Below are 240,778 nucleotides of genomic sequence, written 5' to 3' on the forward strand. Positions count from 1 at the left end.
AGACATAAATCCAACTTCATGATGATGAGGTAATGCATATGCATAGGTCCACCTTAAAAGTTATGGAAACTGGAATGCAAACATTCTACACTTTCTTCCTTATCTTTCTAAACAATGGATAATGACTAACTTTTACTTCATATTCTTAAAAATACCTGTGTCATATTTTTTTAAGACTTTCATTAAATACCATTAGGGGCCTTGGGTTTCAACTCTCATTTTATGATTGTCAAAATCCAGTATTTGTAGGTTGTAATTATTTTATTCTGTATTATACCACCAGACTAAGGACTTAACAGGAATCATTTTACCTTAGCCCTTAATGTGTTGTTCATATAGGCGCCTAACAAATGTTCATTTATGCACCAGTGAGATTCTGTATGTTCTTAGCCCAACTTCAAGAACCATCAGAAGAAATTGCATATAATTAAACTTAATTAAAGACTATACAAATGGTCAGAATAACCATATAGGACAACAAATTGAAGGAGATAACATGAAGTAAATTTGGTAATGTTTGGGAGAAGAGATGTTCAATTTGTGACTGGAGAATGGGGAGAGAGAAAGAATGGAATAAGTGAGAGTGTTTTTTAATATTGTAACTTTTGACAAATTTAGTTCACATTTTTATTTAAATTGTACAAACTCCAAGTATATTGAATTCAAGTAATATATTGATAAGATAGTTGGCAAAATAATAGCAATTAATGAGTAGACTAAACATTTTTTATGGGACCCGAGTTGTCCACAGAAAAGTCATTAATAATTACTTTTTAAAAATTCATAGCACATATAGTAACTTTTTTTTTTAAGGATTTATTGATACAAGAACTGGGATACAGGCCAGATGCGCGGGAGGGTGAAAGGATTCACCATAGACAGGGTGGTGAACAGAGCAGGCAGACTGGCTAAATACACTGCTGAGGGGAGCAGTGGGTGATACAGGAGAGGTTTGCTGCACCATGTGGGTTTCTCCCCGGCCGGCTGGGATCGAACCCACATTGCAAAGGCTGCCAACAGCTTCACAGTGCGCTCAACGGCCTGCGCCACCAGGGAGGCCTGCATATAGTAACTTTTAAAAAAGTACATCAAACAAAGAAATATTTCTTAAAAGTTCAAGCAAAAATAGGGATCTGGAGCACTTTTCTATTCAAATAAAATAAATAGAAGGACACTGGGAAATGATAACAAGCATTTTTTTCAGGATCCCTCTTTCTCATAAGTAGTGTGAAGTCCAGTGGAGTATGCAAAAAGCTCTCTAATGTAGCAGGAAAATTGAAAAAGAAACTATTGGCATTTGTGATTTTATTGAATAACAGCAAAACAGTGGCTGTGAGTGAAAAAATCACTCAGAGAAATGAGTAGTTGAAATGCATCATAAGATGATAAAGCAGATGAAGTGAATTTGGAGGCAAAAGTAATGCCTCTCACTTCAGAGAAATCAGGCAAAGAAAATTATCTCAAGAGATTGCCAAGCAGATGGCTTACTAAAGAATCTTGGATTTCTCTGAAAATGGGCTTGCCTCAACTGACGTCTTGGAATAAGGCAAGTTTTTACTGAGTAGAGGATAGGCGGTTATCTCACCTTTCAAATGCTGTTAAAGAGAGGTAGAAGTGGTGATTATTCATGAAAAAAAAATCAACTATGAAAATTTAAAAGATTTCCAGACTTTTAGAACTAAACAGTAAGGAAGTATATACATTGGCTATTCATCTTGAAGTGGTGTTGGACTTAGAAGTATTTGTGACATTAGGATTTCTTGTAGAAATGGTTAATGCTAAGGTGCATCAGAATATACAAGATGAATCTATAGTATCTATAGTTCCAGAAAGTAAGCAATTGCTAAGCCGTTAAACACACACACACACACACACACACACACAGTATTGCAGATATATCAAAATGACACATGAATCAACTGAAAAAGTTCTAAATGGCCATGGCTTGAATACAATCTAAGTAAGTAACAAAACAAAAATGTTTTGATTTACAACCCAAAGTATAAATAAAATACACGTGAAAAAATAAATGACTAAATAAATATATAAATGAATGTAGAAAAAATCTCCCGCGCGGAAGGATCCCAAACAATTTATGTAGATATTCCAAATTTGAGGGCATTAGCATTATTCCCAATTTGCTAAGTGTGACCAGCAGATAGCGACTTTCATCTAAAGAGATTGACTCATTTGTCAATCATTTACATAGCTATGTAATGTTGGGAATACAACTTTACAGGTCCATATGTGCACCAAAGTTTCAGGGCCGATGTCCTATGCTTTTCCTCCCCCTGTTCCTTCTCTCTCACCTCTATTCCCTCTGGTAATGAGTATAATTTTGAGTCTAAGAATTATTTTCTGCCCATTTGTTTTCTTTTTTTTAAGTCTAAGAATTATTTTCTGCTCATTTGTTTTCTTTGATTATTTATACTCCACGAATGAATGAAATCATCCAGTGACTGTCCTTCAATTTCTTACTTATTTCACTTGATGGAATCACCTCAAAATCCATTCACTTACACTGCACTGTATGTCTCTCTCAGATCTGTCAGTTGGGAGGAGGGCAGTGGCTTTCCACTCCTGCCGCAGGCAGCCTGATTCTCTGAAACTAACAAGAGTCCCCATGCTTGTGCACACCTTTCTGTGCTACTCCTTCATTGAAAAGTTTCACTGGAAAGATCCTCCATGCCTGGTCCATGTACCACACTGTCTGTACCAATCTATTCTGCTGAATGCAATGGCAATTACCCTGGCCACAATTCCCTTCTCTTCTCTTCTCCCTGTACCCACAGCAAACCACCAACTTCAATGTAAAATCTCTGGGGGAAGTACCCCACCTCAGTGATGTACTTTTGAAAGTCCCTGTAAGCAAATTTTAGGGTTTTTTTTTTTTAATTGTGTTCTTATGACTCAATAGCAAGAAGAAACAAACAAAAAAAAAACCCAAAATATTGAATTTAAAAGTAGGCAGAGAAATTGAATAGACATGTTTTCAAGGAAGACACACAAATGATCAACAGTTACATAACATATGCTCAATTGATAATCATCAGGGGCTTGAGTATCAAATCACAACAAGATATCATCTCACGCCCATTAGAATGGCTATTATTAAAAAAAAGACAATAGATAACAAATGCTGTTGGGAATGTGAAGCACAGGGAACCCTGTGCATTGCTGGTAGAAATGAAAATTGGTATAGCCTCTGTGGAAAATAGTAGTGTTTCCTATCTTGAAAAGAGATATGTACCACCATGTTCACTAAAGCATCAATTGACTATGTTTCAAGGCATGGAAACAACCTAAGTATCCACTGAAAAAATGAATAAAAGAAAATGTTGTTCATACACAGATATGCTGGAATCCTATTCAGCTATAAACAGGAAATCCTGCCATTTGTGAGAATACGGATGGATCCCGAGGGCATTATGCTAAGTGAAATAAGTCAGAAAGAGAAAGAAAAATATTGTAGGATCTCATTTATTTGTTGAATCTTTAAAGGCCCTGAACTTACAGATACAGAGAATACTTTGGTGGTTGCCAGAAATGAGTGCAATGGTCTAAAGTTACAAGTTTCCAGGTATAAAACAGGTAAAACTTATTCCCCATTACAAGCCACAAGTTGGTCAATGTGGCAATTTCCATATATGTAGGAAGAATGGAAAGCATTCAGGTGTGAACTCCTACATATGCTTCTTGAACCTCAGGTTAAAAGGAAGGGAGGAAAAGACATCATATCCTACAATATGTATGTGGCGCTCGTTAATGTAGAGCTGGTGTGTAATGTAATGTAGAACTTGGTGAAATACAGTTAACCAATACTGCATTGTTTATTTAAATTACTAAGAAGTAAATCTTGAAAGTTCATCACAAGAAAAATATTGTAACTATATGATGAAGGGCATTATATAAACTTATTGTGGTAAGCATAATATATGCATATGACAAGTCATTTTGTTGTCCACCTGAAACTGTGTGTGTTATGTCAGTTGTATTTCAATAAAAACTAAGACCTTTCTTTTTACCTATAAACAGTAACAACAATGAAAATACAAAACTAAAGTGACACATTTGTAGATCTATAAGTTTTGAACTCAAGCTCGGATATCCACAAATTGAAAAAAATGTAAAATTTCAATTTCACCTCTGATGAAATTGATAATTTTTAAAAAGGGGAGAAAAAATAAAATATTTACTAGGAAAAATCTCATCTTTGAAGATTTAATGTTAGTCTTTATATAATGCAGTTTTAAGCAATTATATAAGACCCAGAAATAAGGGGTCCGTATCAAAGTGCTTTTCCCTTTCTAGATGAGGCAAACATTACTTTGGAATAAATTGTAGTCTGTTTAACTCTTAAAATCTAGCTCCCTCTACTGGAGGATATGATGCTTTTCCTCCCTTCCTTTTTTTTTTTTTTTTTTTTTTTTTTTTGTTGGGGCCCTTGCCGGTAGATCGAGCTGGTGCTGCAGAGGCTGCAGCACCAGGTGAGGCCCTCCTCCCTTCCTTTTAATCTGAGGTTCAAGAAGCATGTGCAGGACAGGAGTTCATATCTTAAAGTTTCCACTCTTCCCATGTTTATGGAAGTTACTGCATTGATCAACTTGTGGCTTATAATGGGGGAAACAATTTTAAGCTCACTTCCTATAAATCAGCCACCACTGACTCCCATCTTCCACTTCAAAGAGAGCGCACATAGAATTCAGTCTCTAAAGCCATCAAGAACATTCATTCTCCAACATTCATTCTCCTCCCTACTGGGCCCAACACTCATTCTAATCCCTACTAGAACATAGGTTTCTTGTCTTCATTTAGGCTTTGGTACTAGAAGGAACCCCAAAGTTCCTCTAATTCAACTCTGTTTTCCTGGTGGAAAAGCATAGGTGCAGAGAGAAGAAGTGATTTCCCAAAATCATGCAGCTAGGAGAACTTTATATATAACCAATCACATATGATACACTTCTGGAACATTTTATAGTGATTAATGCTCAAATCAAGTTTATGTTTCTTTATTGTGTACTACATGTCAGATTCCAAAAGATACATGAAGTTGTATAAGACATAATCTGTGTTCTTCAGAGTATATTGTTAATGAAATTATATGAGTAATGATTCCACGCTAGACATAGCTGCCAGGTCTGTATGCCAAATGGCCAGTTAAATGACCTTTTTCATATTAAGAAGCACTAATTCTTGACAGATAATTTCTTTGCACGAGCTATTAATCTCTGTGGTTAGGTATTAACTCTTAACACAGGTAGCTTTGGGATTTGACTGGCTATTCTGAACTGGAAATTAGTGACTTTGATGGGGAGAGTAATATTTGTGTTGGAGTAGGGGTACAAAAAGTTTTTTTATGTAGAAAATGACCTTGGTTATCCTAGTGAATGATCTAATGCTGTTTTTTTAATGGAAATGTTAGGCTCTCTGCAAATTTATTGGTTCCTTGAGAAGCATGTCTGAGTATCTGGTTTTATTTATTGATCCAGCTGTCTCAGCCTTGTGTCTATCTTGCAGTGCTAAGATGCCCATACAAGCCTTTTCTAAGTGATTCTTTTCTCTGACTACTGTGACTTCTCCACCAGTTTGAGTAACACATTTCTAACACATTCATATGTGTCTGCAGATGTAGGCCTTCACCTAAGTATGAACTAATAAACAGAGAGGGGAGTACTCAAGCCCTTCTGACTTTGTTTGGACCACTCTACTGCTGTTTTTTTATTGTGCTGGTCCAGGAAACAATATTGACTTACTAATATGGAAGTGGAACCTTATAGTGATTGCCAGAGCTTTAAACTTCAGCTCTGCCATTTGCAAGCTGTGCCACCTTGGGAAAGGTCCCTAACCTCTTTATACCTCTCATTCCTCATTAGGTTTTTGTGATGATTAATCCATTAATATACATGAAGCCATTAGAACAGATCATGGTACATAGTGGGTATGTACATGTGTTTGCTTACATTATTACTTGTTTGCATGTGCAAAGAAAACTAATATGATGTTTATCAATTCTAAGAAAGGACTCAAAGTGTGATTTGTAAAATGACACTCAACTAAATAAATGCCATTTCATGCTGGCTCTGGACACACATGTATGTAAAGGGAATTGTTCTCTGGAGAGAGAGCCTCTTCAGTCACCACAGACACCAGGGAGAATCTCAGGTCTAACCTAATGAACCAAATGTCAACCTCCTGCCGTTACCATAATTTCTGCTTAGGCAATATGAAAGCATTGTGGAAATGATCTTTTACAGTCCATTAAGGGGAAGAAGGAAGCCTAGGTGGAGTCGCAAGTCAAATATATATTCGAGCATGTAAGCATAGTATCTTCTCCTGAAACATCTTTAAAGAACAGGCTCTTCCATCTCAAGTTCATTGGTAGTTCTTGAGTGCTGGGTGTTAATTACCATCAAAGAGATGAAACAAACAGAAGGATTCTGTGTTCTTAATATTCATAATGTAACAGCAGTTGCTTCACTCTGTTCCTCTCTGAAGATTTCAGACAATCTGAAATACCTTCCAGAGCTCAGAATCATTTTGAGGTTTAGTAGTACCTCATTTTCATCAAGGTAGAGGTAAACGTGATTATTGCAAATGACTGAAGCTTTTCCAGGCATTTAACTTTTAAAACTCAGATGAGACTTAATCAACTGTTTCCTGTTTTATACCACTAACATCTCTTATTTTGTACAGCCCAGAAATCAAGCTGAGCTTGAATTAAGATCCTGTTTTCCAGGCTGTTTCTGAAAGTTAAAAAAACTAACTGGCTTCTAGCTTCTTCAAAACCTGTACAATAGGTTGGCATTTAGATGGTTAATCATTTGTGTGGCTATATCGTGTCATATTATCATTGGCAAACACTTTCTATGAGTAATTTCTCTTAGTTCCTGTAATCTTGCCAGAGTAAAACATGGTTTCTGCATAAGCATTTTGTCACTATTAATTTGGGGTCTCATGTCATGTCACTAGCTGCTATAAATCTATATAGTATTAGTGAGTGTAAAGCCATTTTGTAGCCATTCTGTTGTAAGTTAGCAATAATAAACACATTAAAATGAAGGGTTGCTGGATGTCCTGTGTTATAGTGTGAGGAGTTCTGTTGCCTTGCTTCACAGAGAAACTAGCAAAAATTAATTTAAAAAAAATTAAAGCGTCTCCCACCAGTTTCCAATTGAAGGGCTCCTTCCCAGTAGGTGCAGGGCTTCAGCAGTTCTCATTTGCCTCTCAACTGAGGCTAACATCTGGGAAAGTACAAAATCAATAAATGAGAGACCCTTTCTCTCACCCCCTCCTCAAGGAATTGTGACTGTAGCTTGTGCATAGTACTAGTGCATGCTAAGAATACTGGTGACCTGTATTCTTACCCCAGAAGTTCAACAATTTAAAAACTCTCTACAGGTGTTCAGCATTAAGTTTGAACTTGCAGAAGAAAGAATTAGCAGACTTGTAGATTGGCAGAAATTAAGCAAGTTGAGGAATAGAGAGAAACTAGTTTATTTCACAAGGCCGGTATTACCCTGACTCAAAACCAGATAAGGACATCACAAGATAGAAAACTATGAATCAAATTTTTGTGATCATAGATGTGAATGTCCTCAACAAAATACCAGCAAACAGAATACAGCATCATTAGAAAGAATTATACACCATGACCAAGTAAGCATTATCCCAGTAATGCAAGGTTGCTCGGCATCTGAAAATCAATATAATAAATCATATTAATAGAATTTTTTAAATTATGCTGTCATCTTAGTTGATGCAGAAAAGGCATTTGACAAAATCCTAAACCCTTTCATGACAAAAACATTCAACAAAGGAGTAATAGGAGGAAACTTCCTCAACCTAAAAAAGGGAATCTATGAAAACTTCACAGTTAACACTATAGTCTGTGATAAGCGAGTGGATACTTTCTCCTACAGTCAGGAGCAAGACCAGGATGTCCATGCTCACTACTTTCATTCAATTTGTAAAAGAGTTTCTAGCCAGTAAAATTAGACTAAATTAAATAAATAAATGGCAATCAGATTGGAAAGGAAGAAGTAGAACTATCTCTATTTGCAAATAACATGATATGGTATATAGAAGATAAAGGAATACATTAAACTTAGAATTAATAAATTTTCAGGATGCAAATCAATTGTATTTTTATCACTTTGCAAAGGGATAATACAAAAATGAAAGTGTGCATAAGGCACACACTTGGAATTGGTTGGACATTCTATTTAGACTATCTCTGGACTCTTTGAGGTTGGCCTGTCTTGGTCTGAACTCCCTTTCAAGCCAACAGCATCTGCATGGATGGATGACCAAGTGACCTGTAGCTTGGCAGAAGTCCAGGAACCTACTCCTCTAACTTGGTGGTCAGCCAATATGGGGCCAACATCAGAGAGTCATTCCCTCTCTCCTTGGATGTGCTCTCCCTTGTGAGCTGAATTCTTATTCCTGTGTTTCGGTTACATTTTCTTCTCTTTTTATCTGGGTCCTATTACAAAAGTAGAACAACAGTAGAGCTTGTTAAGATGTCTCAGTGAAATAGTAATTTATTAGCTGTGATATAATGGTATCAGTAAATAGCAACTCATCGGTTGGTTATATCCCTCATTTTGGATGGAAATACTAATGATAGAGATGTCTCAGTTGCTATGGATACTATGTCTTTGAGGTAATAAAACCTTTTTAACATAATCCAGTTCAGTTAAATTGGTTTTTCTCTGTAATATTGTCTACCCAATATACTTTTTTCAATACAAAAAAATACATTCATTTTCCCCATCAGGAAGTCTGTTATTTTAATTTTTTTCCTGAAGATTTTCCCCCAATATCTTCTCTTCCCTAGACTAGAAAAAATAATATGGAGAAATAAACTAGATCTCTGACTTTCCTTTTGTCTAAGCAGGAAACCTGCTAAATGTGGTTCTGTATGTCACTTACAAATATGATGCCATGATTGAGCCAAGTGTGGTGCTTAGGTGTTTGAAACTCAATCTTCAAAAACCAGATTGATTATTATAAAGAGGTATATAACCATCTTCTCAACATTCCATTGGCTCCTAGAGTAAGAATTCTTTAGCATAGAATCTATTTAGGAGCTATAATTTTGAACAAAGCGTTATGTTAATTGATTGTCAGAGTTAAAAATTACAAGTCTTCAAAATAAAACTAAAAAGTGGCAACTCAATGTTCAGGAGTGTGAGAGAAATCTATTCCTCTAAGCAAAAGTAGTCCGAAATCAAGCTAAGAACATAAATGTTTGAAAATTTAAATGCTAGTTAAATCACCATTCTATTTTTTTCTGGAAGAATCATTTCAGTGGATTTGTAAAAATCCAGTAATTTTTTTTAACTGCTACTTTGTTTCTTCATTCCTCAATCTAATTTGTGTTTGTTTGTTTGTTTGTTTAGAAAGGGCTTGGGTTCATTATATAAATTTTGAAATCTGTGCAATCAACATTTTTCTGGACTGTTTTGCTGGAAGCTGTCATGCTAGAGATCAAAGCTTTTGAGTCCCAAAGTCTGAACTTTTAGTTCCAGTTCTGCCTGGAGTGGTCAGGCTTCAGGAGGGGTCATTTAACCTCTCAGGTCTTATCCTCATCTGAAAACTAGAGGTCAGACAACCTAATTTTTCAAAACCCTCTTGACATCCTAAAACATCTATGTTGCTTTGAAATGTATCCACATTTCCAATTGATATCCAGCATCCAGGTTAGAAAGTTTTAAATGGGATTACTGAGTTCAAAATAAAGTAGAAAAAAGAAACAAGCCTGCTAGCAACTTTATTTTCATCCTGCTCTGCATTTAAAATAATTTTAAATTTGCACTAGAGAATAGGAATTAGACCACATTCAGATGGATCATTTCAAAACTTTTATGGTTGTTGATTTTCTCCAAATGGAAAGTAAATGTGTAAAAGTAACACTGGCTAATACTGGCATTTGTTGTTCCCTTAGTAAATGTCAAACTCTGCCAAATGCTCACATGATTTGTTTCATCAATCCTCACAGCAACACTATGTGGCGGGATTATGGTGTCCATTTTAAAGATAAAAATGAGGATAAGATCTGAGAGGTTAAATGACCCATCTGAACATTTTGGGGTATAAACATGAAATTTTTTGTCCTAGTGGCTCAACTAGTAAGTAACACAGTGAGGATTTGAGTACATGCAGTGTGCCTTAACATGTCTAGAGCACAGTCGCTATAATACACAGGCTTTGGGGTGTGAGTGTGTGTGTGTGTGTGTGGCTTATACATTCTTTAGAAGGCTCAACACATAGTGTCTCCTTTGCAATAGACCTCTGCATGCCTGATCTCAGTGAAAGGCCCCATACCCAGAAATTTTTCAAGATAATAACCTGGGAATTATACTTGATATTTCCCCTCCCAACCCATGCAACCCATCAACAAATCCTATCAATTTTTGTTATGACACGGATCTTCAAATGTTTTTGTGACTTCTAGAGAAGTTCTTGGCATACTTGAAGAGTTTAACCTAAGAGAAACTAATGACGGGATCATTTATAGAGGTGTGGGAAAGATAAGATATCTTTCTTATCTTAAAGATAAGAAAGCTCAAGATAATCTGTCAAAGATGGTGTAGTGTCCAGGGACTAGCAACAGTAGAATGTTGTTAGTATCTCTTATGAGTTCAGTTGTATGTTTTCCCCCTCCAAATAAAATACATATTGGAGTCCTAACCCCACAATTCCTCACCCTTTTGCTTAAGATATTAAGACATTAACCGGTTTCTTATTGCTCTTGAGGTAAAACACAAATTTAAAGCTGGCCCGTTAAAGGCATGTGTGGGCTCTGGCCCCACATTTGGGAATCTCTCTCTCTCTCTCTCTCTCTCTCTCTCTCTCTCTCTCTCTCTCTCTTTCTCTTTCTCTCTCTGTGGCTCTAATGTTTTGTGTCCTCTCCATTCAAGGAATCTTGGTAGGTGCATGCTTTTCCTTCTGCCTGGTGTACAGCCCCAACCTTTGTTCCTATTGCTTAACCTAGGGTGTTTTCAGCAGAGGGAACACTCCAAACTGCTGAATGACAGCAACAATCCTAACTTTGTAGTCATCCCACATCCTAGAATATGAGTGAATGACCCATCAGATGATTTTAACCTCAACCATCGAATCAGAACCTTGCTGACTAAACCAAATGAGTCTAAGACTTTGCACAATGGGACGAGTCATTTGGACTAACTAAATTTCTGACTATAAAATCTCTGAGCTTAAAAAAGATGTGATCATTTCAAGTCACAAAGTTTTGGAATAATTTTCTATTAGTAAATAATGTATATATGCAGAGAGAATGTTCTGAATACACATATTAAAAGTATTGAGAATGGGTTTAATTGGGAATGTCATTTGGAGAAGATATGGTAAGAAAAGAGAGGAGGGGTCTCCCTGGTGGTGCAGGCGGTTGAGCACAGTGCTATGAAGCTGTCCACAGCCTCTGCAGTGCCGGTTCAATCCCCACCAGCCTCGGAGCAACCCACATGGTGAGCAGACCTCTCCTGTCTCGCCCACTGCTCCCCTCAGCAGTGTATTTCGTCAGTCTGCCTGTTCTGTTCCCCACTCTGTCTCTGGCGAATCCTCTCACCCTCCCACACATCTGGCCTGTGCCCCAGCTCTTGTATAAATAAAATAAATCTTTAAAAAAAAAAAAAGAAAAGAGAGGTGATGCTCACATGTTTGAGCGCATATAGTCCCTTACAACAACATGCAGTGAGAAAAACTTAGCCCCTTTGAATGAAACAAGGTCTACAGAGAAATTTATGTAGAAAGGGAGCAGGGTTGGAGTTGGGGATGGGAAGACTCCATGAAATTTCATGGAAGGCATTCTAGGGTTTTCACCCTTCCCGTCACTTCAAGCTGCCACCTTTGACCTGTTAACCAATTGTCATCAAAGAGAGTCAAGGGGAGGAAATGAGGAGAGTCTTCTATCTGAGGTCTCTCCACAAGATGACCCTCTTTATTAGAGTCAATTTCTGCAATAGCTGCTGCAACCACAAACCAAAAAATCTTTATATGTGGTTGTTGAAAAGCTTATGTATAGGGCCTCCCCGGTGGCGCAGCGGTTGAGCGCTGGGTTGCGAGGCTGCGCGCGGCCTCTGCGGCGCCGGTTCGATCCCCGGCTGCTCCCCGGCCACCAGAGGAGGGTCCCACATGGCGTGCAGACCTCTCCTGCCGCCCGCTGCTCCCCTCAGCAGTGTGCTTCGGTCCTTCTGCCTGCTCTGCTCCCCGCTCTGGCTCTGGTGAATTCTCTCACCCTCCCGCGCTTCTGACTGTACCCAGTGCATGTGTAAACAAAACAAACAAACAAACCAGCAAACAAATAAATAAAGCATGCCTCTATAAAAAAAAAAAAAAAAAAAAAAAAAAAAAAAAAGAAAAGCTTATGTATAGATTTAATGAGTGAGATGTCATCCCTGCCCTGTAAAAATTCCCATGAAACAATGAGGCCCAGCTGTTACCCCACTGGCTTTTGCTTTCAGTACCCAGAATTAAAAGGACCCTGAAGTGGGAATGAGCCTGGTATGTCAACTGATTGAAGGAAAGACTAACACATCATGAACAAGAAGAGCAAGGTTAAATCTGAGGGTGAAGCAGAGGGCGGAAAATATAGAGCTTTCTAGTCTTAAATAAAGAGTTTGGATTTTATTTGCAATGCAATGCTGACCATTAGAGGTTTTAAAAAGACTGATCAGATTTGATTTACACATTGGGCAGATCCCTCTGATCACCATTTGAAAATAAGAACAGAGGGACACCATTCAGGAGGTTGTGGTAGCTATTCAGGTGAAGGTGTGTGGTGCTCTAGATTTGGGTTTTGTCAGAGAAAATGGAGAGAAGCAATTGGATAAGGGATGTCATTTTAGAGTAGTTGCTGTCAAGACTTACAAGTTACACTCAGTAGGAGAAGGGGAAAAAATCAAAGCTGACTTCCAGTTCCTGACTGGAGGAACGGGGTGGATAAAGTAGTGCAGCTATTTACTGAGATGGGGGAGATTAAGGGAAGACCATAGTTGGTGAGAAAAAAATGAAAGATTCTATCTTAACCGTTTTAGGTTTGAAAGGCCTGGCCCCAAGTGGAAATGCTATAATCACTCTAACAGTCCCCACTGCTCTAATACTGGCTCCAAGTCTCTCCTCTCTCCTCTCTTAATTCCCCATTCTCTCCAACAAGCCACTGTTGTGTTAATCTTTCTAAAGCCTGGCTGGATTCACTCAAGGTCTATGCTTATAAAGCTTCAGCGTGCTCTTATTGCCTTCAGAATCAAGGCACAAATTAGTAATTGTTAAACTGAAATGAATCAAGTTATCCTTTGATTCCGTAATATACTTGCAGGAAAGAAACATATGTGGTATTACCCAGGAAATCGACCAATTACACATTTCAAGTTTATGAGAAGAACAAGAAGCAATTTTACAAGCTGATACTAGGATTTATTTTTTAATAATAATAATCTGAAGATAGCAGATATTATTTTTAATAATAATAATCTTAAGATAGCAGATTAATCACAAAAAAATAACATACATAATCAAAGTCTTGGATAGAAGACTCCAAAATCCAACTAGTTGCAAATGGCCACCTTAATTATGTGAACAAGTTCAGGATGGATTGTTCACTTTCTTTTGGATTCTGCCATATCTAAGATAAATAATTCCATTTGTTAGAAAGTGCTTTTTTAAACTTATGAGTTCAAATTTGCCTCTCTGTTTCTGACTTTAAGTCTTATTTCTGTTAATTATAGCTTCTTAACAAACAACCCCAACACACAGTGGATTAAAACATCTATTTTATGCTCTTATAATTTTGTGGTTTGACTAAGTTTGACTGACAGATTTCAGCTCCATGTTATATCAGTTGTGACCACAGTCATCAGGGGGCTTAGACCTCCAAGATGTCTCATTCAGATTGGCTATCAACTGAGATCTCAGGGAGGGCTGTCAAATACAATGCCTTGGTTCTCCTCATGGGGCCTCAATGTGACTTGGTGATCTCTTAGCAGGTAGTTGGATTCCTTGAGGGAGACTATTGAGTGAGATTTTTAAGATGAAGAAAACCTAAATTTTCAGATCTTTTACAGATTAAGCTCAGAAATGTCAATGCCAACTCCTTCACATTCTTTTCATCTAAGCAGTCACAAGGTCAGTCAAAATTCAAGACAAGGTAGAAAAAGTTCTACTTCTTCATGTGAATCGTACACATGGAGAAAGAGTAGTTGGGCATTTGAGAGCCTTGGTACTATGTGTTTCTACAACAAAAAAGAACTGTAATACCTATTCTATATGACCACTTTCAAATACTTTAGAGTAATAATGTTCACCAAATTAATTTAAGGTCTTTAGTTGTGAGTAATAAAGATACCTATCTGATAATATTTAAACAAATAAGAATTTCAAAGCTGAAAGGGATAGCTCATGGAATCCAAGGCAAAGAAAATAATCAGATCTCAAAAACAAACTGAAACCAGTCACTTAGTCAATAAATATGCCCACAGGATTCTTCATGTCACAGCTTTGTTCTATTCTGGATTTCTGTTTTACTGCTCCCGGTGTCTCTTTCTCTCTGGTGCTATCTCTAGCTGTATAAACTGACGTCTTCAATTTCTGCAATACAGGAATCGTAGGTCCAACTTTAATTTCCTTTTGCTCAAGAGATAAGACAAATTGAAATTAGAATTCATTTTCCATAATCCCAACTATGAGGAAAGTATCTGATTTGTCAGGCAATGATGGGGCAAGAGAATGGGTAGAGGATTTAACTATACAAAATGACTTCAGGGAGAGCTTTGTCATCATGCCATGGATTGTGGTTAGGGCAAGATTTTAGAAAAGAGTGATTGAACAGACAACCCCCAGAGTGTTCTTCTAACCCTTCCAGCAAAATAGATTAGATTTCTGTAATTATTCTGTGATTTTTTTTTTGTTCTCTCTTTCCTCTGTTTCAGCATGTTTCAAATGGCGTTTCTGGGTGTTTTTAATGCTTTCATTGATGGTCACACCTGCATACAGCAGAGTGGAGTGTATTAACCAAGAATCCGTATAACCTAATCTATATAGAATCAGTGCCTTCTGATGAGAAAACAGGAGAAAAAGAACCACTTGAATCGTGTCTTCTCTACTTCCAGAACAAGCTATGAGGTAGCACTAACGTACTGGAGATTTAGGTTAAAAAATGTGTTGATCAACCTTGAGTAAGTTAAGTTCAGAGACTCAGCTTTCATATCTAAAACATCGGATTATAGAAGTTTTTAACTGGAGAAGATTAAATGAGGTAATAAATTGAGATGACATGATACATGATACCTAGCACAATGTAAGTTGTTATAGTAAAAATTGTGTGTTTTTTAAAAACAATTTTGTAACATTTTTATTTAGGTATATTTGACATTAGTTTTATTAGTTATTTTGCTTAGTATTACTATGTATAAATGGCATAAATATTATAGTTATTTGAAAACTAGAAATAATGCATATATAGTGTCTGATGGTTGGTAAATGACAATCATTGCTAGCAAAGAGTTAAATCAGGATTCAAACCTGGGTCTCTTGCTATGTGCTTTTTTTATTTTTTCTATGATTTGCACTTAAAAGAAATTAAACAAGAGAATTAATTTAAATAAGTAAAGCCATTTCATAGTTTTGCTCAAACTTCCCTTACTTCTTATCGTTTCCTTTCTGTGTTACTTTGCAAATTGATAGCTAAATTTTGTAGCCCCAAAGCATTTATTTCTTTTAAAAAAGAATTGTAACAAGTGGATAAGGATATATTTTTCTAAATGTGCTGAGACTGTGGTTTAGAGCTGAAGAAATATAATTTTAAAGAATCAGTCAAGATCAAACTGAACAGTTATAATCAATCAATTAGGACTCAATTGAAATTATAAACTGCAAGAACATGACTCTAAACCTTAATGGGTATTGATATAACAGTGAAACTGAATTATTGCTTTAGTAATTCCTTCTAAGTGTACCTATCATCTTTCTGGAATTTAAAATGCATTGATATAAATTAATAGCTTCAAATAATTATTATTAAACTGTGATGCCTTGTACTGTGACCAAAACAGTAAAGGCCAGAATATTTACAAATGAAAGGATCATGTGGCTCCAAATGAGCAGATCGAGTGGTATACATGTTTGAAGTCTCATTATTCTTTACTCAGGAGCTATGAAAGCCAAACTCACTACTCAAAAGTTTAAAAATATTTTTTTTTGAAATGTTAAAAGCCTGGAGGATGATTTATGGAAAAAATCCAGTGGGAACTGCCTTTTATAAAGTAAAAGAAGGGCATTAATATGAATAAATTAAAGTACAGTGAGAATAGGATTTTAATAATAATAATACCTTTTAACAGCAACTTAAAGGCTATTACCAACATCCTGACAGTTTATTTGTACTCCTACTTTAGGAAGAGACTTGGTTGCCTTTTGTAAGAATTTAAAAAGTCTTTGGTACTTTTAACAGTTGTGTGCTTTGTAGGCTCACATCATTAGGTAATGATGTGAAAACATATCTATGAAAAGCAAGAATAATTATCACTTGGACATGGGTTTTGTCCAGAATATAGCATAAGCCTCTTCCTGTTCATGGGAATTTTCATATTTATATTCTGTTTGGAAAAAAAAGTCACAAGTATAATAAATCTAGTAAATGTTGCCATGCACTAAAAAGTATTTTCAAATTCAGTGTTATGGAGAATAATTGCCTAGGCTCTTCAAATGCTTCTTTAAATGAAATACTTTTCATCAGTTGCATAATGTAGAACTAAAGCAAAGGTTCTTATTTTTGTGTCTTTGGCCAAAATGACATAGACTAGATTATGTCTGTTGGTCATCAGATAGAATCCCATTAAGATTCATAGTTCAACACAGATTGAGCTGTGCAATGAACAATGGATCTTCTTTCAGCCCAAGATTCAGAATTCCAACCCCAGGCATCTAAAAATCCCCTTTGTGAAAAGCTGAAGATCTGGAACAAGACAAGGATGTCTACTCTCACCACTGCTTTTCAGTATAATACTGGAAGTCCTAGCCAGAGCAATAAGACAAGAGAAAGACATACAAGGAATCCAAATAGGAAAAGGAGAAGTCAAACTATCACTATTTGTAGATGATATGATAATATACATAGAGAACCCCAAAAACTCCACAGAAAAACTAATTCAACTCATCAATCAGTTCAGTGAAGTGGCAGGATACAAAATCAACATGCAAAAATCAGTAGCCTTCCTATACACAATAATTTCTTCTTCTGAAGAAGAAGAAATCAAAAAAAACATGCCTTTTATTATCAAAACAAAAAAAATCAAATACTTGGGAATAAATCTAAAAAAAGAGGTAAAGGACCTATACAAAGAAAACTATAAAACACTGTTAAAAGGAATAGAAGAAGACACAAAGAAATGGAAAGACATCCCCTGCTCATGGATTGGAAGAATAAACATTATTAAAATGGCCATCCTACCAAAAGCAATATACAGATGCAATGCTATCCAATAAAAATTTCAATGTCATTCTTCAAAGAAATAGAACAATTACTGATGAAATTCATATGGAATCACCAAAAACACTGAATAGCCAAAGCTCTACTGAAAAAAAAAGAAGGGAATGGAGGCATCACACTCCCAGACTTCAAACTTTACTACAAAGCCATAATCATCAAAACGGCATGGTATTGGAACAAGAACAGACACACAGACCAATGGAATCGAATAGAAAATCCAGAAATAAACCCACAAATTTATGGTCAACTAATCTTTGACAAAGGAGCAAAGAATATGCATTGGAGCAAAGAAAGTTTGTTCAATAAATGGTGCTGGGAAAACTGGGTCGCTACATGCAAAAGAATGAAGCTTGACTACTACCTCAAACCATGCACAAAAACCAACTCAAAATGGATTAAAGAACTAGACATAAGACCTGAAACCATAAAATACATAGAAGGAAATATAGGCAAAACACTACGTGATATGCACATCAAAGACATCTTTACAGACACATCACCCAAAGCAGTGATTGTGAAGGCAAAGATCAACAGCTGGGACTACATCAAATTAAAGAGCTTCTGCACAGCCAAAGAGACAATAACAAAAACAAAGAGAAACCCCACCGACTGGGAGAACATTTTTGCACACAACACTAATGATAAAGGACTGATCACAAAAATCTGCAAAGAGCTGATGAGACTCAACAACAACAAAGAAAAAATCCTGTCAAAAAATGGGCAGAAAAGCTAAAAAGAAACTTCTCTGAAGAGGAAATGCAAATGGCCAACAGGCATATGAAAAAATGTTCAACATCACTTGTAATCAGGGAAATGCAAATCAAAACTACCATGAGATACCACCTTACACCAGTGAGAATGGCACATATTAAAAAAACTAGCAACAACAAATGTTGGAGAGGTTGTGGAGAAAAAGGAACTCTCCTGCACTGTTGGTGGGAGTGCAAACTAGTCCAACCACTATGGAGAGCTGTGTGGAGATTTCTGGACCTACTAAAAATAGAGCTTCCATATGATCCAGCAATTCCACTCTTAGGGATTTACCCAAAGGACACAGAAACATCAATTCCAAAGAGCACCTGCACCCCTATGTTTATAGCAGCACTGTTTACAGTAGCTAAGCTTTGGAAACAACCTAAATGCCCAAAAATAGATGACTGGATCAAGAAGATGTGGTACATATACACCATGGAATATTACTCAGCATTCAAAAAAGATAAACACATGCAATTTGCAGCAACATGGTTGGAGCTGGAAGGGATCATGCTCAGCGAAATAAGCCAGAAAGAAAAAGAAAAATATCGGATTGTCCCAACCTGCGGGATTCGTAGGCATGAAAAGAGAAGGGCTGAGGATTGAAATGAGGGGCTTGAGACAACTTGATGCTAGCGGTTGCTTCTTTGTTTTTTCTTTACCTTCTCTTACTTTTCCATGTCTTTCTTTTCCCTGTCTTTCTACCTTCCCTGGCCTTCTCTCTGCTCCTCTCGCAGTAACCTCTCGCAGTATCCTCTCGCAGTATCCTATCCTCTCTCTTGTGGTTCTCTTCTTATACCCTGGTAGCTCTTCCCATCGTACCTCCCAGTCTCACGTGATTTACAGGAAAACGCAGTGGTTTCTCAGAAGGCGAAATGGTAAAGCGAAACTTAACTCATCACACGCATGCGCAACACGGCGCATGCTCCCGACGGCTCCGGACACCGGATGGTCTCACTCATAGCAGGAATCTAGAAAACTTAAAACTTAAACCAGGAAAATGAATAACTATAAGAAAGTGAAAATCAAAGTCAACAAACAACTATGAACCAGAGACACTCTATGGGGGGTGGGGGGGTGGGGAGGGGAGGGATTGGGGTCAAAATAAGGGGGTTGCAATTGTATGGGGAATATAAAAATAAAATTTATATTAAAAAAAGACAAAAATAAAAAAATAAAAATCGCCCTTTGATAGCCCTCCTATCACCTGGTGCTATTTTTGAGGCCTTACATTTTCATTGCTCTTGAACATGTTAATTTAGTTCATAACAGATGTGCGTGGCATCTGTGCACATATGTTTCCTGCAGAATTCTTGGAAGTGGAGAATCGGTCCTCCAACTTTGAAGCAGATGATCCCTTATAATGAACACACTTGAAATCACTATTTCTGGATCTGAGAAACTATACTTCCTCCCTATCTCTAAAACTATGTGTTTTATGTGGCAAGCAATCTAATGAGTTGCCTTTTTCTTCCTTCCAGATTTTTCAGCTCTAACACATTCCATTTTTTCAGCCAGGGTCAGGTTTGGGACTCATTCACTTCTGGGACTGAAAGTTGGCCTGGCAGGTCCAGCCTCAGAGCTATGGCCTCTTACAAAGCTAGCTTTGTTTCAGGGCTTCTGGACTGTGGAGAAATCTACCAGCACCAAGAGTTTCTTTCATCAACTCTTGGGAGCTCTGACAACCATTCTGAGCATTTTCACCAGACATCCTGACTTCCCAATGAGGTTTTCTATGGCTCAATAGCCAACTTTTGTCATTACTAAATTTGAAGACAGCTCCAAGAAATAATACCTATTTTATAGGAAAAATACATATATACCCACTTGTTCATTTCAGAAATGAGTAGGACTGTTAGTTATATTTGAAAATACACTGAACTGTCTCATGCCCTAGGCAGGTACATTCTCTTAAAGGAAAGCCAGTTTCAACTTACTGAGCCAGATATTCTGGGCATAGGTGATGCTCACTCACCACACCAGAGTTCACAATTACTGTATCCTGACATATGTCAGATGACCATGGAAAGTAGATATAGGAAACCAGATTATACTACCTGCTACCCCAAAATATAACTGCACAGGACCAGAATGTTACCTTAAATATACCCCTTTGGCATATGAATTATTTTGAGAAATAACAGACACAGAAGAAGTTCTAAAAACAAAGTAGAGGTTGCCCTTTTAAAGAAAAATTTACATTTATAAAGAAAATGACCATTTGTAAGGGTGCCTCCCTCTCTGAAGACAAAGATAACTCTAAACTTTAGAGACTCTTATTAATGGAGAAAGCATTTAAATCTGCATAATAAACCTTATCCTTGTTTGGCATATTTTTCCAGTCATTTGTCAATAATGTCTCCCCCACACCCTTCTTTCTTTGTTTTAGCTGAAGATGGTATTTAAGCTCAAGCTCTCGCCATCTTTTTGAATTTACTCATCTCTGAGTTTTTCCCATGTGTATGAGAGATATACATATTAATATTTCTGTTTTTCTCTTGTTAATATGCCTTTCCTCATGGGGACCACTGCCACAAACTAGACAAATAGAAAGAAAAAAAAAATTTTCCCTGCTCTGTGTAGGAATGTGTTACCTCAAACTGGCAGGTTTGCAGAATTTTTGTTGTGCAGACTTTACAATGCATGCATATTTTTCTACTGCTTTCATCTGGTAAATCAATCAGGTTTTTTAAAGAATTTCCAAGAGCAATTCTGTTACAATCCCAGCCTATAATCCTTTGCATGTCTCCTAAACCTCTCATGTGGCCCAGTGTGATATAATGCAGGGCCAGGTGACCTTGGAACCATGTACAAAGCACTGTGTTGCAATTCAACAGACATTAGTTTCTAAATGTATTAAGCGCCGATTTAAACATCAATCAAATTTTATTATTACTCCTAGAAGTTATCATAGATAACTGAGGTTATATTTTATAAATAGCTAAGAGATCTAGACTAAGTGCTTTGATTACATTATCTTCTTCTCAAGAAATATTGTGGATGAGTCCTAGCAAAGGAACATGATCTGACCTCTTCCTTAACCTTCAGCCTAGCAGTTCGGTTTAACACTGTGTCACATTCCTCAGGGCCATGGTAATGGGTTGCTTAATACGTAGCAAGATATTTTGTTCCTTCTTGGTATGCTGATAGCATCAATGCCAGACGGACACCAGCCAGTCATTTTAAACTGATAACACAGAAGAGAGAACTATTTTAGGAAGGTCATTCAATAATCCTGTAGCTGCCCCTAGACTGCTGGGTACCTCTGCAGAACTGAGAATGAAAAACCCTTCCCTCATTCTCAAACTCCTTTCCTTCTTATATAACCTTCCTTCACTAGTCCCTTGAGGAGAAGCTCTTTTTAGAGCATTACCATTCTCCTTGGTGGCACTACATGTTAATAAAGGGTTTCCTTTGGGGAAACAGTGGTTCGGAGTCCAGTTTTCTGACAGCATGCAAGGGGACCCGGTTAGATCAATAACAATATTTCCGTGGCGCAAGGGGTTAAGACACAACCTATGAAGCTATGCCACTGCAGCAGGAATTTGATCCCCAGCCAGGGAGCTACCCACATGGTACAGCAGACCTCTCCTGACTCACCCACTCCTCCCTTCAGCAATGTATTTCAGTCAGTCTGCCTGTTCTGTTCCCCACTTTGTCTCTGGTGAATCCTTTCACCCCCCACACCTCTGGTCTGTGCCCCAGTTCTTGTATGCATAAATAAATAAATCTTTAAAAATAAATAACAATATTTCCATGGTAAGAACTATTTATAGCTATTTTGAAGATGAAAATAGAGATTTTAAGAAGGACTTAAAAATTACATACTAGGTAGCTGCTCTACCTAGTATGTAATTAAACTAGATTCTGAACCTGAGGAAATCTAAGACCAAATCTAAGATGTTGTTTTCACACCATGCTGTTTCCCTTATCTGTCTTGTTTGTACTTTCCAGTCAAAATCTGAGCTAATCGTTCCCATTTTCCTGGCCTCTGGAAAAGTATTTGGACCCCAAGTTCATCCCTTTCTCTGGGTTTCAAGCAATTGTAGGAGAAAAAAATTAAAATCTCCTCCCAGCCCAGAAAACCTCTACAAAGGTAGAAGAGAAAGAATCAATTTTAATATTGAGTAAGCATTTAACCAGAAAATGATGTGCATTACATCCAAGCCACTAAAAGGATTGCAAAGACACAGAGAAACCTTTATCTTTTATATAGTAGGGTGGTGGATAAGTAAAATAGGCTTTTGTTGTAGTCAGGTGGCAAGTTAGACCCTTGAAGATGCTGGGGAAAGGTCTTGTTTTTCTTTAATGATTACTTTCAAATGTATCCAAATGGCTGTCAGTTCCTTGAGGAAATTTTCCTGAGTTGTGAGACTAGCAAGAGGCTTATTTAACCATTAAAAAGATTTACATACCTTTGAAAAGGGTAGAGAAAGAAATTCTAAAAGAAAAGGGAGGAAAGTAGGGGAAATCTCTTTCCTTATTTTCAACAGGGAGAATAAGCTGCTTACTTTTCATTTGCATTTGCCTCTTACACCAGCTAAGTATTTACTCATTGCGATTACACTGAGCTTGACCCACCCTTCTACATACTCTCAACTTTGGGAGTCAGCTCCATTTTATGACCAGTAATCCAACAATTTGCTGAAAAATTCTAGCTACATCTCTCCACCTAGGATTTCTCTTCTCTGGTGTCTCAGCTCTCCTTAAAGGAGCTATCACTCTGTGCACAAGTCTCTGAGTTGATTTCCTTTCTTTAGGAACAGCACTAGAATAATCATTAGCTTTTCTTCAACTAAATTTACATTTCGGCAGGCGAGACAGGGAAAACTCCCAAATATATGTGCTGTGGAGGACCCTGTCCCAGGTGCTTGGTGACTCAGATTACATTTCTGGAAGAAGCCAACCTCTGGGAAGAATTAATAGAAAGATGAAAGTGGTCTGTCAGATATAAATGTACCTTCCAATTAAACAACTGAAAAAAATACTTGATTACTGCACTGTGTGTGTGTGTGTGTGTAGTATCGGTGAAATCCCAGGCTTATGTAAAAGAGGAAATAGTTGTTTGTCACACAGGAGCCTTCAGAAGGAAATGAAGAGGCAAATAAATGACTAAGCCTGAGTGTTTTTATGCTAGCTTTGATGAAATGGACATACTCTGAGAAAAACCAAGGGGTTCCTGGTCAATGTACCAAAACTGATAACTGGCAAAACTGAGGGGTTGCCCGATGAAATGTTCAGCATGGTAAAGAAAAGGAGAGCCAGGCTAAATTTCTCAAAGGAAGGGAAAATTTTTTGCGCCCTGGGCGGACCTCGCGGACCCAAGGTGGGGTCCGTGAAGCCGCGCCCATTGTAGGGAGAGATGTTCCTTTTATAGGTGAAGAGAGGTGAGGCAGGAAAACTGGGTTGGCAGGGGGGAGCAGGTTTAGGCGGAACAAAGTTGTTTTTCATGGAACTGAGTTGTTTTTCTCCTGTTTATGGCTTCAGTTTAGGTTTGATGGTATCAGTGGTACCAGTGTCAGGACCATCTTGTTTTTTTCTAGGTGGGCTTCCTCATTCCTGGCCGCTGCATCGACCTTTCACCCAGGGACCCTGAAACTGTTAAGGGAAAATACCCATGTCGCCACCCACATGAGAAAAGCAAAGTAATCAAATTAGATTTAAAGAGATTTTTCTCTTCAAAGATTTTTAATCAGCAAGAGGTTAAGGGAAGAGAGAGAGAGAGAGAGGAGTAAGAAGGAGGAATATTTCAAAATACACACTCCCTATCAAACTCTGAAGTCATCTGTCATTGGTCACAGTTCAGCCAAGCAGGCAAGGACCAGAGCAGGGTGGTCAATGCCCGAAAGCAAGGCCACTAGGAAAACAAATTCAAGGTACCTCCTGATAGGAAACATTAGCAAGAGTTTAGGCAAGGCCAGAGGGGCCTGAGAGAGAAGAAAAAACAAAACAAAGTTCAGAATGTATTGCACAAGCTGAATCCACAAGAGTTTCAAGAGAGTGGTTGCCATAGATAGTCTCTGAAGAGAGTGGAACATAGCTAGAAAAAGAGCAGGCTGCACATGTCCATTGTGTTTAAATCCAGCATGGTGGTTCAGCTCTGCCTTTAGTTCCCAAGCAGCCTCTCCATCCCACACAACCCCACCCCATTCAGCATAACAAGAATTGCAGTGCAAAGTGGGTGGAAATGAGGGCAAGGCAGATGGTGCTCATTCTTGAGGCCTTAGTGCTGGTCTAGGGGACCGCCGGTGTGGCTATCCCGTTGCCTCTTCTAATAGACAGCTGTGCAAAATATGATAGGACAGAGATAAGGCTGATACAATCGATGGGGAAATTATCATGACCTGTTCATTCAGGTTCTCCCCTTTGTCTTGGGGATAAGGTGTGCCTTTCCTTTAGGTATAGAGAGGGCACCCCTCACAGGAGGCTCTTATGATCTATTTCAGGGAAGAAGGACAGAGGAAGGTCAGAGACATCTTCCTTCATCTGCCATATCCTCAAACTCTATCAGCTTAAAAGTATTCAATAGGCAAAGGTGCCATATTTTGGGGTAGTATGTCCTGAATTCCATCACTTAATGTGAATTGCATTGTCCAACACTGGCGTCTGACCCTCCTTTAGACAATCCTTGGCCTTCTGGTGTTTCTCTTACTTACAGAGTTAGTGTGTGTGGGTGTGCATGCGTGAATGTGTGTGCACACACATGTACTACTTTAACCCCCAACTTGAAATTAGTGTATGGGCCTCCCCTGGTGGCACAGAAGTTGAGTCCTGAGTTGCAAAGCTGCCCGTAGCCTCTGCAGCGCCAGTTCGATCCCCAGCCGCCAGCAAGAGTCCCACATGGCACACAAACCTCTCCTGCCACGCCCGCTGCTCCCCTCAGCAGTGTATTTCATCAGTCTTCCTGCTCTGTTCCCCAGTCTGGCTCTGGTGAATTCTGTCATCCTCCTGTGCTTCTGACTGTACCCAATGCTTGTATAAATAATTCTTTTAAAAAAAATTAGTGTATGGCTGTAATCTTGTATAGGTCACATATCAGTCAACATGTTTTTTGAGAGCTTGTCATAGCAGATGCACTGATGTTCTTAAAACTATTTCTGCTTTCTTAGTTCCAAGAAGGTCTAGACTTTCTTTTATGCTGCTCTTTTACATTTTCTTTCAACAGATCTTTTGAAAATAGTTAACTTTATTGATGGATGAAGTGATATGATGCTGAAGGAGACTGGTATATACCACTCCAAAATCTGCCACTTTTTCATATAGTTATTTTTAGCTGAAGGCATACAGGTTCCTGAAATCCCTTAACTGCTTAAAAGTAGAGCCTCCCCAAAGAATTCAATTGCCATAAATCCCTCTCTCCAGAAACAGTTCTAATCTTCTCTTCGGAGAGAGAAGTTGACTCCACACCCAGATAGACATTGTCACAAGCTATCATATGTCCCATCTGTTCTCCTAAGGGCACATTTATCATTCCAAAGAGTCATTTGTGTTTCCATAACTGCCCTTTCTCCAAGCCTTCTAAGAAGGCATTTGTTCTCCTAGAACAAATAGCTCCTCTGTCCCCCTATTCCCTCTCTCCCTGTCAAGATGGTATACAAAACTCTCAAATCTCTCCACTCCTGTGGGTATCCAATTTCTTCTGTGATGCTTCTGTGCATGTAAAATTAAAAATTAATAAATTCTTATGCCTCCCGTCCCCCTGTTAATCAGTCTTTTGGCAGGTTAATTTATAGATCCTGCAGTCTCTGAACCTAAGAGGGTAGAGGAAGACTCTCTTTCCTCCTATCATATATAGGATCTGCTTCAAAATAATGTCAGAGGGGAGTGGAAGGAAAAGAATTAGCTGAAGGTTGATGGTTGTTGGTCATGTATTCTTTTGTGTATATTTAGTATTCACCATTCTCAAATGATTTTTATTTAAAAAAATCATTGCTTTCTTTTGTTGCCAAGAATTTGCTAATTTGATTTCCTATCTTTGGTTGGTTATGCTTTTGATTAATAGACAAACAATGAGGGAGAATTGATGTCTGAAAATTCACCCATCAGATTTTTGCAGGAGATGTTTGACTGTCAGGAAAAAAATTGTCAAAGATTTAAAAATATGTGAAGGAGATTACTGAATGTCCTTTCAGTGGAGTGCTGGGCGTTGCCTGTAGCATACTTTGTAGACTAGCTGATTCCATACCAGTGACAGCTTTGGTTGTCTTTCCATTGACTGGATATTTTATCATGTTATAGGGATAGATGATGTGGGGTCAGAAATGATTCTGGCCCAGGGCAAGATCGTAGAGACAAGGGATTTGTGCCCTATAGAAAAATTTTCCCAAACAATACATTATTACCTGATATGTTATCAATCAGATTTCCTCCTACTAGAAGATTCATGGTGGCATTCCTGATCTCCAACATCTTTCCTCCAACAGTATTGGAGGAAAAGTCAGGGGCCAGATCATGGGAAGGAGTCTGGATTTTATCGAAAGTATTATGTGAAACCATTGGAAAACTTCTCCCCAAAGAGTGGCATGGTGCGTGGCATAGAGGATAACTCTATGAGATCTGCTCTGGCTGCAGGATGTTCTGAAGTCAATAGACTTGGGGCTTTAAGAAAGCTGTTCATGGTCCAACCATTGTGGAAAGCTATCTGGAGTTTCCTCAGTCTACTAAAAATGGAGCTACCATACGATCCAGCAATTCCACCACTAGGGATCTACCCAAAGGACACAAAAACAGTGATTCAAAAGAGCACCTGTACACCTATGTTTATTGCAGCACTATTTACAATAAGTAAAACTGGAAACAACCCAAATGCCCAAAAATAGATGACTGGATCAAGAAGATGTGGTATATATACACCATGGAATATTATTCAGCAATCAAAAAAGATAAACTCATGCCATTCACAGCAACGTGGTTGGAGCTAGAAGGAATTATGCTCAGTGAAATAAGCCAGAAGGAAAAAGAAAAATATCGGATGGTTTCACTTATAACAGGAATATAGGGAAACAAATAAGACAAATAAGTGTAAAAATAATAATAATAACAGTACAAAACACAACAAAACAAAAACAGACAATTACAAACCAGAGACATACTGCAGGGGAGGAGGAGGGAGAGGGATCAGAGGGAGGGAGGGAGGAGCACAGGGGACTGTGGTGATGGTGCACGGGTGTCTTGGGGAAGGAAATTCTATGGGGACTCAATCTGAGGGGGTGAGGGGAAGCAAATATTGTCTAAAAATGTAAAAAATGATAATTGTTAAAATAAAAAAAAGAAAGCTGTTCATCTTTCTTTGCCAATGATCCTTTATCCCTCACAAGTAAAATAACAACCTCAGTGCAAGATTGATGTGACGATTACACAAAGTGGGAGACGTCATGTCTCCCCCCTTCTGATGTAAGTCATTGCTCACTTAGGTAAGTGTCTGCGCTAAGCCAGAAGCATCCAGATGGCCCTCTGAATGATTCTTACTTCATCATCAAAGGGAAGAAGGGTCAGAAAGGCAGGGCACATCAGTGCAGGTGAAAATGAGAATTTAAACACATATTTTATGAGTCCTGACAAATCTCCAGATCTAGAATGAATAAGGAAGAGTTGGATAGGCTTTTGCTTCATTTTGTTTCTGCAGACAAATGTAAAATATTTCGTATTGTTTCTTTTGTGAAAATCAGGGCAGGAGGTGGGGGAAGAACTTTCTACATTCTTCTTCTACAATTCAGATAAGTCTGAATTAAAGAAATTATCGCATCCATAGATTTCTTTCTCTTCCATTTGGAAGTAATAACCTGAGTAATAATTTTCTATCCTTGTGTGGGGCAGTTCTTTAGGCCTCCTCACAGGGAAGGGAAGCCTGGCCTAGAAAAACTCTGGGAAGAGAGAAAAAAAGAAATGGTTGGTTCCCCGGAAGATTGTCCTTATCCTTTACTAGTAGGGTGTAAGTTGAGTTTGTTCATAAAGCAAGCCTCAGGTTGATGTTATCTTCCCCATTGGGCAGATGTTGAAACTAGGTATAGAGAACATAGGTAATGTGTACGTAGCTGGTAAATAGTGTGGCTAGTATTGAAAGCACATTCTACCTGACTCTAAATCATATGTTCAGAAACCACATGGCAGGCATTTAGCAGTGCTTTCATGTAATTTGACCTATACTAGGTAAATATTTTTGAAATGAAAATATTTGAATTTTGACTAATTTTAAACATCAACTCTGCCACTGTGTCCCCTACCTTCATAAATTTCTTCTTGCTTAGGTGGAAAAGTGTACATATATAGAAGATATTTTAAATTTGGGATCTAGAATCTTCTAGAGCATAAACATTCCTGACACATTAAAAAAATAGGCACATTTAATTTCTTCTTATTATAAATTTCTTAATAACACAGCATGTTATTGAAATTATACAAGACACAATGTTTGCTTTGTGTAGAATAAATTCATTAGGACAGTTAAAGCAAATATATTACCTAAGAGAAGTGGCCAAAATTAGAGGTTAGAGAAACTGCCCAGGGAGTGTTATCTATTTGGGATGGTGCCAGAAACCAACAGTTCATAAAGCACACTTTGGCTTAATGCCATATATTAGCTCAGGTCAGCTTTTGTATTATATTGGTTTTGATACTCTATCATGTCATTATTTCTGTGATTTCAGAAAGTCTCTTTTTATCCCTGAATTGATAGAATATGACATGAGATACTAAGATTGAGTGAAGAGTGTGTGTGTGTGTGTGAGAGAGAGAGGGGGTGGGATGGGGAGAGAGGGGTGGAGGAGTTAGGGGGAAGGAAGAGAGAAAGGGACACTGTGCTGTGTGTTTTGGGGGAAGGGAGAACATGCATATTTTAATTTCAGAAACAATGTTTCAATTCATCATCATATAAATTCTGGTGTGTAGCAGTCCTTTGTATGATTTAGTCCACTAGTAAGAGTTTCTATTTTCATTTCCCAATTCTAACCATTTTGGTAAATGACTAAAGTACTTGATTTCTTGTTTTATTTTTCCTCCTGAGATGTATGCAGGAGAAAGTATAATGAAACAGCTTATTTTGAGACCAGCAAAAGGATCCATAACCCTCCTCCATATACTTGAAAAGAAGCGTTTTAAAACAACCTACCTTCTTTTCTTGTTAGGCCTTCCATATTTTGCCAACAGAAGTTGCTAATGGGGTAGTGGCATCTCTTTCTTCTCTCTTCAATGCCTGCGCTGTTACATCTCTCTGACCTGCCTGTGGTCATATATCCCTCTGATCATGTCTGGGAAAGGATCTCAAATTTTAAGAACCCTAAGATTGTTCCCATTTATATAATCCAGTGAAAGTATCTAATATCAACGTCCTCAATGTCTGTAGAATCTTTTTTTGCCATATAAGGGAACATATAACATAATTCCAGGTTTTGGGGACTAGGACAGACATCTTTGGAAGGCTGTTATTCTATCCTGGTCATGAAAATCACTTTTGACAGGCATATAAAAATTCCATCTTGAATCTAAAATGATTGAAATTTTTTAATGTAGTAGACCTTTTCTAATTATACATTTCTAAGAAAATCGCTATAATGTTCCTAATGTGCAAGGCAAGATCTTTCTCGTCTTGGGTGATATGGGAAAAGTTCAGAAGATGAAGAAAATTGCTCCAAATAATAAAGTAACAGGAACTTTCTGAAACCATGCATATGCACATATACACAACAATTATGTACACTTGCAACCTTTTTACACTACCAAATTAATGAGTCGCTAAATTAAACTCTCCAATTCCTCAAAAGACTAAAAATGAATCTACCATATGACTTAACAATTCCATTACTAGGATCTAACCAAAGAGAACAAAAATACTAATTTCAAAGGAAACCTGCGTTCCTCTGTTTATAGCAGTACTATTTATAATAGCAAAGATGTGGAAACAACCTAAAAGTCCCAGAACAGATGAGTGGATCAAGAAGATGTGGTATATTTACACAATGGAATACTACGCAGTGATCAAAAAAGATAAACTCATGCCATTGGTGGCAACCTGGGTGGAACTGGAAGGGATTATTCTAAGTGAAATGAGCCAGAGGGAGAAAGATGGTTTCTAATTTCTAGATGGTTTTACTTATATGTGAAATCTAGAGAAACCAAACAAAGGATCAGACAAAGACATCCTGTAAGACTGACCCTGGAAAGGAGACCACAAATCTGAGACTCTCAGGAGGAGAAGGGGAGAAGGAGGGATAGGGGGGAGTAAAGGAGAGTGCAGTGGAGTGTGTGGAGGACTGTGGACACTGGTGGTGGGAAAACTATGTTGACCACACCTGATGGGAAAATCCTATACTGAGGAAAAAATAAGGGCGTTTATTTTTTAAAAAAGTATAAATTAAACTCTCCAATCTGACTGACATTCCATAATTTCCTCTATTTGTGAATTTTATGTGGACGTTATTTTTGATCTTTTCCCTTTAGGTTGCATACATGGAGTCTCTGTTGAGAAGTGCCAGGCAGCTTCTTTAGCCTTAGTTGGAATGTATTAGAATTCCTCTTTATCCCATGCCTGGGGCATTGGACGGGTGCCTATTATGTGGTCTTGGGGACTTTGTTATGGAAAATATAAAACACAGGCACACTTAACAGTGATGAATAAAGGGGAGATTTCAGTGTACAAGTTATTTCTTTGTAACACATTTTTTTTCTTTGTAAAATGAGAGATATTTTTTTCTGCTTGATGGATTTCTGCCACTAGCAAATCAAAAGTTGAATTGGGATATAGAGTTCCTCGGAATTATTATTACTGACTTACAACTTTTATTTTTAATGATGTATTTTTACATATTTATGCATGTAAAAACTGAGGTGTAGGGTTAGAGGTGCCGGGGTGAGAGGACTCACCAGAGACAGAGTGGGGAGCAGATTTACTGAAATACACTGCTAAGGGGAGCAGCGGGTAAGACAGGAGAGGTCTGCTGCACCTTATGTGGGTTAGCTCCCTGGCCAGGGATCAAACTCAGGCCTCAGCAGTAGGTGATAGGACTGAGACAACCCCTTAGACCCCAGGGAGGTCTGACTTACAACTTTTAAATAGTTAGTCCAGTAAGTATATTCTCCTTTCTCTCCTCTGGTTTGAGGTTACTTAGTTTTTATTACTTAGAGCTTGGGGTAAGGTCATCAAATTTACAGCAAACAGGTTGCATCTGCTCTGACTCATAGCCACAGCCTTCACCCTAACAGATCTTGCACTGCTGGCAAATCTCCTCAAGTGAAGGGGCCTGCTGGTCTCAGGTTGGAAATTTATAAGTAGAAGTCAAATATAACTGAAGGAAAGTGGATCACCAGGCAAACTTAAAACAATGATGCCTTCCCATTGGGATGTGACACTCTGCCTATGGAAGCAGCACACCAGCGTAGCATTGCCAAGCTTGCAAAGACAAGCCTGTATTTCACTTAAACCCAACTGAGCAACAAACAATCCAAAGCCAAACACATCCTATCCCCAAAGTGTGGCCTACCTGAAATTTTAAGCAAAATGCTTTTGTAGCTATGTAACTAGTAACTGTGAACTACTACCCCCAAGCCTTGCCTGTTTCCACCACTGGGTGGCAGCCAGCTGCAGGTGTCAGATCAGCTACAGCAGACAGTGTGCTTAGGGGGTGTGATTTCTTTGTTTTGGAACCATCCCTCATCCCTACCCTTGCTGAAAGCTAAACCTGTTGGTTGTATTTCTCCAGGTGATCCCCACTCCCCCACTAGTCCCGCTTATCAAATCCCTTCACCTGCCCAATCTTTAACTAACAGAAACCAATCTTTGACTAACTTCCTTGACCTGATTTGTTCTCTAGTAAGAAAAGTGACACTATCTAGTAGGTAGGGTGGGGCTGGGATTCAAAACTATCGATCAGGAACACAAGCCATCAAAGAAAACATTTAATTGGATTTCATGAGAATTAGAAGTTTGTATGTGTCAAAGGTCACTGTCAAAAAAATGCAAAGCTACCTATACAAGGGGAAAAAATTTGCAAATCAGATACATGATAAGGATCTAATATCCTTATCCAGAATAAATAAAGAAATCTTATAATTCAACAACAGAAACAAATAACCTCAATTTTGAAAATGGATAAAGAATCCGAATAGACATTTCTCTGGAGAAGATATGCAAATGGCCAATAAGCACATGAAAAGATGTTCAACATCATTAGATACCAGTGAAATCCAAATCAAAACTACAAGGAGATAATAATTCATACTCACCAAGATGGGTATAATTAAAATAAGGAGAAAATAGTGTTAGTGAGGATATGGAGAAATGAAACCTATATACATTTCTGGTGGGAATATAAAATGGTACATAAACCAAAACTTACATGTGAATGTTTACAGTTAGCATTGTTCAAAATAACCAAAGAAGGTGGAAACAACCCAAGTACCCATCAACTAATGAATGGAAAGACAAAGAGTGGTGTATCTCTACAATTCTTCTGAGTGTATACCTACAAGTGGAATTGCTGGGTCATATGGTATTTTGTGTTGAACTTTTTGAGAAACTGCCTCAATCATTTTGGGATTTAATTTTTGCCAGTTTCTTCCACTATTTAAGGGAGCTTATGATACAGAATATGAAATAAGCAGACAGTAATATTTGTGTTCATGAGCTGTGCTGGTTCACAGCTGTTATTATCAAACAGACTTTTATTGAGGGCTTACCCCGGCACTCTTCAAGCAGCTGAGGACACCAAGATCATAAGATACAGACCCTACCCCTTAGGGACCTATTGTAGAGGCAGAAAAAATGTGAAAGAGAGGTGGTCCATGCCTGAAGGGGCATACACTCTAATAGGTGAAAAAGACTAAGATAAATAGAAACACACGCATCTCTATACATAAACAGGAACCGGGTTGAAGCAAGGATAGATTTTGGCATACAAGATGATCTTAAGCAGTTTTTTTTCCCCCTTTAAATTTTTTTTTATATTTTTACATCATTTTTCATTTATGTACAATATGCATTTTCATCTTGGTTATAGTCCCCATACAATTCCCACCCCCCCTTGTTTTGATCTACTCCTTCCTCCCCCCACTTCTGTAGTGTGTCTCTGGTTTATAGTTGCTTGTTGATTTTGATTTTTACTTTATTATAATTAGTCTTTTTCCTGGTCCCCTATTTAGGTTTTCTAAGTTCCTGCTATGAATGAGACCATCTGGTATTTTTCTTTTTCTTTCTGGCTTATTTCACTGAGCATGATCCCTTCCAGCTCCATCCATGTTGCTGCAAATGGCATGAGTTTATCTTTTTTGATTGCTGAGTAATATTCCATTGTGTATATATATACCATGTCTTCTTGATCCAGTCATCTATTTTGGGGCATTTGGGTTGTTTTCATAGCTTAGCTATTGTAAATAGTGCTGCTATAAACATAGGTGTGCAGGTGCCCCTATGTTATATGATTCTGTGTCCTTTTAAGCAAAGTGGTTTTTGTTTGTTTGTTTGTTTGTTTTTGATGGGAACAGTGAGCTGAGTATCTCAGAGGTGAAGAGGCCCTTGTCATGTAGGGAAACAGACCTGTATACTGACGTGGTCCCACCAGCTTGGCCACTAGCTGAATATGAGTACAGTTTTCTGGGCTTCCATTTCTCAGATTTCAAAAGGGAGGAAAGTGGATTTGATCATTTTTATGGTGATTTGGGGATTTTATAAGTTTCCTTTTCTCTTATTGTGGAAAATGGAATTGATTTAATAAAGGAGGAAAGTCTTAGGAAGAGAACTATAAAGCTTATTAGTAAATGCTTCCTTCTGATATAGGGTCACTCCTGGCATCTGAAAAGGAATATTCTAGGGGTTTATTTTAAGTTTGTAGGAATAAGGGATATTTATGTACGCAAGGGATGGGGAGGAGGAGTGGAATTCCACATATATCATTGATGTTTCACAGAGTGATCCAGTTGCTGCCACCAACTGCCTGAATGTGACATGTTCATGCCTCAGACTGAAATCTAGGTGGAGGGAGAAGTATTGCATTGGGGAAAGACAGTGATCTGAAAAGGAAATGCAGTATTTTGAAAACCTTGAATTTTCTGTGGTGTACAGAGAGGCAAGGCAGAGAATACAAGATGTAGATGCCTTTAAATAGCTAGAACTCAGTGACTCACTCACCATACCTGTCCCCTCCAATTATTTACTTCTTCATTCCTGCACACTCACCTTCTCTCTCCATTGATCATTCTTTTTTTTTTTTTTAAGAGGCATGTTTCATTCATTTATTTATTTGTTTGTTTGTTTATACAAGCACTGGGCACAGTCAGAAGCGCGGGAGGGTGAGAGAATTCACCAGAGCCAGAGCGGGGAGCAGAGCAGGCAGAAGGACCGAGGTACACTGCTGAGGGGAGCAGCGGGCAGCAGGAGAGGTCTGCGCGCCATGTGGGACCCTCCGCTGGTGGCTGGGGAGCAGCCGGGGATCGAACCGGCACCGCGGAGGCCGCGGGCAGCTTCACAACCCAGCGCTCAACAGCTGCGCCACTGGGGAGACCCCCTCCATTGATCATTCTTTAATCTTTTTTTCAGTCCTCTTTTGACTCCACTTAACTCCCATTAGACTTGAATTTCAAGTCAGCAGTTGTCCCACCCCCAACAGTTCTCAAGTTATCCCACCCTTCTTCCTTACCAGCGACATCTCCCTGAATACCTCCCACCCCTGAGCCAAGTCACCCATTCTTCTTTGTAAACATTATCTCCTGGTAGTTTCTCTGTATCTCTTCAAACCTTTCCATTGCAGCCAAAATTCCATGCCCCCAGCAAAAATAGTTCCCATTCTTTTAATAATCCTATGTATCTTGCATGTTAATTTTGTCCCTCTCCATTGTCATCTTCTAATCTACAAAACCATCTTTTTGCCCAAACCTTTTTGCCCAGGTTTAATGCACAGAAAGACTGGAAAATAATAAAAGTCATTGTTGAAACTTGGTGGAACAGACTTCAAATCATGTTATGAAATGGAAGAACACTATTGAATAGAAAGTCCAGCTCACATGGACTTCAACATTAAAAAGAGCTAAAATCCTAAAGGACTAGCCACCGGGAAAGTTTGGGTTAGTGACTTAACGGTACCACTAAGGACTTTATTTCTTTTATTTTGTCTGTTTACCCTTTCATGGTATCAACTTCATCTAAAATTACTAAATCTTGTCATCCCAAGATGGTTACCAGCAGCTTACTGACATACTGGCTTCTTGCTTCATTTCTAAAGTACAGAGAGACTCCATCCTAACATTCCCAGCCAAAGTCCTGATGTTTACTCTGGTGAACCTGACTTAGGTTTAGTCTGAACCAATCACAATGGTTATAGGATGAGATGTCATGATTGCATTAGCCTTGGTCACATGCTCCATTACAATAGCAGAGGAGGGGGATTTCTCCCTGAATCCACATGACTCCTTTAAATTAAATAGGACTGTTTGCCCTTTGCTCATGTGCTTGCAAGATCTGCAGATTGGTTTGGGCCCCACTTATTGACTCACGCCTAAACCTATGTCCAGCTGGTACTCTAGCCTTTCAAGCCCCAGTCCTCCATTCAAGCCAGAGCACTAGATGTTAACAAAGCACCCTGTGGTAACTCCAGAAGCGTGTGTGTACGCATGTGAGTAGAGATGAAAGGATGCAGAGAAGTGAGGGCATGAGGACTGCTTGTCCTCATAAAGTCATCTCATGGTGATGTCATGACTTTAACTCTCCAAACATCTGCTGGGAGGCTCCAATTGCTAAAAGTGGAACAGCTGATTAGAGGACAAAATAAATAGAACTCCCACTGAATTCTGACCAGAAAGGAAAAGCCAGTTGGTGAAACAGAAGATGTGGATACATGGTTTAAGTGATTGAGTCACCTTGGAATTCATAATGGCAGGGAAGGGAGCAAATGGGCATGTTCAGACATATCCAGTGTATTTTTTTTAATCAGAGAAAGGTAAAATGAGTCCATAGTTTCTAAAAGAACTATCACTTAAAAAGAATAACTAGCTTTTAAAAAAGGAATGCTTACTCTATAATCTCTGGTTATCCTAATGAGAAGGATACTGAAGAGAGATTTAAAAAATAGAACATGCTTAAAGAGCAATCTAAGTCTAGATTTAGAAAGAGCAAAAACAGAATCTCAGAGGCAGGGCACAAACTTAAGGATGCATATAGGACCGTGGACATGGCACAAATCTACACAAATACAACATTCTGAAGGCTAACTGTGAATAAGTTGACATTTGAGAAAACATCAAAACCACAAAGGTTGTTTTAAAACTTATTTTTTCAAGCAAAAAGATGAACAAAGAAGGACGAGGTCATTGGGGAAGGTGGTGTCAAGTTAAATAACAGACACAGAACTCCTCAAATGCCACTTTTGCCTGCCTCTTCCCTCTTTAAGAAAAGGGTTTTTCAATGAGAAAAGGCTAATAAGTTACAGAGAAGTGTACTCCTAGAGAATAGAGATATAGTAAGATTATTCACTGTTAAGTGCATTTCAATAATGAAGCCAAAGATAATGAGCCAACTTGCTGATGTGATCATTTTGGGACTGGTGGTGTGCAAGAATAGTGGCTTTCTCCAAAATATATACTTAATCCCTGAAACCTGTAAATATGCTACTATATGTGGCCAAAGGGACTTTGCTGATGTGTTTAAATTAAAGGTCTTGAGATGAAAAGATTATCTGGTTATCTGGGTAGGTCCAACATAATTACTAGGATCCTTATTAGTGGGAGACAATAAAGTAGATAAAAGAATAGACACAACAATGAAAACAAAGGTGAGAGATATGATTGCCTACTTGGAGACATGAGCCAAGTTATGTGGGTGGCTTCTAGAAACTGGGAAAGGCAAGAGAATGGATTCTCCCCTCAGAGACTCCAGAAGAAATGCAGACCTGTTGACACTGATTTTTGCCCAGTGATAATGATTTGGGGATTCTTAATTCCAGGACTGCAGAGTAACAATTCTGTATTGTTTTAAGCCAATACTTGGTGATTTGGGTTGATGATGAATGGAATTTGAACCAAGAAGAATGTGGTCTAACTGCAATTTTATCTTGGGGTTGCATATTTCGAAGTCAGTGCTTCAGATCTGCCCTGGTCTGACTACTACTGGAGTAGGTACCTAGATTTGTTTAGCAAACCAGCAGGGAATAATTTGAAGGGCTCTGGAAGACAAATCTGTGATCAAGGGACCTAAAAATGCATAGAGGGTCTCCTGGGACTGATGAGTAGATCAGCATGATTAGAGTGGAGGGCGCTCATAGGAGAAGACATGGGAAGAACCAATTGGTAGGCCATGGCCCATTGCTGAGGTACAGGTCAGAGGCGCAGGAGGGTGAGAGGATTCACCAGAGACAGAGCAGGGAACAGAACAGGCAGACTGATGAAATACACTGCTGAGGGGGGCAGCGGGTGAGACAGGAGAGGTCTGCTCGCCATGTGGGTTGCTTCGAGACTAGCCGGGATCCAACCAGTGCTGCAGAGGCTGCTGACAGCTTCATAGCGCTGTGCTCAACCGCCTGTGCCACCAGGGAGGCCCTTTTAAATATTTTTGAGTGGGAGAGAATGAGTTATATTTTTGAGGTTAGAGCTGACTTTTTTAAAATTTTTATACAAGAGCTGGGATACAGGCCAGAGGCGTGGGAAGGTGAGAGGATTCACTAGAGACAGAGCGGGGAGCAGAGCAGGCTGATAAGCAAAATATACTGCTGAGGGGAGCAGCGGGTGAGACAGGAGAGGTCTGTCCGCCATGAGATTGCTCCAAGGCCGGCAGGGATTGAACCTGCCCTGCAGAGGCTGCGGACAGCTTCACAGCACTGTGCTCAACCCGCTACGCCACCAGGAAGGCCCCAGATCTGACATTTTTAATGACACAGAGACAATGAAAGAAAAATGAGACTGGGGTAGAATTCTGGTCAATTTATTGGACATTTAACTTTGGGCAAGATTCTTTCTCTCTCTCTTCCTCTGTTTTCTTATCTGTAAAGTGTGAAATATAATAGTATCTACCTTACAAAGCTGATGAGGATTAAATAATTAAAATGTATGAAGTACTTGGAATAGTTCCTGGCATATAGCAATGCTGAACAAATACTAGCAAGTAGTTATGATTACAGTTCTAGCCTGGAATGTGTGCTTGAACAGCTGCATAGAGCGTGATGAAGGCAAAATCCAAACGTCTTTCTGCTTATTGGGTTTCTATCTGGTTTCTCTTGTGTATTCCAAATTCTGCTCCCATCATGCTTGCAGGGCAGTATCTGCACAGCACTCTACCTTGCTGCCTGATGTCTTCTCCCTCACCCCTGCCCAGAGGGATTTCCATAGGGATTTCATTTTTGCTCTTACATGTTATCCCCTTAGTTATCTTCTCCTGTGTACACATATCTCACTCTACTTAATTTCAGCCTTATTGGGGTCAGGGCACTTTTTATGTATTTCCTTTTATCCTTTACAAGACCTATCACTGTTGTTTGCGTGTGGTGCATGCTCCAAAACTGAATATGATTGATAAAGGAATTGATTAAGTTAATGATGGTTCCAAGTTTCCAAGCATATGTTATGTGGCAAATATTGGTGCTTGTGATGAAAGAGTGAAGCACAATGGGAGAGTCGATTAGCTTCTGAAGTGTATGTTTTCAGCTTTGTAGTGTGGTAAAGTCACAAATGACTAGATGTTAAGCTCCAAGGATACTAAGGCAGAAATCTAAAGTATACAAAATTACCGTTATCAGTCACTTAAACCTCAATATCTCTTTGTAAGTATTTCAAGTGCACAGGAACTGATCTTAAGTTGAACACAGATGAAGTCGTTGCCTTGTGTTTGGAGGGCATGTTGCACCAAAAATTATGCTTTTTTGAGTATGTAATGTGGTGGTGATGGTACTGTCTGAATTTTTCCAAAGTGAGTACTGTGAATATGTGAATGCATATTTACAGTATACATGACTGAATCCCAGTGTAATTATATGTCACTAAGGTAGAATGCCAATGAATTTAGGTGAGTGCTTTAGTGTTTCATGGCTCACTGGCTGATAATTTTTTAATGCGACCTTTGGGAAAAATCATCTATCATTTGGCAAATCTAAATGAACAATTGGCTTTGAAGATGCCTTTCCTACCAGTTTGGAAGTCAGTGCAAAGGTGAAAGGGAGGATGAGTCCCCTTCACTCTTTCTTTTTAATCTTCCCTTCTCTTCTTCAAAAGGTGCCTCCACTTTCTATACTACCCCCAAATATCCATGCAGGGGTAGAATGCAAACTATATCCTAGAAAGACTGCTCATTTATGCAGCAGATATGAATTGTTGCATCAATCAGCAGATTAGTGAATTGTTAGGTCTAGTAGGTAGACGTGTGTGTGTATGTGTGTGTATGTGTGTGTATCAGCCTAACACTTTGTGTAACTATTCATGATTATAATTCATAGGGAACATTTAAAAAACAGCTTTGGAGAAAAATATGCAAACCCAGATACAATGTTCACTTTAAATTTTTAATGAAACAATTTCAATGACCCTGATGAGTGGGAAGCCAGTAACTGAATAAAGCAACCTATCAATCAAAAATAAAAGTATTGTTATAGAAACAATAAAAGTCAGGCAGTGATGGTCAGTAGACAATAGTTGACTAACAGAAATTAGCCGTGAGCCCAGCCTAATGTGAACACCAATAGTTCTTCACCTCAAATGCCCGAGAAAGGTTGCCTTGTTTTGTTGATATTACTGTTAAGGAAAAAGAAAATCATGAATCCAAATATCCCTTCCCTTAATATTAACCATCTGCCCAGATGTAACCTACAAATTTCCTGGCTGACATTCAACTTTTGTGGTTCTCTTCATAGTGATTATGAAAAATCCCTAATGGTGACTGGTGCTCACTGACATAACATGATCATTTGGAGGCTGGCTTCCAAGTTCTTCAACTATAAGCTCCTTTCCTTTTAAATTCGTTAAATTCAGATATCAAACACCAAGAGGGTTGCAAGAGCAATACATGTTTCTTGTGAAAACCTCCCAAAGGAAATCTGTTTTGAAAATTCCTTTAGAAGGCTCGAAGGAAGAGTTGAGCAAAAGGATGCAAGGCTAAGGTTAATTAACTCTGATTGAAGGGAAATATGGGATGTAAGCCTGTGTTTCATGATTCCCCCCAGGTGTAAAGAGGAATAGTTCCCCTGCTAATGGTGAGCAGCTGTTCAAACAGAGGAGTAAACCTCAACGGTTTTAACCAGAAGTGGTTGAAAAAAAGTTTTAAACAAATGACAAGATGCTCTCTAAATTTGAAGAATTATGCAGTGAAGGTTGAATTAGAAAAGTGAGAGACTCTCAAAAGTACTTCTTAGACTTTAGCTATTTTGCTCAAACTTTGACTTTTCTTTTGTCTACTTCTGTGTGAAGTTAGTTCTGTTGGAAAAGGAAATCCTGACTTCCATGAGCTCAAATTTGTATCGCACAGATGGTGCTAGGGGAGACTCCAAGGAATTTGTAGGGATACCCAAAGTTAGTCACACCCCTGGAGGTCTTCTCCTCAGCCTGCTATCTGACTGAGCCTTAAATCCTTAAACTGAGGGAAAAGTTAGTTTTCTATAGCTTTGTTACCATCTGTGAAAAAGCTGCAAATACCTTCAGGCTAAGGGTTCTTTTTCCTTGGTTCCCCAGACCTGTTTATCCATCAGTATTTTCCACTGATCTAGATCCCTTTTTATTAATTAATTCTAAACGCTGTATTGGAGGCTTCTAGCAGCATCTGCTTTGCATTTTTCCAACCCCCTACCATTTCTGCTATACATAATCCATTCAGTTGGCCTGGGAGGAGATCATGGACATTTAAAACTCCATTAAGTAGAAAGCAAATGTAGGCAGAGGAAGTAGAGATACTGGCTTCTCACTTGTTTGGGTGATGACCTTTCGGTGAATCATATTAAAGGCAAGAGTCAAAAGAAAGAATCGACTTCGGCTGGGATTTCAGATTCTGGATGATGTAAGGGGTTGCTCTTGAAGGTAGAAATCTGTTCTGTTCCAAGTTCTCTGGCTTTTATCCTCAAATGTTGGCCATAATTTCAAACCAGTTGAGGTGGATGCCAGGTTAGTGAGATTTACATTGCGTCGCTTAAAAAAACATTTCCCTTTCACTTGCTCCTGAGCTCTGTGTTTCTCTCTCCTGTAGAGATAAAATGCTGCACAAGGAGTTAATGGTTTTATGGCCACGCAGCTGGCAGCAGTAGATCACAGAGCTCAGTGCCAGAATCTAATTATTTCCTTTGTCTGAGATGAAACCCAATATTTTGGTGGTGGGGACAGGTCTCTGCTGCAGAGTTGCTTGATTTAGGATTTTGTTTTAGAAAGAAAGACATGTTCTCTGATGTGATTTGGCTTCTGGATCACAGAAGTCCACCTTTCCCTCCTGCCTAATTGTGCTCACCTGTGTAAATTTATGATGCGGGACATATCAACAGGACAGAAGAACCCTTATGAAGTAAGTTTCTTGCCATATTAGGGCTTAGGATGAGTGGTTAAATTGTTCTAATGATGATTCCAGAACTGACTATCATGCAGGTGGTATTTGGGCAGTAATTTGAAAAGAGATACTACCACTGAGACCTTCTAATTGAGATTTGAAAAACAAATGTAGAGATACATAAATATATAAGAGAATTAGCAACATCTCACTATGGGGTTTTCACTGGCTTATAATGACTTCATTCTGAGGCTGGATTTCTGTTCATGAGACATCTCCCAACTCTCTCAGGGGCCATGGACTCTCTCTCAGAATATGGTTTTAGCAAAGGATGTGAGGTACTGTAGGGTAAGGAAAAATGTCAGGCTTTTCTGCCCTCCCGCCATCAGGATAGATGATGGATCCTTGCGGTCCTGAATGCATGCCTGATGGCGGGCACCTGGAGTAGGGTGTGGGCAGATGTAGATGGGATTCACCTGGGCCAATACTGGGCTTTTAAGGGTGGCATCACGCGGATGCCAGGGGAGCAGAAGAAGCCAAAAGAGAAGCCAAGAGAGAAGCAAGAGAAGCAGGAGCTGAGACAAGGCCGGAGAGCCCAGATGGAATGAAGACTTGCTGGGGGCTGGGAGGCCTGCCAGCCTCCTGGCCCCCCAGCACCCTTACCTGCTGTGTACCAGATAAATCCCAATAAAAAGACCTGCAAAAACCACTGAGGACTCTGATTCCTCTTTACCCGGTCTGCTGGATCAGAAAGCCTGCACTGTGACCTTCTTGCCCTTACAATTGGCGTAAGTCGGCGAGATGATCCATGCAGACGGGTATGGAGCCCTCCGAAGACCTGTAGGGACTAAGGAGTAACAGACTGTTTGCCTGTGACGACGCTGGAGGTGTCATGGTGGCACAGGAGATGGACGAGGTCCAGGAGCTGCAGGATGAGACCTCGTGTGGAGGAGTTGCCCAAGAGGACCAGCCAATGATCCCTGAGGCAGCAAGAATTGTCAGAAGAGAGGACCACAATTCGGAGCTCACCAGTGCTGATGCAGGGAGAGGCTAACGGACTTGAACTAATGAATTTGGACTGATAATCCCGCCAGAAGGCAGAGGACCTTGGCAGGTTATGTTTTTGTTTTTTTTTTTTTGGAATCTGGGAGTGGCCAGTGGGATGGCCAAAAGCAGCCTGTGTATGCCCAGCAGCTAGGCGGAGGAGAAAAGCCAACTGAGAAGGCAAAAGCTGGTGCTAATGCTAACTTGAGAAGCCCTGAGAGGCTGTTAAGCAGCCTGAGTATGCTGAAGACCTGTGAGTCTCGTAAAATCACCTGTGAGTGATGCCCTGCTCGTTGTCGAGTGAGGGTGAGGAGCTGAGGAACCCGTCCTTGGGGGACGGGTGGGGAACATGGCTTGGGGCGGAGCCCAAGCCGCATGTAGAGTTTGGATCCCCGACCCATGTGCTTGTGCAGTGGGTTGGCCTGAGTGCAGGGGTCTGCGAGTCGCATGGGTGGCTATGAAGGCCGAGTGTTGGAGCGACTGCAGACAGAAACCCTGAGGGTTGGCGATTACCCCCAACAGTATAGAATCACCAATCCCAGAGTGAGAGCATCCTGGGGGTGGATGCGGTTTGTGGCTTGTAGCCGAGACTACAGCCAAAGAAGGCCAGGAAGCCTGACGGCTCCTGGTGTGTTACAGTAGATGCCGTGAGTGATTCCCCTCCCTCATATGAGCGGTGCCTTCAGCAGCAGATGTGATGGCTCATCTGCTGGTACCAATAATTGTCTTTTGCCACTAGGTTGGGGCCCTGCCTGGACTTATTTGTGTTCTGTTGTATTCTGTTGTTATATTGTGATGTATTTGCTTTTGTGGGCCATGGCTGCATTGTTTACGTTTGCTAAGAAAATTGTATATATGAAGACTATATGGTAGAAAACCCTGAGGGGGTGGACTGTAGGGTAAGGAAAAATGTCAGGCTTTTCTGCCTTCCTGCCATCAGGATAGATGATGGATCTTTGCGGTCCTGAATGCATGCCTGATGGCGGGCACCTGGAGTAGGGTGTGGGCAGATGTAGATGGGATTCACCTGGGCCAAGACTGGGCTTTTTAAGGGTGGCGTCACAGGGACACCAGGAGAAGCAGAAGTAGCCAAGAGAGAAGCAAGAGAAGCAGAAGCTGAGACAAGGCCGGAGAGCCCAGATAGAATTAAGACTTGCTGGGGGCTGGGAGTCCTGCCAGCCTCCTGGCCCCCCAGGACCCTTACCTGCTGTGTACCAGGTAAATCCCAATAAAAAGACCTGCAAAACCACTGAGGACTCAGACTCCTCCTTTACCTGGTCTGCTGGATCAGAAAACCTGCACCATGTCCTTCCTGCCCCTACAGGTACTTATTCACATGAAGAGTAAACAATAGTATTTGTTTAATAATACTATTAAATGTACTTTTATGTCATATGCTTCTAAGTGTCATCTCTTTGAATATTTATAGTGACTTCTCTCTATCACTCTGCAGCCTATCCTCTGCCTCTAGGAGACATTCTATGAATCAAGTCAATAAGCTTCCTTGACTATTGGTTTCTTATTGGGCTTTTGCCCAGTGGGTGGCAGGAGCAGGAGAGGAAGATCAAGGTTTATTTCCTCTGGCTCTCTCCCTGTGGGCCAGGGATTAACAATATCCTTGCTTTCCTTGAAAGGCAACTGCTCCTACTGAGTACACTTTTCCTGTAGCTACAACTCTCTCCTTTTTATGGTAACTAGTCTTTCTCCTTGTCTCTTTTGACCAAGGAATGATAAAGGGCTCCTTGTCTTCACCATCCCAGAGTGCTTCCCATATCTTGTTGACTGCTCTGAACCCTGATCTCACTTTGTGAATAGTACCCCTATAAACCCATTTTAATTACCATTTGAATGTATTATCTATTTGCTGCCAGGACTCTCCCAGTTAGAACTGAGTATTATTGTCCCTATTTTATCCATGAGAAAACTGTGGCCCAACAAATATGTTTAACCCAAATTGTCCATCTCTAAAATTCAAGCACTGATCTAACATAGTCTACCTAGTTATCTGCATATTTAAGAGAGCTCTTTGCCTTCAACTGAAGTGTTACACTCTTACCTCTCAAGTATTAACTCCTTTGTGGGGATGTATCTTTAGAAGAGAGAACCTTTCATCTTCTCACTAGAGTAGGTCCAACTCTGGTCCACCCCACCAATTGTGATCTGGATCCTTATTTTCAATTTTCCAAGAACCTTCCCATCTCTGATTACTCTAAATTCCCTCCTTTCACTTAGAAATACTTCCTGCGATTTTTATAATTGCAATCCCATTAAACTGAACTCTTAAACTTTTTTATTTGAAAACATTAATAAAATGTGACTCAAGGCAAGTCCTGAAATATCAGATCAGAGAAGAACCTAATTAGCTAATTTTCCCCCCCACTCTCAATGCTCAAATGCACATTAGAACTGAAGATAGGTTTAGAGATTATCCAGATTCTTAACATCATTCTGAGTAATGCAGTCCTTCTTAAAATTTGAAAGTTATGAACACCCTCCCCAGAAAAATGAGATATCTCTTTCTCTGTCTCTGTTTCTCTTTCCACACATACTCACATATATGCATGCACCTATAATTTTGGGGATTCGTTATTATCCTGAAGTCCATTATGGGACCTTAGATTTAAACCTCCCTATTCTAGGCTAATCCCTTAGGTTAATAGATATGGAAGTTGATATCCAGTCAGGTAAAATGACTGGCCCAGAGTCGCACAACTCATTAGTTGATATATCAGTCAGGTTGGGCTAAGTTATGCTGTAGTAACAAACAACTATTTCAGTGGTTTAAAACAACGTATTTATTTTTCACTCATGCTGTGTTTTCACTGTAGGTTAGCACTATTCTGTGCCATTTTTACTTAGATATTCATGGTGACAGACAAATGCCTTCTAGAACATCATCTGTCACCATGACAGAAGAGAGAACATTGTAGACTATGCATTGATTCTAAAGTTTCTGCCTGAAAGGGACTGTTGGTCATAATTCATTGACCAAAGCAAGTCATTTATACATGCCTACCCTCAAGGGTGGTAGAGAAATATTTGGTGAGTAACACAAATGAGTAAGAAAGCTGGAAAAGCTAGAAGTTGAACCAAACCATTTAAAAATATGTTTAATACTCTTTATTCTTCTAAGACTATCGTATAATCTAATTCATCTGGATGTATCCCACAAAAGATTTGTCATCAGCTTAAGAGTGTTGTATTTGTGATATAAAATTAAGATTCAGTTGGAGGCCTCTGATATAAAATTAACATTCAGTTGGAACCCTCTGTCTTATTTTGAATTCTGATTTTATGATGCTATAGCAAAAAAAGGAGTCCTGTTTCATACTGGGTGGATCACTATTGGTTTTTGCAACACTCACTTTTCAAACTAAAATCTTTTCTTTCTACTATCTAAATTTCATTCATGTTTCTCATTCTTGTATGTTTTTGCTAGTCTTCCATAGCTTGCACTCGTGGTGTTGACATTGTAAGCACAGAGGAGTTTCTGAATTTTTTTTTTTTACTTTAGCAATTGGTGATAGTTGTGCTCTATTTTTACCTTAAATCATTTATTCATTACAAAATTTCCTGAATATTTTTCTCTGAGGGTTTTAGTGAGAATTAAATTATAAAATTCATAGAATCTTGTGCAGAATAGTTGCCCAAAACATTTAGGCCAGTTTGTACGTGTGCCTATTTTTATATTTTGAAATAAATATAGCATAATTATTGAGAGCACAGTTACTACAAGATTACTATTTTATTAACCTCTCTGATGCCTTTGTTTTCCTGTCTATTAAATAGTGATATTAATACTACCAAACTCTAGGGTTTATAGTGAGGAAGATTAATTGTAATAACACATGCAAAGCATCTACTGCAGGACCTGGCTCAGAAAAAATCCTGGACGATAGCTCTTTTTCATGTTATTGGCATGATTATTGAATCTATAATTGCTGTTTTATTTCAAATAGTTCAGCTACTTAACAATCGTACTTGGCAGTATATGCAGTAAGTAGGAAAAAAGTATAGGCTTTGATATTAGTTACACTTGGGTTCCAATCTGTTTTGCTGTGGTATGAATTTTGGTAAGTTACTACTCTGAAATTTAGTCTCTTCTATAATAAATGGTGGCCCTACTCAATTTGAAGGGTGCTTGAGAAGACCTCAAAGGGAGATGACATTACCATGACTTGCACATGGCATGTTGGAGACAGTCAAAAATATTAGTTCTTCTGGAAGTTGTTGAACATTGAAAGATTGAACAAAGGAAACAAGTCTTTTTCCTCACTCTCCAGCAGTTTATAATCTCATTGTGGAATTAAGGCAAGCTCATAAATTACTGCAGATACCCTAAAATGATGAGTACCATCTAAGAGCTGCAGTTAATGGTCTGTGAATGTTTGTATTAGGTGAGTTACTCTAAGAGGGTCCTTTGAGCTGGGCCGTTAACTTTATGATAAAAAGTGTTTTTAATAATGAGATATTTTAATTTACAAACACCACATTTTTCCTCTCTCCTTGTCACCCACTTCCTCATGTCCAAATCTCAGAATACCCTATTATGCACTACTGATAATTTTGTGTGGAAAAAAGAAATTCATTACCCTCACTCCCAGCACAATTTGCTGATGTGCTCTATTTTCTGGCTGTGATATTTACAGCAGTTCAGTTAAGATTTAAATTTCTATTATTCCCTGAACTTTACAGCCCTCATTTTTCTCTTGCTCTCGAGATTCATTGCTCCAGCACTATGGAACCACTGCTGGAAAGGCTTACTTAACATTCAGAATCAATGAACAAACCGGAGAAATGTCTTACCAGAGGCAGGGCACAAATGATATAAGGATTAACTTTGATTCTTAGTGACAGTGTTATACTCTTCTTTCTGCTTTCTCTGGCCAACTGTATCTCTCTCCATCTAATTATCAAATATGAAGCCTGGGAGGTATCTGAACTTGGGTGTTCTTGCCTGGAAATAGTATAGTCCAGGATTTCTCTGGATATTATTACAATCTCTTTTTAATTTTTGTGGACTCTATATTGCAGGAACCCTACTTTTTCTTATCCTTTCACTAGTCTTGCTAGTGACAAGTGTGCTGCAGCATTAAAAAAAAAAAAACTTGCTTAAAGAGATTTTAGAGGTAGTAGGCCTCATTACCTGCAAATTCATTTGGTTGGTAAGATAGGATTTCAATTGAAGTATTTTTCCACTTCAGAACACACTGTTCCCTACATAGCCTCTTCCCCTTAGTTCAATGGAAGTGTTCATTAGGGCTGGGAAGGTTTAATATTTTTTCATCCTATTGCCTTTTAATCTGCAGTCTGTTTACTAAAGTATTAGTAGTCTTACTATCATTGTGAACACATGAAGTTCAACATACATACCCACATCACTGCAATGAAACCAGACATTTTATACAATTTAATGATGCCATCATAACCATACTTTATCAATGAGATGGGGATTTTACAAAAAACACTCTTTCCTAGGATTTTGGATTTTTAGCTGACAGAAAGTAGGTGCTGGAGTCATAGATGTAAAGGTAAGGTGAGTTAGATGCCATTTTTTCTTCCAGGTGTAAAGTCAATGCTAATGAGGTAAAAATGGGTAGGCTTGTGAAAGCAAGGGAATGGAAATACAGAAATAGAGGATCCTGAGGGCTCTTGGACTCTGATTCCACTTGTTCCTACTGTCCAGTGGTGCCAATTTTTATGTGAGAGCAACTCTTCACTGGGTACTACAGGCACTGTAACACCATTCCAGTAAATCCTCTCATCAGCTTAGACTGGTGAAAGTTGATTTCCATCATAGGGAATCAAAGAGTTCAAAATGGCACAGTGTTTTTCTTTGGCAATTGTTGGCTTTATGCTTCTAGTAATTGCTAACATGAAGAGAGTAAGTTATTATTTTGTGCCTTTCCTACCATAAGGAAAATGTCAAAACCTCAATGTGTTCAAAAAATCATCAAATACACCCAAAATAACATCAGATAAGGGACTGATATCCACAGCCTACAGAGAACTCATACAACTCAACAAAAAGAATACCAAGAACCCAATCAAAAAAATGAGCAAAAGAGATAGATATTTCTCCAAAGAAAACACAGAGATAGCCAGCAATCACATGAAAAAATATTCATCATCAGGGAAATGCAAATCAAAGCCAAATGAGATACCACTTCACACCTGTAAGAATGGCTCATATAAAATGACCAGAAACAACAAGTGTTGATGAGGATGTAGAGAAAAAGGAACCCTTGTACACAGTTAGAGAAAATACAGACTGGTTCTGTCCCTATGGAAACAGTATAGAGGTTTCTCAAAATATTAAAAGTGGATCTACTGTATGATCCAGCAATTCTACTCCTATCTACCCAAAGAATAGAAAAACATTAAATTTGAAGAAAACATACAGCCCTGTGTTTGTTGCAATACTATTTATAGTTGCCAAGCTATAGAAACAACTTAAGTGCTCAAGTATAGGTGAGTAGATCAGGATGATAGACACTGTGAATATATACTATGAGTATATACTATAGTATATACTATACACAGTGAAATACTACTCAGCTATCAAAAATTATAAACTCTTGCCATTTGCAATGACATTAATGAAACCAGAAGGGATTATGCAAAGTGAAATAAATCAGAATGAGAAAGGTCATTTATATAGAGAAACAAAACAAAGAGTCAGCTAAAGTCAAACTAACAAACTCTAGAAATCTCACTATAGGAATGAGACTACCAGAGGGGAAAGGAAGGGGAAGACAGAAGAAAGTATGGAAGGCACACAATGGACTGTGGGTGTTTTGATGGTGAGTGTGGTAACAACACCTGAAGGGGGAGGTCGTACCTCTAAAACATAAACAATGATGTAACCCAGTGTTACCTCAATTAAAAAATAGATTGTGGTATCTGTATACAATGGAATATTACTCAGCTTTAAAAAAACAATGTACTGAACCTGTCCCAGCTACCACCTAGACTTGGAGGTCATCCAAAAACCCAGAGAAGACATCATCACAGCCCCAGCCATGCAGAAAATCTTTGCCCAGGAAAACCTGGATTCCTGGGGCTACCCTACAGTGGAGAATACTGCCAAGGGCCAATTTTCTGCCTAGCAGAACTTCTACCAGTATCTATGAAGCTGGGGACAAATCTCACCACCTGGGGAAAGGAGTCCTGAAAGCCATGGAACACATCAACAAGACTTGGCCCTGGTCTACTGGAAAAGAGAGTAAGTGTGGATCAAGAAAAAGTTGAGAAACTTATGATTGAGAGTAAGTCTGTGTTTGGGGCAATGCCATCCTGGGTGTTTCCTTGACTGTGTGCAAAGCTGGAGCAGCCAAGAAGATGGTCCCCTCTACAAATACATTGCAGATCTTTCAAGGAACCTGGATCTGGTCCTCTTAGTCCCTGCCTTCAATGTCAATGGGGGCTCCAATGCTGGTAATAAGTTGCTGGTAATGAGTTCATGATTCTGTGGGAACCAGCTCCTTCAAAGAAGTTATGCACATTGGTGCTGATGTCTAGCATCACCTCAAGGAGTGTCATCAAGACCAAGAAGGGGTTAAGCACCGCACTATGAAGCAATCTGCAACCTCTGCAGCATGAGTTCAATCCCCAACCTGCCAGGGAGCAACCCACATGGCACAGCAGACCTCTCCTGTCTCACCCACTGCTCCCCTCAGCAGTGTATTTCAGTCTGCCTGTTCTGTTCCCTACTCTCTCTGGTGAATCCTCTCACCACCCTCATCTCTGGCCTGTACCCCAGCTCTTATATGCATAAATAAATAAATCTTAAAAAAAAAAGTATAGGAAGGACACCACTACTGTTGGTGATGAGGGAGGTTTCCCATCCAATATCCTGATGCCCTGAAACTGCTACAGACTGCCAACCAGGTGGCTGGTTACCCATGCAAGATAGTAATTGGTATGGACTTGGTGGTATCTGGGTTCTTTTGAAATGGGAAGTGTCATCTTGACATTAAGTCACCTGATAACCCCGCATGGCACATCACTGGAGGAAAGCTGGGAGAGCTGTGTAAGAGTTTCATCAAGAATTATCCTGTGGTTTCCATTGACCCCTTTGACCAGAAACACTGGGCCATCTGGACCTCATTTCTATTGAGGGTCAACATCCAGATTTTGGGGATGACCTCACAGTCAGCAACCCCAAGGAGACTGCCTAGACCATTGAGAAGGCTTGCAACTGCCTGCTGCTAAAGAGCAACCACATTGGCTCAGTGACTGAATCCATGCAGACCTGCAAACTGACTCAGTCTAATGACTGGGGATTGATGGTGAGCCACCAATCTAGGGAGAATGAGAACATGTTCATCACTGACCTCGTTGTGGAGCTCTATTTGGGACAGATCAAGACTGGTGCCCACTGCTGCTCAGATTGTTTGGTCAAAAATAGCCAACTTACTAGAATTGAGGAGGCTCTCAGAGATAAGGCTGTCTTTGCTGGATTCAAATTTCATAACCCAGAGGCCAAGTGAGAAGCTGGAGGACTCAGGGCCCCACAGGAAAGATCCAGACCTTTAAGCTCTTTCCTTTTAAACACTGGTACCAACCAAAGAAGATTTTTTAGTGAAATAAAATAAGGAAAATACTTTGGTGACATGCTACAGTATAGATGGACCTTGGGGACATTATGCTAAGTGAAATAAACCCATCACAAGAAGCCAAATACAGTATGGTCCATTTCTATGAGGAACCTAAAATAGTCAAATTCATATTTGGCTTTCATAGTCAAATATGAAAAGTAGAGCTGTGGCTGCCAGGGGCTAGTGAGACGAGCAAATTTGGAGTCATTATTCAAAGAGTACAGAGTGTTAATTTTGAAAGATGAAAAGAGCTCTGGAGATTGGTTTCTCAGTCACATAAATATGCTTAACAGTACTGAATTATACACTTAAAAATGGTTAAGAAGGTAAATTTTAGGCCATGTGAATTTCACAACAATTAAAGTCTTGTCAACTTTCCTGAATAATATCACTGTTTTCTAGGATATGGTCAGAGAAGGTACAGTGAACATGGACTGTGCATAAGAGGCCTATGTGCTATCCCTGATTTGGTGTCAAAGGTCTATGAGTTTCCCAGCGTCACTTACCTTACGTCTACCTCACTTCACTCATATGTTCCTTGGATTTAGTCATACAGGTGCCTACTCTGTAGGTTCTGAGTTCCACACAAAATGCTGGGAGCATGAAGATGAATAAGCTGTGGGCTGGGAGAGAAGGTAGTCCAAAGGAAGTAATGTCTTGGCATGCACAAAGGTCCAGAGGTGTGAACTAACTTGATGTGTTTGGAAATTTCTGAGAATCACTGTTGTTGCAGCATGGACAGCAGATGGGGCAGGTAAGAAAAGAGTAGAGGGAGATAAGACCAAAGGGAAAGGCCAAGACTGCACTGTGGAAGGGTTTCCTGTGTGTTGTATGGACGTCTAGCCCCTCGGGGGCTCATGGACAGATAATCTTGGAGGCAATTTGTTCCACATATGCATTCGTCAGGTATTTTAGGTTCCCATAGAAAACTAAAGGTCAGAAGAATTCTTGCTATAAAAATCTTGATTGACTTTGGTTAACCCAGTATTTCCCAGATTTTTAAGTCTCTGGAACATTTTTGTGTATCCATTAGTGGCATACCTTTATTTAAAAAAAAATTATATTGAAAAAAATTTACGTTATGATTGAGGCCTTTGTATATTGGACCCAAATTGGGTTTCATCTTTTAAAAGAGGAGGGAGTTTTACTGGGAAAAAAACATTTTTACTGAGTTTTACTGGGAAAGTTCATCTTCTGTGAGTATTTTCAAGGCACTAGTTCCGTAACTGTCTTTCTCTGCTAACATTTCCATGCAGAGATGTTGTGTAGGAGCCTGCAATATAAAGATTTACTGGATTAGATGAGCCTACCTCTTCGTACAGAATTAGTTCTCTGAGACAAGAATTTAAGGGCAAGTAATTTATGTGGAAAGTGAGTCCAGGAAACATTCATGCCAGAGTGAGAAAATGATGCTGGGAAGATAAGATAGCCAATAAATAATGTATTATCAAGCAATTTCCCATTGGGGGTGATTGAAACTTTGGGGGTCTCTGGGACATAGTGTAAACTCTCTACAACTTTAGTTATTCTTCTGGAAAAAAACAAGGAATCTGGGACATTTATCCACCAGCTCCTGCCAGAGGATGGATAAGGGCTGCTCCTTTTAAGTCCTTACCACTTCTGGTCTGTTACCCACATGAGCAGAGCAGACTCCAGGGGTTAGAGAAAGCCCACAGCCTGAGGCATGCTGGGCAGGCATGTAAAAGTCAGACTGACTGGTTAGGGCCAAGTAGATGTGGGTGGAGCGCTTAAAGTGTCTGCTACCGTTTCAAAGCAAGGAAAATTGGAGAGAGCTTTGTTACTATTTTAATCTCTCCATTGCTTACTGTGAAGGAAGACTCATTCTGATAGTGCAGCAGTTTCTGTTCACAGCTTCAGGATTCTAGACATTAACCTGTGGTTGCCTTCTTTTTGATAATATCCCAAATACTCTCGCTTGCAGTTATTTTCTGATTTAACAGTCACTTTCACCTTTCCTATTCTAAATCCCAGATTTTGTATTTATTTGTTATTCCAAACATTATTTTCTGAAGAGAGACTCTTGTTACCATCATTGCTTTTATTTGGGCTGGAATCATCTTTCTAAATTGCCCTTAATTTTGTCTGTAGTGTCCAGCTATTGAATAGAAGATTAGATGGGCCACTAGGACTGTGTCCCTAAATCTTCACTTTCCTGCCCCCAAACCAAGCCACTTGGACATCTGCATTATCTGCATTTAATTTATTCACTCAATAAGAACCCACTGAGTATCTACTATATGTATGAGTCACTGCTGCAGATGAACTGTGATAGGAAGTGAGAGGGGAGTTTACAGGGGAAACAGTCACTTTGGAGCACAGATTCTGAAATTGTATAAGTTGGAGTGCAAGGCTCATTTCTGCCTTGGACAAGTCACCGTGCCTTTCAAAGACTCAGAGAACTTATCTGTGAGAATAATCCAGTACCTACTGTTAAAGTCTGAATTATGCTTCTCTCCACTCCTCCTCCAATTCCTATTTTGAACTCTAACCCAGTACCATATATTTGGAGATAAGGCCTTTCAAGGGGTAATTAAATTGAAATGAGGTCATTGTGAAGGAGCCTAATCCGATATAACTGGTGTCATAGAGACAGCAGGAGCACACATGCACAAAGAGGCGATCTGTGAAGAAGCCATTGCAAGCCAGGGAGAGAAGCCCCAGAGCTGCCCAACCCTGCCAGCACTTTGATCTTGAATTTCAACCTCCACAACTGTAAGAAAATTAATTTTTTTTTGTTTATGCCACCCAGTCTGTGGCGTTTTGTTATGTCAGCCCTAGCAAATTAATACATCTAAAGTGAACAATTATACTTTGTAAATCATATAATGCACCTATACGACTTGGTATAGTCCCTGACACAATAAAATCATTAATATATGCTTAGGACTTTTTTGCTATTACTGTCACAAAGATAAACTAGATGTGAAGATCATCCTATAGCTGCACTGGGTTGAGATAGAAACAGGCTGAAATATCTATCAAACAAATGAAAAGAGCTAAGTGTCAAGAAGAGGTAAATAACATTCCATGGTAGTCAGAGGAAAAAAAGCTGGGATTTGAGGATAAGTGGGAAAGATTGAAGTGGGTTTGAAACAGCCTCAGTATTTGATATGAGATAAATAGGATGAGTATATGCAGATGACAGTGATAGAATGATAATTGTACATGTTTTCCCATACATATTATATATTAATATGCTGCATGCATAAATATCCATATCTGATTGACCTGGAATAATAGTCACTCACTATTCAGTCAATAGGTATTTGTTAGCTGCCCAAATGAAGGTACTCTTCTAGATGCTATTGAAACAGCAACGAATTAGCAAAATCTTTACACTCATCTTTTATTCTAGGAGGTGATGTTCATGATTGTTAAGAATCAAAATCTGAAATGATATGTGCAATATGATCCTATTTTAAAAGTATATGTGAATATACAAATTTACATATTACAAACATGAGATCATGGGTGTATAGTTATATATGAAGAGAAAATAGAGAGCCAGAACAACAGTAATTTGAGAAGAGAGGTACCAAAGTTTAAACAGTGATAATATTTCAGTGCTGGTATTATATTTTCTCACTTTCATCTCTCTGTATTTTTCAAATTTGGGGGCAATAGACTTGTGCTTTATACATCATGTTTAAAAAGTTATGTGTTGCCTATGTGGTTTAAACAATTAGGTGCTAGAAGTTAGAACTTACAGAAATTGCAGAGTTCTTGCTTGCTTCCCTTATGCCTGTTATCCTGAAGGACTCTTTGTTATTAACATTTCTTTTTTTTTAAGATTTATTTAGGCATACAAGAACTGGCGTATAGAACAGAGGTGTGGGGGGTGAGAGGATTCACCAGAGACAGAGTGGGGAACAGAACAGACAGATGTACTGAAATACACTGCTGAGGGGAGCAGTGGGAAAATCAGGAGAGGTCTGCTGTGCCATGTTGTTAGTTTCCTGGCCAGGGATCAAACTTGTGCTGCAGTGGCGGTGGATAGCTTCATAGGTTGTGTCTTAACCCCTTGCACCACCAGTTATTCCCATTTCTATTTGAAGGCTTCCTAATGTTCAGCTCTTTCCCCTCCATCTGTTGCCACCCCCCTTGCTTAAAGCCCATAACTTCTTCTATTTTATAAAATAAAATCTTCAGTTTAAGGGGGAATGCTTGTCCCAGAGATCATTGTTTTCAAATTCTGAAGCCTTGGCCTTTTAGAAGGAAAAATACTCTGTAAGAACAAATGATTGGTTCTCTCTGTCTTATTATGATTCTTAAGTGTGTCAAAGATGTTCAAATAAAACCGCCTACAATGTAGCTTATAGATTTTATGACAACAAAACCCACAGAATTTTGGGATCCCTTGACAGTGCAGGCCCCTGTTCACAAGAAGATTTCTATGTAAACAGCTGGTGTCTTTCCTGACCCTAAGTGCATAGGAACTGGCCTAACTCACGAGGCTCAGCCTTGGGGTGCACTAGCAGAGCCAAATTCTAGGCTGAGGTTCAGGAAAAGTTTTTTGGGCATGGCATCACTTTTGGCAAATGCAAATATATTTTCTTTCCACTGAGGGCCCCATTTGCTTGGAATGATCTGGCTTATCTGGCAAAGCTGGTTAGTGGTGCTCCAGCTTTCCGGAGCGGCCTGCATCTCACAAACAGGTTGGGTGTGGTGATTTTAATAGGCTCACAGTTTTAGAGTATGATATATTTACATTTCATTTCAATCATTCACCCTGGTTTCTATCCCAATCATTTCTATCTTTTCTTAATAATGAAATGCTGGAAATCTTAACTGTGGTTTTGCAATTCATGTATTTATTCCACTTTTTTTCCCCATTCCATCACTGTGATTGTGGTCCCTGCTGTCATTTTGAGTAGAATCAGTTTGCCTATATAGTTTTTTTTTTTGTTTTTTTAAAGATAACATCCCGTCGGGAATGGCTATGTTTGAGGAATGATTTAAATGGATTCTGGGAAAAGAGAATGAATTATTTAAACACTGAAAGAAGCCTACAAAGTTTTTTAAAAATCTGATTTCCTCACTGAAGTAGTCATTTACATGATTGTTTCACTTTGTTACTTAAATTTTTTTCATTTTTCTATTGCTCTTAGGACAAATAAATTAAACTGGCCTGGCATAAACTGGCTCCTGCCTGTTCTGCAAACGCAAGTCTCACATTCTAACCAGCGCATAACCAACCAATTTCTTTCATTTCCTCTAGAGCACTGAACTCTTTTACCTCTAGGTCTTCACATTGTATTTATTGAATACCATTATGTGGATTCTCCCCACATCGCTTCATTGGTCATCACTGCCCCCAGCCCCTTATTTTTCTATTTTACAGTTGAGGACACTCAGGCTCAGTGAGGCTGAAAAACTTGATCATGGTGTCTGATGAATAGAAAAAATCCTGTGCTTCAGAGATCAGGGTGCTGCCCCTTTAAGCTTTTCACCTTTATCATGCTCTCATACAGCAACTATCTGCTAGGCTATAGTATCAGAACATAGGGATTGCCTACATGAAAGATACAAAGCAGAAGTTAAAATGAAATCCTGGAGAGGGGTTGGGGAGGAATTATTGGTCTAGGAAACCATATACCTGGGTTATCTTCCTATCTTTGTTACTAACTAGCTATGTGACATCAGGCATGCCCTTAATCTCTCTCGGCCTTAGCTTTCTTCCCTGTACAATGAATAGGAAAATTGAATAAATTTCAGCTTCCCTCCAGCTTTAAATTCTATGATCCTCTTCTTGAAAACTGGCATGAGGTATCAGAATTTTACAATGATTACTACTCAGGATATCATTAAATCTGTCTGAAGGGCCTCACCTCTCAGGGGCTATTTTGAAATTGCATTCTGAAGGTAAGAAGGGAAGACAATAAACACAATTGTATACCACCCTATTATTTACATTTTGGTATGTACACAGGTACACAGTAAAAACCATGGGTCATGGCAGAAATTGAGTGAAAAGAATGAATTGCCAGCAATATGTCACCTTTATATCATTTGTCATTATTCACCTTTGAATAAGCCCCAGTGAACACTGGCTCTCTTCTGAACACTTTTCCACATTCATAGAATAGGCTTCTTTGAATCCACACTTGTTCTAAGAAAAAATTTTTAGGTCTGTACCCTAATATTTAAGTATTAAGCAATCAGGTTTCACATCTTATTGCTGCACAAGTAAATCTGATATGTAAAAATGCAAATTTTAGGGAATTAAAATAGATTATAAGTTGTTTGCATATAAATTAATTTTTATGAACAATTAAAACTCCCCACATTTGTATTAATTTTTAGAGATGCTGAAGTAGATGGGTATAATTATGTAACCTACATATGAACTAAGGAGAAGAACAGAAAAACTGTCATTCTGAATTAAAAAACAGAGACAACATTGGCTTTAATGTACCTAAAATTAACAGCATCGGTTATAACTTTTAAAACTTTGAAGTTATCATCGAACATATATTAATGAGTACTTTAAAATTCCTTTAAAAATTAAGTTGTAAAAAGAAAATAGAAATTCATCTGGGTTCAAAACAGTAGTCATGAGCAAAAGAATAAAAAGTGAAAGGAATGTTTATTTTTCCTGTTTTCTCTGTTTATATGACTTTGAAACTACATAAAAAGTTGGGAAGTCCATTTTTTTCCTGTGATCAGCAAGCTGTGTCAATTTAGGCAACTGACTTTCACTCTCTGGAGAGAAATGTTGCTATGCATGGAATTACTATTTTATAAAATGTTATGTTAAGCCTTAGTAACTTTAGGGAAATGCTAAAATGCCCTACCAGGAATGACACCACAGTTTGCAACCTTTTTCCAAGTTAAATAAATTCAAGAAGTAGATGTCCACTCTTTGTGGAAAAAATTATGCATTTTGTTTCCATATTGGATCAGTTTCTTTTCTTAAAATGGGATTTCAGTTAAGGAAATAACATAATCATTGACACTGTTGTGTAGATTTAAATATAAAGGCCACACATATCATAGATATGAAAATTCCTGAGGTTATTGCAAACTGTAGAATATTTGTCATTTAGGCAGATTTAAAATCAAAAGGTAAATTTCTAGCAGGATTTTTGAAGTATTGAGACATATGTTGGAAAATGAATCTCTTGTCTTTTAGAAATAGAACACACTTCAGTGAGAAGCTAATTAAAACCAGCATTGCTTCATTATTGGCCAACAAATCAATAATAACATCCTAGAGTTTATGGTACCTTTTTGAAAAAATTTGTGCTTAATCTGATTTGTCTCAGTGGTGGTGTAAAAATACTCATAACATATGGACTACATTCAGTGTTTATTTCATCTGTTGGGACTCAGAGAGAGGCAGGAGATGGAGCAAATTTCAGTAACAAATTGTGAAAGGGAGACTCCACTTGTATTTCAAAACAACCACAACCACAACAGCATAGATTTGTGTTATCAGTAAGGCAGACTGTTAATTTGGGGGGAGTCAAAACTTATAAAATGCTTTAAAAATACTTAAAATGCTTTTAAAGTGCTTTTAAAAACTTATAAAATAGTTATGAAATGAAACGTAAAATGCTTTATTTGCTATTTAACATAAGATTTAAAATTTAGGCAATGATTTCTAGAATATGTTTCTCCCTAAAGGTAGTTTAGCTTAGGAACTCTCTTTTAAAGCAGTCGTTTCTCGTCTCTTTGGGTGACCCAACATGTTACTTATGTGTGCACAATAATCTAAAACATTTTTGGCAAGAAATGTTTTCTAGATAAGGGGGGAAGGAGAGCAAAGGGTAATTTCCAAACACTGAGATTTATTTTTTTAAGATTTATTTATTTATGCATACAAGAGTTGGGGCACAGACCAGAAACGCGGGGGGTGAGAGGACTCACCAGAGTCAGACCGGGGAGCAGAACAGGCAGACAGACTGAAATACGCTGCTGAGGGGAGCAGCAGGCGAGACAGGAGAGGTCTGCTTTGCCATGTGGATTGCTCCCTGGTGGTCCGGGGATCAAACTCATGCTGCAGAGGCATCGGATTGCTTCATAGTGTGGTGCTTAACACCTTGTGCCACCAGGTAGGCCCCCAAACACTGAGATCTAAATTGGTGTGCCTATCTATGAATGAACTCTATGTGCTTTGCAGAGAAAAGAAGAATGGGTGTTGAGAATGGTGTGTGACCTCTCTCTCCTCTCTCCTTTTCTCCCTCTCTCTCAATTCTCACATAATGTATTTTTTTGCACTTTCAAACAAAGGGTTCATTACTGGAACTAGAGATGTATGTGGAATCTCTGAGAAGAAATGACAAGAAGCTAAGTTAAACGGCTTCCACAGAAGAGGAAGCTGGAGCAAAATGATGTGCTTTTGGAGATGTATGGCATCTTAGAAAACATCACACTTGTGGTTCCTGGTATCTGTGAAATTTGGCCCAATTTAAGGTGCCATATTTGATAGATTCTGGCAGAACTGAAAGAAAACTGGGTTGGTGGGTTTTTTAAAAAGCTTATTGCTTTCTGGAAGATAAATTTCTTTTTTTCGCATTATTTATCTCCTCTGATAAAGATATATTACTATACTCCCTGGCCATTTGGGAGCCAATAACAGTTTTTGTTTTTGGCTGCCTCCTGATCTTACAATGAATCCTTTTAGATAACAGTCTTAAAAAATAAGAGATGTGGTGATGATATAGAATCATAAAATTGTGAAGTTGCCCCAGAGGACAAAAAGTTGCAGCAGCAGTGTGGCTTTATTTTTCTCTCTACACATAATAAACCTTTCAATCCAAGTCAGAAGGAGAGAATGAGGCTGAGTGGGAAGCAGAATGGCTGGGTTCTGCTTCTTTTTTTTTTTTTTTTTCAGTCAGACAACTGAGAACTATGACTGAATCATTTAATATAGGGTTAACGCTCAGTGAGCCTCTGATAAACCTTAAGTGAGTCATTTGATCTTCAGTTTTCTTACCTAGAGAATGCAATTGATTGAGAAAATTGCAAGAACCTTTTGCAATTTTATGCTTACATTCTATGCTTACTTAATGCCACACCCACAGCTAAATATTGTTTTTCTCTTTCAACTGCCTCATTTAGTTGCCCATTTGATCTGAGACGACTCAGCATACCCAAAACCCTTGATTTTATTTTTCATTTCTTTTAAATGTTTCATTAATTTTAAAAGTACATATTTCCTCACTACATTTTCAACCCATATTTTTTTTTAATACAAGTAAAAGGGGGTGATATGAATACCCCACCTCCCTGGGGCAGAACAAGGAAAATCTGGTGGGCCTTCTCCAGAATCAAAGACAAAAAGGGTGAGAAAGAAACTGAAGCAAAGGTAGCATATACATCAGAGGAAAGGAGGTAACTTCTCCTGCCATTTATACAAAAGAGGAAATCTACTTCTTACTGGCCAAGAATCCCATTCCTTACAGCAGGAGTTGAGGAGCAGCTCCAAAGATGGGTGGAAGTGTGCAAGGGAGGTCCTCTGTTCTTTCAGTTAAGTGGTAGCTGTAGCCAAAATGTCCCAGAAACCCTTGTCACCTGGGTCCTGGCACAGTGGCCTGCTTCCCAGGTGCCTGTGGCCAGAGTAAATCTCCCTGTGGGTGTAGGGGGACATGGCCAGGACCCACCTGCTTCTCACTAGGAAAATGTTATAGGGGCTGTCAGGCCTCAGAGGTCTCTGCTCCTTTTCCCTCCACCCAGAGGCCTAGGGGTAGTCCTCTCCTCCTACATGAGACTTCTGCTACATGGCTTCTGCGTGGCCTGATATGGGGTTAGGGAAATAGAGTCTGGACTAAGGTGGCCCAGCTAGTGGGTCCAGACAGAGATGGAGCTGGCTGGGGCTTCAATAGCTACACCAGGAATGGGGAAAAGGAAGGGGACCTGGGGGCTCCCTTGTACCTACCTAACAGGGTAGGTCAGTACCTGTGGGGTAGAGAGAAAAACTCTGATTTTCAAAAAGTAAGTTAGAACTATAACCCTTATAGCACATACAAAGAGCTAAACCTACTTTACTTTAATAAACATAATTTGGAAAGAAAAAAAAAGTAAATTAAGGTATTGGTATTCTTGTTAAAATAGTATCCTTTCCTTTACTGAAATAAATTGCCTTCATTTTTTTTAATTATTTTTTTAAATATATATTTATTTATTTTATACAAGAACCGGGGTATAGGCCAGATGCGTGGGAAGGTGAGAGGATTCACCAGAGACAGAGTGGGGAACAGAACAGGCAGACTGATGAAATACACTGCTAAGGGGAGCAGTGGGCGAGAGAGGAGAGGTCTGCTGTGCAATGTGAGATTCTCGCCAGCTGGCAGGGATCAACCCATGCTGCAGAGGCTGCAGACAGCTTCACAGTGTGGCGCTCAACCGCCTGCACCACCAGGGGACACCCGAAATAAGTTGCCTTTAAATAGAGTATTAAATATGTTTCTATTTTATGAAAATTAGTACTTTAATATCTTTTTTGTGTTACTTCCATTATTTATGTCATTTTGGGGTCCATTTCTATGATTTATTTTCTGTTTTTTATGCCTAGTAATTTATTTTATTTATTTATTTATTTTCTGTTTTTTATGCCTAGTAATTTTTTGTTGAATGTTGGACACTGTAAATTTTGGGGTGTTGAATACTGGGATGTAGGGGGATTTTCTCTAAAAGTATTAGACTCTGTTCTAGTAAGTACTAATTCTGATCAGCTTTATTTTTAGACTTATTTAAAAGTTCTGTTGGGGCAGGTTTGGAGTAAAATTTAATCTGGGACTACACTATTTTATTGTTATGGTATGACACTTCTGGGGTTTCTATCAAATATCTTGAGTCCTCTCCAGTTTGACTGATCAGATCTTCAGAATCTCCCAGTCCTGTGTGAGTTCTGGGAATTGTTCAGTTTACAATTTCCCAGTCTTTAAGACCAACTTAGAGGAATTTCACTCTATACACTCGTGACTTAATATTAGCAATTTATTCAAGAGGAATCCTGGGCAAATTTCTGGAGAACTTTCTTTACCATACAGATCCCAGTTGCCTTTGCCTTCCTGAACTCTGTCTTTTCTCTGTCTTTTCAACTCTGTCTTTTCTTTTCTCTGTCTTTTCAACTCTGTCTTTTCAACTCAGTGGTTCTATTGTATTTGTTTGGATTCCCCCTCCCTACATGCTTCCAGAAAATGACTCCAGACAGAAAGCTGGGGCAACCATGCAACTCACCTCATTTTTTTCCTTTTCCTCAGAAACCTCAGGACTATGCATCCTCTTGTTTAATATCAAAAACAGTTATTTAGTATATTTAGTTTACAAGCTGTGGTGGGTGTATAAATTTAGTTGCAATTACTTCTTCGTGGTTGAAAGCAGGATTTCCAATATTAAATATTTAAAATTTATGTAACATTTCTCCAGCTGTATTCGAGAGCCTATTCTGTGCTAAGCCAACCCCTTTCATAACTGGAAGAAACCTAGGCAAGAGGGGTCTCTTTTCTGGGTCATAAGCTTTAAAGGAACCCACAAACACACAAGTGAATGTATTAGGAGGATGTGGGCAGCAGGGGCTCTGTGGATTGAGACCTGATGTTCAGTAGTATACAGCCGGACTCATAATGGAAAACACATTTTGTGACTTACACTATTCAGCCCTCAAGGGAAATGCTTCTGTACATCTCATGCCCCTTGGTCTTAAAATGTTACAAAATGTGACAACATTTGAATGCCAGGACAGTTTGTGGATTGCCACTGATGACTTTAGAGACAGACTTTAGGGTACTGAGAGGAATTGAATAGCAGAAACACTTAGTGAAAAAAAAGACAATTTAACTTGTCAAATTACTTCCCATAGACAGCCTGACTACAAAAAAATCGTGTTTGTTACTTGCCAGTATTGCTAAATATTCATCTTCTTGCTTCTCTTCAAGTTAAAATTTGTTATACTCAAGATAATCAAAAATTATTGTAGTATTTGCAGCAGTTGCACATGGCAACTGCAGAATGCTTGGAAAGAGTAAAAAAACATTTTTCTTAAATGTGTCTGTATGTAAATGTAGGCATAACATGTGTGTGAAATGTGATCATTCTTTACCTTACCAAATAGACTGATTTGAATCTTAGAATTTTGAATAGGTTAAATTTTGTTAAAATATTTCAAAACCAGCAAATTTTATAGTTCCAGTATTATTAAAAATGTTTAACTTAACATTTTTGTATTCATTAGTTATAATTTGTATCTTGCCTTTTAATTTTAATAGATCACCTGAATATGTCAGAGGAAATAAAATTCAAAAATCATGAAAAAACTTTATTTTAATATTTAATCTAACATTTTGATTAAATATACTGGAGCTGTATACTTTGAATAAATTATATCTTAATATTTTACCCAATTTGGAATGAATATGAGTTGACATCGTGAAAAATATACAAAAATCTGAAGTGTGGTTTAGTTGAACAGCTGATGAAAAAATAAATGTCATTATGAAGGTATGTATTTGTCAAGGCAGGATAGACTTATTTTATACAGTCAAATAACTTAATGTGTAATTTTTAAACAGTTACACTCAAGATATGGGAGCCATCAGTGTACTCTGCTCCAGACCCCATGAATATTAGGGCCTGGATGTAAGGGATGGAGACAAAATCGCCCTAGGTTGAGGTCTTGTGTGTATTGTGTCCAGACAGTATATGGTGAGGAGTCTAGAAGGATTGATTTGAGAGTATTTATCCCCAAAATCACTACTTAGGACTCTGGTCTGGGCTTGCTTTCCCTAGTCAGTGGTTTTGTGTGTGTGGAGCAGTGGGACAAGGTCTTGAGGGCAGGATCTTAGCCAGAAGAGAACCTAAGTGCAAACAGGGCCACTGAGGCAGGCATCTGTTCTTGTAGGGCAGGTTGGAGGTGGTAATGGGGGAGATTGCTTCAGGGGACAGAATGAACAGAAAAAGTCTGCTCGATCACCTCTTGGAAGATGCTAGTAGCCCACCAGCACCTTGGGATACAGGCCAGTTTGTGGCGATACCTGGGATGCTTCCCACATTGGTAACCATTAGCCAGACTCTAAGCTGCTGGGAAACATCACTGACTCCTGCTCAAAGGGGTAGGAGACAACAATAGTAGGGGATATTTTTATCTATCCCATGTGATTAAGAATACTATTTGCAGTAGTGTTTTATAAACAGTTTAGTCATAAGCACCTCACTAGGCATGTGTCCTATGACAAAATTTATGTTCAGCTTGTGATCAGCTCTGCTGGGTTATTTTGACAGAGCCAGGATTGATGGTGTGTTGTCGTTGTGCCAGTAGCCGAGCTAGGCATTGGGAGAACTTTGGGCAGCAGAGAATGGCTATCAGTGTTTAATGGGCTGCTTCAGCTGTGAGAGAAATTTGTGCCCATGAGAAATGGTCACTGAAACAAATCAGAGAGATTTTTAAATTACCATGTGGATCCTTTCATTTGGCTAACAAATAGCCCATGTTTCTCACCAAAGTGATCACTGTCCTATGCAAACAGTGTCAGCAAGGCCACTGATTGCCTTGCTGGCACTGAAGCATGAGTGCCAGTTACAAATTATCCAAAGACATGGGACCTGTTAAAGGTGACAGACTGTGCCATGTTTATTTCTGTGTCTCCAGTACTTAGCTCAGGGGCTCTTAATTCTGGCGGCACATTACAAACACCAGGGAGCACTTAAAAATAATGGCTGCGCAAGTTCCACTCCAGACTAATTAAATCAGAATCTCTTAGAGGTTAGTCGCTGGCATGTTATAGTTTTTTAAAGTTTCACAGGTGATTGGGATGCACAGTGAAGGCTGGCATTTGCTAAGCTAACTTCCACACTGATCATGTAGTAATTACTCAATAAACATGAAATAACTTGAACTGGGAGCATGTAACTTTTACAGATACTGCTTTAACTGAGAGGGAAAAAATGGATAAGGAAAGGACTGTATTATTCCAGTTAGCAAAATGCAGAACTAGAATGGTTTATCTAGAGACAGTGTCATGACTATCAAAAAGGTAAGTGTGGATGGCAAGGCTAGAAGGGTGACTTTAGGCTTTTTTTGAGAATCAGTGAGACAACAGCTTAAGAGTGCCTCTTCTGGCCAGAAGTTCAGAACCATAGTGAAATCATTAGAATTTTAAAGTTGTAACCACATCTGCTGCTTCTTGTGGAACAAGTAACCTCTTGTTCAGATTTTCCCATTTGCTCATGTATTTAGATACATGATAGATGTAGCTTCCTTCAGTACCTGCAGGAAAGTTCGGCCTGTCCACCTGGCAAAGGGGCAAGAACTGCCAGTCTGTGTGTGTATGAAAGGCACAAGCCCAAGATGCTCACTTCTGTGAGTTTTACATGAGTATGAATAAATGAGTCTGGGCCTAAGGGTGGGGGTCCTAGATCATATAATTTTTGAATTTTCCAAGACCACCAATCACTGTACAGGTCAAATATTAAAGCACTGAACTAACGGTTCTAATGAGAGCATTAATGAATGTGCTAAAAGGGAGCTTAATGACTCTTACTCTTACTTTCTTTTCTTCCCTGGGAGGGGGAATTTGTGTATATCTATGCACAGATGACATCTTCAGATAGAGCTTTTATTTACAACTGGTTCTTTACGGAAAATTCCTTATCTTGATTATTGGTTATGTATGACTGAGTTTTTTTTTTTTTTTAAAGATTTATTTATTTATTTATACAAGCATTGGGTACAGTCAGAAGCGCGGGAGGGTGAGAGAATTCACCAGAGCCAGAGCGGGGAACAGAACAGGCAGACTGACGAAATACACTGCTGAGGGGAGCAGCGGGCGCGGCAGGAAGAGGTCTGCGCCACCCTCGCCGGGGATCAAACCAGCGCTACAGAGGCTGAGGGCAGCTTCGCAGCCCAGCACTCAACCGCTGCACCACCAGGTGAGGCCCTGTATGGCTGAGTTTTGAGAGTATGCTGAGTTATGATTATCAAAAGGAAAGGGCATTATATTTACTGTTGCAATGTTGTTTTTTTTTAATTTAAATTTTATTTTTATATTCCCCTTACAATTACAACCCCCTTATTTTTACCCCAATCCCTCCCCTCCCCGCACCCCACCCGATATAGACTGTTTCTGGCTCATAGTTGTTTGTTGATTTTGATATTTTCTTTCTTATAGTTATTCTTTTTCCTGGTCCCTTATTTAAGTTTTCTAGATTCCTGCTGTGAGTGAGACCATCCAGTATTTTTCTTTTTCTCTCTGGCTTATTTCACTGAGCATGATGCCTTCCAGCTCCAACCATGTTGCTGCAAATTGCATGTGTTTATCTTTTTTGAATGCCAAGTAATATTCCATGGTGTATATGTACCACATCTTCTTGATCCAGTCATCTATTTTTGGGCATTTGTGATGTTTCCAAAGCTTAGCTATTGTAAACAGTGCTGCTATAAACATAGGGGTGCAGGTGCTCTTTGGAATTGATGTTTCTGTGTCCTTTGGGTAAATACCTGGGAGTGCAATTGCTGGATCATATGGAAGCTCTATGTTTAGGAGGTCAAGAAATCTCCACACAGCTCTCCAGAGTGGTTGGACCAGTTTGCACTCCCACCAACAGTGCAGGAGAGTTCCTTTTTCTCCACAACCTCGCCAACATTTGTTGTTGCTAGTTTTTTTAATATGTGCCATTCTCACTGGTGTAAGATGGTATCTCATGGTAGTTTTGATTTGCATTTCCCTGATTACAAGTGATATTGAATATTTTTTTCATATGCCTGTTGGCCATTTGCATTTCCTCTTCAGAGAAATTGCTTTTTAGCTCTTCTGCCCATTTTTTGATTGGATGATTTTCTTTGTTGTTGTTGAGTCTCATCAGCTCTTTGTAGATTTTTGTGATCAGTCCTTTATCATTAGTGTTGGGTGCAAAAATGTTCTCCCAGTCGGTGGGGTTTCTCTTTGTTTTTGTTATTGTCTCTTTTGCTGTGCGGAAGCTCTTTAATTTAATGTAGTCCCAGCTGTTTATCTTTGCCTTCACTATCACTGCTTTGGGTGATGTGTCTGTAAAGATGTCTTTGATGTGCCTGTCATGTAGTATTTCGCCTATATTTTCTTCTATGTATTTTATGGTTTCAGGTCTTATGTCTAGTTCTTTAATCCATTTTGAGTTGGTTTTTGTGTATGGTGTTTGGTAGTAGTCAAGCTTCATTCTTTTGCATGTAGTGACTCAGTTTTCCCAGCACCATTTATTGAACAAACTTTCTTTGCTCCAATGCATATTCTTTGCTCCTTTGTCAAAGATTAGTTGACCAAAAATCTGTGGGTTTATTTCTGGATTTTCTATTCGATTCCATTGGTCTGTGTGTCTGTTCTTGTTCCAATACCATGCCATTTTGATGATTATGGCTTTGTAGTAAAGTTTGAAGTCTGGGAGTGTGATGCCTCCAGTCCCTTCTTTTTTTTTCAGGAGAGCTTTGGCTATTCGGGGTTTTTGGTGATTCCATATGAATTTCATCAGTAATTGTTCTATTTCTTTGAAGAATAACATTGAAATTTTGATTGGAATAGCATTGCATCTGTATATTGCTTTTGGTAGGATGGCCATTTTAATAATGTTTATTCTTCCAATCCATGAGCAGGGGATGTCTTTTCATTTCTTTGTGTCTTCTTCTATTTCTTTGAACAGTGTTTTATAGTTTTCTTTGCATAGGTCCTTTACTTCTTTTGTTAGATTTATTCCCAACTATTTGATTTTTTTTGTTTCGATAGTAAAAGGGATGCTTTTTTTGATTTCTTCTTCTTCAGATTTATTGTTGGTGTATAGGAAGGCTACTGATTTTTGCGTGTTGATCTTGTATCCTACCTCTTTACTGAACTGATTGATGAGTTGAATTAGTTTTTCTGTGGAGTTTTTGGGGTTCTCTATGTATATTATCATATCATCTGCAAATAGTGATCGTTTGACTTCTTCTTTTCCTATTTGGATTCCTTGTGTGTCTTTCTCTTGTCTTATTCCTCTGGCTAGGACTTCCAGTATTATATTGAAAAGCAGTGGTGAGAGTGGACATCCTTGTCTTGTTCCAGATCTTAATGGGAATGCTTTCAGCTTTTCACCATTGAGAATGATACTGGATGCTGGCTTGTCATATATGGCCTTTATGATGTTGAGGTATGTTCCTTGTATCCCAAGAATTTCAAGGGCTTTTATCATGAATGGGTGTTGCACTTTGTCGAAAGCTTTCTCAGCATCTATTGATATTATCATATGGTTTTTATATTTCTTTTTGTTGATGTGTTGGATAACGTTGATTGATTTTCAGATGTTGAACCATCCTGTGTTCTGGCATGAATCCTACTTGGTCATGGTGGATTATCTTATGGATACATTGTTGGATTCTGATAGCCAAAATTTTATTGAGGATTTTTGCATCAGTGTTCATTAGGGAGATTGGCCTGTAGTTTTCCTTTTTTGTGTTGTCCTTGTTCGGTTTGGTAACAGTGTAATGTTGGCTTCATAGAACGTGTTTGGTATTATCCCTTCCTTCTCAATTTTTTGGAAGAGTTTGTGAAGGATAGGCACTAATTCGTCTCTGAGTCTCTGAATGTTTGGTAAAATTCATTTGTAAATCCATCAGGTCCTGGGCTTTTGTTTTTGGGGAGGTTTTTGATTACCATTTCAATTTTGCTGCTTGTAATTGGTCTGTTTAGGTGTTCTACTTCTTCTTTATCTGGCTTTGGGTGATTGTAGATTTGTGGGAATTTGTCCATCTCCTTTAGAATGTTGAACTTGTTTCCATATAACTGTTCATAGTAGTTACTGATTATTCTTTTGATTTCTGCTGTGTTCATTGTGATTTCTCCTCTTTCATTTATGATCCTGTTTATTTGTGCTTTCTCCCTTTTTTCCTTTGTGAGCCTGGCTAGGGGTTTGTCTATTTTATTTATTTTTTTGAAGAACCAGCTCTTGGTTTCATTGATCTTTTGGATTGTCTTTTTAGTTTCAATGTCATTTATTTCTGCTTTGGTTTTTATTATTTCTTTTCCCCTACTGGTTTTGGGGTGTTTTTGTTGTTCTTTTTCTAGATCTTTGAGCTTTGAGGTTAGGTTATTTCTTTGAGTTCTTTCTTGTTTCTCTTTCTCTATTGCTATATATTTTCCTCTTATTACTGCTTTTGCTGCATCTTATATTTCCTTTCCTCATGGAGTCAGATAGTTCCCGAAGTCTTTCTTCGGTCTTTTTCGTTCGTACTTCTCTTTCCTTTTCTGTTTTGGTTCTTTCTATTTCTGTGTCTTCAAGAGCACTTTCGTTCTTCCATTTCATCTATTCTGCTTTCATTGCTTTTCCCAGAGTTCTTTAGGGTCTCCATTAACTCTTTGATCTCCTGCATTTCTTTTACTTCCCTCTTTAGGGACTCAATTTCATTCTTCTGAGCATTGTTTTCCTTAATGGCTTCCCTCTTTAGGGACTCAATTTCATTCTTCTGAGCGTTGTTTTCCTTAATGACGTCTATCAGTTTTTCCATCACGGCAATTTTAAATTCTTTTTCTGGAAGGCTCAGAAGTTCTTCCAAGTCACCGTAGTTGCAAGCTGGTGGGTGTTTTTTTTTGTGTGTGTGTGGTGTGTCTTTTTTCTGAGGTGTTGCTACTTTGCTTGTAGTTTTTCTTTTCCCTGCTTCCTTCTAATTTGCTTTATGCATTGGTACACTGTGCCACTAGTAATGGCTGGCATCTTTTTGGTGTGTTCTTTCGGGAGTTTCAGAAACTGGCAATGTTGTTGGTTTTTTTACTGTTCCTTTGTGTCCTCTAGTAACATGTCTTCGTAACAAAAGCTGTGTTTGAATATTTGAGGAGGGTTCATATCATAGATAATCTGCCTTAAGTTTTCAAAAAAATTAAAGAATGAATGGAAAGTTGCATCAATAGAGAGGTGTATGAAGGGCCAAGAACAGCATTCCCTGAATCTCTTTGTTTTCAGTGATGCAAACTGGCCCATCTTTGTTTTAATTGGGGTTTGTGTGTAGAAGGAGGTATATCTGTCAATTGATAATGAACCCAGTGTTGATTTCATTTTCTGCCAGATTTTGCTCTATTTTGGTTATCAGCGCATCAGATGGGTTGTGTTTCAGATGTTTCTTGTGTCCTCATATCTGTAATTGATAGAGCACAGTAAAATGATATGTTTAGGTTATATCACAAAAACAGAATTTACACTTAAAAATAGGTAACTTTTCATTCTTTTATAGTCTTATGCATCTAATAAACAATTACAAGTTTCTTTGGAAGCTTGCTGACACTTGTAAAATCAGAAAAATGTTACTGAATCTTGGGAGTTTTAGAGTTAGAAACCTGGAGTTATTAGTACACTTTATAGATGAGGAAACTGGGACTCAGATTGATTTTCTTGTATCATACAACAGAACAACCAGAAGTAGGACTCAGATGGGACATAACTTGTCAAATTGGATCAGCAAGCAAAACCATATGTGGGCTTTGTCACATGACAAAGGGTTCTCCTTTATTTCTACTATGAGTGGGAAAACATCTAGGCAGGGACTTAAAAGATGGGGGGAGAGATGGGTAGGAGTAAGGAGGTGGGGAGAAAGGGAGAGTGAATGTTTTCTGTGTTATTTCTTCATAGCTGTTGGTAATATTCTTGGAGTCTTGGGCACTTTTAGGATTTCTGTAGACTGGGACTCAAGGCCATATGAATTGATTAATAAGATGGCTTGGAACTAGCTCAGAATGCCTCAGTTTTGTTCTCTTGACCAATTATATATCAGCCATAATAACACCCTTCTTGTCCTGGTGGTAACTCCCAACAACCTTTGAAGAACATGGCCCCGTTGTAGGTATCATGTGCACAAGTTTAGTTTTGCAACTGTTTCCAAGATGTAACTCCCAGCCCAGACATTATAGGAATAAAATAAGGGCAAATATGACAAATTAAACCTTGAATATCACAGCAATACTAGCATTGCTCAAAAAGACTGCTGAGTCAGGAAAGAGTGAATTATTCAGTCCTATTGTATATTACTTAGATTGGCTTAAATGGAATTTTATTGCATTGTCTACATGCAGACAGACTCAGGTAGATGAAGTCACTCATAAGTATTTTTATTGTAGAAATCTGCTGCTCAAAGAAAGGCTATTTGTAATATATGCAAAAACAAATTTGGGATTCTGAATACCTGTGTTCTAGAGTTAGTTATGCTGGTAGGAAGTTGCTTGACCTTGGCCAAGTCATTTTTCTCACTTTGGGTCTCATTTCCTCATTTGTGTAATGAGATAGTAAGACTAGCAAGCCTCCAGATTTTCTGTCATTTCTACCATTAAAGCTAATATTTTATGAATCTTATTATTCCACTCTCTCCCTGCACTTGGTTCACCGATGGCAGTATGTGCAGATTTTGGTGGTATGGCCAATATTTGAGAATTCAGCACAAGTCCATTTACTACTAGTTCACCAGCTGTGGTTTCCTGTAGTACTTCAACAGGTACCTGCCACCTATAAACTTCACTGAACCTGTTCATTATGCCTTTTCCATTGATAAAACCAGTTACTTCTAAGACTCTTCAAAGTTCCGCTCCCCAACCATACCCTCCCTACTGTCTGCCAAGCAGAATTTGGTACAATTATTCCTCTCTTTATGCTAAGCATCTAAGACTAGACCTCAGTTTTTAGTTGTGTGATAGTTCATTTGGAGACCAGTTAATACATTCTGATGAGACAGGTCATATTTTCATTTGTGAGTCTGGGATCTTAAACACAAAAAGGTAATTTTGTTTGTTTGTTTCTTATATTGTTGTTCATTTTTGTACAATATTTCATTTTTCTCCTCAGGTGTAGTCCCCATAATTTTCCCACCACCCTGGCACCCGTGACCATCACCATAGTCCCTTTTGCTCTTCCCTCCCCTGTTTTGACCCTTCCCCCTCCTCAGATCTGTGGTTTGGCTGCAAGTTTTGTCTTTTTTCCTGACCCACAAAGATAACTTTAGAAATACGTTTGAACTTTAGACTTCATTTTTCATTTCTAATTTCAGAAAGCACCCACGTCTGAATCTTACCCAGTAAGAAGTAGCCTAGTTATGATCAGCTATGCTTTCTGTTGATCTTAGTCTCCTATAATTCTTTGACACTGTTTTGTAACAAGAATTAATACAGTGCCATTCTTTAGTCCTAGAGGTAAGCATTGCCTAGGAAATGAAAATCTCTGTCTTCTCTGACAACCTTTGTTTTGCATTTCTTTGGTATAGGATTCCTGAGTCATGTAATCAGTGAACTATGCCAACTCCTTTTATTAAAATCTATTGAAGTCTATGAGATCAACAAAGAAACACAATATCTGACCTGAAAGAAACTTTGAACATGATCAAATTTAATCCCCTCTCTCTCTACAGATAAAGAAACAGGCTCAGAGAGGTGAAATAACTTGTTTGAGATGACACAGCTTGCAGGTAACACACAGTGGGAGCTATATTCTAGGTCTTCCAAGTTTTGGCATAGATACCTTATTGGGAGAAGGTAGAGTAAATAGAGCAAATATCATCACATATTTTATAGCTGTGTTCTAAGGAAACCTATTTTCCAATTTTATATTTTAAATTTTTGTTATTAAATATGCTATGTTAACAAAAATTTAAAAAATTATAAAATAACCTTGGTATTATTATATAAGCATGTCTTCCTAGACCTGGGTAGTAAATTCAAATACCTCTGGGAACAGGCAGGTAATAAGGAACAGAGTCCTGGGAGGAGCTGTGGCAATGGGAGTAGTAAGCCTCGCCTAGACCTCGAGATCCTCTTCCTCCTCCCCCCTCCTCCCCAAGTTCCACCTCCTGACTCCTCCTCCTCCTCCTCCTCTGACATTTACAAAACATAGACCTTCAAGTCCTCTTGCTCCTCTCCCTCCTCCTTTCCCTCTGACATTTACAAAGAACTGGACCAATAAGACTGCAGCCTGGGTCACCAATTTATTCTTCTAGTGGAAGCTGTTGGTCCTTTTACTTCATGTGAAACAAGGAGAGCTTCTCTCTCACCTGTTAACCCTCAGCATAGTGTCTGTCAAATCGTAGGCAGCCAATAATTTTTTTTCAGTAGGTCAATGATTATATATGATTGGGATTAGGATTTTGAATTCAATGTGATGATCTGCTTTTGTGAAGAGTAACTGGTAAAAAGGTTTATGAACAGTTTCTAAAATTCACCATACCTATTCTTAAACTGTGAGTACCTTGAGAAGGTTGTAAGTCTTAACATGACATAGTCCCACTCAGGGTCTGCACCCTGAGTTGAGATCAATCACATTTGGTGGGAGGATGAAGCAGAGGAAAAGGAGAATCATGCAGGGGGGTTGGAAACTGAAGGTGAGTGGAGAAGCTGCTCGCACAACACCAAGAACAGAGAAGGGGTTTCCAAAGCCAGAATGAGGAGTAAAAGGTTGATGAGAGTAGCAAACAGTGCTTATTGCACAATTCTGTTTAAGTTTGGTTTAAATCTGGTACCACTAAATTCCAATATGAAGGAAATGAGCTCATTTTTAGATGCAAATGACTCATAAACAACCTCATTGTAAATTCTTTGAAAGAAATCTGAACCTGTATTCTGTTTCTTTATCTGTTCCCTTACCACTTCCTTTCCCACTCTCCAAATCATTATGCAAGATGGAAACATCCTCCTATTTATCACTGAGTCAGGTATCATCGATTCAATCGTAATCATTTCAATGACAACATAACTTAAAGTTCAACACACCATAGACCTCAGACAATGTGACAAACACATGTCCTTGTTTGGGGGAATCAGTAGCAGAAGTGCTCTGAATTGCACTTTTCAAAACCTGTTATTCATTCATGCCAACAGAACAGAGGAATTTTCCTTTCAAAGCTGCTGTGAAGAGCATCCAGATGTTTTCAGTGAGCTAAAATGCACCTGCACTAGAGGCTGCTTGTTACAGCATCTGCCGGGATACCTTGGGAAAGCAAACCACTCTGACCACTATGTAGTTGTGGACAGGTTGGGGCCAAAAAGTTTCAAGGGAAAGAATGCATCAGATAATCTCCTCACTCTTCCCTTTCCTGCAGGTGCTCTTGACCAAACTCCCAAACTCCACAAGGTTCACTCTGCTTGTCTCTATCCCTCCTTTGCCCATCAAAAGATCTGTTATTTCTGGGCCTCCCCTGGTGGCGCAGTGGTTGAGCACTGGGCTGCGAAGCTGCCCGCAGCCTCTGCAGCGTTGGTTCGATCCCTAGCCGCCGGGGAGGGTCCCAAATGGTGTGTAGACCTCTCCTGCCATGCCCAAATGGCGTGTAGACCTCTCCTGCCATGCCCGCTGCTCCCCTCAGCAGTGTATTTCATCGGTCTGCCTGTTCTGTTCCCCGCTCTGGCTCTGGTGAATTCTCTCACCCTCCTGCACTTCTGACTGTACCCAGTGCTTGTATAAATAAATAAATAAATAAATCTTTTTAAAAAATCTGTTATTTCTTTAGTTCCCACTCTGTGTTGGCCACTCTTAATATCTAATAGTGCATTTAATCTTCATTGTAGCCTTGTGGGTGTTTGGACATCATTATTCTCTTTATAGATGTCAACACACAACTGACTAAGGAAACACGGCCAAGAAGGGACAAAGCTGAGGTCTGAAACCAGACCTGGTTCCAGCATTGTTAAAAAGACCAAATGTTATGTTGTGTGTGGAAGGGCCCTGAAAGCCATACCCTAGAGATTGCAAGCAAGAGTGATTTAAATGCATAGGATTTTGTAGTCAGAGAGGGCCCTCGCTGTGGGTGTTTGGTAAAATATGCACCCTTTCCCAGCCTTTGTTTCCTCACCTGGCAAATGAAGATGAAAATAGTGCTGACCTCCTGGGAGTTATCATGGAAATGAAATGACAGGAATCAGTACAGTGCCTGGAACAGTGGTTCCTTATAAGTGTTAGCTGCTGCTGTGGTTAGGCAGATAGTTTTAATGTATTGATTACAAATCAGAGAAAATTATGTTCACACCATTTCCCTTATATATGCCATTTGCTGTTCATTTCTTATTTCTACTTAATAGCATTGCTAATAGCAAGTTTTAACAAGGACATTTTTAGCATGATAACAGTAGCCTCAGGCCTCTCTGTTTTTTACCCCAGTGAATGAAATTCAACATGCAGCACTTTAATAAATAATGGGCAGTGCCTTCTCCAGACCTTCTGCCTTAAACAAGGGGTGTCAGAATCTACTTCTTTCACCTTTCCTTCAACCTGCTTTTGGCTTTTGTCTATTGTAATGGCTCTGAACACGGAACTCCCCTCCTACCTCTGCTCCTCTGGTTTGTGTTCAATCTCTTCCTCTGACTAGCGGGCTCCCCTGCTCCATGATGACCTCTCTTTAGCGCCATCATCAGCTTCTGCTGTCACTTTGGTCACAGACCCAAATGTCAGCTTCCAACCAAAGCCCATGGAGCCCCTCCTTGTGTAATTGGTGGTGGGGAGACTTTAGCTTTCCCTAGGCTTGTGCTGTTTCACCTTCTACTGCTCCCTCTTTTAGCTCTCTTCAGATTCATATAGGGGTAGGTACCAAGCAAAATAGTAGTAATTGAGGCTCAAATTGTGTTTCTCAATGTCAGACCTCCAGATGTTTCCCAAAACCCAGAAGCTTTGATCGTGTAACTAAATTCCTGTTTGAGTGAATTGTCAGCTTTTCCTTCCAATGTGGCATCATGCAAACATAGCCTGTGACTCATGCAAGTTCAGAATAGGCTCTCTAGACCATACTAGACCATGTAAAATGTTCATCAAGATTGTAAGTAGGTTTTAATAATAGGGAAAGATGATGTAGGATTAATCTCTTTCATGCCAGCAAAACATGCTTTTTAAAATACTTTTTCCTTAGTGGTTTCCAAAGTATTTCCAAATCTTTCTTCTCTCTACTCTTGCCTGACTTAAATGCTCATGTGGAAATTGCAAGCACTACAGAGGAGGTACCCAGACCAGAATGGAAATCTAGCTCAATCACTGACACTCATATACTGAGCAAGTTGGTTAACTTCTATAATTACTGACAAGCGAGGTGATAAAAATGGAACTTACCTCTTGGGAGAGTTAAAGAAGTTAATACAGTGTAAAGAAGAGCGATGTGTGTATGATGTATGTGCAAGTAGTTATATGAAAGCTTTGTGGCCCTGTGTCTTTGTAGGTCTACATGATGCTGCTACTTTATACATCCTCCTCTTTTGGAAGAGCTATTGATATAAATATCTTTCTCTTATTAAACAGAACTCTTCATGCTAGTCTCAGCAGTTAAACCTAGAGTGAGTTGCCCATTGGGAAAAAAAATTCTTAAAAGAGTTACTGGGTTTGTTTTGATTGTGTGTGTTTGAGTATGTGTTTGTGCATGTGTGTGTGCACATGTCTCCTAATTTTCCAGTTCTTTGCACTGTCAGTGTTTTGTCTCCTGCAGGCATCTGTTAGAAGTGGTCCTGGTAGCTGTCCAGTTGAGCTGGCTGATGGAGCTGCTCCAAGACACTGATTTCAGAATTTCCTTTGGCCTCTAACAGCCACTCTCCTTCAAATATGTCCTTAGCCAGTTTAATATTAAATGGACTGTTTGCTCTTGCAAGGACATCTGAATGCTTTCTTTTGCATGCTAAAGTTTTATGAAGGTGCTTTTTTTTCATCTTTAATAAATAAATTCTCTGAAAGTATTTGGGAGGTGGGCTTTTGGGAGGAGGGGTGTTAACTCTCTGAGGATACCAGTTTATTCTTCAGTCATAATTTGAGAGTTTTAAAAGCACATTATTTCCCTTCTCATCCAGAAAGGACGTGAACTTGTTTCAAAAATACATACCATACAAATTAAATAAATTGCAAAGATGTCAGATACATGTAAGAATTAAAAAAAAAAGAGGAACACTAGCACATGGCCCTGTATTATGTTACAGAGTTGCTATTACTAATAGCCAGTTTTTCTCCAAGCTTCCCAGTGACTAAAGCAGAAAAGAAAACTCTCAGTTTTAAGAGATAAAGTGTCATAAATCCAACTTTTCTCAAGTCAAGGGGGAATTCTGTGACCCTTCCTCAAGGAAAATCATTACAATAACTCTCAAAGTACTAGTTTGACCTGAATTTCTAGATAACATAAAACCTTGGGGAAGTTTAACAGCTGTCCTGAGACTAAGAAAAACAGTGTAGCAGTATTCATGTACATAGGGATGGGATGAAGCTATAATGTGTAATCTCTTATGCATGGACACAAATACAAAGGCTTTAGAGTGCGTGTGTGAATGCCGCTGGCTCTTCCATTGCATTATGCAATGTAGTATAATTGAAAACATTACTAAATTACTGTATGTCTAATTTTAGATCATTCAACTCAAGGTAGAGCTTTATTCATACTTTAAGAAACTGCCTATCTCGATCCTCTGCCATTCTGGGTATTTCAGGAATCCCAACATAATGTACAGCAAAGTACAGGGGCCTCCTATGTCCCTTACATTGACATGTCTCAATTTTATTATTGTTCTGACTTACTCTCACGTTTACTCCCCAGCTAGACTCCTAGGTCCTTTCTCTCAATCAATACACTGGAATGAAAACCCAAGTCTTAGAGTATGGGGAAGGTAAATCAGTCTTGGCCTTAGACTTCGCTGTGAAGTCCCTCTCATTTTCACAGTCCCAGGAGTGAGGTCTCTTTTACTTATGACCCCTGAATGTTGCCTTTGGAAGCTGTGGAATGTCCTCAGGACCAAGCTCTTTATAGACCCCCATTTTTTGAAGTATGATATAATTTCAAAATTTGGTAATACATTCAAACAGGTGTGTGGTTGGTGTTGCATTAACTGATTAAAAGCTATAATTCTGCTTCTAATTTCTTCTAATAGTTACTCTTTCTTAATACAAAGTACAATTTACATGTCACATTACTTCACTCCAAGCTCAGCAGATTTTTAAGTGGTCTAACATCTATAGTTTTCTAGAGGAAAGAATGAAATAATTGCACTAATCAAATGTTGGTATTTACACTAACATTTTGATAAATAAATCCCTGTTCTGAAAGAAAACTATGCCCTTTTGATATGCTTGGCATATTTCTTTTCTAAGGGCATCCCAAATAGTTGTTCTACAGATGTTTCTTGTAATGAGATGGTCTTGAAATATCACTGCTGCAATTATAAGCATAAATAGTGAATTTCATTAGGTTACTTGAGTCCCACTTTTGATGGCATAGTAAATCTCAGGTCAATCATGGACAGTAGATAGATGAAGAGCTTTTTTGGATATAATTAACTTATTCTAACATGCCTACTAGCTATCTTAGCATAGCATTTATAGCTCAGTCTCAGTCTACTTTAAGTACATAAAGCAATTTAGCACTTTATAGGGATTCTTCACGAAGTCTAAAGATTACATATATATTAAAGAAGGACTCTAGCTTGAGAGAAGCATGAAGATACTGATTAATTTCTCCTTTTTCTTTGCTAATATTCACTATAACATGGTTATAACCTGGTTCTTAAAGTGATATTTCATAGTATACTCACAGTAAATTTAGTTGAATCAAATCTTTAATGCTTTGTCTTATATGATATTACTCTGTTTTGTCAGTTCATGGACAATTTATTCACTATGATGTAAATCTTGGTCAACTCAGAAATTACATGAGATGTATGTTGTCACTAAGGGTGAATAGAGGAATTTCTCTAAGCCAGGAAAAGGCATGACCTTAGAGGTGACATGTGGAGTTTGAGAATGCCAGTTTCCCCATCCTCTTCACCAGTGCCATTTTAAAGACACCAGGCCAATTATCTTGTAGACTGTCTATCCGAAATTCTGAATTTGTGAGATTGTTTCTATGTAGTGGTGTTTGATCTGCTTCTTTATCACCTGGCTTTCCTGTAAACTTGAAGTTATATGGAAAGGCCTAAGTCTATCCAAGTTCAGTGGTTTGGGAGCAGTTATTTTGTAGATGATGGTATATCCTTCATGATGTATTGCATTTTGGAGGCACATCACATTTCATTAGCCCTCTATTGATGTTTGGTTATGATGATACCACAGTGGTGGTACCTTCTATTGTGAGGTATATTTCTCACTTTAAAATTAGAAAGTACTTGATGGATTAATTTACTTAACATAAACAAGATTGGACATATTTACACTCAGCAATTTAGTATTGTTTTCAATTACTCCACATTGCATATTGCAATGAAAGAAACAGGGGCATGCTCACACCCTCCCTAAAACCTTTGTGCTTATGTCCACATAGACGAGATTGCACATTATAGCTTCATTCTGGCCCTATGTACATGAATACTACCACATTGTTTTCCTACGCCCAGGTCAGCTGGACGAACTGTCCCATAACATATGTGATTGGCCAAGGAATTAGTTTCCATTGTTGGGGAAGCAAAGTTGTTTGTTTTCCTGTTTGCTTGTTTGTGGCAAGGCAGTATAAGGGGGAGATGCCAACATTCTTCAATTCACACCAGCCAGATTCCCACTTGTCAAAAAATCCGAGAGAATATTCAGGCCAAGGAAACCTGACACAATTCTGTTTCTAAAACCATTTAAGGGCTAATGATAGATAAAACATCAATCCAGGAAATTTGGAGAATTTTAGTTTTATTTACTTGGTAATAGAAATACATTTACATGATTTAGAGCTCAAAATGTATAAAAGTGAAATGTATAAACAGTGAGAGGTATCTATACTAGTGATCTATCATAGCATAGCAAACTATCCTAAAATAGTGACTTAAAACAGTAACCACATTATCAGTTAGTATTGACTGGGCCAATAGACTCCTATGGTTAGTTCCTCTGAAGTGGGAGAGGTCTCATGGAGCTACAGCAAAGGTGGCTGGAGCTGGGTTTGTCTCAAAGGTTTCTTCACACATAAGTTTAGTGCCTGATCTGGGAAGACTCAGATAGTTGGGGTCTGGAACAGCTGAGGCTATAACTCTCTCCTCTTCAGTCTCTGTTTCTTACTACATGGTATTTCCACTGGTGGCCTCTTGGTTACTGGACTTCTCACATGGCAACTAATGGTTCCAGGAGTGACTGTCCCAAGGGAACCCTGCAGAAGTGGAATAGCCTTTTCAAATGCAGTCTTGGGCATCATGTAGCACCACCTCTGCATTCCATGCAGCAGGGCAGTTACAGAGGCCACCAGGGTCCTAGAAAAGGGTTGTAGACTCCACCTTCTGATGAAGTGTCAAAAATTTGCAGCTATGCTTTAAAACCATCATGCACCCCCCCCATACTCTCCTTCCTCAACCACTCAGTTTACCTTAGGTAATGCAACTAATATCACCAATTTCTTTTGAAGCATGTAAGAAATGTTCTAAGTACAAGATAAACATGCATATTCTTCTTACCTAGCATAATGAATATAGTGTTCTGTACTTTTTTTTTTTTCTTAACAATATTTCGTGGAGACTATTCAAATCAGTTCATAAAGGATCTTCATTTTTTTAAAATACCATAGTCACATTCACAGATAGCAAGGGTTAGAAATTGTACATCAGGCCTCCCTGGTGGTGCATTGTGTTGAGTGCAGCCCTGTGAAGCTGTCCATAGCCTCTGCAGTGAGGGTTCGATCCTGGCCGACCAGGAAGAATCCCACATGGTGCCGCAGACATCTCCTGTCTCGCTCGCTGCTTCCCTTGGCAGTGTATTTCATCAGTCTGCCTGTTCTGTTCCCCACTCTGTCTCTGGTGGATCCTCCCACCCTCTCGCGCATCTGGCCTGTACCCTGGCTCTTGTATAAAAATAAATAAATCTTTAAAAAAAAAAAGAAATAGTACATCTCTTTGGGGGTGGGAGAGACACCATTCAGCCCACTACAATGGCCAAATTAAGAACTGAATCCAACTTCTTTCTGATGCCAAGATCAATAGACTATGAGTTCTGATCAATAGACTATGAGTTCTGCCATGCTCTCTCTTGCATGGCACAACTTCTATGCGCAACTTCTATGCTGCTGTTAAATATCATATCCTACTCTCTTCCTCTTATTCTGGAATTATATGACTCTCTCTTCTTCTAATTTGTAACAGAAAGTCACCTGGGCATCTGGAATAAATCATTGAATTCTGCTGAATTTGTTATTTGCTGAATTTTTTTTTTAAGGACATCCCCCGCCTAAATAATTTTTGAATAGTTAGTGGAGTTATACATTTGGAACTTGTTAAATCATCCAAATTTGTGCAAAAATAAAAAGATCGTGAACACTTATTAAATGCTTATTATGTGTTAGGTCACGCTAGGTGCTTCATCATCCCGTTTCACCCTAGGAGATAGTGACTATGACTATCTCTCATTTACAGAAGAAACTAGGGTTCAGAAAAGTGGAGGAACTTGCCTCAAGTCATATAACTGCTAACTGGTAGAGCTGAGACTTGAACCCAAGCCATCTAACACCAAACCTCAGCTCTTGAATCTACAGTAGAGGAATGTAACCTTGCAGCTCCTGGCATAGAGTCCACATCCATACCACCAGGCTGGTGGTAAAAAAAAAAGCCCATGTTAATCATGATAATCAATCATGTATTTTAAAAAATCTTTTAAAATTTGTTGAGACTTGTTTTATGTCCCGATATGTGATCTGTCATCGACAATATTCCATGTGCTCTGAGAAGAATGTATATCCTGCTTCTTTGGGATAGAATATTCTGTATTTACCTATTATGTACATCTTACCGATCTATTTTTAATAGGAACAGGCTGGGCACTCAGAAGTCCCTTTATTTTCCTCCATTTCACTTGTGGAGTGACACTATTGAAAGATATTTGGAACAGTTGAATGAAAATTACTTAGCTTGGGCACCCCCACCCCCAGCAGTTGAGTGCTGGGCTGCAGAGCTGCTCGCAGCCTCTGCAGCGCTGGTTCAATCCCCAGCCACCGGCAAGGGTCCCACATGGCGTGCAGACCTCTCCTGCCGTGCCCGCTGCTCCCCTCAGCAGTGTACTTTGTCAATCTGCCTGTTCTGCTCCCTGCTCTGGCTCTGGTGAAATCTCTCACCCTCCTGTGCTTCTGACTGTACCCGGTGCTTGTATAAATAAATAAATAAATCTTTAAAAAAAACAAAAATAAAATTACTTAGCTTAGTTATTAGGGGAAAAAATCAGAGTATTTCCTTTCTGTCATTACTATTCCAATCTCTTTGGTCCGTAGTTTCTCTATGCATTTATTACTTAGAACAGTTGTTTTGAATTTGTTGGCACATTATAGTGTAATTTTGTTTAAGAAATACATCATTTCTCCCCCACCACCACCACCACCACAAAGACTGAATTTATTTTGGTTTGCTGTCAATGTAAAACAAATTTCCTTTCAACTGGGTAATATAATAAAAAGTCATGTAACTGCAAGAAAAATAATGTATTAAATTAGATCTAGTCAGCACTAGATCTAGAAAAATTATTTCCTTATGATTAATATTTAAGTTTATATTTAGCTGACACAAGAAAGATAAATCATTAATATCACCCCAAAAGCTGAGAATATGTTCATTTATTTTTAATGTTTATATCTGTTTTTAAACAATAACTTTGTAAAAATATTTTAACTACTTAAAACTTTAGCTATGCCATCTGCCATTGCATTATCTTAAGTGCTAGAATTAACTGGAACTGTTCATTATCTTCGTTGCCTTTAATGAAATTTGTTAATATGGTATAGTTATGGCTTCTATGGAAAAATTCATCTTCTTTTGTATATTGTCCTCTTTCAATTAATTTGGATCCTTGAAAAAGAATTTAAACTTAAAAGTCCTCCTGATAAATTTTTTTTTCCTTCTAAAGTAACATGGTCACTTGAGTTTAAAGGATTAACATAGCTCCAATTCCAGAGTGATCTTTCTAAATCATGCATCAGAAAGGTACTTGGGAACATGGGCTTAGGTTCAAGGTTTCAACTTAATTGCACTAAAATAAACAAGATTACTAAATAAAACAAGAGTACTGGGAAGAAAGGACTAACTCTCTTGCCCCTTTGCACAAATACTTCCTCTACTCAGATATAACAAGTCTCCAGGACAAGGGGCAGGTATAACTGCTGACAGACAATGCATTTGAATCATGAAAACCATAACAAAGATAACTAACAGCTGTATACAAAGTTTTTATTTTACTGTTTGGAGCACTGTACATGTCCCAGATGAACACTTGATGATTCCTGCTCAATATACTGTTTTCTATTTTTTCTGTTAATTTATTTCTTTACACTTACAAGGAAGTTTGCTAAAATACCTGTCAATGAGGGGAATTTTCCCAATAAATTTGAAAGGAACAAATTGTCTTCCTTGGGCTTGTGAATGCCATGGGTGTCCTTGACAACAGCGAATTCAGGGACTTTCCCCATATCTTTGTGGGTGAGCTCTGATTTTCACTGTGGAGTCAGGGAAACTGATGAGCTGAGCGCTTTGGTGATTTACTCAACGGAAGGTCAGGGAATATTTGGCTCCAAACTTCCTGTGCTAAGTGTTATTTGGCTTATGCATTTGTTAGTAATTGGTTTTTCTTTAAAGAAAATGAGTCTGAACACATTTTACAGAAGAAAAGTAGCTTTTGATATTTTGTTGTCAATGAACACATTCTACTATTTTTGAGAATAGCCTGAACTTGAAAAGACATGAATGTCGAAAGGTTTGACTTCTGTCTACTTGTTGCCGTCATTGACTCTCCCTTGACTGTTCTTTAGTGGCAACTTGTGCCAATTCCATGACTTTCTGGCTACTTGCATATATAGGAAAGTCCACCACCAAAAGCTGGTATTGGTACATGCTACAGAGGGCAATGGTATCTGACAGAAGGTTACAATGGCACCAATTAAGTGTACATTATTTATATTTTTCATATATCCTTCTTGCCCTTGCACTGCAAGAACCAATGCTAGAGGAGGCAGAGAGAAGAAAGAACGAATGTGCTAGAAAGTTCACTTTCCAGACTCCAAGGCCCTAAGACTGAAGCCTAACAGTGGTAGGGACAGAATGCAGAGACTAATCAGCCATTCCTCAGCTATGATGGGGAGAAGTTAACCAGTAGCTTGAGAGATACAGTGCAGTCTTAAGGAACTAGTGCTTCTCAAACAGCTTTTCTAATCCTCCTTATTTTAAGCCACCCTCTTCACCCTATTTCTATGGTGACCTGGTGTCACCACGTTTGGAACTCTTGATGATATTACAGAACAAACCAATCAGCTTCAAATGTGAATTCTGATCTGCTTGGTCAGGTTTTATTTACCCATCTTCTTTCTTTTATTTACCCATCTTCCAAAGTTTTGGAAGGAGTTTCCAATCTCCACCCAAAGAAGTTTGTTGTTATCACCTCTCCCTTTCTCCGAATCCTTAAAGTCTCATCCATTTCCAAATATTATCTATTCATTATATTTTTAGCATTTTTTTAAAAAGATTTATTTATTTATTTATTTATATAAGCACTGGGTACAGTCAGAAACGCGGGAGGGTGAGAGAATTCACCAGAGCCAGAGCGGGGAGCAGAGTAGGCAGAAGGACCGATGTACACTGCTGAGGGGAGCAGCGGGCCGCAGGAGAGGTCTGTGCGCCATGTGGGACCCTCCTCCGGTGGCTGGGGAGCAGCCGGGGATCGAACCGGCACTGCAGAGGCTGCGGGCAGCTTCGCAACCCAGCGTTCAACTGCTGCGCCACCGGGGAGGTCCTCTATTTATTATATTTTTATCTGGTTTCTGGAGAAGCAATATTTGTATGAGTGTGCTCAATCTACCATCTTTACCCAGAACTTTAATCTAGAAGTCTAATTTAACTGAATTGATTTTTTATAACTAATGTTTTCAATAATTGCAAAAGTTGACCTCTCAAGGATCTTTGCTGAAAAAATGTCACTAATAAGTGTATTTTAAAAAATAAGAAAATTGAATGCACAATGGAATATTACTCAGCATTCAAAAAAGATAAACACATGCAATTTGCAGCACATGGATGGAGGTGGAAGGGATCATGCTCAGTGAAATAAGCCAGAAAGAAAAAGAAAATTGCCGGATGGTCTCACTCATAACAGGAATCTAGAAAACCTAAATAAAGGACCAGGAAAAAGAATAACTATAAGAAAGAAAAAAATCAAAATCAACAAACAAATATGAACCAGAGACACACTTTGGGGGTGGGGGGCAGGGAAAAGAGGGGTTGGGGTCAAAATCAGGGTGTTGCAATTGTATGGGGTATATAAAAATAAAAAAATAAATTAAAAAAATAATAAGAAAAAAATATGAAAATTGAACCCTGGAGGAAAGAGTGGAGTACAAGAATCAGTAGACTTGGTGACACAGGTGAATGCCACCTCAGGAGAAACTTCTCCTCTGGAGAAAGTAGTGACATCATTAGTCCAGCATGGAAATTCAGCAGAGATGTACCCTCAATGCAAGTCATTTTCATAACTAGAGTGGAAAACCATTCCATTTTCTTGATCTGGAATGAAACCTGGAGGTGAGTAAACAAGTTTCCCCTTGAAATGCTACCACCTCTCACTTCAATGGGAGAAATTATGAGACCTGTGAATTAGATATTGTGACATCTAATTTTAACCTTTGGTTAGTGAAAAATTAAAACTTCCCCATAACAAAATACATAAAAATAAATGTGCATATAATGTTGTAAATCGGGTCATGATAAAGCAAATCTTTTCAGATTCACAGAAGTTGTGGGAGCTTCCAGGGATTTAGAGATAAAATGGCCCACTCAAAAGTTTCCCTGTTCTTTTTTTCCAAAAGATAGTTTTAAAGGACACAAACAGATTTGCCCTCAAATTATAACCAAGAACCAAAATCATTGCCTTTAGCCTCTAGAAACATAATCTTGTAAGATGTCGCTTCATATATTTTATTCTATCTTGCTTGTTCCACTTCAAGTATCAGCAACAAAAGATTTCTGTTTCAATCCTGAAACTATTCTCTACATTGTACAAAGTACAGTTTTTAATGTTCTGTTGGTGTTTATAATGGTAGTCTTCTACTCTGATAGAACATCAAAACAGTTTACCAATTGTCCAATAAACATTTCTAGTTTCTGCATCCCCCTGCCAACCCCAAAGGCAGACTTTATGAAAGTCTATTTTGGTGGATATACTCTATCATTAATTTCAACTGCAAGTCTGTACCTGTGAAGATCTTGGGTTGATAATAGCAAATATATATCTAGTGCTCACAGACCAGGAACTCTTGAGTACTCTGACAAACATAAACTAATCTAGTACTCTTGACCTCTCTATGAGGTGGATACTATTATTTTCATTTTACAGAAGAGGAAACATAGGCATAACGAGACCAAGTAATGTGCTCTGGGTTCACAGGTAGAGTCAGAGCTAGATGTTAAAGTTCATTGATCTGGCTTCAGAGTGCATGGTCTCAACGACAAAATTATTCTCCCTGTTCTGACATAATACTTTCTTACACTTCTTAAATAGTTTTTACTGTCTGTTTACAATAATAGTACTTAATTTGTTGATGATGACAATATTAAGCTGATGTGCTCTTAACCCTGGCTCTGGAAAATCACCTTGGAGAAACTTTAAGGACTACCACACCTTCAGTCCTATCCCAGAAACTATGATTTAATTGGTCTGGTGATTTAATTTGATTCAATTTGCCAAGTAGTTCTAACATACATCCAGAATTGAGACTCAGTGGATAAGGTCACTGAGGCATCTTGCAATGCCTGGTGGTAGAATTTCTTCATTATAATCAATTACCTGCAACTTGTGTACTTTGAAAATCCAAAGAATTGGTGTCCTTACGCCTTTCATTCCAGTGTTTTTAGCTTTTTGCATTTCAAGCATCCAGATTAGTAGTAATCCTAATTACTGACATCGTTTCTCATTCAATAGTATGTCTCTGCAAACACACACACACACACAAACACACACACGCACACCTGTTCAGAGCTGATATTCGATATCTCTCCCCCTCTCCAAAGTTGTTTCTCTTGATAGCCAGGCTTTACTGGATATAAATATCCAGTATCCATATTGATACTGTTCAGTTTGGACCAAATCACACAACATGTAGATCCCCAATCTAGCATATTAATAATGGCTGTGATTATAAATAAGAAACTGTCACTTGGGGGAAAGTTTTGGACTGAAGAATGCTTTATTATTCATTTTACCTATGCCATGGCACTCAAAGTTTGTGGAGGAGAAAGCATATCACTTGGGTTTAACACAAGTTATCCTCTTTAATCTCAGGAGCCACCATTAACCATCAATAAGCCCAACTCCAATTTCCTTCTTATAACCCCAACAGATAACATTAAGTCTTAGCTCCTAGGATTGGGGAGCTATGAAAGGAATGTATGTTTAGGGGTGAACATACCTGCCCAAGAACCAGCCTGCTCCCCAGATATAGCCACAAGCTGCCATTCTCATTGCAATGAATCCTGAAATGCCAAGTAACACTGCTCATGTACTTGCTTCAATACTATCACGAGAATTGGAGAGTTCTTTGTGGCCCCAGTGTGTGGCAAAGATTTGGGGGACATCTTTTTAGTTTCCCCAACACCCCAATATTTTTCTTGGTCCAGACAGCATCCTCTGGGCTAGGCCCAGAAAGGCTTCGGGAGAGGGTCTGGGCTGTTTATCATCCCAACTTCCTCCTAATGCCCAAGACCTGGTGCCTCCTTCCAGGCAGCGCATTCTCTCCCTGCATCTTCCTCTGTGACTCATGAAAATGGGCTTCTGAGAGCCTCCCCCACATTCTACTTGCTTTTCAGTCGGCCAGATGTGTTGCTGTGACCTGAGAAATTCTGCTGTGATGCCCTATTCATATTGTTTCTCTTCTTGAATTGGCTCTTGGTTCCCAGAGCAAATATATGTTTGCTCCCATTTCTTCTAATCTCAGGGCTGCTGCTTTAGGCTGCACTGCTTAGTGATAATGCAGCTTCGGCAGGCATTGGGCTGTGTGTACCAGTAAGAATATGCCATTTCTTAGCCTTCCTTCCAAAAGCACTTACTGAGCACCTACAATTAGTCATGCACACGGAAAGCACTGGGGTACAAAGACAAAGCAGACTTGTTCTCTGCCCTTAAAAACCTCAGCTTCTATCACTAATAACAGAGTCACAAAAATAAAGCTACTAGGCCACAGCATAATACATGTCACAGCTTAGGAGGGCAGTGGGGCATGGACACAGAGGAGAGGACACTTGAACTGGGTCTTGAAAAATTAACAGGAATATATTAATTCCCTGGAATTGCAGCTGTAAAGTACTGCAAACTGGGTGGTTTAAGCAACAGAAATTTATTGTTTCATAGTTCTGGAGGCTAGAAATCCAAAATCAAGGTGTCAGCAGGACTGGTTCTTTCTGAGGGCTGTGAGGGAGAATCAGTTCCAGGCCTCTCTGCTCACTTCCGGTGATTTGCTGGTATCTTTCCATTTCTTGGCTTGTAGACACAGCACCTAGATCTCTACTGTCATCTTCGTGTAGTCTTCACCTTGTGTGTGTCTATGTCCAAATTTTCCCTTTTATACGGATGCCAGTCATATTGGATTAGGGCCGCACCCTACTCCTGTATGATCTCTCTTAACTTTACATCCACAATGACCCTATTTTAAGTAAGGCTACATTCTGTGGTCCTGTGGGCTAGGATTTCAACATATAAAAAGTGTGCTGATGGGACACAATTCAACTCATAACAAGGAATTTACCACCAGAGAAGGGGAGGAAGATGTTCTGATGTTGGTATGGATGCAGTACAGAGAGGTCGGCTTCGTTCTGGTCACAGAGCTCTTCCTGGACCCGGACCTTAAAGAGATTATGCTAAGTGAAATAAGTCAGTATGATTTCATTCATTTATGGAATATAAAGAAAAAAGCAAATGAACAAACAAAAACAAACCCTTAGACTCTGACAACAGAATGGTGGTCAGGAGAAGGGAGGAGAGGCCAGGGAGAGGGGACTGATTGGTTGACTGAACATTAGGGCGGTGGGTGTGGTGTTGTGTATCAGGTGCTGAGTTGAGAAACCATACACATGAAACCTACGCAGTGTTGTAAACTAAAGTTGGTTCAATAGCTACTAAGATTTTTTAAAAAAAAAAAAAAGGACTTCTGGGGTGGAGAAAAACTTGCCTTCCTGGCAGAGGAAGGGGACCAGGATCCAAAACAATGTCTGCCCATGGGCCTCCCTGGTGGTGCAAGGGGTTAAGCACTGCACTATGAAGCAATCCAGAACCTCTGCAGCACAAGTGAGATCCCTGGCCAGCCACGGAGAAACCCACATGGCACAGCAGACCTCTCCTGACTTGCCCGCTGCTCCCCTCAGCAGTGTATTTCAGTCAATCTGCCTGTTCTGTTCCCCACTCTGACTCTTGTGGGTCCTCTCAGCCCCCGCATCTCTGGCCTGTACCCCAGCTCTTGTATGCATAAAGAAAGAAATCTTAAAAAAAAAAAAAAAACAACAACAACACAAAACAGTGTCGGCCCAAACAGCCCCTGTGTGGGAAGCACAGGGAAGCAACAGCTAGAGCTGGTTTACATCCCAGCCCTGCTCTCTTGGCAAGGTGTGGAGAGTCCCTAGGCCTAGCTTTTTCCTCCATAAATTGACCATGAAGTCACTCTGCTCATCACAAACATTCAACAAAAGTTGGGAGATTATCACTGTGATGAGTCAGCCCAGGGAATTTTGATTAAAAAAATTAGATGGTTGCATTCAAGCCATACTGAAGGACGTCTGACCACAAATGGATTCAGAGTAAGCTTTTGAAGAAAAGATTAATGATAAAAAGTATCTATTTAAAGTATCTATTTCCTCTTAAAAGCTCACTCTAAAAGAAATAGCACTTTACCAGTTCAGAAACTCTCAACACCTTGCCAAGAATGCAGTAAAATTGTCATATGTGACAATTCCAACAGTGGGTATGTATTTTATAATAAAAGGAGATTTGTAAGAAGGGGATAACCTTGGGCCTCAGTCCTTCCCAGTGAATGATTCAGATCCACTGTGGGCACATGACTGGCCCTGGGGATGAGGGGCAGCTGGTGCTAGGCAGGAACCAAGAGACAGCCAGCAGTTCAGGCCAGAACCCCCAGACCCCTCCTCCTGGAATGCAACTAAGGTCACTGGCAGGACAAGCCACAGAGCCTTGAATTATTTTACCAGCATATTTTCAACCTGATAGTGCCTAATGAGTGGAAACAGTTTAGTGTGGAGAGAAAGAGACAATGACAATGTGAAAGCAAGACACAGAAAATGCTGAGTGAGAGGCAGACCTGAGCCCCACACAGCACATCAAAGAGACTCAGAGTGGGAGAGACAGAAGCAGGGACAGAGATAGCGAGGTAGACAAAAAAAGTTAGAGGCAGAGATAGAAGTCCAGAGCAGGGACAAAGACTTGGCATAGATCAGAGGAGACCCAGTAACAAGATGAATATATTTAAAGAATTGAAAAAAAAAAAACCCACATAATATATAATTTAAAGCAACCCAAATGTAATTACTGTAAAGGCTACTATGAATAGCCTAACAGGACCTAAAACATACAAAATCCTTTTCATGTGTCCAAATACCAGCTAATGAGGAGGCAAGCTAATGATGTCTAATCTTGACCCTCAATCAGAGACATGTGACCTTGGTGAGAAGACATCTAGACTTTTTCTGCCTTTTTCTCTTCTATAGAATGGAATTGGTCACATGTGCCAAGCTATTCTCTTTGGGGGTGTGAGAGAAGAGTTGAGGCAGCTCAAATAGAAGCTCAAGAATTGAATGTAGCTTCCCAACAAATTTTGTTCTGCTTCCAGGGAGTTTTAAATATTATTTTCATTCATTGCCAGCATTTGAAAGTCATAAACTATTACATGTATATCTGAACATTGGGCTTCTTAAGAAAAAAGGAAGTATGGGCAATGCTGGGCCTCTGGATATCCCACTGGAGCAACTGCATCTCAGGTTTGGTGCCAGCAATGCCCTTTACTGGGCATACTCACTCCAGTTCACTGCAGTTCCCATATTGTTCCCTGTAGCAGCTTACAACATTCATTTATGTTGTCTCCCCACCCTTGAAGATTTTACATTTGCAGTCCTCATTATACTTAGGCAACATATTTTATTAAAATGATCTTTTCAATGGCCAGCCTTCTGTTTCAGAGGCGCAGACTGTGTCTTGATCACTCCCTAGATTTCCAGCCCTGAGTGCAGTACCCACAGGAAGTGCTTAGGAAAGGTTTGTTGCACTTACTGTTCATTACATGGCACCTTCATGAGAATTACAAAAAAGAGAGAGCAGACTGAAGAGAAAATGGGTGGTGCAGACAACCTTCAAGCTTGGTCTAGCATCAGTGATACAAGAAAGATGCCTCATAGGCACTGGGTGTCTTTATTTCCTCCCACAGATTTTTTTTTACTGCCTTACCTGGTTATGAGAGAAGAAAATAGACAGATTGTAATACAAGCTCCTAAGAGGGGCATTAATGGTTTACCTTCCAAGGCAGCTCTGTAGTGGCAGGATGGGCACAGAGCTGGTTTCTTTGTGATTCAAACAGACCAGACTGGTAAAGGAGGAATCCTGGAGCCCTTGGTTGCTTTCTCAGGCTTTTATTGAGCTTTTACATGTAGTGCAGCAACCAGGTACACGGCAGGCAGGGGTGCCAGGGAGCCAGGAGGCCAGAAGGCCTCCAAGCCCCGGTAAGTCTTCACTCTGGGCTTCTCTGACATTCTTTTCTCCACTTCTTTCTCCAGCCTTCCCTTCTCTTGGCCAATATCTCAATACTGCTGCCATGGCCCACAGAAGTAAACTGTAACTGATAACAATGTAACAAAATGCAGGTGCCCTATCAGGCAGGGCAGTCCTAATGGTGGGAGGGCAGAAAAGCCTGAAAATCACTTACCCTACAAGCTCCTACCTTGGGGCCTGATGCTATTTTCCCAAGTGATGAGGCAGTGCACACCCATGTGGCTCCATGATTAGTGCGCAAAGAAAATGGGCAGATTATTTCTAGATTTTCTGGATTCCCTCCCTGGCTCTCTGCATGTGCAACATCTTTTCCCTTCTCTGAAAAATGTAGTGGACACTGAGGTGTCCAGCAGTCCGGCCCCTCCTTTGAGGCAGGAGTGGTCATCCCAGATGCTGAGTTGTTGTCGTTCAACAGCCTCCTCAAGTCAGCCTCAGAGCAGTGAGCTGTGTTGTTGGGGACCATTGTTCTAACATGAGTCATATCCAATGATCAATGGTGGCAGCAGTACAAAGTACCTGGCCATTCATCAAACATGGTCCGGCCAGACAGGCCATTTTAATTACGGATTTCTCTGTGTGGTGGAAGAGGCTTAGTGGGGTCCACATTGCATCATCATTTCTCCTTCAGAGGAGAAGCAACTCTGCTTCCTCCCTTCCCATCACAAGTATGGATCCCAAGGGCACCCCTAGTAACCATCCTGCACGTACATTTCAGATCAGCATCTGCTTCCCCCAGACCCCAAGCTGCACTGTCAGAGGATCACCTGTTCTTGGGATCATGCAATTAATTATAGATGAAAGAGAAATTTTGCTCCAACTAATTTTGTATTTATGTGTAGTAATTCTGTTTCCCTAGGATGACAATGAATGATATCACCTTGACATTTTTTTAATAATAAATTTTATTTTTATATTCCCCATACAATTGCAACCCCCCCCCATTCTGTCACCTTGACATTTTAAATCATATTTGAAAATTTCTACAGATCCCCTTAGTGTTTTGAAAGTTCTTCATTTTCCTAAGACTTGAAACATGCACATGAATCTAAGGCCATCCTAAAACCCTGGATACTCTTGTCAGTTCCTGGAAAAGGAGCACCAGTTTTATAGCTGTTGAAAACTTGTGTGGCTGAAAATAGTATTTTAAAGTTTCAACTGTATTCATATCTGTCTTTTAATTTTTAATTATATAGTGTGATGAAATTCACCAGATAGCACATCTGTGAACAAGAAACAAAAAGAATATAAGACAAGAAAAATCAGTGAATGCAGTGGTTGAGAAAACTAGGCATTTGGAATAAAATAAATCTGAGTTTGAATCATATCGCTCCTTTTTGCTGTCACTGAACTCTGCCCCTCAGTCTTCCTACATTAAATGGGGATAATGATAATGACATATACTCCTCAGAGTCTTTGTGCAAGTTAAATGAGAGTTTCTAAAACATATATAATTGTAATAACAATAAGTGTTATTTGTTATTAGCTACTGAGGCAAAGATATAAACACACATATGCACACATTACATAGCACGTACTAAACAACTTTCAGATCGTTTGTTATAGTAAATGCATGAAAATGTGCCTAAATGTATTTTAAAAGGATCCCAGGGGGAAGGGTTTCTTTTTTTTTTCTTTTTCTTTTTCTTTTACACTGCTGAGGGGAGCAGCAGGGGAGACAGGGGAGGTCTGCCGCACCACGTGGGTAGCTCCCCGCCAGCTCCCCAGCCAGTTGGAATAGAACCCATGCTGCAGAGGCTGCAGACAGCCTCACAGCACCGCGCTCAACCTGCTGTGCCACCAGGGAGGCCCGGTGGGGGGGGGGGTTCTTTTTTATTAGAGAGTAGGCTATAAAATCGTCTAACACTGAAGGTGACATCTCAGTAAAGACCTGAAGGCAGAGCAGGAATGAACATGTCATGTGGCCCTTTGGGGAAGAGCATTTCAAGCAGAAGGAATAGCTGGTATAAAGTACTGAGAGGACAGCTAGACTATATTTGAGGACCAGCTGCAGGGTCCATGTGGCTGAGGCTGAGTAAACAGGGGAGATGAGATCCCTTCAGAGGCATAATGTGAGATACAAGGGGCTGGCAGGGCATGTCTCATAGAACCTGGTAGGTCACTGTGAAGACTGTGGATTTTGCTAAGTGATTTGGTCCATAGGAGTCTTGAACCAAGGATTTGATGTGGCTTAATCCCTATATTAAAAAGATAGTCCTGACTACTATGTTAAGAATGGAGGTACTCCTAGGTATTTACCCAAAGGACACAGAAACATCAACTCCAAAGAGCACCTGCACCCCTATGTTTATAGCAGCACTATTCACAATAGCTAAGCTTTGGAAACAGCCCAAATGCCCAAAAATAGATGACTGGATCAAGAAGATGTGGTACATATACACCATGGAATATTACTCAGCATTCAAAAAAGATAAACACATGCAATTTGCAGCAACATGGATGGCGCTGGAAGGGATCATGCTCAGCGAAATAAGCCAGAAAGAAAAAGAAAAATACCAGATGGTCTCACTCATGGCAGGAATCTAGAAAACTTAAATAAGGGACCAGGAAAATGAATAACTATAAGAAAGTGAAAATCAAAATCAACAAAAACTATGAACCAGAGACACTCTATGGGGGGAAAGGGCAGGAAGGGGAAGGATTGGGGTCAAAATAAGGGGGTTGCAATTATATGGGGAATATAAAAATAAAATATATAAAAAATAAAAAAAAAAAGAATGGAGGTGAGTAAAGTCAAAGGAGTAGGGAGATCATCCATCTAAGGCTACTGCAGCATCCCGAGTAGCCACGATGGCAGTGTGTGTCAGGGCAGCCACTGTGGACATGGAGCTTATTTGGTGCCTGCTATGCTTTGAATTCTGAACTGAAACAGAATTTGGTAATGTCTTGAGAGGAAGAGAGGATAAGTTTTCTTTCCTGAGCAATTGGAAGAGAAAGATGCAGGGAGAGGTAGATTTGGGAAGGGTTATGAGTAGTTTGTGTTGCGATGTTAAGTATGAAATAGCTCTGAAGCACCCAGATGAAAACAATGAGTGACAGTGAAAAATGGGAGTCTGGAGTTATTGAGCAGACTGGACTAGAAATATAGATTTAGGAGTCATCAGGTTATAATCGGTGTTTCAAACTGTGAGACTGGATGAAATCACTCAGGGAGGGAGGAGAGAGAGAAACAGGAAATGAATGGACAGAACTTGGAGGCACTTTAGTGTACAGGGACCAGAGAGATAAGAAACAGCCAAAAAGACTGAGGAAGAGCAGCCAATGAAGGACAAGGAAAACTAGGAGTCTGGAAAACAGGTGAAGGCATGTGAGCAGGTCTTTGATAGTTGAACAGGAGTTTGAGTTTGTTAAGCCAGGGGTCCTCAAAGCATGGTCCCAGACCAGTGGCATCAGCATGAACATCTGGAAACTTATTAGAAATTTCCAGACTCTTACCCCATCCCATGTCTACTGGATCAAAAACTCTAATGGTGGAGTTCTCCAGGAGCTTCTCGAGTTTGAGAACCACTGCCCTAGGCACACAATTACCTACATAAAATTATAGAGGTTCCCCACCACCAGCTGTCCCATACACCACCACTACCACCATTTTCTTTACTGGAAGAGAATATTTTTAAAGATCCATTTAGTGCTCAAAACAAAACTGTACCAATTGGGCATCTCACAGCAACTCCCTCTCCAACATCACTACCTCCATGCCCCCACATCCCAGTTTAGAAGCTTACTAATTTATCATGGCTCTTTGGAGAAGAGGAATGCCCCTGTTCCTCCGGACAGTGGGAATGCTGAGCACCAGGCATGCCAGACATTCCACTGCTAAAATAAGTGGTGGGGAGGGTGGTAATCCGGGGTTAGCAGTATTGGGTCATAAATGCTGAAACTCCTGAGATATAAACTTATTCCACACAACTGTTTCCAAATTTCCCTCTAGGGTCTCCTAGGACAATATCCACCCTCTTTCCATTCTGGGGAAAAGAAGTTAAAATTAGTCCCTGCAGGACTTGCACGCCAGATGTGGGGAGGCTGTCCCCAGCAACAAGCTGGTTCCCACTGCCATAGCAGCGGCAGGGCACCTGCAGTCCCGACCCTGCAAAGGGTTTTCTGGAAGGGCTGCTCCTTCCAAGTGTCTGCAAAGGATCTGGTCCTCAGCTTTAAAACCCTAAGCGGAAGCATTGCGTCCCGACCTCTGGTCTCCCAGCTAGTTCTGGCTGACTTTTCAGAAGTGTGCAGTTGTCTCCTCCCTGCCCAGCCCATCCTCGCCTGGGGCCAGCTGTGCGGTCTGCTGGCTTCACTTGGGAGAGGGATCAGACCCACGTCTGCAGCTGAGAAAGCTGCGTGTTCTCCACTCAGGCACCTTCAGCTTTCCGCTCTGCTCTGGAGCTGTTTTGTAAAGTTGGGCAACTCCAAGTGCACCCTTTGCTTCTGGAGTTCTCCCTCCTCTGGTCCCCAGCGTCCCGCCTCCCACACTCCCTTCCACCGGGAGCGGAGCCGCCAGTCCCAGCGGGCTCGCAGCTCGCACCCCTTTCCAGTCCTCCTCCCTTGAAGAAGTGCAAGCATGCTGTTAAGGGGCGTCCTTCTGGTGGTGCAAGGTAAGGCTTGGACTCTCGGGGGTACCCTAGAGGGGGGGTGCTCTCGTGGCGTGCTCCCTCTCCTGCAACCCTGGTGGCAGAGCTTGCCCTCCTAGACTGGGCTATCCGAGAAAGCGTCTCCAGACTTCTCGACAGCCATTAACCCTCCCTCCCCAAGCCAAGCCTGGTGACAGTGGGGATGAGAGTGGGGTCTTACAGTGGAAGCTCAGGGATAGGGGACAGAAGTGCATCCCGCTCCCGCCTCCCCCCTCCCGCACGCATTTTCCTCGCTTTGAACAGGTAGTCTCTGCCGTGGTGCGAGCGCTCCCTGGCTAGATCCAAACTGAAACTCGCTTTATGTCCACAGCGCTGCAATTTGCCGGTGCCCTGGACCTGCCGGCGGGGTCCTGTGCCTTTGAAGAGAGCACTTGTGGCTTTGACTCAGATCCTGCTTTTCTGCCTTGGATTTTAAATGAGGAAGGTAAGGGGCTCAGTGATCAGGGGTCGGAGGTGACTTTTCCTCTTGCTGTTTGGCGCTTTCAGCAAGGGTAAGGTTATCTCTCTCGCTTCCCTGGAGAAGTGTGAGTCACGGATCCTCCTTAACTACACAACCTTCAGCTGCGCTGCACGAGTGGTGGGGGAGGGTGGTATCCTTTGTTTACCTGGCCTAAGGGGAGATGGGCCTGCTATCTTGCCCCTGCCCCCAGCATCCTAAAGGAAGGGAACTAGGGAGCACCGCTAAGGGAATGACGTTGCCCACTAGCCGCGTGCCCCCTGCAGGTCATCAGCCTCTCTGGTCTTGAGTACACACCTTTGTGAGCTACAAAAGTTGGGTGAGGCTAGTTCTTTGCCTGCCTTGCAGAAATGGTTCCTTAATCCTGTGATGGGACCTCAGTGCTAAGACCTCATATTTACAGTGTGTCTGATGGAGTTTTGTTGCACAATTCCATCCTCAGACTCCTGTTATTTATAATCCAGCCCTTGGCAAAAGAGGAAACCAAGTCCATGACTGTGTGCTTGAGGTCACTCATCTAGCGGGCGTTGTCTCACCACTACATACTGTTTGGGTTCTGGTGACAGCGTTTAAAAGTGGCAACTTCAGAAGTGTTTTCTTACCCATCATTTATATAGTGGGGGAAAAAAAAGGAGTTCTGCAATGTCCAAAAGCAGGCAGTGGGGGGCGGGGGGTAGGGTTCCTTTTTTCCTTACTCACTGTGCACTGTGTTACCCCATTTAGCAGCCTGATGCCCCAGACCACTTGCTGCATAAAGGAGACCTATTAACCTCCTTGCCCACTCAACTGCCCTCAACTCCAAATCATCTAAGTGGACTCCCTGAGAAGGGTGGTGCCCCCAGCCCCTGGTGAGCATGTATGAATTCTCACCAGCCTGCAGCCTGAGCATGTATGAATTCTTCCTCAGCCTGCAGCTCCTGTTGGGGGCTTTGCATACATTAGTTTCTCTGACCCTCACAGGTAGGTGGTATTAGCCCCATATTACAAAGGAGAGATTTTTAGACTTAGAATTTTCATATGGCTGCCCCATGTCACATGCATCACTCCGTGGCCAATCGGAGCTGTCTACTTAGTGGAAGATACAGAAGGTAACCGGCTCTGTAGTAATCTTTTTCTCCAGTTGCCAAGTCTTGACTATTTCAGTGCACTTAGGAGTAACTGGGTGAAAGTAATTACAGATTTGCCATGGAAGGCTTCCTGCAATACCGGTGGCTTTAGAAACGTCTTCGTCTCACCACCCCACCCCTTTCTGTGTTCGTTTGTGTGTGAAGCATTTTGAGAAATGGCAGGCTGGGCTACATCACTGACTTTGAAGGGCATTATTCTCCAGCACAGTGCTTCTCAAACTAAAGCTGCATCAGAATTATCTGGTGGACCTAATAAGACACAGATTGCTGAGCCCTGACCTCTGAGTTTCTGATTGAGGATTCCATGGTTCTGAGTTGGGACCTGAGAATTTGCATTTCTAATCAGTTCCCAAGTAATACTGCTGCTACTAAGCTGGTCTAGAGACCACACTTGGAGAACAACATACCTTCACAATGTGTAAATCCCCTCCCCTCCACCCGACACCCCCCTCCCTTGCATGTGGCCCTAAGCAGGGCAGAGACAAAGGGGAAAGAGCCACACACATGACCCTGAGACAGAAATCCTCCTGAAATCTAGGCACCACCACTCCTGCCTCTCTCCCTAGACCTGTCCCCATGAAAAGAAAAAGGAAATCAATATCCTCCCTTGGCCCTGGAGCCTCAGTCCCTGAGTTCCACCCTGGCCCTCAGTCACATTGGCTTGCCTTTGGCCAGGGGCCATGCTGCAGCCTGCTGAACCCTACCGCCTCCCAGACCACAGGAAGTGCTCTGCTGAGCTGGCACTCTGCACCAGAGAGGCAGTTAAACAGTGCGCTTCAGGGAAAACAGGAAGATGCTTATAGGAAAAGGTGATTATGGTTTAATAGTATAATGAAGGCACTGTTGCTTTCCTTTCCATTTTCTTTTCTAACTTCTAACAGCCACTGCTTTCTGGCTCAGGTCTGGGACTACTGGCTTGGCTGGGAGAAGTGAATTCAGTCTCCTCTGAGCACTTGGGGTGGGGCAGGTAGGTCAGGCTTCAGTCATTACGAATCAAGTTTTTCAAAGGCCAGCATGTGGACATCACAGTTGCTCTGGAGGGGCCGTGAGGTGTGTACCAGCTGCTGTGGATGCTTGCTAGGAAGCCATCACTAAGAATTTCCGTTATATAACCATTTCTAGGATGGTAAATTAATGATCATAAAATTGTTCCAGGTTGAAATTTGGCAAGCTGTTCACAGCTCTCTCTGCAGATTTAATTCACCTTGCTGCAAAAACTCTTAAACTGGTTCTATCCACTTTTGTGTGTTGGATCTACCCTGGAAAGTTGTAGATGTCAGAGATTTGTGCCCCAAGTATTTGGGATGCAAATAGCACTGTTTTTGTGGAATTAGCCAGTAGGTTAATTTATAGTGGTGAAAATAAGACTAAAGTCCAGTGAAGAAAGTTAAGGAGGGAAATAAATCTTCATTTATCCTCTAAGAAGTCTTCTTTATTCATTCATTCACAGTTCACAGACTATTTGGAACCCCTTTGAACAATGGTCTTTAGCTGAAATAGAGACAGTTGGCTCCATTCCCCCAATTCAGCTGTGGGGGGTGGAAGCCCTTTAGCTTAAGGTTTTGGGGACCATAAAGCTGGCTAACAGTCAGAAGAGCCATAATTTAAATTATTCATCAGGTGGATTTTGGCTTCACTCATATTTTTGGACATTTTGGCTTAGTACCTTTAACCTAACTCTGTTGTTGAAATTCAGGGGAGAAGTAGAGAGGGAGGAATGGGGGTACAATCCAAATCTTGCTCCTTGGTTAGAAAGTTGGCGCACTAAGCCACCTGGGAAAGAAGGGTAGATGCAGAAATGTGTCAGCTTAAGGGGGGAGGGGGAATAAAAGCACTTGTGGAAGACGCCTTTCTCTGTAACAGTAGGCATCATGGTTTGAGATACTGCCTAATACAGGAAGCGTTTGTGTGATATTTATACCTGGGAGCAAGTGATGGTATGTCAGGCACAAAGGCCAGCTCTTGGGTGTGACGTGACTGGGTGGGATGTGGGGCATGGTGGAGTGTGTGGAAATCACACTGTAAATACATGCTTGTGTCTCTTTCTAATACCTCCTTTGTTCACCAAACCCCCTCTTCTCTTGAGGACACTTTTGGTTACTTAGCCATCAGTACATTTAAGGTCTGTTAAATGTGCCAGTTATTATTGGTGATCAATCATCCCTCATAATTTTTGAGGCCCAGGTATAACCAAAGTCTGACCAGGATCCCATGGGGCCTTCCTGAAGATAAAAGGGTCTTCCTGTAGATTATAGCTCTTTTTCCTGACTCTGGGGAACTGACTCAGCATTCCATTCTCATACCACAAGTTCATTAGGCAGTTCACAAGTTCATTCTCACCTCAAAGGGACTGCTTCAACCTGCATTGCCTCTGCTTGGTGGTCTTTTGGTATCATGTAAGCAGAAGTACAATCTCATATTGTCTAGAGTCTGAAAAGCAAAGCCTGGGTGTTGCTTGGATTCATGGAGAGATAGTTGACTGGGAATAGGCAAGTCATTCTTGAGCATTACTTGGCATTCCCCGGGGTGCTCTGGCTGTTGCCGCTGGCGGATTGACCATGACTGTCATGTGCTATGTCTGAGCATAGCCTTGGCTCTGCCCCGGCTCTGCCTGGGATCCTAAAATCCCGGCATTAGGCCTTAAGTATCATCCAGTACAAATCATTTTACAGAGGGACCCAGACAGGCTACCAGTCCTGGTCCCATATCAAGGCAGTGGCAAGCCCTAGGGCAGGGTTTCTGTTCTTCATCACTCCACTAGTTCTTTCTCCCAACACTGCTACTTTTCCCCTATCATCTCTGTCTCTTAACTTACAGTCGCTGTGTTATGTGACTTGTATTTTGAGATGTAGTATTCATAAACATTCCTGTTTCTTTTTTTAAAGATTTATTTATTTATGCATATAAGAACTGGGGTACAGGCTGGAGGTGTGGGGGTGAGAGGATTCACCAGAGACAGAGTGGGGAGCAGAACAGGCAAATCTACTGAAATATACTGCTGAGGGGAGGGGAGCAGCGGATGAGCCAGGAGAGGTCTCCTGAGCCATGTGGGTAGCTCCCTGGCCAGGGATCGAACTCGTGCTGCAGTGGCTACGGAAAGCTTCTTAGGTTGTGTCTTAACCCCTTGTGCCACCAGGGAGGCACCAACAATCCTGTTTCTTAAATTTGCAGACTCTCTTTAATAGGTGACCCAGTAGTAGTGCTATTTTTATTCTTTTTTAATAATATTTGATTTTTAAGAAATTGAGTGAAACCCATTAATGTTAGTGGAGGTGATGGGCATCTCAATAAATAAGATCAGCAGATCATGGAACAAGTCTTCAACACCTTGGCTAGTCAATCCCTGACTTTCTTATTTGTCAATTATCCCAAGAATCTCCCTCAATTTTTCTTATGCTTATTGTAATCAATGTTGTCATGTAAATGTATTCATACATTCAGCACAGAAGAATAGATTGCTAGTGATAAATGAGCACATTATTCAAGGACTTTTCATAATGTATCTGAAATTTCTATTGTATCCATTAGGTCATAATTAAGCATGATGTCATAGCCAATGTCAGCAAACCATTTCAAACAAAAACTATGAATTTAAAGGTAAATTCTCATGCCTGTGCATTAGACCCATGGTTCTCATTCCTGACTGGACATTGAAATCATCTAATGTTTTCTTTAAAACTCCTCATACACAGACATTTCCAAAAAAATTCTGATTTATTTGGCCCACAGATGGGTCCAGACTTGGGATTAACAAGCACTGACAAATGAACAAACTCCTTGGATGATTCCAGTATGTGTACAGAGTTGAGGATAGTACATTAGAATGTCTGCCCACTCCCCATCTCCACTCTCAGATGTAGGAAAGGAGAAATGATCTCTTGTAAGAATCCTTTGATGATTACTAGGTGTCCACAGATAAAGTGTATACTGCCCAGCTTGGCACGGAAGGTCCTTTGGGATTTGCCCCCAAAATGTTTCTATCTTCCTTCTCTAAAATGTACTGTTCACTCAACATACACTTTAATTTCTTGCTTCCTGGCTTTATTGGCACTATTAGTTACACTATTCTTCTTCTTTTTTCCCATTTCCCTGTCCCATCCTGGCCTATTAAATCCTATCCATGCTTTAAGTCTGCTATTCCTTGAACACATCCTGTGTTTCCAGCTTAAATAAACTTCTCCTTCCATTCCTTCTCTGTTTGCTCATGACTGTCCCTGTAACGTAAAAATTTTAGTACTGTCTTTCTTATTGGAGTCCCTCTTACTTCACCTCCTCAAAATGTTGCATTTTGAGAACAGGGATCACACCCTCCCACAGTGCCTGACAAACACTATGTGGTGTCAACAAACACTTTGAATTTAATCAATCTCTAAAGCCCTTGTTAAGATTGATAGGGAAAAAAAAAGAAAGAAAACTCTTGACATTTTCCCTACCTACAGTGAAAGAGGTTGTGTTTAATAATGCTTTCTACCATAGGACTCCAAAGACTTTGGAAACTTATGTTGTAACCCTCCAAATATAACAGTGAAGCAGCATTTCAGCTTGTCTCACCAATACATGGTCTGTTTCATCCCTGACATACCACTAGACAAACAATCCTTGGATTATTTACCCATCAGGCCTGCCCGAGTCCCTTGATCCTCTGCCATCACAAACAATGCAACTTTGAGGGTGACACTGCTTGTTCTGAAAAGTGAATTTGCCAAAAACGGATCAGAATTTCAACTAGCTATTGAGAGCTCTTGTTTCTAAGAAACTCAAATGTCTGATGTCAATAGTATCCACCTTGATGGGTGAAAACAGGTAGGGAGATTTGTCTGCTTCTGGAAGAAATTCTCACATACTGATATGACTAATGAAGAAACCAAAATATTAAGCTTGCAATTCAGTGAGATCTTCCAGAATATTTTCTCTCTTTATTTTGTGAGAAAGGTTGTGTTTGGGGAGGATTTTGAGACTAAGAGTAAGATAACAAGAGGTGTCATATCATAACTTCGTAGTATCATAAATGAATCATATATTTTACAGGAAAGGCTTCTAAAGAATGGCCATCCTATCAATAAGCATTTGAGTGTCTGCTATCCACCAGGAAGTATATTAACAGTTAGAGTGCACAGAGCACATGGAATATATACATGGTAATTGTCCCTGCCCTTGGTGGGAGATCAGTAGGAGGAAACAAATCTGTAACTATGGTACAGAGCAAAAGGAACTATGTACTAGTTAAGGATCTTCATTGTAAATAGCATAATTTGGCTGTTTAAACGGAAAATGGGTTTAATGGAAGGGTACTAGGTAGCTTTCAGAATCAATAGGAAGTCTAGACAGCTACATTTGTATAACTGGGTAAGAAAGAATAAAGAGATCCAAGTATAGGCAAGATCCTTTAGGAGGAACCATTTGTGTGACTTTGCCACTGGACATATGTTTCTGTAGTGATGGACCTGCCTATTCACTGTCCAGTAGACAATGAGTAGTAATATAGTGTGTTACCTAGTCCACTAACTGTGAAGGGAGGTTAGTTTGCAGCAAATAAGATTAGCAAGGGGGGAGGCTAATTATGAGACCACACGGTGGCCAGCTGAGAGATGATGAGGGCTCAAAGTAGGATAGGGATAATAAGGGTGAAAAGGGAGGGTTGGGGTAAATAAAACACCCAAAAGAGGACTAAATTGGCAGGTCTTGATAATTGATTGGTTGGGAGTGATGAGACAAGAGAGTGACTCCCAGATTTCTAGTTTAGACAGCTGTTTGTTTGATAGTGCCATCACTTGATAGAATTTCAAGAGGAACATCATATTAGGGTAGAAGACAGTGGGTTCAATTGTGAGTTGCCAAGGAAGCATCCAGATGAAGATGTTCAGCAGCACTTTGATGTAAGCATCTGGTGCTCAGGTACAGTTTGGGCAGGGCTATGACTATGGGAATCCTCATCATGAAGACTGGTTGAAATGGAGAGCAGGAAAAAGATCAGGAAAAGAATATATATAAAGTGATAATAGCAGGGGGTTACGGACAGATTCTTAAACTCATAGTTTAAGGATTACTTATAAGAAGGGGGAAGTCTAATGAAAGAAACAAAAGTAATCAGACATAATTGAGGAGAATTAGGAAAGGGCAGAGCCACAGTAGCCAAAGGAGTTAGGAGATGCAAAAAGAGGGTGTGATCTATAGAATGTAAGGCAGCGGAGAGGTGGGCACAGTATGACTTATCTATTAGAAATAACACTTCATTGCTTAAATAAGGGCATATCAGAGGATGACAGCAGAATTAGGATGCCTGAGTAGGAGAAAGGGGAAATGTAGGCAGCAGAGATTTCTCTGCAGTGTTTTTTTTGGATGTTTGGTGTTTCTCAGAGATGTTCAATCACACCTACAGAAAAAGTAGAGATAAAAGACTTTTTGCTGTTGTGTAGCTTGTTTTTTTGGCAGGGGGAGACTTGTTCTTATCTATGGAATGAGGGGACAGGACCAATAAAGCAAGATTATTTGAGGGGTGCAATAGACCCAATTTCCACTTTGACAATTCGGAAGACCTTCAAAACCATACACATTCCTTAGCCTATATAACACAAGAGCCCTCTGCTCAATAACATCTGAGAGAGAGTCTATTTCAAAATTTGTGAGGTTTTATTTTTATAGTAAATGTAATGTTGGAGATTGGGCTGAATCTGTGATAATTGTGATGCATATTAGAACTTAATTATTTAAAAACAAAGCAAACCTTTTATAAGCTACAGGAGAATGTACTAGGTATAAGGCAACTTTGATGGCATAGCGTGTCCTACTTCTGTTGTAGAGGTAGTTCCTAGTGAGAAGTGTAAGTGAAACCTAACAGTTCTAGGAGTCTCCTACACAGCCAGGGTCTATGATATATAAATATTTCTTGGTACTTCCCAAGTACATTTTTTATCTCTAATCTTCACAGTAATCTTGAGAGTGGTGGTGATTATTATCCACATTTTACAGAGATAAGATGCTTGCCTAAAGTTACAGAGTTACATTAGTGTGAAACCAAGGGGCACCCAGGGACCCCAAACTTTTAAGGGGTGCACACTCTAAAAGGGATTCTGCCATTCACCACACAAAAGCGAAGAAGGCCGATTCTTAGTGTGATAGATCTTTAATAGAATTACTATGTGTAGAGGGTGAGGAGACCAAAAGGATATTCCAAATAAAGCACCCAAAACTACCCATATTCTTGTGGGAAAATGACCAGCCAAACAAGATCAACCTGAAGGGGGACTGCTGAGTCCCAAAACTTGCCACAAATCTAAGACCCCTTTTAGTGGGGAGCAGTAAGATAAAGGGAAGGCAACTCCCAGAAGACTGGTAAAAAGGAGAAAAAAATTCAAAATCAAATACAAATCAAGATAATGTCTGTCATTATCTCTGCCAAGCACTAAAAGCAGCTTTTCTTTTTTTTTTTTAGATTTATTTTTATTTATATAAGAACCGGGGTACAGGCCAGATGCGTGGGAGGGTGAGAGGATTCACCAGAGACAGAGTGAGGAACAGAACAGGCAGACTGACGAAATACACTGCTGAGGGGAGCAGCGGGCGAGACAGGAGAGGTCTGCTCATCATGTGGGATGCTCTGAGGCTGGCGGGGATCGATCCGACTCTGCAGAGGCTGCCAACAGCTTCACAGCGCTGTGCTCAACCGCCTGCACCACCGGGGAGGCCCCAGAAGCAGCTTTTCCATGTGTCTTTAACCCATATGTCTTTTCCAAGTGTCTTTATCTGTCTTTCCTCCAAGCATCTCCTTCCAAGTTCCCTCACACACTTGGAGGCAAAACAAAGCAGGAGAAGCAAAAGCCCCAGAGCTCACCACCTGCCTTCCATGTTTTATAGCTTCCTCTCACAGTTCAATCCACCTCTAGTTCCCAGTAGCTTCCCTACTCAGGAAGTCTGATTCATGGCACACTGGGACCTGTAGTTCAAGATGACTACATGTAAGGAGCAGGAGAAATGGCAACACCCCTTCCCAGAGTGGTAACTGTAACAGGCAGCGTCAGAATATTGACCCAAGTGCACTTGGCTCCAAAGTCTTCACTTTCACTTGGTCCTGGGATCCTCCCATGCTGAGTAGGATGATACCTTTTGTCCTTCCAGAGGTCAGCACCAAGGAAGACAGACCTGGAAGGCTTGTGTTTCTCTAGAGGTAATGGAAAATCACTGTGAAATACTGATTATTCCCAGTGTTCCAACTGCTTGCCTTGATATCTAGGCCCCAGCTATAGAGTGTGCATGCCATGCAGGGGAGCTTTGGAAAGGCATCAAGCAGAAATAAGGAAATGTAATTTTACAATTTTACATTTTTTCCATAACAGATTAAAGTTTACTCTTGCAAACATTTGAAGGATTTTCTTGTCAGTTCTCAGCATAATCTTGGCAGAGAATCTCAGGGAAAATTTACTGTTTGACCTAAAATACTTTGGCATCTTAAGAAACACTACTAACCTTCAAATTCATCCACTCCTACTGTGAAGGAATTAAGAGTATACAGATAAATGTGTTTTTGCAAGTCAGTTGCCCTACTAGACAAGCATTTTGGAATTACTCATTCTATTACTCTTAACAAAATGGCAACATTGCTATACAGCAATGTGATATATTACTTAGCTTGATACTTAGAGAAATTTCCATTCCTTATTTGAAAAACTTTTGCCTCACTGCCAAGGAGAGCTGAAGTGTTATTTGGGGTCATCTTATAATGAGGATGACTTTAATACACTTTAACTTCTCTGAGAAGTTGCTGTCTTTGCTTACCAGTATTTTATGACTAACACCACCTAGTCTGAAACTATAACCTGAAAAGATTTTTTTAAGCATCTATAGATTTCTTTTATTTTTCTGACTTATTAAAAATTTATAATAGAGGACTGGAGAATTTTCTTTTAAAGTGTGCTTAGACCCTGCATTAGTCAATTTAAAAATATAAGGTTTAAGGAAACCCTTTGGTTTTCCATTATAGATCCTAAAAATTGCAAGTGAGCATCTGAAATCACACTTTCATTTCTGAAACTGCTTCATTTTTCCCAAAAATTCTAATGAGAAAAATGTAAGTTGAACATAAATATCTTTTTATTGTTTTCTTTTTAAGGAATCAACACTGAAAACGTAGACCCCTTGAACTCATATTTGATGCATAGAAATAACTAAGAAAAAAAATCCCTAATATATCTTAGGTTATATTAGGCCTACAGAGTTTCATCTTTGTTATCAACATTGAATATTCACCAAACTATCCATACTTGGTTCAATACTGAATAGATTATAATGAAAGAAAAATTTTGTGGAAATAACATATAAAGATCCAAAATACTGGCATGGGCATGATTCATTTTTAATCTTGGGCTTTGTTTTCTATACACAATTGCTTTAAAGAGTTTAATTCAAAAGGAAACTCTGTTCACTGAAAAACATAGATTCCAGATTTTTAGAACACCCTCCAATTAAAGAACTTATTGATAATTGCCACTGATGTCATTTCAAATCCCATCGAGTGACCCTCTTGTCTGTCAAGAGTAGTAAGCAACTTTTGAGAGAGAATGAAGATGACCTATTTGTCTAACAGCTGAAAATGGACAACTCAGTTGCTGAGAAAGTTTCTCTGTCCCTCAGAATATACTTTAAGCTAGTTGCCTCTCTACAAACTCAGCTCCTCAAAATAAAATTTCTGGAAGATGAAAAGGGAGAAAAATGGTTTATATTTTTAATTAGCTCCATTTGTCATTCAGGAAGTCATTCATAATTTTGTGACTGTATTCCTGCCATGATAATAAGTTTGAACACATTTATAATAGATTTCTTGAAGAACATAATATTAGCCTAGTAGTCTAAGAATTCTTAGAAAATTAATAGGTCTTGGAAAAATAGATGATATTCACCATTATTGTATCCAAATGTGCAGTGAATCTGGTCATGCATAAAAGACACTGCAAATTGTTAAGAACTTTTCCTTGGAAATATTTGACAATTAGAAAAGCCTAAGGAGGGAACTGCAGGGAATCATCAATCTCCCTTTGATCTGATATACCCCTAAGGTATATCAGATAGAATTTGAGGATCATGCCTGGCATATTTTATTTAAATATTTTATTTAAATATTTTGAGATTGTAACCATCAATGATCATTTATTTATCTTCATCCTTACCTCTCATTTCAGAACTGCTAAAACAAACTCAATGACTAGAGTGCCATTTGCAAGCAGGTACTGAAACTGGGCAAGTGTGTGGGCCCTAAGCCAGAAGGCCTAGTATTTATTGGGCTATTATTATATACTGAGCACTGTGCTAGATGCCTTGCAATGTAGAATAGTAGAATTTCTTTTTTATTAAGATTTATTTATTTATGCATACAAGAACTGGGATACAAGCCAGGGTTGGTGGGGGGGGGACGGTGAGAGGACTCACCAGAGACAGAGTGGGGTACAGAATAGGCAGACTGACTGAAATACACTGCTGAGGGGAGCAGTGGGTGAGACAGGAGAGGTCTGCTATGCCATGTGGGTAGCTCCCTGGCCAGGGATCGAACTCATGCTGCAGTGGCTGTGGATAGCGTCATAGGTTGCATCTTAACCCCTTGTGCCACCAGGGAGGCCCAATAGTATTGAATTCTTGCTATGACCCAATGAGAAAGATACTATGTTTTTAATATGCACAGAGCAAGTAATTGATAGAGCCAGTATTTTACCCTAAATTAGTCTCTAAAGACTTAAGAAAATAATTACTCTACTATTTAACCTCTTTTTTCCCCCACTATCCCTTGACATGGGATCTCAACAATTACAATAATGATAGAAATGATAGAGTTATAATGGCTAACTTATGAAATGAATTCTCTCAACTATACTGTTCTATGTGCTTGATATTATTAACTAATTTTATTCTCCCAGCAATTCAGTGAGTTCTATTTAAATCTTCATTTTAGGGTTGAGGAAAGTGAAGCAATATTACTGCTAGGTCACAGATATCCTAGGTGGCGGGGCTGTATTTTGTAGCAGATGTTATGTCTCTAGTCTGTGTTCTGTGAAAGACATAGCAATGGTAATATTTATTCTTTTTCCCACTGCATTTGAGGTGAGAAACTTTATAACTTGAGTTCTCATGTGCATGACTGAGAGAAATAAGTAAGGACATTATTCCTCCTGGATTCTTCTATACATAGAGGCCCTACCACCAAATAAATTCTAATTTGAGGCAATATTAAGTCAATCGTTTCCTTTAGAAATAGCACAGAGCTTGGGACAACAGAAGTTTTCATGTCTAGTTCCAAGTTCTAAGTGAGATTACATTGGAACGCCTGTGAGAGTCTTGCTCTCAAAGCATCCCCATGACTGCCCTGCATTCTCTGGACAAATTCCAGTATCGCTTGTGTTCCTTGAAATCTTAATGGTCTTATTTTTTAACTGAGTCAAATATCCTCATGCAAAAAGAAAAATGTAATATTTGTCTGCTTGGGTTATGTAAAAAGATACTAGGAACTCAAATTGGTGGGAGGTAAGCAGGAGATACCATAAAATATGCAGAAAGGCAATAAAGGGCCTTCATTCCTGGGAACAGTGCCAGTTGGTGAACTCAGTCTTTCCCTCTGTCTTTTCCCAATAGCAAGCCATCTCTTTTCACTCATGGAATATGAACATGTATCACTCATTTAATTCTTACAAAGACACAGTGAAGAAGGTACTCTTTACAGATGAAGTCATTGGAGTTTAGAGTTTGTTTTAACATTTCCAGTCTATCCCATGGCATGTGTATGTATGTTTTAAGATGCCATGGAATAATAAGTGTCTATGGCCTCTTATTCAGAGTACATTTAGATTAATTTTATTCATTTAACATTTGTCTATCTGTGCTAGGCAAGGAAGATAACAGTGATGACTAATAAAGGAATTTACCATCAAGGAGCTGCCAGTTTAGTAGCAGAAATAAGATATATGAACAATAACTATCATTGAGACCAGTGCTATAAAAAGGTCCTGGGAGTTCAGAAGCTACAGAGAACTGAAAAGAGTGGAGTGGAGTCAGTAAAAGGAGGCTTTTTGGTGGACCTTGAGATACTGGGGGATGTGACCAGGAAGGCATGGCTCTTAGGTCATAGCAAGCATCAGGAGCAGCATGAGCCAAGGCAGGAGGTGGGGAAACAAGCAGATTGGCCTGAAGAGACGTAAACTCTCTGGACAGGTATATTGGGTGCACAAATGAAAAGCGCATAAATAACCCTGATATTTGTCAACTTCATATTAGGCCGCAGCCTTGCACATGATAACCAGAAAGTTACATCTCATTTGAATTTTTAGCTTGAGTAAGGCCTCACACTACCTAGTCATCTGTGCAGCTAAACTGCTATTTCCCAGGGTCACAATGGATTCAAAAGTTACAACTAGTCTACTTGCAGGTTGAAGAGAGCACTGGTCAGTCATCACACCCTGTCTCTTGGGGCAATAACTGACCCCTTGATAAAATTACTTTCTAGCTTAGCTAAAAAAAGACATGGCTCTCATTTTAGAGTTTTGACTAAATGAAAAGAAAATCATGAGAAGCCAACAGTGAAAGCATTAGCCTAGATAATGTGTGATTTTATATCTGTCTACTAAAATTCAAGAGCCTGACAGGTTATGCTGAATTAATCAGTAGTTAACTCTTAAATGACCAGTTAGTTACTTCGATAGAGTGGTCACAATAGAGTATGTAAAATCACTTGTCAATTCGAACCTCAGCCGGGATATTATAATGAATTGTTACTGTGTTGTGAATACCATGAACCCATATCATCTCTAAACCTCATTATAACCTTGTGTGATCTGTGTGACTATCTCCATTTTAAAGATGCAATAACTAGGACCCTGCAATCTGATTCATCATGCCCAGGTCACATAGCCAGAGCAGGGATTAGGTCCAGATCTGTCTGCTCCAAAGTGAGTCACTATCCCACTGTCTTACCACTGGGTGTCCAGCACTGGGTTTGATGCTAAGGGGCTTCCAAAGATGAGCAAGGCTTAAATTTTCCCCTCATGGGATGATCAAGATTCCAACCTCTCATGTGACTCTTTTAATGACCTTTTTTCCCAAACCAGTCTCTTTACACCTTTGCCTTATTCATCTTTGCCATCATCCATCATGAACATCTTCCCAAAATTCCCTTGTGTCTGGGGATTCCTTTGTATTCCAAGTACCTGATCTAGCATGGTAAGTATTTTGCAAGAGCTTATTAAACTCAATTCATCTTCCTCCCTCCTTTCCTGTTAAACTCCTCATGCATGATTGCCTCCCATCTCGCCTTCTCCCATTGACCTTCAGTCCTTTGGAACTTGGTCTGCTGAACCTAAAACTAGTACTTATTTATTTGGGAACCTAGTCCATTATCAAATATCCCACTTCCCAAAGTCATCTTTGGTAAAGTAGAAAAGGAGAGAAAGTTTCCACAACTACACTCAGTTCTTTTGGCCCTCAGTTATTGAGGAATAGATTTCTTCATGCTTTTCCCAGGGACTATGTAATGACTCATGGCTCTATTAGCTGGGAAAGATGCTAAGGAGACTCAAAGGTTATGTCCATGTGAAACCTGCACTGCCAAACCCAGTTCCTGATTCACAAGATCCGTTTGACTGAAAAGTGAAATAGGGGAGGATGTGCAGTAGCAACATTTCCTGTGCTTGAAACCCTCTTCCCTCACACCTTCATTCATAGTCTCTTTCTCATCATCCCGCTTCAGCTGAAATGTGACCTCCTGCCCTGAGCTCTTTGCTCAAGTTTGACCTCCTTCAGAAATGTACAAAAGCCAACACATTGCCAGGATTTGCTAAATGAAAGGAAGTGCCAGATGAATCCAAACTTTGTAGAGACATTGTGTAGGCAGGAGCATCTGATAGGCGAGGTGAATTTTTCAGTTATGCTTTTAGTCCTGCTGTTATGGTGCTGCCAACCCTCCCTTTGTCTGCTGGCTCAATCAAGGATTCCACTAGGAGAACAGAGATTTATTACCCAAACAGTGGACAGTATTTTTTTCTTTTGACAAATGTGGCAAGCAATTCCTGCAACAACAACAAAAATGATATATAACATGTAGAAGCTAAATCCAAACCACTGTCATGAAAAAGCAATTCTGCATGTGCAGTTAGTCTGTGGCCTGAGAGCCTAGTTCCTCTGAGTCCCAATGTGTGTGAATTATTCAAACAATTATCTTAATTTTCCTCTCTTCCTCTAAGATAAGTCAAGCTGATAGCTGAAATCCATCATGGTCCTAAACACCAGATCACGTGGGAAACATTCTCCTTTGTTATTGCAGATTTTCCTTTTAGGATTCCAATGACAAAGAACTCAGTTTGGAGCCCTTGAAACAGTTTTAAAAGAAATTGCCAAATAATGGATGTGTATGACTGGTCATAGTTCTCGTAAAAATGCACACAGCATGTACCGTTTCTCCACCTTTCTCTCTGTGGAGGTCTGTGATAAAGAGTATCATAACTGCAATTTTAGATCTGTGTTCCCCAGATTCCTATAGACAGACCCACAACCACGAATCGCTGCTGTTTATCTCAGTCCACTGTGTGCTTCACAAACTGCCTCGTTCCATTTCATAACTACCCTCTGGGTGGTTGTCAATGAGGAAAGGGGAGTACCCAGTGATAAAGTGATCTGTCTGATGTCACACAGCAAGAAGTGGCAGAGCTAGAGCATGAAACTTGTCATGCACACTATCTGTCCTGCCTTATCACTCACAAAGCACTGTCATTTTGAAAGCTCTCTTAAAGCATTTATACTCTTTCAGTGTCCCTTCCTTCTCTTAATCTAAATGTGTCAGCAAAATGCCCTGTATATAATAAACAGGGCCAGGATGAGGGTGACCAACTGAGGCACTGACTTTGGATGCAGGAGTTGAGGGGTGCCTGGAGAAAACCCTCAGTAGTCAGGTAATGGACTATTTTTGAAACATAAAATTAATGCAAAAATTCCATGATGAATAAAATATCAAAATTTTAAATGCAGGCAAGCTTGAACTCTGCACTTGGCCTCCCTCTACTTGTCCCAGTCCTGTAAAGGCACTTACAACTTGGGGAGTGAATGGACTATAGAATTGGTGTTTGGTTCACATGAGCTAAATGTGCTGTTAATGATCCAGTGAGATGCAGAGCTCATTGATGAACAAGATGGATTAAAACTCTTAGCCTTTTTTGTGGTCAGTCTGTCCGTGAAAATGTTGATTCAGCTGTAACGGTCACACCCACCCAAACCTGGAAAAGCTGGCAGAGTCCCGCTTCCCTACCAGCCTTAGCAGCAGTCTACCATCAGGGATATTTTCTTAGTGGAACTTCAGCTCTAAATTAAAAACTGCACTTGGCTGTCTAAGATTCTGAAGTTCCTGGAATTTTGCTTTCATTTTGGTTTGTTTTGTTTTTCTCTGTACTTATTCTTGTTATTTAAAAAAATTAAAATAGGTTTTGTTTTTTTTAAGGAGCAAAGAACTAAGAGATATGTAAGAGTTTGTGTGTGTGTGTGTGTGTGTGTGTGTGTGTAGCTCTCGGTGCCCCTCGTCCTCCACCAGGACTAAGAAAATAATAAAAGCTCAGTTAATGTTTGTGAATTTATTAAAGGATTGCAGGAGATGGATTATAGGAATAAGAATATTTTGCTGATTTTGAGAATATTAAGTTTATATCTGAAGTCATCAGCACGCTTTAAAACTAATCAAAAGCTTTATACCAAGCAAGAGGATTGCCATCTCCAAAGTGTTTTTATTTATATTAATCACATTTTCCATGTTGTTTGTATTTGGAACATTGGAAAATTAGTCAAACAAGGATTCTGTCCATGGAATACAGTAGATTGTTGTTTACAGTAACAATTAATAAAACAAATCTCAGCTGTAAGTATCTATTGAACAGTTTTTCCTCTCAGAAAATAGGTCCAATTATAGAACAGACTGCCACTTTCAGGGAAATTTAGTCTTCAAAGACATGTCTCCCACAGTCATAGAATTAAAATGTTGTAAGCAAGCTTCAAGTTCAAAAACAGATCAACTAGAAAATGAAAACTGAGGGGGAAAATGCTGTTGCAGAGATTGGACAAAAGTCTTTCTTCTTTCCTCTAGGTGTAGCCTTCTTACCCCAGTACAGATAGTGCTCTAAACTGTTGAAAAGAAGCAGCAAAATTTCATAAGAAAGAGTCGTTCATTCACTTAGCTATAAGCTACCTATATAGGCGCAATTGAGAAAGATACCCCAGTTTTCAGCAAGACCAGATTATTCATACATTCAACAAATACCTACAGGTACTGGGGATTCACCAGTGAACAGAATAACAGACTATCATCCTGGTAGGAAGAAGTCAAGATCAATGATGTAATAAACAGTATGATGTGGCAGGAAGGCTAAGTTTAATGGAGAGAAATGGAGTATAGTATGCTATTTGGGCTCAGGTAAGCAGGAAAAGAATCTCTAGAGAGGAAATATTTGAGCACAGGCCTGAATGACAAAGGAAATAAGTGTAGAAAAAGGAAATAAGTTGTGAGAAAGAGAGGAGATCACATAGGAGCCTGTGGACCAGATCATGTGAGCCTAGCACAGGCCATGGGAAGGATTTTGGAATTTATTCTGAGTGAGATGGGAATCCTCTGGAGGTTTGCAACAAGTGATGACCTGATATGACTTCTGTAAAAGTTGCTGTAATTTCTTGAATGGAGTGGGCTGGGCTTTGGCCCTGGGAGTCCAGAAGCCAGCCATAACCCAGTCCTTATGGGGCCTATAGTTGGTAGGGAGTTTTATCATTGCACCAAAAGAAATAAAGCCAACTTAGGTATATTATGAATAAAATGAAGGTGAGTGATGGGAAAGCAGGAGGGACAGTAGATGATTAGACCTTTTTGGAGAGGTAACAATGAACTGAGAGCAGTGTGAGGAGGAAGAACAGTGATGCACCAATGAGGGAGGACAGAGAGGATATCAGGTGAATAGTCAGCAGTGTAAGGCAGAAGGTAAATGCATGTGATGGAGGAACAAGAAGACCAGTGTGTCAGAGCATAGTGAGCTAAGGAGAGAAGTCAAGAGGAACACAGGGCCAGACACTGGAGAGATATTCAGGCTATGATGAGGAAGCTGGGTTTTAATCTAGTTGAGAAAGGCAGTTATTGAAAGGACCTAAGGATAAATTCTGTTTCCAAAGTATCATCTTGTTGCTTTGAGGAGAATAAATGTGTAATAAGAATGGGTGTTAGAAAACAGACCTTTATAATGTAATGTAAATGAGAGATAATAGTGGTTTTGACTCTGATAGAGGCTATGTTGAAGACTTGAGTTTAGAATATTTTTTGGAGATAAGTCAACAGGATTCATTAATGCAATGGATTTGGGAAGTAAGGAGAATCGAGAATGATTTCTAGGTATTTGGCTTGAGCAACTGGATGGATGGTGATGCCATTTATAGAGATGGAGCACAATGGGAGAGAAATAGATGGAGGAGGACCATAATCAGGGCAAGGGAAATCAAGAGTTCTGATTTGAGGCCCTTGATAGAATGTTAAATGCAAATATCCAGATGATTCAACGAGGGTGTCTGGATTTCAGAGTAGAGGTTGGAGGTAAGACATAAATTTGGGGATAGCATCATGCAACTGCATTTCATGCCCAGGACTTGATGATAAGCTAGAGAGATAGTATAGCTAAGAGAAAGAGGTTAGAAGACCAAACCTTGGGAGTATTCCAAGATTTAGAGTGGAGAAGTAGAGAATGTTCCAACCAGGAGGACTGAGAAGAATTGGCCAGGTAGGTAGAAAGCAAGTCAAGTCAGAGAGAAGATATAGGAGCCAAGAGAAGAAAGTGTTTCCAGGTGGGGGTGTCCAGTTGTGTTGAATGCAGCTGAGCAATAAGATGAGGACAGAAAAAATCATTGGATTGGCAACAAAAAGGTTTTTTGTGATCTTGGAAAGAGCAGTTTGGATAGAATAAAAAGTAACAGTTTCCCTTTGGCTGGCGAAGTCAAGTTTAATGACCTTTCCATGAAATCATTTATGAAGTTTTATCTCTTGGAATGCAAAGAAATATACCTGTGTTTTTCCACTGTTGAGCAGGCTAAAAATGGTTGCCTGACATAGAATTAAAGTTTTTGGTATCTTCTGTTTCATTGTAAAAGAAACCAGAGTCCATTCAATTTCTTCGCTTGCACTTACTGCTTTTTGTACTTACTGCTTTTTAGTTGCTGTTGATATTTGAGATGCTTAGAATCATAGAATTGTCCACATGGAGGACTTTGGTGATTATCTTTGCAACCCCTTTATTTCATGGATGAGGAGACAGAAACCTGGAAAAGTAGTATGAATTATAGAAGCTGGCTAGAATCCAAGAGTCTTAACTACATTATACTCAGGCTTTATGACTTATACAACTCTTTCTCTCATCCCCTAAAGCAATCAGTTAAACAAAATCAGAAGAGTGCCCTAGGTAGCATGAAGTAAAGGCATTCCACATCTTAGATTGCTTCTTTTTTTTAAGATTTATTTATTTATGCATACAAGAATTGGGGTACAGGCCAGAGGTGCAGGGGGTGAGAGGATTCACCAGAGACAGAATGAGGAGCAGAACAGGCAGATCTACTGAAATACACTGCTGAAGGGAGCAGCAGGCTCAACAGGAGAGGTCTGCTTCGCCACATGGGTAGTTCCCTGGTGGGGGCTCAAACTCATGCAGCAGAGGCTGCAGACAGCTTCATAGGCTGCATCTTAAGCCCTTGTGCCACCAGGGAGGCCCTTAGATTGCTTCTTATCTGAGACAATGCTTGTAAAATGGAATCAACAAAACTGATTAGGTCATTTTTAAGGATTTCACAGAAGATACTGATAAAGATCTGGAAACACTACAAGAACCATGTCTGATGCTCAGAAAGAATCCTTAGCAGATTTTCAGGTAGCAACCAACACTCACTTCATATAGCTGAGCAATGAAACCTATTTGCCTTACATGTTTTAGAACAAAGTTGTTATGTCCCTAGCCTCAGCAAACTTAGAGTGCCCAAGCAAGAACTGTACATAGAAAAGAGTAATAGATCCAGAAGTCTTTGATCTAACAAGGTGCTCAGATGATTCCAGGGGCAGTCCTTGACTGGCATGGTCTTTACGTGTGTTATCAAAGAGGATAGTGCAGTTTGGTGAATCAAATAGAAAAATAAGTAGGAGATGCAGCATTATTAGGTAACTTAAGAAAAATCACTTTGCTTTTGAAGAAAACATCTGTTAGTGTCTCTCTGTAGCTCTAATACACTTGGCTGGCCGTGTGGTTTCACCATGGCAATAGCTGCTCCCTGAGATGCTGTATCAGAGAGTCAAATCTCAATCTGTTACCCCGTGCGGTTCCATTTGAGGTCTGAATGTGCTGTGCTATGTGTTCCTATACAAGACATTTATCTTAAGTCTTATTTTCAACATCTGTAAAATGAGAATTCTCATAAAGAATGCTGTGGGGCTCAAATGATTTGAGTGGATATACCTTATAAACTGTGATGCACTGCACAGTTTTGACCTGTTACAAAATTTATAGAGAATCCAGAACCAAGTTAATCTTAACAGTTTGACATTTTAAAAGTATGAGGATTATGAAAGTTAGAAAATAATATTTATTTTAGTTAACTGGTGAAGTGGGCAAAGGGCTGTTTTGTGAAATTCAGGGCACACATGCTTCTTCTTAAAATGCACATTAGAGACTCTGCTTCTAGGGCAGCCTGTCATCCAAGGGCTAGGTCAAACAGCATTTATTATGCATCTCCTCTGTGGGAGTGGGAAGCATTGAGCCAGGTAGGATTCTGCTACGATAGAGAAAGAGACCCTTCCTTCAAAAGATTGCAAGCCAACAGGGGATGAAAAACAAACAGCTGATCTCAGGATAGAACAGGATGTGTGTTGTGGGAGAGATACAAAGGTCTCATAAGGAGAGTGGAGGAGCTCTTTCAGGGAAGAGAGAGCTGCAGAGTGGTTTCTTAAAAAGGGAGAATTTAGGTTTTCTAAACCTAAATAAGGGACCAGGAAAAAGACTAATTAATACAAAATAAAAATCAAAATCAACAAGCAATTATAAACCAGAGACACACCATGGGGAGGGGAGGGGAGAGGAAGGACTAGGGTCAAAATAAGGGGAGAGTGCAATTGTATAGGGAATATAACCAAAATGATAATGCATACATTGTGCGAAAATGAAAAAAGATGTAAGAATTATATAAAATAAAATACTAATTAAAAATTTTTAAAAAGGGAGAATTTACAATTTTCTGTGATTGATGGCTAGAATTCTAGAAGTTGAAATAAGTAAGGTGCCAGGCAAAGGCACAAGTTAAGTTGTAAAGTTTATTCTGGTGAAAAAGTGGGCCAGTGTTGTTGCTGCCAAGGTCAAAGTGGAGGATTATCATAGTAACTCATACTGAATGCTTACTGCATATCAAGCACTGTTCTAAGAGTGGTAAGGGTATGTCTTCAGATAATCATAATAGTGACCCTATAGGATATGGGCACACATAGGTTGAGTAAATTGTTCTAAGTCACCCAGCTAAAATGTGGCTAAGGTAGAACTTGAATTCAAAACAGTGTCATTCTGTATTCCAAACTTTAGACCCCTGTGCCATGCTGAGTTTCCAGGATCTAAGAGGAGAAAAGCTGAGATGAAGCTAAATACCTCCGTTGGGTCCACACAACCACAGAAGTACTAAGGAGCAGACATAACTGTGCTTTTAATTCAGTAGATCAGTCCTCCCCCAAATTGACACATGGACTATGGGATAGGGGAAATAGATCTTTCAGAGCGTCCATTGGATTTAAAATTTTTAATTTATATATATATATATTTTAATATATATTAGGAAAACTATAGCATATCAAAAATTGATAATAATTTTTTTACTTAGAATACTTCTATAAAAGTATGTCAAATTAAATAAAAACTTTATTAAAGAAAATGTAAATAATAGCACTTTTGGTATAAAGATTTGTCAAAAGCCATGAAAGCATCTCTTGTATGCCTGTTTGAGGATGCCCTGCGTAGGCAATGGAAAGCAATTAAAGTTGCTAGAAAAGGGAGAGGCATGTTCAAATGTACTCTTTAGGAAATGTAATCCTAACTTAATGCTTAAAATCATTTAGAGTGTGCAGCATTAGGATAGGCAGAGTGCAATTTTATTATTATTTTTTAAAGATTTATTTATTTATTTATTTATACAAGCACTGTGTACAGTCAGAAGGGCAGGAGAGGTCTGCGCGCCATGTGGGACCCTTGCCAGCGGCCGGGGATCGAACTGGCGCTGCAGAGGCTGCGGGCAGCTTCGCAGCCCAGGGCTCAACCGCTGTGCCACCAGGGGAGGCCCCAGAGTGCAATTTTTTTTAAAAGACATTTTATTTTTATTTTTAAATATTTATTTATTTATTTATACAAGCACTGGGTACAGTCAGAAGCGCGGGAGGGTGAGAGAATTCACCAGAGCCAGAGCGGGGAGCAGAGCAGGCAGAAGGACCGAAGTACACTGCTGAGGGGAGCAGCGGGCGGCAGGAGAGGTCTGCGCGCCATGTGGGACCCTCCTCCAGTGGCCGGGGAGCAGCCGGGGATCGAACCAGCGCTGCAGAGGCTGCGGGCAGCTTCTCAACCCAGCGCTCAACCGCTGCGCCACCAGGGGAGGCCCCCCAGAGTGCCATTTTAGTGGGCTGTATCAAACAAAGTTCAATGAAGAAAACAGAAGTTCCTCTAGGCCTTTTCAAAAGGAGATGTAATGGGGAAAATGCGGAGGCTATTTAGGTAATGGAAGATCTAAGGAGCCAGAGTGGGTACCCTGAGCCAATCCAGGAAAGTACAGAGAGACAAAGGTCATGCTGGAGCCCAGATGCTGAGGTCATTGGCAAAAGTTGGAATCACACTGGAGCCATGGAACCAAGCCATACAAGTGACATGACTTAAAGCAGCGAGTGACAGGGAGAAATATTCATGCTGCTTCTTTCCATCCAATTCTCCCAGCTGCTCCCTCGGGTCCCTCCCATTGGTTGAACCTTACTTAGGAAGTGCAGTGCCCTGCAATACAGAGCAACCGAAGGGGAATCAAAAAAATATAAATCAGAGTCCAAGTGTCCCAGGACCAGCTCAGAAAGTAATTATGGAGGGGCCAGAGGAACCAGCATATAGAAGGTGCCTTCTGGATGCATCTATAGACAGAATGGATAGGATTTGGTAATTGCTTGGAAGGGCCAGGGCATGATGGAAGAGTTGTTTGAGCCAAACAAAGAGAAATAAGCTGAAGTAAACCCTAGAATCACCCTTTGGTTATGAGTCTCCTAGATATTACCATTTCATGTGTGATATTTCATCTTTATGCACATTGGAAAAAAATCTTTATTCTTGTTCCTGTATTTTTTATATTATTGTAGCTGTTATTTTACTGGTGAAGTCAAAAAATTTGTGTAATTACTGAAAGTAATTATATTTATTATCCCTGCAGGCATTTTTAATGTTTTTCCAATCATAGCACAACCTCAGGATCCTCAGTACCAGTGCTCTTTTGGGTTAAATAGCCAGGGCTTGTTTTCATAAACATTTCATAGATGGTGGCGTCAGAAACAAATTGTGAATCTACACAGCCTTCTAATAATTTGTTTAGAATAGGATACCTGACACAAATTTTAATATTGAAAACTGCATAATTTATTCTTAACTGGCTAGGAGAGGCCAAAAGTATTTCTGAAGTTTTGTTTCATGGGAGAGAATCATGAAGATTTCCAACTCCTGTGGTGGAGATTTTTCTGAAGATGAATGTGAATATTTAGTGTAAGCCCTAATCCATGCTGCAGCACCTGGAAGGGATTCGCTTTCAGTTTATGGAATTTCTTATTCCTTCAGGCTTACAGAAATGTTGGAGGAGAATTGCAGCCAGAAACATTTGTTTTTTTTTAAAGATTTATTTATTTATGCACACAAGAGCTGGGGTACAGACCAGAGGTGTGGGGGGTAAGAGGATTCACCAGAGACAGAGTGGGGAGCAGAACAGGCAGACTGACTGAAATACACTGCTGAGGGGAGCAGCAGGCAAGACAGGAGAGGTCTGCTGTGCCATGTGGATTGCTCCCTAGCTGCCTGGGGATCGAACTTGTGCTGGAGAGACTGCGCATTGCTTCACAGTGCGGTGCTCAGCTCCTTGCACCACCAGGGAGGCCAATAATTCTGCTATTTCTTTACTCATTGCCCCTCTCCTCCTTAAGTACTCTGAGATTTAACATATGCCAATTAAAATTTTTCAACAAATAATATTGCTATTCTCAAGCCATTCAAAAAATTATGATCCTCAGTACACTGAGCTCCATAGAGACAGCACTGGGGCAAGTAAGAGCCAGATGGGTACTAGGTGGCTCTGTGCCTCACTGGGGAAAAATAATTAGACACAGGGACAGGAGATCCTAAGAAGCTGAGAGACAGAATGTCATCATATGCAACTTTGGGGCAAATTTGCCAGGAGAGCACAAGAAGAATCATATAGATGTTCAGTCACTTCTCAGGGTTTTCTAAGAAGAGCTTAGAGAGGTGGAAGGACATGTCTGCTAATGAGAAAGAAAAGTTTGAAGACATGGCAATGGCAGACATGGCCCTTTATGAAAGAGAAATGAAAACGTATGTCCCTCCTAATGGGGAACACAAAAGAAGTTAAGGATCCCAATGTACCCAAGAGGCTTCCTTCAGCATTTTCCTTGTTTTGTTCTGAGTATTGCTCAAAAATCAAAGAACATTGTGGCCTGTCCATTAATGTTGCAAAGAAACCTGAAGACATGTGGACTAAACACTGTTGCAGAAGACAAGCAGCCTTATGAAAAGAAGGCGGCTAAACTGAAGGAAAATACAAAAAGGATATTGCTACATATTGAGCTAAAGGAAGACCTGATTTGGCAAAAAAAAAAAAAAAGAGGGGGGTCATCAAGGTGGAAAAAAGCAAGAAAATGTAGAGGAGGAAGATCAAGAAGAGGATAATGATGAATAAGTTGAGTCTAGTGCAGTTTTTTTCTTTCCTGTCAATAAAGTGAGTTGTACACAACTCACTCCTTTTAAAAAAAGAAATTGAAATATAAGACTGTGTAAGGTTTGTTTTTAGACTGTACATGCCTGTTTTTGTATAGTTAACATACCACTGAAAGTGTCTTTTGACAGCCCTGACCAGGTGGTATTTTCAATAGCCGCTAATTTTGCCTGGTACAGGAGAGGGGTGTAAGTTGGCATGGAGATTTAAAGCAGGTTCTTACACAGGTCCCTCCATTGTGTGACTTGTTGCCAGGAGCCCGTGTTCCCAAGTAGTAAACTTCAGTTTCTAGGAGGCCTCCTGTCCTAAGGGGAATTCTAGAACCTTCCAAAGAGTATTATAAATTTTAGAATTATGACACTGTGTGTGTTAGAATAATAGTGGCAGCTTCATCTTTATCAAACAGTGTGTATTTGGGGGGCAATAGTTTTTCATGTCCTGTTGTCTCTGATGCAGCTTTTATGAAGTAGTTGTTCTGTGAACTGAATACCACTCTGTAATTGCCACAAAAAAAAAAAAAAAGTTGCACCTGGTTGGTTGATATTCTGAATGCCTTTAAGTAAATACAATTTTTATTTTAAATATTACGATCAATTAAATACTGACTAGCAATAGTCCTTTCTAATAATCTGAGCACCAAGTATCCCAAATCTAGAACTCAAACTTCAGAGAATAAAAAAGGGGCCTAATGGAATCCTTCAATGAACAGTAATTTTCAGAAGGTTAGAGGAGATGGCTGCTGGCTGTTTGTCTGCTATCCTCATTAGAGCATAACTGCTCTTCCCCTTCACTCTACTCTCAACTCAGTCACACCTCTCCAGAGAAGGGACTAAAACGAAGTTGACATTTCTTTAATTTACCAAAGTTCCTGGGAATACATTATAAAATCACATAATCTGAAGGAGGTACGTTGTGAGACTGAATTTAAATTAAAAATGTATTAATATTAAGAAATATTAATGTGGTATACTTTCAAAAGTTCTCATTGTGACTTTAGCATCTAATCAAGATTAAAATTTCATAATGTTTATTAAGATTAGTGGCCCATTAACTAGGTGCCATCAATATTATGATACATTATAGCTTAACAATCATTTATTTTTAGAAGTCTTTGAGTTTTGGTATATTGGGGAAAGCAGAGGATGCTGACTGTCATCTAGTTTATTTTGCTTTAATTCTCCTAAGGACAAGATACCAATTTTTCCTGCCAAGCACTGCCATCTCCATATAATTACCAGTGAAAAAGAAATTTCAAAGAAATTTCATTCATAATTACACTGGTCCCTCCATTGTGTGACTTGTCTGCCCGAAGCCCAAGTTCCCAAATAGTAAATCTCTGATTCTAGCTGAGGCCTCCAATCCTCAGGGTGAATTCTAGTTCATTCCAAAGGTATTATAAATTTTAGAATTATGATACTGTGTGTGCTGGAATAATAGTGGTAGCTTCATCTTTTCAAATAGTTTCTATCCACCAGCCATATTCACTCAGCCCTCACAACAAATTGGTCAACTAGATGTTGGTACTATTATTACCACTTTTCAAGGGAGGAAGCGGAGGGAAAAGAGAAAGTTAACTTGTGCAGTTTATACAAGTTGGATTTTAATCTAGGCAATCTGGGTCCTTAACTACTGCACTCTGTTGCCTCCTGAACTTTTGAAATGTCAGATTAATCGATGTCTTTATCTCTACCATTTAAGAAAAAGATAAAAGAGTGCACCAAAAATGAAAGGCCAGAAAGGCATGTTTTAAGAGGAAATATGAAAACATAGTTTTATTCTATTTCAGAAGCAATTTGTGTAAGGAAATGAAAAATAGCCTGCAAAAGAGTAAAGCTTTCATTTTCAGGCTTAAGTACCTGCAAACATGTGGTTTAGAGGGGAGAAGACCTCACTCCAACAGGCCAAGTCTGTTTTATTTGTAGAACTTGTACATCTTGAACCTGAGGAGCTCTGTATATTTGTAATAAAGTATCCTACGTGGCTTAAAACAAAAATAAAACCATGAGCTGGTGTGAGAGCTGATTCATCCAGAAAGAAATACTTCCATCTAGGCAACAAAAAAATTTTGTCAGACAGAACTTTGTTTTGTCCATGTACTAGGATGGCCTCTCCAATGTCCGTATAATCTCTGCAGCGCAGATACCTCCCCTGAACCTCCTGAAAGTATTTTTGGACTCTGGCCTTTGGTCAAGGACATTGAAAAGACAGTTGGAAAAAAATCACTACTTTGGAGTGTTTTCTAGATAGTGTACAGCAGCTTGCGAATAATGAATTTACATGTAGGATAGCAGCTTGCAAGTCTCAATCAAGCATAAGTCTGTGGGATACTATGAGCTGGCCACTCATGGGCAACTGTGACCTATTTACTATCTACAAATCACAGCAGAACATTCCTTGACTACCTATGGAATATAGAGCTCTTATCACAAGGCAGGCCTTGTGATGCCTAAGCCACTGTTGACCTGTTTACTTGACTGTCTCCGTGGTAGTCTCAGGATAACTCTGCCTGTGATAACATCATACTTTGCTGACGCAAATATCTCTTGACGTATGGTCTCAATGTCCCCTTCCCTGTCCCTCGTAAAATGTTGTCCTCCATTCATATCCCACCCTTCGGACCCAGTTCCTCTTATCATTGTCGCATGATCAGCTTTTACTAGCCAGTGTGACTTCAATAAAGGGCACAAGAACTTCTGCTCAAGTAGCAGAGTCTTGCCTTGCAAACCCGCTCCACGACTGCTGTGTTCCTCATAGTGTTCCTGCTGCACAAAGTTCCTGTCACAAAATAAGTCCTTTATATTTCCGGTATAAACAATGAATTTCATCTCACCAAGATAGCCCTGGGAATGAAGGGGTTAGGATTTGTCTGTTGCCTTGGCAACAATTCCTTCTTTCATCATTCCCATCCTGCTGGTGTCTGTCTTATTCATGCTCTCTCTCCCACATTTTATATTGTTCTGTTAATGCTTGTTATTACATCAACATGTAAACAGCCATAGAGGACTCTGTGTGCAGCTGCTCATAGCACAACTAAACTCTTAGGGTCATGGGCCCCTTTGAGAATCTGATGAAAGCCATGGATAGCTCTCTTCGCAAAATACTCAGAGATGTAGTGGTTTGTAATGAATCTCTGAAAACACCCCAGGGTGAGAAGCGTGACTCCACTAGCATTAAATAAAAGGCTGTTGCTTGGGATCTGGCCTCCTGGTAGCTCACACTTGGCCTTCCCTATCTGTGGCTCTTCCTCTCATGGTCTCAGGTAACAGTAAATGCTGCACTCATTAAAATGCATTTCGGGCAGGAATTTTTAAGGGTGTCTCCCAAAAGCTGCATAGAAAACTTGCTGATTGCAGAAGTAACTGCCTAGACATAGATCAGTGGGGTGACATAGGGTCTTTTGCTTTGAGTTTAGTGCTCTGTAGTTACCATCTTGATATTATTGATAAATGCATGTTTGAATCTGTGTTTTGTAAGTGAAGTTCTACAGAGAAATGGTAAGTGTGCAGGGAGCTTAAAGACTCAGCTCAAACAGCATCCCACCTCCTATCTCCTGTGACCCTTGCAGGGCTAACTCTCCAAGGCTGACACCTGGGCTTTCCCAGTCTCCCCATTTCCATCCCCACCTAGCACTCACTGTGGCCACTGTCCTGGGAATGGGGGCACATGGGCCCAGAGAAGGTGTCAAGCGAGGATCCCAAACTGTTTAGGGGATGGCAGTGGTGGTCCCCATGTTCAGTGCTAATGTCATAGTCTGCAAAGCAAGTAACCCGGTAGAGGCAAGTGGCTCATTCCATTTTGGTATAGACACCTAGCCCATCTCAGCAGGCAGAGGTGGCAGTGCCCTTGGGAGTCACCAGCCGCAGTCGGTTGGGGCAACAGGACTAAAGGAAAAGGTGAGGCCTAGCTTGACTCCTACCCGCAGCCAGGGCACTGCACACATGTGGCAGAGGGGAACCCAGCAGTTCTGTGGGCTGTCCTATTGGCACCCCTCCACTTCACCATGCATATCTGTGTGCCCATGGGAGCAGCATCAAAGAGCAGATAAATCATCATCAGTCAATAGAGAGGTCCTGGAAGATATGAATAGCTTTATGTTTAATACCTTTAGTAGTACCTTTTTCTTACTTTTTCCTCAAGTTGCCTGTGTTTTCTTTTCACCCTGAATTCTACACATTATGCAGCCTGTTCTGTGTCTCTGACCAGCCATAAATAGTTGCAAAAAACACTGATAAATACAGTCTTTATTCTGGTTGGCTAAACCCAGCTCCAAATCAGGAGTTCTCTTATCATGGAAGATGATGGAAATGATTGGTACCAGGGTAGATAACTAGCAGTTTCTACTTCATAACATTTTAAACATAATCATGAGGAATAATTTTCATAATTATCATTATTGAAAGTGTTCCCAACTTTAAGCTAATTAATCCTACAAAGCATTCTATTAGTCCCAGTTTATAAGCACACCAACATCACCCAGATGTGAAATCACTTCGTCCAGAACACACATCTAGCCAGCCATGAGGTCAGGATTCAAACCTGGGATGTCTGGATTTCCAACCCAGCATCCCTACATAGCACCACCCTTGCACCATCTGTGGTTTGGCAGGGATGTTCTAGCTCTCAAAGTGTTATTAAAAGTTAGGTCCATGAGATCCCCAGTACCAGACTGCTACAATATTTGTATAAAGTGCAGCTTCCTAGGCTCTAAGCCAGACTAATGAATCAAATTACCTAAGGATGGGTCACAATCTTCATTTTAAACAAATTCCCCCAAGTGATTCTTAGGAAGTTTAAGAAAGCTTGCCCAGAAGTTTTAAGGTAAAATAAACTTCTTGGGATGATTAGTGTATGGGACATTGTAAAGGAAATATATTAATACCTTATATGTATTATAGGAAGACAATTTCCAACCCAGTAAAGGAGAATCGGTGTTATCTACCAAGATTATAGATGTGCTGACCCTGTGATGCAACATCCCATTTTTGAAAATATATTCTGCAAATGGACCTACACATGCATGAAATAGCAATGTGCAATTTTATACATGGTAGCATTGTTGATAGTAGCCAAATATCGGAGGCTGGGGTCCAGCAGTGGAGCACTGGATGTCTATCTGTGCATGACTCTATGCCATGTCTAGAATGAGGAAGATCACTCAGTGCTGATGTAGGGAAAATATCTAGGCTGTTAGGAAATGAAAAAATGTAAGGCGCCAGAAGTGTGCATTGAACACTATAGAATCATCTCTCACCAGAAACATCTCCCAACACCCGTGACTCTCTCTTTACCAACTCTGACTCAGGCTGGTCTGGTGGTAGGGGGCAATAGAATCACCACCCGCCCCTCTTAGTAGCCCTAGTGTGAAGACCCCCTAATTGTTATCTTTAGAGTTAGTGGAAGTACTTAGGGCCTCTAGGCCCCAGGCAGTGGGTCCTGTTACCAATTCTATGGTAAAGAAGACACATTATTACATCTCTTTGGCAATGGTAAACCTAGACCTAATGACTCTGAGAATGACTCTGTAGAATGACTCTGAGATGGCTTAGACTTTTTCATTATTTCCTATTGGAAATGCTGTGGTCTCAGCCCAGACTAGATTGTTTGGGGGAACAAACTGTGTATTTGTTTTTTAATGTATTTGCATGATCTGTGCTCTTTTTCCAGCTATGTGTGATACCTTTCTCCTCTTGAATTTGAATCCCTCACTCATGAGAGAGTGTTTTCTCTTGTATTAAGAGAATGCTTACACTTTCAAATAGAAACATGAGAGTTTCAATAACAGATTGTTCTCTAAAAATAGTCCCTTCTGCCTTTCCCATTAAAGTAGGTGTCAAGGCTCAGAGTTAACAGAGCAGTTTGTTGGAGCAAAATCAGCACAGAGTGTTCCCTTGGAGATTGACATATATGGCTGTGAAACCCAAGGAAGGCAGACCTTAAAACTTTTCATGAGTTAGAGGAGAGAAACCCAAATGTCAGGTCTTTTTTCCCCCCTATACTTAAAAAAAAAATAAAGATTAAAAAAATACTCTGGCAACAGAAGGTAGATTAAATAGTAGATAATCTGTTAGCGCAATAAAAATTCTTTAACCTCCTGTGTTTTTGGCCTGGATTAATGTATTATGGGTTCTGTCATGGTTAGTAGTGTTTTCCAAATCTGGAATGGGGAGTGCTTGAAGCTTCATTTTCATGGTCCTTTTTATAAGATTTAAGAAGGATAAAATGACCATCTCAAGTAATGAAAGGGTAGCTGATGGATAGTAGAGGGAAAGCCCACATTCTGTAACCCCTCCTTAGACCTTACCTGGTACATTAATTACTCTAACTTGGTAGAATTCATCACAAAGGCCCAACATTATAGCCAACGATAATCTGAACCAGCAGTGTCTAATAGAACTTTTTGTGATATGAAAATATGTACTTGTGCTAGCCAATATGGCAGCCACTAGCCAAATGTGGTATTGAGGGCTTGCTATGTAGCTAGTGTGACTGAGAAACTAATTTTAATTGTATTTCATTTCAACTAGTTTAAATAGCTACATTTAAATGACTAATCACTACCATTTGGACTATACAACTCCCCACACTTGGAATGGGAGACCAGAATTAAGATTTCTGAATTCTGTTTTTATGTCAAATTAAGATGATGGTAAATCCATGTTAGTGCTATATGCGTTAGAAGTCCTTCTTATAGAGTGCTGTAAATTACCCCTTGGTTGATCTGAGATGCATAGATTTCCTTATTGGATTCCTTGAGCCAGACATATTAATACCAATCTGTTCTTTGACTGTGTTGGTGTTACTGCAGAATTCCGTTAGGAAACCAGGCAGCACTCTGAGTGGAGGAGAGAAGATCTTTCTTTATGCCACCAGGCTCACAGGACATTCTTCTCCAAATTCTGAGCCCCGAGCAATTAGGCAACAGGATATTTATTGCCTTAGACAGGGTACACTTGCGCTTTAAAAGCAAGCAGGGAGTATAGAAGCAGGAGATTCCTAAGCAGTTTATCTGGGTTATGTAAGTCAGGTGTGTGGCCTTGAGAAAGTTTATCAGTTTTTCCCTGGGACTTTCGGTCTACAGTGAGGCTTGGTTTTAATGTAACTTTAGACATTTTCCACTTCATTGTTTCATTTTCAAAAACCAAACTAGGGATTTAGTCCCTGGAGAGGATGACTGGTACGAAAGCACTGCCAAATTAATAAGAGGTTTAAAATCACAAAACTGCACGCATATTCACAAATGAGAAAAATCTGTGTGTATATGTTCCTTTAAATTTAGACTCAATTAATTAATAGGACTTAACTTTACTAACATAAACTCCATGCCCCCAGTCCTGCTTATAATTTTGAGAACCAGTGCTATAGTACACAGTTTGTGAGATTGTGACATTTGTAGGCCAATTTAATGTCACAAAAGTCTTTTCTACTGTATAGATACACAAGGTGGCTTTGTAAGAGCAAAAACCATTCAATCTTTGTATCTTAATAACCCCAAATCAGTCTGGTAACTGTTTTGCCTTCTGTTTCTTCCTTAAGAGTGATCATGTTTTATTTTAATTTTTCAGTGGTATTTTTCAAATCAGTCACTATTTTTTATGTTGTTGATAATGAGGCAATGGATAGTTGAGTCTCCCATCAAACAACCTAACAGATCCTGCCAATAAAAGTCCTCATCTCTGACCCTCATATACTCATATCTCTAGGCCTAGAAGAGATAGCTGCAGAATGTTTAAGGAATGGGTCTAGTCTTCCTGTCCTTAGGAATTCTGCCTCCTTAGGAATTGGGGTTGGTAGATAGCCCAGAGCAAACCCAGCCTGGGCTTCAGTTGATCTTAACTCAGGTTCCCAGCTTCAGTTGATCTTAACTCCTGAAATAGCCCATCTTGGAATCTCAAGACCTCCAGGGTCAGCACACAGGGAGCCATCTTCAGATTGGTCTTCACTCCATCCTTTACTATGGTCAAGATCCAGAGCTAACTCACCATCTCTTGGCTACTGATACATGCTCACTGGTAATAAACCATGCTTTACTTGACCTCCTTCAGAGAGCTCTGAGGTGACATAGACAGGTAATTATTGGCCCACTCACCCTCCATTGTTAGCAGAACTCCTGAAAGAGTGAGTCTTGCTGGCATAGACCATTATCTACAACTCTAACATGACTGTGATATAGGGACACAGAAGCTTATTGAAGGAATAAATTCGTAACACATTACAAGCTGTTGTAAGAATGACATTCAGTATTCTCCTCTCCTACTGAGCAAACCACCAAGCAGAACCATGAATATAAGCAGCCCTAGAATTTCAGATCTTATTGTTTTGTTGAGAAGCACACACATGGTTCTTGAGCTAACAGTGTAGGTGGTCTACCAGGGGGTTATGGATCAAAGCCAAGGGGTTTTGTTCTCTGGTCTTCCTCCGCATGTTATTTTTGAGCGCTTAACTAATTGCTCCTAAACTGCACATTAAAGACCGCTTCTGGGATTTTGACAGGAAAATGGATACTTGTTTTTTCTCAGATGTCGTAATAAATCTGCCCTTTGCAAACCAGATCTCCACCATAGACATGTGAATAAACTCTGGGGTGAGACTCAGAAGCCCTCTCTCTAACCCCCAGCCTACATTGGACAAGTGTACCTTCAGCCTTCCCCAACACAAGCAAAACACACCTGCCCTTTCTCTGACTGGATGGGAACATGTGCAGCTGCAGGAGATTAAAGCCAGTGAAAGTTTGTCTGCAAACAGAGCTTCTTGGTCATTAGATGTTGTGCAATTGCAAGTCTTATTAATAAATATTATTATTATTCGTATATGTTGAACCACTTAAAATTCATCATTTATTTTGTTGTTTTTGCTTTAATATACTCATAATTATGTTAAATGGCTCATACTTTTATACATTCACACTTTCTTGACAATTCAAGCTAACAAAAAGAGGTAAATTATTAGGTAAGTCTTCATCTTCTCTCATACTCTTGAGGTAACCACTGTTATCAGGGTAGTGCATTGTGTGTACCTTTCCACTGGGCCTCTGTGTGTAGAAACATAAATCCTTGTTTTCATAGCTTTTAAAAGCATGGGTATACCTTCATATGCTTTCACTACACATACACGCACGCGCACACATACACACATACACACACTCATAAATGTGACATTTCCATATCAATATAGAGCTACCCATTCTTTCAACTATTTGCATAAAAGTCTATATGGACCATCCTCTAACCATTTTCCTATTATAGGTCATTAATTTGTCCATCTGTTCTTTAGACATAAGGGCAAAAGCAAAAGTTATTGCCTTGGCTTTATAATTTTTTGTTCATATGCTTAATCTTGACTTTTCCCTTCTTTTAAACTTAAGCAGGGTTTTTGTTCTTTACATGACAGGTGATCCTTATAAGAAATAATATTTTTTATCTTAAGAAACTTTATTAAGGCAAAAGGAAAAGTGCTTTGCTCCACCATGGTAGAGCTTGCAGGGGTGGTTCATTTGGTTGCATGAGTTTTGGAAATATTGTTTGTTTACATGCTTGGTTTCCTAGGTTTCCTTTTGTCATTGCCAATCTGTGTGACTTGGCGACCGCAGCTCTTCCTAAACTGTGTCTTGTGGCCAAATGCAAACTGAACATCGAAGAATGGAAAATATTGCAAAGTTCTAAACAGTAGAAAAGGTTTTTAATTCCAAGACAGGTCTAGTTCCTATTTTGTGAAAAATATTGTAGAAATATAATTTTTTAAAATATTCTCATAGGTATTTTTTATATCACACCCAAGGAATGAGAGAATAATTTACTTAGTGTTAAATGAAGAGAGAGTTGGAGTTCTTATTTGATAGATACCTGAACATATCTATCAGCACTAGACCTTAGCTCACTGAGATTGGCCTCTTTGTGTATTTTTGTATTATGCATTTATGTATTTATGTATATAAACTAGGTACTAGGTAATTGGTAAATGTTTGATATACCAAATGGATTTACATAGGGTTGAAAACTACCATTTTTAAAAGTTTTGCTGGAAAGGGATCCTCAGATGTTTACTTGATACAAAGAAGGTGGTGAGACATGTAAGGAGAGAACAGGCCAAGCTGAAGATTTAATTTGTAAGTAGGAGGAGACCGGGAAAATGAGGTAATGTGGTTTTCTAGTGATAAATGATAAATTAAATCTTGGGGATGTTTATCTTGGGCTTGAAAGCAGTGGAAAGCCACAAGAACCTTTCTGGAAGGGAGCAAATGGCCAAATCAGTGAGTGGGGAAGCTGACATGGGCTTTTCATGTATGTGTTATGGGACTAATGACCTGGTGGGAACTGTCCTCTCCTGCCCCTTGCATGGAATGAGTCAATTACAGTTAAATTTATAGCTTGTTTTGCTGAGTTTCTATGTACCAAAAAATATTCAGAACAACAGAAACAAAACTCTAGTTTTTCATATTGTGAGTTTCTCTGTAGTATATTTGTATGAGTATACATGTACACTGCACATTTGCAAAAATCAAGCAACTGAAAAATATTTCCGAGGGTGGGGGACAGGGAATTAAAAAGTCCTCCCAAAACAATGAAATTTCCTTACTTACCTCCAGTCCTCATGAGTGAATTGGTAGCCTCCACCACTTCACTTTTTCTCCTAAAGGCTGTAGAAGTTTGTGGATAAGTTAAGTAAATTGGAGGTCCTAAGTTCTTTCATGTGAGCTAGTACTCAGGTCCAATCCACTGAGAGGGAAAAAAAAGTTTCAAAAGATGGTCTTTTTTATTTTTTTTGAGACCCCTGAGGCCAATTCTTCCTCCCAGGAATATCTAAGCAGACTGACTAACCAATAAAATTGATTTTCCTAACATTTGCCTATTCCCTACTATTCCTGTGCCATATGCTTTTACTTATGATGATCTCATTCCCCATTAAAATAAAAATGCCCTCCTGGACATACTCTGCAGCCCTAGCTCTGATGTCCATGAGTTGGGGATGGCTTATGCCTAATGCTTGGGGAAAATGCAAGGAGAAGGATAAATGGTTATAGGACTTTACATCTTGCTTCTCAATATAGACTGTGAATTGTTGCAAAACTCAAATAAAATAGTGTGGGCAGAGCTGTAAGTAAAATGCAGAAAGATCTATAAATTATACTTGTTACCTGTTCCAAAATGCAAAATTCGTTAGGTAAAAATTCTAATAAAAAAAAGTTTTCTTCAAAAGCCTATGTCCAGTCTACTGTAATTTTCCCATGAAAAAGTCTGTAATTCACATATTAGGAAAGTACAAACTTGCATCGAATGCAATTATTTTTTAATGCCTTTACCTTAGTTGTTTCTGATTTAGAGTGCTTGTCTCTTTTAAACTGCAAAATTGAGGGCTAGGTGTTTGTTTTTTTTTTTTTTTTTCTTTATATAAACCTCTGTCTCTTACTCCAAACATTTAAAGAGGTAGCTGGTTTCTTTTTATCTGACAGGCAAGTCAGGTGATTTTGTCGCCTTGCAGATAAAGAATAGCTTAGCCCAGGATTGGGTCTATCTTGGCATGATTACTGGTTAGAAAATGTGCCCATCATGGAAGTTAATTTTCTTTGAAGAGATACAATTCCCTGTGCTTTCAGACCTACAAGCATAAGAAGCAGTTTCTTCAACCTGGATCACTCCTGGCACTTAATATGATGCCAGCTGCAAATCAGAACTTTCTAATGAATGCCAAACCCTTTCCACCAGAGGAATGTTAAAAATGTCCAAAAACAATCTTTTAAAAAAGTTACCATAGAGAGACTATCATCAGTAAAATTTTAAAGTATGTTCATCTGAACTCAGCATCTCCAGTTAAGGACTAAATTAACACAAATGAAAATGGGACTTTTATCTGAGGAGTAAAATCAGAATCCATATTAGCCAATGTGGAAACTGTAGAAGCAAACAAATGGCTGTGATTTTTCTTTTCCCAACAATGAGAATAATTTCATATTGGATGAGTAGTTTCCCACTATTACCCTCCCTTCTCTCTTTATATCCATTGACAGTTTAGCAGTAAAGAATATAATTCATTATTTTCATTTTAAAGTATTCCTAAGGGTTATCTAAATTTAATTATACAAAGTTATATGTGTTTTGGACTGAATTTTTGGAAAAAACTTCATACTTCACTTTTAGTCTTTTAAGTTTTGCTTGTTCTATAATCAAAGCAATAAAGGGCTCTATAGTTCAGTGCAATTTTTCCTGTTTGGACATAATATGTCTCCTGAGCAAAAGTAAATCCTATATGACCTATCACTTTTGATGGGCTATCCTATTAAAGAGTAGTAGCATTCACAGGCCAGAGAGATTGTAACTGAAAAGGAGTATATTTCTCATTCAAAAAAAAAAAAAAAAGCCAGTGAGCTCCAAGTCAGGCCTTGAACTCCATTCCCTTGGTTTCATTCCTCTTTCTCTCCTTATCCATGATTTCCTCTTATACCCCTTATCACAAGCTATACCCCAGTGTGTTGGTGACTTCAGGCAACAAGTGAGATGACTCTGAAGTCCTTCAAGTTTATATTTGTTAATGTGGATTCAGTCACTTACTGTTTTGAAGGAGATTATTTAGCCAGACCTAATTAAGATGTGAAAATCACACAAAGAAACATCTTGCTTTCACTTAAGTGAAAATGAGCATGTTCTGGCTTTGCTGCTAATTAGCTTAGACTTAAGAACAGTTGAAAGAAGGGGTTTTACTCAATGACTTTTCCAGTTTTTTCTAATATTGGTATTTTGTGATCTTGAGGAAACCACACAAAGAAACCCAACTAAGTATTGCCTATGTCTCCTCTAAATATATCAAGTCCACTTGGATTAAAAAGACCACCTAGAACTTACTTCCCTTCTCCCAGAATACTCTCATATACAGTGAGGCTTGTTCTTGTGAGGTGTGAGCTTGAAACTCCCAAATCTCTTGCCTAGGTCTTTCATGTCCCCATTGCCATATCTGGCAACTCCACCTCCTATTTTTCCACCTCCTGAGGTTGAGTATTAGCCATAATCTTTGAATGGTTACCACCCAAAGAGCTCCCATTCATGGAAACTAACTTAAGATAACCAGGCAGGGGTAAACAAAACCATGAACATCTTTTTCTTGTTTATAACTGTGGTTCCAGAGTCTTAGAGCAGTGTCTTATACAAAGTAGATGTTTAGTAAATATTGTTGATCTCAGGGTTGACACCACTCCATCATGTGTTGGACTCCTCATATTCATAGTCACACTCTGGCAAAGTTCCTGATCATTTTGTTACCACCCACACCAGCCCAACAATTATTCCACTACAATTTGTCTTTTTTCTTACTTATTCTTGATTCATTTCCTAGGTTAAGCTATAAAAATTTCCTATTCACTTGATACATAATCTAAATGTCATGCCTTCATTTAGTGAATGAGTTTCATTTTCCAATTATTATTATGATATTGACCCCACAGGCAAATACAACCAAAGAACTTTGACATAAATGATATTGCTCGTTTTTTACCTCAAAAGATTTTGGACTCTTCCAGTGAGGAGTTAACTGAAAGAAACTTTTTTTCTATTCACTATTAAGTCTACTTGGTCAGAGGGGGAATAAAGTCTGCCAACAGATGCTTACATGAAAGTTAAACCCAGGGAGTTTTATTATCATGAAATATAAAGCGGTAGTAATGGAGAAAATTAAACTTGTTTAAATTTAGGACTTTATTACATCTAATTAATGCATCATTTAGTATATTCTACTTCCTCTTCTTTGAAAGTGTAAGTACATCAGAGTCAATCTTAAAGGTGAACACTGACACATTAAAACTGCACCACAGGGCATCTTGTTCAGCAACATAGATGCTAAGATGAACTTCTGTTACCAAATTAAGTGGAACTGACTGATAATTTGAAAAACAAATTATCTGAAGTTTGAGAGGACAATACTCTCCACCCCTACCCTAGAACCTATTACTGAGAGGTGTAGACCTCATTCCTAGAACTTTAAGCCAGCCCTCCAGTGGAATACTGAATTGATTCCACAAGCTCCAGGAACCAAGTTCATTTCATCTAAGGTGATACCAGTTGGTAATTCTGGGTTGAAAAGGATCAGTTTCTTCATTTCTTATGGTATTAGCTTTATCAAAGCACCTCTTTCCCAGGGAGCTATCCAAGGTGCTATCTGAGGCTCCCTATCATCTGATAAATCTTAATCTTTTGTTCCAGTGTTGGCATATAGTTCTGCCTATATTGAGCCACATTCTTCTGCATTTGACTAATCATGAAGCCATTTGTCTTTCCCAATTTTGATCCTTCCTGACTACTACTTGCTTCCAAATCCTGAGATGTGTTGTGACTCATTCATAGTCTGCCCTTAACTAACCCTTTGCCTGCATCTTGCCTTGACCTTGTCAGTCTGACTTAACTCTTGTCCTTTCTCCCTTGCCCCCCCGTCTGGACTTTGTATATCCATAACACATGTCACCAGAGTGTGGAAATCAGAAACTAATCAACAATAATAGTTAAATCTTTCTGTATATGATTTTATTTTGGTATGAACATAAATTGCCTATTATATGCTGTTGGAAAAAATAAGCTCTGTAATGAGAAAATTTCTAATAAACAGAGACTGGAATGATAAATAAAAAAATAATTTTCATTTTTAGTTTATCTTTTAATATATTTGTTAAAATAAATTTTCAATCACTGTTAGTAGTAGTATCAATATTATTCTTGGAACATATATTTGTTACACAAAATTTAATCTTTCTTTGCATTTTTTGTCTGAAATAAAAGAAAAACTGTTTTGACTGTAGTAGTAGATTACCCATTTGGCAATTGTTGCTGAAATATGTTTTTTTAAGATACTTAAAAAAAAATTTTGGAACACTCCCAATTTACACACAGTGTTGAAATTTGCCTAGAAGCTATTTTAATGTAATAAAGTAATTAGTCCCCATAAAATTTCTTTAATATGCTTTCATAAAATTAATCATCTCATCTTATTGCCACTGTAGCATATATGTTGTCTCTAAAAGGAAAGACAAATCTATATTAACTTAGGGCACTGTGGGTGTTGTGCAATTGATTGTGTAACAAGTCTCTGTTTTCTGTTTCTTTTATAATGATCACACTGTCTTGAGAAATAGAAGGGGAAGAAAAAATTTTCCAACGTCATCACCCTCTGTTTCCTAGCTCTGAAGAGTTTGCCTAACTTGAGTATTTCTACTGATGTTTGTATTGGTATTCAATTTATATAAAATCACAGTCATTCTCTTTCCCAGTTCCTTTTGTGATCAATGACCCACATTTCTAAGAAGGTTTTCAAGATTAAGGATGCCATTAACAACTTTTTATGATTGTGTAAAGCTAATAAACCCTCCAGCAATTGAGGTCTTGACCTTGACTTTTGACCAGCCCCTAGCATAGAGGCACGACATTCTTTCTGGCCCCAGCAGCTGAGCCTTGATTCAATTTAGACCTCAATATAAACATAACTGGAATGGTCAACTAATCCATTTTAATAAAACTTACTTTTCCAACAAAGCCTTATGAGAACACCAGGCAAATTATATAGATAAAAAGAGCGTGAGTCCCATAAAATGCAATTCTGGTAACTTAAGTCCCATCGTCTCTCCATCATCCAAGGCAGTTCATCCAAGGCAGTTCAGTCTCTCCATCATCATGGAACTCTGTTTAAGAACTACTGATTGTCCAATTCTTTTACTTTACAAATGGAGAGACTGAGGCTTGAAAGGGTTGACTTGCTGTTCAAGGCCACACAGCTAAATAGGGACAAACTTGAGATAAAAAAAAAAAAACAATATCCTGCCCACCTTCTACTGTTCAGTCACAACTTTTGCTTCTCCTTTTCCTCTTGATGTTTTCCTCAGGGTTGAAACTAGCACACCATGCACACTCTGACTTGTGCATTGATAGGACTTTCTTGTCACAACATAAAAAATATTTTAATTCAAACTGCCTTAAACTAAAGGACTTTACTGTCCAGTGTAAATGAGAAGTTCAGGGATATCTGGCTTCAGGTACAACTAGGGGCTTGATGCCATTCAGCTCAGTCTTCCCTTCTTCATGTCTCAGCTCTGCCTTTTATTGTATGACTTAATTTTTAGGGCCCTTCTTCATGGACTCCAACATCCTTACAGTGACAATTCTTATGAAAACAAAGTTTCTCCCACCAAAAATTTCCCAATTGAACCTCATTGACCTAGGTTAGTTCTTGTGCTCTTTCCTGAACCAGGTGTAGCCAAAGCATTCGATTGACCTGATTGGCCAACCTTTGGGGTCAGTCCCACTCAAACCATTTGGACTGAAAACAGGAAGGGCAGGTTCACTGAGGGAAAACTTTAGTTAAATTATATACTATCTATATTGGCAGGTAGTATGTAAGTATGTAGTAGAGATGATTAGATAGATAGATAGATAGATAGATAGATAGATAGATAGATAGATAGATAGATAGATATGAAAATACATAATATGTAACAATCTGCAATGTGATATAGTAAATGGGAAAAAGCCATGACAATATAGTGTATTGGATGATAGTCATGTGTATAAAAACTAACATGCTGTGTTTAAATATTTATTTGTATGTGTTAGAATATAAATAAAATATCTTTAGAAGGATATTCCCAAACTGAGAATAAGAAAGCTTACTTTTACTGTCTCCTAGTTTTCAATTATCCACCTTACCCCTAACAATAATTTAAAAAAATTTAAATAAATTGAATGGACATAGAGAGTGTGGCCCCAGAGCACTGAGAAACATACCTCATGTAATTCTTTGCCAACCCTTTCCTAGTCTCTGCCTGGCCCACTGCTTTTCTTGAGGAAGGCATGCATCCACAGGCAGGCCTCTTCAGGACCTTCAGGAAAGTTAATCACAGAGAATTTGAAAAGATGGCAGAAAGGAGACTCATCTCCACCTTTTAACCTGTGAGGGTTCACAGCGACCCTCAAATCTAATACTTTCTTGCATAGAAAAGAATTTCCTCTGCAGCCCAGTGTTGTCAGGTAAAAAAAAATATAGGAAGCTCAGTTAAATTTCAATTTCAGATAAAAAATAAACCTTTGTTTTTAATATATCACATGCAATGTTTGGGACATACTTATGTTTTTAATCTTATCTCCAAATGAAAATTACTTTTTTTTTAAGATTTATTTATTTATACAAGAACCGGGGTATAGGCTAGATGTGCGGGAAGGTGAGAGGATTCACCAGCAACAGAGTGGGGAACAAAACAGGCAGACTGACGAAATACACTGCTGAAGGGAGGAGCAGGCGAGACAGGAGAGGCCTGCCACACCATGGGGGACCCTCGCCTGCCGGCCGGGATCAAACCAACACTGCAGAGGCTGCGGACAGCTTCACAGCACTGCGCTCAACCACCTGTGCCACCAGGGGAGGCCCACAAATTACATTTAAATTTGAAAAATCAATGTAATTCAACATAGTAACAAATATGAAAGAAATACACAAACTGGTCATCCCAGTAGCTAAAGGAAAAGTCTTGACAAAATTCAAAATCTATTCTTCATTTTAATTAAAAACCATAAATTCTTAACACAGTAGGAATAGAAGAAAACTTCCTCTAAAAACCTGGCAAACATCATCCACAAAGAATCTACAGCTGTAGATTTAATGAAAAAATTCAAAATGTTTCTCTTAAGATATAAAAAAGGAGATAAGATGTTCAGCCTTACCAGTTCTATTCAATATTATTAAAAAAAGATCTCACCAGTAATCCAGCAAGAAAAAGAAATGAAATTCATCCAAACTGAAAGGAAAAAGCAATTCTGTCCTTATTCAAAGATAACATGATTGTCTATAGAAAACCCAATGGCATCTACAAAAAATATTTGAAATTGTAATGTGTGTGTAATAAGATTGAAGAAAACAAGATCATATCTTTTGAAATATTTTTATATATACTAGCTACCAACCCAGAAAATTAAAATTTTAAGTCTTTATAATAACATTAAAAATGAAATAATGGTAAAATGACATAATATGAAATTTTTCTGTACACTAAAACTTATAATCATTTTATGGATAGAAATTCAAAAAGACTTAAATATATTTAGAGATAGGACTTGAATTTAGTTAGAAAACATAGTTAAGTATATTTAATTGCTTAATCTGACAATTTCCATGGATTCCTAACCCAGATGCTCTTCAGACAGCTTGTATTCTCTGAGCCGGCTTTTCTGATCTGTCAAATGAAAGCTATCACTCTAGCTTTATCACCAGGCTGTTCTGAGGCTTATATATGCCCTAGTACTTTGTGAATAAAGTGCTTTAAAACTGTAAAGACTAAACAAAGGTGCTCTCAGTTTCACTGTATCAAAACCCTAGACTTCTTGGCAAACAACATATTGTTGTTTTCTTGGTTGTGATTTCTTATAAGCTTTAGGCAGTCATACATTTATTATTACAGTTCAGGAGTATTTCTAAAATATAGTAACAAGGACTTCATTCTCAGTGTTGCCTTCATTTAAAATTGTCTTTACCTTATGTAAATAAATGGCAGGTGCATTGCTTAGTTCATTTAGCATATATTCATTTAATATCTAGCATGTACCAGTCACTGGAGATAAAGGTATAAGTAAGATACAGACCTTCCATCACATGGTCTGGCTGAGACAGAATTAAAGGAGGAGAGTAGACAGGTATGAATGCTTCTCAAGCTTGGCTTGACTCTAGAATCACCTGGGGACTCTAAAAATTCTAATCAGTAGGGTGACCAAGCATTCCAATTTGCTCAGGATGGAGAGGCTTTCCAGGATGTGGACTGATGTCTAGGCTGTACAGCAGACCAAGGCTTCACTTGGCTTCACAAGGCTCCACTGTGCACCTGAGGTTGAGAACTGCTGGATTAGGAGGAGATTAGAACATGTTGACTCTTGAGCTCAAAAAAGACATTGGGCAAATGAGAATGTGAATGTGAATTTTTTTTTACTTGAATAGACATATAGAAAATGAATACCTAGCTAACTAGGTAAAACAGGTGTAGAGTCTGACTTGGGCGGGGAGCAGGTTTTAGTATATTATACTTCCATATTAGAGTGACCCAAGACTGTTTAAGTCAGAGCTTTCCAAACCATCCCCAAATCCAGAGGACAAGGAGATTAATTGGGACAGAACAGGTTCAACAAATTGCCCAGGACAGCTGATGACTATAGCACTCACAGCCACCCTTCTTTGCTCTGTTAAATAGATGAATTTCTGTGTTCAATTATGTTTGAAAAACAAAAAGTTTTAATGCTGCTAATCTAGGTCAGATTGCACCTTTTATAGATATTATGGGGTTTACTTTCATTTGAAGTTCTATAATGGTCAACACTGTAAATTATGTATTCTCTATAAGGTGACAAAATGAAATGTTTACCTTTATAGTTTTATTTTTTATTGAATATTTTCATCCTTTTCGCTCTTACACTTTATAGTAATCATAAAATGCAAAATTTGAACTGAGCAAGTGAAAATAAGACTAAATATATGTTTATCTATTTTTATAGAAATAATGTTTTTAAATGTATATTTATTTTTATAAATATGTATTTATATAAATTTTGTCACTATAATATCTATTTTACCTATAATCTATAATAGCCTCTAAATAATCTATGATCTATAAGTAAATATATTTAAATCTCTGTATAAAAGATATTGTAATATACAAAATATATATAAAAGTATATATATTATTCATAGATCTTAATTTAGATGTGGCTGTATAAATATATATTTTAATTCAAATTTACTTACCTATTCCATGGTGAAATTTTCATAGGTACTCCTATTTCATTCTGGTTTGAATGATGCTGAACTGTGTCTAACTCCTTTTGTTTGACAAAACTGGCTTACATAATGCAGTTATGTAAGCAAATATTCAGCTGTGTCCTAAGCAGTGTTATTAGCAAAACTGGTAAGATAGAGAGTTAGAATTCCTAGTAAGTCAAAAGAAGAAAATTTCCTTGTAAAATGGACTCCTAGTCCATGAGAGAAGCATCCTTTTTTTCTTTCAGTCACACTCAGGGAACCTGAAGAGTGAATTCAGTTACCATTGTCCCTTGACGTTGTCGCCCTCCACATTTCATGCACCTTAAATAGAGGTACCTTCTAAATCTCCAAGGAGTATCTTGCCTACCTGGCAAATCCAAGTCAAGTGGTAGAAAATATGTTCTGAGAACTGATCTTTGGTAGAACAAACACTGTTGGCCTTTTCTTGTTTATTTTCATACTTCTTTGTTAAATACTGTATAAAGTGAAGTTCTCTTTCCAAATCTTTCCCGACCTTTCACTGTGGGTTCATCGCTTGGTTTTCTGTGGGTAGTTGCTAAGGTAAACTTCTCTTCTAAAACTGCCACTGTGGCCAGTAGCCACACCCTCCTCTGACCTGATGACAAAGGGTAGAACAAACATCTGTGGCAGTGGTTTCAATGTTGGCAGACTGTTTACACTGGAGATTGTCTCCTGGCATGTTTTACTTTTGCCAGGGCTAATGCTTTGTAATCTTTTAAGACTGCTTTTTGCAGTGTTAGCCATGAAATGAGAATAATTTCCCCATCATTGGGGGAACCAAAATGGCATTCTAGGCGGCTGAGTAAGGCTGGCCTCATCACTTCTTGATGTATCGCTGATCTCTGCACTTTGGAATGCTTCAAAATTTGAGGCTGATAAAACTATAGCTCTCTTTAGTCTAGAAATGTCACACACTGAAACACTTTCTGAATGCTTCCCACAAAGCCTACATTCAGAAAGGCAAAGAATTGTGCACTTTAACAATTCTTTGTGTATCCTAATATAATGAGAATTTTTTGTTTCAGAAAGTATTAGCAGTGGGAATGCATATTAGAATATTAAGTGTGATGTGAGTTGCCTGTGAAATGACAACTCATTAGATATCTTATTTTCTAAAATAGTAGTAAATTGAATAATTGTAATGAAATGCAAACCTAATGAGAAATCTCCATGATAAAAGTTTTTAACATGTAAACATAACCACCCCAAAAAAACCCTATCACCAGGACAGAGTTCACTTATTTATTTAAAAGTAAGGGAGCACCTGTTAGGGGACAGGCAGATGTGACATGTGTTTTTATATGCTTAAAACCCAGCTGGGAACACAGACAAGTAATCAAAAAACTAATAATTGAAGTTTTACTATTGATACTAAAGGAGACAACTAACTTAGTGTGGAGATGGAGGTTAGCCAAGGTTGCCTGGATAAAGTGACATTGAACCATGTACACTTGCCTAGGTTGTGTACTGCACATTTGTACTTAGAGGCTCTGTAAAGTCAGGCCTTCATGAAGTTTAGGAGTGAGCTAAAACAGAAGCAGGGGATACTGAAGTGGAAGGCAAATGAAAGGAATGAAGGAAGGGAGAGGAAAGATTATCCCTGTTTAAGGAAACTGCACGTGAAAAGGCTTGGAAGCAAGAGAGGATGTGGTGCCTTAGAGAGGAACTAAAGGAAATTCTGTGGCTATTGTGTAGGCCGTGAGCAGGGTGTGGTATTAAATGTGAGTCCTGAACACCAGGGCTTTGTAAATCAAGGACATGGTAACCCCTTCAAGTATTTTAGGCCAGGAAGTAGTATAATCAGTCGCGCATGGTAGAAATAACCCTGGCTGTCTCACTACTGTGTGGCAATCAGGTTAGAGGGAGGGCAAGACTGATGCAGGAAGACCTATTGGAAGTCAATTTGCAATAAACAAGACAGATAATGAGTTCTAAACTGACCTGGTGGAGAGAACTTGGTGGAATGAATGGCTTTGAGAAAAGTTTGGAAAATGGAAGTTATCAAGATTGGTAGAAATTGGACAAGGCCAGAGTTGGGGAAATCAGTGAAGATGCTGAGAAGTATTGATAGATCATTGGATAGGTTGTGGTTCCATTCACTCAGATTTGAAACTCAGAGGAAGATCAGAATTTAGGGGGCAGAGAGAGAGTTTAAGTGTCTATGGCATTTCCAAAGGGAGATGCCTACTAGGAAATTAGATGCAGAAGTTAGTGAGGGATCAGGCCAGAAATACAGACTTGTAATCAACTGTATAAATATGAGGCTGGAAATCATAGGGGAGGTGACTCACTCAGGTAGTTTGGAAGCAAGCAAACAAAGCTCCTAAATAAAAGTGGTTTAAACTGGTTCTTGTTTTTCTATTTCACAATGAAAAGTGCAGATTTAGGAAGTCCAGACTGATTAGAAGACTACAGAATATGAACAGGAACCCAGCTCCTTCTGTGTTTCTGCCCAGCCCACAGCAATAACGTCTACATTCAGGGTTCTCTGCTAAGGTAACCAATGGTGTCAGTTTGTCCAGAACTAAAAGAGTTCCCAAGACATAGGAATTTCCATTTTATGGCATCCTGAGTGGCCCAGGGGGTAAGTCTCAGCAGTATTGCCACCACTGCCTGAGTTTGATCCCCGACTAGGAAACTAACCCATATCTGGTGCAACAGACCTCTCCTGTCTCTCCCACTGCTCCCCTTAGCAGTGTATTTCAGTAAATCCACCTGTTCTGCTCTCCAGTCTATCTCTGGTGAATCCTTACACTCCCCACACCACTGGTCTATACCCCAGTTCTACGCAAAAATAAAAAAGTTTAAAACCAGGAATTTCCCAGGCTAACTGGGATGAATTGGTGACCCAGGTTACCTCCTGGTTTTAAGATGATCACTTCAACTCCAGCCCATTGCGTTGACACTTCAGACTGAAGGAAGGATGAAGAGAGGCCAAAGCAACATGCCAACTGAGCAAGCCCTTCTTTTCTTCTAAGAGTTAGTGAACTGTATTTATTTATTCCTCTTCCAGCAAGATTAATACTCCATTTACAAAGAAATACTCTAATTGATGGAGAGTTTGTTAGCATATTTTTGCATTTCCAACTTCATTCGATTGGTGGCCATCAGAGAGCCTGTCTTGATATGTTGGGGTTAAAATTCTGAAATTGAAGATAAAAGTGAATTTTGACTACTTGAAGGGTGAAAATGCAGATGGGAAAAGCAAGCCCTTCTTTAAAGAGCCTTTTTTGGAGGTCTATCTAGAACTTACTCATTGGTCACCTTTACATGCAAGGTGGCATATTAATGGCGATGCTTTGGCTGAGTTCACTAGCAACCCCAATCAAATTATGGTTCTTTACAGAGGAAGAGGGAATGGATATTGGGTTCTCTAGAGAACCACTTAGCAATTCCTGCTACAGTGAGAATGATCATCAGAATAGAAATACCAGACCCAGAGCCAGGAAATGCAAACACTAAAGAGACACAGGGGTAGTGAATTCCATAGGGAAAACTGAGAAGTGGCAGTTAGAAGGTGGGAGCAAACTGAGAGACAGTATCAAAGGATCTAGAGGAAGAACAAGGGAGAGTCAGAGATTAATGGTGCTTCTTTGTGACTTTCCAAACAAGAACTACCTCTAAGGTGCCACAACCTTCCTGTGGAAATTCCCCTCACTCCCTAAGACCAAACACCACAGATGTGGGAAAAGTTGCTGAGTACATTATAGGAAGATGTTGGACGCTATTTGCTGCTCCTTCCCACACTTCATCCTTCTCCCAGGATCAGGTGAGACATTACTAACCAATGGCGACACTCTAGTCAAGAAGACTGCACTGGGCCTCATACTTTTCTTCTATTTTAATCCTAACTGGCACCAAGAAAAAAACTTTCCCAGGCATAATCAATCAGCCAGGTCCTTTCTGTCCCCACTTCTTACTACAGAAGTTCTGCAGTTATAGGTAAAGTTCTAATTCCATTGGTGACAGGAGCAAATTCTTACGTATAAATGAATCCTACAGAAACTGAAAAGTCAATTTCCAATTCAGGAGAAGGGGTTTACTCTGCCCACAGCCCTGTGTGCTGGGGTGGCTCTGAATCTCATATGTGGCAATTTTATGCTGCTCTTTAAATGCAGGTTTTCCTTTTTCTTTTCATCAAGGCTATCTTTGGAAAGTTCCCCCAGATGAAAACCTTCTTCCTGTACTACAGAAGTTTTCATTCTGGGAGGGGTTTGTTACCACTTGGGACCAAAAATAGGACAGCAAATGCTAGTCAGTTCTTCTCAATTAGAGATCATTTTGCCCAGCAAATTCAGAAGCGGAACCAGCCTATTGAGTTGTTCTATAAACCAACAACCTCAGGACATTGATTTCTTGGGGGATTTAAATTTAAGCTCATACCTATTAAGTCTCCTTCTTCTCCTTAGTCATGAAAATTAACCAAAAGCCAAAGGTTTCTTGTGGTTTAAGTGAATGGAATGAGAAGTTTCTTGATCCAGTGTCATTATTAGGGCCCTCATATGACGAAAATTGGGAAGAAAAGAAGTCATTGCCATCAAAATTATTTACTGAAAAGGGATGAGCTTTGCAAAACCCTTAGACAGATATTTTTAAATTTAACAGGGAGATTGGGAGCCTGGCAAGCTTGTTTATGTTGGAGACTATGAATAATGTGGAGCACCCTGTTGTCTGGCAGCTAAAGGCCCAAATCCAGCATATAAGTGGGTGATCCATTAAGATGCACGTATAGTGCCTTCTGCTCAATACAAGTTAGCCATTATTTATGGAGACCTGGGCTGAAACTTTTGGTTGTGCCTATCCATTAGGCTGTTGTTTATGGGTCTCTGGGCTGCCAGAGTTGCCTTGAGGCTCAGTGGCTTTATAACCTTCATCTCCATGTTGTCCTACTCGCATGCTCAGCAGTATCTACAGAGGATATTTGATGGGGTCCTCTGAGCCCAAGATTGTGGACTTCTCTGTCTACTGTCACTTGTCAGAGTACAGGTGCAAATATTTTATTCTGTATCCATTGATTTTAACCATCAATTTGTTAACTTCCATGGGGTGGGGGGTGTACTACTGTGAATTATAAGATGTACCCTTCTTTTAGAAAATTTGACATGTTTAAAAATCTTTTAGATTCAAGGCAATGTAAAAAAAATTAATCTGGTAAAAGTTAATCTGATTATTGTGTTATCAGCAGATATAGTATTTGTAGAAATACATACAAGGACTCTCATATACAAATATCCAGTCTTTCAGGATCTCAGTAAAAGGAAAAGGAGATAAAATTTGCTCTCATGCTTAGCAAGGTAAATACAATTGTGAAAAGGTGAATTAATTAGATAAACAAGCAAATATTTGGAGGCAACATGGTGTCAGGGAATAACATGGACTTTGAGCCAGATATTGATTTACTGTCTGTGACCTTGTGCTGCTGAATTAACCTTCTTGCATCTGTTTCCTCATTTGTAAAGTGGTAATTCCCAAGTCATAGGAACATTTGTGAGAACTAAGAGTGAAGAACATATGTGCTTGCGCCTGCAGCACAACGAATGTTCATTCCTTTTGAATCCTTGTTTTGTAACAGATGATTTGAGATGAATTCTTGATATGTATATTCATTTTCATATGCTTAAAATTATGTTTCATGCAGTGATTTATTAAACAAACTACAGAAGCTAAGAATAAAGTTGGAAACATAAAACAGAAGGTGAGAATACTTTATGCAAGTCATGGAAATTTGTGATTTTTCCTATTTATTTTCAGAACAGAACATTTTGTCAGAAGAAATACATAAATTTATAAATAATTGTGGATCTGATTAAGAAAAAAAATCAGATATTAACAGTCCAAATATTTAATAGTCTTTTACATTTGAGGAATTTACATTACATTTATTAACTGCGAACACAATTATTTTTGAGAACAATTATGCCCATTACGTTTTCTAAAATGTTCAGGAATTTGAATTTTTAATTTTTTGAAAGTCCTTAATGTGCAAAGAAAGCAAGACTTCTTCAAAAGCTGATGGTTTATACATAGTTGAAGCTGTAGTTCCATGGAGGTACCCTCTCTCCACAATAAGGAGCTGGTTCTTCACTAAAGACTATAAAAATTTGCTAAATGGTTTGCATACATTTTTGTTCAGGCTGCTTCCATCTGCTTTTGGATCCTAGAGATGACTGATTAGGAGAGAACAGAGTTGGGCAATGGGATGGGAGACTGGGAAAGATTGATACCTAAAAAAAGATATGCCCCCAGCCATGCCACAGGCATTTGGGAGAAGGGATCCAGTTACAGGTGTTCAGAGGATCTTCTGTGGAGTAGAAAGAAGTTGGTGTCAGAAGGGAAGAGCAAAGGGTAGCAGGTAGAACAAGCTAGAATCGGGGAGGTCCATGAGATGAAGAGGTGGGGTAAGCGTCAGAAAAACCAAGAGTTCGCCTCATGCCCTCAGGCAGTATGCTAAGGGCTTTTCTTGTGTTAGTTAAGCTTATTAAAAGGGCAAAGTTGATATTTTCACATCCCCACTTTATAATGAAGAAAGTGAGTCTCAGTATGAGTAGTTTGCCCCAAGTGACACGATTGTTATTTTTCTCTCTCTTTTTTTTTTGGACCTACTAAACATAGAGCTTCCATATGATCCAGCAATTCCACTCCTAGGTATTTACCCAAAGGACACAGAAACATCAATTCCAAACAACACCTGCACCCCTATGTTTATAGCAGCACTGTTTACAATAGCTAAGCTTTGGAAACAACCCAAATGCCCAAAAATAGATGACTGGATCAAGAAGATGTGGTACATATATACCATGGAATATTACTCAGCATTCAAAAAAGATAAACACATGCAATTTGCAGCAACATGGATGGCGCTGGAAGGGATCATGCTCAGCGAAATAAGCCAAAAAGAAAAAGAAAAATACCGGATGGTCTCACTCATAGCAGGAATCTAGAAAACTTAAATAAGGGACCAGGAAAATGAATAACTATAAGAAAGTGAAAATCAAAATCAACAAAAAACTATGAACCAGAGACACTTTTAGGGGTGCGGGGGCGGGAGGGGAGGGATTGGGGTCAGAATGGGGGGGCTGCAATTGTATGGGGAATATAACAATAAAATTTATTATCTAAAAAAAAAAAAAAAAAGAATGGTCGGGGGGGGGGAAATGAAGTACAACAGTTTTACATCCTTGTTAAATTTTGACAGTTTAGATTTCTCCCCTCAGCTGTGGTCACCATAGCTTTCTTACCATCCAAACACCCATAGAGACATGATTTTTAAGTGGTGTGATTTGAACCAACATCTGACCCACTTGGCTAACATTCTATAACCTCTTTCATTACCCAATCCAGGGACGAAGCAGTAAGGAGTTCAGATAATCTGGTGAGAGGATCCTCAACTCAGTTCAGGGAATGAATTTCATCCCTGGGAAGGAAACTGCCAAAAAGAAAGGAACTATCCTTATCTTAGATTTCAAGGTAGACTAAGAGGTGAACAAAATAAAGACATAGACAGCATTATCAGACCCAGCAGGCGATTCCAGCCAGGATCATCCCAAGGGTGAATATGCTGAAGTCCATGTTAGATGCTGATTAATCCTGGGTGACAGCCAGGACGGCTTAGCTGTGAGGAAATGAACTCCTGGGGGTGGGTGGCCAAGAGGAGCCCAGCACTGGAGGATAAAGGTATATGTTTCCCCACATTAAAGGTCAATTAAGGTGAAATGGATGAAAACTGTTCTCAAATCAGTATTAAAAATGTTTTGCTGGTCTGATCACTGAACAAATATCAGCTGGGAAATAAGTAAATTCTGTGAAACAAATAAAGAAGGCAATGCAAATTTCTCATTATCTCTGGATGATTCCTCCCCCTGATGATATGAACCAAAATAATTAACAATTATATAAAGAATATTTTATACACATCCTTTCTTTAAGTTCTCACTACAACCCTGTAGATGAGTCATCTTTCACTTCAGCTTTACTTTCCAAAGTCAGAACAAAAGGTAAAAACTGGATACTATCTCAGGTGCCCTTGAAGTTTCCTTAAATGACACAGGGTACAATGTACACAGTTTTCTCTAGACGAACTATTTCCACATACAACACAGCAATTTTCCCTTTTTTGTGTTGAAATAGAATATATTTCATTTAGTGGCCATTTGTATGAAAACTTTATTTCATATGTGTATGTATATGGCAGAGGTGGGATTGTTTTCATTCAGTTTTTTCTTTTCTGAGTATATTGAGTGATTTCTCAATTTTTGAATGTGTATGTCATAGGACACCACAGTTTTATTATTCCCATTTTACAGATAAAGAAACAGGCAGTGCATATGCAGGATAAAATTTTAAACCACATTATACTTTGCAAATCCTGAGGATGACCCACTACACTCCACAGTCACCCCAGCATGATTATCACACCTGAAGAGCAGTGCATCCGCTAGCTAACAGAATTACAGGAATGGTACAAAAGCCCTGTCATTCATGCCCTGGCCACTCTGCTGCAGCAGTGCCTAGGACTGAGACTACCACACAGTGCTTTGGTGATTAGAAGTCACAGATACATCGAGTTCTAGCTGTATAGATGTGTCCAGTGATTGAGTGTGACCTCAAAACTCAGTTCTTTCTGCATACCTTCACTAAAACAGAAAAACTTTTCTGTTGTTTGCTGAAGCCTGTACGTGATGAGAAAATGTCCTCAGACCCTGAGGCACGTGGAACCTTACCTTTTTGGCAGGGTGGATTAATTCGTGCTTTTGATTGGAAGTTTATGGTCCATTCTAGCCCTTTATAAAGATTTTATTAGTTCTAATAAATCAATTCAAGTTGCCTAATCAATGGTATTTGAAAAGGATCCTTTCCTCCACTCCTGTCACCAATACTGTTGCTAGTAAATCACCCCCAGGCCCTCTTCAAAGTGCATCATGGTCAACAACCCATTTCACATGTGATTTCTGCCATTCCTTACCTTTTCTTTATTTGCTTATATTTGTCTTAATATCACTAAAGTATTGTTTTCAGTTCTTATTGGTTTAAAAAGATGGGAAGTCGGCAGGAATGGTGGAGTTGGGACTTCAGGAAATCTCCCCCCCAGAAAACTCCCCTTAAAGGCAATGAACACACTGGAAACAATCATTAAAACCAACTTTTTAAGAACTTGAAATTAACCTGACTTACAGCATTTGAAAGCATTTAATCAAGAAAAATGACTATTAGTTAGAATAGTGAGATTTGTAGCATTTTAATTTCTCCTATTCCCATCCTGATCTTTGAATTCATATGGATGTGCAGGAGACCCAGAATGGTCAAAAAAAATCTTGGAAAAAAAAGATTGAAGTTTGAGAGTTCACTTTTTCCAATTTCAAAATTTACTACAAAACAAGACCGTGTGGAACAGCCATTAGGGAGAGATGTAGAGTAATGGAATAGAATTGAGGGTTTATTTCTAAACCCTTACAACTATGATTAATTGGTTTTCAAAAAGGATGTCATGACAATTTAATGGGCAAAAATTAACTAGATCTAAATGTAAGAACTAAAACTCTTAGAAGAAAATATAACCTTAAGTTAAATTATGGTTTCTTAGGTATGACACAAAAAGCATACAAAATCAAAGAAAAATAGAAAATTGGACTTAAACAAAAATAAAAATGTTTGTACTTCAAAGGGTACCATCAAGAAAAGGAAAAGACAGCTAACAGAATGGGGAAAATATTTACAAACCACGTATGTAGTAAGATCTTGTAACCCATTTTTTAATGGGTAAAGGACTTAAATAGATATTTCCCCAAAGTAAATGTACAAATGGTCAATAAGCACATAAAAAATGCTCTAAACCATCTAAGTCATTAAGAAAAGCAAATCAAACACACAATTAAATACCACTCCACATCTACTGGGGAGACTACAATTTTAATAAAAAGATGAACAGTAACAAGTGTTAGTAAACATATGGAGAAATTGGAGTTCTCCTAGATTGTTACTTGACATGTTAATGGTCTTGCCAATGTAAAATACAGATTGGCAGTTCCTCAAAAAGTAAAATGGAGTTACCATATGACCTGACAATACCACTTCTAGACATACCTATGAAAACTGAAACTTATTTTAACATAAAAACTTGTACACAAATGTTTATAGTAACATTACTAACTCAAAACAAACATTTTGAGACAGCATTTGAAACAACCCAAATATCCATCAGCTGATGAGTGGGTAAATACTATGTAGTATATCAATCAAGTAGAATATTAGTCAACTTCAAAAATAGAATGCATCTCTGATACATGCTACAACATGATGAACATTGAAAACATTATGGTTAGGGCCTCCTTGCTGGCCTAGAGGTTAAGTCTCAGCATTGTCACCACTATGGCCTGAGTTTGATCCCCGGCCAAGGAGCTACCCCACACAAGGTACAGCAGACCTCTCCTGTCTTGCCCACTGCTCCTCTTAGCAGTGTATTTCAGTAGGTCCACCTGTTCTGCTCCCCGCTCTGCCTCTGTTGAATCCTCTCACACACACACTCCCACCTCTGACCTACATCCCAGTTATTCTATATGCAAATAAATAAATAAAATAAGAAAGAAGGCATTATGCTAAGTGAAAGTAGCCAGTCACAAAAAAACTAGACATTATATGCATCCATTCATATTAAATTTCCAGGACAGGCAAATCCATATAGACAGAAAATAGATTCATGGTTTCTAGAGGACAGGGGGAGAGAGAAAAGAAGAATGACTGTTAATGGGTATGGAATTTCCTCTCGGGGTAAAAAAAAATGTTCTGGAAGTGGATAGTGGTGACGGCTACACAACTTTTGTGAATATAGTAAAAACCACTGAATTGTATTAAAAGGGTGAATTTTATTATATGTAAATTATGTCCAAGATTAACTTCCAGATGTTAGTCTCATCAGAATGAAATATTTTACACGCAAAGAAAATCTCATTAACTCATCTGTGGTAAAATAATTAATTCCCTTTACTAGAATAAGAAAGAACTTACTGAACTTGTTCTAAAATATCAATTTTATCGGTAATAATCCAGGGCAGCATACCACCCCTGATATTAGTATCTTCCTCACTTTTTCTTCACTTTCTAAAACTTCAAAATACACCATGTTCCATTTATTTCACATTAGCCCTAACAAAACCACCAAATACATTGACGCTGAAGCCTCAAGCAGGGATAACAAATAGCTTCAATCCAAGTGTCAGTTCAGATTGAGTGGGACACCATGTTTAGGATTCTAAGGCTATCTCCAAACTGGGCATAAAAAGAGACATAGTGATTAAGAAATTTTGCCCTGAACTTGGCAATATTAGCAGAGGTGGGTAGAACTTAGGCTACTTATTTGATCTAGGAAAATACATTATTCTGCTGAGTGGCTGCAAAATCAGTTGCATAGATAAATCTTCAGACAGATTGTACAGTGCAGCTAATTAACACACTCACACATTATGACCTAGAAATGAATTTGACATGCAAAACATGCAAAGTCCCAATAGTTTGAAGTAGCCAACATTTATGGCTGAAGTGTTAAAATCTTTCAATAAATACTACCAGTATTCATACTGCATAATATCAAAGTATTTAAATAAGATGTGTCATATTGTGTGTGTTCTTAAGGGTTCTTAACATGAGAGCATTAATATATGCTTATAATAAAATCTAATATAGTAAGAGATTGTATTAAGGGAGATTTTTTTATGGCATTCACATGAAAAATCAAGATAATTACCAGTAGATGGACTCTATGGTTCTCCTGTAATAGTTGTTAAGTTTGAGTTTTATCTCCAAATAGAACTGCCTCCTCCCTCCTTTACATGTTATAGGGACCTGCTTTTTCTTTAATAGATTGAAGGCATCTAGAGAATGAGTTCCACTTCTCTGTCAGATATTATAAATCAGCAATTCTCATGTTGTGGCCCCAGATCAGCAGCATTCAGCATCACCTGGAACTTCTCAAAAATGCAGCCTTTTAGATATTTAGACCTATGAGATGAGAAGCTCTTCAAAATAACCTGCAAACTGAGTTTGAACAAGCCCTGCAGGTGACTCTGGCTGCAAGTTTGAAAGCCACTGCTATGAGTGGTTCCCTTCTAGAGTAGAGAAAGAAAGGAAGAAATGGGGAAAAAAGGAAAAGTTGGTGAAGTTCCCCAAAGAGAACTGGATTTTGATTGGCCCCAAAAGTGACTTGTGATATGAAATGCCATAGCATACAGTGGGATTTTCTTTGTCTTTTCTCTTTTATACCCCATGTACCAACTCTCAGAAAAGGTTTAGAGTACTCTTGTTATCTTCCTCAGCCTACTGAAAGCCCCCTTCCTTTGGCTGTAGCAGAGAGTGGGGAGAGGAGGATGGTCTTACATAGTCCCTCGTGTTGCAATGAAGTGGCATTTTTATTCAAAAAAGGTTTGGCACCTAACCCTAGCTTAGGACTTCAAAACTCTATAGGCCTCACAGCTAGGAAATGCACATAAGCACTTAGAACAGCACCGGGTTCATAGAGAGTGTTCATTTGGCATAGGAGGTAATAGTGTTGGTAGCAGTTACTTCAAGGGCCAGATTTCTCCAAAAGTTGATAATCCAAAGGCAGTTGCTATTTGCACACACTGCAGCCCACTGGGCAGTTGCTATGTTAAAAGAGTGCCAGCTGGAAATAGATCTTGATCTTGAAAACCTCTGTAGGCCAGAGGTTTTGTCTCCCTGAAGACAAGCCCCAACTAAGTGCTATCTGTGGGGACAGGCATAGGCTGCACTGCTGATGACCTGTTGGTACTTGCCACAGGCAGGCTTCTGGCTGGGATCTGCAAGTAGAGCAACAAGTGTGGGAGGAGGAGCCGAAGAATCAGTAAAGCAAAGATTTTTCAATGCCTTTTAATGAGAACTCAGTGTCAGGAAACCCAAAATGCAAGATGGGGGCAGGCAAGTCATATGATGAAAGACTGCAGGTTAGGTGCTGACCACGAATGTTGGAACCTCCGAGCAGTGTGAGAGTCTTCAGACAACAAAGGCAGTGGGTTGCTGAGACCCACAGGCAGGTCATTTCACTGCTATAGGAAGCCAATGACCAGACTCAGATTTTGATAGTGTAAGTTAAGGTTTTGGATCCAATTTTTCTCAATAGAGATGTTCTATCTTGCTGTATCCAGCAGAGCAGGATATAGGAGGGTAGGGAGAGGAAGAAGGAGGAGCAGAGGAGGAAAGGAGTTAGTATAGAGGAGGATGGGGGAAAGGAAAGGGAAGACAGAAGAGAAGGAAGGGAAGAGGGATTGAGAAAGTTAAGGGACAGAGAAGAAAATGGTTTCTAGTGTCTACTGATTCCCAAGATCCATCCTACATGTTTTGTATGCTTTCTTATTTACTTATCTGAACTATGAGATTTGGTAGTGGAAGAGTCAGAGGAGTAGAATCTTACTCCTATTTAAAAATTAGCTTACAATGAATTGTTTCTGCCTAGGTTCCAACATCTGAGGTAAATAAGTCAGATCAATCTACTACAGTGATGCAAACTGAATGCACATTGAATCATTAGGTAGAATGTGAGCTTTGGAAAGAGAAGGTTGAGTCCACCAAGGAATTCTGACTCCAGTCTTGGGCATTTCACCTGCTCGTGCTGTTCCTCCAGATTCCGAAGCCCCATAATTTGGGCTCTCAAACTCAGATGCATATGAGAACCAGGAAAATAAATGCAATGTGCTAAGTGTGCCCAGTATAATAACAAGCAGCACACATCTGACTTCAATGTCAGGAGGTAATAGGGAATAGTGGGGATTATGGCAAAGTGCAACTCACATGTCTTCTTCTGTCAGGTGTTGTTGTCAAAGTCATGTGAACGTGTTCTCAGTGTTGATGGACTGTCTAATTTTGCACAAAAAGGCAGAAATCCAGTGTTCAGGCAATATTTAGTGGGCTAATAATATTTAGTGCATCAAAGTTCTATCTTCCTTCAGAGTTACTGGACCCCACAATTTTTCCAGAATTGCAAAGAGAAGGTGACCCCTTCCATATGTTTCTTTCTCTTTTCAGGTCATTGCATTTATATGGATACCTCCTTTGCCAAGCAGGGGGAGAAAGCTGTGCTACTAAGTTCTGACTTACAGGCTGAAGAGTGGAGCTGCCTTCGATTGGTCTACCAAATAGCCAAACCTGCAGGGTCACCATCAGATCCCAGTCAGCTGAACCTCTATATGAGGTTTGAAGAGGAAAGCTTTGATCGCTTGCTTTGGTCAACTAAGGAACCTTCTGACAGCTGGCTCATAGCCAGCCTAGATTTGCCAAACAGTTCTAGGAAATTCCAGGTAGGTGGGATTCAAGAAGGTGGTACAGGGATTATTGTGTGGCTTTAGGCTAGTCTAAGATTTTATGAAATTTCATGCTATTTAAGTTAGTTACCTTCTGTATTAGGATGTGATGTTTTATAGGTGATTATCATGGAAAATAAATAGTAATACAATTTAATATTTGTTTATTCCTTAAAAGAGTTCCTTCCAAATTTCTTTTTTAGCTATTAAAATAAGATTTCATTCAGAATTTACATGGACATAACCCACCTCTTCAATGGAAATTTATTGTCTAGTGGACTTTAGGGAACATTCTCATTTCTTATCCTTTTTTTTTTTCATCTTCTCAGATGTTTGCAGTATGTGTTTATAACATTTTCCTAGTAGTTTGTTTGCTACCATTTTTGAACAAAACATTACTATAATAGAAGGAGAAGGAGTAAATATTTCTTTGGAACAAAGTAAATGTTTCTTTGGAACAAAACATTACGATAATAGAAAGAGAAGGAGTAAATATTTCTTTGGAAATATTTTACTTAAAGGGTTTGTTCTGATTCCTTTTCAGAGTTGAGAGTGTTATCTCAGAAGTTTTGGAAAAGGAAAGTAGAGAATGTAAGATAAAGTTGGGTGTGGATTAGAGTAGGGGAGGAGAGTGGGAGTTGCACTCATTTGGCCACAAAGTATGATATTTGGTAAGAATATGTCATAGAGAACACAATGAAACCTTCATCAAAACTTTCTCCATTCCTAATCCCCTTTTATGAAGCCCTATCTGATGTCTTGCCTTCAAAAAATGCTGAAATACTGTGCTTTTCTAACCCCCTGACCTGCTAGTCGTCTCTCTCCATCATGCAGTATGGTGGATCAAGGGAAGGCACATGAAGGGTCTGCTGGCATCCCTGTTTCACAATATCCTCCCAATAACATACCATCCCCTAAATCTTCCAGCGTAGTTGTAAAATATTGGGTGAAGATCACATAAGAAAAAGCAATTTCTTACAGAAGTAATACCAAATGTGAACAGTACCGAAATGAGCCACATCAATTGTCATACATTTCTCCGTTCTTTGTCTAAAACTTTCAAATTTTTCACCAATGTAGAAACTACCTGTTGCTTTATGATCCTCCTCTACCTCCTGCAGAGATTTCCCACCACTAAACAGATTGTGTTCTCCACCTCCTCTTGAGGCTTCTGCCCACAGCTCCTGACCAATATCAGGAGAGATTTCCCCAGAGACACAAGCTCTCCTCTCCACCAATAGTCAGTTGGTGCCACCACATCACTGAAGAGGGGTGACTGGGATAACAGTCTGAGACAGTTGACAGAACTTCTATCAGACAACTTGTTCACCTCTAAGCTGTACTGAGTGTATATGTATGTGTTTATGTAGACACACACACACACAAATACATGCACACACACTGAAGCCCATCATGGATTTAGAATCCTATGGCAGTTACCTGAGACAAGCTATCTTGTTTTATCTCGAATTGCTGAGCAACTCCTGACTAGAAGCTGAAATTCTGAGCCGAGGAAATGCATGCTTTGAAGTCTAACTCCCTTTTTCCTCATGTGTTGTGCAGATTTTAATAGAAGGTGTGCTAGGACAGGGAAACACAGCCAGCATTGCACTCTTTGAAATCATGATGACAACTGGCTACTGTATTGGTGAGTTTCATTTTCATTCCATCAGAATATGAATCTTATTCTAAAATCAACTACTGCTAGAGAAATTGAATCAATACTAAAGGCAAAGTAATTTGTAGAGTACACTGCATAATGTGTAGTAGTTTAAATTCTTTGCTAGGTTCACTTGAATGCTGCATATATGCTGTTTCTAGCCTCCTTCCTAGCCTAGGGAAGCTCATTTGAATTTGCCTGGATGGATTAATGAAAGAAAAGCAGAGGCAGCAAATGCAACCTGAATTGCCACCTTAACCTCAACATATTCTAATGACAACAATTCCCAGTTTGCTGTGAACTCAGTTTTTTGTAGTATTTGCCAGAACATCAGGTATTATGTTACCTCCTCACTCCATTTCTCTCTTGCACACCATCTGCCCCTTTTATAATCAGTTTTCACTTAGATTCTACCTGAACAGCATTAGTTGAATGCCTCTTATGTGCCAGTTTCTGAAAAGGTATAAAGGGAAGATATAGTGTGTCTCCTGAGTTCACTCGCCTTCTGCTTCTCCACATTTAAAGCAATTTCCATGTGTGTCCTGCCAGAGAAGGACAGAATCTGCTGTGAGGGTGCCAGGAGGAGAGGAGATCACTTGGGACTGATTACAGGAGATGCATCTGAGCTAGAGTTTCAAGAAAGAATGGAATTTAGCTAATCAGAGGGGCAGGGCAAGAAGGAAAGAACTCTCTAGGGGCAGACCCCAGAGAGTGGGGAGAAAGTGCGGAGCACGTTCAGACAAAGGCGAGGTTGGCTGCCTTTGCTTCAGAGGGTGTTTGAAGTGAGAATCAGGTCTGCTAAGAGAGCTTGCTAGGGAAGAGCCTGGATCCAGGTTGTGGAGCTTGGACTTGAATGACATGGTGGGGAGGTACTGAAAGTCAGGGAGTTGCATGAGCAGCTGCATTTTCAGATGATGACAGTCTGCCTCATAGAAACAAAGCATTTGGAAACAAGGAAATGTGTGAGAGGTGGGAAAAGTCCCAGGAAATAATTGTGACCTTAAGAATGGACATAGTAAGAGTCCAAAATTGGGGTGGGAAGTAGAATAGGAAAGGGGCGGTAGATTTGAAAAAGTTTTCAGGACTGGCTGTTTTTGGAAGTTGAATGACCATGGAGAGGAAGGGAATAGGAAGTCAAAGGTGATTCTGAACAAAAAAGCATCTTTACTAATTTCCTGAGTCTCACTTCTCTCCTTTGAACTTCCAATGATGTCACTAATGTAAGTGGAAGAAAATAGACTGGGAAAATGAGCATTTTGTGAAGATTTTTCACACTTGACAAATTTTTAGCTACTTGACAGCTCACCCCACAGCTCCAGGAATCTTGGACCACCCACAGACTAGTTAGACATACCTGGTGGCGCGCCACTTGCTGGCTCAGTCAACTCATTGAGCTGGGCAGCCTCTGTTTCTTCGCTTGTAAATGGGGATAAAGTATTTCCTGCTTAGGATTATTGTGGGGACAACGAGATCATGGATGTGATGGTGACTGGCACAGTTCTGGGCACTCAAGAAATGTTAATTGCCTTTCAATTGATGGCTTTGAGTTTGTTTAAAAACAAATGGAGTGCCCACAATTTTAACTTGTTAAACTATGTGCTCATACGCTCACTTCTTTCTTTCCATGCATTCTCTTTGCTTCTCCCAGTTTCTCATCTATAAAATGAGGTTAATAATAGAACCTACCTCTTGTTTTTAGTATTAAGTAAGTTAATTCATATTCCTCATATATTGAGGAATATTTTGCTTTATATTTTGCTCCATCTTAGACTTTGACCCTTATTGTTGGGCATTGGGTTAGCAGATGCTGCGATAGAAAAGTTGAAAATAAAAATCTTAAATTTTTCAATGTTAACTATGTAGAAATATATTGATAACTGTATCTGTCAGGATCCTGGCAGGAAAATGGAAGCAGAGGGTACAAATAACCTCATTAATTTGAGGAAATTTCATGAGAGGGAATACAAAGGTGTATAAAGGTGTAAGAAGGAATAGTGAGGTAATCTAGGTCTAGTAATGGTGATGATCATCCCTGTGTCTGAATGGGCAAGAGAGAAGGAGTGGCCAGAACTGGGAGACAATAGATGAATCGTTAGAGGTGCTTGACAGGAGATATGCCCTGAATAGAGGGACACACCCAAACTAGGGCAGACTGGCAGCCAGGGAGCTGGAGTTACAAACACTCCCACCCAGACTCATTCTCCTCCTACCTTCCATTGGTTGAATCCATCAGGAAGCCAGAGGCAGGGGAACCCTCTGATACAGTCCTTATAGATCAACCTGGAAGACACAGCAGGATGAAAAATCAGGGTGCCATGATAATCATGTTTCATATTTTTAATAACATAATTATAATAGATATCAATAGAGGCATTTGCATGTGAGTTTTGTGTTCCCGCCAAAGAAATGTGTTGACTGGGAACAATTTTATCTGTGCAGACATGTCACTGCCACTAAAGGGGAGAGAGCATTCTTTATCTTCTCTTTCTTCTACATTTAGTAGCTACAGAAGGACCCAGAGTCTACAATATGCCTGCCCTGCTTGCTCTGATTGTGTTCTTGTTTATAAGAAAAGCATGCAGTTTTTTCATCTAGGCAGCATGGCTCTGAGCTCTGGTATCTTGTCTACCATCAAGAGAGATAAGGAAAGAGAAATGGGCTTCCAGAACAGCGGGGGATAACATTTCTGGAGCTAAAAGCACAACCCTCAACAATATTGTGACACAGAAATGGCTAATGTAAAAAGCACTCACTCACCATGTGCCTGATGCTGTGCAACAGCCCTATGAGGTGGAAATGTTCCCATGTCACACGTGAAGAAATGGTTAAAGCAGTCCTGCAGCAAGCCACCTGGCTTGTAAGAGGAAGGGCGATAATCCAAAGATGCAGTGATGAATTGCAGTCTCTATTCATTACAGTATTTGTCTCTCTTAACCAGAATTATTCAAGGGTCTTGCTGCAAAGCTTCCGTTGGGCAAAGGGAGCAAGAAAGAGATCTGAATATCTAAGAGGAAACTCTAGAGTGAGTGTGGGTGACTACAACTCCATAAGGGTTTTTTTTTTTTCTCTTCCGCCAGAATGTGACTTTGAAGAAAATCATCTCTGTGGCTTTGTGAACCACTGGAACCCCAACGTGAACTGGTTTGTTGGAGGAGGAAATATTCGGAACACGCCCTCTGTTCTCCCACAGGATCATACTTTCAAGAGTGAACTGGGTGAGCTGGGGACAAATGGAATCCTTTTCCCCCAGATAACTGCTATTGTCGTCTCTCCCTCCCCTGTATTGACCTGTGACTCTGTCAACAGAAGAGGGAGAGAAGAGGGTAGGTAGGAATCAGGAGGCCTCATGAAAGAGTAAGAGAAGAATAAACCATGAGATAGAGGAAAACCACAGACATGATCCCCGTAACTAAGAAGGACACCCAGTTACAGATTTTTCTTCCCCTGTGACCTGCTCTTGTTATTTTTCACATTTCCTTATCATGCTTTACTTTCTTGTCTATTTGTTGTTCAATATTTCTTATTTCTAAATACAGGGTTAGAATAATCCCATGCTACTTTTCATTAAAAATAAATGGGTTGATAGGAATAAGTTTTGAAGAACTTGGTAAGAGGAAGTAAGGTGAACCACTACCCGTGATTAATTCCCTGAATGTGGTGTGCAACAGGGCCCCCTAGTGGCCAAATGGGCTGGTTCGCTATGTGGTGAATGGACAGCCTATCAGTGAGAAGTGGACTTACAGGAAAAACCCGCCACAGAAGGGAAATGGCAAAGACTGTGGGCTTTGATAGCTCTCACCCAGACCTGAGCAGACTTCATAAAAGAATGAACATTCTGACCATATTTTTGTCAACAAGGATTAGAGGAAGAGGACCAGGCTGAGAGTCAGACACTTGTGCTCCAGACCCATTCATCAGAATGCTGTGGGCAATCCCTTAACTCTAAAGGTCTCCATTGGCATGTTTGCAAATGAGGAATTTAAATTCTCTGATTTCTAAGATGCCTATGAGTTTTAGTATTTTATTCCTCTCTTTATGTAATGCTGTATATGAGAATCTTCAAATCACCACCCATTGAAACCTATTTCAAAAATGTTTTGTGACCCTCCTGAGTACTTGAAAGCACATTGCATTTGGCATTTAAAAGAATAAAGGATAATTAAAGGCACTATGGATTGAGAATGAGAAAAAGAGAAACTGATTTTCTGATATCTTGACCAGAGGGGTCTAAAGAGATGCATAATGGTATGGTCATCCCTGAAGAGCACCAAGACGTGGTGATAGAGCGTGTCACCCCCCTCGGGCACCCACCTCTCTCCTCCCCATTCATTTTCCCTAGCCCATCTCCCCATCTCCATTTTCCTATGCTTTCCCTTCTTTCTTGGCTATCCTAAAATACCTCCCAAAGGCAGGAAGCTTTGCTCGCTAGCATTGCTTGGTCCCCTGATACCAATACTAAGGCCCCTGGAGAAGTAGCAGATCCTGGGCCAGAAATCCATGGGATGGTATCATCAGTCTATTCAGAACCTGAATATCAGAATTTGGCTTCTTTATTCATCACTTATTCCACTTATTCATTAATTAAATAAGCATATAATAAAAACTTTTTATGTCAGGCATTCTTTCATACCTTGGTGATACAAAATAGTCACTCAAAGAGAGCATAGGAACCAACTTCTCCTTTCATATTGTTCCTTAGAATGTCAGTATTTTAGTATAATAATCTCTATATGAGCGAAGAGGCTATCTGTGGTCAAAGAAACTAGGGAAACCCTGAAAAGAAACTAAACAGATTTCTTTATTTCAGGACTTCTCAGTGTTTTTTATATATTCAATAGTTCTCTTTTATTGGGAATTACAGCATTTCTCAAATTGTTCAAATACCAAAACTACATAAACATGCATAGTGATGTGTGACTAAAAGAGATATGAAATAGATTATATAGAACCAGAAAAGTTAAAGACTACCTTGGTTTGGGGGTTCAGGGAATATTTCCTAGAGAAGCTAATATCAGAAGTGGAATTCGGTCAGATGGGTAATGAGAAGATATGTGTAAGTTACTCAAAGTTGTACAGGCATGAGAGTGAATTTGACATTGGCTAGTATATGAGAATGCTGGAATGTGTGATGATGACAGAGTAGGCCCTAGATCCTGGGTTATGTTCCTACTTGTGATTAGTCTGAATTCGCCTCACTTTTCCCACCTCCTCTCTATCATTTCATTCCAATTCCTCTTCAGCTTTTGGAATGATGTTTTGCCCAGTCATTAACCAAAAAGACCTCTTATTCCCACCAAATACACACACACACACACACACACATTCAGACTCCTCTTGCCTGAACTCCTATGTAAGACTTCCCCTATGTAGGATGGGGCTAAAAAAGATGAATTCTAAAGATTCTAAAATGTTTTATTTGAAAAGCTCTTTGTCCCCATCACTCCAAGGTTTTACCAGGATCATTCTTGGGAAGGGGGGATCTCCAGTGTTCCAAAGAAGAGAGTGATTGCCTTTCTTATTAAATTTTGAATTATACTGGGTATATATATTGATTTTCCCTGAACTCTTATCAATTTGGAAGGCTAAGTAAATATTAAATGCTTCAGATGTCTGTCGCCCACAGTATCAGATTTTGCTCTATATAAACTCATCTCATGTTCATTCATAATCTGGAAGCAGCTTATGCCTTTGCTTTCGAGTCAAATCTGGAGAAGCAAACAGCAGGGATAAGGGGAGCTATGTGCCTGCTCAGAAATTTCAGAACTGGGGTGTGGGAGAGCCTTAAAGGACGTTCTCCAGGAGGACTCTGGCCATGCTGTTGTAGAAAAGGGAACAGTGAATGTAATATCTACAAAAATATGATATGGATATGAGTTTTCCTTCCTTAGACTATGTGTTTTTAACAGTAAAACCCCAAACAGTGAGTCATATTTTTCAAATATATACTTTGTCTCCAAATTCTTGTCCGATGATGGAAATGGCTAAAATAATGCACTGAAAATTATGCTGGGACATCTTTGGAAAGCTGGAGGGGATTTGGATATTATACTGCCTTTTCTTACTCTATTCTGATTCATCATTTATGGATTTTTTCTTTGTTAATATTTTATGAAGTCTAACAAAATCTTTTGGGAGGTAACCTACTGACAGCTCGGATCATTATTGTTTCCTACCTGCCTTAGTAAAAAGAAAATTGCGTGAAGGCAAAGATAAACAGCTGGGACTATATCAAATTAAAGAGCTTTTGCACAGCAAAAGAGACAATAACAAAAACAAAGAGAAACCCCACCAACTGGGAGAACATTTTTGCACCCAACACTAATGATAAAGGACTGATCACAAAAATCTGCAAAGAGCTGATGAGTCTCAACAACAACAAAGAACATAATCCAGTCAAAAAATGGGCAGAAGAGCTTAAAAGAAACTTCTCTGAAGAGGAAATGCAAATGGCCAACAGGCATATGAAAAAATGTTCAACATCACTTGTCATCAGGGAAATGCAAATCAAAACTACCATGAGATACCATCTTACACCAGTGAGAATGGCACATATTAAAAAAACTAGCAACAACAAATGTTGGCGAGGGTGTGGAGAAAAAGGAACTCTTCTGCACTGTTGGTGGGAGTGCAAACTGGTCCAACCACTGTGGAAAGCTGTGTGGAGATTTCTGGACCTACTAAACATAGAGCTTCCATATGACCCAGCAATTCCACTCCTAGGTATTTACCCAAAGGACACAGAAACATCAATTCCAAAGAACACCTGCACCCCTATGTTTATAGCAGCACTGTTTACAATAGCTAAGCTTTGGAAACAACCCAAATGCCCAAAAATAGATGACTGGATCAAGAAGATGTGGTACATATATACCATGGAATATTACTCAGCATTCAAAAAAGATAAACACATGCAATTTGCTGCAACATGGATGGCGCTGGAAGGGATCATGCTCAGCGAAATAAGCCAAAAAGAAAAAGAAAAATACCGGATGGTCTCACTCATAGCAGGAATCTAGAAAACTTAAATAAGGGACCAGGAAAATGAATAACTATAAGAAAGTGAAAATCAAAATCAACAAAAAACTATGAACCAGAGACACTTTTAGGGGGGCGGGGGCGGGAGGGGAGGGATTGGGGTCAGAATGGGGGGCTGCAATTGTATGGGGAATATAACAATAAAATTTATAAAAAAAAAAAAAAAAAAAAAGAAAAGCATGGACTGCCCAAAATAACTTTGAACTGAGCCAAATGGTAGTTCATATACTTGTTTGAGAACATACAAGGAAAAGGAAATCCCTGATCAAGAAGATGATCATGGACCTATAAAAAAAAAAAAAAAAGAAAATTGTTTGGAAAATAATGAGGAAAATCTATTTCTTTGCTGAGATTTTTAAAAATCAAACCAGTTTATGGTCCCACTCCAGAAGGAGCTGAACAAGATTTCAAAGCCTAAAATAAGGTCAGAATTATTTTATTACATCAAAGACCAGGAGATGGATGGATCATTTTTCCATAACTCATGACACCCTTTTCTCATTTCTGTTTGGATTGAGCTCAAGTGTCATCTTAATAACACCTACTCATTCACTCTACATTGATCCATTTGGCTCATTGCATAACCACTCAGTAGGCAAGAAACTTTATTCATTGTCTTGCCCCTGGCTTTGTGCAAACTCTGCTGGATTTCCTTTTCTCTGCCCTTGGATGACTTACCATAGTTTTTCAGTCACTTTCAGGTATTAGCTAACAGTCTCCCTTTCAAGGATTAAGTTCAGTCAAAATGAAACTTCAACATCTCATCCAGTTAAAATTTTCCCCAGACCAGAACAGAAAACAACAGTAGAGAGAGGTTTTTGTGCTTTGTTTCTTCATACTTCTTTCCTTTGCACTTCCCTCTTCTTCCCCAACTATGCTGGTCTGACTCCTCTAGGGTTGGAGAAGATGTGATGGAGGAACCAAAAAGGAAGGGAACACCCTGCCAGCCCCTTTCTTTTGGAGTTACCACATTGTGTACATCTTCTTGAGAAGAATCTTTGTATGCCACTGTAGCCCAGCTACCTACTAAGTTGCCCTCTTAGGCTAGGAGAAAACTCAAATCCTTGCCTATCAAATTCTGGAAGTACAACTCGTTAACAACAAGATGCTTTCTCTCCACTCTGCCCCCAAAACTGCCCCCTGTAGCCACTCTGCCTCTAGATGTATACAGTCATGAGTCAGGCAGCAGCATCTGTATCCCACATCACAGATCAGGTTCTCCCAGTAACTCTGACCACCCTTTCCTCAAGGCCCAAAACAATTGCAGAACTCTATAATTTCTGCAAGCATGAGATGAGGTTTGATGGTGGTTCCCTCCTCCACTTGTTCAATAAGTGGTTTAAGTCCCCTTCCTTGGCAAAAGATAAAACAGGAGAAAACAATCCCCCTCTTCACTGAAATTATGCACTGAAATTATGCTGAGACATCTTTGGAAAGCTGGAGGGGATTGGAATATTATAATGCCTTTTCTTACTCTATTCTGATTCATCATTTATGGATTTTTTTTTCTTTGTTAATATTTTATGAAGTGTAACAAAACCTTTGGGAGGTAACCTACTGACAGCTTGGGAGCCCTTAGGAGCTCCAAGGAAACACCTGACAGGTCGTTTCTGTGTCACTTCTATTGAAAGAAACTGACCCCAATTTCTCAGATCCCGCTCTGGCTTTGTCATACATACAGGCTGGAAGGGTGAGATGGGTTCAATATGGTAGAACTGCCTTAGGTGCCAGGTCTGCCACAATGTATCATGTTCTACATTGCTGGTACTGGTTTATCACTGTTCTTTAGAAAATAGAGATACTTGTCACACTTTGTTCTTGGCATTGAGGTGTTAGCTGACCTTAGGATTCAGAAGAAGTCCCACTTTTTGTTCATTTACATTGTGTTGTCCCTGAAAGTTATATAAAAAGACTAAAGTCTGACTCTCTATAAACTCCCCCAAGCCCTAAAAGTTCATGTAGACAACTGTTGGACTCAGATTCAGAGACAATACACAGTAACTTGCTGTCTTTGGGTGCTGTCTCCCCATAATCAACTGATGTTTCCAGCTGGCATTTGTTTCTCCAAACCAAGTTTTCCCCATTCCCGGGAGACAGCTTGTCCAGAGCACCATGACACAGATGTAGATGGCGAAACTGGAGCATAAATGTGGCTGACAGGGCCAAATCACCACTTAGTCAAAGGACGCCTGGCAACACAGCCAAACCAAGGGCAGTCCTGGTGGAAGAAAGTTAGACAAGCCTATCTGAAAATGAGAGTCCAGGAACTGACTTCAGAGTTCTTTTTCCTAGTTCAAGAGTAAATGGCTAACTACAAGGGCCCACTAGATCCATGTGAAAAGATGATCTAATATGGAGGGTTGCTGCAAACTGGAAGAAAGTTCTCTCAGAGGCAAGTGTACATGTGTGTCATTAAGAAGGAGACTGAGCTTGGTGACATCAGAGTTTAGATCTTCCAACTGAGTTGGAAATTGATTTGTTTTTCTAGACACTGCAGAAAAATGATCTTTTGTATGATCCAGAATTGGGGGAAAATAGACTGACTCCCAATTTAATGTGGTGAAGTAGTACAGACTTTAAAGGAGTGGTGATAAACTTCTCAATTTTCTCGTCTCATGACAAACCTACTGCTTCCTTCATAGTCTCCTTCACTTCCAGTTAAAGTTTTAATACTTACAAGTCTTAGTGGCCTGCAGGATCCCCAGTGATTGGTTGACTATAGGACACTGTCTGCAGGAGGTCCCTCTAGACCTAGTCTCACCCTACTCAAACTTGAAGGCACTGATAAAAATTGCTTCTCCTTGAGCCTCTAGAGATTCTAGAAACCTAGACCAGGTAGGAATGTTGCCCTCATTAAACTGGGCAAGAAACTTCTCCTAATAGGAAGACAATAGACATGAATTCCCCAGAACTTCAGGCTACCTATTCACTCCCCTTAGAAAGGTGAAAGAATGGTACCTGTGCCCATGCAACCATTTGCGCCTGTCGCTCACAGCAGATAATACAGCTGACACCCACTCCACCCGGCCTCCTGGAGCAGACACCTGGTGATTTCTGAGTCATCCGCATCCATTCAATGGAGATGACAAATTTATAATGAGCTGTCTTTTGTTTCCCAGCCAGAAGCAGCCTAACTCAGCTTGTCAGAAAATAATACCCAACTTTGGCAACAAATGACTGGTGGAGGGATGGGGGGAAGGGGCCAGTCTAGTGGTTCCACAGGAGACTGGGTGTCAGCAGTCCTGGTTGCATTCCCAGCAGCCTCTCTGACTCACTTTGGGCAAGCACGTTGTCTTTGCTGGATGTTTTTTGGATCAGAAATGTGTCTGTGGCTCACTGCCTCGTGTCTTACACATGAGTTGCTAATGAGACCCTTTAACTGCAAATTCAGGGATTGAAGTGGTGTCCACATAGCAGGTCAGTAACAGGTCTTTAAAGGAGACTATATATAGATCAACTGTGAAGAAGATGAATTTATAAGGGGACAGAATGTGAAATCTGTCTTAAGAGCACAGTTAGCATGTGCGCCAGAAGTAGAATGAAGAGTTTCAGGTGGATTCCTGTGGTCACTCCCGGATACATGGAGACTCTCGGAGAGCCAGCTGTGCTGCTCCTCACCCTGAATACAAGGATTTCTGTCTTTGTGACTGTGTCTTGGCTCCTCCAAGTAGATGCTAAGCTGGTGGGAAAGAGATGCATTTGGGGAAAATGTGAGGGATAAAGGCCATGAGGGATGAAGAGGAGTAAGCTGGAGTCGCTGGGATCAGGGTCCACTAGTCAAAGTGCCTACAAGCTACATTTTTAGGGAATCATGAGAATGTTTTGATTTTATTTATTTTAATATCAGAAGAAAGTATGAGTGTGATAGTAACAAATACAAGCATCCAGCATAGATTATATTCATCATCATTTATCAATGCATCATAAAATGTCATTTTAAACAATTTTTATGGTGGAAGGGACCTGCAGTGGTCAAAGTGCCCAGAGTCCACCACAGTCTTCAAGTGGCCCAGAAGAGGGAGAGTTGAAGGAGTCAAGTTCAAGAGTCAAGTTCGCGTGAAGGAGATGGCAGCAGCTTACCTCCACGGCCCCGGCAGTGAGCTTTCAAGGAAGCCAAGTACTTTTGTTCTTTTCCACTCACTTCCCCTGGCAGTATGTCTTGGGAAAAGATTCTGTTTCATTGGTAAAAAGGGTATTACAAACTTTCCCTGTGCCTTTGAGTTCTCATGAAGAGAGGCATGTCACAGAGGCTAACTGGTCCCTGAATTCTCCATTACTAACGTGTTCTAGTCGAGGCTGGCTGGCCACAGCAGTGCTTAGAGTGTGCTGGAGCTTGGGAGGAGGAGTCATGGCCTTCCTTCCATATCAGGTGTTCTGTCATGTTCAGTCTGACCCCTGAGCCTTCCTTTAAAATCCTTCCCCAGAGATCGCAAAGTGAGAGCCCATCAGCCTTTTCCAACCTGCAGATATGTTTATTTGGCACAAAGTTTTAAAAATTATGGTGGGGGAGTGGTGTTATAGGTTGAATTGTCTTTCCTCTAAATTCATGTGTTGACGTCTGAATCCTCAATATTTCAGAATGTAACATTATTTGGAAAGAAATAACTTTATATGGAAATCATACTGTGCAGATGTAATTGGTTAAGATGAGGTCATACTGAAGTAGGGTGGGTCCCTAATCCATATGACTGATGTCGTTTTAAAAGGGGGGAATTTGGACAAAGAGAGAGAGAGAGATGCCCAAAGGGAGAATGTCAGATTCACATGAAGGCAGAGATTACCAGTCAGAGATCACCAAAGGTCACCAGAAAGCCACCACATGCTGGCCAGGGGCATACAACATATTCGCCATCACTGTCCTCAGAAGAAACCAATCCTTCCGATCCTTGATCTCAACCTTCTAGTCCTGAACTGGGAATCAACACATTACTGTTGTATAAGCCATCGAGTTGTTACAGCAACCTAGTAGAATAATATAGAGGGTATCATTTTGTAAATGGATAGATTTGCTATAAAAACGTGGATTCTGTGTTTCTGTAACAAAAGCCTGCAGCACTGGTTTGATGTCAAGGCTTCAGTTGAGTGTGCAGGGATGGGCTCTCAAGGATGAAATGGAGACCAGGTCCATGCCAGGAGCTGCCCTCCTTCCCACCAGTCAGGGTTTGTAGCTGGGGAATATGAGCTCCTGTGCTATCAGATTTTCTACTTTTTGCACAGAAGCTGATTTCTGTTTCTCTTGCTGGTGAAATATGATCTCAAATGCTGGCAACTAATTCACCACTCTCTGTTTTCTCCCTGACCTACTCTACACAATCACATATTGACCTAGCTGTTTCCTCTGGTCATCTGATTTGTAAACATTATTAATTCACAGTTGCATAGTTTGGTGAAATGGTAAGAGAAATTATATTCACGAGGGAGATGACTCAGCATTGCTGGTCGGGAGGTGGTAAACAGTTTGCTAGCAGGAGAAAGTGAGCTCTGATTTGTTTATCTTTCCTTTCTGCCATGTTGAGCCCCAACTTTATAAGAATGCATCTGTGCTTTAAATATCTTTTGGTTGAGGGCTTATACCATACTGGGTTGATAGACATAAGGTGAGTGTCCAGAGTAAAAAGGCATATATTCTTCTTAATATCCTAACAGTTATTTTGCTGAGGGTAAAGGAAATATTATCCAGGCAAAATGTAATAAAAACAAAGATATTAGTCTATAATTTTTCTGAACTTATAAATAAAAAATGTATTCTATCAAAATTATATTGTATAGCGTTCCTCTGTTGTTACAGCTTAAATAAATTCATACAAAACTGCTAACAATAATAGCTTCCCTTTATACAAAATAGGCAATGGGGAAAGCATGGCACTAGACTCATTAGCAGCATTACTTTATTTCATTATAATTATGTTAGGCAATTATGGTGTGCCATAATTTACATAATATATATATATAATGTATACATAATATACATACGTAATATACATAACTCATTTAAAACTTGCCTCAACCATGGAGAGAAGGATGTGATTCTCATTCTGGAGATCAGGAAATTGAAGCTCAGGGAGATCAGAAACTTGCTCAAAGTCTCAGGACTCATAAGAAGTGGAGAAGAATTCAAACTCAGTTCTCTTCAAAGTCAGATCCAAACTCTCCCCAATCTGCCAAATGGGAATTCACCAAAAGACCTCTAGTGGAGGTCAGTCTCTGAGTTCAGAGCCCAGGAAGGCCTCACCAAAAGAGGTGACTTCCAAGTCCTAATCCTTCCTATAGTGATCACTGAGCCACATGTTCTATGAAAGAGATACAAAGTATCATCCAGTTGAATTCATAATCTTAGTTTCATTCAACAAATGAACAGTGATGTTTTGTGTATATTGTAGCTATATAGGAGGGTCCCTCTCTGCCCTTTCAAAAATAAGTACTCTGTTTGGTTCATGTTTAGAAACCTTATAACTCAAAGAAGTTAAGGGAAAAGGGGTCTTCTTGAATAATGCTGTTTCCTTTCACAGCTGTATTTAGCCTGTGAAAACTCAAGCACTTTCCAGATAATGGGGATACCTTTTTATAAGCATATTTTATTTCAATTGAAAGTAAGGAAAAGAAAGAAAAGTCCTTATCTTGTATTAGAAGAACACAAAGACCTCCGTGTGCTCATCTCCTGGGTGCAATAGTCACCAACCCATGGTCAGACTTCTTTCATCTATAACACATCTGTTTCCTCTCCACCACACCCTCTGAATAATGTTGAAGTTAATCCCAGTATCATACTGTTTGATCTGAAGATTCCCCCACCTGGCTTACTTTGTTCTGTCTATGTGGTTTTCAGGCCACTACATGTACGTGGACTCTGTTTACATCAAGCACTTCCAGGAGGTAGCCCAGCTCATCTCCCCCATGACCACGGCCCCCATGTCTGGCTGCCTGTCGTTTTATTACCAACTCCAGCAGGGGAATGACAATGTCTTCTCTCTCTATACTCGGGATGGCAGCGGCCTTTATGAGGAGATCTGGAAAATGGACAGGCCTGGGAATGCTGCCTGGAACCTTGCTGAGGTGGAGTTCAGCGCTCCATACGCCATGGAGGTAGGTATCCAGTGTGCCAAGTGAGCCAGCTGTGTGCTGGCCTGGCCACCCTGTAGGGGTGACCCCCACCCCCAGCTCTGGGACAAAGAGATGCTACCGTCTCCTGTTCTCGCTTCCTTTTCTGTTGTGTCTCTATCTCTACCTTCCTTTTCCTTTCCTCAGCCCCCTCTACTTCTCTCTCTCTCTCTCTATATATATATATATTCCTTATCACCTTCATTTTCTATCAAAAGTATTTTTTCTATGGACAAATAAGGAAAAGCCAGTCAGCCAACTGCATTTCTCGGCTGTGCTTTCTGAACCTTGACCAACCATGCTGGTCATGGCGAGCTCAGAGGAAATCAGCAACTTTTAAGTGAAACTCCCATTCCTGAAGGTAGTGATAAAGGTTTTCCTTTCCAGAGGGGATAGTCTTTCTAGAAACAAAATGACGTGTTTTCTCCTTTATAGTAAAATATCATAAAAATCAGAAATAAACTTATGCTGGTACTCTTGATTTGAAACTCCTTGGTGCTGTTGTTTAACTTTTTATAGTTACATGAGCGATAAATTCCCAATGCAAAAGAATTAGACATTTCAAGGAAGCAAAATAAACAGTAACACCCTAGGCCAGGGCTGAAATTTGAAAGCTACTAACATTTCACTGTTTATCCCTGCAGACGTTTCTTCTAAACACACATATTAATATATGTCTATGTCTATATACATATCCTAACCCTTACAAGAATCCAACAACACAGATAAAAATATCCTAGTGTTAAAGATAAGAAAGAAGAAAACAAACAGTCCAAGAAGTTTGACTTTTGTTTGTCTAGATTACCCAATTGGTTAGTGTCAGGCACCTGGAACTAAGCTCTCCAGCTAAAATCTGACCTAAAATTGAAGGAACTTTAGAGTCAGCAGTTTCAGCACTGTGGTTACAGGTTTGAAACGATAAGTAGAGTATTAGTTACCACAAGTGTAATATCCCTTACTTTGTACTTTGTGCTTTTTGCAATATCTCCCCTAGTTCGCTTTAAAGTGCAAAAGAAGGAGATTATTCTCTGGCTGCTTTTCCAACCATGCCATCTGCTTGCCTGATGTGGAGCTGCAGATAACAGCGGGGTTGGCTTTGGTTTCTGATGTGCTCTGTCTACTAATGGCATGTCTGCCACTCCCCTACTCTCTTATCCTCTTCCCCTACATCCCCCATACAACCTCAAAGAAAGCATAAAGCTTTTACAGTATATGTGCTATTTCCTATCCCAAAGTCTAACCACGCCTTTATTTACTCTTGAAGCTCAGTGGAAATTTTTCTGAATTGGGGGGGAAAAGGAGAATAAGAAATGCATAGACTGTTTCAGAATGTTTCCTTCTATTAAAGTCAAATGAGTCACACACACACACTGATGATGATCTTTGCAAACCCCTTCCACTTGACCATACCCTCCTTGGATAGCATTTGCATGAATGGAATGTTGCAGAATTCTTTTTTTAAATCATTATATGAAAAATTACAATTCTGCACACTACTAAATTTCAATATCTATCCTTTTGATTAACATATGTGCAGTTTTGCTCTAGCAATCTGAACTCATTATGCTGTATTATTTGCTCTCCATAATTGCCAGCAAAACAAACGTATCCTGAGGAAGTCAGTGAATTTAATGTCACCAGATTCTCATATGAATTTTAAAAAGGAAAACAAACAGTTGAGGCTTTCTGAACAAGAGCAAACGTACTGGCACATGGGCTGTGATTGCAAATTCTGAACAAAAAATAATTTTTATTTCTCCTGCTCATTAAGATCAAGTTCTATCATTCGCTCTCTTTATCAACTAGTGCCTTGACAACTAAATGTGATGGAATTGTGTTAAGTTTACATGTTTAATTTTCCCCTACTCACATAATTACACCTTTTCTCTGTTCATGGCCTTTCCCCTTTTGCCAGAGACAAACTTTCACGGCCACTCTTGGATTCTGCAAAGTCCCAGTACCAGGTCTCTCTAAGACCTCTGTTGTTAAAATGAAAGAGACCTTAACAACTATTGCATTCAAACTTTTTTCCCCCAAAATTAATAAACTGAGACTTAGGGAAAAGAAAGGGCCTGCTTAAGCTTTTTAGTGACTAACTGGGCTCAAATGTGAAAATGAGTTCAAGAGCAGGTCACCCTAAAGAAAAAGTCATGAATTTCATTCAGAGCTATTATGCACCTGATTCCATGCTAGAATCTTTATATATTACCTCACTTAATCTCAAGATTTTACAAGGCAAGTTTTATCATGCCAGTTTTATAAATAAGAAAAGCAAGGTCCTGAGAGATTTAGCAATGTGCTTAACATCAACTTGCTAGTGCGTAATAGAAATGGGGCTCAAACTCTGGTTTGTCTACCTCCAAGACACCATTCTCTTTATCAAAGGCTGAGAACTAGAAGACTTTGGGGCAAAGGTAGTCCATAATCATTTGCCTGATTGTCATAGGTTTGGTTTTGTTTGTATTTATTTGATTATTTGTTTTAATTTTGGAATCAATTGCCAACATTGAAAAATTCAAAGATTTAAAATAAAAAAGCTACAGATCCAGTTCCTCTTGACAGTTGGGAAATTCAGATACATTAGGCCTGAATCTATACATGTCAACAATTTAGAGAGCTGACTATAGATAGGACTGTGCTCACCACACCTGATCCCCCAAGACCTCAGGCTGAATTTGGGGTTAAAGTTGGTGACAGAGAAGAGCAAAACTAAAGGGGTTAATCTGTGTTCTTTTAACTATTTGGATACTCTTGGACATGACAAAATCCTAACACCCATAGAATGTCTGGGCCGGATTTTGCCTTAGCAGTCAGGGGAATCATCTCCATTTTTGTCCAAGACCCTCATATAGAATTTCATGTACAAAAGAGAAGGCCTCTTAGAAGGGCTTGTTCTCTCAGCGGGCAGGAGGAGAACCTAAATGACTTTCTGCAAATAGTCTGATTTTTTTTTTTAGTTGAAGCTCATAATACAAATGATCAATTCTATGGTCCTATCAGAAAGTGACATAGGTATATTTGCTAATATTCAGGGGAGGGGTAAGTCTACCAGTACAATGCAATGTAGGATTTAGTATTTACTCTTCCTAAAAGAGACTGGGTTGAGGAGGGAGATGCCCAAAGTCTTAAATTTAGGATGTGGTTCCTTAAGACTTGGCATCCCCTGGCTTTATTGACTTATTCTAAATTATGGTTAAGAGCATTTAAGTCTAACAGAAACATTCTAAACTATATAACAATATATCATTTTCCTCTCCAGCTTATATTTGAAGTTGCTTTCAATGGTCCCAAAGGAGGGTATGTTGCCCTGGATGATATTTCTTTCTCTCCTGTTCACTGCCAGAATCAGACAGGTATGCATTCTCTTTTTCTTCTTTTTCACATTTGAAATTTCCCTTTCTCAATAGATGTATTGGTCAGAAATTCCTTCTACTGTTAGTCCTTGAACAACACTGGTGGTAGGCTCACTTGACACACTAACCCCCAATCAAAAATGTGAAAATCTGTAGGTTCTGCATCTAGGGATCCAAACACCAAACATCTGAGGGTGGTTATATCTGTTAGTGTACATCTATGGATAGGAAAAAAAAATGCTGGTATAAGCGGATCTACCCACCTAGTTCAAACCTGTATTGTTCAAGAAACTGTAGTTTCTTCATCTTTCCTGTTATCCTCTAAAAGCTGTTTAATCAGAGTCATTTTCTGGTCTTTTCCCTCCTTACAGAATAAATCTAATTTTTGTGATACCACACACCAGTTGTCTTAGATTAAGAAATTTTCATCTTCCAGCTAACTAGAAAATGAAAATTAACTAATATAACTCATCCCTACCCCACCTTTCTCTTAAAAGAGGTTTTGTGTCCACAAACAGGTGGATGAATAGGTGGAAAAAAATCCTCAAAATCTACTGAGTAGAATTATGAAGTCTTTTCAGTTGTTTTTTTTTTTTATCCATGTCGATATGTATTTGTTCATCACTACCCATGTCTATAAACATGTCTTCTTGTTTAAAGATGTTATTATTTGGTGTACATCTCTATGATTACTTATGGTTAAATATTATGTGCTCATTTTAATTTCCTTTTCTAAATGGACCCTCAAGTTATTTTTTCATGGCAAATTTAAAAATTTCCATAAACTTGGTGTTTGGAAAAGAGGAATTTATTTTTACTCTCTGGGGAGATAAGTAAGCAAATTGATTCAAAATGAATTAAAAACAAATGTCTTTGAAAAAGAAGGATGACAATATATTAACGACAGTCTAGATAAATGAAATTGACTTTATCTTCAGTGAATCTGTTTCCTTGAGAGACCCCAGTGAAACATTGTGATCATCCCATCATATTAATGCACCCTTATTCTGGGTTTCCCATGGGAAAATTTTTGAACTTGGTCTTTGTAGTCTGACTTTCACTTAACATAAAGTTGGTCTCCAATTTAATACAGTTTCATATACACTTAACAAGCAAGAGGACTGAGAAAATTTAGCTCTAGTTAGAGCTACTTAGCTCTACTATTTCTCACATTAGAAATAGTAATTTGCTGAAGTCAAATATTATTTTTTACTAATCCTTTTTTAAATTTTAATAAAAATAAATGGTAATTTATAGGACTTAAATATATCCTTTTTCCTTAAAATATTTAATTCAAATTATAATCAAACTTTAAAAGTCTCTAAATTTGACAGATACTAAAATTATTTTATTTCTCTAAATCTGATTGCCCCCTAATTCCATCACTTACCATTTCATTGGTGTTATAGTAATTTCAGAACTTCTTCATTGATTTTAGAATGATAGCCTCTTTTGTCACTGCGCATTTACATTGAACTTTTCTATTTCCAAGTTATACATATGAAAGAGGGGTTTATTCAATATCTGTATTGTGTTGAAGATCGAATGAAGAGGCAGGTGGGAGGTAATAGAATCTATTGAACCACCTTAGAAATAATGCTTAGAAATGCTCTCCTTTTTAAAAAAGATATAGAATAGATGTGAACTCTTTCATAGTGACTGGTGAAAGGAAAAGAAAGATTCCAGAAAGATAAGGATCATTGGTTAAAAGGCCTGGTGACCTCTCAGAATGCAAAATTCTACCCATATAGGGCCTCCCTGCTGGTGCAACAGGTTAAGTCTTGCCACAATGAGCTGATCCCCAGCCAGGGAGCCAACCCACTTGGCGCAGGACCTCTCCTGTCTCACCAGCTGCTCCCTCAGCAGTTATTTCAGTCAGTCTCCCTGTTCTGCTCCCACTCTGTTTCTGATGAATCCTTTCACCACCATCCCCCTCCCCCACCACACTTCTGGACTATACCCCAGTTCTTGGATACATAAATAAAATAAATATTTAAAATAAAAAATTCTACCCATATAAAGATCCTTCCTCCACAGGAACCACCAGAATTTTGCACTTATATATAGTTGGTTTCATCAAGGCTCTGTATTTGTCCATAGAACTTTCCATTTGTTTAAATTGGTTTTATTGAATCATCACAGTGTTGTGAATTCACATCCCTACTCTGCAACGTCTGAGTTGTGTGACCATGAGTTTGTTAACCTCACTGAGGCTCTTTCTACATGTATAGGACCAGGATAGAAAGGGTTATTGGGAAAATTGGTGTGCTAATGTCTGTGAAGGCCTCAGAAGAGCACACAGAAAATGCTTGGTCATGGCAAAATTATTTCCTTAATCCATTCCCAAGAACAGGGCTTCAGACTAAAACTAGCTGTAGGCACGGCCTTGATGATTGTGTCAGCTTGGAGCCTGCATTGTGCCCTTCCTCAGCAGCTGTGGGCCAGACTCTAAGTGCTTTTCCTACTTTATCTTAAATTTCATAAATAGTTTGTGTCCTTCCATTTCATAACAGGTGCCAACATTTTTTTTTCCTTTATCTTGGTTAGCTGCAGACTTAATGTCTCTTTTTCCCAGCTGGGTCTAGCATTTTCTTCTCTCATCTCCCTATTAGGCCAAGACAGACATTATTTCAAAATAGCAAATGTCTTGTTCCCACCAGCTGTTTTATCTTCAAATTAATCCCACTACCCAGACCTGAGACCCATTGTAGAGTTAAGCATCAATGTCATGTCCTTCCCAAGTGTCCCCCCAGGATGCTTCCACAGGATAGTAAGACCTCACTGCCCAACCCCATTTGATTTTCCTTTCCAAGCCTTTTCCACCTACCAACTCCCATCCACCATCACATTTGACCTAAAGGCTAGATCCTAAGAACAAACTCTATTTTAGACTGTAAGTCATTGAATTCATAACAGGTGATTCCATCTGCTCCTAGAAATCCTAACTAATGCCAGCCCAACAGAGTTCTACTGCTCTGACACATGCAGACCCAACCTCCCCTCTGAGCTTGGATCCACCTTACACCCAGGCCAAAGACTGGAAGGATCCTGATGCAGAGATATCTCTCCAAGGATATCCACCTCGGTCTAACCCCAGTATAGACCAATCGGACCTCTTATCTGGCTGGAAAACTTGCTCCAATTGTTTGTCTACATTATATTGGTCTTTAGCTCAGGTGCCCTCAAGTATCTCCACAGCCTGATCAGTGGCCCAGTCCCTGTTCCATCGAGTTCTCAGTCTTGTGCTGGGTCTTACTCACTGTCTTCCCCAAGCCAGGGGAGAGCTTTCTCACCTGTTTCCAGGCTAGCTCATGCTAAAATAAAACTTTCATGCAAATTTAGCAACCTAAAAAAGCACACTACTCCCCAAATCTCTTTAGACTCCGGGGGCTGATAAGTCTTTTAGATATCTAGGACTGCTACTGAGTTTATCTCCTTGAACTCCATAAAGCAGAAAAGATGAGAAACACTCTCTGTAGGTCTCAAACTGCAATAGCCCATCACCTGATTAGAGAATCTTCAAAGCCTCTTATTTCTAAAAAGTTCAAATGTCAGAAAGCAAGTAATTAGTGACATTTTACATTATAATGCCTTTTGGCATTTTCTTCATAAGGACTTTATTTCTTTTTTTTTAATGTGTGATTAACTGATGCTTAGGGGCTTCCGTTTGCCTCTGATTCATCCCTTTACTTAAAATATGTTATTAACACTCCTCAGCAGCTTCATTTTGTTATTGCCACTTGACCCAGGCTTCCCCAACAAGGCTGCAGCAAAGGCGTTTGATGAACCCGAGATCTCTGGGGAGCACATTTTGGGTCACAAACAGGCCCCCTGGCCCCCTCTTCAGAAATTAGATATTATTCCATGGTAGAAGTATTCTGCATAAAAAAGACTTAGGTTTTGAATGATGCTTTTGAATTTTTTTTTTTCCAGACCATCTCAGGATCCCAGACAAATCCATTTCTAGATTTAGGTGTGTGGCAAAAGAACATAATTGCATCCTCAGGAAAATATTTGTGGGACTCAGATTGTTACTGTGGAGAGAACTGAACCTTGCTTACTTTCACATTTTAATGCCACCTCTCTCACCTTCCTTTGTACTTAATAAATAGGAATGGTTCTCCTGTGGTTGTGCAGGATATATTCCTCGGGATATAATCCTGATGAGTTATTTTGCTGACCTGCTGTTCTTGTAGTGCATGGCTTTAGGAGTGTCACACCATTTTCTGAACTAGATGGTCATCTGCAGATTTTGAGTTATCACCTGCTTTTTCATTATCATGTGGCAAAAGGGGTGACTTAGACTGGAAACCACCATGGGGGTTCCCATGGTCTCAAGTCTCCACGGGGGGATGTTAAAGGAGTCTTATTTGTATAATATCATATTCTTTGTTCAAAGATTTTATCATCACAGCTTAAAGATTCAGCTGGACACTGACAGTCAGACAGAGCTGGGTGTGGAGTAATCCACCCATCGTACAGTACTGGGAAGTCTCCACTTCCTTTTCTCCTCTCTGCCTCCTCAGGGTGTTTTTCTTGCACACTTGCTAGGACACATCATCTGAAATTCAATCAAGTTCCCATTTTAGAGGGATATTTTCTTCCAATTCTTTTTTTTTTTTAAATGTAGTGTTAGTCACTTCTTTTAATGCGTTTTTAAAAACATCTTTATTTTTGCATCATTTAAACTGGAACAGAATTTGCAAGAATTCACATACATTCTTCACCCAAACCTACAGACTGCTATTTTGCCACATTTGTCTTATCAACCATTTAAGAGTGGGTTGCAGGCATTCTGCACCTTTACCCCTAAATACTTCATATCTATTTTCAGAAACCACATTCTCAAACACACTATAGGATAATTATAAAGCTGAGGAAATTTAACACTAATACAATATTACCAACTAAACTATAGGCCATATACCAAGTTTGCCAGTTGCCCCAATAATGGTTGTTAGTGTTATTTGTTTTCTTGGACCAAGCTTGAATCGTGGATGCCTTGTAGCATATCGTTGTTTTGCCCTTTTGTTACCTTTAATCTGTGTCAGCAACTCAGCCCACTTGGATGTTTTCTTCCTTTGAAAATTAACAAATTGAGTGTATAGTCTTTGTAAACAGGTCCCTGTTTCATCACATCACTGCTCTCAAAATGCAGTTGTTTCTCTAGAAATTATTTCCCAGTTATTCAAAACAGTGCCCCCTCTCTCTAAAGGGCCCCCTAAAATGTTCAGTCAGTGCATGCCAGTGTGCAAAACAGGATTACATTTGGCTACACCGAGTGTGTCCCAAACTGCTCAATCAGATGCCCTCTGGGCTCAGAGGACACTCTGAACAAGAAGACTTAGTTACTTGTTGCTGTTCTTAAAAAAACAGAAAACTTACGTTTCATTCTCTCTGGGAAATCTGGAGCAATGTGGTATTTATTGACCAGTGTAAATGATACCAGAACTCGGCAAAAGCCAGAATAATAGCAATACAAGTGACAGATGGGGTGCCCTTTAGAACGGTGTAATTTATATATGAGCAATAATTTTCTTTAAACAGATCAGCTCCTACTTCTAATGTCAATTATAAATAAACAGTAGTTGTGCTGCTGGCACAGAGATTTGTCAACAAGGAAAATAATTACTGGAAAACAATTATTTCCAAAATATTTGTCCTAAAGAGAAATTAAGGATTCCTTTAAAATCCTTACTTTTTCTCTCTTTTTAAGTTTATGTGAATGCATTTTGAATTGTGAAGAAATATGTGAATAAATGCTTGAAATTTTTGCATCATGAGAGGAGATTTCTTTTGAAGCCTGGTACTTCTTTATTTTAATAGCAAATGTGCACAGAATTCCTTCCTTCCATCCCCTTAGGGATGAAAAGAACAATTTTCTTGTCATGCTGAAACGTTGGTTTCATGCTAACCTGTCAGCCTGTCATTAAGGTAAAAATATTTTGTTGTTTGACTTCTTTGGTCTCCGCTTACATAAATGTGTACATATTTGTCAATCAGTTTATGCAATCTGTTAAGATCCTTGGGTTTGGCTTGATTTAACTTTCATTCTCCTTTGCTCAGAGCTTCCTTTCAGTGCCATGGAAGCAAGCTGCAATTTTGAGGAAGATCTTTGCAACTTTTACCAAGATAAAGAAGGTCCTGGCTGGTCCCGAGTGAAAATAAAACCAAATGTGTATCGGGCTGGAGATCATACTTCAGGCTTAGGTAAACCTGGAGTCTATGCTTGTATGGCTATCTGAGCATATTTTAAATGGGAATCCAAATTACTGTGCTAGCAGAAGTATTTGCCAGTTAATTTAATAGAAAAACCTTTGAAATGTTTTTGCTCCACTTTAGGTAGAGAAGTACCTTATTTTTTTAATTGAGGTAAAATTGGTTTAAACACTGTATGTAATTAGGAAGTATAGGATCACACCTCCTCAGATGCATGTCATCCCACTATACCCACCACCAAGGCATTGTTACCCTCCACCATAGCCCATTGTGCCTCCTCCCCACTTGCCCTCCCCCCCCCACCATCTTGTATTTCAATTCCACAGTCAGATTTCTAGGGTTTGTTACTGGTCTGGTTTTGTTTCTCTGTATTCCACATATAAAGTGATACTATCTAATATATGTCTTTCCCCTTCTGGCTAATTTCCCCTTAGTATTATCCCCTCCAGTTCCATCCATGCTGTAGCAAAAGGCAAGCGTTTATCTTTTTTATAACTGAGTAGTATTCCATTGTGTATATAGACCACATTTTCCTAATCCACTCCTCTGTCCGTGGACACTTACATTGCTTCCATAACTTGGCTGTTATAAATAGTGCTACAACGAACATAGGAGTGCCTAATTCCCTTTACTTTGGTGTTGTTATATTCTTTGAAGAAATACCTAGGGGTGGAATGGCTAGGTAGTATGGCAGATCTATTTTTAATATTTTGAGAAACCTCCATACTGTTTTCTTTAGGGAGGGGCTAGACCAGTCTACATTCCCAGCAACAGTTACAAGGGTTCCTTTTAGAAAAATACCTTTAAAAAGCTTTGAGATTCCAATTATATGAAGTATCCAAAATAGACAAATACATAGAGACAGAAATATTAGTGGTTGCCAGGGGCTAGGGAGGGGGAAATAGGGAGTGACTGTTTAATGGATATAGAGTTCCCTTTTGGGCTGATGAAAATGTTCTGGAACTGGATAAGGTAGTGGTTGCACAGCATTGTGAATGTACTAGATGTCACTGAATTGTACACTTTGACATGGTTAAAATGGTAAATATTATGCTTTGTGTAATCTACTACAATAAAATATATATATATATATATATATATATATATATATTGGTAGAAACTGTTGGGTGGACACTCAATTGATACATCTACATGGAACTCTTGGAAGCTGGTTTGAATTTCCTAGTCCATTAACGATGCAGCCTACTCCAGTACAGTCTGCTAGAAAGAGCTTGTTCTCAAGGGGTTAGTGTCTTGTTCATTTATTCAGCAATTATTTATATTCTGGGCACTGAGGTGAATTTACTGTAAAGCTGATGGAGCTTAATTTTCAGAACTCCTCATTTGTATGAGCCCTGGGGAAGGTCTTGAAAGGAACCCTTCCAATTTTATGCTTGTAATTTTGTATTCTTGCCTAACTTGTAGAATACCAGCCCTACAAAAACTTACTCTGACCTTAGCCAGACTAGCTCCTGGGAGATGCAATAGTGAATAAGACAGGGATGGATTCCATCCTCTCTGGCTGACTGTCATTTCAATGAGCAAGAGAAACATATATACACAATAAGCTTTTAATTATAAGTTATGCTTAAGTGTTATAGAAATGAATAGTGAGCTCTGACAGACAATAGAGGAAAGAACTTCTTTGGTTTGGGCTTCAGTGAATCTTTTTCTGAGGAACGTGGGTATTAGCAGCAAGAGTAGGAGCAATCCAGGCAGAGGAACAGTGTCTGTGAGTTTGAAAGGAGCTGGTACTCAAAAAAACTGGAAGGTTTGTGGGCCTCCCCGGTGGCGCAGCGGTTGAGCGCTGGGTTGCGAAGCTGCCCGCAGCCTCTGCAGCACAGGTTCAATCCCTGGCTGCTCCCCGGCCTCCGGAGGAGGGTCCCACATGGCGCGCAGACCTCTCCTGCCGCCCGCTGCTCCCCTCAGCAGTGTACTTCGGTCCTTCTGCCTGCTCTGCTCTCCACTCATTCTCTCACCCTCCTACACTTCTGACTGTACCCAGTGCTTGTATAATAAATAAATAAAATAAATCTTTAAAAAAAAAAAAAACTGGAAGGTTGGTTTGGCTGTACCAGGGGAGGAGAGAAGAAGTCAGAGAGGGAAATAGATCATAGGTGTAGCGGGCCAGAGTAAGCACTTGGATATTATTATAAAGGAATGAGAAACTATTGGAAGATTTTAAGTAGAGAGGGATTAAATTTATGTTTTTTAAAAGGATTGTCTTCTATTGTATCACCACCTATATTAGCTTATTCAGGCTGCCATAACAAAGTACCACAGAGTGGGTGACTAAAACACAGACATTTATTTTCTCACAGTTCTGGAAGCTGGGAAGCCCGAAATTAGGCTGCCATCAGAGATCTGGTGTCGCGTCCTCTTCATGTAATGACAGCAGTCCTATAGTATTAAGGCCCCACCCTGATAACCTTATTTAAGGCTCTATCTCCAAATACGGTCACAGTGGGCTCAAGGGGACACCCTTTATTCCCTAACCCCAGTCACATGAAACAACCAAAGAGTCTTTGCCAGGTGAGTTAAATAATAGAGTAAAACTAAATCATATGGCAAAGTCTGAGGCGCACCCCCCCAAAAAAAAAAAAATTGAAAAAACTGATGGGGGAGAGAAGAAAAGGGAAAGAGAAAAAATAGGTTATTATTTTTTTTCTTTTCTGCCCAGGTTTTCAAAGATGCATAGACCTGTTTTAGGTTTACCATGAGGGGAAAGGAGAGGAAGAGTGAAGCAGGTAGAAGGGGAAGCTCTTAATCTTATTTTTTCTTTGTGTTGTTTATATGAGAGAAGAATACTCGTCTTCAGCACCTGGGAGATCCCTTGATTAGAAGGTTTTTCTTTTGAGCCAGGTTTAACATAGGCAGGAGAGGCAGAGCTCTACCCAGATACATAAACCACACTCTCACATACACACTCACACACACACTCACACACACACACACACACTCACACACACACACCCCAATCTCCAGCTTTCAAGGACTGCCAGACTACTCTGCAGTCTCTAAATCTCCACTGACCACTGCAGAGATAAGAAGGAAAAAATCTGCTCTGGGCCTCACATTCACTACAACGCAGTACTAGGTATCCATTCTAAGCTGCTTGACCCCTGCAGCTTGGCACCCCAAGATGATTTCATCTTTTTTTGTTACAGGAAGAGTGTAAATCCTAATTGATGACTTGAATCTGAGCCTATTCAGTTGAAAACCTATACCAGTTTATGAAGTTTGCTTAGAATTGAAGGCTTACTTTCAATATAGTCACAAAGGGAATAGTCTTATCACATAAGACATAGATATTAGAAATGCTTTCTATCAATGAAGTCTGTGGAAATCATTTCTGTCAGCAAATTCCACTACTTTAATCAAATTTTCCCACTTGATAATCTGATAATCTACATTATTTAAATTTTTCAATACTGATGCACTGAACACTTTGTACTCTTTGCAGGGTATTTCTTGCTGGCGAACACGAAGTTTACATCTCAGTCTGGCTATATTGGAAGACTCTATGGTCCCTCCCTGCCAGGAAACTTGCCATATTGTCTACGTTTTTATTATGCCATCTATGGGTTTTTGAAAATGAGTGACACCCTAGCAGTTTATATCTTTGAAGAGAACCACGTGGTTCAAGAGAAAATCTGGTCTGTGCTGGAGTCCCCAAGGGGGGTGTGGATGCAAGCTGAAATCACCTTTAAGAAGCCCATGCCTACTAAGGTACAGTAGAACTAACCCAATCTTCTGTTCATTCTTACCTGCTGGAAAACTCTGGCCACATATTCGAAGGTGACCCACAGTTTTTGACAGCTTCCTGCTAGACAGAACTAGTTCCTCCAAGAGTGAGAGGATCGTTTGCTGTCCATTAAATAAGGCAGAAAATTACAGTTCCTGGACGTAAGTAACTTGTACAGGTAGAAATACATATACAATATTTCAGAGAAGGGATAAGAAGAAGATTCAGAATTTCCCCTACCACTCCCTAGCCCTGAACTCAAATTCTAATTTTACCTCTTTTTCTGAAGCTTTCCCCATGATTTTCTGATGCTTTCCTCCATTATTCTAAATATTGTATTTCCACCTCCATTTCTTGATTCACTAAACTTAACAGTATTTGCTGACTTTCTACTATGAAAGATAAGGAATTAAACTTCTTTTTTTTTTTTTAAAGATTTACTTATTTATTTATACAAGCACTGGGTACAGTCAGAAGCATGGGAGGGTGAGAGAATTCACCAGAGCCAGAGCAGAGAGCAGAGCAGGCAGAAGGACCGAAGCACACTGCTGAGGGGAGCAGCAGGCGGCAGGAGAGGTCTGCGCGCCATGTGGAACCCTCCTCCGGTGACCAGGGAGCAGCCAGGGATCGAACTGGTGCTGCAGAGGCTGCAGGCAGCTTCGCAACCCAGCGCTCAACCGTTGTCCCACCGGGGAGGCCCAAGGAATTTAACTTCTTAAATTATTCGTTCTCCTTTTCTCTCTCTACCTTATAATTTTTAGTTATATTTTTAACTTTTCTCTTGGGTTCCCTTTAAAACTTTAATGCACTTAGCCACTTATTTTCGGACCCATAAACTAGATAGTCTCTTGATACCCCCACCATATAAGGTGAATAAATTTTCACCCCTATATTTTCCTTTACCTCTCTTGCCCTCTACTTCTCTACTTCTCTCAATTATTTTCACATTGCCACAGCTTACAATGTGTATATTCCTACAAAGAAAGCTTCTGACCTTGCCAGTCTCTGGATTTCCCATTATGACCCCTTAGGCATTTGGAAGAGGATTGTTTTGTCTTTCTTGGGGACCCTCCCTCATATTACTGTGTTTTTAACACCTGCAATTACTGCAACAACCCATGTTTTTTTCACACACTCTCAAATGGCCCCAGAGATGCCATACCATGCTTGGATGAGAATCATTAATCTATAAGTTGATTCTGAAAATTGAAATCAAAATCCACCCCCATATGCAGTCCACTCTTACCCTCCTCCAATCTGTGCTCACTCCAACAACAGAATTGACAAGAGGAAGCTCCCCACCTTTCTACACACACACTGCTTTCACCTTGGGCTTCCTATAGCTGGCAGGGAAAGGGCTCTGCATGCTCAGACATCATCCCCTCTTCAGCTTCACCTCTTTTTCCCACCACCATGACCTTTCCATTCTTATCATGATGCATAATCGGTTCCCAGAGCACACACTACTCTCTCCTGCCTTGGTTCATTGCACACCCTGTTTCCTCTGTCTACAATCTTAATTCAGTATTCAGTATTATTCACTTAAACCTTACTCCCACAGAGAACATTCCTTTGACCCCACTCCCTAGAACAAGTTATGGTCCCCCAGACATCTTCAATCTCTCCCTCATCATGGAGACAGCATAACACATGATTAGAAATAGAGATGCAGGATATCTCTGTTTTAACCTAATTCTATCATGTACTGGCTTTACAGTCTTAGTCTTTAAAATCTCTCCTCTCATCTGGAACCCAGAACTAGTAGATACGTGACACATAGTTGATGTTCAATGATTGTCTGGTGATGACTGTCAGGTTCTGACTTTTGAGCAGCAGTTGTTGACCCTTATTAAAATCACCAGGGAAGCTTTTAAAATGCAGATGCTCAAGATGATCTTTGTCATTATCTCTTCTCCCATAGAGCTAGCACCTTCATAGACAGGGACCTTGTTAGTCTTGTTCATTTCTGTATCTATAGCATTTTGCACTGTGTCTGGTGCAAAGTAGATCATCAGTAACATTTGTTCAGTGCATTTGGTTCAGTGCATGCATGGCCAATGAATAAATAAGAGAATAATGAGGAGATCAATGAAAATAAATACATTTTTTAAGCGAATGAGTGAACTTTCAAAGGCTGGTAAGTAACAGAGCTGGAATTTGAAGCCTGCAGTCTATTTGGGTGCTCAAGGTTTCTGTCCAGTTTGGGGAAAGGCTTGTCCTTGAGTAGCTGAATAAAATTCGAAAGTCATGTATTTGAATTTTGACAATTCCTGGACAAATCCTGGTACTAATTTTTAATTTTCATGGTGGAAATAGTTGGTAGATATATTTGAGTACCTATCCTGCTAATTAAAAATAATAACTACAATAATCCCTGGCATTTGTGTTTCTAATATAACCTGTTTTCATGATTGTTTTCATCTTTGTGTGAGTTGTCGTGTGAGAACAGAGCTGAGCTGAGTGAGGGCCCACCAGTACTGAATGTGAAAAAGCCAAAACTTCCAGCCTCGCCCTATTGTTTCACCTCCCTCACTTCTAATACCCACAGGCTATCTGTCTGTGCCTTCCCAGAGGTCTTTCAGTCTGGTTGTTTCCTTACCTTTTTTCCCCACATGAGTTCTTTTTTTTTTTAATTATATTTTTTATATTTTTTACATCATTGTTCATTTTTGCACAATGTATGCATTTTCATCTGGTTATAGTCCCCCTACAATTCCCCCCCCCCTTATTTGACCCTAATCCCTCCTTCCCATTCCCTCCCCCCCCCCCCAGTATGTCTCTGGTTTATAGTTGCTTGTTGATTTTGATTTTTACTTTATTATAATTAGTCTTTTTCCTGGTCCCTTATTTAGCATGAGTTCTTACCCAGCCTATTTTAAGGACAATGGGCCAGTTCAATGAATAACTCCCTGCTGCCTCCCCTAGATAGCCTAATGTTTGACAGAAACTATAGCGTATATTGATAGCTCTATTTAAGGAAGGATAACAATGGTCAAAATTTTCCCAAGGCCATTCCAGCAAAGTAGCTCTGCGGGCAGATTTTGTGTAGCGTTGTCACAGCTGCCATCAACAGTAACTTGATTGAACACTTTCCATGCTAGTATGACACTGAACCCCCAAAATGCATTACTTTATTTGAAGCGACAGCACCCTAAGAGGAAAGCATAATAGTGGCATTAACGGATGAGGAAAGCCCGGGCAAGAAATTAAGGACAGTGTTTAACAACACACAGCTCTTAAGTGGCAGAGCTGAGAGTAAATCCAAGTCTTTTTGAGTCCAGAGCCCATGCTTTTATACTATGCCTTTATGCCATCCAGGCTTCTCCTGGCTAGAGGTAAAAAGTGTAGGCTCAGGGGAGATAGGAAACCCAGCCCTAACTCAAGATTTCTAAACATTTCTAGGACTTTATTATTAACCTTTGGTTGTTCTATTTTAGAAATAACTGGCTCCTGAGAGGGATCAAATTCAAGGTGGTTCATACAGACCGAGGAGAGCTGTGGGGTTGAGGGAATACAGCATAATACCTGTGGGGTTGAGGGAATCGCTGTGGGGTTGAGGGAATAATAGCTGTGGGGTTGAGGGAATACAGCATAAGAGTTGGATGTGGATTCGCTGCCATTTGTGCCTTTATAATCTGGGCTGATTCTGTTCTGTAACAATGCTGAGCCTCATTTTCCTGGTATACTGGTAGCACCTACCTCATAGGATTATGGGAAAGCTCAAATGAATTGCATTAGGGAAATCCCTAGCAGAACATTTGGTACAAAGTAGCATTTAATGAATTTAGCTGAACTAAGAATGACAAGAGAGGAAAGAATTTTTTTCTAAGCCCAGATCCTCAGAAGATTTCAGTGATACCGTCTCTTTAGTATGTGGTAATTCTGCACAGTCTATGCTGTGATGTATTCTTTAAAATAAAAATCAGGTTAAAGCTGCAGATTGTAGTAGGACTAAACTTTCTTATTGAAATAGCTGTTTTTACATAACAAGCAACCTAGAAGATTTTTTTTTTAATGTTTTAGGAGCATTTTGAAAGAGCATGAATTGTGAAATGGCCTTTTGATCTATTTTTTCCTCAGCCCTATACTAACTAGAGAGCAGGTAATAAAGAGTTGCCTTGAGACATTCCTATACTAAAGAGAATAATGAGGGAAGGGAACAATTCTCTCCAAGATGCTTTTCCTAAAAATGCAATGTCAGGAGAGACTAGAAAGTCATTATCAGAAATTCCATAACTGCAGAGCACAAACATTAGCCTTTATGTGTTCAAATTAGCTGAACACTGCGTGGTCAGTATAGCACATCTATTAGGTCCTGCCCTGTCTCCTGGCCTGAAGCTAGTTTTCTCTCTAACAACAATCTTTAAGTAGTTTGTTAATTAGAGAACTGAGAGGAGCTCAATTTTGTATTCATTAAATTTTGGGGGTTTTTTTGGAAAAAAAGTGTTAAATGGCTCTTAAGTGAGCAAACAACCAGGCATCCCCCACCTAGCTAAATGATCAGCTCAGCAGCCATTCAAATCCTCGTGGTAAACCTAAGTCTACATCTTTACTCTGCTCTAGGATTAAAAAAAAAAAACACCAAAACTTCAGAAGGCTTTTTTGGATTTAGAGAAAAGCCTCATCTCATCTCTAGCCTTTCTGAAAATGTGTATGTACATATATTTTATAGGTTAGAATCTTATGTCAGCAATTCACAGGGTATTCTGTGGAGTTCAAATGCCTTGATTTGTTCCATTTGAATAAGGCTTCTGTGGTCAAATGAGTGGAAATGTTTTACACACTAGTCTCTTCTCTTCCACATACACACGATTCCCAATGCATAATAACATACTGGTACATTTTATACTAGAGACTCCTCTTAAACCTCATGTAAGGCGACAGTTCCCTCAAAGTATTTGGCATCAAACCCTTGCCTGTGTAGCTCCTGTTAGCCTTGTACTACCATCATAGTGTAAGGCATTATATCGATATTGTCTGCTTACTTGTTAGCTACGTTAAATCAGACTATAAGCTTCTGAAGAACGGCGACCCATGTCTCATTTATTTTTTATTTCTAATGTAAACAGGGTGTGGAACAGTGGAAAACTCCATAAATAGTTAAGAAAGAGAACTGAACTGTCAGTAAATATATGAAAGGTCAAATGGTTCTGCCTTTAGATCATAAGTAGTAATGACTCATTACCTAACACCTGAGCAATTTGTCCTGCAAGGACTTTGAGTAAGAACATTCCCGAACAGAACTATCTTGCATAGATCTGTATGCTAAGTCTGGTACGGGGAGGGGCGGGGAGGGAGGGGAAGGAGTTATACTGATATTTTTTAAAACCAAAAGCTGTGACTCCTCTGTTTGAAACAACTTTCCATCCTTACATCACAGCATTCCCAAAGACTAAGGTGAGGGTTATCAGCGCTCCCAATTTTCCTGGTCCTTTCCCTATCCCCCAACTCAGCTTCTACAGCTTCCTGTATGCAACTGTGGTCAATGACACACTCACTGCTACAACATGCTGTCCTCAGCCCCAGATCCTTCTGGCTTCTCCCACCTCGTTTCCCTTAATCCCTGGAAACCTTCAGTAGCTACTTTCATCATCATTTCCCCAGGCTTCTCAGCACAGCAGGTAAAAATAAGATTAATTTCCACTGTCCCCACTATGCTGCCAGGAAAGCCTTTTATATATCTCATCTCTCCTTGGCTTTCTTTCTTTTCTTGCCCCAGAGGTTTAGATTCATTTTCACTCACAAGTTTCCAACATGTTTCTCCCTGACTTGATTCATCTCGCAAATGGATGAAGGCATTCAACACTAGCCCCTTTAATTCTCTTCCTCATTGAATCTTCATCTGCCTCTTTCCCCTGATGAATCTGACAAAGTATTATCCTTACTCTTAGTCAAAACCAACCCATCTATCTATACATCTGACTTCACCCTTTTGCCTCCTCTGGGACATTTTTTCATAAATTATTCCCTCTCATGTAAATCTTCTATCTCCATTAGTCCTTTGCACACTGCCAACCTATGTAGTTCACACAAATAAACAGCAAATCTTCCTTTCACCCTAGTACCCATTTACACTGCCACCCTAGTCCATCCTTCAGTCTTCAAACTTGTTGAAAATGCATCTTCAATTACTGTCTACATTCTAACATGATATCTCAATCCTTAAAACCTCTGCCTTCTCCCCACTCCCAATGCTCACCCACAGTTTTTATCAACAGCTAAGTATTTCCCTTTGATCTTGCCTGAGAAAATGCTACCCTTCCTTCAAATTTCATCTCAAGTGCCCCTTCGTCTTTGAATCTTTTATAAGTCAGGAACTTTGTGTTTTATTTGCTAGAATGAGATTTGTTAAGATCCTAAGTCAGGAATCGAAAGATCGTTTTCCAGTCTTCAACTCAAGACTCTGGCATCCACTATGAAAATCAGAATGTCACTCCTCTATGAAATAAGGGCGTGTCTTAAGATGACATCTAGGTCTCTTTTACCTCTTATTATATTTTTAGGCATCTTAATATTGTGCAGCACAGTTCTCATAGTTTTTTTTAATTTCTTTACTTCTTCTTACAATATGTTTTCCTTTAGGAAAAAAAATGAAATTCAAGCCTGTGATTTTCATTTCTGCTTTTAAAATATTCCTTGTAACTGTACCATTGGATAATGAAAATATGACTAAATGTAAAAATAGCAAGTGTTCTGAAAATTTTAAAGGGAATACTTAGAAGTTCACTCAAGTAGAAGAACAAGTCCAGAAAGTTTTCTGGAGAGATTTATAAATAGATGAATATTTAATAACAAGACAGCCTGCAATGAAGAGATTAAGGAACCAGAAAACCAATGTGTAGACAAGATACTGGAAAGGATATAAATTTCCTATCACATTTCATGCTGTCTGGGAACATTGGAAGTGGCTGCTTCAGGATATTAATATCCCAGCATAATTAAAGCAGAGCAGCTGAGTACAGAGTAGAAATAGATCATTAATTACTGACAAGATAATCAATACATTATAAAACAAATTAAGATGGTTTCATATACAGAACAAGGAAAATTATACTGTCAAGTGGATTCAGTTTTAATGTGAAATTGAACAGAGGACCTAAGTATGGAAAAGGAGCTTACTCAAGTTTTTCCAAACACAGCATCAGTTGTCACTCCAAGAACTATAAATTACTTTAGATGTGTGTAAGGGAAGGTTGATAAGTTCTCCTTTTCCTTCTCTTTCATCTCTTTTTCAGGTATTTTTGAAGGTTTCTCTGTTTCATGTCAACTTGTGGGGAGATGACAGGAAATACTGATTAACACAACTGGTAGTGCTAATGTCAGTGCATTCTTTTATGTCTTTCCTGAGGAATCAATTTCATGAAAAATTGCTGAATTACCACACTTGTCCTCCCAACAGCATGGAGACATCAAAAAAGACAGAACATTCTTAACCCATAACTTCAATAATAAGTTTAATGAAGCAGACATTTATTCTGAGAATTGTGTGTGGACTTGAAATACTACCTCTGTCCACACTCCCATATTCCTAATCTTGTGAGTATTTCACAGTATTACAGTGGCTGCATTATTAGGGAATTTGTCCAGAATTTTTTGGATGATACAAAATTATGTTTTGATGCTCACATTGAGATTTTCTGGGGGATGGTCTGGTTTTTTGAGCTCAGAAACTGTTTTCTGGCCCTGCAGCTGTAAGCTCAAATCACTTAACATGGAAATCGATAATAAAGACAATAAAGATTCTTCTTTCACCTGGAAAAGAATACCTTCCTTCTTTTTGCATAAATATTTCCATGTTTCCCTCTTGTATATGACTTTCTCTGGGTATTTTCTACTCTTCTTGCAGTAGTTCCATCTTTAGCAGAAGTCTCTCTCCAATTACTCTCCAGGTGACTACTGTTGGACTGTGAGTTTCTATATTCTATTTAGTGTCAGGTTTCACGTGTATCTATACAAAGCTCAAAGATGCATTGCTGTTTGTTGCCCGCCAATTTCATCTGTTTCCAAACCAAAACATTTGGTTCTCCCCTACTTTCATTCTCCTAATAAAAATTTCCCAATAAACATATCTGAAAGGCAGGTATCAAGCCAGGAAAAAAATTGCAACATAGATGACAAGCTGTTAATATATTTAATATATAAATCTACTTTAATAAGTTAACTGAACTATAGGAAAGAGGCAAAGGATATGCACAAATCAGAAAAAAAAAGAAATACTACTGGAAACAAATGCACAAATATATCCAACCTCATTTGTGATGTCAGAAATTTAAGAATATAATAAAATAGCATTTTGTCAATTAAGTGGCTAAAAATGTTTTTAAATATCACAACTCAGAATGTCATCGTTGCATTACTAACCATAATTATGCTTCATACTGTTGTATTGAGTTTATCAATTGACAAACAAATCTTTCACTTTAGGACAAATAGACATATTTATAACTTGTCTAAATATATGAGTTGTATATATGAATACTTAAATGTGGGTGGGTGGATGTAACATTAGCCCACAGAGGTGAGGATGCAGGGAAATAAGAATTCTTACAATCTCTTGTGTGAGAGTAAATTGAAATAATATTTCTAGATGACAATTAAATTACACTTATCAGAGAGAGAGCCCAAAAACACGTATTCTTTTTGAAATAATTATACTTCTAGGAATTATCATAGGGAATGATCATGGTTATGCAGCTGAATATTTAGCTACTAATATTCATCACAACAATATTTCTTTTTAAAGATTTATTTATTTAAGCATACAAGAGCTGGGATACAGGCCAGAGGCATGGGGGTGGTGAGAGGATTCACCAGAGACATAGTGAGGAACAGAACAGGCAGACGGACTGAAGTACAATGCTGAGGGGAGCAGTGGTGTGACAGGAGAGGTCTGCTGCACCCTGTGGGTTGCTCCCTGGCCAGTCATGCTGCAGTGGCTGTGGACAGCTTCATAGGTTGCGTCTTAACCCTTGCACCACCAGGAAGGCCTCACAACAATATTTTTAATACAGAGAAATTGAATACTACCCATTTATCTATCGGTAAGAGTTGGTTAAATAAGTTGTGACATAGCTAAAAAGAGGTTAGTGTTAGAAAAGCTTTAAGCCCAAACTTCAAGTTAAGCATCTATACTTTGCCTTGGGAATAAGGCCACCAGCTGTCACTGTGTCCCAGACAGGAGTGAAGCAAAGTCAGCCTTCCTGTTTGGGTATTAGTAGGGCACAGATCAAGAGTCTTCTGTCTCCCTACCCAGGAGAATTTTTTTCAACAGCAGGGGTGCACCCTTGAGAGTTAAGTCAAAGGCCTGCTTCTCTCTTTTTTGTTGTTTATTGATTGTAACCTGCATGCTTACTAGTAGAAGTGACATTTTCATACCTTCATCCAAAAAAGCTACAAGCATAGTTCTATATTATGAAGTCCACCCTTGGACATGACAACTAAATTTGGTATTTACACTATATTACATTATAGACAGAGCTGGGGTAGGGTTAATCTATACTGTAAGTCTAGCCCAGAACTGTTTTGGTTTGTTTTGTTTTGGCCACCCGTCCCCTGTGGAGAGTGTGTAAAGAGCAGGAAGTTATTTACATCTATTTTCCTTCACTGATAACAAAAGGTTTGTGGAATAATTATATATAATATCTTTATTGTTAAGGTATGAAATTATATTATAAAACACTGAAATAATGCCTTACCTTTGTCTAATGTTCATTTTTTTTCAGTTTCCACTTGCTTTCCATTTGGATACTTGTGACATAATAAGAAATATATATATGTTTGTGTGTGTGTGTGTGTGTGTGTGTGTGTGTGTGTGTGTGAGAGAGAGAGAGAGAGAAAGAGAGAGATAGAGCGTAGCCCTGATTTCTGGAAGAGAGCTCCTAAAACCCTTATAATTGTCTAAGTGCTAAGATCACTAGGAGTATCTTTTGTTCTAATGAGGTGACTCAGTGAGCTCCTGGATGGCTTCTAGTTGAGGTCTAATCACGAAGCCATGTTAGAAACTTGCAATTTGTAGCCCCCTTAGCCTCCAGAGAGGGCTAGAATGGAGTTAATAATTGATCATGTCTACATGAAGAAGCTTTCACAAACCCCACTCAGGGTTTGATGAACTTCCAAGTTGGCAAACCCCTACACTGGCAAAGTGACACACCCCATTTGAGGAGAACAGAAGCTCCTGCACTTGGGATCCTCCCAGACCTCACCCTATGTGACTCTTCACCTGGCTGTTCCTCTGTATCCTTTATCATATTCCTTAATACAATGGTAGATGTGTTTTCCTGACTTGTGAGCCACTCTATCAAATTATTCGAACCCAAGGAGGAGGTTTACAATCCTCCGATTTATGGCCAAGATGGGCAGAAGTTGTGGGTCCTTCTACTTGCAAGGGGCATCTAAAGTAGGTGGAGGCACTCTTGTGGGACTGAGTCCTTAACCTGTGGCATCTTTTTTCAGGCAGATAGTGTCAAAATTGAGTGAAATTGTGGGACACCTGCTAGTACCATGGAGAATTATTTTGTGTGGGGGAAATCCCACACATGTGGTGACCAAAGTGTCAGAAGTGAAGTGTCCTGTGAATAGTAAGAGATACTCAGGAGGCAGACTGGAGTTTTTCATAATATAATTTTGAGCATTCATTGTGTGGGATTAGACAATTTGTGTCCCACAATGAGAAGAGCATGAGCTCTGGAATCAGAGGGACCTGCTCCCAAAACAAATGAAGGAAGTGCAAATGGCTGCAAATGAAGATACGGTTGTAGGTGTGGATTTGGAGAGTTGAGGGGATACTACCCTGTGGGTCTAAATTTTTAGTGTGCAGCAGAACTAAGGTCGTCGGCTGAGGAGAGAATGCCATCACTGAGGTGTGAGGCTGAAAGGTTTACTGACTAGTTCAACCTTCACCAGTTTTGATATTCAGTTGTGATCTAGATCCTGGTTCCAGTTTTCTGAACACCCTTTATAACCGACAGATATAGGAAGCTGGTTATTAGTAACAGGTTAACAATTTATGTTTGCACTGCTTCTAATTGGGGTCTTTCAAGATCATACCTTTCAGAATTGTATTTTGAAACACCTAAAGGGGAAAGGAGAAAGCGAGCAGGTTGGTGTAATGCAACATACACTACTGGAGATGCGGAATGTGTCGTTTCCTTCTGGGGTCTGGGGCTGACTATCATGTGACCTTGAGCTTCTTGCACAGGCTCTCAGGGGCCTTTTCCTCATTAAAAACAAAAAACAAAACCAAACAAAACAAAACGGCAGCTTCTGAGCTCTCTTCTGGAATCTCTCTTACCTTAACAGGGGCCAAAATATCCGAAAAGAATGCAAATTTCTGAAATCAGTGAGTTGAGAGATATGGATATTTACCACCAAAATTGCAATGAAAAATTTCAGCTGTTGGCCTGCTGTCTAGCACAGCGTGGCCTCTGTCCCCAGAATGTGAACAGAAAGACTCACTGAGAGAAGCTGGATGCAGCTCAATCTTTGTTGCTTGTCAAAGCCAAAAGTTGAATTAAATCAGATGGGTCTTTATAAAAAGAAAAAAACAAAACAGATGGGTCTTCTAAAGGAAAAAGTGTTGGTCAGCTAAATACTAATTTAAAAACATATGGTCATTCTGCCTTTTGTGGCATCTGAACCAAATATAGTATCTGCAAGAGGCATGCTGTTACAATTTAGCAACAATTTCCCAAAACATGGCTGGGATTCTAAAGTGCTAAAGTCTCATATTCATTTCTCTAAAGTTTCACTCAGTCTGTCTTTAGGGATTTGTAAAAATTCTACCCCTTTAGCCAAGTATCTTAATATTGGAATTTTTTGTTTGTTTTCCTTTATGTGTTTTTTTAAGTTCTTACAACTTATCCTCAAACATTAAATGAATGTATTTATGTTTGCATTATATAGTCTATCTTGTGTTTGTGTCAATAGCATCTTAATGAAAGGCTCTGGAATATAATGCTCTGACTGCATTATAGTAATTTTGTGAATAATTATTCCACCTACTCTGTAGTCACCATGTCCAAATTTATCTGCACAAATGAATTCAAAGGATTTTAACCTCATCAGAATAAAAGTTAAATTTAACCCAAAATCAAACCCTCTGGCCCACTGCCTATAACAAGAACCAAATTAGATTCATTTTGTGAACATGGGTAATTTATGTAATGCTGGCAGAGGATTGAAATAGTTCTATGTGAAAACAGAAGGACATTTCCAGAAATCAACATTTACATACTGATTACAGACCTAACTGCAGCTATCCAGTTGGTGAAGGAGGTAGTTGATTAACAGTCTGGCCAACATTGACTCTCTAGCAGGCCAGGGAAACTATTTTAAAAGACAGTGATGACCCAGTTCATTCAGCCAATGTTTAGCTCTCTTTGCTGCTCAACAAAGGTTTGTGGTTGTGTATTCCACAGCTCCCTGGAAAGCTCCATTTACTCCCTCCCTTCTCTGCATTTTGTTATATGCTTGAACTATTACACATAGTACAGTTAAAGTCAGTAGCCCTCATTTTTTTTAAAATCCAATCTGATTTGGTGTGGGAAAATAAGTTCCTATTATATGTTTCTCTCCTTATTCTTTTCTGGGTGTTTTAACCAGGAACTTTTATGGACTTTACAAAAGACCCAAGGGCAGCGGCTGCCTTTTTACACAGATGCTGTCTGCACATTGCCACCCCTGCCCCCCTACACAAACCAACCCCAAAACTTTAGAGTTAAAATTATATACTACAAGGGAAAGTTTGTTCAGTTACCTTTTTGAATCTGGTGCTTATCGTTATGTTGTTCAAGAGAACAGATCATTCTTTTTTGTAAGGGATAAAAATGAAAACTAAGAAGAGAGTCTTTTCCCCTTTACAATTTGCAGTTTTCTGAAGCAGGAAATTAGAACGATATGGCCCTGATGATCTTGGGGGTGATTATTCGGTTTTTGAATGTTAGGCCACTTCCCTTGCTTTTTCATTCCTCTGCCTGTTTTTCCAGAGCTTGAGGATATTTCACTGCTTACTAGAACCACCACCCTGTAATGTGCAGCAGAAGGGAAAATAAATCAATCCAGTTCACTTTTAAAATGTAAGCAGTTGTTTTGTTCTGACTGGGGAGAATAAACTAATTGAAATCTGCAGTGAATCCAAACAGGAGGCAACACATCTAAAAGTGCCTAGCACAGGGACTACACATAACAGAATTCAGTAAGTGGGCTTTTGTGACTCTCACAGCAGTTTTCTACCACCCTCCTCTTAGCCAGAGGAGATTTTGTACCTAGGCCTTCCACCCCGAGGGGCCTTTGGCAATGCCTCCAGAGACATATTTGATTGTTGTGACTTGGGGGTGATGTTAGTGTCTAGTGGTAGAAATAGGGTTGCTGCTTAACTTCCTATAATGCGTGGGGAGTCCCCCACAACAAAGTATTATCTGGCCCCAAATACCAGTAGTGCTGAGTTTGGAACACTCTGCTATAGATAAATGAGCACATGCAATGTCTATTTTCACTATGAAAAATAAGTAATATTGTTAATCCTCATTTGACTACATTTAAAATTATTTGTTTGGACCTCCCTGGTAATGTAGGGTAGGGATTAAGTCTCAGTGCTATCATGCTATTATCATTGTGGTATGAGTTCGATCCCTGGTCACAGAGGTAACATATGGCAGAGCAGACCTCCACTTAACAGTGTACTTCAGTAGATTTGCCTCTTCTGCTCCCTATTCTGTCTCTGAATCTTCTAACCCTCATACCTCTGACCCTCATACCAGTTCTTCAATGCATAAATAAATAAATCTTAAAAAAATAAAATAAAATTATTTTTTTGTAAATGCATTTCCATAGCACTGCCTATTGTGTTCCCAAAGTTAGTTTAGGTTCCCCGGTGGCGCAGCGGTTGAGTGCTGGGTTGCGAAGCTGCCCACAGCCTCTGCAGAGCCGGTTCGATCCCTGGCTGCTCTCCCGTCACCGGAGGAGGGTCCCACATGGCCGCAGACCTCTCCTGCCTCCCGCTGCTCCCCTCAGCAGTGTACTTTGGTCTTTCTGCCTGCTCTGCTCCCCGCCCTGGCTCTGGTGAATTCTCTCACCCTCCCGCGCTTCTGACTGTACCCAATGCTTGTATAAACAAATAAAAATAAATCTTAAAAAAAAAAATCACCTCAATAATAAAAACTTTCTATCCAAACAAAAAAGTTCAAGTATCACTAGTACTTAAGAACCAGATCTTTGTGCACTGAAACAAATTGATTTACACAAATGTTTCCTAACATTTAAGAAATTTGTATAAAATCAGAAGCACCTGTCAAGAAGATATCATTTTATTTTGTCCTTATCTTCTCCCCTCTCAAACAGAAATTAATATACATTCGTGTTGCCTAAGAATTTGTTTTCTGTCTTTAGAAATATTCCATTTGCTTTGAAATACTGGCTAAAATGACACTCTTTTGGAAGTAGATAGATCAATAAACAAGAGGTTAACCCCCCCACCCCCACCCCAAGAACTTAGACTATGGTCAATTCTCTTCTTGTCATATTCTTTTTTTTTTTTTTTTATAAATTTTATTGTTATATTCCCCATACAATTGCAGCCCCTATTCTGACCCCAATCCCTCCCCTCCCGCCCCCGCCCCCCTAAAAGTGTCTCTGGTTCATAGTTTTTTGTTGATTTTGATTTTCACTTTCTTATAGTTATTCATTTTCCTGGTCCCTTATTTAAGTTTTCTAGATTCCTGCTATGAGTGAGACCATCCGGTATTTTTCTTTTTCTTTTTGGCTTATTTCGCTGAGCATGATCCCTTCCAGCGCCATCCATGTTGCAGCAAATTGCATGTGTTTATCTTTTTTGAATGCTGAGTAATATTCCATGGTATATATATACCACATCTTCTTGATCCAGTCATCTATTTTTGGGCATTTGGGTTGTTTCCAAAGCTTAGCTATTGTAAACAGTGCTGCTATAAACATAGGGGTGCAGGTGTTCTTTGGAATTGATGTTTCTGTGTCCTTTGGGTAAATACCTAGGAGTGGAATTGCTGGATCATATGGAAGCTCTATGTTTAGTAGGTCCAGAAATCTCCACACAGCTTTCCACAGTGGTTGGACCAGTTTGCACTCCCACCAACAGTGCAGAAGAGTTCCTTTTTCTCCACACCCTCGCCAACATTTGTTGTTGCTAGTTTTTTTAATATGTGCCATTCTCACTGGTGTAAGATGGTATCTCATGGTAGTTTTGATTTGCATTTCCCTGATGACAAGTGATGTTGAACATTTTTTCATATGCCTGTTGGCCATTTGCATTTCCTCTTCAGAGAAGTTTCTTTTAAGCTCTTCTGCCCATTTTTTGACCGGATTATTTTCTTTGTTGTTGTTGAGTCTCATCAGCTCTTTGCAGATTTTTGTGATCAGAACTTTATCATTAGTGTTGGGTGCAAAAATGTTCTCCCAGTTGGTGGGGTTTCTCTTTGTTTTTGTTATTGTCTCTTTTGCTGTGCAAAAGCTCTTTAATTTGATGTAGTCCCAGCTTGTCATATTCTTAACTGGACCAACAGACAGATTTAAGAATAGACCAAGCTGGCTGGCTTTCCTTTGCCCTGTGTCATTCAGGCCCAGTCATCAGCTTGCCATTACAACTGCCCTAAAATAAGCTCTTCACCTTAGGTAGCCCTCAACATGTAAGATGGCAGCACAAGAGGGGCAGCAGAACTCCAATGTGGTATACCAAATAAGCAGATTTTTTCATGTTTTTTTTGTGTGTGTTAGAATGTCCATAGACAGCTGTCAAATAGATTTTAGGTTTGAAGCCTAATTTTTATATAATCCATAACTGACTGACTTGTGGGCCTTTTTATCAAATAGAATGACAAGTAGTCTAGTTAGTATTCTAAGTATGAAAAGAGTTCAAAGATAGGAACAACCTCGTGCATTGATACTCTCTAGAATATTTTTAGCATTTCACTTAAACCTCTGTGGCAGTTTAGAACTTGTTTGGAATGCCACCCTCCCCAAATCCAGAAAGTTCTATTGGATTGAACTTTCTGCAGTAGAAACTGTTCTCCATAGAACCAGATAGAACCGTTCTTCAATAGAACTTTCTGCAATGCAGAAAATCTGCTATGTCTAATTCAGTTGGCCACTAGCTATATGTGGTTATAGAGCACTTGAAATGTGGTTAGTGTGACTAAACAAATGACTTTTTAATTTTAGTTAATTTTAATCCTTTTTTATAGCTGGAGAACTTTTCTTATTTAATTTTGATCTAAATAGCCATGTGTTCTTTGGCTACCATAATAATGCCAATCTAGGAAATATTTACTCTTCCACATCTTAATTATAGATACCCTGATTCCTTTTCTTTTCTTTTAAATTATAATTATAATAAAATTATAGAATATTTAGAAGAAAAGGGAAAATTCTGTTTAATACCCCTAGTTTCATGAGCCTAACATAATGGTTATAAATTATGCAGATTTTCAAGGTTTTTTCCTGTGTGTTTTAAATGAGTTAAATACAACTTTATCTTACTTTATGTATTATAGAGGGATTTTTTTTTCACTTAATGTTGTGAGAAAAATAATTTTCTATAGTACTAAATAATATTCACAAGCTATTAGAGCTAATCATTGCCTATTTCTTAGATTGTGTTACCATAGTTTATTTTCTCTATTTTTGAAAGTTTGGTTCATTTTGTTTGGTTGCTTTTGTTTGGTTTTATGGTCACTATAAAATAATGCTGTAGTAAACATGTGAAAGCACATTATTATTTCTTCCCTTTAGAATACATTTATATGCCAAATTTTTGTCTTATTCAAGTAATGATTTACATAATGAATCACTTCACTATCACAGATTCATTCTGAAAATGTACTTTTCCACTTTTCATGTGAAAAATAGACTTTAAAACTGCCAAAAGGAAAAAAAGCCAAAACTTTTTTCTCTGCAGCACAATTAATGCAATAAATTATAAGACAGATTACTACCCTTTCCCAACTAACAGTAAAAGTTGCTAATAAAATGTAATTGCATTCAGGGCTAGTGACATAGATCTTTGTTTTGCAAATGATCAATAAATTCCCAGGCATAAATCTTACAAGAAAAATATTTTATATAGGCAGATAACCTAAAAATGAGAAAATTAACAAAATTTTAAAAATCCCATTTTATTTTGTCTTCTGTAAATACACAGTTATATATTGTTACAATTCCATACTACCTTTTATATACTTTAAAGTAATATCAACCCAGTTTGAGTAAATTTTCACAAATCTTATGATTAGTAATTTTCTGAATATCTGGTTTAAGACATTTTATATTTTTCATACTGGCAAGATGTCACATTACTTTAAATTTTCTTTTAAAATAAATTCTATCTTCAGATGGTTCTGACCAGCCAAGAGCACAGGGATCCTAGTTATAACGCAGATGAATTGAAAACCTAATATACTAAAGAGTAGAATCTTAAAAAAAAAAAAAATCAAATGTTCCTAAATGTCTTTGTAACTTGCATTTTAGTCTCTGTTATATCTCCCTTTGTTTTTTTTTTTTTTTTTTTTTTTTTTTTGATTTGAATATATATTTATTTATTTTTTTATTTATTTATTTATTTATTTATTTTTTTTTTTATAAATTTTATTGTTATATTCCCCATACAATTGCAGCCCCCCATTCTGACCCCAAACCCTCCCCTCCCGCCCCCGCCCCCCTAAAAGTGTCTCTGGTTCATAGTTTTTTGTTGATTTTGATTTTCACTTTCTTATAGTTATTCATTTTCCTGGTCCATTATTTAAGTTTTCTAGATTCCTGCTATGAGTGAGACCATCCGGTATTTTTCTTTTTCTTTTTGGCTTATTTCGCTGAGCATGATCCCTTCCAGCGCCATCCATGTTGCAGCAAATTGCATGTGTTTATCTTTTTTGAATGCTGAGTAATATTCCATGGTATATATGTACCACATCTTCTTGATCCAGTCATCTATTTTTGGGCATTTGGGTTGTTTCCAAAGCTTAGCTATTGTAAACAGTGCTGCTATAAACATAGGGGTGCAGGTGTTCTTTGGAATTGATGTTTCTGTGTCCTTTGGGTACATACCTAGGAGTGGAATTGCTGGGTCATATGGAAGCTCTATGTTTAGTAGGTCCAGAAATCTCCACACAGCTTTCCACAGTGGTTGGACCAGTTTGCACTCCCACCAACAGTGCAGAAGAGTTCCTTTTTCTCCACACCCTCGCCAACATTTGTTGTTGCTAGTTTTTTTAATATGTGCCATTCTCACTGGTGTAAGATGGTATCTCATGGTAGTTTTGATTTGCATTTCCCTGATGACAAGTGATGTTGAACATTTTTTCATATGCCTGTTGGCCATTTGCATTTCCTCTTCAGAGAAGTTTCTTTTAAGCTCTTCTGCCCATTTTTTGACTGGATTATTTTCTTTGTTGTTGTTGAGTCTCATCAGCTCTTTGCAGATTTTTGTGATCAGTCCTTTATCATTAGTGTTGGGTGCAAAAATGTTCTCCCAGTTGGTGGGGTTTCTCTTTGTTTTTGTTATTGTCTCTTTTGCTGTACAAAAGCTCTTTAATTTGATATAGTCCCAGCTGTTTTATCTCCCTTTGTTTTTGAGGTCAGTTTTGTATTTGAGGGATTGAACATGGACCAAGTGACCTTGTGCTAATTAAACATTAGGTTATACATGAGAAACATGAGACATTATTATGTACATTAGGTTATACATGAGATAATTTAATGTAACTGTTTTGAAAAGTGTTCTTTGCTCGTTCTGTATATGAAAAGTAGGCTTTAAAATGGGCCTAATGGAAAGAAATACAAGACTTTTTTTCTTCTCCCTCTCTGGCACAATGACTTTAATAATTTATGATATGAATTTGTTTTTCCTTCACATACAACAGTAAAAATGTTTGGCATGATAAAATAACTGTGTTTAGGGATTTTATTAGCAATACCATCCGGGGACATAGATCTTCTCTTTGGAAATGGAACATAAGTCTCCAGATGGCTAATCACTGGGACTTTGTTCACAATGTGAATGAAGCACATTGCCAGAAAGTCATTTCCAAAAAAAAAAAAATCAATAGTGTTTGTACTGGAAATGTTTGTAAAAATGCTTGGAATACCATCAACTCTGTATGCGCTTTGTGAATTATCTGGAGGAAAATATTTAAAACCTAATGGGTTTTTCTCTGCCACCCATTTAACCTCTTGCTTTCCTCTCCAATTTTTGAAGAATGCAAACTAATTCCAGCATTAGTATATACAATGTTTCATTATGAGCTTGACTGTGCTTAAAAAAATAGGAATATTTCCAGGGACATATATAAATGGTAACCATTATTCATGCCTCTGTAAGGTTATTCATAAGGATAAGGAAGAGGTGTCTGCAGTTTGCTTATGCATGACTATTGTGTTAAACCTAAGATTGGAAGATTTTCTGATGTGCAGATAGCAAAATTCATAGCTATATTTTTCTGAATTGCAGGTGGTTTTCATGAGCCTATGCAAAAGTTTTTGGGACTGCGGACTTGTCGCCCTAGATGATATTACAATAGAATTGGGAAGCTGCTCATCTCCAGGTAAGACTGTCATCATTTCTGCTCTCTTTGTCTCTCTGGCCTATAGGTGATATTTCCTGTTAATCTAAAAACATGCCATGGACATTTAATTTGTGCTAGTCCATCATTTACTTTTTTTTTGTTTGAAGTGCCTCTCAACAGAGCTGTGTAGTAGGCTTTGGAATTTAGAAATGATGACTGGATACAGTTTGTGACTTAGCACATGTGACTTGACCCCTGTGTCCTCACCTGTAGGAAAAGTAGTAATATCTGCATGAACATTGGGAATAGTACATATAAACTCCCCAGCATAGGGCCCGGCATAAAACAAGGCTTTAAGAAAATACTTCCTGAAACTTAGATAATGATAATTCAATAGGAAAAAACCTCCTATTATAATTATTATTGTTATTATTACTGTCTTATACAAATGCAGATTTTTCGATCAATACTGATGAAGTTGTTATTACACAAAAAATTTTTAAATAATAAATATTTCCTAAGTGACTTATGTAATAAAGAAATGTAGGCTGAGCATTGGTGATAGTGACAAAATAAAGATGGTGACTAAGTGTTGGCCATTATATCTAATGAGGAAATGGTGCTCACCCCAACCCAACTCGTTGGTCTCTGTCTACCAGTTACCACCACTGCATATTATTAGTTCACATTTGTTAAGAACTTCATGTTTTGGGCCTCCCTGGTGGCTCAGGAGTTAAAGATGCAGCACTATCAAGCTATTGCCAGCCACTGCAGCACAAGTTCTATCCTCTGCCCTGGCCTGCCGGGGAGCTCACCCACATGGCGCAGCAGACCTCTCCTGTCTCGCCTGCTGCTCCCCTCAGCAGTGTATTTCAGTCAGTCTGCCTTTTCTGCTCCCCACTGTGTCTCTAGTGAATCCTTTCACCCACCACACCTTTGGCCTACACCCCAGCTCTTGTATGCATAAATAAATAAATCTTTGAAAAAAATTCCCACATTACAGATAAGAATACTAAGTCACAGAAGAATTAAATAAATTGTTCCACACAAGTTTAGCTAAGTTATGGCTATAGAACATTTAGTCTCTTGAATTCTGCCCTCCCTGCAAGGAAAAATAGGGTAGTTTTAGGATTCTCTTGACACGTTCTAAATTTCTAGAGAAAGTTCCTGCATTTTGCAATTTTATTACTTTACATATTTCCATAGAGGCAATTTACCTCCAATTTTCACAGCTTTGTGAGTTCGTTCACATAAATTAAATTATAAATCAGAGAAAGTTTCTTTCTCAAAGTTTCCCACAACTTTTGGATCTAGACTTCTCATTATTCTTTGCAGTTATGGCAAGCATCCAGACTCTAACTGGAGGCAAGAATGTAGTGGTGTAGGTGGGCTACCAGTGTGGGGCTGGCTCGCAAATATATGGCATATGGGCGAACTCATTCATGCCGAGTGGGCTGACAGTGGGCCCTGGAATACATATTCATTGACAGCGCCTCAGCAATTGCAACACCTGCTATTTCCTTGTAGAGCGACTTCCACCTCCACCTGGAGAGTGTACTTTCGAACAAGATGAATGTACGTTTACTCAGGAAAGAAGAAACCGGAGCAGCTGGCACAGAAGGAGGGGAGAAACCCCCACCTCCTACACAGGACCAAAGGGAGATCACACTACTGGGGTAGGTGAGTTATGCCACATGGTGTATTTTTTAAGGAAAGTTTCTAAAATAACATTCTGAGGGTCATTTACTGAATTTTGAAATGTGCAAATTTATGTCTTATGTCTAGAATGAACTGAGGTGATTCACACAAGGAACAATTCAATGTATACATTTTAACCTCATTCTTTCTGTTCGTTACACACTGGTATTGCTTGCTTCAAAGATCTAAATGGCCTTACAAAGATAAGCACACAAAGATAATTTAACTAGAAGTGGTTAAAAAATCAAAGATAGGGACAAAAGTGGGGGCAGGGGGAATGGTGATGTCAGTTGGCATAGAAATGTACTGGCAGGCAGTGGAGGAGACATGCAAGTTTGACTCCCGGTTTTCTAGCAGTAGGATAAGCACACAAGAAGCATCCTTCAAGGGGTGTAGGCAATAAGGGGCTGCATTTTCTGTAGAAAATGTATAAACTAGAATAAAATAGATTGAAATTTGATCTGCTTCCTGTTACCATGTGTCAGCAATTGTACATGAGGTCAACGACCAAATACACCTCATAGAATAGACCTTTCTCACTGTCCTGCAAATGTCACTTGCTATACCAGTTGGATGTTGTGTTTATTGTGTTCTTCTGGGGAGAAGGTTGATAGCAAAAACAGATCAGATCAGAAGAGGTGCCCTTAATAGGGCCCAGGAGTGCTGAGGGACCCAGGAGTTCTTGACCTCTTTGCAGGAAGGAATTCACATGTGAGTCAGTATAGGTGAGTTAGCAATGAAACTTCATTGTAAATTAAAATGGTAGATTTATAAAAGGGGGGGAGGGACATTTGCACAGGAGCAAAAGGGTAGTGCTTAAAGGGCAAGAAGCTGTCTTTTGAAAGGGGCAGGATTATTAAGAAAAAGACACCTGCACCAACACAGGTGGGGAGTTTTGGGGTAAGTTCACGTTTTGCCAGAGCAAGAGGTATTTTTATAAAGCTTTCTTTAAGTGGAATTTCTCATTGTTCTTGGTGGAATTTTTCCCTTTGTAGTTAAGTACCGAAGACTGAAGTTTTTCTAACCTCCACTTCAGGCTTGCAGATCTTTCAATGATTGTGTTTAATCACTCCTATCTCTGCCTCAGGCTAGTCCGGGAGACTAACAGTCTAGGGACCGGATTGAGGTGTTTGTGTTTCCCAGCAGGTTGTTCTATTAGGGTTATAACACAATCAGTTTAAGTATCCAGGAATGCAGTTAGTGGATCATGAGGAGTGGATCACCTGTTAGTGGATCATGAGGAGTGGGTATAGGGAAAGCAATTCAATGAGTTTTTAAAGTTCATTCTAAAGAAGGAATACAGTTCAGTGGTCAGAGTTTAATTCCGTTTATTCCTATATTTTCTAAGCTTCTATCACCCTAAAAGAAGAATGTGGTATGGTAGACTAGCGCAGGGGCATTTTCTGGGTAACAGGTCATGGAATGTCTTGAAAACTGAAGAAAAGACAAAGCAAATTAATAATCTGTGAAGGGAAGAAGTCTCTGAAAAGGCAAGACAGGTCACCTGTTATGGTTATAACAGTCCCACAAACTTTGAAGTTAGAATTACCCATTTACTGTACATGAAATCCTGAAAAAAAGATAGTTACTTAAAATTGCAGTTTCAATTATTCCATATAAAAATTAGAATAATTTCTATACTATAACATAATATAGCTACATACCCATTTGTCTACTTCAAAAGAATGGTTGAGTTTTAAAACGAAGGGCCTTTTATTAGACTGCCTGGATTCAAATCTCCATTCTGCCTTTGAAGTTCTCTAAACCTCAATTTCCTTATCTGTATGTTAGGAATAATTATACCTACTCCATAGATTGTAGTGACATTTAGATAAGACAATATGTAATACATACTTGGAAACATCCTGGCATATTTATAATTTATTCAATAAATTATAATTCATTTGTTTATTCAACAAATATTTATGGAGTGACTGCTGTAAACACAGATGAATAAAACAGACAAAAATAATTATTTGCCCCTGGAGCTTCTTTTCTCCTAGGTAAAGAAAGACAACACTACACTTAAGTGTAACTTATGTAGCATGTAGAAGGTGAAAATTGCTACAGAAAAAAAAAAAGAGTAGGAAGAGGGCTTGGCAATTGGGAGGAAGATATGGGTCAAATTAGCTAACCTAAATATCACAATAGAAATCCTTGAGAAGGTAACTGGAAAGTTAGCCAAGTGTATAGCTGGGAAGAAGTGTTCCAAGAAGAGAGAAGAGCCAGTGCAAAGCACACAGAAGTATCCATGCTCAGTGTGTCCTAGGAACGCCAGGAAGGCTGGTTAAGCTATCCAGAGTGAGCTGGGAAGAGCATAATAGGAAATGAGATCAGAGAAATGATAATAGATCAGACCCTGGAGGATCTCGTCACCGATCAGAAGGCCTTTGGATTTTACTTTACCTGAGATGGAAGGACACTGGAGAGTGAAAGTTTAGGGATTAAGTGATCTGACCTGGTTTGGAAAGAATCTCTCCGGCTATTATCTAAAGAAACTACTTGGGGTGAGAAGTGGGGCAAGAATATTATCACAGAACCCCGTTAGGAGGATAATGCAATTAATCCAGGAAACCTATAATGGTGAATTTACCATAATGGTAGATTTACCAGTGACTGTGGATCAGACCTTATAGTAGCAATGGAGGTGGTGAGTTGTGGTCAAATTCTGGATGTATTTTGAAATGGAGTCAGCAGAATTTCTTGATGGATTACATAAGGTTGTAAGAGAAAGAGAGGAGTCAGGATGATTTCAATCATTTTATAGGTTGTAATAGGGATAGACTTTCACACCATTGCCTTGGCACCTTTTAAAGTAATTGGAGAACTGGTCCTGGCAAAGGGCAGTGGGTGAAAAAGGACTGAGACAGTAAGGCATCGAAGGATCACCACCAGTGAACATCAGAGACCCTCGCTTCTTACCGTGCCATGGGTGCCACACTTGCATGGTGGGGTCCACAGTGATTCCCTCCTCTAAGCCAACCTTTGTCTAAATGTGTCATATGGTCGAATGTCAGCTTCTTCCTCTGGGCTATTTTTAAGCACTAGATACAGTGCTGGGCACAGATTGTGGTTTATATAGCCTTAGGCTAGGAGTTGATCACTTCCTTTCCAGCACAGAGCCTTATTCTGGGGTGTCTGCTCCTGCTGTTAGCAGGTGCTTAAACTCTGGTTAATTCAAGTGTTCCTTTGTTATTTTGGTTTTAGCCCTAGGGGTGCTGGTGGCAGAATGTTGGAATATCCCAGCTTCAGCTTCAGCTTCCAGCAACTTTCATGAGGATACACAGGTGAATCAGCCTGTGTCTCCCCACCAATTCAGGCTCCAGCTGTTTATATTGAGAGCCTCAGGCTGAAGCCAGTGATCCTTGCTCTGCTCTTCGGCTCCTATAGTTCTCCAGCAGCGCACCCTCTATCCTGGCTGCCAACTCTCTGCATCCCCTTATCTGGTGCCAGGTCTCAAGAGCTGGGCCGTTACCATGTTCTACTGAATGAGCAACTGTAGGGCACTCTGCATAGCAGCCTGCCTTTAACTCTTGTGAGTTGTGCTGCTCTGGTATCACTGCAAACACAGTCTTTGAACGTTTTCCAACTGTTTTCTTCTGGACCGTGGCTCCTCGTATGTGCTGTGGTCATCCCTTTTTCTTTCAGGGGTTTTGGTTTTGCTGCAATCTAGTTGTGAGCATTTGGAGGAGGTGAGCCCATCATCTTCACCCTGGCACCATATTCCCGGAATCTCAATTTCAATAATTTTGACCTGAGCAACTAGAGAAAGGGGTTATCAACAAATGAATAGAAAAGATTCAGTAGATAGGTTTGTGGGATCAAGAACTCAATTTTAAATATATCAGATTTGAGATATCTAATGAATATGCAAGTGGAGAGGACAGTCTGGAGTTCAGGTAAGATGACTTAAGTAGGAATTTATTGGCATATGGAGGGCATTTAATGAAATTTCCAAAGGAGTACATGTAGACCCAGCTATAGTCCAATTACTAAATCTTGAGGCACTTCAAAATGAGAGAACAGAAAGAAGGGAAGGAAACTGAAAAGAGTGACCACTCATTGAGGCCACTCTTCACAGTGCTTATATCAAGTTGGGACTCAACAAAAGTCCCTTTCCCTCCTCCTTGTCTCCATGTCATCTCCTTTTTTGACTTTATCATTGTTGGCGATCACTGCTGCTGCTATTGTAATCCCTCCCATGCCAGTCTAGACAGAGTTACTTAATCATTCTATATTTGCATTCATTTTATCTTCCCAACTGGATTGTGACTTCAAGGGCAGGTCTTTGGATTAAGTATTAGCTTGCTAGGGCTGTCACAACAAAACACCGCAGACTGTGTGACTTAAAGAACAGAATTTACTTTCTCATGGATCTGGAGGCTAAAAGTACAAGATCAAGGTATTGATAGAGTTAGTTTTAGTTTGTGTCCTCACATGGTCTTACCTCAGTCTGTATTGTGTCATAATTTCTTCCTATGAAGACACCAGACATATTGGATTAGCCCCCCCCCCAAAAAAAAAAAAACACAATGTAATTTAATCTACCTCTTTAAAAGCCCTGTCTCCATATACCATCCCATTTTGAAATATTAGAGTCAGAGCTTCAAGGTATGAACTTTAGAAGGCCACAATTGAACCCATGACAGAATCCCTCCCGAGTTAGTGCGGTGTGTTAAACACAGAAGGAGCAGAGTAAACTCTTAATAAAGTGCTAACCATCTAGCTTTGTTCTGATACCCACATCTTTATGTTAAAATAACTTAAACTTGGCCCTCCCTGGTGGCACAGGGGTTGGAGTCTCAGCGCTATCAAGCTATCATCAACCACTGTGGCCTGAGTTCTATCTCCTGCTAGGATGCTGACCCACATGGCACAGCAGACCTCTCCTGTCTCACCCGCTGCTCCCCTCAGCAGTGTGTTTCAGTAGATCTGCCTATTCTGCTCCCCACTCTGTCTCTGGTGAATCTTCTCACCCCCCGCACCTCTGGCATATACCCCAGTTCTTATGTGCAAAAATAATAACAAAAAAATTTAAAAATCTTTAAAATAACCTAAACTTGTTTAACTTGCAAAACATGCATAAATAATAAAAAATAAAAATAAATTTCTTGTATGCATGAATAACAAAAAATAAAAATAAATCTTTAAAATAACTTAAACTTGATTAACTTGCAGAACATGCTCCTTCTCCCGATTTATACAAAATATGGAAAAATCTAACAAAAGCACATTCAGTAGATACTTCTTTCCTTATGTTTTCCCTGGTTTATAGGGATTCATATCAGTTAACTCGGAGAGGTATGTCTTTGTTTAAAGAAGGTGCTATAATTGTGTTTGCTTTGTGTCTTTGAAAACTTTGAAGACTGTTTCAGCTGACTGGAGTAAAATTTCATAGAAAAAATGGTAAAGAAAAGGCTTCTTAGTGTACTCAAAATTTATTCCAAGCAAATACTTGATATATTAAATGAAATTCTCTGGTACACAACACAAGGAATTTAGCTTTTATTTTTTCTTCAGTAAATTGCTTCCAGAGTTAACTTCTTCATTCTTATTTCACCTGTTTCAACAGAAATATTTAAAAGTTCTCAAAACACCTTTCAGTGTTCTAACTAAAATGTTTTAAAGGTTATATCTTTTGGTTCATATGCAAACAACACAGATGAGGAGGCAAGTTTTGCTATGTTGTGCTCAGGGTACCTTTAGATATAACACTGAGTTGAATGCATTTTGGTTTTGTTCTTAAAATTACTTTAGCAATTGTTTTATTGGGAAATAATAACTAGTGATCATTTATGGAACACTTAGCCTGTGCAGGCATTATGCTGGGACTTTTACATCTGTCTTAATCACTTTGAGCAGAAATAAGACCAGATGCTTACACAGAAAACATTATTTCTCACTATTATGGAGGCAGGCAAGTCAGCTCAAGGTTCCAACAAATTCGGTGTCTTGTGAGCCTGCCTTCTGGTTCATAGACAGCTGTCTTCTCACATGGTGGAAGGGGCAAGGGAACCTTCTAAGGTCTCTAATAATGATAATAATACCATTTGTGAATACTGGCTCTCATAACTTGTTCGCCTCTTAAAGCCCCACCTCCTAAAACCATCATCCTTGGTGTTAGGACTTCAACATATGAATGGGAAGGGGGACAAATATTTATTTAGTGCATGGCAATTCTCCCAACAAACTGTAAAGTTGGAGTTGAAAAAAGTGCCCACTTCTCAAATGAGGATACCGAAGCTTGGAGACATTGCGTGGCTTTCCAGGGCCACACAGTAGTAACAGGTAGAAGAGGGAGTAAATCTCAGCAATGTGGGACCCAAATGGTCATATTCTATCTGTATTACCTCCCTAGAGGTTTCCAGTCTGCGTGATGCCAAGACCTGGGAGAGCAGAGACAGCTTACCTGTGAAAAGCACAGTTCTTTATATACAGTGTATTATCCCTAACATCTTTTACACCAACGTGATATCTTCTTTTGGGAAGGATATATTCCAGCCCATGGTATTTTTAGACTTCCATAGAAAGGCATCCAGCAGAAAGTATCTAAAATTGCTATCAGCTATTTCTGATGTCAGTGAATCAATGTTGCCAGTTTAACTGTAGGGCTACAGACACACCCCTCTTAAACCCTCAAAAAGTGGCTTCTTCTTTTCCTGGCCTCTAATGTCTCAAACTCTATGTGGATCGATATATTAGCTTTCAGATAACAATATGACTAGGATCACCTATTCAAAAATTAAGGCATAAGGAAATAAAGATCCCTTTGAAACATTTTGTTTATTTGTTAAAGTAAATAGTGTCAGAAGCTACAGGTATGTAATATAAGATGAAACATCTTAGATCTGAGAGAAATTATAAATGTTACATAACATTAGGCCCCTAAGATCTTACTTTATTTCACATTTTCAGAGCATCAACTATGCATTATGCACCAAATAATTGTCCCAAAATTAAATAAGTAATGTAACAAGGGATAAGCTCTAGAGATAAAGGAACCACACAGAGAGAAACAGATCTTCTTAGCGCATCTTGAATAATGAGTGAGAATTCATCAAGAATAATGGCAGGGAGTAAGGACGGGATGAGGGCAGAGGAGCTCAGGACAAGGGGATGGCACTTATAGAGTATGGCGCCATTAAGCAGAATGGCAACTTTGGGGGACTGTAAGTACTCTATTTGACTGGCCTATAGAATACTATCCACATTCCCAAGAAATTAAATTCTAAGATATATGTTTGTAAACAGGTAGTATATTTAGAGACGTGATCCCAAGGAGCAGAAGTATGAGGCAAAGGCATCAAAAAACAATGAAGGAGGGAGAACTAATATGAAGATATATCATTGATTTGGCCACAGCTGTACCCAGCTGGTGACTTGTTCCTATGGGAACATCTGAGCAGCCATGTTGTAATATGTCTCGGGCACATTCTGTAGGTAGAGAAGTAAAGAAATACTTGTCTATAGATTCCCATCTGTTGCCTAAACATATGTGCCCACTCAACATTGACCACCCACTCCTTCTTCATTTCTGGGTTGCACTGCATGGGTGCTAAGTGATTGTGTAGAGACCCAAGCCAGGAATTACTGGAGAAGACTTGGAGTTGAAACAGGAGGCAGGAGGCAGGCAGCATGGGCTCAAGACAAACCATTTATCAAATTCTGAGTGAAGCTAGTTAAAGACTATATAACTAGTTGTAGAATGGGCAAGGCTGAAAACATCTGCAGTGGTCCTAGAAGTGCCTTTGACCCAGGAAAAACTAGGAACGTTGTGGAGATGATATTGGACAGTCAGATGGGAACCAGATTACTGAGTGCCTCGTCCACATGTTAAGAAATTTGCACATTCAGCCTGTGCTGAACAGGCATCACTGGGAAAGACAAAAACTTTATACTAGTATAAAGAAAGACTTCATACTAGTGATCCCAAAGCAAAATGGTACAGCTTTATTTGATATTTATAGCTAATCTGGGCATCAAAATAGTCACAACTTACTTGGCATTCATATTCAGCCAGTCTCACAACATCTGCCAACCTCACAAAGGCCTGGAAAAATGAGATTCAGTTCTATCTCAGTCCCTCAGCCTCAGTTCCAAAGGCTTGGGCCCTACCCTAGAGGCTCCCTCATAAAGATGAGGGTAGACAGATGCAAATTTGGGATGAAAACCAGAACTCAAACATCAGACTATTGATGCCACCTTCAGCTGAAGTGATTTGTGAGGTGAGGTCTAGGAATTCATATTCACATCAGCTTGAAAAGAAACAGGCTAATACCATGGATGACTTTTGCTGAATGTTGCGCAATATGAGAGAGCTAGAATTTCAGCTTCATTAATCTTTGAGGCCATATATCAGCAACATTAAAAGAAAGGGTGTTATCATCATATGTCTTGTTCCTTTATTAGAATTGGAGAATTGGTTCTATGTCAGATAGCCTAAGCTATATAACAAACCACCCCAAAACTTAGTGCTTACTGTAATAACCATTTGTTTAGTTTCCTGTTCTTCAGTTTGGTCCAAATTCAGCCAGGCAGTTCTGTTCTTGGCTGGGCTCTTTCAAGCATCTGAAGCCATCTGCTGGGTTAGTTGGGAGCTGGCTCTTTGACTAGGGACTGAACTAGAATGACTTGTTCTGCTAGATCAAATTCAAAAAGTGAGGAAATAACTCCATTCCTTGATGGGAGGAGCTGCAAAGTTACATTGCAAAATGGTGTGGACATGGGGTGGAGGGCGGGGGGGAATAATTATGGACGCAGGGGGAAGGAATAATTATGGCCATAGTTGTGAACAGTCTACCATAGATCATATCAAACTTCAGAGTCATCTCTCTTGAGCAAATTAGTATTGCGGGATCTTATAAAGTCACTTGTATTGATACCAGATCTCTCAAAGTACCAGTAAATTTGAATTTCAGATAAAAAGTGAATAATTTTCAGTATTAGAGTATTTCCAAAATATTACATGCAAGTCATGGAAACAAATAATATTAAAACCAGAAGAGATCTTGGAAAACACATGGCCAGAGACTGTAAATTGAGGTGCATTCAGGTGTTAGGAATCAATGTCTTTAGCAGTAGGGCAGTTGTATAACTGTATACAGTGGGTACTGTGGTTTGCTGGTATATGTGCAGTATCTAACTCTACTCAAAATCAAATTTTAAGAAATTGTTGTGATATTCATATATATACAAGCCAAATTTATCACAAAGCTCCTAGATGTTACCTCCTAACTGATATTGTTTGATTCAACAAATTGACATGTGTTAAAGGAAGATCTAAGACTAGAAAGCAAATATTCATTGTGCCTAGTTTGTTATATAGCTTAGGCTATCTGACATAGAACCAATTCTCAAATTCTAATAAAGGAACAAGACATATGATGATAACACCCTTTCTTTTCATGTTGCTGATATATGGCCTCAAAGATTAATGAAGCTGAAATTCTAGCTCTCTCACTACACTGAGATGATTTTTCCTTAGCTTCTACTTGATATTCATTACAGTTTAGAACTGGGATTGTATGCAGGACTCCTAAATAAGCATCCAGGGATCTACTGGATACTATGAGAAAAGTACATTCCTATTCATTTTTTTTAATAAAATACTTCTCGAGTTTATATTTCCCTCTTACTACAGTATATGCAGCCACCCACATGTTAATATGTTGACTTTTCCTTTTCAATCAGTTCAAAATAATTTCTGATTTCCATTTTGATTTTTTTAATACATAACTATTTATAAATACATTACTAAATTTCCAATTTGGAGGTTTTCTCACTACCATTTTTTATTTATTTCTTGACAGTTCCACTGTGCTCAGAGAACATGTCCTTAGTGATTTCAGTCCTTTGCAATTTGTTGAGATGCTTTATTACTCAATACATAGTCAATTTAAATAAATATCCTATGTGCATTAGAAAATAATGTATATTTTGTTATTATGGGAAATGGCCTATTTATATCTGTTGGATAAGCTTTTAATCATGGTTTTCATATTTTCACTGATTTTTTAATCGGTTCAGTTAAGAAAGAAATATTAGTTTCCTATTATGATTGTGAAATGTTTATTTTTCCTTTTGGTTCCATCAATTCTTGCTTGTATATATTCAAATCTGTTACTAGACATGTACAAATTTGTAATTGTTTTACCTTTCCCTTTACCTCTCTAAATATCTTTAAAACAAGCAGTAATCCTTCTTCTCTTAAAGTGTTCTTTGCCTCATATTAGTATTGCCATCCAGCTCTATGTTTATTAGTATTTGTGTTTCTTCATCCTTTTACTTTCATACTTTCTATATCAGTACTTATTTTTAGTGTGGCAATAGTTGAGTTTTTAATCCAGTTCCATTATCTTGTCTGATGTTTGGAGTATTGGATCATTAATATTCAATGTAATTACTGATGTATTTAGATTTATGTCTACCTTTTATTATTCAACTTTCATCTATCATTGGCCTATTTTTTCTATTCTTTAATGAGACATTTTCTTTATTAAGATAGACTACATATCAGTATATTGTTACCCAATTCGCTCTTTTAAGATGTACAATTCAAGGTGTTTAGTGTATTCCAAGTTTTATAACCACATCAGAGTATTTTTATAACCTTAAAAAGAAACTCTACCTACTAATCGTCAATCTCATTGTCTCCCTCAACTGTTGCCCCACACCCCCATCCCTAAACAGCTACTAATACACTCTCTCTAGACTACTCCTGTAGACAGTTTTACAATTCTGTCATAGACTTTACTTCTTGTTGTTCAGAGCCTCTAAGTCAAGGGTGATGGATTAGGACCTTCTAAGTTTCCTCTTGGGAACAGATCTGCCATGCTTTCTTGATTGTTTCTGTTTTCTGGATTGAAAAGAGTATTTTGTAGCTTTTGTATTTTGTATTTTGACAGATACCCCATTCTCTAATTTCTGTCTTTGAATTTTTTTGGTCTTCCTTTTGTTAACTTCTTTTATTAATGTCACTTCAAGTACTTTCACAAACAGTTGTTTAAACTGATTGTAACTGATTGTTTTTGACAAACACCTGGAGATTAGGCTGTTCATAAAGAGTAAGGTTTGCCTCCCTATTAGGCTAAGTAAATACAAGGGAGCTTTTCACTCAGCTGCCAAAAGATCAAATAAATGATAATTGTCTGCTGATAGGGTTCTGGGGAGCTCCAAACCTGTTCTGTTGTTTGCAGTGGCCATAGACTACTGCTTTTCACGGATAACCTTAGTTGTAAGTAAAGCTCTTGATTATCAAGTCTGTATAGGAGCAGGATAGATGAAGTTGGAATTAAGGCAAGTTAGAAGCTCATCTTTCTTAGAAAGATTTGATCATTGTTCTTAAATAAACTCTCCAGGATGCCTTTAATTAATTTCCAGAATTCTGAAAAGTTTGACTATTTATTGCCAGTGTTTTCATTGTTTGTATGGAAGTGCAGATTTTTGAAAGTCTTTACTTGGACATTCCAAAAGTCCCACACCTATTTTTAGTAGATCCAAGTTCTTCCGTGAAGGTCTCAACCTTAGCACCCATTTAGTGAACATATTATTATGTGCTCATATTATTGAATTATTAACCAGTTATTTCACACTCCTGTGATAACTCTGTAGCTGCATTACTGTGGTTCTGATTTTTTCTTTTTCCCTCCCATACCTCCCAGTTTGGTCCTGTTTTGTGAAATATCTGATATTTTTTATTACATACTGGACATTATGAATGAAATATTATAGAATTCTTGGTTAACAGGGATTCAGCCTTTTCTCACAAACCAACTGGGGTAGAGCAGATTTCTTCAGTCCTTTCAGAACTGAGATAACTGAAGATGGAGTTGCAGTTCTATTTTGCTGGATTTACTTCTGGTCATATTTTATACTTAGGGTATTCCTCTAAGAATATACCCTGGGCTTTATTAGGTGCCCTCTTTTTTAGTATGTCCTAAACTTTAAATTTTATCTTTTCAGCTGGTAAATTTGCTAAAAACTCTACTTTGTTTTGTATTTGACTTCTTGGCCTCTTGCCTCCTACAGTTCTAAGAATTTGGCACCTGACTCAAAGGAAGATTGCCAAGTGATGGGCTCAATTTTCTATGCCTCTCTTTTTTCTCAAAACTTGGTCCTAAGCCCAGGCTGCTGTGACAGCCCTGAACTCCAGTTACTGTCTTCCAACCCAGTGAGATCTGTTGACTTCTCCAGTTTGGGTCAGCTGCTATCTACTTACGACCCACCGGGAAAATAAGTTTGAAGAACCTTGGGCTCATTTCATTTACCTTCTCTTTTTTCTGGGATCTTGATCCCTCATCTTTGCTCCTTAGGAAGTTCCTTCTATAGCTTCAAAAAAAATGTGTTTTGCTAAAACAATATATTTTAATCTATTTTTTTTTTCTAATTTTTCTCAGCAGGAGTGTTTGTTACAAATTATTCAACATGGAGGGGGGATGCCTCTGGTGTTTCTTTTTTAAAGTATCATTTATGCAAGAACATGATTATACTCAAAATTTAAAGGCATTTGCTCTTCTGCATTAGACACCAACCACTCATGGTGCTTTGAATGACATCTTTGTGCCTCAGGCATTTTTCAGTTGTGTCTTGTGGTTGATATTTCATGGTTATTCTACCCAAGATTTTGCTGTTTCTGTGAGTATGTTACTGTATGTTGTTCTGTTCTTCAGCAAAGAGTAGGAGGACAGTAATAAAATTTACATTTATACTGCCTTTGGCTATAAACTGCCTGAGAGACTGTAATTTTCTACTTCTTTCCTTTTATTACCCTCAATTTTGAGTAATAAATAATGGGGACAACTATCACAGCAATAAAGTACTACAAATATCTTTTTATTTAATTATTATGAAAACCACTTGATAATCACCACATATATTTTTAAGCTATTTATATAATAAATGTAGTGTATGTCACTGGAATTCCTCTTCATCAGGAAATATAGTCTGAAATAATAAAAAAGTCAGTTGATTCAACAAATTAATAACAGTTCACAGATTTATAGGATGCTGGAGGTAGACAGGAACATATAGATCAGTGAAGCAACCATAAACTTTCACGATATTAAGACACTGAAACTCATTCAAGGGAATTTTATCTACTATTGATACTGAATGCTGGTCTCAGTGTCCCTTGGCCAATAAAAGGAAACAGAGTTTGAGGAGAAGGAAAGTAGTTTAATTTATTGACAAGTTGAAGAGGGCAGCAGACTTGACTAAAATACCACCATCCTACTCTTTGGCAGAGCACAGGGGTATTTATCCAGAGTTACAAAGGAGTGGCAAAGGGCAGCATGTCCATGTGACACAAGTGTCTGAAGGTTTTGGTTGACCCCAGCTTGCTCTCACTATCACCTGGTGGTCAGCAATTCAGATGTTGTCTTCAGTGATGCTCTTTTCTCTCAGAATATAAGACAATAAAGTTTGTTAAGCCTCAAGGGTAAATAAAGGAAATGGGAGAGTTTATCTGGTGGGACAGAAAAAGAGACAGAATTTCCTATCTAATAAATAATAAATATCAATAGTAAAATACCAGGCTTGGACTCTGAACCAGCAATATAATATCTTTCTCCTTAATTACTGGAGGATATTTGTCTGGTTCTGGTGACAACAGAATGCTTTGTGAATGCAGTGTTTTCTGGGCCTTTCAAAGGATATACCTGTACTTGTAGACTACATTTTACCTTTCATTTCCCATCCTTAAAACTCAATTTGTACTTAGAACACAAAACTGGTTTCCAGACAACTGCAATAGATGGTCAGTTCAAAATAGGCCAACTAGAAAGAGAAGTTTAGAAAAGTCACAATATAAATATGCCAGTTTAGTGTGTGTCTATGGAAAGGCACATTATCATAATATGTAGCTATGCCAAAGGAGCTGTAGTTCCCTGACTACTAGGTGGTGATGTAATAGGCCATTCCAAATCCTCATTGAAAGACTAATGGAGGAACAGTAAAATGACTCTGCTGTTTGCTACCTTAATAATCTGAGGCATAGCCACATAACTTCTATGAGCCTCAGTTTCCTCATATGTAAAATAAAAATAACAATGGATGCCCGTACAGTTGCTGTGATTAACTGAGATTATCTTTGTGAAAAGTTTTGATCCTCTAAAACTCCACTGAAATGAATGGTGTTAACTATTTTTACAATCAGTGAATCGTTTATAAATTCTGATGTTCTTCTTGGGGATACTTTCTTGGACTCATTATTTTGTATGATTTGTGCTTTTAGTAATAGAAAAGCATGGTCCATAACTATAAAAGTAAAATGATTTGGTAGAAACCAGAAGGTTCAGTAGACCTTATATCAATGTCTTCCAAACTTCCATTGGGTCATTCATGTGACAAATAGATAAATATGATTCAATTTAATTGTACTATCTATGGGCAAAAAACAAACAAACATAAAACCAGTATATCAAATCCATTACTTAACAGATTTATGTAATTTGTTTTCTGTATTCATAGTGATATGAAGTTTCCTATTTGGAGAATGGTATCTAATAAAAATGCTGGGCCCTCCCTGGTAGTGCAAAGGGTTAAGCACAGCACTGTGAAGCTGTCCACAGCCTCTACAGCATGAGTTCGATCCCTGCCAGCCAGGGAGCCACCCACATGACTCAGCAGGCCTCTCCTGTCTCGCCTCTTCTCCCCTCAGCAGTATATTTCACTAGATCTGCCTATTCTGCTCCCCACTCTGTCTCTGGTGAATCCTCTCATCCCCGGCACCTCTGGACTATACCCCAGCTCTTGTATGCATAAATAAATAAATCTTAAAAAAAAAAATAATAATAATAATACAATCCATTCTTTTAAAAAAGATTATATTAAATGGATAGTAGTGTAGGTAATATATAGATAAGAAAATATATATATCGTGAAAATGGTTTTTGTGTGAATGGTGTTTAGTAAACATTTCTAGTCAATCATCTAGTAGAATCAATCACCTAATAGAACTAGTCATTCTAATATAACAGTAACAAAGACATCCTAGTGCTAGCCCTAACCTTTGTTCCTTATTTAATAAAACATTGAAGACATTTGTGACAGATACATCTTGACTTGCATCGAGATGGGATGGATTACATAGGATTTATCTATCCATTTCCTGCCACCATCCACTTAACTAGCTCTATCCTGGCAGAATCTGAACATTACCTGACATAGACTGTTTCTTAACAAAGCAATAATGATAAATCTTAACAAGTTTCCAGAGTTATATTCACTCTGACAATTTTACTAACATTTATATGTCATGCTGTCAGGATTCTTTTTAAACAATTATTTTAGTTGCCCTGGAGTTTACAGAGATTTCGTGGCCAAAGAGTACAATTATAAATCAACGGAGAGGGCCTCCCCGGTGGCGCAGCGGTTGAGCGCTGGGTTGCAAAGCTGCCCGCAGCCTCTGCAGTGCCGGTTCGATCCCCGGCTGCTCCCTAGCCACCGGAGGAGGGTCCCACATGGCGCACAGACCTCTCCTGCGGCCCGCTGCTCCCCTCAGCAGTGTACCTCGGTCCTTCTGCCTACTCTGCTCCCCGCTCTGGCTCTGGTGACTTCTCTCACCCTCCTGCGCTTCTGACTGTACCCAGTGCTTGTATAAATAAATAAATCTTTAAATAAATAAATTTTAAAAAAATAAATCAACAGATAACTATCAATTTACTGAAAAAATGCTTTCCATTGTAACATATCCTATTTCACTGAGTCCACCAGTCTATTGATTAAAAGTTATATAGTACTCTTATTCCTTCACTTACTAGAATTTTCTTAACAATTTCCAAAGAAAGCGACACCATCAGTTCTATCTGTCATTTGGAACTGCTCAGTGTTTCAATAAACATTCTGTATTTCCGGCAATTAAATTCTCTTCCAACATGGTACTAAGTAATGGTAGTAATTTTATTCATTTCTAAAACCACTCCCTTTTTGTGCTATAGAAATATCAGTGATACTTTAAATTGCCAAATACTACTGTCAGATTCTACTTATACAGAGAAGACTTCTATGACAAGCTTTTTAAATTTTTGGTAAAATATACATAATATACACTTTACCATTTTAATAATTTTGTGTACAGTTCAGTGACATGTATGCATTCACACTGCTTTTCAACCATCACCACCATTTCCAGAACTTTTTTCATTTTTCCAAATTGAATTTCCATACCCATTTAATAACTCCATATTTGTGACAAGTTTTCAAATACATTTAAGGGCCACCCTGGTGGCACAGGGATTAAGATACAACCTATGAAGCAATCAGCAGCCACAGCAGCACGAGTTCAATTCCTGGCCGGCCAGGGAGAAACCCACATGGCGGGACAGACCTCTCCTGTCTTGCCTGCTGCTCTCCTCAGCAATGTGCTTCGGTCTGTCTGCCTGTTCTGTTCCCCGCTCTGTCTCTGGTGAATCCTCACCCCCCGCATCTCTGGCCTATACCCCAATTCTTATATAAAAATAAATAAATCTTTAAAAATATATAAAAATAAATAAAAATAAATACATTTAAAAGGTGAAGTGAAGAGCAATTTTAGCAGAAGACATTTAGCTGTTGTTCATCCCAAAGTAATGATGTCTTTTTCCCCGATTGTTAAGAATCCTCTCCTAATTTAATGGAGGCAGCTAGCTGTTCGTTTCGCATAGCTCCATATAGGCCACCAGAGCTCCCTCTCTGCCCTGGTGAAAGGGCCACTAGAGTAACAGCTGCTTCACTGTTCCAAATTATGTATATGGTGTGTGTCTCAACACATCACACTTGTTGTGCAAAGAACAGATGGGACCCTGATCTCCCAGTACACCCATTTGAATCCCTGTCATGAATGTTAAACAGTAACCCACAGAGAGAAAATGATTTGTCTTCTCCATTTCCACAGACTAGAATCCTTCATGTGCAAGGACACGAGAGCAAGTCTGAAATTTCAACACTGGGGCTCCCTGGCGTTCATCCAGAGCTTTTGTTTGTGGAGACAGGCAGCATTTGGAGTTATAATGTGGCAAAGCTTGTCAACACAAGGGGCTTTTCTGGTTTTCCAAACATATGACACTGAATGGCTGTTCATGAAGCTGTGATCTCTTGTAGGAGAAAGAAATGTCACATGCAAGTCAAGATGAACATATTTGGAATAGGCTTGTGATCAGAGGAAAAAATTATGATCAGTTGAAAATTATGTTAAAATTATTGGTAGGTAGATGTTCATTTCACGTGACCTCAGACAGGCGACTAGTGTCCCCCCTTTGCCCTGGTGAAAGGGCCAGGAGCCTGGAGGAACTAAATCAGTATTGCCTTATGGAACATATATATGCTTCAAATAGAAACTGTATCCTAAAGGATTTTGGGGAAGGCCAACATTACTCAAAATAAGTAGACTGCTGTCAGCACCCCAGAAAGGTATGGTTGTATTTACACTCTTCTAGATGTTACCCCTCTCTTCTAAAAGCAGCACAATTCCATAGGTCAAACAGTTTCATTACACTAAACAGAAAGATTGCTGCAACTGGAAACCTTGGCAATGGCTTCAGCCTGGTACAGAAGACCCAGAGGTATATGGACTGAAAGTATTATTAGAGTAATGCTTTACCCACTTGAGGTTAAAAGGCTCGCACATTATACTCTTGAAAGAAAGAATTCAGTTGGATAATTCTGGAGGTAATTAGGGGTTTTCCTCTCCTCTAGGACCTCAGACAAATTCAAGCCAGCACTCATGTTCTTATCATTGTGAATATACAATATTAACATTTTTTTAGTCATCTCTCACTCATGATGAATTCATTGCTTCCTTTCCATTCTGACAAGTTGTTATATTTTAGGAATCCAGTATTCTACTTTCCAATTTTCCAGTGGCAGCATCTTTCAGAAGAGCCTTTCCCCTAAGCTCTCAACTCAATATTTCATTTTGAGCTGAGGTTCTTAGTATTCATTAGGGCCTTTTGACAACCCAAGCCAGGTACAAATGTACCTGGAAATGTAAAGTGTTACATAATTGGCATATTATGTGTGTTATATATCATATATTAACTATCACATGTAATTTATAAAACATTATATAAATGTTTTCAAGGCTAAAAGAATTGTTACAAAAAATGTCAGGAAAGAGGGTAGAGCAGGATACTAATTTTTGAATATATATTACATGAAAGCATGTATCACACACATTATTTAATTCTCACAACTATGTAGCAAAGGTACTATTAACCATTATTTTTAAATGATGAATTTTGGCTCAGAGAAGATAATTCAATAGACTAGGATCACACAGACAACAAATATTAGTGTCAATGCTTGAATTCAGATCTCGCTGTCTACAAAATTCATTCTCTTTCCCATAAACCAACATATGTAAGCTTCAGAATATGGATCATTAATGAGTAGGATAAATTCTGATATACCAATCCTATCAGTACACAATACAGGTATGGTAATTATCTCCTGTATATAGAAAATGAACTAGAAAATGTTAAATGAAAAAACACCTTATTTTGACCTAAATTTTATAGGACATACATTCTCCATAGATCATACATATTCTCCAAAATTAGAAGATCCTTTACCAGTACTACATCAAGTCATCTTTTCATCTAATTTTTTTCTAGGTACACTACCAAAGAGGAGACTATAATTTTTTCTTTTTAACAATACCTGCTTTTGCATTGCTCTCAAGGCTACTACATGTACATCGAGGCCTCCCACATGGTGTATGGACAAAAAGCACACCTCCTGTCCAGTCCTCTTCGAGGTGTCATTGGAAAACAATGCTTGACCTTTTTCTACCACATGTATGGAGCAGGCACTGGCCTGCTGAGTGTTTATTTGAAAAAGGAAGGCAACAGTGAAGAGTCCCTCTTATGGAGAAGAAGGGGTGAACAGAGCATCTCCTGGCTGCAAGGCCTGATTGAATACAGCTGTGAGACACCATGCCAGGTAAACCAAGAGATAAGACTCAAACCACAGAAAATGTTGCTGTCAGCTTCTGCTGTTCTTTCTTTTTCTCGCCACCAAGGAGAATATTTTATTCTTTCTCAGGATTATAGGTGAAGGCAGAATTCTTTTAAAAGTAAACATAATCAGTCTCTGTTGATTAAATCTAGGTAGTGAATGGGAAATAGACAGGGAGATAAAGCTTTGGATATTTATGCATAATGTGATTATTGCAGCTCAATGTGATAAAAGTTCATCTGCCTTTGTCTTGCTTCTTTGTGAATATCAAGAGTAATTTTTGTGTCCTGCAAATTTCCAAAACAGAATCTCCCATTCTTTTAAACATGGAATTACTGATTAGTTGTTGGAGCTCCATCTTTCCCTCATATCCACATGCAGGGGCATTTGTTGTAAGTCTCCATTTGACACAATGTATGGTTCAGAGTAAGTTTTTAAAGTTCTGTTGACCTCAGTGTAAAAATAAAATCAAGAGTCTTGATCCCAAATCCTGGGACTACCTCTGGATCTTCTCATGAGCTGTAGAAGAGGTCCATCTTACAGGATTCCAATTATAAGGAAATCTGGGAAACAATGGGAAAGAGCCTTTTAAATCCCAATAGGTGAGGCTGAACAGCCAAACTAGTCCAGAACTCAGCAGTGGCCTCCAGACAGCTACTGACTTCACCTACTTACCCTGAGCCAAAGCTCCAGAAAGCTCTGGGAAAACAACTTAAGATTCTTGACTTCTTCCTCATCATTACATCTGGCTGATAAATCTCCAGGACCAGCATCCCTCAATTTTAACCACTGAAAGCTTGGTCTAACACAAAATCTTCCTGGAAAGAGGTATCCAAAATAAGGACTTAATTTTGCCCCACCCACAACCAATAATAACTTTCTACAGGTATAAATGGAAAGGAATTGTAAAAACTCGGGTGGCCAGGTTGAAGTGCAATCTAAGTTACTGCACTGCTAAAGAGCAAATGACAGAGGTAAGATGTAGCATTATATGGGAATGGACCATTTTCTCAACTTGGAGAAAACTGTCTGGAAATTTAGCAAAGAGTAACAGTTAGTTCCAGGAATGAGTCTGATAGTGATATAAAGTCGACTTATAGAAGGAAAGTGGATCACTTAGGAACTCACTACTATAATTGATCATCATTCAGAGATGATGGATTAATTTTGTTAGATTCTTAGGGCACCTATTTAGATTTTTTCAAAGTATGGTCTTGAGCCCGCAGCAACACTCTAAATGCTAATTCACCTAAAATGCATACTCTCAGGCCCCACCCCAGAACTAACGAACCAGAAATTCTAGGGTTGGAGCCCAGAAATCTGAGTTTTAACAAAACTTCCTGATGGATATTAAAGATGGAGAATCTCTCCCCTAGATTAAATGAATCTGTCTCTTAGATGGAACCTGAGCATTATGTTTTTTAATATCCCCAAATGATTCTGATGCACAGAGTTCAAGGATATCCACTCTAGAGAACAGGAGACTTCTCAGCCTCTATGCCTTGCATGTACTAGACTTACTGGGTGGCTAGATATTTGAAATGATTTTTGCACAAAAGGTAGTGGGGCACATTGTGGGATGTTCAAGTTCAAATGCCTTAGAAATTTTTTCATTCACATTCTGGGAAGAAGTTTCCAAACCTTTCCTTTTGGCTTAAAATGGAACAGATATGAATTTGCCATGAGGAATTTTCTTCAGGATTTAGGGGTTCCTCAGGAATTCCAAATGACTGTATAGAAACCAGTTTCTCCAAAACATCCCAGTGTCTAATAAAACACAGACACACTCGTGTGCAATAGATCAACCATCCTCTACAGCTGTGGCACTTAGAGTACTAAGAACTATGCATAAACTCTTCCAATTGATCTTATAGTTCCTCTTTATAGATTAAAAAGTAATGTCCAGTGATAAGTGTAAGAATGAGAATTCAAACCCAGATCTGACTCGTTACAAATTTTGTAGCCCCAAGTCACTATTCTACATGCCCTTCCACCACAGAAGTTCCAAAAATATCTTCATTCCCTTGGGAGTCAGAAATACTGGGTGACCTTGGTGAAATCAAATCCTCTCCAATATTGTTAATAATTTTAAAAATAGGGTAATAATTCCTGCATACTGACATCACCAGATTTAGAGTGAGAGGCAAATAAGATTATGGGTTTTTGTGAAAGGGTTTTTACAAATATAAAGTAACAAAATATAAAAGAATATTTTTTTTTTCCAAAAATTTATCTCTCCCGAGTCTCTCTGGTCTCTAATCATATCACCATGGCAAACCTGTTGTCTATTCTCAAGAGCTGCATCAAGGCATCCAGACTGAGCAACTCTATTATGAAGTCAAAATTATAAATATTTATTACCCACTTGCTATGCTGAGTACTGGGGATAGTTGCAATGAACATAATATATAAAGGTCCTACTCTTTGGAATTTACATTGGTCAGGGGAAAGATAGAAAATACAGGCCACAAATATGTAACATAACATTAGGTGCTATGAAAATTTTAGTGCAAACAGGTAATGCAGTCAGGGTATCAGAGAATCATCACAAAAGGCCTTGGAGGACATGGTAAAGAATCTGAAATTTATTTCAAAAACAATGAGAAACCATCAGATGGCTCTAAGGTAATATAATCTGATTTATATTTTAAAGTGATCACTCTAGCTACTATGTGGAGAGTAGACTGTAGGAGGAGGCAGGAGACTTTGGAGGCTACTGTATAGTCCTGGCGGGAGTGGTGACTTGGGCTATGCAGGAGAATTCTTTATATATGAACCTTGGGGGTTGAAAGACTTGAAGTTCAAGTCAAAACCTGAACTGCTGCTAGGATGGAATTTCCATTTATTGAGATGAGAAAGACTGTAGGTGGAGGAGCTGTGGAGGTGTGAGGGTAGTGTGTGCAGGAGGGACATTAGCAGGGCTTTTTTTCAAACATGCTAAATTTTTTATATCTATTAGACATCCAGGTAGGTATGCCAAGTAAACTGAGACTGGAGTTCAGGGAAAAGAACAGAGCTAGAGAGTTAATTTGTCCATCATTACTTGAGGGAGGGAGGGAGAACAAAGACGGAAGTACAGATGACTTTTAGAATCCTGTGGCACTATTGCACGTGAGATTCATCCTATAGGGAAAATAAGACCATGGTCTTTGAATGATATCCCAGTCATCAGATTATCCTTAAAAAGGAAATGCATCAAATGGCAAAATTTGTATCATTCTCCTTAACGGATTCATTGAAGAATCAGCACAACCTGACTCCCTGTTGATCAAAATCCCCAAATGATCTTTCTTTTGAATTCCCTACTTACCTTTACTCCTTGCTTTCAGTTTTCCCCCATGGTTTCTTATATTTTGGTGTCTTGGAAAGAAGGTGTTGGGCAAATTCTCATTTCACTGAAATATTTACATCATTCATATTGTTCATTACACTGCCTACCATTGACTAAGGTTTGTTACATGCGAGGCACTCCACTAATACCAGGTCTCAAATTTTCTTATTCATGGCGCTCTTCATATCTGTACTCTTTTCCTAGTGCCTCAAGACTGAAAGAAACACCTAGTAGTTCCATTACTAGGTAGTTGAATCCAAACAGATTAGTGTTTAGGTCCTAACAACTTAGAAGTCATTTGAAAAATTAATACACTAAAATTAAAAGAAAAAATATTTTTGTCTAATTCTTAAGTAACCACAATTATTTACTGAAAGAATGTGTAGCTATAATAAAAGAGGAAATCATAATTTTACAAAGTGGTTGCCACTGAAATATTGAAGAAATTCAAAGAAGGTTGTATGAAATCAAGTGTTTTGCCTAATCATAGACTAGAATTTCAACAGGTAATTGTCTATTCCACATCCATTGTAGACCTGGAAGTCACAAAAAAAAACAAAACAAACAAACAGATTTTTCTGTTGTCCTGTAAACCAAAAATGCTTACTTACTGCCCTCATATTTACTCCTATCTAGTTGTGTGAGCATTTTCCCCCCTCTTCTTGCCACTTATTTAGATTCTTCCTTAGGGTTGTGTCCTTAGAATTTTTATTAATGTTATTGTACCACATTTCTGTCATTAAAGCTTCCTTGAGTCATTATTTCCAAGATAGTTTCATATGCTTATTAATTATCTAGTTTATATTCTTTGATTTAATTTAAATAATAAACTAATCCAATGGGGAGTCATTTGCTCATAAAATGAGCAGAGCAAATGTGTCTTCTGGACAATCTTCATTAACCACAAGCCTCCCTGGAGTAGTCAGTAGTTTATTAGCCATTGTTAGGATAGCTTAGAACTGATAATGTAATCATTTTCCCCTAGAACCTGAATATTTGATCAGTTATTTTCTTCTTGGGATCCAAAGTCACGACACTAATTCCATCTTCTTCCTGCATTGTGACTTGGATGTTATGGTATTTAGCATAAGTGAGCCATTGTGTTTTTGGTAAATGTAACTTTCATGCTTTGCTATTCCTACATGGCTCTCATTGGTCATAGCAAATTCTTCCATGCAGTACCAGCAGCAAAGATAAATTCATAGAGAACCTGAGGGAGCTGAAGCTTCTGTTACTTTCATGCGCCTTGTGAGTGCTGGGGGTAGAATGTTCTAAGTGGAGAGGGGAAATTAGGCCACCACCAGAAAGTATCTCTAGGTGAGCACTTCTGGGAAGCTGCCTAAAGACATATCTATCAGCAGAAAGACCTGAATCTCCAAGACTCCAGTTACATATTGTGAATTTCTTTAAATTACAAAGAAGTATTCCTTTGTGCAATTTGAATTTGTGATTTTGTATTCTTTTCCTTAAAAGGGAACTCCAAACAACCTAAACCTCCAGACCCAGAAAGCTTAGAGCTGCCCCTGACTAGCATTTCTTTATCAGGATGACTCGATTTCTGAATGTAATCTTCATTATTTTTTCAGATAATTTTTGAAGCCATTAGGGGAGTATCAATAAGAAGTGATATTGCCATTGATGATATTAAATTTCAAGCAGGACCCTGTACAGGTAACAATATCTTCCACTTATATAAACTTGATGACAAGGGATTTTGTGATAATCTCAAACCATAAGAATGCAAACGATAGGTTTTTCTATAATAAACAGAGAGAGAACTATTATTATCTGTTTTTCCTGACAGAAATAGAAGATACAACTCAACAATCATCAGGATATTCTGAGGACTTGAATGAAATTGAATATTAAGCAATAATCTGAATTGGATTGATTAACTGAACAAAAGCCATACCTCTCTTCAATCAAAATGAAAACAAAAAAAGTTGTTACTGGACAGTCTTAACCATTTCATAGGTTATAACATGACTTTAGAGCACTCTTCTTCATAACTTTTGCAAAAAATACTGACTCAGGGCTTTTTTGTTTCTTTTTGCATATGACAACTGTTACTGGAAGTACAGGCTACTGGTTTTGCATAGATCATTCATTTTAATTTTAGTAACAGTAAAAACTACAAATGTACAATATTGTAGTGATTTTAAAATATGCAAATTAAGGGCACAATCAAAATGAGATGTGCTCACTTAAATCTGCATTCAGTGAATGTATTGAGAAAAGAATAGTTCTTGTGGGTTTCCTTTTGAATTTTAAATATCATAAATATTTTTAAAGTAATAATGTGAGGTGTCAGTAATATCTGCAGAATGAATGCAGTTTTTCATGTTAACAAGGTAGCCTAAGAAAATAAAGTTTTATTTTCTATGTTTTATTCACAGTAATAGAGCATTAATTTTTAAATAGTTTTACCATATGTGATAATAAGGATCTTTCATAAATATCCCAGGTAAGTCAGTATTAATTAATGCTGTATTACAAGGCAATGCTATCTTTTTTCCTTATGAACTACTTTTGACAGTCACTATGAACACATGAATAAAAATGACACTCCTTTTGTAAAGCAAGCTTGAAAATGTTTATGTATACACACTCTAAATTTTTAGAACGTATTAAACAATTTTGCTGATTTTTGTGATAAGTGTTTTGGTAAAGTTTTGAATAATACGAATTCAAGCAAATATACTAAACTGCTGCTTTTTATTTACATTTTTAAAAAATTGCATATGCATATTTGTATACCCAAATAACTGTTATGAAATTATAAGATTACCTAATAAAATTTGGAAATCTTTTCACTGGCAGTTAATTTATTTCTACATTATTTTTCTTTATCAGAGTATCTTCACTATAAAACTGCATATTGATTCTATTTTGAATTTCTATTCTGCCAAATTAAATGCTTCTGAATCATTTTATTAATGATGGGGGTAGAACACTGCATACATTGCTGTAACAATATTTTTAAGTATTTTATTTCACATAATCAAGGTCAATTTTTCTCCAAATTTTAACTCATTAGAATGTAAACTCTATGAGGAGAAGGATTCTTGTCTGTTTGGTACTTTTGTCTGATATGTAATAGGTGCTCAACAAATAAATACTTGTTGGATGAATTAATTTATTAATTAAACCCTGGAAACTGCCCTCAGAGAATGAAAAAATGACTTAAGATTCCATTGCTATTAAGTGAAGGAACTTTAGAATCACGTCTCTGTGATCCCAAAACCTAAATCATTTCTGTTCATGATGATTTACAGAGGGTTGAAACATTGGGGATGAAAGATTTCAGAATAATGACCAATTCAATAATAATATACTAGATTTCCTCAAAGCATTGTTCTTCTACATAACTTAGTTATTTTTGCTAAATAAAGAAACGAAGAGTAGGGCCTCCCTGGTGGCACAGCGGTTGAGCGCTGGGCTGCGAAGCTGCCCGCAGCCTCTGCAGCTCCGGTTTGATCCCCGGCCGTGTGGGGGAGGGTCCCACATGGTGTGCAGACCTCTCCTGCCGTGCTGTCTGCTCCCCTTGGCAGTGTACTTCGTCAGTCTGTTTGTTCTGTTCCCCGCTCTGGCTCTGGTGAATTCTCTCACCCTCCCGCACTTCTGACTGTACCCAATGCTTGTATAATTAAACAAATAAATCTTAAAAAAAAGAAAAGAAACTTAAGAGTGTCTCCAGGACCCAACACAAGATCTAGTGCATTGTAAAGAGTTTATAATATGTGGTGTATGAATAAAGCCACTTATCAGCCTGCTTGCTTATGTCCATAGCAATAATCACAGCTAAAATTAATTGAATAGTTAGTATTTTCAAACATTGTTCAAAAAGATTTAAAGAATTTGCTTATTTAATTATAAAACCCATGAGGTAGATATAGAAATACTTTAATTATTTTTTTTTTTTGTTTTTTAAGAAATTATTATTGGGCCTCCCCGGTGGCGCAGCGGTTGAGCGCTGGGTTGCGAAGCTGCCCACAGCCTCTGCAGCGTCGGTTCTATCCCAGGCTGCTCCCCGGCCACCGGAGGAGGGTCCCGCATGGCGCGGCAGACCTCTCCTGCCGCCCGCTGCTTCCCCTCAGCAGTGTATCTCGGTCCTTCTGCCTGCTTTGCTCCCTGCTCTGGCTCTGGTGAATTCTCTCACCCTCCCGCGCTTCTGACTGTACCCAGTGCTTGTATAAATAAATAAATGTTTAAAAAATAAAATAAAAAAACAACAAAAAAAGAAATTATTATTTTATTATTTTATTATTTTTAATTTTTCTATTATTTTATTTTTTAAATTTTTTACATCATTGTTCATTTTTAAATAATATTTGCTTCCCTCCATCCCCTCAGGTGTAGTCCCCATAAAATTTCCTTCCCCAATGCACCCGTGCACCATCACCTCAGTCCCCTGTACTCCTCCCTCCCTCTCTCTGATCCCTCTCCCTCCTCCTCCCCTGCAGGATGTCTCTGGTTTATAATTGTCTGTTTTTGCTTTGTTGTGTTTTGTACTATTATTATTTTTTACACTGATGTCTTATTTGGTTCCCCTGTATTCCTGCTATAAGTGAAACCATCAATATTTTTCTTTTTCCCTCTGACTTATTTCAGTGAGCATAATTCCTTCTAGCTCCATCCATGTTGCTGTGAATGGCCTCAGTTTATTTTTTTTTGATTGCTAATCTGTCCAAGTTCAGGAGTTAGTGTAGGGCTTAGGTTTGAACCTGGGTTGGTTTCATTGCCAAAACCATGCTCTCATCCTTACAAGACTACCTCTTGAAACTGCCAGCTCTTTACCAATGTCATCCCCAATACCAGCTTGAAATAGTTGAAGGTTCCAAGTTTCTCTGTCTCAAAAAGATCTGCTGACTACCAAAATTGCCTTAAATGTTGACAAACCAGAAATACAAATTGGAACACCAGCTTTGGAATTGGGGGGGGAGGTGAAAGTTGGGGTACTTATTGATGACTTGGAGAAGGTAATTATTACCAATTGGTGCTGAGAAACAGTCTGATGTTCATAGAAAAAAAAAAAAGGTGAGCAGATTAATTTGCTGTCTCTCATTTCTGCTTCTGTAGGTTTCACTTTCTGAATGCTTCTCTTCCTTTTCCAGGTTGCCCTTGGCATTCAAACTACATTTTACCTGGATGAAAATATGGAAGGTAAGTGGAGTAGTTTTCTCATAAAAGCCCCAGGGGACGTTAAACTTTTTTGATAGGTACTGCTGAACAATTTAAGCCCTGTGTTTGCTTTTATTCCAAGACTCATCTAAACACACATGTGCTTCAACTAGAAACTACTTTCAAACACAAATTGCCCCCTCTCCTATACTTTGCTGTCTGGAGTGGAGATTATTTGTGTACAGAAGGGAGTAAGGAGAGAATTGTAGTTCTGATGCAAGGTCTGTCTCAACTTAGAAGAAAAGTTTTGGTAAAGATTTCTTGAAACTCTATGTTGCTGAAATTATCCAAGCATGGAAGTTACAAAAGTTAGGAAAACAGAGAGGTCATAGCCCAGGGTACTATGGGGGACCTAGAAAGGGCGTCTGACCCGGGAGGACAGCCTCCCAGCTCTCCTCTGAGCAGAACAGTGAGAACCAGCAGAGACCCCACTATATTTCCGGTGTCTAATGCTTTAGAGAGTTCTAAAGGCTAAGACCTGGACCCTTGACTTTTCATTCCCATGCACTCAATATGGCTTTCCATGTGATTTTAATCAGAACTGGGGAGGTGGGAAATGAGTTTCCTATGTGATCATACTAATGTTGCATTTTCAATATATGAGTTATGGTAAAGAGGAGAGCCAGCATTCAAGCTGTCTCATTTTAAATCCTGACTTTTCCACTTACAAGCTTTGTGACTGAGGGCAAGTCACAAACAACCTTTCTGACTTTTATTACTAGTCTGCAATATGCGGCAAATACTTGCTCCTAATTTGTAAGGTTGCTATAGAGATTAAATGAAAATAATACATACAAGTATTTAAAGCAGTATCTGACTCACAAGGGCATTTTAGTTTCTAGTCTGAGTTTTGAGTGAAATTTTGGGCTAAATTGCTATTACATGTAGTTTTTTTCTAAAGAGGAATTGTGAGTATAGAGTGCCATCTTAAGGATAAAACAACCATTTAATCTTGTCATTTTTATCATCTTTTTTTCTTTATTATTAGCAGTACAAGACTCATTTTAACCCTCATTTGGGCAAGACTCCCCTTTTGCTCTTACTACTCCAGTTACAATTAATGGTTCTTCTGTGTTGTTTATCTTGTGCATAGAACCTTAGAAAAAAATTTATCATGTTGAAGCTAAATTGCTGTTTTTTTTATGTCCCTCTCCTCCAAAATTGTCACTTATTCAATGTTATACCCCTAGTGCCTAGCATACTCAATATTTCTATGTTAAACAAACAAATACTCCATTTAGATTAGTACAGATATATGTGTATGCTCCAAAATTGTCAAGATTCTCTTTGGCCCATCAAAATTTCATCAGTTCTTCGTATATTCCTGTCAGGACTTTACTCTTGCCGGTAATCCTACCTGCTCACGTTTCATAAACCACCAGGCTACACATGTAAGTGAATACTGACATATACTGAAATATTTTTAACACTTTAGAGAGAAAATAATTGTATATATATTCATCTGTAATTTGTCTTTTTTTACTCAAAATTGTGTTTTTTAGATTTAGCCATGTTGAATTTCTAACTGTAGTAAATTCATTTTCAGTTTGGTAGGAATTCCATTAAATGATTATACTGCTATTTATTACTCTCTTCTTTCACTGCTGAACATTTGGGTCATTGCTAATGTTTTACTATTGTGAACTATGCTGCTAAAATATTCTTGTACAGGTATCCATGTGAACAAATTTCTGATTGCATATCTAACATGAATTGCTGGTTTGTGCGATATATACACCTCACTAAATGATGAAAAACTGCTTGCTAACTGGCCACATTGATTCATACCATGCTTAGCAGTTGAGATGCATGCCAGAACTTGCTAGTGTCAAACTTTAATTCTTGCTAGTCTGATCTTGTGAATTTGTATTTCATTGAGGTTTGAGTTTGCATTTCTCTGATTTTGAATTGTTTTATGAACACTCATGTTTCATAATGAACACTCATGTTTCATAATGAACACAAATGAAACGTTTGTGTAAAATGCCTGTTTATCTGCTCACATATATCTAATAAGCTATTTATCTTCTTCTTACTGATTCATGGGACTTCTCTAATACTTCAGGTTACTACACTTCTGTTTGTTTTAAATGTTAACATATATCTCTTATTTTTAGCTTGTGACTTGTTTCCTCCTGCTTACTGTGAATTTGATTAATGAAGGAACTTAGGTTTTAATAGGTATGTGAAGTTTTATACACAGTTTATTTTACTTATGCCTTATATATTTAACTTTAAAAAAAAAGTCTTACCTTTATTTAAAAAAAACCAACTTTCTAACTTTAAAGTAATTCCCATGTAGTTTCTTCTAAAAACATTAAACTTTTGTCTATTACCTTTCAATCTTGGAATCATACAGAATTATATTCAGTAAACTTGCTTTACTTCTCACATCAGATTCTATGTTTGCATTAATTTCCTACTGCTGCTTTATCAAATCACCACACTCATTTTTTTTTAAGATTTATTTTATTTTATGCATACAAAAGCTGGAGCACAGGCCAGAGGTGTAGGGGGTGAGAGGATTCACCAAAGAGAGAGTGGGGAGCTGAACAGAAAGACTGACTGAAATACACTGCTGAGAGAAGCAGCGAGGTCTGCTGTGCCATGTGGATTGCTTCCTGGCTGGCCGGGGGATCGAACTCGTGCTGAAGAGGCTGCGGATAGCTTCATAGGTTGCATCTTAACCCCTTGCGCCATCAGGGAGGTCCAAATCACCACACTCTTTATGGCACAAAACAACACATTTATTATCTTAAAATTTGCAAAGTCAGAATTCTAAATGAGGCTAATATCAAGGTGTCTTGGAGGTGGCAGAGAGGCTCCTCAGTGCCAGGGACTTAGTTTTTAAACATCTGACTTCTTCCCTCCTTCTCAAATCATGTGGGTTCACTTTTCCACTTTTTTTTAAAGATATATTTATTTATACAAGCACTGGTGGGGTATAGGCCAGAGATCCAGGAGGGTGAGAGAATTCACCAGAGACAGAGTAGGGAGCAGAACGGGTGGAAGGACCGAAATACACTGCTGAGGGGAGCAGTGGATAAGACAGGAGAGTTCTGCCATACCATGTGGAATTCTCCCTGGCCGGCTGGGAATCGAACTGGCGCTACAGAGGCCAAGGACAGCTTCACAGCGTGGCACTCAACCCGCTGCGCCACTGGGGAGGCCCTCACTTTTCCACTCTTTGAACTTGCCAAAAACAATGGTAATATTCCCTTCAGAGGGGATTATTACTGTGAACCTGCGGTGGGTTCTTGTTTGAAATGGAATAGTGAACTCTCAGTCAGATGGTCTCAGTGGAGTCCCTTTCCATACATTTTGCCCCACTCTCTTGCTATTGTCGTACCATATCAGGGGCTTGAAATGAAGCCAAGAAAGAACACAGAAGATGGTATTCTGATGGTGAAGTGGAATATATTTATAATTATTGACCCTGAACCATTCTGTCCGGTTTTTGTGTGTGTCCCTTTTAAAGTTTCTGCAGAATTGGAAGGCTACTACTCATTATGGTCCCTGATCACTTTTGGTCCTTTATCGTAGAAAGGCTAAGTATAATTGCTTTGCCATATTAGCCAGTAAGAATGGGTGATAAATTCAGCTGATAACGGGACTTTAAACAGTGAGAAGCATAGGATTCATTTACATTGTAGATCACTCACTCATTCATTAGCATCAGATTCTTGTTAATTGATACTCTCTTTGCAAAGAACTTCACCTTCTGCCTCTTTGACACCACCCTTTTCTTTTTTTTTTTTGGGGGGGGGGGCATTTTTTATTTATTTATTTGTTTGTTTATACATGCACTGGGTACAGTCAGAAGCGCGGGAGGATGAGAGAATTCACCAGAGCCAGAGCAGGGAGCAGAGCAGGCAGAAGGACCGAAGTACACTGCTGAGGGGAGCAGCGGGCGGCAGGAGAGGTCTGCGCGCCATGTGGGACCCTCCTCCGGTGGCCGGGGAGCAGCCGGGGATCGAACCGGCGCCGCAGAGGCTGCGGACAGCTTCGCAACCCAGTGCTCAACCGCTGCGCCACTGGGGAGGCCCGACACCACCCTTTTCATCTGAATTACCTTCTGCCTCTTTGACGCCACTCTTTTCACCTGATCTAAGGAATCCAGATGTGGCAAGATAATTTTGTGTACTTTTACTGGCATGTGAAATTTTTTATAGAATGCACTGAGCTAGTCTTCCAGAATACCTTTGGTTCATGCTAACTTTCAGTCATGCAAAATCCAACAAAAGAGAAGCATGTAGATCAATTATAGTACACTTTTTAATGAAATACTATTTCACAGTAAATATAGCTATTTCATAGTAAAATATTTAGTGACATGGAAAGATAGTCATAATATATTCCATGAGAAGCAGGGTTGATTAACAGGCTATAGGTCACATTTTGTGTAGTATCTTCCTATTTTGGGGCAGGGAGTGGGGGAGACTAAAGATGCATACCATATATATGCAAAGGAAATAGTTATGGAAACATACACCAAAATTTTAACAGTGATTAGTCTGGGTAGGGGAATTATGAGTAATTTTTCCCTTTTGTGTGTTTGCTTTCCTGGGTGTGTTTTCAAAATTTCTGCATTTAACATGTATAGCTTTTGTAATTAGAAGCAAAAACGGTAACATTTTCCTTTTTAAAGGATGGGGCTGAACATGGCTAGTTGGCTGTTTAGACAAGAACTCATGGTGCATGTATTTGAGGTCATCATAAGTTAGGGGTTCATTTTCAACCTTCAAGCTTATTAACAGAAGTTGATTAGTAAACTGAAGAACTCATGATGATACAAAATGATCATGATGTAGTTTTGTAGAGTGCTGGGTCCTTGGGTTCACTCTTGGAAAGGTGTCACCAGAGCTCCCGTTTCAGCGGCACGCGGCGAGTTTCCCAGGCGCGTTTCTCCATTAGACAGAGACATTAGTTATATTTAAAGAATAGGTTTATTAGGGAAAGGGAAAGGGACAGGTTTGCTGAGAGAGGCCTGCTTGGTTGAAGGCGGGCGGCCTTGAGGAAAGCTGCCTCTGCTGAGGAGGTCAGTGAAGAGAAGTCCCGGCATGGTACAGATCACGGGCAGGCAGGAGGCTGCTGCTCTGCAGAGGAGAGAGTTGGTGAAAAGAGGCACCTGCATAGTCACAGGTGGGCAGACAGAGTGCTGCCCCATTGTGAGGGCTGCATTAGGTTTTGTCATCGTCAGGGAGGGGCTCATCTTTATGGGTGGATGGTTTGTGCCATTGACACTCCCTATAGCAATCTGATCATTTCTGGGTGTTGGGCCTCCTGATATGGGCATTGATGCCTAAGGGTCTTCATTTCTATTACTGGGTTAATAGATTATGCCAATCCCTCTACCCCTACATCCTTGTGTGAGTTAGGTTCTTGACCTTGTATCTCCTTTCCAGTTTTTCTATTCTTACCCTCCATCAATCAAACTGGTTTCATGTCCCTAATTCCTCTTACTCCTGCCTATATTCTCATTTTTCTATTAGCGTATGTACTCACTTTTTAAAAGAATTTGACTCTTCTTTGGCTCTAAAGGAGAGTACCAAACTACTCTTCACAAAATTATATCCTGAAAGTAAGAAAGGACTGTTGTCGATGATAATCCAACAGCCAGCCAGAATTTTATCTGCAAGTGAAACAGCACTTTATTTGGGGTCAAAAGGCTTTTGCAATCAGTAGCCACCCCCTTGGGCTAACCGTGTAAGTGGTCCTATGTAGGTGGAAAATTCAGAGCTCATAGAGACAGAGTTGCCTCCTATAAATAATAAAATACTAAAATTCTTGAAAAGGGAAAAGAAAAACATGCAAAAGAAGGGATATCTACTTGTCAGCACAGTAATAGATTTTCCTCTTTGAAACCAGGGTTGTAACAGAGTGGTCCCCAGGGAAAGGGGAAGTTCTGGGTTCCCTGCCCAACCCAAGGAAGGGTGGAGCTGAGCAGGGAGGAGAAGCTGGTGATAAGCTGAGGGAGAAGAAAAGCTCAAGAAGAGGAATTGGAAGAGGCACATGGAGCAGAGAGACATACGAAGAGGCTATGTTTGCTTCTCGGCCTTGGACTTGTACTAGGGACTTGGGGGAATACTTGAAACAGAAGTGTGTGAGAGACCTGTGGGTAAATTAATAATGGCAGCATTTATCTTCATTTTGCTCTTTTCCTTCCAGGCTTGTCTGGTTCCTTCTTTCCATGAGTCCCCACCAAAAAGGTGCTTTAAACCTGTGGCAAGTTTTGGGGCCTCAGTGGCCCTGCTTTTGGCCAACAACCCTGTTTGGCTAGACATTTACCCATGCGTGGATAGGTAAATTTGAGTGTTTTATGTGGAAATTATTTTATCTATTCTTTCCCTTTTCTTTATTGTACATTAATCATATTAAAGTTCTTTTCTATTGAAGGTCTTATGCACTAAGAGTATGTTTTGTCTTGATGCAGCAGGTGGCAGAACACATCATGGGTAGGTCCCATGATACCCCTCACCCTGCCCTATACCAGAGTCAGACAGTGTGCTGATTCCTCTGAGAAGTGTGAAGCACTGTTTTTCCAAACTCCCCAAATTTCAGGTGTCAAGATGGTTTAGTGGGGGGTGACATGCACTGTTTTAAATCCAGGTTACTGAGTGAGCAGGTGTGGTACGTATACATAAGCCCCCAATTGGCCTGAAACATCCTGATTCCTTTTGATGTTCTCTTTACCAATTTTAAT

General features: G+C 39.1%; 1 protein-coding gene and 2 pseudogenes across 3 annotated transcripts; all 3 read left to right on the forward strand.

Annotated features, from left to right (window-relative positions):
- The first annotated feature begins 49,674 nt into the window (after positions 1-49,674).
- Positions 49,675-51,223, forward strand: LOC311173684 (beta-enolase-like; annotated as a pseudogene). Its single transcript has 2 exons — positions 49,675-50,288; positions 50,538-51,223. The product of its transcript is annotated as a beta-enolase-like (transcript).
- Positions 51,224-96,427: 45,204 nt separating this feature from the next.
- On the forward strand, positions 96,428-230,763 carry MAMDC2 (MAM domain containing 2; the record flags this gene model as incomplete). Its single annotated transcript, XM_084236137.1, has 14 exons — positions 96,428-96,570; positions 96,917-97,030; positions 156,025-156,296; positions 157,863-157,947; positions 161,037-161,174; positions 171,821-172,077; positions 175,352-175,445; positions 181,512-181,655; positions 185,128-185,393; positions 204,881-204,974; positions 206,463-206,615; positions 225,289-225,548; positions 230,481-230,565; positions 230,699-230,763. The coding sequence occupies exons 1-14, from the start codon at positions 96,537-96,539 to the stop codon at positions 230,761-230,763; spliced, it is 2,061 nt and encodes a 686-aa protein (XP_084092263.1). The 5' UTR covers positions 96,428-96,536.
- On the forward strand, positions 121,624-122,178 carry LOC311172688 (high mobility group protein B1-like; annotated as a pseudogene). The gene has a single exon. The product of its transcript is annotated as a high mobility group protein B1-like (transcript).
- Positions 230,764-240,778: the final 10,015 nt, after the last annotated feature.

The sequence above is a fragment of the Talpa europaea genome (assembly GCF_964194135.1).
Source record: "Talpa europaea genome assembly, chromosome: 7".
Lineage (NCBI taxonomy): Eukaryota > Metazoa > Chordata > Mammalia > Eulipotyphla > Talpidae > Talpa > Talpa europaea.